At 40.6% G+C, this 288,358-nt stretch overlaps 2 long non-coding RNA genes across 2 annotated transcripts; both read left to right on the top strand.

Moving 5' to 3' along the window:
• Window positions 1-91,554: 91,554 nt before the first annotated feature.
• Window positions 91,555-257,000, top strand: LOC309662139. Its single transcript, XR_014264529.1, has 3 exons — window positions 91,555-92,941; window positions 220,832-220,930; window positions 240,099-257,000. It is a non-coding gene; the product is annotated as an uncharacterized lncRNA (long non-coding RNA).
• Window positions 177,397-199,772, top strand: LOC309662156. The gene is made up of 2 exons (XR_014264546.1): window positions 177,397-177,469; window positions 185,776-199,772. It is a non-coding gene; the product is annotated as an uncharacterized lncRNA (long non-coding RNA).
• Window positions 257,001-288,358: the final 31,358 nt, after the last annotated feature.

The raw sequence follows: 288,358 nt of genomic DNA, 5'->3' as shown, positions 1-288,358 counted from the left end.
AGAGACACAGGCAATGCATTATTTAATTTTAATGGGTTTAAACATTTGCTCCGGTACACTTCTCTGTATCAGTAATGATGAGACTAGAACAGAGATTACATTAAATATTTCTTACTGTCTTCTGAAAGCCTTTTTCTTTTTTAAGTAGCTGGCGTGTATGTGTGAATGTGGAGGGGAGTCAGAGAGAAATGAAAGACAAGGAGCATCAATATGCAGAATAAACTTGAGACGTCAATGCACTGAAAGGTTGGCATTAGCTCTCTATGTAGCCAGGGCGCTGGGACCATTAACTGGTACATGTGTAGAGGAGAGCAGGCTTGGTTGAAAGAAGATTCTAGCTGCAACAGGAGTCGACTGAGATTGAAAGACTTTTTATGCAGATCTTCATTCTGCAGAGGGTCATTTGGAAAACGTTATTTTTGCAAATGTGGGTGAATGATCATGATAGCAACGTTTAACATAATACTTATTATTTATCTAGCATGTGCATGCTTAGTGCTTTACATGCATTATCTTATTTAAATTAATAAAAATTATACGAGTTTGATACTATTATTATTTTCATTTTGCAGAAAAGAGACTTAGAACACTTGTCCGGGAAATCACAGAACCAGTAAAACAAAGAGCTTCCCATTTTCCTGGGAAGAGTGTGTAACTCTTGTTTGGTGGCTTTGGCAAATGTTGCCTCTCCCTTTGAGTTCTAAAGGGAGGGGACCGGTATGAATAGGGGCCCAGGAGCATTCAGGGCATGAAAGAACCCACGCCTCAACCTCTGAGGCACAGAAGTTGACACTAGGACAGGGCAATTCCAAACAAGGCTGGGGCGGTGAGGGCCAACAGAGTCCTTGAAAGATTTACCATCAGACTGGAGATCTGGGACAAATGGGCTGGGCTGGCCTGGCGCACGGTCAGAAAGAAAGAGGCTGGCGTCGTGGTCCTGGATTGTGGCTGCTGGAACTTGGTCTAGAGTTGTTACGGAACTTAGAAGCATCTCCTGTCTTCTTATTGTGGAGGGCAAGAAAGTGAAAGTGCTTCGCCCTGTCAAAACAGGACCTTGAGCACCTGGAATCAATGAGATTGCAAACTATAAAGCTCTTCTGATACTATTTTCAGTCTCTAAAGTGGGGCTAACAGTAGCCCTCTCACTGGATTGCAGGAAAAAACAGAATGAGGGAATGTATGGAAATCACCAAGCAGAGCTGGCTTCTGCCCTGGTTCGCTGTCACTGGGGCTGTGGAGAGTCAGAGGTTTCTAGTAATTCTCATATCGTATGTATGTATTCTGCTGGGCGTGGTCCTTCCAGGGTTACCAGATGTGGTCCACACTGCCAGAAGAGGACTCCCGGCACCCACACTCCTCCATCTGCCTTGGGTGGACTCATGACACCCCCCCTCCGCCCTGTCTTCTCCCACTCTTCGTGGGCTCACCCTCCCGTGGCTGCTGGCCTCCTTTCTCTGGCCTTTCTTCTCTTTGCCCATCAAGATACATCTGTTTTCCCTCGGGGTCCTCTCTCTTTCACTGTTAAGAACCTTTCTACTATGCTTCAGTGCTTTAATTAAAAGAAGTTGTCAGTGGGATGGGACCCAGGAATTTAGGAGCAAGATATCAGAGTGAGATGGCTCTTTCCAGGGCGCCTGACAAAACGCTGACTGCAACTTCCTCTTTTGTGCACTTAAAGCCCAACTGTGCTAAATGTCTCTGCACAATGAGACAGGACAGGACCCAATGGTGGGATCCTCCTTGCCGTCACCACACTTGCAGACTTGGTCCCCAGACATGCAAAATGTGGTGATTGGGCACGAGAGCTTAGCTTGTCTCCTGTTTAGGTTTTGGAGAGAAACTGATTTTCTGATATTCTACCCACACCAAGCTTCCCCCAGTGGAAGTTAATAGGAAGAGAAGCGAAGGAAGGTTGGTTAGAGGACAGTGGAATTTGTGTGTACCAAAAGGATTTAGTTGACATATCTTTTCATTGGCAAAAAAGGATATACAGTCTGTTAGTATCCAGTGGGGGCATTGGTTCCAGGCCCCCAACCTCCTCCCACTGATAATAAAATCTCTGGACACTCAAGACCCTTCAATAAAAAGGCGTAGTACTGTTGCCCCACGTCCCCACCCTTTATCCATAGGTTCCCAATCTGCTGATCAGACCATGCAGATACAGAGGGCGACTATATTACATTTCATGGACATATTTTCTAGTTCATGTCTCGCTCTGGCCAGTTCAGCTCATCAATTAGCTCACCTTGACTGAACAACCCATGAGATTCCAGTGGCACCAACCAGCTGGAACAGGCTTGGGGATTTGTCTCTATTTTAATTCAGCTAAAGTGGAACAGCTGTCCCTCTGCACCGCTGACCCTGCCGAAACTTCTCTGGGAGGGTCACTACAGTTCTATCCCCAATTCCAATGTGTGCTTTATTTCTTTTCTTTTTTTTTTTTTGATCAAGCAATTCTCAGATACCAGCTGGGTGTCCTACAATTCAACTAAATTCTAACACTATGAAGAGATTGCATCGGATCCCACAGGTTAAGGGTTCAGTCCCACAAGACTGCATGCCCCCCCTTCAGATGCCATTGTCACCTGTCCTTCTGATGTCCAGATATAGATGGAGGTTCTCATGACCCCCTCCTTGGGTTAACTAATTAATTTTCTAGAGCAGCTCAGAGAACTCAGAGAAACATCTTACTTGCTAGATCACCATTTTATTATAAAAGGAACTTGAGAACAGCCAGTTGGAATAGATGCCCAGGGCAAGGCATGGGGAGAGGGTGCTGAGGTTTCATGCCCTCTCCAGGTGTGCCACTCTCCCCAGATCGTCACGTGTTCACCAACCCAGGAGCTCTCTGAACCCCATCCATTTGGGCTTTTATGGAGGATTCATTACGCAGGCATGACTGTTTAAATTACTGGCCACTGGTGATTGAACTCATTCTCCAGCCCCTCTGGCCACCCCAGAGGTCTGGGTGGGACTGAAAGTTCCAACCCTCTAATTAGTGGTTGGTCCCTCTGACAGCCAGCCCCCAGTCTCGGTGATTTCCAGTCACCTCATTTAAATAATAAGATACCTTTATTTCTCTCATCGTAGGAAATTCCAAGGGTTTTGGGAGCTCTGTGCCAGGAACAAGGACATAGGCCAAATACATATTTCTCATTAAAAAAAAAAAATCACAATATCGTAGTCACCAAAATTCAAGTTTCAGGGCCTGGGGAGGAAGACTCAGGAACTCCTCTCCCCAGGCCCCTCAGGGCCTACATGTTGAAGACTGGAGATCTTGGCAAAGAGATCATAAACTTCCCACAAGTCCTTTTCCTAAATCACTATGGATTCCAGAACTGTATGGGGATTAGGAATAAAAACCTCACCTCTCGCCCCATCAAGAGTTGATTAATCTTTGTCTTCATACACAAAAGAACACAACTGTTTTGTGAAAGAAGCAATGAGAAAATAACCTTATGGGATATTCTTGTAACTGGCTGTTGTCTTTATGAGAGAGACTTTACTGTTTGTAAATGATGAGCATGGCTGCGTACCCGCAATTAGCAATTGGTTAACGGCGATTCACTGAGTGCTTACTATATCCCAGGCTGGTTTCAGAGACAATAGCGGTGTTATTCCTTCACTACAACATTCTGATTTGCTTGGCTGAGTCTGTTTGCCTTTTCCCTTGCTTCTGTCTTTTCTTTTCCCTGGCCTGCTTTAATTACCCCCTCTCTTGGCTTTACTTACTGTTGCAGGAGGAGAGAGGAGACAATAGTGGTGCTGACCAGGGACTTGGGAGAGCTAATTCTAACCAGGGCTTTCTCGCTGGCTAATAGTGAGATGGAGGCAAGCCCCTTCTCCCCTGGAGGCTGGTTCACCATCAGCCAAGTGAGCCCGTTAAATTAGACGACTGATACTTCTCCTTTCAGTGCTGACATTCCTGGCCTTCCTCTACCAACTGGAGCTTTTTATCGGCAGAAGTTCTTTCAAGAGGACAATTATTTGTTGTAATTTAATGCAGCTTCATTATGATAAGTGCCTCTAAGTAGTTTTGTTCTTATTGTGGGATATATTTTTTTTTAATGTGGCTTTTCCCTGTGGTATAATCATATCAGTGAGAGCCTGAGTCTCTGGCATGTACTCATGTGACTGACTACACTCTTAGTACTTTTCAAGGGGAACACGTATAAATCTGGGTGCATTAGGACTGAGAAGGGCAGACCTTCAAAGTCCGCCCTTGTGCACTGACTGGCTGTCCATTCACAAGGCTGGCAGCCCTTGAGGATATGGTGGCTCCAGAGATGCTGGGTCACTCAGGTGCTTTAGACAGTGTAGGACAAGCTCAGGGTGGCTGTAGGGGGTAGCTCCTGGGTTAGCTGCTCAGCCCTCTGCTTTAAGAACTGCAAAAGTAGGTGACTCTTGACAGCCATGTTTGCCCCCTGCCTCTGACTGACAAAGGTGGGCATTTGATTCAAGGTTGGCTCATCAGAGAGCCTTCCCTGAGAATATAGGGGTGGAGAAAGAGATCACTCTTTAAGGTAGCTGGACCACCCTACAGGAGGTGTGGGCTGGGTAGATTCCTCCAGGCAGAAACAGAGAAAACTGTGCTGCAAGAGAGAAGGAGGAAGCAGCTGTGTGGATGGGGCTGCGGTGAGAAATGGTGATGACGATTTCCTGGTTCCTCCTCCTGCATCCTCTGGGGCCTGGCCACATTTCTGTCCTTCAGATACGGCCACATGGCTTCGGTTAGTCTCCATCACTAACAAAGGAGCCCTTTCCAATAGGGTACTTAGATAGGTATAAGCTGGAGGCTCATATTGAAGAAAAACATTTCTTCCTATACTATCATGCCCTTCATCACTTGTCCATTAATTAATTCATTCACTCATTGATTCATTCATTCAATCATTTAATAAGCATATTAAAAAATATTTATTTTATTTATTTATTTTTGGCTGTGCCGGGTCTTCGTTGCGGCACACAGGATCTTCGTTGCAGCATGCGTGATCTTTTAGTTGCGGCACGGGGACTCTTAGTTGCGGCCTGTGGACTTCTTAGCTGCGGCATGCACGCGGGATCTAGTTCGCTGACCAGGGACCCAACCAGGGCGCCCTGCATTGGGAGCATGGAGTCTTACCCACTGGACCACCAGGGAGGTCCCTAATCAGCATATATTGAGCTCTACCATGTGCTGGGCGCTGTGGTACGCGCTCTGGCGGGACTGGTGTGCAGTGCAGATAGAGGGCCTGACCTGTGACCTCATGGAGCTCATGGGCTGTCCCTGTGGCTGTCGTAACAAATTGCTACAAACGAGGTCACTTAAAACAACAGAAGTTTATCCTCTGATAGTTCCGGAGGCCAGAAGTTCAAAAGAAGGTTGTCAGGGCCGCAGTCCCTCCAGAGGCCCTAGGGGAGGGTCCTTCCCGGCTGTTTCCAGACGTTCTGGGGCTCCAGACGTTCCTTGGATTATGGCCGCATCCCTCTGCCTCTGACTGCGCATGGCCTCTCCTCTTCTCCCTGTGTCTCTCCTCTGGGTATCTCTTCTAAGGACACTTGCCATTGGGTTTAGGGCCCGTATGGGTAATCCAGGATGACCTTATCTCCAGTTCCTTAACTTAATTAAACCTGCAAAGACCCTTCTTCTAAATAAGGTCACATTCACAGGTCCCAGAGGTTAGGACGTGAACACATCTTTTTTGGGGCCACCATTCAACCCACTACAGATGGTGAAGAAATGTTAGGAGCACAAAGCATGTTACAAAGAAAATGGTGCAACGATTTCTTCTTGGAGGGATCAGGGAAGGCTTTTCAGAGGAAGCTGACATCATCTGAAACTGGAAGGGGGCGCAACAGCATTATAGAGGTGGAGCCTTACAAAGGAAGGAAGAGGGAGAGCTAAGGGAGGAGGTGCTTCCCAGGGAAGAAAGGAGAGGTACTGGGTCGGGGGAGGGGGGCGGTGGGGGACGGATGGGCAGAGAGTGGGCAATAGCCTGGAGAGGCTGGAGGGTTCGGATGGCACAGCCCCAGGGCTGCCTTGTGGTTTTACCTGGAAGAAAGTGATCTGATTTGCATTTTAAAGAGATTTCTTGGTTCCTTCCTTTTTTCTCCCCAGCCTCCAACTCCCTAATTTTCTGCTGATGGCCAACAGCATCATTGGCGGGAAATCCATGACAGTCCGGTAGGCTTAGGAGAGGGAAGGTGCGCATAGGTTGGAACGCATCAAAAGCCCCTTATCGGCATCTAATTTGCACCCCCCCCATCCCCATCTGCCTTAATTTTGGTTTTGCAAATTGTAAGTCAGTAAATTATTACCTCAAGGCCTAAGATACCAAAGGCAGTTTAATATTGTGAAAAATAAGAGGCGTCTTTTCTGTTCTGACATTTATTATTACAGGGCTCGTTATTTTTTCCTAATGAAAGTTTCTTTCCTTCCACTTACCGGTTTTAACACATGCCATTCACCTGCTAATTAGGGGGCTGGGTACGGGCTTACATCACTGTCCGGGAAGGAGAGGAAAAATGGCAAAGTAAATGGCAAGAAGTTGACGCGACAGCGAGCAGAAAAATCTGCAGTGCTTAGGAGAACCTGGGACCCAAAAGAAATTCCGCGGCTCCTGGCGGGCAAGGCGCGCGCGGGCGCCACGTGACTGATCATTCAAATAGGCAGATGATTAACTCGGTTTATATTGATGCAAATAATCCTGCCGGAGCCGGCAACGGCTAATGCATTTTGGAACTGTGGTTTTCCATTGATAGCACAAAATAGTGTAGAGGAAAGCCATTTTCATAATATTAATAATGGAATTACAGAATCAGGTCACTTAAAGGAACGGCGCTGACTCAGCGAAAGCAGCGTCGACTTGAATGTGGAGATTAATACTGAGCAAAATGAAACACAAACCTTCTGCAGTTATCTCATGGCATGAAACACACATCCCTTACCGTTTTCTTTTTAAGAGAGAATGAGCTTTAAAAATGTCTCGGGCTAAGTACAATTCTCGGATGAATTTATTGCAAAGGAAAGAACTGTCCAGCGTGCTCAGAGAGCTTCTTCTGAGGTGCTTTCCCCTTTTTTCTTTGATTAAATATTGGGTTTACCTTCCTTGCCCATGCCCTGGTTCAATGCCCATGTCCTAGAACAATGTCTGTAAATGCTTTTTGAACAAATGCTTAAAATTGCAAATGAAGATCCGTAAATGCCCTCTAAAGATATGAATATATTTGCCAATGACGATCTAGTCAGGTTGAGGGGAAATTCTGGGGAGATCTCTCAGGATCTTCTGCTGGGTAGAGTGAGCCAAGGTGAGCTCCTGGGAGCCTTGGAGGGCAGAGCTTGGGGACAGAGTGGTGGGGACAAAGGAGGTGGCTCTCTCTGTAAACTCTGAAAAAACCTTGAAAATATTTAGAGGAGGGCACAGAGGTGTACCTATGATGAGGTTCACTGCAGTGCTTTTATGAAGGTGAAACAGCCAGAAATGGAATATTATGCAGATTTGGAAGATCATACTGAAGGGATAGGAAAAATGTTCATGGTATATTAAAGGAAGAAGCAGGTTACATATATTTTTATTTTTTATTTATTGTTTTGGTAAATTTATTTATTTATTTGTTTTTATCTTTGGCTGTGTTGGGTGTTCGTTGCTGCGTGTGGGCTTTCTCTAGCTGCAGCGAGTGGGGGCTACTCTTCGTTGTGGTGTGTGGGCTTCCCATTGGGGTGGCTTCTCTTGTTGCGGAGCATGGGCTCCAGGCACGCGGGCTTCTGTAGTTGTGGCATGCAGGCTCAGTAGTAGTGGCTCGAGGGCTCTAGAGCGCAGGCTCAGTAGTTGTAGTGCACAGACTTAGTTGCTCTGCAGCACGTGGGATCTTCCTGGACCAGGGCTCGAACCCGTGTCCCCTGCATTGGCAGGCGGATTCTTAACCACTGCGCCACCAGGGAAGCCCTACAAATATTTTTAAAAGAAAGTTGGGGGGCTCCTGTAATGATCACTTATCCAGTCCAGTTCACCACTCCTTCTAGAGGCTTGATGACTTCTTAGAATAGTGTAGGAGCCACCTGGGTAAGAAGCCAACTGCTTCTTCAGAAATACCTCTTCTCAGGCAAAGGAGGAGACTGGGGAAGAATTACGGGGCAAAAAGGAACTTGTAAGGGAATCAAAAGCTGTTAGAAGTTAATGCTTGTCATGTTTTTTTTAAACAAAGAAAAATTGTGGCAAAATATACATAACAGAAAATTTAGCATTTTAACTAAAGTGTACAATGAGTAGCACTTTTACATTCACGGTGTGTAAGCATCAACACTCTTTCCCAGTTTTGCTGTTCCTTGAAAACTGAGAAACTTTCCTTTGATATATGCATCCAAGGAATTGAAACAGGACTGAAGGCCTGTTAAGCACAGGTTAGAGGTTGCCTGCTAGTCTAGGCTCATCTCCATGCATCAGCCAATAGCTGGGTTATTGCACTGTGAAGCCACCTGCCAGAAATAGCAGAGCCATGCTGTGGCAGGGATCATGGGATGGAGAGCCAGATCAGTGTTCTTGGTTTATCCATCTCTTTTTGTCACTCTCCCGTCTTGTTACCACAGGTGGATCACTTATGGAGTGTTGGAGGAGGTCATCGGGAGAACATAACTGCAGGTTGACCTCATGAGCTGGACCCGTTCTTGGAATGTACTTTCTGCCCACTGTTCCCACTGTGGCAGCCCTTTGCAAAGACAGAGCCTTGAGAGAGAAAAGTGGTGTTTTGACCACCTTTATGGTACACGTGACTGAACCCTGTTAAGGCCTCTAGATAAACTTTTAAGATTCTGACTGGAGGGCAAGATCTATTTATCTTGTGGCACCCAAGACAAGTATCGTATATAAGTCCCCTTGCTTATTAAAACTGCCATCTACTAGTCTGGAGTGGTTGTCTCTTTCTCTGGTCTCTCCTTGTTCTCCGTGAATGGGGCCAGTGATACCCATTCAGGCCAGGCTCTGAGCTGGGTGCAATGCTCCTCCCGGACGTGGATGGGGAGAGGAAGTGGTAGTAAGTGCGTCGTCGTTGGAATTCTCTTGTCAAGAAACGTATTGAGCAGAGAAAATGGAGAATCCTATGCCCATCAGGATTGTGTGGGCAGCAGAGGGAAAGGGGCAGGCAAGGGGAAAATCCAAAGGTTAAAAGAGAAGGTTCAACTTCCTGGAAATATTCCTTTTGTTGTCCTGCACAGAGGGAAATTTTCCCACTAAGATGCTTTTATTTTTTAAAAACCACCAGTATCTTCCTTCCTCCTTCATTATTGTGATCTATGGTTGTTTTTTTTTGTTTGTTTTTGTTAAGGTGCCCATTAGGGGGGGCACTGTATAAACATTTCACCTGGTGGTGCTCCTGGTACACTCTTGGGTGCTACCCAGTCCCCTGACAGCTTTGCTAACACAAGTTTAACCACCTTCAGGATAAGAAGCCCAGGAACACTGGGCTTCTTATTTTTAGCAACCAGAGTGGAATGCAGTCAGCAAAGGGTGATAAATACTCCTTTATACTAAATGTTTCACAATAATGAAAAAAGAAAAAACCTCTTCCTTAAAATTGGGCACTCTTTTCATGTAATTTTTTTCTTTTTCTGGGTAGACAAATTGGCTAAGTCGGGGTGGGCAGATGTAGCTCTCATCAGCCCTGGATAGATTTCCTAGCGGCTCGCCCAATGGGGCGTGCAAAATTTCTGCCTGTGATCCTCTGCACACGTTCACCATTCACCAGGCATGGGGAATGTTGCTGGTGGAAGCAGCCCAGGAGAAAGAATTCACCTCTGTGAGGAAATAATTCCCAGCCCGGGAGCCGCTGGGATGTAAAATCCAAGCCCCCACCAGGGATCTCCACTGACCTGGGTCATTTACACTTGAATATGAGCTTTTAGGGAGGGTAGCAAGCTCACCGCGATTAAGGAGGGGCCCCAGGCCCTCTGATGGCAGGGGCGGAGTGCTGGCAGCTCCTCCTTGGGGACTTTGTACTTGGGGCTGGTGGCCTGGTTGTGGGACCACCATGCTGGGGCCTGGGAGGTACCGGGATGATTAGCTTTGCCAGGCTGACATTTGAACTGTTCTCAACTGTGATGCGTCTAAGGCCATACTTACTTTCATTCCAAGGGAGGTTCACAGGGTGTCTTTTTTTTTTTTTTTTTTAATTAATACACTTTATTTCTCAGAGCAGTTTTAATTTTGTAGAAATATTGCGCGGAAAGTACAGTGAGTTCTCATAGACTCCACTCCCCTGCCCCACCCCCGCCAATTTCTCCTATTATTAACTTCTTGCATTGATGTGGTACCTTTGTTACAATTGGTGAACCAATATTGATAAATCGTTATTAACTAAAGTCCATATTTTACATTAGGGTCAGTGTGCTGTACAGTCTTATAGGTTTTAACAGCGTCTAATGGGAGTGAACGCCTTTTCCCAGAGCAGCAGTGCCCTCCTGGGAGTGCCCACGACCTCCTCCAAACAGTGCCCAGGCTCTGGTGGAGCTCCTGCGGGCTGGGCAATGGGGACATGAGGGTCAAGCTGTCCGAGGGCAGTGTTGCTTGTCGCTGTCCAATGGGGCAAGAAGAGCTGGTCTCAGACGTAAGGAGGGGTGTCACTAACCCCTGAGAGAGGCCACTCAGAGAGGTTTGCTCTGCAGCAGGTGAGGAAGCTGCCTGCATCCCCATCTCCCAGCTGGATGGCTCTGCCCACCAACCTTTAGGTTCACATTCTCTTGGGCTATTGGAAGGGGTGTATGTATTCACATGGGGCTGTTGGATGATGCCAGGCAGCCCTGTGACCCCCAGGACCACTGGCTTCCAGAGGCTCTGGTCATTCCACTGCATTTGATGGCTTCCTGTGGCTGCCTGGGATCAGGGGATGTGGGGTGTTCATTAGGCCTTAAAAACTGGGTTAATGAAATGAGCAAAGATACAGAAGCTGGACATAATAAAAAGAGCCAGCGTTTGCTGAGCACTGACTATATGCCAGGAGAGTTCTAAGAGCTTTGCTCTCCACAAATTGACTCATTTAATCCTCAAAAGAACTATGTCGTTTATTATTATTATTATTACCCCCTTTTTATGATGAGAAAACGGCTTCAGAGAAGTTATGTAGCTTTCCCCGAGTGAGTGGGTCTAGAGTCTTATTCTGAATTACTGGAAGCTTGGTCAGGGCTGAAGCTTTAACACTGTACGTTGCTGTTGATTGAGCCCCGCTGCACGTAGGGCCAGGCACCTACACAACACTCTTACATTTAAGCCTCACCCCAGCTCTATGAGGGAATGCATATGTCTCTGACAGATAGAGAAACTGAGTCTCAGAGAGGTTGAGCAACTTATGCTCTGCCACACAGCTTGTAAGTTGCACAACTGGGGCTTGAGCTCAGATCTGTCTGAATTAAAACTCGGGCTCTTCTCTCATACCTAGAAACACATCTGAATAACCCAGGGAGCAGTTAATGAAGTCACCCTGATAATTTGAGTTGACCTGGGGATCTGAGTTGCCCTGTGAGCTGCTCATCTGGGAAGCCAGTTCTTAAGCAGATGCCACTTTACTGACTTGCCACAGGGTCCAGGGGACAGGGCACACCTGAAACCTGCATTCCCATCCCTTCTGTGTGGCTAGTCTCTCCTATCCTGCCCATAGGAGGACTCCGAGGGAACCCAGATCGCCAGCCAGAAGGTGCCTTGGTGAGATCTAGAGTCTGAGCGATGGCCATCATCTCGGTCAGTATTCCTCAGCCCTGGCTGCACATTGTCCTGCTTTGGGGGGACTTTTAAAAGAAGTCTAATGCCTGCTCCACCCCAAACCAATCAATGCAAACCTCTGAGGGTGGCGATAGGGAATGAGTATTTTTTAAAAACCCTATAGGTGACTCTGATGCAGGGGCCGGGTTGCAAACTGCCGACTGGATGAAGCTGTTTAGTTGACCCTCTGATGTTTAGTTCCTTTGAGTGATTTCTTTGCTTTATCAAGTGCTGTGGATTAAAATTTTTTTTTTATTTTAACTAATAAACTTTATTTTTTACTACAGAGAGTTCCCATATACCCCTGCCTCCACAGATGCACAGCCCCATCAAATGCTGTTTTTAATAGAAATGTGCACGACTTGAAATAACCAAAGGACAGCACTCGATTTCCTTTCCTGAAAAGACGCTCCCTAAAATCACTTGGGCACAAACCTAGTGTTGGCAGAGGTTTCACGGCCACTGCTTGAGTGACTGGCTGAACCCCTGGCTTCTCTGTGGCCCTAGAATCAGGCTGGGCTGGCTGTCCCTTCTGCCCGGCTGCAAGCAGGCTTGCAGGATTTCTCTGGTGGATGCTCTGTGGGTGAAACCTTCCTGCCTCAGGGATGAAACTGCTAGGTACTCTGCTTGAGTGAGCATATAGAAAAAGTCTTCAAAATATATCTTAAAAGAATCATGTTCAAATCCCCTTGAAACAAGGGAGCAATTCCCCTCACCCCCACTGTTGCCCCCATTTCTTTCTAAAATTCTCTTCAGCTCTCTGAAAAGCTTCTCTTCAGCTTATTTCTCTGCTTCTTAAGTATAAAAACATTTCACTAGGGGGCACTTTAAGACTGAGTAAGGAAAAAAACCCAGCAACTTGGTGACAATAGATTTCGCTTCATCATTAACTAGGTAAACAGTTCTGTACAAAACAAAATATAAAAAATACATAAGGAATTAAATATGTATTTAGCTGAAACTGTGATTCAGTTTCTGTGGGTTGTTTTCTTGAAAGTGAACATGGGAGGAAAGTGGCATTCTTGGACTTACTGGTAATTTTGACTTGAATACTAGAATAATAATAATGATAATGATAATAATAATAGTCCCTTCATCTGGTTTAAGATGGACACCTTGCCTACTGCAGTGTGTTACTGCAACTGAGTGATCAAGCTTTTATTCAAATTTACGTTTAAGAGACGTCTTTTATCGACATTCTCGGAGAGCGTTATGTGGTTGCTAGCAAGTCCCTGCTGCAGGGCTGATGGAGGATTGTCTGTGGAGGAGAGGAGAAGGTCTGCAGGTGCATTGCGATCTGAGTTCTGGACCTGGACTCCTTCTATCCAGCAGTGTGACCTTGGGTCAATCATTGCCCCTCTTTGGACCTCAGTATCCTCATTTATAAAATGGATCTCTTTCCGATCGAACATGCTGTAAGAATCTCCTTTTGTGATTGGATTGTTCACACTTCCTTTCTCCTGAACTTTGGCATGAACAGTTGAACAAAGCCAGCTTCTGGGAGAAAGGCAGAGAGACAGAGGAGAGGGGTGTGAGTCCCAGTTCTATACTTGCTGGCCATCCTTGGGAGGTGAGTAGGTTGAATTGTGTCTCCCCAAAAGATGTTGCAGTCCTAACGCCCAGTACCTGTGAATGAAGGACAGTGTTGTGAATGTGACCTTATTTGGAAATAGGGTCTATGCCGGTGATCAGGTTAAGATGAGGTCATTAGGGTGGGCTTTAATCCAATCTGACTAGTGTCCTTATAAAAAGGGGAAATTCGGACACAGAGACAGACACAGAGAGGGAGCACACTGTGTGAAGATGAAGGCAGCAATGGGGTGATGCTTCTACAAGCCAAGGAACACCAAAGAATGCCAGCAAACCCCCAGAAGCTAGGAGAGGGGCATGGGACACATTCTCCCTCACAATCCTCAGAAGGGACCAACCCTGCCCATACCTTGATCTTGGACTTCTAGCCTCCAGAATTTTATTTCCCTATGATACTGTTAAAATTTATTTAACAGTAAATAATTTTCTGTTATTTAAGTTACCCGGTTGGTAATACTTTGTTACAGTGGCAGCCCTAGCAAACTAATACAGGAGGATAGTTAACCTGCAAGGATGAGATTAAATGAGATGATGTATAGGAAAGCCCCTAGCACACAGGGCCTGGCAGTTAGTGGGCGTACCTCAAATGTTAGTTACTATAAGAAAGGAATAAAGGAGGGAGGAAACAGAGGATGGAGGGATGAGGAAGGAAACTCCTGGAATTAAGTACCTGTTAGGTGTTAGGAACTTTACATATTTCTCTTCAGTTCTTGCTAATAACCATTTGGCTGCTGAGGGAATGGGGGCTCCCAGAGGTTGTCATTTGCTGAAGGTCACAGCTAGAAAGTGGCGGCAGCAAACTGGGCTGCCTGACTCCCAAATCTGTTCTCTTTATGCTATGCTCGTCGTTGGGGCCAGGTGTTATTTATCCTGCCAAGATAGATCTCAGTCATCATTCATTCATTCATTCATTCATTCATCTGCTTAAGAGGCAGAAGGAGATGGAGCTGGGTCCATCCCAGTGAGTCAATGGCAGACTCGGCTCCACAAAGTCGTGGAATTTCTAGAATGGTTGAAGTGAATTGTCCCGAAGAGTCTTCACTGCTGCAGGCCAGAGTGAGGCTGTTTGGGGTAAGCAGATCTCAGAATCCAAACCATGAATACATGGGAGTGAAACACTCAGTATTCATACCTTTTCAGCCTCTTCCCTAAGTAAACTTGCCCACACCCTTCTAAAGGTCATTGACAGATGACTCAAAACCAGACTCCTTCCAGGCTCATCCCTGAAGAGCCAAAATCAGTCCTGATTCGGTCCTTCCCCTCTTGGAGTCCTCCCAGTACCCGTCCTCATCCTTCTCTCCTTCCCCATCCCGCTCCAGCCCCACCCCGGTCCGGTCAAACATTCACCTGGAGTTCACCTGGAGCATTCCTTCATTTTTTCAGTCTCCAGACAAATATCTACAGGGCGCCTACTTTCTCATGGGATCCAGCCCAGCGACGGGGAGTGATCTCTGTGCTTCTCCTTCTTAGGGAAGGCATTTCAAGATAAACCAAAGATTTAGGTAGGCTGGAGGAGGACTATTTGCGGACAGTCAGCCATGCCCCCTCGGGGGTGACCACGACGTGATGTGACTGCCCAGGCACACAGCAGGGCCAGCCTCCTCCTGGACCGTGACGCCCTCCCCTTGTCTCAGTCCCTTTGGTGCCTTGATGATGCTCTTGGAGACGCCTTGGTTAAAGTGGGCATTTCCTGGACGCTGCAGCAGGACAGGTGTGCCCTGACCGTATGCTGCCCGGGTGGGATTCTCCTGGCAACTTCAGTGCATCCCTGTTGGGAAGCCTCTTTGGGGCCGGCTGTGGATATCTCCATCCTCACCACAGAGCTCCTACCAGCACTGGCCTCCAAGATTTCCCTTGCTTATTCCTCAGCTACCACCATGGGTCCTGGGGTGTATTAGTTTCGTAGGGCTGCTGCATAAATTACCACAAACTGGGGGGATTAAAACAACAGAAATGTATTTTCTCACAGTTCTGGAGGCCAGAAGTCTGAAATCAAGGTGTGGGCAGGCCATGATTTCTTGAAGGTCCTGGGGGAGAATTTTTCCTCACCTCTTCCAGCCTCTGGTGGCTCTCACAGCCCTGGGTGTCCTTCGGCTTCTGGCAGCATAACAACTCCACCTCTCTCTTCATGTTGTCTTCTTCTCCGTGTGTCTTCAAATCTTTCTGTCTTTATAAGGACACTGGTCATTGGATTAAGGCCCACTCTAATCCAGGATGACCTCATCTTAGCTTGATTACATCTGCAAAGACCCTATTTCCAAATAAGGTCACAGTCACAGCACTGCCTTCATTCACAGGTACTGGGGGCTAGGACTTCAACATCATTTGGGGAGACATAATTTAACCCCCTCACCTCCCACGGGTGGCCAGCGAGTACAGAACTGGGACTCACACCCTTATCCTCTGTCTCTCTGTTTTTTTCTCCCAAGATCTGCCTTTGGTGTTGTTTTAATGCCGAAGTTCAGGAGAAATGCAGTGTGCACAATCCAACCAAAGGAGACAGCTTGGGAAATTCTTACAGCATGTTCGATCAGAAAGAGATCTTAAATGTCTCCTAGTGCAATACTGCCATTTTACAAATTAGGATATTGAGGTCCAAAGAGGGGCAGTGACATTCTCAAGGTCACATCACTGGATAGAACGAGGCCAAGTCCAGAACTCAGGCCCTGATGCACCTGCAGACCTTCCCCTCTCCTCTGCAGAAAGTCTCCCATTAATCCTGCAGCAGACACTGGCTAGCTCCACATTAATGCTCTCCAATATGTTCTTAATGTCTTCCTGAGAAAAGCCGTTCCTTAAACGTAAATTTCTGAGTATCAGCTTCACATACTTAGTTGCACTAAAACACTGCAGTAAGCAAAGTGTCCATGTTAAAACAGATGAGACTATTAGTACTATCGTAACATCATTCTTCTAATCCTCAAGTCCAAATCGTCAGTAAATCCAAGTACCAGGGACTAGAGCTTCAACGTACCTTTTTTGGGGACACAGATCAACCCACAATATGGGCTGTGACAAGCAAAGCTTCCTTGGGAGGGTCATAAGCCAGGCTCCCTTTCTCGGCATAAGAAGCCAAGCTCCAAGTGTCTCCCAGCATTTCTCAAGCTATTAAGTCCCCTGCATTCTCTCTGCAAGCTTGGTCTCTGACTTCAGGGACACTGTGGGTGGCCCTGCAGTCTGGGCAGAAATGAAAATGGGTCTGGTGACCACCAGGATGTGGAGGCGAGGGAGAATGAGAGTCTCTCCCTGCTCTCCACACTCCTTTTATGCAGATCCGGGCTGAGTGTGCAGAGCAAACTAGTGGCGAGGTAGGTGCCCGATGCTGGGTCTGAGTGTATATTCCCATTCCTTGGGTGGTCAGCTCTGTTCTCTGCACCTGCCCTTTCTCATTTCACTATTTGGTTCCAAGTGATGCCTCCGGGTGAAAAGTAACCCAGAGGCATGTGGGGAGGCTGAGGTTTGGTCGGCAGGGCTAGGAGCTGTTTTCTGACTGCAAATCAGCTTAAGGGAAGAAGAGATTTCTCTGCACTGACTTGAGACCCCAAAGCAAAACATAACGGCTTCCAAGTGCAGCCTCTCTAATGTGCAGCCTGCTGCCTGCCGGCCTAGGAAAGCGATGGGTCAGATCGATCAGTGTGCTCTTTCTAGAAATGTCTAGGAAACATCTGGGATGGTATAAGTGGTCTGAAGCCAGAAAGTACTTTTGCTTCTCCGAGTTGAGTGTTTACCAGCTTTTTTTTTTTTTTTTTTTTCTCCATAAAACCAACTTTGTTCATTTGGATGCAGTGATGTTTCCTTAAAAGAGTGTCCAGTCGTTACGGATTCAGTTCTGAGACCATCCACTTCTCAGCCTTTCTCCTGAGCAGGGCGAGCCGTGGGTGAAAGTTTGAGTCTAACTCGCATCGGCAGCGAGCGAGCACGTTTCCTCTTAGCGAAGCCACTTTTTAATGTGTCTCCACGAGAGACGCTGCTCAGAACACCTCCACCTGGGCGCTTAGGCGCCTCGCTGAGATGTCAAGTACGGAGGATTGCGGGGTGTTTTTGTCGCTGTGCTCGGCAAAGCCGACTGCTTTTTACAAACACATTAAACATTAATATCTACAGAATGGGCAATTTTAGAGTGCACAAGCACGAGTTTCCTGGACACGGATTTATTTATTTTTTATTAATGTAGCCTAAGCATGCCACATATTTCTCGCGGAGCTCCAGATCTGAAAGGTCTTGGCTGGCCCCAATGAATACTTCATGATTCCATTTAAGACCAAGGGAGCCAATAAACTCACCCCAATTTACATTTCAGTGGAGTCTGATAAGTAATGCATGCCTCCCGCCTCCCAGCTGTCTCCTGGACGGCCTAACATCTCAGCACATATGTGGCCTTTTTGGGAGAACAGAAAGAGAGAACAGAGCAGTATTCTCTTCAAACTGTTTTCTGTTTCATCAGCTCCTTGGATCCCCTCTTGCGGTCATGACTAGATAATAAGAAGGAGCTGGCCGCCAGAGAGGGCTGGGCTCTCTCTCCTCTCCCCCTTGGTCACCCCCTCGCACCATGATTTCAGCCATCACCTCTGAGCCGAGCCTTCCAGACGGTGGTGCAGCCCTGACTCTCCTACTGCTTTGATTCAAGACAGTTGAACAGTTTTCCTCTCGGACCTGACTTTGCTAGAACGGGAGCCCAATTCTGCTTTCTTCACTTCTGTCCCACGGCTGAGGCCGCTGGCAGAGCACAGGCCTCCTTGCGCTGTCCCCCTTCGTCCCCTCCCTCCAGACCCCTGATCTGGGGAGCTGCTAACTCTGGGTGGCCCTTCCCCCAGCCTGTGCCCTCCGACTGCAGCCGGTGCCGGCTGAGTGTGAGTCAGGGCATACACCCTGTGCAGAATCTTCCAGTGGTTTCCAGTCGTTTAACGCCTGCCTGAGTTTACAGCTACTGGCTGCCCTATGGATTGCAGACTTGCTGCTTCCCACAGATGGCAGAATTGACACAACTGCATGTGCCACTCCATGTGTATCTGTGTATATATATGTGTGTGTGTGTACATTTATAATGCATATGTAATATCAGTATATATAATATACATAAAAAAAGAAGACGTCCTCTCGGTTCTGTTTCTCTGGAGAACCCTCACTGATGATTCTGGAGCCCCCTTTACTAACCATCTGGTGTAGGAGGCTTTCCTCCCACATCATTCTCTGTGATGTCTACACATCCCTTGATGTTCCTCTCATAGAAAGGTAGAGACTAATTCCTCTCCCCTCAAGTACTGGGCGGCCTTAGTGACTCACTTCTGTGAATAGAATGCATGAGCTCTGACGCTAGATCGGAAAAGGTGATATAGTGTCAGCCTCACGCTCTCTTTCTCTCTCTCTCTCAGAACCGTTGCTCTTGGAGCCTTCCCACCACTTTGTGAGAGAGCCCAGGACAGGAGGAGAAGCCACGTGAAGTTGTTGCAGCCAGCCGGCCCAGCCAAGGTGCCAGCTGCCAGCCAGCATCATGTCCAGATGTGGGAGAACAGCCCTGGCCATCCAGCCGCCTACCCGTGAGCTGCCCCAGTGACGCTGAGTGCAGCAGAGATGGGCTGTCCCCCCTGAGCCCTGCCCAAGCTGGAAGTTCATGTGCAAAACCAAATGATTATTATTCCTTAAAGATACTGTTTGGTGGCTGGTTTTTATACAGCAAAAGATAACTGGAACATTCTCTCTCTGCGTAGGCTGATAGCCTCTTATTTTTCTTATTGCTCACTATTTGGGATAAAATTATTTATTTCTTAACTTGTTTATTTTCTGTCTCCTCCCTTAAATAGTAGTTCCATGAAGGAGGGGACCTTTTCCATCTTATCTATTTGTTCATCCTAGTAAGACTGCTTGGCTCAGAATAGGCACCCAGTAAATATTTCTAGAATGGATACTACTCCTGAATCTACTAAATTATATTCTTTTTATTTTTCTTCTTTCCTCTCTTCCTCCCTTCCTTCTCTGCTCAATCTTTCTCTTCCTTTCATCTTTTATTTCTTCTTTCTTTTCTCTCTTACTTCTGCCTTTTTTCCTTCCTTTCCAATAATTTTATTACCTCTCATCACTCAAGTACTACATAAATAATTTTCCTTGTAAAAAATAAAAATATTTTGGATAAAGCTAAATTCTCCTTTGCTCACAATCCAGCCCCACGCCTGGCCTCCCCGCCTCCCTGCCCCGCATTTGCCTCCACCGCCCTGGTCCTTGGAAGAGAGGAGAGGCCTTCTCCCTTTGCCCAGTGCCGCAGCTGCCCGGCCGGCTCCTCTGCCTTACAGCCTCGCTCTCCCAACACTGCCTTCCTGTCACCAGAGTCTTGTCCCCAAGCTCTGCGCTGAGGGGAACTTGCGCCTAAAGTTTTCAAAGAGTCCCTGTTACCTAGAAGTCAGGGTTCAGATTCTACAACCCGGAGCTCAGACGTCTGCAGTCTGAGCCCTTCCTGGGCTTCTGGTTCTTCTCCTCTTTCTGAATCAATCATCCACTCCAGCTGCCATGGTTCCCTCCCTGCCTGCAAGGGTCTTTCTGGTTTTCCTACTTCTGCCTTTCTGCTGACTCTCTTCATCATGTCTTCAACACCTTCCTAATTCTACCCATGTACTCGGATGCTACCTATTCTCTAAGTTCTCTGGGGGATGGTCCCTGCCCTTCTCTGAAGGGGCCTCTCCTCTGTGGGCTTTAACCACTCGCGGCCTTCCCTCTGCTGTCCTCTTCCACGGTTGCACCTTGGCTCTCTGTGGTGTCCAGTCTCCTGGGCTGGAGTTGAGGCTCAGTGAAAATGGGGACCATGGTGTTTCTGTTTTATGTGTTCAGAGATTCAGGACATCTGAGAGTCTTCTAGAAGGTCCTGCTCTTGCCTCTATGGTCACCCAGGGAGAGGACATGTTTGATGCCCTCAGGATCCACGTACATGTTTTCTGGACATCGTAACAGTGGCCAGTTGGGCTGTAGGAGGTGGCAAATTGGTAGGATTCTTCTCAAAAGTTCCTTTCCCCAGTCTCACTTGCCTGGGGTTGGGATCTTAGACTCTATGGGCAGGTGTTCTGCTCCTCGGCGGCTACTATCAGGTGCATCAGAAGAGTGACTTGTTGATGGCAGAGCCATGGCTGCAGGCTCTACATTCCTTTGATGGGGAGCAGCAGGAGGGCGTGGGACTAAGGAGGGGAGAGGACCCATCTGGAGTGATTAGGCTGAGACTGAATTGGCTGTGAGTGGTTTTCCCAGAGCCTTATTCATTCGATCATTTATTCAACACATTCAACAGATGTTTATTGAGCACCTGATGTGGGACAGGTACTGTACTTTGTGCTAGGGACGCAGTGGTGAATAAGACAGACACTGAATTTATAGTCTAGTGGGAGAGATAGGCAGATAAGTGGCAAGTAAACAATTCTAATTCAACATGATCAGGATGATGCTTGAGATAAGTCAGGAAATCAATGTCATATAAAAGGGACATGGATCTAACGTTGGAGGCTAGGGGAAGCCTCCCTAGAAAAAGGAACTTGGAAGGTGAGGTCTAAAGGCTAAGGAGGGGCTTCCCTGGTGGCGCAGTGGTTAGGAGTCTGCCTGCTGGTGCGGGGGACACGGGTTCGAGCCCTGGTCTGGGAAGATCCCACGTGCCGCGGAGCAACTAAGCCCGTGAGCCATGACTACTGAGCCTGCGCGTCTAGAGCCTGTGCTCCGCAAAGGGAGAGGCCGCGACAGTGAGAGGCCCACACACCGCGATGAAGAGTGGCCCCCGCTTGCTGCAACTAGAGAAAGCCCTCGCACAGAAACGAAGACCCAACACAGACAAAAATAAATAAATAAATAAATATAAAGGCTAAGGAGGAGCTCGCCAGGTTCAGGTGGGAGGTGGTGGTGAGGAAGCACAGTGCAATGGTCTGGAGGAGGGAGGAAGAGGACCGAGAGTGAATATGGCCTTGGACCAGAAAATCCAGCAAAGTGACAGGAACTTGGGACCTGTGAACAAGGACTACTCTTACCAGATGGAATTGTTGTTAGAACTTCGACTTGTCGCCTTAGGGAGCAGGGAGGGAAGGCCAGTGTCCTCACCTTGGACACCAGCGCTGGTGCCCTGCCGGGCTCCCCGCAGGTGTGGACTAAAGCCTGGCGTGCAGGTCATTTCACACGTGCGTGCTGGGACTCCAGGCCAGACGTTGCCCCTTTGCCCAGGTGGTCACGCTCTTCGTGTGCCCCACTCTGACCTTGACACAGAATCTCTTCCCTTCCCAGGCTTCTCCAGGAAGGCCGCCCTGTAAGTGGGGATTGCTGCTGTTTGTAAAGGATGCGTGGGGTAGGGGGTGGGCGTGGTGCTCATACTGCAGAGCCCAGGGCACCCCACGCCCTTAGACATGTGTTTCTTTTCTTCCCAGGCTTCTTTGAATGTGCCATTGACTTGGAGTCTCCTTGGAGTCTGCTCCCACCCTCCCTCTCCCCTTCCTTCCTTCCTCCCCAGCCTCCTCCCCTCCCCCTCTCTCTTCCCCTCCCTCCTCCCCTCCCTCTCCGGAGCCAAGCAGTCACTTTTCTTATCTCATACAGAGCAGCCCCACCTGCTTCTCTAATCCCAGCACCAGCTGACCTGAGTGATTTATCAAAGCATTTGCCTGACGAAAGTGGGTCTCTCCCTGGAGGAGAGATCCTCATGCCAGCTGCTAAAGGAAAAAGAATCGTATTATTGCAGGGGAAGATAAAAGAAACCTGGAAGCACTGGCCGCTCGAGCACCTTATCGGTGTGGTCACAGCTCTGCGTCAGCTGAGGGTAAAGGTGTCTGCACTTCTAAACACACACAAGCAACTTTCCCTTGGGCTCTCAATATGCTTTTGGAGGTAGTGAGCTCACCTGCAGGGAAGATATGTCACTATGAACTGGACTCATGGCCAGCCTAGCCTTTTGTCTATTCTGCTCACTTACCTTTGTTTTACTTCCTTTTTTAAAAAATCCTTGACATTCATAACTATTTACTGAAGGCCTGTTATGTGCTAGGAATTAAACTAGGCATTCACTAAGGAGAGAAATACTTTCTAGATGGGTGTAGGGAGCCTTAAGGGGACTGCTGTCCCCTTCTCCCAGGAAGTGCTTGCCTCCCGTCACCATGGCTACCACTGGCGCCTGGTGTCCATCACAGACGGTCTTCTTGCTGGAATTTTTGGTCTTGAGATAAGAAACATTGTCAGGTCCTCTCCTGATCTAGAAGCTACACGATGTCAAGCTCAGGCGCTTTGGGGAGGGCCACGTTTCCCCTCAGATGTGGAGAAAAGCAGGGGTGCATTGAAGAATGAACCCAGAAAGAAAGAGACAACTTTTAGGAAGATAATCCCAGTGATAATTGTTCTCCAAGTTCCAGCTGTCATAAAACTGGGTTGCATCTCTGCCCATCCCACAGTCTTGTTTCTCAGTTTTTCTTTGGAGTTGAGCCAATAAATCTCTGATTTTGCCAAAACTGGTTTGAATTGTGATACTGTCACTTACATCCAAACTAACAAAAGAGTAATTAAAATTGGATACATAAGGTACTTTGCAGTGAATGGGCTTCTCTGAAAATTAAGAGAAAAAGGCAAGAGGTTTGATAATTTCACATCATTTTCACCCAGCTTAAGCAAGAAGTTCTGTGAAGTGCTGGCATAGCATCTGAGGCACAGTGGGTTCCCACCAATGTTAATTTCCCCCCTCCCTCCCACCGCCTTATCTTTTCTTCCTGGAAGCCTATTTCAAGTTAGATGCCGGAAAGCAAAAGATGTTTTAAAGCAGGTTTTGTGTGTCCTTTTAGATTACTAATCTTCTAAGTGGTACGAAGTAGCCTGGGTGATCTAATGCTTCTCTGATGTCCTACTTTTCCATGGGCTCAAGCCGAGTCTGTACTTATATATAATCAAAATGATATTGAGAAAATCTGAATCACAGAGGCATACAGATGGGGAGTTCTGTTACTGGGAAATCATAGCTTTAAGAGAATAACTTTCATAGAGAATCCCAAACCTGGGGTACGTAGCATCTTAGTTTGATTACTCACTCTAATCAGAGACTGTTGGATTTAACATGCATCAACTTCACAGGTACTTCATCTTTATCCAAAGTGACTCCCTGACCAGTTTCTAGAATATCCTAGCCCCCTACCTTTTAAAACGCTTTCTTTGTTCCTATGCGGTTTGCCATTTGTTAATTCCTGACTCCTACTAACACTGCATGTTTTGAATAAGTTTTCACGCAAGACGAAGGTTTGTCTTTGAACTAGATCTCCATCTTGCTGGATAGTTGCTAAATTACAGACTTTACACTGTAACTATTTACATTCCGAATAGAAGCATTTATAAGAGAAGGGATAATTGGTAAAGGAACCAAGAACACTGAGCATGATAAGAAATAACTTGGAATATATATATATGCAAAATCTAGGCCCTTCTTGCCAGTTCTGAGTGACAACTGTCACCAGAAATCCAAGGACTCTGATGTCTGCATTGAAACACCTGCAAATGTCCTGGTTTAAGCTGTGAAGCGGTTCTAATTGCTGTATATGGCTTGCACATGACATAAATAGTTGTAACCTTTTTGTAAAGTGCCAAGTCAGGAGTTGTTAATCCATAGGGAAGCCATGGTGAGGCCGAGGCTCCAACCTGATCAGTAATTCCTGTTCTTGTTCTCTGATTTAAGAAGAGAGAGAGATTCCTCTCTCTACGGTAGCCCAGCCTCTAGTATGCTGTGTGTGCATTAGTAAAACCGATCTCCTTAAAAGTTCTTCAAACTGAATTACTTAACAGCATCATTTAGGACTGCTGCAGAGGGAGAGAAGTCAGTGGGACCAGGACTTGAAGAAGTCACTAACGGTAAGGCTGATTAAGGCTTCCACACCTTGCAAAACAGGCCTGGCTGTCACTTAGGGGAGCCGGCTGCACTTTATACTGGGAAAACAGGCCCTTTGAGCACAGGTTCTTCTTGCATTAAGAATACTCATTTGGAGATGATGTGAATTTTCTGTATTCGTTTCAATTCACTCCTCTGCCTCCTCAGGGTAATGACACAATTCAGGCTGATTTTCAAGTGGCGAGCTCTCAGCCTTCCAATTCTAAAGTTTTCTTTTTCTTTTTAATAAAATTCATAATAGGGCAGGCAAAAAAGAAAGAAAAAAAAAAAGAAGAAAAAGAAAGAAATCAAGTGAAATCAAGTATCACCAAGCCAGGAGCTGTGTTCTGTTTAGAATCTTCGGGTCTCGGCACAGGCTGGGGGTCCTGGAGGGGAAGACTGTAAGGTGAAAGTTGGAACCCACGAGGGCTGCTTATGTGGGGCTCCTCATGGAAAGCTGCAGGAAGAGCCTGGGGAGGGGTTGGGGGAGGGGAATGAGCAATTTGCTTTGGGCACCAAATTTAAGAAGGTGCTAAAAAGCTCAGGAATCAAGATACTTAATATATTAATGCATTGTTGGTTGTTTTTTAAATAAAAATTAAGGCAAAAAGATCTATGATGAACAAAATACCAAAATTTTAAATAAAGATAGGATCCGACCCTGCACTTTATGACCTCATTCTCCTTACTGGTGTCCCAGCCCTGGTCCATTGTTCATATATTCATGTTTTCTGCCAGTGGCTACCGGCCCTAGCACTGCCACGTTGCCCTGGTGATAAGAGCAGGTCAAACTTAGCTGAGTGGAGTTTCCACCTTTTGTGATAATCATGACATCATTGTTCAAGTTTATATATTGTGGACTCATCTTCCACTCCAGACACTGAGCTAAGTGCTCTGCACCAGTAATTCATTTAGTTCTAGAAAGTGAGGCAGGTGTCCACAGGCACAGAGCCAGAGGCTCAGAGAGGTTCAGTAACTTGTCCTGCTTACAGTGAAGAGCCAGGGTTCCACCGGCTGGCCTGAATTTGAGGCCATGCTTCCACCATTGCACTGCACTCCAACTCCAACTTGAGCTGAGCTTGAGTCGGGAACACCTTAGGGACCACTAAGGAGTCTAGGCAGAATTTAACATGATTATTCTCTTGTCGATGCAGGGGTGTGTACACTCTGCTCAGACCTCTCCAGCAATGGAGAATTTTTGCTTTCTGGGGCAGTGTTCTATTTCAGGGCTGTTTATGCTTTATTGAGCCAAATCTGCCCTCTCATCACTTCCACATAGTGTTCCCATATTTGTCTTTTGGAATAACTGTTTCTTGGTCTATAATACCTTTTCTTGCCATCATTTGCTGTCTGAACTCCTAGTCATCCCTCAAAACCCACATCAAATATCCCCCTATTTATGTATCTTTGTCAGATTCTCTAGATCAATTGTTCCTCCCTCATCTCTGATCTTACGGCATTTTATACTTGTTTATGTTCTTACCCTAACTTTTTTGGGTATAGTTATTTGTTTTCACAGTTACCCCCCTACTAGACTGTGGGCTCCTCGGTCTTGTTTATCTTTGGATCCCAAAGACCCAGCCCATTGTTTGGTATACTCTAAGGCCTATTAAAAATGCTTTCATGAAAATCACTAGAGTTGAACAGATCAGCTGGGAACTCTTCTTACTGAGGGTGCCCTCTGTGTGCTAGGAGCTACGTGTGACTCCTCTCCAACTGTTATAAAGAAAGGAATTTGGACTTTGGAATTGAATCTAAGTTCTGCCTCTTCTGCTTCCTAGATGAGTGACCATGGACCAATCATTTAAATCCTTGCTTTATTCTCTGCCTTCTTCTCCTTCCTTGCTTCTCCCATATTCCCAGTCTCTCTCTCTCTTTCCAACTTTGCTCGTTACCTGTCCACAGGTAGCCACTAGCAAGGTCATCACAGAGCCCAGCACCTGGCTAGTTCCTGTAGACAGCTCTTCCAGACGCTATGTCGAGGGCTGTTTCTTAAATCTGAGGGTGGACTCTGCAAAGAGAAACCTTTGAGATTCTAAGTTGCTTCCATGTATTTTCTCGGGGGCACCAAGTTGGCCCCGTAAAACCCCTCCCAGAACCCAGCATTGATCTTTGATTTTAATGATACAAATTGAAGAAAAGAGAAATCCTTCTATGGGGGTGATCTGCAGTGGGGAAAACTCTCCAATGATGTGGGGAAAGCCGGCAGCAAATGACAACCCCTGGCTGCCTGGAAGTTTGGGGGCCAGGTTTGCTTGGTGCTGCCACTCGCTGGAGCACAACGAAGGTTGAAGATGAATTTTTTTCCTCTCTTCTCCCCCCACCCCAAGTTTCCATTATATTCAGAAAAGGACTTTAAGCACTGGCTACATTTAAAGTTTTATTAGATAATACTTGATTGTGCCCGTGATGTGAAGCCTGGGGCAAAGCACTGAATTAGATGTCACAGAAACAAATACACAGAAAACTTCAATGACTCGTTGACATATGTGCATCCACATCTGTGGGCTCTGTGCTAAAAAAGCAGACACCCAAATCTGTGGGGAAAACACAGAGCAGCCCAAATCCTTTAGAAAGTTCTGAGCCTGAGTCCTGTCATTTCCAAGGTCAGCATTTTAGGAATTCTGCATTTTCAAAACTTGCAGCCCAGGTGATGGAGGGCATGAAATTCACATCTCTTGTTCTGCCGTCTCCTGCTGCTTTTGTGCTCAGTAAGAATTTCAGAACACCATTCTATTTTATGCCTCCAGTTTATTCTGCACCACAACCCAAGGCAGTATCGACATGTAAAGGATGATTCCACAGATTGTAGCCACCGTGCTGTTTCCCATGTCTGACGAGCCAAGGGCAGTGAGAAGCTGCAGGGTGGGTGAGGAGTGAGTGGGGGGAAGGGAGGGCAGGGGGTGGGTACTGGGAAGAGAGGGAAGACGGGACTCCAAAGGGGCCAGAGGGAGGTTATGGGAAGCAAGACTCTCTCATTTGTAAATCTATACGCACGGTGGAAATGTGTTGTTTTTGTCTGTCCTGTATCACTTTGGTGAATCACTCCTCTGCTACTGTACGGTTCTGAAGGTGCAGGGGGAAAAAAACAGTGCACAGACAACTTCCCTTTGCTCCCCCGGATCCATGCTCCACCCTTCTCTGCCTCTTTGCCTGGGGGGCTGAGCTGTAGGACCCTCATCGCCCGGGGCTCCCTTCCCCATGGTTTCTGGCTGGATTCATCCATTGAGAGGCACTGAGAGGGGATCGGAGCTGGGAGAGTGAGGTGATTCCTCCAGCTCCCTCCCTCCTGGGGTCATTCCTCACTAAAGCTCCCGGCTCTGCTCCTGCAGTGCCCTCGGCTTACTCTGGTAAGACAGCCTGGTAATGTCTCCTCTTATGCCCTTTTCCCCTGGGGAAGCAACAGCTTCTGGCTATGCCTGGGGTACGGTGCCATCCCTTGTCAGTTTTCCCACCCCTGCCCACATCTTTATAAACAGCCCCTTTATTTAACTCTCCTCAGTTTTCCCATTGAGTGCACTGTTTCTTATTGTCATCTTACAGGTACATAGTATATCTCATTCCTCCACAGAATCCCTCTAAAATTAAAACCAAAAACACAAGGGACAGGCAGATGACCCAGATCGGCCCCTTCATTTCTTTAGAGATGGTTACTGACGATATCTTATGAGCCAATACTGTTCTGGGCGTTAGGAACTCAGGGATGAATGACAGACCCTCCCTCTATCCTCACGGCTTTTATATCCTAATGGGAGAGACTAAAAGGAGACCTACCTGAGATCATCTCATACTTTAAAGAAAAGGAAGGAATGTACTAGAGCCTAACTGGGTGGGTGTCAGCGGGGTGGTAACAGCAGATGGGGTGGCCAGGGAAAGCATTTCTGGGAAGATGACAATTGAGAGGTGTCCGCAATGACAAGGAAAATGGTGAAAAGCACAAATTATGTGGAAGGGACAGCAGAGCTCAAGTGTCTAGGAGCAAGAATGGGCTTGTTCTGGGTCCAGATGAGACAGAGGTCAGTGCAACTGAAGATCAGGAAGCCGGGAGGTTGCAGGTAGGCACTGAGTCTGGAGAGGTGCTGGGCCTGATTGTGTGGGTAAGAAAATCAGGGGCTCAGATCTTATTCTGAGTGGATTGGGGGCCATTTTCAGATTTAAGGTTTTAAGATAGAAGTGATGTAATCTTTTTCACATTTATAAAAAATCCCTCTGGCTGACGTCTCAGGAGGGGTGTGTGTCTGCATAACCTCTAGCCCCCTCTGTGTGTGTCACTGGCTCTCATCCTTCATATCCGGCTGCCCTGGCTTGGGGAATGGTGTCCCGGGCACCATGTGATCAGGTAGAAAACTGACTGTCCTCCTTGACGGCCCCACTTCATTTATCCTCATCCATTCAGCTGCCACATCCATCCTTTCTGCCTCTTTTGTAATTCCCCCGCTGGCTTTCATCTCCTCTGTCCCTGCTTAGATTGGGAGCCTCATCTTTCTCACCCCGGATTCCTGCACCAGCATCTCTGCTTCCATCCTCTTGCCTCTCTGGTCCGCTTTCATTGCAAGGGTGATTTTACCAAAGTCACTCCCCAGCTTCCTGTCCATCCTTGAGACCTTATTGCATCCCAACCCAGCCAACACGTAGCCTCTGCCCATCTTTCCAGTCTCCTTGCCCACAAATCTAACAAGTGCTCTGTGATCTCGCTTTTCCTCAGAGGACGCTCCTTCTACCCTGTGCCTTACCGCTGATGTACCCTCTGCCTGGCATGCTGTATCTCTGCTTGTCCCAGTCATACCTGGTTTCGGCATCACCTCTTCGGTAAAGCCGGTTATGATGCCCCATCCACGAGGTGGAGTTGGCCCTGTACTCCTCATTTCTGTGAGTAGCACTATTTTGGCTCTTTGTCATACTGTTTGGCAACTCATTGCTTGTTCGTCTTCTCTACCAGCCTGTGGAGGGTGAACACGGGGGTGTTTTCAAAACACCAACAACCGGCAGGGCAGAGGTACCAGCCCTTCAGAATGGGAGCCCTGGAGCAGATCCTGAGGTCCTGGAGGCTCCGGCTCTGCCAGGGGAAGCCCCTTTAGTGGCTGGATTGGTGGGACATCCCAGGATTCTGCAGAAGTCCCAGAGCAGGGGTGGCAGAGACACTTGCCTGGAGCCTTGGGTAGCAGTTATTTCCCGAGTGTTCTCTAGCTGTTGTTAAAATATTGACTGTCCTGCACTTTAGCAGCTGTTCAATAAATCTTTGTTGAATGACCGAATGATGAATAATACTCTGCCTCCCCATGAAGCATCCTCCAGCCCTTCTTGCCTAACAGCTCTTTCCCTGTTAGAATGTAAGGCTTCCAGAGAACAGCCCTGGCTTCCCTAGTATTCTCATACCGCCTTGCCTGGGGGCGGGTGGAAAGAACATAGTAGCTACTATTTACTGAGCATTTGCTATGTACACAGGGCACGATGCTAAATGCATTTTCTCCTTTAAACATCACAACACTTCAATGAGGAAATAATAACAACATTGAGCACTTCTATGTGCTAGACCCGGTTCCAAACATATTTTCACTCATCTATTCCTTATATCAACTCTAAGAGGTAGATATTATTATCGTCCTCCATTGACAGATATTGAAATGGAGGCCCAGAGAGGTCACACAGCTTGTTGGTGGTAGTGTTGGGGTTCAAGCTCAGGTCTGGTTCTAAAGTGCATGCCCTTAACCACTGAGCTATTTAGCTTCCACCTGAGCTCAGTGATTGATGGATGGGATAAAATGTGGCGGTAGCCCTGGGGCTTAAGATTCTTGGACTTCCTGTTAATGTTATACACCTCACACTTCCCTGAGAGGGGCTGGCACAGTGCAAGGTCTTCATGGATGTGTGCTGGGTAAGGAAATGAATGAAGGGAGGGGCAGAGGTGGTGGGTGATTGGTTTCCTGTCAGCTGCAGGGTTTCTGCTTTGTCTAAAAAAACAAACAAACAAACAAAAAAACTGCACCAGCAGTGCCATGGGTGAGGCTGGAGGAAAAAGCAGGTGTGTCTCTGCCTGGGCTCGGCTCCCTGGCCACCATCAGGATGGAGTCTGGGAGGTCACGGGCTCCTTCCTGGGGCTCAATCCCAGGCTGACTCTTCCCATGGAAAACTCGTGAGGACACCAAACTTTGGGACAAGAAGAGAAATAAAATAAAAAAGGAAATATCGGATTCACAGGACACTCAGATTTGATCCTGAATTCCAAGATATTCCAGGTTTGGGCTCTGTGTGTACTCCGTCCAGCACACGTGGCCCTTCCTGAAGCACTTCTCTGTGCTCTGTTTATCTCTGTTTATTCAAATACTGTCTTGGTAAAGATTAAAGGAGCAGGAGGGCAGATGGAACAGACCAGGGTGTTTTCTTCACACAGTCTCAGACAGGCTTGCAAAAGCAGATGACAAACCCACTCCAGCTTTTATATTTCCTCTTCTCGTACTCATTTTTTTCCTGTCCACATTTAAGAACAAATAACAAAAACATTCTTGTGACTTTGAGTATTGGAGCTTCCGATACAGTTTAAATTTTGGAGAAGCGTGGGCATGCTTATTTTTGTAGCCAATCATCTGGAAAAATTTTCAGAATGCCAGACCCTTTCTGCACTTTCTTTCAAATGAAAGTAGCTTTATTGTTTTCACTGATCAGAAAGGTAAGCACTCTGTCTGGCTTAATGGCTTAGAATTCAGGCGGAGGTGAGGAGATTGGTTCAAGATGGCAAGGTAGAAGGATGTGAGCTCACTCCCTCTTGCGAGAGCACCAGAATCACAACTAACTGCTGCACAGTCATCAACAGGAAGGCACTGGAACTCACCCAAAAAGATACCCCACACCCAAAGACAAAGGAGAAGCCGCAATGAGAGGGTAGGAGGGACGCAGCCACAATAAAATCAAATCCCATAACCTCTTGGTGGGTGACTCACAAACTGGAGAACAATTATACCACGGAAATCCACCCACTGGATTGAAGGTTCTGAGCCCCACATCAGGCTTCCCAACCTGGGGGTCCAGCAACGGGAGGAGGAATTCCCAGAGAATCAGACTTTGAAGACTAGCAGGATTTGATTGCAGGACTTCGACAGGACTGAGGGAAACAGAGACTCCACCCTTGGAGGGCACACACAAAGTAGGGTGGGCATCAGGACCTGGGGGAAGGAGCAGTGACCCCATAGGAGACTGAACCAGACCTACCTGCTAGTGTTGGAGGGTCTCCTGCAGAGGTGGGGGGTGTCTGTGGCTCACCATGAGGACAGGGACACTGCAGCAGAGGTTCTGGGAGGTGCTCCTTGGCACGAGCCTCCCAGAGTCCTCCACTGGCCCTACCGAGGAGCCTGTTGCCTCTAGTGCTTGGTCGCCTCAGGCCAAACAACCAGTAGGGAGGGAACTCAGCCCCACCCATCAGCAGACAAGTGGATTAAAGTTTTACTGAGCTCTGTCCACCAGGGCAACACCCAGCTCTACCAACCACTAGTCCCTCCCACTAGGAAGCTTGCACAAGCCTCTTAGATAGCCTCACCCACCAGAGGGCAGACAGCAGAAGCAAGAAGAACTACAATCCTGCAGCCTATGGAATGAAAACCACATTCACAGAAAGACAGACAAAATGAAAAGGCAGAGGACTAGGTACCAGATGAAGGAACAAGATAAAACCCCAGAAAAACAGCTAAATGAAGTGGAGATAGGCAACCTTCCAGAAAAAGAATTCAGAATAATGATAGTGAAGATGATCCAGGACCTCAGAAAAAGAATGGAGGCAAAGATTGAGAAGATGCAAGAAATGATTAACAAAGACCTAGAAGAATTAAAGAACAAACAATCAGAGATGAACAATACAATAACTGAAAAGAAAAATACACTCTAGTGTATTCTGTATCAATAGCAGAATAACTGAGGCAGAATAACGGATAAGTGACCTGGAAGACAGAAGGGTGGAATTCACTGCCGTGGAACAGAATAAAGAAAAAAGAATGAAAAGAAATGAAGACAGCCTAAGAGACCTCTGGGACAACATTAAACGCACCAACATTCACATTATAGGGGTCCCAGAAGGAAAAGAGAGAGAGAAAGACCCGAGAAAATATTTGAAGAGATTATAGTTGAAAACTTCCCTCACATGGGAAAGGAAATAGCCACCCAAGTCCAGGAAGTGCAGAAAGTCCCAGGCAGGATAAACCCAAGGAGAAACATGCTGAGACACATATAATCAAACTGACACAAATTAAAGACAAAGAAAAATTATTAAAAGCAACAGGAAAAAATGACATACAAGGGAACTCCCATAAAGTTAACAGCTGATTTCTCAGCAGAAGCTCTACAAGCCAAAGAGGAGTGGCATGATATATTTAAAGTGATGAAAGGGAAGAACCTACAACCAAGATTACTCTACCTGGCAAGGATCTCATTCAGATTCTATGAAGAAATCGGAAGCTTTACAGACAAGCGAAAGCTAAGAGAATTCAGCACCACCAAACCAGCTCTACAACAAATGCGAAAGGAACTTCTCTAAGTGGGAAACACAAGGGAAGAAAAGGATCTACAAAAACAAACCCAAAACAATTAAGAAAATTGTAATAGAAACATACATATCGATAATTACCTTAAGTGGGAATGGATTAAATGCTCCAACCAAAAGACACAGGCTCACTGAATGGATACAAAAACAAGACCCATGTATATACTGTCTACAAGAGACCCACTTTAGACCTAGAGACACACAGAGACTGAACGTGAGGGGATGGAAAAAGATATTCTATGCAAATGGAAATCAAAAGAAAGCTGGAGTAGCAATACTTATATCAGATAAAATAGACTTTAAAATAAAGAATGTTACAAGAGACAAGGAAGGACACTACATAAAGATCAAGGGATCAATCCAAGAATAAAATATAACAATTATAAATATATATGCACCCAATATAGGAGCACCTCAATACATAAGGCAGATGCTAACAGCTATAAAAAAGGAAATTGACAGTAACACAATAATAGTGGGGGACTTTAACACCTCACTTACTCCAATTGACAGATCATCCAGATAGAAAATTAATAAGGAGACACAAGTTTTAAATGACACACTAGACCAGATAGATTTAATTGATATTTATAGGACATTCCATCTGAAAACAGCAGATTACACTTTCCTCTCAAGTGCGCACGGAACATTCTCCAGGATAGATCACATCTTGGGTCACAAATCAAGCCTCGGTAAATTTAAGAAAATCGAAATCATATCAAGCATGTTTCCTGACCACAATGCTATGAGAATTAGAAATAAATTTCCAGGGAAAAAACATAAAAAATACAAACACATGGACACTAAACAATACATTAATAAATAACCAAGAGATCACTGAAGAAATCAAAGAGGAAATTAAAAAATACCTAGAGACAAATGACAACAAAAACACGATGATCCAAAACCTATGGGCTGCAGCAAAAGCAGTTCTAAGAGGGAAGTTTATAGCAATAAAATCCTACCTCAAGAAAAAAGAAAAATCTCAAACAAACAACCTAACCTTACACCTAAAGGTACTGGAGAAAGAGGAACAAACAAAACTCAAAGTTAGTAGAAGAAAAGAAATCATAAAGATCAGAGCAGAAATAAGTGAAATAGAAACAAAGAAAACAATAGCAAAGATCAATAAAACTAAAAGCTGTTTCTTTGAGAAGATAAACAAAATTGATAAACCTTTAGCCAGACTCATCAAGCAAAAGAGGGAGAGGACTCAAATGAATAAAATTAGAAATGAAAAAGGAGAAGTTACAACGGACACTGCAGAAATACAAAGCATCATAGGAGACTACTACAAACAACTCTATGCCAATAAAATGGACAACCTGGAAGAAATGGACAAATTCTTAGAAATGTATAACCTTCCAAGACTGAACCAGGAAGAAATAGAAATATGAACAGACCAATCACAAGTAATGAAATTGAAACTGTGACTAAAAATCTTCCAACAAACAAAAGTCCAGTACCAGATAGCTTCACAGGTGAATTCTATCAAACATTTAGAGAAGAGCTAACACCCATCTTTCTCAAACTCTTCTAAAAATTTGCAGAGAAAGGAATACTCCCAAACTCACTCTATGAGACCACCATCACCCTGATACCAAAACCAGACAAAGATACTACAAAAAAAGAAAATTACAGGCCAATATCACTGATGAATATAGATGCAAAAATCCTCAACAAAATACTAGCAAACAGAATCCAACAACACATTAAAAGGATCATACACCATGATCAAGTGGGATTTATCCCAGGGATGCAAGGATTCTTCAATATATGCAAATCAGTCAATGTGATACACCATATTTACAAACTGAAGAATAAAAACCATATGATCATCTCGATAGATGCAGAAAAAGTTTTGACAAAATTCAACAGTCATTTATGATAAAAACTCTCCAGAAAGTGGGCATAGAGGGAACCTACCTCAACATAATAAAGGCCATATATGACAAACCCACAGCAAACATCATACTCAATGGTGAAAAACTGAAAGCATTTCCTCTAAATCAGGAACAAGACAAGGATGTCCACTCTCACCACTATTATTCAACATAGTTTTGGAAGTGCTAGCCACGGCAATCAGAGAAGAAAAACAAAGAAAAGGAATACAAATCAGAAAAAAAGAAGTAAAACTGTCACTGTTTGCAGATGACGATACTATACAGAGATAATCCTAAAGATGCAACCAGAAAACTACTAGAGCTAATCAATGAATTTGGTAAAGTTGCAGGATACAAAATTAATGCACAGAAGTCTCTTGCATTCCTATACACTAACAATGAAAGAGAAATTAAGGAAACAATCCCATTCACCATTGCAACAAAAAGAATAAAATACCTAGGAATAAACCTACCTAAGGAGGTAAAAGACCTGTACTCAGAAAACTATAAGACACTGATGAAAGATATCAAAGATAACACAAACAGATGGAGAGATATATCATGTTCTTGGATTGGAAGAATCAATAGGGTGAAAATGACTATACTACCCAAAGCAATCTACAGATTCAGTGCAATCCCTATCTAATTACCAATGGCATTTTTTACAGAACTAGAACAAAAAAATCGTAAAATTTGTATGGAGACACAAAAGACCCTGAATAGGCAAAACAATCTTGAGGTAAAAAAACGAAGCTGGAGGACTCAGACTCCCTGACTTCAGACTGTACTACAAAGCTACAGTAATCAAGACAATGTGGTACTGGCACAAAAACATAAATATAGATCAATGGAACAGGATAGAAAGCCCAGGGATAAACCCATGCACATATGGTCATCTAATCTGTGACAAAGGAGGCAAGTATATACAATGGAGAAAAGACATTCTCTTCAATAAATGGTGCTGGGAAAACTGGACAGCTACATGTAAAAGAATGAAATTAGAACACTCCCTGACACCATACACAAAAATAAACTCACAATGGATTACAGACCTAAATGTAAGACCGGACACTATAAAACTCTTAGAGGAAAACATTGGAAGAACACTCTTTGACATAAATCACAGCAAGATCTTTTTTGACCCACCTCCTAGAGTAATGGAAATAAAAACAAAAATAAACAAATGGGACCTAATGAAACTTAAAAGCTTTTGCACAGCAAAGGAAACTATAAACAAGAGGAAAAGACAACCCTCAGAATGGGAGAGAGTATTTGCAAACAAATCAACGGACAAAGGGTTAATCTCCAAAATATAGAAACAGCTCATGCAGCTCAATATTAAGGAAACAAACAACCCAATCCAAAAATGGGCAGAAGACCTAAATAGACTTTTCTCCAAAGAAGACATACAGATGGCCAAGAGGCACATGAAATGCTGCTCAACATCACTAATTATTAGAGAAATGCAAATCAAAACTGCGAGGTATCACCTCACACCAGTTAGAATGGGCATCATCAGAAAATCTAGAAGCAAAAAATGCTGGGGAGGGTGTGGAGAAAAGGGAACCCTCTTGCACTGTTGGTGGGAATGTAAATCGATACAGCCACCATGGAGAAGAGTATCGAGGTTCCTTAAAAAACTAAAAATAGAATTACCACATGACCCAGCAATCCCACTACTGGGCATATACACAGAGAAAACCATAATGAGTTAACCCACATTGGGTCATGGGGATGTGTGAATAAGGGCGAAGCAAACCTGAGGTTGGATAGATATTGAGCAGTGTTTTCACAGCTGTAATTCAGGATGTATTACCAGGTGGTGTTCAGAGTAGATTTGATGTGGGAGTGATGGGGGGCTGCAGATAAATATTTGCGAGGCTGCTGTGATAGTCTGGGCAAAAGTGAGGAGAGTGGTCCTGAGAGTGGGTGAAGGCAGCACAGATGAACTAAAGGTGTCATCTTCATGGTGACTCCCCCAAGCCCCCTCCTCCTCTCATCTGGACCCTGTGACTGCCTCCAGACAGGTCTCTGCTTTCGTTCGTGCCCTCTACACAGCAGCCGTAGCAATCTTTGAAAACACATATGTCCGAATCAGAACAAATGGCTCTCTTTGCTTTAAGCCGTTGAGTGCCTTCCCATTTCACCTATAAACCCTAAATCCTTACCATAGCCAAGGAGACCCTAGCGCATCTGGTGCCTGAGAAACTTCTCTGACCTCATCCCCTACCAATCCCCCCTTTCCCTCTGCTCCAGCCACGCAAGTATCCTCTGCTTTTTTGCATACAGCTCGATCCGGCCCCAGGGTCTTTTGACCGGCTGCTCTCCCCAGCTCTGCCATTCTCACTCTCTTCCCCCACACTGCTGCCTGGCTGGCTCTTTCTCATCTCTCAAACATCACCTCTTCTGAGAGGTCTTCCTTGACCACCTGTGTTAAGTTGTCAGACAGCCCATCAACCACCTCTCTCCTGTGGACATTTCTACTGTTTACAGCACGTGTGCTCCCTGAGAGTGGAAATCTTCTCCATCTTGTGCACCTGTGTCCCGGGTACTCAGAGTAGTGTGGGACACACATAGGAGTTCTGTACCTAGTTGTTACCTGCATGTGATGAAATGAATTAAGGACTCAGTATTGCTGCAGGGGGAGGAGCTGATGTACCTTCCTCAAGGTGAGACATAAGGAGACTGAAAGCAGGGCTCAGTGCCAGAAATGCATCCAGGGGGCTCGGCCCCTGGTGGAGAAATCAAAGGCCACATAGAGCAGACATCCACATCAGATGGGAAGATGGGAGCCTAGAGCAGGATCTGGAGAACAGATGAGGTGATTGCAGACAGGAGCAAACTCAGGGTGGGAAAGTGCCTTCCAGAAGCCTGGCACCATCTGGCCCTGCTACTTTTGGGGTGGAACGGTCCTGTTTGCCCAGTTACGGGTTGTTTTTAAAGCCCTACCTTTTGCATCACCAACTACCTTATTTAGTGGCTGATTAGATTTCGAGGGGCCAGGGAGAATCAAGGATGCCACTCAAGTTCTTAGCAAGGTGACAGTGACGTGGGTGGTTCTGTTGATTGAAGGGGGTCACAGAGGAGAAGTAGTTGGTTTAAGACATATGGGAATGAGCTGCTTGAGGTTTTATGGGCACTTCTCCAGGCCTCCTGTTCCTGAGAATGTGAATGTAATAAAGGGTGGTTGCCTAATCCTGCTGTGACCCCACTTTCCCTTCCCCTCTTGTGGTCTGGCTGAATCACTTATTTTTCATGCTGTCTCAGGAGCACGCGCTCCCACCCCCCTGCAGGGCTCCTTCCGCCTGGTGACACTTCCTCTGGCCCCTTCTGTCTTCCTTTGGGATAGATCTGTGGGCCGTATGTTTCTGGATTATACGGAAGTAAAATCGGGAAAGTTTTTTTTTTTTTTCCCCAGTTGTGAATTCTGGCGTGATGGAATTGCTTCTGTAGCAAAAAATAAAGAGATCTGATGTAGAAATGGAAAGCTGCCCTCTACCTACTGCTGAAGGCTTAGTCTGGTATTTACAGGAAACCATGCTTGGAGGATTTCACCAAGCTTTACAAGTACATTTAATTAACCTCGTAGGGTGCTGGAAAGCTGGAGGAGGGCACAAACCATTGGTCCTTGTACAATGGATGGAGAAACTGAGGCTGTGCTTATTCTTGCAAAGAATCAGTGAAGCAAAGCAAGGCCTGACCCCTCGCCCTGTTACCGCTCAGAAAGGAGGGCAGGCATCCTTAGGGAGCTGCTCAGCACCTCCTTGGGGGCCTGCGAGTCAGGTCTGTGGTTTGCCCACACCCTTACCTTGCATCAAGAACCTCAGGCCAATCGAGCACGTGGAAAAGAGCCAAAGCCTTAACCGTGGTGCCTGGCTGGGGCAGCTTTTGATAGGAGCAGCTGATCAGAGAGAGCTTTTCTGGGTGAAATGCCTGTGTAGAAAGACACTTCAGATTGAACAAAGATGAGGCAAAAAACCTGGAGAGTTCATAGGGTAGGAAGGTGGTGACACAGAACCAAGATCATTTGGTGGCTAGGTAATTCTAACCGCTTGGAGCTCCAGAACGAACGATTCCTTTCTCCTGGCTGCGTGCCCTGCCTGCATCTGCCCTTGGCTACGACGCTCTCCGTCTCCATTTCCATCTGGCGACTCATTCATTCTTCAAGTCCGCTCGTGCTTCATCTTCCTGAAACTGTTCCTGGGTCCTGGTTGGAGGGAAATGCACGTTTCCATTGCAGGGTTTGTGTACTTGCTGTTCACTCTGCCTGGAAGCTTTTGCAGAGGTATTTGTCTAGCATGTTCCCTCACTTCTTCCAGGTCTCAGCTCCAACTGACCTCCTCAGAGAGACCTTCTCTGATCACCCTGTTTATAATAACACCTGCACTGATCCCTTCCCCTGCTTCACTTTTCTTAGAGCCATTAATATTACTTGATTCTCTCTCTCTCTTTCCCCCTCTCTCTCTCTCTCTCTCTCTCTCACACACACACACACACACACACACACACACACACACACACACACACATCTATCTTCCTGCCAACCTACCATCTATCTCATTGTCTATCATCTATGCAAATTTTGGTCTGTCACCTTCATGAAAGTATAAGCTTCATGGGTAGAGTAAACCTAATGGTCTTGATCACAGCTGCTCTCCAGCTGTGCTAGCCTAATGCCTGGCACATAGTTTGTTCAATGTTAAAATATTTGCCAATGAATGAATTAATGGATGCTTGAACTCTGTGCATCCACGGTACCCTCTTTTGACCTCTATTGTATACTTTCATACACTGTAGTGTTTCTATCTCCCCCTTGAGAATATAAGTTGTTTTTTTTTTTTTTTCCTTTTTTTTGGAGAAGGGAATACTCCTGTAATTTCTTTTACAGAATTGTTTAGTCCCCAACTCAGAATCTGGCACAATGCAGTGCTCAAAAATATAATGGATTGGTAACTGACTGACTGGCTGAGTGTTCTGGTGAGAGACAAGGTTGGACCAAGGTCATGGCTGTGAGGACAGAGAGGAGGCGCCAGATTCTGGGGCAGACTCAGTAGCAAGCGATGACAACTTGTATAGGAGAGGAAGGAGCAGGGGGCGTTCTGCTTGACTCTGACAATTTCAGCAAGAGGGATTGCGTGGGTGGTGATGTTCACTAAGATATCAAACACCAGAGAAGGTGCAGGTTGTTAGGGGAAGATGGGGGATAACTCATCTTAAGTGGTTTGCATTATCTGACCTCCAAGCAGAGATAAGCCCTCTGTGTTCTTTTTTCCTACTTCTGAAATAAAAATAATTTTCCTCCTACCTTTCTCACGAGGATGTCATTTAAAAAATTTATTACATAAATAATTTTGTCAAAAAAATGTTGAGTGCTTTTGATGTGCTGAACTTTATGCCAAGACAAAGGATAAAAAAGATGCTTACGTGTTTGCCCCCTCTGTCTCTGAGTGCCTTTTCTCTTTATCTCCCTTTATTAAGCGGAGTTATCACTTTCAAGGTACCACTGGGCATGTTCTCTTATACAGAAACTAGTCCAAGGGTTTCTTTTAAGCCCCCAGGGGACTGATAGGAATTTGGGCTCAGGGAGTCTGACTCAGTATATAAAACTGCAGTTGTCTGAAGTGGGCCACTCCCGAGCTGAACTGAAATGAAAGTAGAATTCTTGCCTTCTCAACAAGAGGAAATGTGCATGGTTACTTTCTATCCCAACCAATAACTCTTCAGCAATGGTAAAACTTCCCTTTGGGGATCTTGACTGAATCAGTCTTTTTCTTCCCCTGAACATATTTTTTAGCTTAGGGTATATTCCAATTTAGAGGCCAAGTGAGTGTGGTTGGGTGACCTGCTCAGGTCAAGTGCATTCCACATTCTAATGCCATTAATCATTTTTACTCAGAGTCCCTTTCACTCAGGTTTCTTTTGCCAGTGAAATGCTCCATTTAAAGTTCCTTGGGGAAAGTCCGTCATAGAAAATGTCAAAGAGGAGACACTGTTTGACTTAGTTCTTCAGTAACCTTGGAGAATTTATTATTCCTTGTTCACACTCTAATATTTGCTTTATTTCCTTTCTCTGCACTCTTTCAAAAAGGAAATACGGATATAATTGAAATGTAAGAGCATGAAAAGGATGAGAAGCAAATATGATATGAATGCGGGCTCAGTAATGATGTGAGCATCTGATTTGTCTAAGAGCTTCCTGGTCACCAAGGCAAAGAGGGAAAAAAAGCAAATGCACATTTTCATTATCACAGAGAAGCACTCTGGCTCCTTAGAAAGGACTTAATTTTTCTTGGCGTAAAATTTTTAGGGAAAAAAAAGTGGGAGGGATTTTATGTATATGATAAGAGTTCTATGATGAGTTTAAAAGTAGTTTTCAGTAGCTGTTTCACTTGTAATGATCAAGAGTGTCACATCAGTGTCTAACTCAGCAAATTGCTTGTGCCAGAGAGGAATTATTATGAGGTAATCATGTCAACTTGGGTTGCTCTAATTGGTCTCAGAGATCCCTGAAACAATCTGTCTCCAAGGGTAATCCACGAACCTGCGTTTGAACGATGGGGGTGGTTGTTAAAATGTAGATCCTCAGGCCCCACACAGAACTATGTATCAATATTAGAGTAGAATCCTCCCAAACAGAGGTTGAGATAGGATTTGAGTAAAGTAGGCTAGGTGAATTAAACCCTGGAGGAGAGTGGGGAAGGAAACAGGGAAGACATGACAGCCAATAATTAGTGTTTTAGTAAGGGACCTACCACTCTGAGCAACTGGAGGTTAATACCTGGGAGAAACTCTGTGGCCAGGGTGCACTTATCACCCCTGAGGGGTGAGGAACCTGTATTGTTTAGTCACCAACTTCTAGTACTTCTTAGGTAAAGGTAGCTTCTGGGGGGCATTAATATCCCAGCACTTCTGCCCTGATTCACAGATGGGCAAAGTAAACCTTGGCAGCCAGGAAAGCTGATGCAGGCAAAGCCAGACAAAGAAATGCAGGTCTGAAATTTGGACTTCTGGCAGCATTCACTGTGGTGGCAGAGAGGAGTGTATTCATTTTGTAGGGCTGCCATGACAAAGTACCATGACTGGATGGTCTAAAAAACAGAAATTTATTGTCTCAGTTCTGGAGGTTAGAAGTCTAAGAGCAAGGTATCGCAAGGGTTGGTTCCTTCTGAGGGCTCTGAGGGAGAGTCTCTTTCACTCCTCTCTCCGGGTTTCTGGTGGTTTGCTGGCAGTCTTTTGTAGGCCTTGGCTTTTGCTGTATTACCTTCATCTTCACGTGGTATTGTCCCCGTGTGCCTCTGTGTCCAAATTACTTCTTTTATAAGGTGTTACAGGCTGAATTGTATCCTCCCTAAATCGAAATGTAGAAGCCCTAACCCCTGGTACCTCAGAATGTGACTGTAGTTGGAGATAGGGCCTTTAAAGAGATGATTAAATTAAAATGAGGTTGTCAGGGTGGGCCCTAATCCAATCTGACTGCTGTCCTTATAAGAAGAAACTTGGACAATAGGGAGATACCCAGCAATGTGTGTGACAGAGGAAAGGCCATGTGAGGACACAGTGGGAAAGTGGCCATCTACAAGTCAAAGAGAGAGGTCTCAGAAGAAAGCAACCCTGCTGGCCCCTTTATCTTGGACTTCCAGCCTCCAGAACTGTGATAAAATATACTTCTATGGTATTTTGTAATGGCAGCCCAAGCAGACTAATAAATAAAAATAATAGTCATGTTGGATTAGGGTCCCTCTCTACTTCAGTATGATCTCATTTTAACTTAACTAATTACATCTGCAATGGCCCTATTTCCAAATAAGGTCACATACTGAGATACTGGGGGTTAGGACTTCAAAATACAAATTTTGGGGCGAAAAATAAAACCCATAACAGGGAGAATATTTGGGTGGATGTTTGATGGGATGGGCTGTACCAACTGAATCAGAACATTTGAGGATAGGTCCTGGGTATCTGCATTGCTAACAGAGTTTCTAGGTAATTGGTTACACGCCAAATTGTAATTGGTCAATTGTAATTGGTTACACACCAAAATTTCAGAATCAACTACCTAGAACACGGGCCATTATTTTATCTTACCCAAGTATCTATTTTCTCCACTTTACTTTTGGTAAGAGTGGGAGGGCAGACAATCTGAGGCTTTCCATGAGTATGAAAAGCCAGTTTTGCTGCTAATAGAGAATTCCTGATCTTCAAATACCACCACTGCATTATAACTGGTTAATTGCATGTCTGTCATCCTCCACTGGTCTGTGTACTCTTTTTATGGTAGACATTGGATGTAGTTCAGCTTTGCATTTCTTGTTCCTAGTACATTATAGGTGCTGATACATGTTTGTAGGACTGAATCTGTCAATAGACTACCAATGATTGCTTGTTAGATGAGTGAAAATGATCTGTGCATGTTGGCCAATAACCATCTGTTGAATGAAGGAATAGATATTAAGAATGACACAGTCTCTGCTTCTTAACCCCTTTTTACCAAATGATATTGTAGGCCACAATATCCCCAGGGTTTCATCACTGTCAACACTAATAGAGGAAACCAGGATTCTCCTACTGAAATTTATTTTACTGGAATTTCTTTAGGGAAATAAATCTAACGATGACTAGAATTTAATACATTCCCAGGTGTTTTTCACTGTATTACTTGTTAAGCAGGCTTCCGAAATTGACATATATATATTTCATTCTCAGTAGTCTCTGTTAAATTAAGAATGATAATGATAAAGAATAAATAATAAGACCAACTGCAGAAGGCATTCTAGTTGTTCACAAGTATTTTGGCTCTTCTCTCCTTCACGTATAAGATAGGATTATACCTCTCGGATCCCTTCAGAGTTAGGCATGGCTTTGTTACTTGTTTTAGCCAATGAAATCTGAGAAGAAAGGATATTGCTTCTGGGTAGAAACTTTAAGAGCCAATGGGAGATTTACTTTCCCATGTGGTATTGATCATGAAATCACCTGTCAAGATGAAGCTTCCATCAGCCTGGATCACTGTGTGATGACTAGCTATCTCTCACCCCACCACAGTATTGGGTATGTAATGTGAGTGAGATTAAGGTTAAGCCATTGAGATTTTGTTTTTATTATTATATTGTAAAAATATCTCTCTTTTTGCATGATAGAATTATATGTGTGGAATGTGATATGAGGCACCACCTGAATATTTGGCCCATCACTAGAGATAAAAAATTAGAAATGTTGAAGTAAGCAAATCATGGTAACCATATACTAATACTTATCTACTTCTATTATGTTTTGTTAAGTTATATGACTTCTATTATTTTTCTATTCAATTATATGTTATTTATTTCTACAATTTTATTTTCTACTTAAAAGAAATTTGCTACAGTAACTGTCTACTAGGTCTAGGTTTGGGAATGTCAAAGTAAGGGCCTCTGAAAATCTGCTCCTCTGTGAAAGCAATGAGAACACTGGGAATACTGTCAAAATCAATTTTTTCAAAACTCTGGAAATTAACTAAGTGCTTGCAACAATCTAAGGCACATTTGTTCAAGAAAAACAGCTGAATCTTGGTAAAAACCATGGGCCTTGTGGTGTTTTTCACTTGCCCTAATTCGATCCCTTTTCCCCATCCTTGTGATAGCTTAAAAAACAAACACTCTTGCAAGTTATGACTGTTGTGAAAACCAGCAGCTTAGCAGTCACTGGAGAAGGTAGAATGGAATTGGAGTTCCCTAAAGTCTCACTGTCAGTGTTTGACCTATCTGGCAGCTTATTGAAAGTTTCATTCTCAGAGCATTATTTAACTTGACTCAGAATTCACTCTGCAAACAGCCCTATCTGCAAGGCATTTGTTGAAAACAGGCAGTGACAACTGTTTAACATCGTAGCTGCCAGAGGTTGTGTTACCAGTTGGGGCTAACAGGAGGCTGATCATAAAACTTAACCACAAAAACTGGGGAATGAGATGTCCACTGGGGGCTTTGGAAAGCTCTGAAACATCCCTAGAATCTAGAAGGAATCTAGAAGGCCTGCTCGAGAAAGACCTGAGGGAACTCTAAGCTGCTCTAATTTATGGCTGAGATTGAAGCTCTGCACAAACAGGATATGAAGGCTGAAGCAGAATTGTATGCCTTTCCAACATACAAAGAGAGCCCTTAGGCAAAGACTGGGAGACTTATTGGTTCTAAGAAGTTAAGGAAATAATTAGCTGACCACTATGTCACCAAGCAGAGACATCAATGACTGCATAGAATAAAGAACACAGATTTTACAGAATTAGGCCAGGGAAGTCACTGAGTCAACAAACAGCAGCAGCAGCAGCAACAACAACAACAAATCTTGAAGAGTGGAATCTGATTACCATGGTTGATGCACTATATTATTTAAAATTTGCAATTTTTGACAAAATGTTATGAAACACACAAAGAAACAGGAAAGTATGGCCCATACACAGGAAATAAGCAGTAACTAGGAACTGTCCCCAGGTGTTCAACTTACTAGAAAAATACTTTAAATCAGCTATTGTACATATGCTCAAAGAAGTAAAGGAAATCATGTCTAAAGAACTAAAAGAACGTAGGATAATGAAGAATATAGAAATGATAAAAAAAGAGCCAAATAAAAATTCTAGTTGAGAAGTAAAGTAACTGAAATAAATTTATTAGAAGGGCTAGTTTTGAACTGGATGAAGAAAGAATGAGTGAACTTGAAGACAGGTAAGTTGAGATTATCTAGTATGAGGAACAATAAGAAAAATGAAAAGGGACAGAGCCTCAGACCTGTGGTAGATCATTAAGTGTGTTGACACATTAATAATGAGAGCCCTAAAAGTACAGGGGAGAGAGAAAGGAGCAGAAAGAGTATTGGAAGTAATAATGTCCCAACCCCCCAAATTTGATAACATTAATTTGTACATGCAAGAAGCTTAATGAACTCCAAGAGGATAAACTCAAAGAGATCTACACCAAACACATGATAATCTAACTGTCTAAAGATAAAGACAAAGAATCTTGAAAACAGCAAGAGAGAAGTGATTCATCATGTACAAGGGTCCTCAATAAGATTAACTACCTTTTCACCATGGAGGTCAGATGAGATGACATATTAAAAATGTTGAAAGAAAAGATTTGTCAACCAAGAATTCTATATCCAACAAAACTATCCTTTACAAATGAAGGTGATATTAAGACATAGCCAGAAAAACAAAAACTGAGGAAATTCATCACCAGGAGAATTGCTCTACAAGAAATATTAATGGAAGTCCTTTGAGCTAAAATAAAAGGACATTATACATTTACTTGAATCCACATGAAGAAATAAAAAAAACACTGGTAAAGATAATTATTTAGGTAAATATTAGGTAACTATTTTCTGCTTTTACTTGATTTAAAAGGCAATGACATAAAATAATAATTATAAAACTGTGTTGGTAAGCTCATAATGTATAAAGATGTAATTTGTGTGACAATAATAGTACAAAGTAGGGCAGAGGGAATGGAACTATATTGGAGTAAAGTTTTTATATGCTATTGAAATTAAATTGGTATTAATGAAAGCAGACTGTATTAAGTTGTTAATTGTAATCCTCATGACAACTACTAAGGAAATAATTCACAACATATAGTAAAAAAACAAATGAATTAAAATAGTATACAAGAAAATATCTATTAACACAAAAGAAGGGACTAGAGGGACAAAAAAGACATAAGATACACAGTTAAAAACCCCAGCAAAATGGTGGACATATAACCTACCTTATCAGTAATTACATTAAATGTAAATAGATTACATTCTCCCATTAAAAGGCAGATTTGCAAAATGGATTACAAAACTATGATTCAAGTATATGCTGTGTACAAGAGACATACTTAGGTTCAAAGACACAAATAGGTTGAAAGTAAAGGATGGAAATTATATATCATTCACACAGTACTTAAACAAGAGCTAGAGTAGTATATTATCAGGCAAAATAAACTTTAAGACAAAAACTGTTACTAGAGAAAAAAAAGAACATTTTATAATGATAAAAGGGTAACTCCATCAGGAAGTCATACTAATTATACATTATCTATCTATCTATCTATCTATCTACCTATCTATCTATCTATCTATATTTAAGAACAAAGCCCCAGAATACATGAAGCAAACACTGACAGAATTGAAAGAATAAATAGACCATCTAACAATAGTAATGTTGATAATGGATAGAACAATCAGACTTAAGATCAACAGAGAAATAGAAGACTTGAAAAACACTATAAACCAACTAGACCTAACAGACATTTATAAAACACTGCACCCAACAATAGCAGAATACACATTCATCTCAAGTGCACATGAAGCAGTCTCCAGAATAGACTATGTGTTAGGCCACAGAACAAAACTCAATAAATTTAAAAGGGTTTAAATCATAAAAAATTTGTTCTCTGACCACAGTGGAATGGAATTAGAAATCCATAACAGAAAGAAATTTGGGAGGTTTACAAATACGTGGTAATTAGACAACACACTCCTAAATAACCAATAGGACAAAGAAGAAACCACAGGGAAAATTGGAAACTACTTTGAGATGAATGAAAATTAAAACACACAGTAGCAAAACTTATGAGATGCAGCTCAGTCAGTGACTAGATTTAGAGCTTTAACCATCTATATTAAACCACTTATATTAAACCATCTATATTAAAAATGAAGAAAGACCTCAAATCAATTTACTAATCTTAAGAAACTAGCAAAATGAGAGCAACTAACCCAAAACAAATAGAAGGAAGGAAATAATAAGGACTAGGAAATAAATAAGAGAAAGAATACAAGGACACTAGAGAAAATCTTGAAACAAAAAGTTTATTCTTTGAAACGTCCTGCCAAATTGACAAAACTTAAAGCTAACTGACAGAGTGAAAAAAGAGAGAAGACTCAAATTATTAAAATCAGGAACAATAGAGAGAAAATCACTACTGACTTACAGAAATAACAAGCCAGCCAGGCTAGCTCACTAGCCAGGCTAGGTGTGGAATTTGTTGCATGCTAACAAATCAGATAACTTAAATGAATTGGACAAAGTACTAATGCCTTCACAGATTTTCAGTAGTTTGTGAATGCAATATAAACCACTGAGTTGTACATTTTAACAGGGTGAACTTGAATCACATGTGAATTCTATTTCAACAAAGCTGTTATCAAAAAAGTCAGATCACAGTTTTTCCTTCTTGCTTTCTTAAATGCCAACAAAAGTGAGTGGTAACATGGACATTTTATAGGGTAAAGGTAACTGCCCTTTGAATATCTGTATTATGGGTCATTTCAATCTCTCTTTTTTTTTGGTGGGGGAAGTAGAGCGGGAAAATGGAGAAAACTTTAGAGGAGAGCAAAGTCAGTTGATTTATTTCTATACTTCCCATCTGTTTATCTTTTGTACATATCTCTTATGATCTTCTGTTTTTGCTTGTACCATTTTCTGTCAAACTTTGAAAAGTAACATGACTTCTTTGTAATTTCATTTTTTTTTCTGAAATACAACATCAGAACTCTGAATACTTTTGAAAATGTTGTATAGTTTTTATCTTATTAGTTTATATGCCAATTTTCTAAATATATAGAACATAGAAGAAATGGCTCCATGAAAAGGTTTGGGCTTTGAATCTGACGATTAGTTTCTATATAGTTTACAAAAATAAGTACAAGGTATTATTCCACTGAGAGAGAATGATCCAGATCATAAAATTTCTATTTCTATTCCTCGGTTAATCATAACGTATTAGAAACACAGACTTTAATGCCCCAATTTTACCACTCTTATGTAGTACAAATTGTTTCCCAGATTGTCTGGTTTCAATTTGAAATATTATGCTCATAAAACTCCAAGGAGCACAATTTCTTTGTAACGCCTTTCCTCTCATCACTGCCTCTGTGTATAATTTATATAGCGTCTCTGACATTCTCTGTGCTTTGTGTAGCTGATATTCCAGTGTTAGGTCTTTACCCTGAAGAGCCTAGAATTCAGAATCTAAAGTTCCATGCACTATGAACAATAAAGCAAAAAATGATGGTGGTGGGTGGCGGTTTCAAGGTCTCTAAATCTGCTCTAACAAGATTCTCAAATCATCATTGAAATGGGTCCTTTTTAGACTCAGTAGCCAGAATTAAAAATGGGACCTTGGGTAACCCCAGTTCTTTTTCCTACTGAACTATGATAACTGGTCAGGCTCTATTTTCCTAATTTTCATGAAAACTTATTACAGTGGCAGATTGTTTAATTCATAACAATGAATGTCTACTCCTGGGTACCATATGTGCTATTTTATCTAGCATGTAAATTTCTTGGAGGAATAGCCTATGTGCTTTGTATTTTAAAGATTCTTTCACCATGTTAGAAACATAATTGTGTAAATCTTATTATTTCAGTAAGAAAAAAATCCCTAGCAAAACATTTAAACAAACCAAAAAGGGAATTTAATGACTTAAGTACCTGAAAAGTTAAGGGGTTTTCTCCTTCAGGTGTGGCTGGTTTCAGGCTCAAATGATGTCACAAATGATTGTCGGGTCCTGGTATCTCTTCATACTTCAATTCTACTTCCTATGGTTTGTTTTAATGGTTGTTAGCTCAGGTCTCTCCTCTTGGTGGCAACCTGCCTCTGACTAATCCAGGCCAGAAGATGAGAAGATAAGAGAGCTTCTCTCTCTGTTTCTCTGTCTCTGTCTCTCTCTGTGTTTCAAGCAAAAGTCATTGGTTTTAATTGCTTATCCATCCCTGACCCGTAATGGTAGCTGAGGAAGTAATGTTCTCACTAGCCAGGCTAGGTGTGGAATTAATATAATCTAAACACCATCAAATGAGAATGAAAGAAGGAGTATTCCACTGAACAAAATTGAGCTATTGTTCCTATATAAGAGTGAGGGATGCTAGCTAGTCTATCAGAAGAGATAGTTGGCAATCATTTCACTGACAGATGAATCTGGACCATTTAAATTTGGACTATCATTTGGATTTCTCAAATCCTCGTCAGAAACTGCTGAGAAGACAAAAAACACATTTATTTTCATTAAGTCAATATCCACTAAGAATGCCTGCTAATACAGGACTGTTCAGAACCTTTAGTATCAACAGCCTTGTTTTCAAGTCTGAATTAATCATAAGAAATTTACATGCTGATGCATGCAGTATTCATGGTTCTGTTTAATCAATTATCTAGATCAGTGTCACCTGTTTAGCCAGGCTTTCTGGATCTCGTTTCTTCCACTTTGTGCAATAGTATTTGGAATCTGGATAATGGCGGTGTCAAATGATGCTATTGAATGAGGGTAGTTAAGTAGATGTCTCTAGAGTCCCTGTTTTCAAATGGGTAACAGAACAGTGCAAGACTGGTGATAGGACACGACATTTCTTCTAATATGTTCCACCACTTTGGGATGGTTTTCTGTAAATTAAATGAGATCTCCTTTGCTCTTCCTTTAGGCCAATTCCCTTGCAAGGGAAGACATTTATTTCCAACTTAAGGCGTCATCACAGGGAACTGACAGTGCCTTCTGGGGAGACCTAACTTCCCTCCTTTGTGTAGCAGTCTCTGAGGTCCCAATTCGCAATTCACCAGTTAAATCCCAACTCCAGGTTAACTGTGCCTATTAATTTGTAGACAAAAATAACAGTTAAGTAGCAAGAAGGAAGTGTGCCCTTAAGGGAATACCCAATTGCTATACTGGAGTCTCACCAGGACCACCTGCATCAATTTAAAAACGGTTTTTACCAGCACAGGAAGAATTTTCTGCAAACGTTTGTGTTTGTGTAGCTTGTTTACCTCAGCCGGAAATTGCAGCACATTGCAACTTGCAGAGTGTTTACTTTGTTTCCTCTAAATCATACTCAGTGGTAATTATTGGGATCCAGATTTTGTTGGTCTTGCCTGAAAATGGTGGGAAGTAAACTTGGACTGGGTTCAGGCTCTTGAGACGTGGATGAAATAGGAAAGGTGTGATTCCAAATGATTTCTGGAAGGAGAGAACAGGAAGAGTTCCTGTGGTTTGAGCCCCTCAAAATAGTCTTTCCCTCTTGCTTTGGGAGGGGTAATCCCCTCTCTGAGTAGTGTATCTTAAGAAGGATGACCCTTAGGTACTACATAATTCAGAATATCAAAGATTCTTTTATGCTTATTTGACTCCATTTAGTAAGTCACAATAGTCTCTAGGTACTTCATAAAGAATTTGTAGTAAATTTTTGACATAAAAATTTTCTTGGTCTTGGTCCTGCAGTTGACAAGAATTTCAGCATCTCTGCATACCTTCTTTCTGGAGAATCCCAGGGAATCCAAATTTTATAGTACCTGGCAGGAGGAGGGGGTGGGATGGCTTGCACATATGCACCAGGGTGCCAGAAGCTGTAGGATGTTAGGAATTAAAGCCACAGAATGCTAGATTCGGGATGACTCTTGCGGAACTTCTTCAGTATTTTTGCACTATGGAAATTAAAAATATTTTAAAAATATTTTCTATGCACATAGTGCTGAAATAGTAGGATGGTATGTGGCCAGAGAAAGCCACATGGTTTACCTCTAAGAAGCATGAGAGAAATTTGCTACGATTTAAGAACTAACCTTCAATCTCATAAACTTAGTAGCTTCCCTTTTTGAGCCTACTAAGCGAAGAGTCTTTCTTTTACCCATGTGGATTCGCATTAAAAAAGTGTGGCAGTAAAAGTAATATTCACAAAATATTTCATTTATTTGCCTACCTTTTCCATTGCCCTTGCAGTAAAGTAAGGCCATATGACTAGTTTTTGCTGGTGGTCTCTGAGCAAAAGTTGTATTTTCCTTTTCTGGGTTAAGACATAGAAGATTAGACATGAAATTCCTGTACAATCTCTTTTGCTGCTGCAATTCAGAAGGCCTTGTGTTCCACATGGTTCAGCTCAACAGGGTGGATTTTTAGCTCTTGATTGAATATGTAAGAGCACTATCCCCCCACCACTGCACCCCAATGGACTTGTAGCATGTTAAGGCACTTAGACCTTGGGGTTATCACTGCAGCATAATTCCGCCTAATATACCAAGTGTATGAGATCACTGTACAGAAATCAAAGGCTAATTTTAAAATGTGCAATGGTAAATGTAAGTGTTAAAGGGTTGCACATCTAAGTCCTTAGATCAGTGCTTTCTTTCCTTAAAGCAGATCATGTGTTAGTTTCCTAGGGCTGCTGCAACAAATTAGCACAAGACTGCTGGCTTAAAACAACAGAGATTTCTTCTCTCACAGTTCTGGAGGCCAGAAGTCCAAAATCAAAGTCATGGCCGAACCACATCGACTACTCTGAAGGCTCTAGGGGACATCCTTTCTTATCTCTTCCAGCTTTGGTGGCTTCTGGCGTTTCTTGGTTCATGACAGCATAGCTCCAATCTCTGCCCCCATCTTTATATAGCCTTCTTTTTTGTGTCTCAGTGTCTCAAATTTCTCTCTCTCTCCTTTCCATTATAAATCCAATGACGTTAGTCACTAGAATCCAGAATTCTAGGCACTAAATCCACTGACTCTAAATCCAGGATGATTTCATCTTGAGCCCTTTAATTTAATTACATCAGCAGAAACCCTATTTCCAAATAAGGTCACATTTACAGGTACTGGCAGTTAGTACTAGGACATTATCTTTTCGGGGGACATAATTCAACCCACTAGAGACTACATGGGAAATCCCATCACAATCAAAATGTTGCTTGTTTAACATGGGCTCTGAATAAAGGGAATTAGTTGCATGAGTTATTCTATTTCCTTAGGTTGACTCTGCTTATCTCTTCTCTAATCCCCTTTTATTAGTCTTAAAGTCATAACTCCAATCTTATTTTCCTAATTATTTCTAAATTCTTTGATGATTCCTCACCAGAGCCTTAAGTACTAAATGTATCAAGAATTTGCCTCAGTAGTGAGACAAACTTCTTCGACCTTGTAGCTGCTTCCTCCATTACTTTTTTCCTAGCTCATTTTCCACCATGCAGATTTAATGGGCATTTTTTCACATTCTAAAAATCTTGAGATTCTTAACAAGGTATTGATATACGCTAGAAGTAGTGGAGAATATATACTTTCTTCACTTTTTTCATCTCTTTTTCTACCTGAGTGTTTTTAACAACGTAGGATAATTTTGCCTTTTTCTCTCTACTGCTAATTTTTTCCTTATTTCTTATAGCCTTTTTGATATAGTTGCCTCTGGCATTAAAACATACCAAGACTACTGTTTTCTCCTGCTTCATACTATGTAGGAAGCCAGAGTTAGGAGCAGAAACCCACACTAGAAATAGGATCCTTGGCTTTTATTTTCTACTTCCTGTGAGAATGTTTGCATTTAAAATCCTGGGTATTTGCTGGTGGAGTGAAATCACTTGTCCTTTTTTTTTTTTTAAATTAATTTATTTATTTTTTGGCTGTGTTGGGTCTTCGTTTCTGTGCGAGGGCTTTCTCTAGTTGCGGCAAGCGGAGGCCACTCCTCATCGCGGTGCGCGGGCCTCTCATTATCGCAGCCTCTCTTGTTGCGGAGCACAGCCTCCAGACGCGCAGGCTCAGTAGTTGTGGCTCACGGGCCCAGCCGCTCCGCGGCATGTGGGATCTTCCCAGACCAGGGCTCGAACCCGTGTTCCCTGCACCGGCAGGCAGACTCTCAACCACTGCGCCACCAGGGAAGCCCCTCCTTTTTTTTTAATCAACAAAATTGTGATCAGTTTGGATCTTGGACACATAACTTTTTCGGTCAGGAGAAGAGTAATTTGTGGTGGACTCCATTTGATTTTGCAACCAAGTGACCTTCTAAAATCTTACTCAGAAGCTGGAGGCCTAGATGACCCAGGAAGCTGCCTAGTATCAGCAGTTTCAACCTGATTATGTTAAAGAAAGCTCTCACAGCAGCATTTCCAACATATTCATGCAACAGAGGATGAATATAAGCATCATGTGGACAAATGTGAGTTTTCTTTAAGACCTACTTTTTGGTTGAAAGTAGAATAGGAGTGATGGAAAAGGTCTAGAGCTAATTAGAAAAGTGGATGAGTCATCAGTCTTGAAACCTAGCATTATACCCCTCCCTGGTTTCTGTAGCTGCTTTCTCCTACAGACTAAATAAACGCTTCTTGGCCCAGCCAACCAGGAGAGAAGGGCCTTTCTTATTTGCTAACTCTGGATTGGTGTTATGGTTACTATGCAATTAAAGTTGGAGTTGGTAAATATGTCTGTGGATAATACTAATGAGCTGCCCACACCCATGGCAGACATTGCTAATTGATCTCTGTATTCTTTCCCACTGAGCCTGGACCAGCTCCAGATTCCTCAATTCAGGGCCAGAGGCCCCTTGCCAAGCTGTGGTGAATGAGTTAGAACTATTAACACTCTAGTGGGTGGACTTTTGTAAGGCATTTCCTTCATGTGCACAGGTGGTGAGATAGAGAATGACCCAACAACATCTTGCCAGAATGTACTGAAAGCAGGTAAAGGTAAGAGCAATATCCCTCGTTAGATCTCAGAGAGTGCTAGTTACTGCTGCCATGAATATATTTTGGTATTGGATGTATGACTAAAATCTGAAATTGAGGAGGAGGGCCCTGAGAGGGAGTGGGGAACTAGGAAAAGAGAGTTGGAATTTGAACTTAGACTAGGTCTCAGGGATCAGGATGACAAAAGTCACCTGGAGTCACTTTCTGAGCATTGAGAAGGGAGCCAGCAAAGGCCCCTCTTGGTTTTGCCAGTCTACACAGGACGGGGGGTGGTGGGGTGGGTAGTTAATTGAGGGTGAGCGATTTTGAGGCTCGTTTTTCTTAGTTGTGATTTGCTGGTACACTTAGGATCACAGACCTGTGCTTTGGAGACCCAACTATTTTAATACCATTTGCATTGCTGCAATTACTTCTGTCTTTCTCTGTTAGATTTTAATAAAGCTCTTTATGAAAATGTCAGGCTGTCTCAGGATTGACGTGTTTGTACATTTTCAGGTCACAATTTTCAAGGGAGAGCCATAGAGGCTTCTTCTGTGGGAGCAGAGTCAAAGTGAGAAAACCGTAAGGAAAAAAAAAAAAATCCAGTTTTGGCAACTGAGAATGTTTGTTTCTGTAATTCCACCTTGTACATGCTTTTGCTTTGAGGCATTATCACACCAAATATATATGGGGGAAGATTAGAGTCTATGCGGTTCAAGTGTTCTTTTGGGAGAGGAAAGAAAAGCAACAGAAATGCTTGCTTCTCTCCTGAGGGTGATAGGAGGAATATAAGGAGCAACCAATGAAGTTCCTGAGGCCCCAGTGGCCTCCTCTTGGGACCTTATCTTTGTCCGCAGCACCTGGAGGAAACTTCAATAATGGCAAGCGGTAGGCAGGGGAAGTAATTTTCCTCCATCTGGGCAGATTCCCAGTCTAATATACTAAATGGGGAAAGAAAACACCTGGAAAACATGCTGTCACCTCCCTCCCCCACCCAGTCCATGTCCTGGCAGATATTGCTATTGTCTTTGTACTTTCTCACTGACTTTAGATCAAGCTTTATTATTCTCAACGTAGCACTCAGAACAACCACCATCGGTCAATGAGATTTGACATGCAGGGGAAATGTAATTACCATTCCTGAAATAGACTGCCTCTGTTTCAGTTTCCAGAAGGCAGAAAGTAAGTCTTGCTCTTACTGGTTTCTGCTCTAGCACTTAGCTTAATTATTGACTCAAGGTGCTGCTCAGTGATTTGTTGTGAATGGCGCTGCGTTGGGAGAGGGCTGAGGACGGCTTCCTAATTGCCTAGTGCAGCCAATCACAGCCAGTTCACAGGCAGCTGTGAGGATGTCCCTTCAGATCCTGATGGTTCCATGTTGGTTGATTTCCAGCAGGAAGGACTTCACTTTCGCACCTTGTGTCTATACTATTCTGAGGTTCATTGTTAAAAAGGAACTATGGTAAGCTATTATATATAGGATGGATAAACAACAAGGTCCTACTGTGTGGCACAGGGAGCTATATTCAATATCCTGTGATAAACCATAATGGAAAAGAATATTAAAAAAAAAAAAAAGAATGTCTATATGCATGTAACTGAGTCGCTTTGCTGTACAGCAGAGATTGGTACAACATTGTAAATCAACTCTACTTCAGTAAAAAAGGAACTATGGAGTACATTTCTTTTCAAGAAATATTGTTTGCAAACATTGGTATTTTATTATTACTAACAAGTAATTTTCTACTTTCCAGCCAATAGACTTGTTCACCTTTACACTCCCAGTGCGAAGTAGATTTTCAGTCATACATAGGTGCTCACTAGAGTGAATTTATGTGTTGGATCTCCACATTTTCAAAAGGCTCTTGAACTTAGAACACTGGAAGCTAAATATCTCTTGTTTCCCTGAGGACAAAATAAGACGAAAGTAAATTAACTGCAACGAGACATCCTTCGATTAAATGAAAGCGGAGTTCTTTTCTAGGGAGAGTGGATGAAAATTGGAAAGGGTTACTGAGTGAAGTTCAGATTTCTATGTCTTTGGGACAGCTTTTAAGTACATTCCAGCCTGAAGGCCAGAAGAGACTAAACGGCTTCTCTAAGTCCCTCTGAACCTGGAGACAGAATCTTTCTAGAGAAGGAAAGAAACCCTGGAGGGCAATGACTGTTCTGAGCAATTAATTATATCACAGAACATTGTTATCCCATGACCAATGGCTAAATGGGAACAGAATAAGGACTCTCAGGGGCATCTTGAAAAATATAAGTAAAACCTTAAAGGTCGGGGAGTTATATCCGTTAAGTGTGGTCTCCTGCAGATGAGTGAGTGTACTTACAGCATTGCTAATATTTTATCAAGAGTTAAGGACCCATTAGAATTTCCATTTGCAGGAGCAGGTTTGCTTAGATCCTGGTCAAAAGTGGTCTCTTTGGCTAATATTGTGTGTGTGATGTGTGTGTGTGTTTCTTGGGCTTTTATTTCCCTTTCTCATTCTTAGCCTCAATTTGTTAAGCTACAGTTACAGAGTTTCAAAATATAGCCATTTTTTTAAAAAACATCTTTATTGAAGTATAATTGCTTTACAATGGTGTGTTAGTTTCTGCTTTATAACAAAGTGAATCAGTTATACATATACATATGTTCCCATAAAAATATAGCCATTGATCTTTTCTTAACTGACTGCGATTCCTTAAATGAGAAATCTTACTTGGGTAGAGGATTGACTAGGAGAAGGATTTGTAATTTCAATTTATAAATCTCTCTCTTTTGATTTCCTGGCTCCTTGGTTACCTGGATGGGAAGCTAGTAATTTTTTTTTTTTTAATTTATTATTTATTTATTATGTTTATTTTTGACTGTGTTGGGTCTTCGTTTCTGTGTGAGGGCTTTCTCCAGTTGCGGCGAGTGGGGGCCACTCTTCATCGCGGTGCGTGGGCCTCTCACTATCGTGGCCTCTCTTGTTGTGGAGCAGATGCTCCAGACGCCCAGGCTCAGTAGTTGTGGCTCATGGGCCCAGTTGCTCCGCGGCATGTGGGATCTTCCCAGACCAGGGCTCGAACCCGTGTCCCCTGCATTGGCAGGCGGATTCTCAACCACTGCGCCACCAGGGAAGCCCTTTTTTTTTGTTTTAAAGAGAGATATGGAAGAGACTGTCCATCTGTCCATCAAACCCATTTTGTCTTCTTTCTTAGCATATGTCTACACCATATTTACCGTACTCTCTCACAGCTAAGTGTAGCCACATTTCTGAGTTCTAGCCAATAAGTTATCAGCAGAGGTGATACATGGCAATGCTAGTCCGTGTGTGGTCCAAACACCAGCAGGGTCAGCATCACTGGGGGGCTTGTTGGAAATGCAGATGCTTGATCCCCATCCCAGACTTCCTGGATCAGGATCTCTGGGGGTGGGGCCCAGAAACCTGCAAACCTGCTCTCCAAGTATGTTACAGTTTGAGAAGCTCTGATGTAAACCACATCCAGATCTGCTCCTTAAAGACTTCTCTGGGATACTTCAGGTTTTTTCTCTTTGCTGGCTTGATGCAGATGGATTGCTGCATCATCATTTGCAGAAAAGGTTGCTCATCAATTAGGAACACCATTCTGGATTTCCCAAGAATAAAAAATAAACACCTCTTGAGTAAAATCACTAAGATTTTGGCATTTGATTTGAGAGTAGCTCACGTTAACCTAAACTGTTACAGTGATGGATGGGAAAATGACTTATTCAGGTAACATGAGTGAGTCACTTTTTTTTTTTTTTTTTAAAGGAACTCCTTTATTTATTTATTTATTTATTTATTTTTGGCTGTGTTGGGTCTTCGTTTCTGTGTGAGGGCTCTCTCTAGTTGCGGCAAGCGGAGGCCACTCTATATCGCGGTGCGCGGGCCTCTCACTATCGCGGCCTCTCTTGTTGCGGAGCACAGGCTCCAGATGCGCAGGCTCAGTAGTTGTGGCTCATGGGCCCAGTTGCTCCATGGCACGTGGGATCTTCCCAGACCAGGACTCGAACCCGTGTCCCCTGCATTGGCAGGCAGATTCTCAACCACTACACCACCAGGGAAGCCCAAGTGAGTCACTTTTTATGTAGGAACCTCTTACTTAGTTTTGGGTTGTCTTTTAAGCCAATTACTTAGAATTTACTGACCATACTCCTTTCTCTTCATCTCTACTGAGTATTAAAATATCCATGATTGTAGATTTTCATATTTCAGTTTTGTTAAATTTTGAACAATTTAACACTCACGCAAGCATGTAGAGGTTCATGCGTTAGGTCAAATGCTGGAGAAGGAGCACTAGTGAAGTGACCAGTGTGTGAATCCTGGTTTTGTTATTTTCTAGATGTGTGATGCTAGGCAAATAATATAATTTCCCTGAGCCTTGGATTTCCATTCCTCAAACTGGATGGAGTGAACAAGAGAGATACAGCCTCAACCTTTATGCATCTTACTGTCCAGGGGAGCAAGAGGGAAAAAAATCAAATAAGTAAATTATTCAGTGATTATAAATTGTTTTTTATTGCTGAGAGAGAATACTCACGGGATATGTGGGGAGTGTATATTTTACATTCAGGGATGTCCTCTTTGAAGATGTTTTATGTAAATTGTGACCTGAGAGGTAAGAAGGCTCTAGCCACTATGATGGTGTTAGGTGGGTTGTGGTGGTGGGATGGCAGAAGGGAGGAGAAGGAAAAATGTCCCTTCCCTTCTGACTTGCTGAGATGACTTCATTTTTATAAGATCAAGATGGTGATGGGGATCATATTTTCTTTTTTGTTTGTTTGTTTGTTTTTTGTTTTGTTTGGCTGTGCAGCATGCAGGATCTTAGTTCCCCGACCAGGGATCAAACCCATGCCCCCTCCTAACCACTGGACCGCCAGGGAATTCCCGATTGTGAGAATTTTAGAAGATTTTTTAAAGGTTATTTATTTATTTATTTATGTATTTATTTATTTATTTTGGCTGCGTTGGGTCTTCGTTGCTGCATGTGGGCTGCTGCATGCCGGCTTTCTCTAGTTGCAGCGAGCGGGGACTACTCTTCGTTTCAGTGCACGGGCTTCTCATTGCAGTGGCTTCTCTTGTTGCAGAGCACAGGCTCTAGGCGTGCGGGCTTCAGTAGTTGCAGCACGCAGGCTCAATAGTTGCAGCACGCAGGCCCTAGAGCGCAGGTTCAGTAGTTGTGGCGCATGGGCTTAGTTGTTCCGCGGCATGTGGGATCTTCCCGGACCAGGGATCGAACCTGTGTCCTCTGTACTGGCAGGCGGATTCTTAACCACTGTGCCACCAGGGAAGTCCCAATCATATTTTCTCACATCATCAGGGGTATTTCAATTTCTGATTGTATGCTCATTATTGTGTGCAAGAAACAGTAGATACTAAAGTAAATGACACTTGTCTCTAGAAAAAGTATCTCCTTATCCTTCTCTCAGGTTGATGGTGTATGAGGCTGAGTCAATCATATCTATAGTTGGGCTGGGTCTCATGCTTGCTCCAGTTTCCTTTAGAGCCAGTACACCCTGGTTTCAAACATTTTGAGGATGTCCCTTCAGCAGGGCTTAAGATGTTAACACCAGAACGACTCTGGGAATATTTTTGATGCTTTACAGCTCAGCCACCAGCTTTCTGAACAATGGGGAAGCTCTCTCTGCTTTACAACTTGGCTGCCAACTTTTCTGAGTCAGTGGGGAGTTCTCTTTGCTTTCCAACCCTGCCCTCTGGCTCTATCCATCTAGAAAAATCTCTCCCCCACTTGTGACAGCTGCCCTGTCCCCAGTCTTTATTGGGCAGCTGCAGTGAAGTCAGTGAACACTGCCTGCAGCCTTCCTTGCATTCCCTGAAGACTCATTGTACCTACAAGGGATGTCTCCTGCTCTGCTCTGTGATTTTGGTGTGTACATTTGTGCCCTCAGAGAAGGACTTTGAAGAAGTTTGGCAAATGGGTGCAGAATTATTCCATTACTGGGGCCCCTGAGGATTTTAATCTATAACCCTGGCTCATGTGTGCCCATTAAAAGTTTGTATAAAGTTCATCTGGTTTCTCTTTATCTCCATCTATTGCCAATTCCCACCCCACCCCCACTCTCATTGCTCTAACAGGGGTGAAAGCAACTGTGGTGTCTTTTCTCTGAGGAAGGACTTTCCACTTTGTGAAATTTAGTTCATTTAGGTTTCTTGGAATCTTCAGCTCTTAGAATTTTTTAAAAGACTATTTTGTATGTAGCTTATTTTGCCCCTTTTTGTTGCTTAGAGTGGGCATGATACTCTCTTGCAACTGTCTACACCCTAACAAGAAGCAGTAGTCTTTTCAATGAGTTTTCTGTATGCGAATCACTACTATGCATTACCTGGGTATTCCCAAGCTCCCCAGCCTGTTGGGTTAACACAGCCCTTTTCCATTAAGTTAAGTTATTCGGGATCCCAATAGCCCAGATGATGGGAGACTCGCATTGTCTCCTAATAACCCAACATAATCTTGGGAAACACCATTTTCCCACTCACCTCTTGCTCTCATTTAATGTTTCTGTTGAATTCTCTCTAGCCTTTGCATCTCACTTCTTGCTGCTGTTCCCTTTGCTTTGACTTACATCAATCTCACATGAATGAAAGCAGGAAAATTCATAGGAGAGAAAGAGCTAAAAGGGCAGAGGGAACAGGATAAGGGCAAAGGAAATATGAGGTTGGGGAGGGGTCTGCACTGGCTGGTATAGGGAAGGACCAAGTGGGGACATTCTGAAACACAGGTATGAGAGCCTGTGTGCCCTGTCTTTTTTTTTTTTTTTTTTTTTTAATTGATTAATTAATTAATTTATTTATTTTTGGCTGTGTTGGGTCTTCGTTTCTGTGCGAGGGCTTTCTCTAGTTGCGGCAAGCGGGGGCCACTCTTCATCGCAGTGCACGGGCCTCTCACTGTCGCGGCCTCTCTTGTTGCGGAGCACAGGCTCCAGATGCGCAGGCTCAGTGGTTGTGGCTCACGGGCCCAGCTGCTCCGCGGCATGTGGGATCTTCCCAAACCAGGGCTTGAACCCGCGTCCCCTGCATTGGCAGGCAGATTCTCAACCACTGCGCCACCAGGGAAGCCCTCCCTGTGTTTTTAATCATGTAAAAGAGATGAATTTCAATTTCCACTGCTGTCTCTCTCTTTTGTTAGAATTATGTTTTATTATTGAGTAAAGAGCTGCTTGAACTCTCTGTGTGGTCATTCCTCGGGGGTAATGATCAAGATGGTAATTGATGAAAAGAATGGCGTGATCCACAGCCAACACCCCTACAAGTCCATCTTCCACCTACAGGCGGGTGAGTGGACCCACCTGGGGAGAATATCTGGTTGGAAAAACAGCATGGTTCATTCCCTCTCCTCCCCTCCTTGCATCCTGGATAAGTCTACTCCAAGAGTCTATTCCCCCAACTTCACCATCCATAACTGGTTCTTGTAACAAAGAACTTAAAGAGAACATTTTGCAAGAGAATAACCTTCTGAAGTGATTCAGAAAAAAATCTTCATCTTAGGGAATAACTGTACTGTCATTGAAATACAAACTCACTGTGGGTTTGAAAACATTAAATATGACTAGAAGGTAAGATTTAATCCTGGAAGGTAAATTTCACAAGGGCATCTTCATGGAAGAAAATAAAAAGCCTAAACCACAATGATGCAGTAAAACAGGACAGAAGAAAAAAGGAGACTACAAAGGTTTCTCAAGGACAACTTTTGTCTGCAGTTCCTTTAATGGACTTGGAGCTGAAGCTAAAAGAAAGGATCGTATGTGTGGCTGGTGGCAGGTGGCTTTGTCACATCACATATCCACCTCCAGCCTCCAGTTTATTCATCCTTGTGCGTACGGATGTGGTTTCTCCAGGAGTTCCTTTACTAACAGAAGGGGCAGCTGTAACACAAAGCTGATGACTCAGAGGCCTCTTAGAGCTGACTGAAGACAGACATAGTCTTTTTCTTCATGGCTTTTTGCCAAGTATGCTGCTATTTGCACTTTGAAGCAACCCATCTCCTCTGGGATACCACAGCCTCTTTGTTCAGGTATTTATCATAGTGTTTGGCACTTTGCATTGTATTATCTTTCTCCCTGCTTTGCCTCTCCCACTAAATCTGCACTTTTTACAGGAAGGGACTCTGTCTTGTTTGTGAAACATCCCCAGAGCCTAGCACAGTTCTTGGCAGGCTACAGATGCTCAATAAATATTCGCTGGTGGAATGAGTAAATAAATGTATGATGAAATAATTAATATACACATAACACGTTGAACATAATTTTGGGAATTAAAAATACAACAATCCCTGAACACCAAGACCAAAATGCAAAATAATACTTTGATTTCTAACATTTTTGTAAGTTTGCATTAAAAGTTCCTTAAGTAGTTCATCAATTGTGTTAGGAAGGAATTTTGTTTGATTGCTAGGAACTGAGAGCCGATTGTAGGCGCTTAAATGAATTGGGAGTTAGTTTTCTCCTGTAAAATAAAATCCAAAGTTAGGGAATTCATAAGCAGGTAGGGCAGTGTCATGAAGTTGTCAGGGACTGAAACTTTTTCTCTTTTTCTGTCCAATCCATCCTTAGCGTGTGGCTTCCATTGTCAAGGTTCCCAGGGGCTGCTGGAGATCCTGCTAGTATGTCTGCATCTTATCCAAAATTCATACTGTCAGCTTTTTATTCAGCTCAGTTTTACCTAGAGGAGTTTTCAGTGTCTAGGTAGAGCAGAGTTTCAACTTGGGTTTCAAAAGTTATACAGAATCAAGACCAGGTCCTCAGGAAGACGAGTCCCATCTTCACAGAATTATAAGAGTGCTAGCTTTCATACTTGTGCTGGGGAGTGTGATTGCCCAGCATCCTTGCCTTGAGCCTGGACAAATTCTGTGGGATAATTTATACTCCAGAACAGCACTGAGGGTTCAGACTGAGGCTGGGACTTGACCTGAAACAGCATCTTTGCTTGGCTTCTCCCCTCCTAAGCCCTTATCCGTTTCTCCTGGAAGCACTTTCTTAATAAATTGCTTGTGTGTGAATCCTTGTGTTCGGGTTTGCTTCTGGGGGAACCTGACCTAAGATAATGCCTGCTTAGGAAAAGCTGAGGCGAAGTTCAAGATCAAGCATGAGTAACCTGCATCCTAAGGCCGTCTCTGTGCCTGGTGAAGACACAGGCATTTGCTGAGGGGAGAAGGGCAGGGTTCTCTTTTCCTAAACCCTGTGTGGCCTGTGCTGGGTGAGGCACCCCCCCCTCCTGGCTGGAGCACCGTGGCCTCTGCCTTTGCTGAGGCCCTTGGCTCCCAGTCCTTTGATGAGACCCAGAAGGCTTTGCTTTAGACTTTCATGTTGAATCTGCCATGTGGAAGAACAAGCAGCTCTGAGCAAAGTGATCTGCGCTGCCGCCAAGATGATTAATGCCTCTTTGTCTGGCCTTGGTGGTTAAAGCCTACTGCACATCTGTAAAAAACAATTGCACGGATCAAAGTAAACATTTAGGCACCAAAAAGACCATAACACCCTGTCTGCACACTCACATCCAAGGCCCCAAATTGGGTGCCCTTGTACATCAGAAGCTTCAACAAGTCCATGAAGACTTTGTTGCCCCATATCTCATCCCTTATCTATTTCCCAATGTTCCTGACTCATGCACCAGAAGTTAGCTGTCCCCTGAATTGAATGTATCCTCCCACCGAAATATAGGACTTTCTTGCATGGGGTCCTGCTGCTGTCAGATATAGAGTAGGAAGTCATGGAGGAGATTGCATGCTTCTCAATCACAAGGAGAGGTTGGGGGAAGGGATGTTGGAATCTGTTGGTGAGTTTATCCTCCTAAACTTACCAGTCAGATACATCATCTCATTCCCCTTCCCATCATTTTGAATTGAGTAGATTTGGAGGTAGAGAGGACCCAGGAGATTTATACTAATGGAGCTCCCTACAACATGGAAGGAAACATGAGGTGTGGGAAGCAAATATTCCTTCTTATATTTTCAAACAGCACTTTGAATTTTCAGTCTCTACTCTCCTACATGACCAGGTGCTTCAGGAGATGCTATCTCAGCCCTAGCCCCAGCCCAGGGTGGAGAATCAATTTGGTCTAAGCCCATCTTGTTGGTGCTATTCTAGTTGGCTATGATTGGATTAGGAAGATGGAAATTGATGAAGATAATTCCCCCACCATCTACTGCCTCCACCGTGAGGACTGAATCCTGATCTGGATATATATTTCTATTTGTGTATACTGATTTTTCCATTTCTGTTGCTATTATAATATTTTGTTAGCTCAAGCTTGTATAAAACTAATAACCCTAGATAATTTTTACATGGACAGTTATTAAACCAGATTATTTCTTCCATGCTAGTGTCTGTAATTTTTTTTTAACTTAATTCAAGTGCGATATAATCTTTCTTCAACTTCAAAATACACTAAAATGGAATGAAATCTACTTCTGTACACCTGTTTGGTAACCAGTGGAATTTTGGTTCCAGAAAAACAGAATTGCGTGGATTGTGAGTCACTTCTGCTCTGGATAATCAGAAAGAGGAAATTGGAAGTTGGGAATAGAAAGGGGAGGTAAAACAGATGGCAGAGGGAGGATAGAGATTTTTGCAGTGAATCCTTGGGGAAGACAAAGGAAAATGAAGCACAGCAAACTCAGAAGGATATTCAGGTGACATCTGTGAGGAAGAGTTGAGGAGTTGAGAGCTGAGATGCGAGAGAGAAGATTTGATCCAAGGAGGGAGTAGAAAGCATATTCTGAGTCATGCAATCAGGAAGGCACTGATCATTTGAATGGAGAACCAGGCAAAGAAAAAAATAAGTTTCAACTTCACTGAAATTTTAAGAAACTCAAGAATTTCAAGAAAGTTAAATGGAAATTATTATTATAGCATCCATTATTATTAATTTAATAATGTCTTTATTCTTTTATTTTCATGAATGCAAAATATATTTTAAAGGGCTTTTATAGGTTCAATTCTGATTTGTTTCTTGAATTCTGGTTTTTGATATTATCTTAATTTCCCAACCTCAAAATCTCTGACAACGAGGATTTTCTGAACTTCAATTCAGTGTTTGATGAGATGACAATATTTTCATTTATCTCCCCTAAATTTCGTCTCATCAGTTCATAAAAGAAAGATTGAGAGATTTGATCACTTACAATTACAAACTTCTGCATAGAAAAATGCATCATGAACGGAGTAAAAAGTCAAACAATGGACTGGGAGAGAATATTTGCAGCACATATGAATGACAAGGATTAATATCCCTCATCCAAAAAAACCTCTCTCAAGTTGATAAGGAAATGACATACAAGTCAACTGAAGACTAGGTAAAAGGCATGAAGGAGCACCTCAGAAAAGCAATGATATGTGGACAGTTCACAGGAAAAGCTGTCCAGCTTCTCTGGTTATCAAGGAAATGCAAATGAAAAGAATGAGAGACCATATTGGTCAGCAGATTGGCAGACATTTAAAAAGTTGGTAACAATCAGTGCTGGTGAGGATGTGGGGAAATGGGACAAATTATATATTGCTAGCGGGTTTATTAATTTTTATATACTGTTGAAAAAGTATTTGTTTAAAAAATGAGTATGTCCTTTGACCCAGAAATCTTTCCCAATCTCCTGGTAATTCACCCCACAAAAAAGTAAACTAAGGATATACATATATCCTTAGTAAATAAACAAAGATGTTTATTGCAACATTTCTGCAGTGGAAAAACTTGGAAGCATCCTGAATACTCGTCAGTCAGGGAGTGGATGGATGAATTATGGGGCATCCATATTATGGAGCCTCAGTGAGTTATTAAAAATAACTATGTGTTTCTCTATGTTGGGTTATAGGAATTAGCATAGTGCTGTAGGTCAGTTATACTTTACAAACAAACAAACGAACAAAAACTCATTGAAAAAGAGAGAGAATTTGTGGTTACCAGAGGTGGGAGTGGGGGAGCAGGAATTGGATGAAGGCAGTCAAAAGGTACAAACTTCCAGTTATAAGATAAGTAAGTACCAGGGATGTAATGTACAATGTGATAAATATAATTAACACTGCTGTGTTTATATATGAAAATTGTTAAGAGAGTAAATTCTAGGAGTTCTCATCACAAGAAAAACGTTTTTTTTCTGTTTCTTTACTTTTGTATCTATAAGAGGTGATGGGTGATCACTAAACTTACTGTGATAATCATTTCATGACGTATGTAAGTCAAATCATTATGCTGTCCGTATACCTTAAACTTATACAGTGCTGTGCATCAATTATATCTTGATAAAACTGGAAGCAAAGAAAACATCTTAAAAGACAAAAAAGCTCATGTGTTTCTCGAACATATTTTGTGTGTTGTCCATAGAATAATCGCATGGCTCACTATCTCACTTCCTTCAAGTCTTTACTGAATTATTACCCTGTCAGAGTGGCCTTTCTTGATCGTTTCATCTAAAGTCACTGTCTGTACCATTCTATCCCCTGGTCTTGCTGTAGTTTTCTTAATAAGACTTACAAGTGTCTGACCTTGTGTTATGTGTCTGTGTTTGTTGGTTGATTGTCTTTCTCCCCTACTAGAATGAAATCTCCATGAGAGCAGGGACTTAGGAGACTTTGTTCACTTTTGCATCCTCGGTGGCTAGTCCCTGGCACATAATAGGTCTTCAGTGAATTTTTTCCCATGGGTGAATCTACAATATTGGCCTAGAAAGCGATGCTTCCTTCCCTTTCCTTGCCCCCATGTTGTTCCTGAGAGCACTCCCCAGTGAACTTCCTGCCTGCTCACCCTATCTCAGGGTTTGCTTTCCTGGGAACTTGCTCTGAAACAACGTGCACACACATATATGAAGAATCTTTTCAAAACATAAAAATGCAATAATTTTCTCCTCCTCTATTTGCTAATCTGAAGGACCGTCTCAGCCCCAAAGTTCCCCATGGGGTTGGCTGAGACCTTGGTTGAGACTTGATCATAAACCAACTTTTTTTTCTCTGCTGAATTCTCTTTCCTTTCTTCCCTTCCATAGATCCTGACTTCTCTGGAATGTATTCTTTTATTCCACATCCCTTCTACTCATTTGCTTTTGAGGAGTCAGGAGGCAGATGCTTTCTTCCATTATCAGCTTTCTGGTCTTTACCTACAAATATTAAGCATAAGTCACTATCAGCCCTATTCCCTCTTTCCAGCTTAATCCTTGCAAAATGTCCCCTTCTTTCATGGAATTAAGGTCAGAAGCCATGGGAAAATTGAATCAAATCTGAGATAGGTTTAATAAAGCGGTCACATTGAATTTCTACTCTCCCTGATTTTTCTCTTCTTTCTCCACGATGTGGGAGTGCTAGATCAAATTAAACTGCTGGGATATAGAGAAAGTGAAATGTAGAGGGAGGATGGGGAATGGGGGAGTGCTAAAGGAAGGCCAAGGCCGAATGCAGCTTGGGTGGAAGTGGGCAGTGGTCATTCATTCCTACAGATGCCTCTATTTCATTTACCCATTAAACATGGATGGAGAAATGTATTATCTGCACTATCTATCACATCTATCTCAACTCTGGACAACGATGATGTTTCAGCTCTTAAAATCTGGTAGAGGAAGGTGAATAATTGCTCTTTAACATTTCCTAACTCTTTTATATTTTCCTGGCCACACTTTTTTTTTTGATGATGACATCCTAAGAAGTTGAGCCACATATTCTACTACTACAGTATAAGACTATCCAGCCAAGATGACGAGGCAGAAAGGTCAAAGGACAGAAAGGTTTTTAATAGATCAGCGTAGCATCCATTAGCACAGCTGCCTAATAAACAGTCATATTGTTGTTTGCAAATGGCATTAAAGCTGTATTTACACTTACAAGGAGAACGCTGCTTCAGCATATTGTTAATTAGGACACTACCCGAGGCTACTGCAGATTAATCTCCTCAAATATGCTTAATGCATGGAGTAGTCATGATTAAGTAGCACGTAAGATTGGTCCAGAATGAGAGGATTTGAGGGGAATCTTGCTTTGCCTCCTTGGATAAGCAGCAGCAAAACTTGTAGCTGAGTGCCTTTAGCACAGAGTTCACTAGCTCGTCCTAATAAGTACCATGGTGTTAGGTGATCAAGAGATGATAGATAGACATTCAGTAATACCCTTTCAATTACCCTTGTAAAACTGCTATTTAGAGACCTCAGGGGTATTGGATCAAGACACCAGCAGGCTAATGGTCAAGATGCCTTTGGAGAGAGCTTGGCGCTTTAGAGCTTGCTCTAAAGTCTGAGCACCACTTGGTGGCACTGTCATTTCTCCCTTAATTTTTATTTTTTATTTTATTTAATTAATTAATTTATTTTTTATAAATTTATTTATTTATTTATTTACTTTAGGTCGGGTCTTTGTTGCTGCGCGCGGGCTTTCTCTAGTTGCGGCGAGCGGGGACTACTCTTTGTTGTAGTGCGCGGGTTTCTCATTGCGGTGGCTTCTGTTGTTGCAGGTCATGGGCTCTAGGTGCATGGGCTTCAGTAGTTGTGGCACACGGGCTTAGTTGTTCTGCAGCATGTGGGATCCTCCTGTACCAGGGCTCAAAACTGTCCCCTGAATTGGCAGGTGGATTCTAAACCACTGCGCCACCAGGGAAGTCCCTCTCCCTTAATTTTTAGAGCGCTTGCCTAGAGGTGACCCACTGTGTTTTTCCTGGGGATCAGTGGAATTATTATTGGTGCTAGGCTAGTTTTCTTTTATTTTAAAATATTTCTGCAGGTTGCCATGTGGCTGTCTTTGGCACTGCCCTATTGTAATAGTATGGACTGAATCTCCACTAGGCCCAGCTTTGTGGGCCTGTGCCTTCTCCAGCTTTGTTTTGCTGTGTCCTTCTCTGGATCGTACATCCAGCTCAGGTGTCATTCTACAGCTAAATGTTGCAGCTCCTGCATGGACCGTGCGAGGTGTTCTTTGAAATATGACAATGAACAGGACTTAGTTGCAGCCACAGGCAACTTCAAGGGTGACTTTGGGGAAGGGGCTTTATTATCCCCCTAATTCTCACCACTGTCCCAAAGCCATCCAAACTAAACATGTATTAGGGTTCTCTAGAGAAACAGAACTGGATAACTATCTATCTACCTTCCTTCCTTCCTTCCTTCCTTCTTTCCTTCCTTCCTTCCTTCCTTCCTTCCTTCCTTCCTTCCTTCCTTCCTTCCTTCCTTCCTTCCTTCCTTCCTCCCTCCCTCCCTCCCTCTCTCTCTCTCTCTTTCTCTCTTTCTTTCTATTTATTTTTTTGGCTGTGTCGGGTCTTAGCTGCGGCACATGGGATCTTCGTTGAGGCATGTGAGATCTTTTTAGTTGCGGTGTGTGGGCTCTTCATTGCAGCATGCAGGCTTCTCTCTAGTTGTTGCATGTGGTTTTTCTCTCTCTAGTTGTTGCGTGCAGGTTTTCTCTCTCTAGTTGTGGCGTGTGGGCTCCAAGTGTGCGTGGGCTCTGTAGTTTGCAGCAGGTGGGCTCTCTTGTTGAGGCATGTGAGCTAAGTAGTTGTGGCATGCAGGCTTAGTTGCCCCGCATCATGTGGGATCTTAGTTTCCTAACCAGGGATGGAACGTGCATCCCCTGCATTGGAAGGCGGATTCTTTACCGCTGGACCACCAGGGAAGTCCCCTTTCTTTCTTTCTTTCCTCCTTTCTTCTTCCCTTCCTTCCTCTCTCTCTCTTCCTTCCTTCTTTTCCTTCTTTCTTCCTTTCTTCCTTCCTTCCTTTCTTCCTTCCTTCCTTCTTTCCTTCCTTCCTTCCTTCCTTCCTTCCTTCCTTCCTTCCTTCCTTCCTTCCTTTCTCTCTCTCTCTTTCTTTCTTTCCTTCTTCCTATCTATCTAATCTATCAAAAAAAGATTTATTACGAGAAATTGGTTCATGGGACTGTGGAGGCTGAGAAGTCCCATGATTTTCCATCTACAAGCTGGAAACCCAGGAAAGTAAGAGGTGTAATTCAGTCTGAGTCTGGAGGCCTGAGAAGTCGGGGAGCCAACGGTTTAAACCCCAGTCTGAAGGCTGAGAAGATGAGACGAGAGCTCAAGCAGGCAGGCAGGAAGCAAAGAAGGGCAAATTCCTCTGTCCTCTATGTTTTGTTGTGTTCAGGCCCTCAGCAGAATGGATGAAGCCTACCTGCATAGGGGAGGGCAATCTACTGAGTCCAGATTCCAATGCTATTCTCATCTGAACACACCCTCACAGGCACATTCAGAAGTAATGTATTATATATGGGCATCCCATGGCCAGCTAAGTTGACACATAAAAACAACCATCACAGAGTGGTAGCAAAACCTGGGAGCTTGCCATGCAATCAGCTTCATACAACTCCAAAGGAATATACAAAAGGGAAGGAGAACGAGTGTGCTTGCTACACGACTGGAACTTCAAGGTAAATCCCCAGCCTCTCTTTCTAATCAGATTATCAACCCTAGTCTCCACTGCCAGCTGAAATTCAGGAGCCTCACTGGACCCACATAGGAATGATAGTCTGGCAGAAGAGGCAGGGAATTCCCAAACAGCCTCAGTCAAAAGCAGAGTGTGGAAGGGACTCTAAATTAGGCATAAGTGCTGTGAGAGAAGAGAGATTGGGCAAGGAGTTTTGACTTCTGTAATAGACAATATTCAAGAGTGGGTGTGTCTATTGATCCAAAGTAGAGTTTCCTTCTGGAACAAGAAAAGGGATATATAACAGAGCACCATATTTTTCTGACTCAAAGAAAGAGCAACACAGAAACTCACAGAAGTTAGCGCTAAGTAAGCTGCAAGGAACCCGAACTGCATTTCATCTTAGAGCGCTGGGGGAGGGGCTCAGCCGTCCGGGTCCTGTTAAACCAGGGGTGAAGAACTGAAGCCTGAGGCTGAGGCTTCAGACTCATTAGTTGGGAACTAAAGGCTGAAAACTAAGCTGTCTGTGTTTGGTCTGAAGCCCTGGCTTGCGACAGTGAGCTAATAGGCTCTCCCCAGGCCTCTGTCAAGAAGGGCCTTTCCTTTAGTGAAAATGGGGGATTATGTCCCTGGGAGGTTATAGAGCTTCTCTTAGGGCGGGAAGTAAATCAATACGGATGCTGGCAACAGAATCACATAATTCTGCCGACTTGCAGTGGTGTCTCAAATATTATCCTGAGAGCCGTGGAGCGACCCCAGGTGAAGTGTAGTGTGTGTGTGTGTGTGTGTGTGTGTGTGTGTGTGTGGGCATGCCTGTGCACACACAGAATCTAAAAGAGCTCGCCTTTCATCCTTCCTTGGACTCCCAGAGCACTTTGTGTGTTTATTACCCCATCATGCCCTTTACTGGGGTTGTATGTGCCCTCTCCACGCCCTCACTGGACCGTGAGAACCACAGGAGCAAGAAGAAACATTCTCGGTTTGTTGTATAACACGCACTGTGCCAAGCACGTGACTACGCGTGGGCACACGGAGTTGCAGCGTCCTCCTGTAACAGGGCACAAAGTAAGGGGGTCGGGGGCGCACACGGAGAACAACCCACCGCCCTCAGGTTTTTTGTGCCCGGCCAGCAGTACGGTGACGTCACGTTCGCAGCTGTGGTCATTACACACTATTTGGAGCTCCATTTTCCAAATGGTGCTCTGTGGAGCACTGTTTAGCGAGATGTTAAAAGCATTTCTGCAAATAAATGAAACAAGTAAGTAAAATTTTAAAATGATCTGTATTCAAGTAAATCTATGATACACTCTAGTACTGCTGGTGACCTGTGCCTTTATGGTTTTTCTTTGTGTTACTCTTGTTTTTTTTTTTAACCCAGCTAGATATAACTTTTATTATTTATTTATTGCATTGGAATGTAGTTCACGTACTATATTACGTTAGTTTCAGGCATACTACATCATAATTTGACATTTGCATACATTATGAAATGATCACCACAAGCCTAGTAACCACCTGTCCTCATTCAAAATTATTACAATATTATTGACCATATTTCTTATGCTGTATATTACATGCTCATACTTTATTTATTATAGAACTGGAGGTTTTTACCTCTTAATCCCCTTTATCTATTTTGCCCACTCCCCACATCCCTTCCTTCTGGTAACCACCCAGTTTTTCTCTGTATCTCTGAGTCTCTTTTCATTTTATTTTGTTTGTCTTGTTTTTTAGAGTCCATATATAAGTGAGACGTGTGGTATTTGCCTTTCTCTGTCCGACTCATTTCACTTAGCATAATACTCTCTTGATCCATCCATGTTGTTGCAAATGGCAAGATATCTTTTTAAAGGCTGAGTAATATTCCACTGTGTGTGTGTGTGTGTGTGTGTGTGTGTGTGCGCGTGCGTGCGTATCTGTCTTGATATTCTGAGCTGCGGTTCTCCATATAAATCTAGAAAGGTATACTCTATGAAGTGCAGGGAGTCAAGCTTCGGCATCAGTTGGGCCTCTGCCTTCCTCCTCGGCTGTATGCTCACAGCCCTCAGTTTTCTCATCACCACACCAGTGATAATCATATCTATCACATAGGATTAGTGTATGCATTTGATGAATTCATTTAAACTATCAGCCACATATAAGGGATTCAGAGGTAAGATTCTATATCTTTTGTCTTACCTATAATGCTTAGCACTGTGCTTTGGAAATGACATATCCAACAGATATTGAATATTTGGTGAATGAATAAATGAGTTATTAGAATGTAATTTTCTAAAGGTTTTTCAAATAGGTGGACTTAAGTCTGTTTTGTCCTTCCCTGACTAAGTTTCCAATTTCATGAATTTAAAAGTAAACCTACTAAGCTATATTAATGTCAAGCACAGTATCTGGTACATAATTTGTGCTTTCATAAATATTTAGTAACTGAATTAACAAATAAGCCATTGAGTCTGAAATCTACAACAGCTGGATCTGGTATGTAGGCTAGGTGGCATGATTAAGAAAAACATTTTAATTTCATGAAAATTTACTTTTTTAAAAAAATACTGATCTATCGAGGTATAATCAATATATAAATAACTGCCTATATTTAATATGTACAACTTGATAAGTTTGGACATATGAAATACCTGTGATACCATCACTGCAATCAAGGTAATAAACAAATCTAACAGCTCCCATAGCTTTCTGTGTCCTTTTTTCCCTTGAGTAATTTTTTTTTTTTCTGGTGGTAAGAATACATTACTACTCCTCTGTTAACTGCTTTTGGAGTGCACAATGCTGTGTTGTTAACTACAGGCACTGCATTGTAGAGCAGCTCTCCAGGACTTATTCATTTAGCATGACTGAAGCTTTATGTCCATTGAACAACAATTTTCCATTTTTGCCAAGCCTATATCGTCCATTTGTGAAAATCTGTTCTAGATCCCATAGTGCCTGCTAAGCTGTCTGATCTCATAAACCATCTCTGTTCACCTTCTGTTTGAAGTGTGCAGTTTGTCAGCTTGACTTCTACGTCTTTGGGGGTCTCCGTCTAAGTCCCATCATGGGTACAAGTGAGACTGGGTCATGCATGGAGTGTGTGTGTGTGCGTGTGTGTGTGCGTGCGTGTGTGTGTGTGTGGCAGAGCTGGGGGGGGGAGAGCCGTGGGGGACAAAAGAAGTAAGAGGTGTGCTTGATAAAAAATACCTGCTTTCCTACAGTTCTACTTTTCTACGTTCCTATTTTAGCACCTCACCCTGTCCTATTCAACATTCTAAACTTATTTTTAACCCATTCCCCAGCCTGCACCATCCTATCTCCAGAGATACTACCCATATTCCCACTCATTTTGAATGCAATGTAAAGCATAATAACTCACACACATATGGTGCTTTCTTTTTCATGTTACTTTCATGTGTATTATTCTATTTAGTTATCTCATTATTCCCATTTTTCAGATGAAAATTATTCCCATTTTTCAGATGAAAAGCAAATATAGAGAGGTAAAAGTGATCAGCTGGGGGTCTCAGGCCAGGAGAGAGTGGTTGTATTCGGAATTAAATCTTTCGTTCAGAGAGTCAATTACAATCGTCTGCAAGTTGCATTATTACGTTAAAGGAGATGGGGTTGGTGGCCTCTCTCTCTCCTTCTCCTTACCTCTTCTTTCTATTTCTGACCATTTGACCCAATCAGCTTGGTTGTTATATTTGATATTTACATTTTTTTCCTTTTTGATTTTTCTTTTAGAGCATCTTTCAGTTTCTCTCCTAGAACTGGCTTGTTTCCTGGAGGACTGCTTAGGTGACCAAACTTCCCTCTCCAGCCCGCCTTCTTTTTCTCTCCGTAGTTTTGTTCTTCATCTTAGTTAGCTGGTATACCAGCCAGGTGGTGGTTCAAGCCAGAATTCTCAAAGATACATTTACATCCACAAGAAGAACTTGATTTGTTGTGTTGGAAGATGTCAAACAATCGCCAGAAAGGAAACCAATTGTGTTCTTTCCATGGGCTGGGCTCTGTATGAGGCATTTAAGTGATATAATCATGTGATTCAGTGGAACAGACTGCTGGTGTGGCTGGCTCTCACCCTGGAGGAGGTGGCTTTTGAGATTAACCTGGAACGAGGGGGATTTAAATAGGTGAAAGGACAAATTAGCAAACCAGGAAAAGTGCTAACCAAGGAGCTAAGAGCCATGTAGCATTAACGGTTGCATTTCTTGTGTATTCACAACACAGGTTTTGTGATTAGTTCCTGTAATAGAGAGGGTAAGACTAAGCTGCTGCAGCAGAGACCCGACAGTACAATGACCTAATGAACACAGAAGTTTACTTCTCTCTTATGGAACAGTCCTGGTGTGAACAGTCCAGTTCGGTTGGTCTGCCGTCCCCTGGGGCACTGCCATTTTCTGCATGGTTGAAGCTGGTTTGATGCCACATTCAGGTTCCAGCCATTGGAAAGGGGTGCGGGGAACATGGGTGAGGCACATTCCATGTCCCACAACCCAGGTCAAAGGGACAAAATGAGGCTGGGCATGTCGTCTAGCTAGGCTGTCACGTGCTTACCTTCAATTCCATTCCATTCAACTTGGCAGGTTGAGAGAATGGATTTTGTGGGTAACCTGCAGTCTCACTGCCTTCCCAGCGATTTCCTCCACTCCTTTTAAAGTTTGTTGGGAGTGACCGTGACCGTGGGCTTTCTGGGAGCAGGAAGGAGTGTGTGGCAGGCAAGAGGAGGGAAGATCCTTCACAGAATCCAATGCTGGGCTGTGACGCTCGCACTGTGTGTTCCCACTGACCGCACTGGACAGAGCCATTCTACTTCTAGAATCAAACGACAAAAGGAGACTTTTTCTAATTTGTAGAAACAACAAAGTTAGCCGTTAGATTGGAATGTTTGCAACTTAAAATTGTCTTCTGGTAATTTTTCATTAAAACTTTGGCACTTGCTAAGGCTTAAATGCAGATAATGTGAAGAGATGAGAAAGTAAATGAACACGTGACGTATCAAGAGGATGTTGATGCGAAGAGCTTTCCCAGCAGGACACAACCCTCTCAGTTCACATTTTATTTTATTCCTACTTGGGATTTCACTCCGCATACACATCATGCAGTCATGTTTCCTGCCAGAGGAAGCGTTTCCTATCCTGTAAACTGAAATGAAGCTCATCAGTATTTTGCATGAGTGGCAAAACCTTAGCGGTTCCCAGGCACTTCTCCACTTGAGTGTGTCTGAGAACTGTTTGTTTAGAAGACATGAACGACCTGCTGTTTCATTTGCTTAGAATAAACCCACCAACTGCCTCTGATGGCAGGTGATATGGGGTGCGAGGTGAGGGCTTCCCATTCAAGGATATATCCTGAGAAACGCTGCTAGAATCTGTTCTCAAGTGGAAGAGAGGACACACACACACACACGTACACACACTTGCTTTAATACCTACAACACAATCCAAACTGGAGGCAGCGTGGGCTTGGGCACCAGATTTTTTGCTCCTACCTTCTTCCCTGAAGCACATGCCAGTTGGTGGCAGTTTAAAAGTTTGTACTTAAGAAGCTTAATTTTTGTTTTTCTTTCCAAAGAGCAAGACTCTTCTGGGCTGTCCTCTTCTTCAAATGCAGCCTGGTGGGAACGAATCCTGTAAAAATGAGAACCAGACCATCTCTTATCACGCCTGAGAGGGTCAGGGAAGGGGCACTTCGCTGCTCTGCCTTGTGACGTTTTCCCTCGGGGTCCCATCTGCCTCATCAAATTCTGCCTCTGACTGGCTGATACCAGCCCCCTGGGAGTTGTTCTCAAATCTAAAATCAATAAGCAGAGCTGTCAATCACCCCAGGCCTCCTCACCTGTGAGGGGCTGCCTTTCCTGACTGGGGCTTTCCGGAGATGCTCAGAATTGCATCTTTACAGCAGCTCACTTGGTCCTCAATGAAGTTGGCTAATTCTCAGGATTAATTGCCTCATTAATGAGGGAGATTCACATAGTACAAATGCTTTTAGCCAGGTTGTCAGATACCTTTGAAAGGGTTTAATGTCAATAAAAGTTTCAATGTTGCCATTAGTTTAGTTAGGAAAGCATTTAACAACTCCACTTGGGCGATCATTGCTTTGGGAAAAGACCCAGGCAGGCTATCTGCTAAATTCAGGGCTCCACGAGGACAAGAACTTGGATCCGAATGTAGAGAGGTTACTCTGTGAGGCCGGGGAAAGTGGAGGAGGTGACAGAAAAGTGAAAATGAATAAAAGCTAGATCGAACTTGAACATTACTCATGTATTACATAGCATGAAATTAAGCATGCCATTTGACTTACCAAATACTTGGCTCAAATTTGAAAGCTTCAGCATTACAATTTACTGACATCCTTTTGTACCTTATTATATCCTTCCTGCCCCAGGACATTTGTATCAACTTTTCTTTCTACATTGATGTTTTTCTTCAGGTGTTTGCAGTCACTCCTTCTTGAACTTCTTTTGATTCTTGATTTAAGTGTTCCCACCATGCGGAGGTTCTTTCATCACCCTCTTAAAAATAGCTCTGTCATCACTCTATCACCTTTTTCTTCAATACTGGCGTGAGGGTAGGTGCTTATTTGTTTATCATCTGTTTCCTCTGTGGAACAGAAGGACTGGGTTTGTTCTGTTCACTGCTGTATCCCCAGAGCCAGGAACAATTCTTGGTATATTGTAAGTGCTCAATAAAAATATAAAAATCGAATAAATGAAATACTAATAATAGAAATATTAATAATAAGATAAACTTCCGAAATACTCTCATCCAGAAATAAACACCATTCACATGAGGAACCCATCTCATTGCAGATATTGTTCTATATATACTTCTATTAAAATAGGATACAACTATCAGTGCTCTTTTAAGAGAATTTTAAATTTAATTTCATTTGAATTGAACAGAAGAAAAAAATGAAGATAAAAGGTGAAATTTTAAATGGATTTTTTTTTTACTGTAAGAGATGTTATTTCCTAAAACATTCCATTAAAGAGGTTATGCAAAATATTAACAAGTTGGAATCACTATCATTTTTTAAAAATTTACAGTTGGAATTTGAGTTTCTACCATAAAAGATTAGTATTCTCACATTCCCTCTTTCCCAATTTTTAAATGTATACTATTTTTTTAATAATGTTCACAGTTTACTTTTTCTTTTGTATCTATAATTCATGCAGTTGTCAAGGATTTGCTTTTAAATGGAGTCCCTACCTACCATCAGTCCTTTCTAACGTGTTCTTCCATCCTTGACATTTACATTTGATGAAACTCTTAACTGACTGGATTTTTTTGGCAAGTGGATTTTCCCAGCAGGCCCATGGGGTGGCACTGTAGCATTGCTGTTAACAGGGAAGTTTCCAAAGTCACCACCCGGGGATAACATCTCAGCTCCCCCATTTCCTAGCTGTGTGACCTCGGGAAAGTTGCTTACTTTCCCTGTATCTTAGTTTCTTTATTTGAAACATGGGGATAATAATAGAGCCTACTCCATAGGGCCGTGGTATGGATTAAATGAGATAATGCTCTTCACACAGTGCTTGGGACCCAGTAAGCCTGTGCCTGAATTCCCTTTGAGAGAGATCTCATTCCTTTCAGGGTTGTCTGCCTGAAATATTTCTTACCAGGCCTAACTGTGGAGACCAGCAGATCAAAATTTCTTTCTTCCCTAGACCTCACACTTAAATTACACAAATATTGTCATTTCCTATGCCCAGTTCCCTCCAGTGAGGACTTGCAGGTTCAAACATTAGGATCTCTGACACTTAGAGCCATGAAATTGACTGACAGGGAGTCAAGGCAGCCAGCAGAGGGAAGACCTAGGTGGACATGGGAGGCTGGCCCGGTGCTGTTGAACCACTTTGGAATCATTCTCAGGAGCCGGGCAGCTCAGGAGAAGGTCTGTAGCCTGGATTGCAGCCGCAGCCTGCATCTGACAAGTTTATTTCCACAGTTGGATGTGATTTGCCTTAATGCTAGTATCCCTTCTGCCAAGGTGCATGCTGTTTGCTCAGATGTTGGTCACATTTTGATAATCATTTAATCTTTATTTATTCTGTGCACCCTGTGGTGTAGATAATCATCTCTGCCTGCTAGAGGAGGACACCTGCTAGAGTCAATATGGAACCTCAGGACCCCTTCCTGACGGGATTCTTCTCAAGAGATGGATATGTTGATTTAAATGGAAAGTTCCTCACAAAACTGATTTGTAGACAAGACAGGCAAATGAGAAAAATGGGGAAATTTTCTTTATATTTTCACTTGAGGAATTCTGATTAAGTCTTCTTCTTCTCCTTTTTTTTTTTTTTTTTTTTTGCTTACTATTATGCCTACATTTTGGTCATTTCTTTATCACCTAACCCTTGACATAAGTATACTTGAACTCATCTATTTCTTTAACTGGACTAGAGAGATGAGAGAATTGAGAAGAGTAAAACAGTTTAAAAGGATTTTCAAATTTCATCAGTGAATCCCTGCACCTAGTCATAAAAGAAATAGGCATTTTAAATTTAATTTGTGTTCATTTTTAACCTAAGAAGTTCTTTTTTTAGGCTTTGTTATAAGGGTTATGGTGGTTTGACAAAAATAAATGAGGATGCTTTCAATATTCTTTTCTGTTTAAACAGTACTTAAATAGTATTAGAATTACATATTTTTATTTGATTCATGAGCTTTTAAAAAGTAATCTTTTTAATTCTCAAAAGAACTTTGTGTATTTTGTTCTTGGATGTACTTACTAATTTTTCACCATGGTACTTTCAAAACATATGGATTATTCTTTTTTATAAATTTATTTAAAAAATACAAATTATTCTTAATCAAGAAAAATATTACTTGGAACTTCCCTGGTGGTCCTGTGGCTAGGACTTGGCGCTTTCACTGCAGTGGTCCCAGGTTCAGTCCCTGATCGAGGAACTAAGATCCTGCAAGCCATGGGGAGTGGCCCCAAAAATAATAAAAATAAATAAATAATTTAAAAAAAGGTACTTAAAAAAAAAAGAAACACGTTACTAGAACTTTAGACTCTTGCTATGAATATTATCTTCTTTGGTCTGTGAATCAAAAATTCAGTCAAGGGAGGTAATGTAGACAGAGTAGACTGAAGGGCATTTGAGAGGTCCTTTCATTCCAAATCATCAGAGAGGGGGTGAGTGGACCTCCTAGCCTTGACTTTCTGCTTGACACTGAGTTGGACTTTGTGCCCTCAGCTTACATTGAGGGATGTCCTGAAGAAATCAAAGTTTTGTAGGGTGATTGCTGAAGACACTGTACTCTGTGTTACTCCTCTAGGTGGACCTAGACAAGCTCTTTCATTTAGACCTATGCTGTCCACATGTGGCTATTGAGCACCTGAAATATGGCTAATACAACTAAGGAAATAGATTTTATTTAATTTTTAAGTAATTTAAATTTATAAATGAATACTCAGTGATTGGAAAACTTTTAAGTATGTTGGAACTATTTGGTTATATGAATCTACTTTTTCTACTGTACATTTTGTGGAATCTAGATATAGATCAAGTATTTCCAATGAAAATTTAGTGCTTCTGAGAAGTGCTATGAGCATAAAACGTACATTAGATCTTGAAGACTTAGTATGTAAAAAAAACCCTCATGATTAATTTGTATATTGATTATATATTGAAATGATAATATTTTGGATATATTGGGTTAAATAAAATGTTATTAAAATTAACGTAATTTTTCTTTACATTTTTAGATGTGGTTATTAGAAAACTTAAAATTGCATATGTGACTCACAGCATATTTCTATTGGACAGCACTGGTATTCACTAAAGTTCCAGGAAAAAACTTTGTTTCTTCTAAGGAAATTGTATGTATTTTTTCTTTTCTCAAAGAAAATATGGATATTATAATCAAATTAATTTATCTAAAAAGGTAAATTCTTGGCCATCAGAACATCACAGCCCCATTTTTGGCTCAGTATTATTTCCTCTAAGATCTCATCACTTTTGTAGCTTCATTTAATTTTTCCTGCTGGGCTTATTTTCCTGCTATGTCTGTATTTTCTCTTGCTGTGATTTAATTTGGTTTACACGTGTCTAATTTATCATGTTGGGTGCATTCTTGTGAGCAACACCAAATTATGCTGTAGAGAGCCCATCTTCCTCATGTGCTTCCCTGTGAACCTGTCCAGGTTACAAACATGGCAGGACATGAAGGATGGTCGATTAAACCCTCAGGTTTGAAAGAAAAAAGGTAGAAATACAAAGGGATTGTCATTTTGAAAGCCCAAAGCTCCATAGAATTCAACACAAGTCTTCTATTTTTTTTAAAAATTAATTTATTAATTTTATTATTTATGGCTGTGCTGGGTCTTCGTTTCTGTGCGAGGGCTTTCTCTAGTTGCGGCGAGCGGGGGCCACTCTTCATCGCGGTGCGCGGGCCTCTCACTATCGCGGCCTCTCTTGTTGCGGAGCACAGGCTCCAGACGCGCAGGCTCAGTAATTGTGGCTCACGGGCCTAGTTGCTCCGTGGCATGTGGGATCTTCCCAGACCAGGGCTGAACCCGTGTCCTCTGCATTGGCAGGCAGACTCTCAACCATTGCGCCACCAGGGAAGCCCCAAGTCTTCTATTTTTGAAAGCTACTAGGTTTGTGGTCAGATTCTGGAGATCTAGAAATCTTTCTGGGAGTGTTTTTTTTTTTTTTTTTTGGCCATGCTTCGATGCTTGTGGGATCTTAGTTCCCCAACCAGGGATTGAACCCAGGCCCTGGCAGTGAAAGTGCAGAGTCCTAACCACTGGACCACCAGGGAATTCCCTGGAGTGTTTTTAATAGAAGAACCTAGCATTTCACTAATTGAATGTTGCCAGTTAAATGATAATGTCAGTGTTGCTGACTGTTATCATAAAGAAATGATTTCCTGTTGCTGGAAAATGCTGAGGTGAAGCTTAAATAGAGGAGTACAGTATGAAAGATGTTGATAATATGGCCACATGAGGCTACCATTATTGATTGGCTATGATATGGAATTTATAGGACTTCAATCTTTTTGCCTAGTGAAACCCAGCTGAGTGGTTCCCTATAATGATTGTATTTTGGGCTCTGTTAAAAGATCAGTTACTCTTATACATTAAGTTACGACACTAAAATGAGCCTTGATTTTGAAGTCACAAAGACATAGGTTTGAATTCCAACTTTTCCCCTTCCCTGGTAAGTGACTTTTGGTAAATTACATAAAACCTTCCTGGGCCTCATTTTCTCATCTTTGAAATGGAGATGAAGGTAGCTATCTGCTGTGAAGTCACGTGTGAATAGAATTTGGGGTGCGCCTGGGCATGAATAAGTGCTCAAAATCACATACTTCTTGTGGCTTCCCTCCTTGCTCCCCATTGTTTTCCAGGTCACCATTTGTTATGCGCGAACATGTGAATTTCCTGACCACTTCCACCTCCCCTGACTGCTACTTCCACCGTCGTTTTCCTGGTAACTAACATCTATTGAGCGTTTACTCTGCGCCAGATACTTTACTCTTATCTCGTCGAACAATCTGTTGGACAATCAGGACATCAGAGTTTAGAGAGGTTAAATAACTTGCCTAGGGAAATTATTATTCCTACATGTAATTAGAAAGAAATAGAACAGAAATGCAAAAGTTCATCTGTCTGACTCCAAAGCATATGAACCTTTCATCAAACACATTAGTAGCAATAATCCATTGACTTCAGTTCTCTGAAACAGTGGTTACGAAAAAGGTTCTGAAATTGCAGGTCAATTTCTCTGAAGAATTTTGCCTGCCTTTAGGGAGCAGCTGCCCCGTGATTGGCTGGGGCCAGCGTGTCTTGGGGCTCAGCTGAGTCCTTTCTGGTGAAAACTACAGAAAGAAGAAAGGGTAAGTCATCTTATGAGATTAAATTTTTTAATGAGAAAGTGGCACATATATCAACTGTTATAAACATAAAATACCTCAATTAGGATGAGAGTTCAAATTATAATATATTCAAGCCTAGCTTTAGGACTTAGTTTATAAAGTAACTAGCATAAGCTCTTTTCTTTAAATATTACTTTAAAAGGTAAGGATAAAAGGCTGTGCTGGATTCTTCCCTGTTTAGTGAGTGTATGATTGTTGGTTCGCAAACTGGCTTCCTGACCTGGAACCAAGGAGAGACTGAAGAAAGAGGCAACCTCTCCAGATTGGTAGGTGGCACATTTAATAGGCCAGGGAACTGACATACGAGGCTGGTCTTCCGCAAGACAAGTAGATCTCCACACCCATCCTCCAGAATCTTAAATGTTTATGTAGTGGCCTTAAACGGGACCAGTCCCTTATACCATACAGATGGTCTTAACAACACATGCTCTCTCAAGCCTGCATCCTTGAAAATGGCTCCCACTGTGGGAACGGTGGGCAGTGTCAGGGAGGAAGAAATTTTCCTCTACCCTTCTAGGTTCTTCTGGCCGGTCTAAGAATTAAGTTGACATAAGACAGATTAACAGGAGAAAATCAAACAAAATGTTTATAACATGTGTACATGGGAGAGACCCAGGAAAACTGAGTAACTCACCAAAATGTCCAAAGCCCTCACCTTAAATATGATCTTCAGCTAAAGACAAGCGAGGATGTTGAGGGTAGTAGTTTGAGGCTTCAAGGGGGAGGAAGGTAATTCACATGGAGATGGAAAAGCAAATGTTTGGTAAATAAATGTTTGCTTGGCCAAGCACAGACAGTGGACATAGAGTGGTCTCGGATCTCCACCACCCCATCCAGCCCATATACTATCTCTGGTGATGGCTCTATTCTGGGAACAGGCCTTTTATCTAAATTCTTTAGGTAACTTAGGAGGAGGTATTGTAAAAAGAAAGACTTCCTGAGTCTTCTGATTCTTAAAAATAATCAGCCTAAATTACTCCTCATGCCAAAGAGACACATCTTGGGGTGACAAATTTTGTCCCTCTACAACAGAAAGTACATTCTAAGGTCAGAGAAAGGGGCGAGGGACTTCTGATTGCCAGGGTCCAGCTTGCAGGTCAACTGGTGGTCACATCCTCCTAATGACCTCCTCCAACAATGATGCTATCATCTATTATTATTTTTTTTAAATTTTATTTATTTTTTTATTTTATGGCTGTGTTGGGTCTTCGTTTCTGTGCGAGGGCTTTCTCTAGTTGTGGCAAGCGGGGGCCACTCTTCATCGCGGTGCGCGGGCCTCTCACTATCGCGGCCTCTCTTGTTGCCGAGCACAGGCTCCAGACGCGCAGGCTCAGCAATTGTGGCTCACAGGCCTAGTCGCTCCGCGGCATGTGGGATCTTCCCAGACCAGGGCTCGAACCCGTGTCCCCTGCATTGGCAGGCAGATTCTCAACCACTGCGCCACCAGGGAAGCCCGCTATCATCTATTATTAAGCAAGTATGTTATGCAGTAAGCACTTCTTCCAATGTATATCTTCCAGCTTTTAGTAGACGAAATTTAGATGGCCAAAGTTAAGCAAAGCACACCACGACAAACCAAAAACTGATGAGAGAAACATAATTTTGTTTGGCTCTAGATTTTCTTATCGCACATCCTCAGAATCTCTCTATCTTCATGTATACTCCTTTCTAAAGAGGAAACGAAGACCCAACACAGCCAAAAAATAAATAAATAAATAAATAATAATTAAAGAGGAAAGAGCCTATTCTTGCTAGTTATTTTGAGAACATATGGACAGGATAAAGTTTATTTGTTTAATCAGATATACCCAGTAAAGTTCATTCATTCATTTATTTACTCAGTCATTAGAAAAATATGTATTGATCACTCTATTTGAATAAATAAATTATAAACTTTTAACTGTGAGCCATGCCCTGTTCTAGGCACTGGAGATAGAGTGAAGAATGTGTGGATATTAGAGTTTTTCTTGAAATCAAGTTTTGAGAGAGGAGACAGTAAGTGACCATGATGAGGTAAGGGGTGGACATGGAGAGCCTGATGAGGGGATGGTGTCACAGAGAAAGGGCAGACGTTGCAAGGAAAGATGGAGACACCAAAATGCACTCTTTCCTTCAAACTGCCTCACATATAACAGTCAAAAATTATTTGTTGAATAAACAAACAAATTTTGTCAAGAATTGGTTCCTCTCCAAAAATGTTCCCCACAAGGCTTATATCATTGCACTGCTTCCCAATCCCATTGAAGGTATGCTGCACGGGTAATGGTGGCATCGAGAACTCTTATTCAAGATTCTCTCTCCTGAGAGGCTTTAAATATCATGGTCAAGGATAAATGAAAAGCGAGGTCAAGAAGATTCTCAAAATGTTTCTTTGTAAAAACTGCAAACATAAATACCAGTTTGACTTGCCTGTTGTTGTCAATCTTGTTTTTTGTTTTAAAATATGGATTTTGAGATCAATGTGTAAAGTTCACTTATCAGAAGGAAGTCTTTCTGACTCAATGTTCTTTGTTTAAGGGGTGCTGCTTACCCAGTCTGGGGCAGCAGAATCAAAGTCATTGCTTCTTTCAACATGTTCTGCAAAATGCTTGCCAACATCTATGTATGCTCTGTTGTTTTCAGAGTTTAACTTTATAGCCATTTCTTGTTCACTGCCATGTGGGATGTGTAAGGTAAAATGTTGGGTTCAAAAGTCTCATCATGGATGGCAAGCCATTTTTAATCACTCACTATTTTCTATTGAGGAAGTCAACATTTTGTCATTTTGAGAAGACACTTAAGAGTCTAAATATATGCTTTTACTTATTACAATCGCCACTTTATTACTTGGGGAAAGTTTAGGTAAGATAAGAACAGCAGACTGATCCCCAAGAGGAAAATAACATTTTGCTGTAAACCAGTTTCACTGCAAACCTTGGGGTGTTAGATTCTTGAATGAATTTAGACTATACTCATTATAACTTGGTATTTGTCATTTCATGAGATAATCTCATTCGAGCTAAGTTGTATACCCTTTCTTCAAGGAGAAAATTTACGAAAGGAAGTGATTTCTGGCTGAGTGCCATGATGCTGTGTTTTACATGGGGCAGGAGGAAGTGGAGTGCTGAAGAGGGTGTATGTAAGACCACAGGGATTCATGGGGGTCCCACATCACTGTGGTGATATGCTTCCATTGGCTAGAGAAAGTTAACTCAAAGAGCTGTTAGAGTTGGAGAAGGAAACAGTTATTGATTAAAAAAATTTTCTTTTATTGTGCTAAAATGTAACATAAAATTTACCATTTTAACCATTTTTAAAATTAATTTTTATTGGAGTATAGTTGCTTTACAATGTTGTGTTAGCTTCTACTGCACAACAAAATGAATCAGCCATGCACATACAGATCTCCCCTCCCTTTTGGATTTCCCTCCCATTTAGGTCATCACAGTGCATTAGGTAGAGTTCCCTGTGCTATACAGTACGTTCCCCTCAGTTGTCTATTTTATACATAGTATCAATAGTGTATATGTGTCAATCCCAATCTCCCAATTCCTCCCACCCACCCCCTTCCCCCTTGGTATCCATACATTTGTTGTCTATGTCTGTGTCTCTATTTCTGCTTTGCAAATAAGGTCATCTATACCATTTTTCTAGGTTTGACATATATGTTAATGTACAATATTTGTTTTTCTCTTTCTGACTTACTTCACTCTCTATGACACTCTCTAGGTCCATCCACGTCTCTACAAATGACCCAATTTCGTTCCTTTTTATGGCGGAGTAATATTCCATTGTATATATGTGCCACATCTTCTTTATCTATTCATCTGTCGATGGACATTTAGGTGGCTTCCATGTCCTGGCTGTTGTAAATAGTGCTGCAATGAACGTTGTGGTACATGACTCTTTTTGAATTATGGTTTTCTCAGGATATATGCCCAGTAGTGCGATTGCTGGGTCATATGGTAGTTCTATTTTTAGTTTTTTAAGGAACGTCCATACTGTTTTCCATAGTGGCTGTATCAATTTACATTCCCACCAACAGTGTAAGAGGGTTCCCTTTTCTCCACACTCTCTACAGCATTTATTATTTGTAGATTTTTTGGTGATGTGCACAATTTCATGACATTAATTATATTCACAATGTTGCACAGCCATCACTACCATTTCCAAAACTTTTTCATCAAATTCCCTCCCATACCTGCCACAGATACTCTGTTAAGCAATAATCCCCCATTTTTCCCTCTTCCTAGACCCTGGTAACCTCTAATATTCTTCCTGTCTCTATGAATTTGCCAGTTCTAGATATTTCATATAAGTATATTCATACAATATTTGTCCTTCTGTGACTGGCTTATTTCACTTAGCATTATGTTTTCAAGGTTCATCCAGTTTTAAAATGTGTTAGAACTACATTCCATTGGATGGCTGAATAATATCCCATTGTATCTATAGAGCATATTTTATTTATCTATTCATCTGTTGATGGATATTTGTGTTGTTTCCACCTTTTCGTTATTGAAAATAGTGCTGCAGTGAACATTAGTGGATAACTATGATTGGGTTTTTCTTTTTAATTCTTTTGGATATGTAACTAGGAGTGAGAATTGCTATATCATATAATTCTATGTTTAGCTTTTCGATGAAATACCAGACTATTTCCACAGAAGGTTCTACCAGCAATGTACAAGGATTCTGATCTCTCCACATCATTACCAATGCTTGTTACTTTCTGGTGTTTTGTTTTTTCTTGGATTATAGCCAAAGTAGATGTGAAGTGATATCTCACTGTGGTTTTGGGTTTTGATTTGCATTTCTCATAGGACTAATAGTGCTGAGCATCATTTCATGTGCTATTGGCCATTTGTATATCTTTTTCTTTGGAGAAATATCTGTTGAAATATTTTGCCCATTTTTAATTAGGTTATTTGTGGTTTTGTTCTTGAATTGTAGGAGTTCTTTACATATTCTGGAATTAAACCTTTATGAAATATATTATTTGCAAATACTTTCCCCCACTCTGTATATTTTCTTTTCACTTCTTTGATAATGTCATTTGACGCACAGAAGTTTTTTATTTTTGTGAAGTCCAATTTATCTTCTTTTTCTTTTGTTGCTCTTACTTTTGTTTTTATATCTAAGAATTCATTTCCAAATCCAAGGTCAGGCAGATTTACCCTTATGTTGTCTTCTAAGAGTTTTATAGTTTTAGCTTCTATATTTAGGTCTTTGATTCATTTTGAATTAATTTTTGTATATGATGTGAGGTAGGGGTTCAACTTAATTCTTTTGCATGTGGAAATCTAATTGTCCCTATCACTGATTCTTTACTCCTCTCACAAATGTTTTTTTTCTTGTCAATATCTTTAAAACTTTAAGAATTCATTTTAACCATCACATAAAAATAAGACAAAATAAACTTCTTATTACCTCACATTTTAAGGGTTAACTCCATTTCTTACATTTATTGTTTAGAGAGAAGCAGCGTCCACAAACTGCTTTTTTCTCAGTAGGACCTGAAAATTGCAACTTCATTTTCTGAGGGGACTAACGTGTGACAGACAGCTTGTTATGGAACTATAAACTTTTATGGATAACTTGAAATAGAGGTTTTCCAAGGTCCTTTAGGGTTAGATAGTCACGTGTACAGTTTCTTCAGATGTCAGAAATAAGGCTGACTGGGTTGTTTGGAAGCCACTGATATCATGGGGATATTTTAGCATCCAGAAGATAATCAATAAGTATATACTGATTGATGGGCTTGAGGAGAGATGCCTTTGGCAGAATCTCAGTCCCATTTTGATTTTGACAGCTCAGGGCCCATGACTGTGTCTGTTCATCTCTCAACAATTTTCTTTGCTCAAGGAAAGTTGTGGCCTTTCTTTTTTGGTAAAACTTTTTCCATAAAGAAGGGTTACAGTTCCTATAGGGAAGCTGCAACTTTCCCAACTTATTTTATTTCAAGAAAATGTAATGAGCTTCTATTATGTGTTAAGAGTTATGCTAGGTATTGGGAATCCCAAGAAGAAAAAGAAACAGTGCTTGCCCCAGGGTAACTCAATAATGCAGTGAGGGAAATAGATATGTATGTATTCGGGTGTACTAAGTTATTGAAGACCAAAGATAGTACTTTCCAGAAGTACAAGAGTTGTGATATTTTATAGGGGTGGGCTTTGGACCCCAAATGCATGGTTCAGATACTACCTCTACAACTTACTAACTGTGTGTGTGGGACCTGGTTACTTAACCTCTACGAGCCTTAGTTTCCCACTGTAAAATGGAGGTAACCAAATTTAACTCAGAGGATTTTTACAATACAGTAGAGATACAGAAATACAATAGGTGAATGTTTCTAGCTGGCACACAGTAATTGCTTGAGAGCTAATGTTTATAGAGTGCCCATGCAGTTCCAATCTCTCTACATGATTATCTCAAGCAATCTATGGCACAGATACTATCCCCATTTTATTGATGAAACTGACTTATGGAGGTTAAGTTGTTTGCTCCAGCTCCATAGCTAGTGAGCAGGGGCATTGACATTTGAAGCCAAGTGGTCTAGTCATAGAACTTATATTCTTCACCACTATTATATACTGCCTTTCACTGGAACAAGTCATGTCCCGTGGTCCCATGCTTGAAGGAGTAATTATTTAGAGGTGGGATACTCATGGAAGGCTTCCTGGAGGAATTAGACCTTGAGCCTGGCCTTAAGGTATAACAGAAAAACTTTAGTTATTATTTCTCTTTAAACTCTAGTTTAAACACATGGTGTTGTGTTAATGTTATGAGGATAGTGAACAGTATTTTGATTTTTAAAAAATGCCCTGGGGTTAAAACTTGTATGCCAACTTCCTCCTGATATTTATTAAACTTGACGATGCTGCATTTCTCTAACCATCACATTTCACTATTTAATACTGTGAATGACAGCATCTCCCATAAGAGCTGTGGTGCAAAGGAGTGGATAAGGCTACAGTCCAGAGGCTGTCACTCAGAGTTAGTGCTTTCACCACCTTCAGCAGGATGTGAAAATCATAGGTTAAAAGGGGGTAGAAGTTGAATTTGCTTCTTCAGGGCTATCCCTAGTTACCCAGTAAATACTCTTGATACTGGATAAACGTCAAAACCACCCCCCCAAACTTTGCAATCTGATAAAAATGACACCTTACACTGCTCAAGTGAGAACTCTGCGAAAGCTATAAGTTCATCTGTTTCCTTGTTGATAATAGGCACAGCTCATGATTATGGGCAATTGCCCAATTTGTCCCCACTAGGACTGTAGAAGCATATTCTTCTGAAGTGATTGACAGCACACAATATATTGAGATCTTTTTATTCCTTGTATTAATATAATATGAACTGTGAGAAGATGAAAGCCCCATTTACATAACCTGAGATAAAAGGAGGTGAAATATTGTAATTATCCTTTCAAGCTAAATTTTCACTGCTATTTAAATTAACCTAGGTGAAGAGCAAGTTAAATCCAAGGAGAGCTCTTGCCCCATGAAATCTACCTGTGAAATCAGGAGTGTTTATAAACTGGTCAATCAATTAGCTATTTGCTGTTGAGATGCAGACTTCAAGCTGAAAATAATGACAACAAACCCGGGAGTGCTGTGATGCTATGGGGCATTTAAAGTTTTCTCCAATGACGTTCCATTTTTATTTAGGTAAAATGGACAAGATTATTACAGCTGGCTATGCTTTCTTGGTTTTTCAAAGTAGTGAGATGGAGAGAGCAACGATCCGGAGTCAGAGAATGTGGATTTTGGTTTGAGCTCTGTCACACGCTAATTCTGTGACCACATGAAAGTCACTACCCCTCTCAGGTCAGTTTGCTTAAATTTCAACTGGTCTAGATGCTATCTATATACTCTACAATGCTGTGATTCTCAAAGAAAACGTATGAGTGCCTATCAGAGAGATAGTTAAACTGATATTTTAAAATCCACTATATCACATAATCCTTACAATCTAACATTAATCAAAAAAAAATCCCTGAAGTTTCTGCTCTAAAAACCAGAATGTTCAAATACTTGTTTTCATTTTAGTATAAGAAGAAGTATCAGAAGACAAGGAAGCTATAGCTTGTCTGATGCTTTGAATCCCATTAAAAATTAAACAAAATATTAAAATCAAATTGGTTATTTTTTTATTATTCTGGAAGCTACCGTTAAATTCTTTGGAGCTTTACAAGAAGAAGAGTTCAGAAGATACTTGCTTTTTTTATTTTTAATTTTTAAATTGTTATTGAAGTATAGTTGATTTACAATGTTTTGTTAGTTTCAGGTGTACAGCCAAGTGAATCAGTTATATGTATACATATATCCACTCTTTTTTAGATTATTTTCCCATATGGGCCATTACAGAGTATTGAGTAGAGTTCCCTGTGCTATACAGTGGGGCCTTATTAGTAAAAGATACTTGGTTTGATTATGTACTCCTGTGTAACAAATCAACCCTAAACTTAGTGGCTTCAAGTACAAACATTGATTATTTCACAGTTGGAGTGGATCAGGAATCTGGATGAGACTTACCTGAGTGTCTCTGGTTCAAAGTTGTGTCGTTTCATCACGCTGCCTGCTGGAGCCACAGTCTCATCTGAAGGTTCAACCATGGAAGGTTCACGTCCAGGACCTCTTATGTGGTTGTAGGAAGATGTAGTACCTTGTAGCCTGTTGAAATGAGGGCCTCAATTTACTGCTGATTAAAAGTCTCCTTTCTTGGAACCCTCTTGCACTGTTGGTGGGAATGTAAATTGATACAACCACTATGGAGAACAGTATGGAAGTTCCTTAAAAAACTAAAAATAGAACTACCATATGACCCAGCAATCCCACTACTGGGCATATACCCTGAGAAAACCATAATTCAAAAAGAGTCATGTACCACAATGTTCACTGCAGCTCTATTTACAATAGCCAGGACATGGAAGCAACCTAAGTGTCCATCGACAGATGAATGGATAAAGAAGATGTGGCACATATATACAATGGAATATTACTCAGCCATAAAAAGAAACGAAACTGAGTTATTTGTAGTGAGGTGGATGGACCTAGAGAGTGTCATAGAGAGTGAAGTAAGTCAGAAAGAGAAAAACAAATACCGTATGCTAACACATATATATGGAATCTAAAAAAAATGTGGTTCTGAAGAACCTAGGGGCAGGACAGGAATAAAGACACAGATGTAGAGAATGGACTTGAGGACATGGGGAGGGGGAAGGGTAAGGTGGGACTAAGTGAGAGAGTGGCATGGACGTATATACACTACAAAGTCTAAAATTGATAGCTAGTGGGAAGCAGCCGCATAGCACAGGGAGATCAGCTCGGTGCTTTGTGTCCACCTAAAGGAGTGGGATAGGGAGGGTGGGAGGGAGAAGGAAGAGGGAGGAGATATGGGGATATATGTATATGTATAGCTGATTCACTTTGTTATAAAGCAGAAACTAACACACCATTGTAAAGCAATTATACTGCCATAAAGATGTTTAAAAAAAAAAGAAGTCTCCTTTCTCAGTTCTTTGCACTGTGAACTTCATAGGGCAGCTCAAAACATGGCAGCTGAATTCCTCAAGGTGAGTGAGGGAGTGAAAGAAAATGAACATCCAGGACAGCAGCTACAGTTTTTCAATAACCTGATCTCAATAGGGACATCCCATTACTTTTCTACATTAATTAGAAACATGTCAATAATTTCAATTTGCCCTTAATGGGAGAGGATTATGTAAGGCTGTTAAACCAGGAGATGGGGATCACTGGGGTCATTCTAGAGGATGTCTACCACAACATTAAATATTCCTCCACCTTGTTTACTTCAGGACAATGGTTATGGATGTAGAAAGTGATTATTCTCTGTCTCTCACTGGAGGAAAACAATAATCTTTACAAAGTAGATGCCATTTATTTAGGGAAGGTAAATTCCAGCTCCCCCTTGAAATATGTGAAATAGTGGTAATTTCAATGACTTTAGAGGACTGTGGATGTATGAAAATCAGTTACCAAATAACATCAAGGGTATAAAGGAGAAGCAAAGATGGGCCACCTTAAGTCTTGTTTGTTGGCTACAGGTAGCTTGTGATCATAGTTTATCAATCTTCTCTTTGTTCAGAAGTCACATGAAAACTCGTATCTTTCAGCTTGATTATTACAGTAGCTTCTTCATATACTAGGCATGGTGACGAAGGCTGTTATTTCGGACCAAATAGCTAAGTGGACACAATTGTCTCTGTGCTCTCTTTCTTTTTCTGGTATTCTCAACATGTCTGCCAACTCCTGCTGGCAAGAAAAGATATGAAACCAGTAACTTGGAGGCACATCAAAGTATTAGCTCATCCAATGGTATTTGCATTTTAAGCCTGGCTTTGTGGAATGAAAAGCTTTGTGGACTGATGAAGGAATTTCAGTAAACAGGTGGGAATGGTGTTTTCTCTCCAGAGGGAGCCTGCAGAGGGAAAAAGCCTCAGTTCACACGTAGTAGGAATTACTTGCCCTTCTTAAAGGTAAAGTCCTATTTCTCGTTCCAACCAAGTGTCATGGAGCAGTGTGCTGAGTTGAAGGTCATTATGTTTCTGCAGCACAGCAGATACAACTTCTGCTTCCTGGTGTTTAGCTCTTATGCATTGTGAAGGAGAGAAGGAAGGGACAATAAATATTGAGTTGCTGGAGAAGAGCTCTATTCTTTCTTTTATTCAACTGAGTGAAGATTCCTGAGAGACAGAAATTGTGGAAAATAGTGAATAAGGTGAGTTTGGCGATGGGGCTAGGACAGAAGGAAATTGACAAAAATTGTGTGCTGTGCTTTTCATAATTTTCTTTATTTTTTATTCTTGAAGAGTAAATATTATTATTTCTAGTTTTTAAATGAGAAAACTTGTGCTTAGAAAAATTGGGTCATTTTCTCCCTCCTTAAAATGAGGATAACGCTAGCCTTTCCCTCATAGGGTTGTTGTGAGGATTAATTGGATGAACACCTGAAAGTGTTGGATAAATGCTTGTGTTGTTCTCATTACTATTATTGCTGTTTGACAAAGTCACATAGTTAGGAATTAGCAGGGTAAGAATATGAACCAAGATACCTTATTCAACCTTTTCTGCTTCCTCTAAAATAAATAATTCGATAGTTCATGACGGGAGGTTGATTCAGGTGGGTGAGAGAGCAAGGAAGAGAGGGAAAGAATTGCAAGTAGTAGAGGAAAGAGGCTGTGAGACGGTTTATGTGACAAGAGCAGATGAAGGGTGTGGGAGTTGATGTAGGCAGACATGAATTGCTGGAGGGTTTTAAAGTCAACTGTGATTTATTTGAATTTGATATGATATTGAATGTCAAGGGAGGATGTTGGGAGGGTGCATTATTTGGTCAAAGCAGGGGTGGGAAAAAAGTGTTACGGGTGACATTCTCAGCTATTAATAAAGGAGGGAGGGCAGAGGACAAGAGGCTTCTTTTAAAAATAAACCGAGACCTGGAATAGGAGGGACTAGCAGGCAGATGATACCTTAGAATGGGTCAGATAAACACTGGGCTGCAAAATGCTGCCTCAGTTCTTGGCCATTGTTACCCCTAGACTTAGAGTCTATGATGGGTTCCATTGAGATAATTGGCACCTGCAGACGATACCTGAGCACTGTGGGAATGAGTGGTTTTGCATGGAGGCAGAAATCCAGTGAGACATGCCAACACATCTTCTGGGTTTTATATTTGCCATTAATGAGGACCAAATGAGGTGTGGGTTCCTGCAAAAGGCTGCACAGATGAGGTTTGCAGAATTACAAAAGTAGAATTACCCACAGAGGCAGGGTGATTGCCAGCCTGAAAATGTGGTGAAAATCTCTGGAATTCATGGTTTCATGACTCGCATTGGGGCCAAGATGGATTAATGTAAATTAGAGGCAGTGGAAAGTGCTGTGATGGTGAGGAGGATGCCTGTAGTGACAGAGGGTTCTAGTCTTGAAGGGACCTTCAAACTAAGCTACAGGTTTGGGTTTTGTTTAGTGGAAGAGAGAAGTGAATGCTATGCTTCTGTTCTCTTCTCTGTGTAGTGGAGAAATGCCCACTCCAGTGGGATGAGAAGAGGTGTTGTCCCCTGTTTGCATGTACTGTGTTCCTTTCAAGGGAGATACCACCTTCTTTCAGCAGGGTCACAATTTCTTGTGACCTTGATACTTCATGGGAAGAAGTATTACATTCACCCGAGGCTTCCTGAGAGTCTACCAGATTCAGTAGGTGATCTCCCTCCCCAACCCTCAATCCCACTCAATTTCTGAGCTCATCAGACCTGGGTAGGAAATGTATCAGCAACCTCAGCTTCTCTACCTGGTAAGATCTGGAACTCAACTTGCTGCTTTGGACACAGATCATAAGCATAAAGGATAAGCCCTCCCTCAATCCCTCTGAGAGACCTGTTTGTTGTATTGCCGGCCTCTGACTGGGAGTCCTGTGAATCAACAGATCATCAGGAACCTGCTCTAACCACCAACACTATTTTTAGTGGAAGCATTTGTTTTGTTACTTGCTACCTTATTGGATCCTTTCAGATATTGGCAACTGCTTGAGTCATCTTATTTCATGTATATTTTCTCAGTTCTTGACACTCCAATTTAGGCTTTCTTGCCAGCTGCAGGGTTCAGATTGTAGAAGTCCCATACTCTGAAGGCAGCAGAGCCCCCTGGAGGTAAGAAGAGAATGGCAAGGGATGGGAATCGCCTACCGCGGGCTTCCCAGTCTCTTCCACATCATGATAATACTTGCACTGCTCAGGCACACGGGGATAAATGAACTAATCTTGCTGGAGGTTCTGGCCTCCCAGGCTCCACCCTTGAGGACCAAAGGGATTAAGATTCTGTTAGGTTTCACACTGGTTAAGAAGTTGTAAAACTAATATAATGTTATATGTCAATTATATCTTGATTAAAAAAAAGTTGTGGTCTATCTGATCATGGACAACATTATATTTATTTGAGGGACGTAGCCTAAGGCAGAAAACAATTTTCTCTCAGTGAGCATTTATAGTTTGGGGACTATGATGGTCTCTCTCTCTCTGTTCTGATCACCACTGCCTACTTTGTCTGAACCAATCTTGCTTAGTTCATTCTTCTTCCTCTTGCTTCTTTAATTCTCCGTTCTCTCCCTCAGCCAACTCCTCACCTATACTCCAATTTTTAGCCCATTTCTACCAGTTTCCCTCACCTGGAATGTTCTCTGTAAGCACATCTTGATCTCCTAGGGGAGCAGCATGTGTTGTGCTTTGGCCCAGTTGAAAGAGCAAAGGATTTTGAGTTAGATTACCCAAAATTTGAATCTCAGTTCTGCCACTTATTAGCTTACTGACCTTGAGCAAATTACCTGTATAATGGAATAATACAATGTCTAAAAGAGATGATATAGTTAAAATGGTAGACATAGCTCAATAAATATCTGCTATTGTTAATTATTTATCTTTCTGTCACTAGTTAGCACTGTATTGGACTATAGTTATTATGCAACCTCTGACAGTGTTTCTTTACTTACATCAGGGATTAGGAGTGTATTTACATTTATGTAATTCTAACAACTGCAGTGACCTAGTATTATGTGCCAATCACAGCACAATAGAAGCCATACATCAGGAGAGCAACAAACATGGGCCTAATGATACCAGCAATAACCTGAAAGGAGGGAGGAATTGGAAAATATCTAATAAAGTTATGTGAGAACTCAAAACTGTGTGTTAGTCTGTTTGGGCTGCTATAACACAACACCATAGTCTGGGTGGCTTAAACAACAGAAATTTAGTTTTCACAGCTTTGGAGACCAAGAGGTCAAAGATCAAGGCAATGGTAGATATGGTACCTGATGAGAACCCTCTTCTTAGTTTGCAGAGGGCCATCTTCTCACTGTGTTCTCACATGGTGAAGGGAGAAGACAGAGAGAGAAACATCATCTTTCTCATGTTTCTTCATAAAAAGGCACCAATCTCATTTATTAGGGCTCCACCCTTTTGACCTAATTATGTCCCAAAGATCCCATCTCCAAATATCATCACACTGGGAATTTAGGCTTCACTGTATGATTTTTTTGTGGGGGGGAGCAAACATTCAGTCCATAGCAAACTGAAATGATAGTTTCAGCTGTAAAGCATGCTGGGAACTCAGTAGCAGACAGCCCAGAAAGAAGAAGAAGTTGGGACCAGGTGGGATTAGGGTTAGTGAAAATTTGTCAGTATCTAAGCAGTGTGGAAACACAACTGATTTTTGTATATTAATTTCACATCCTGTAACTTTACTGAAGTTTGTTTATTAGTTCTAATAGTTTTTTCAGTAGAGTCTTTAGGGTTTTCTATATAGAATATCATGTCGTCTGCAAATAAAGACAGTTTTCTTTCTTTCTTTCTGATTTGGATACCTTTTATTTTTTTTTCTTGCCTAATTGCTCTGGCTAGGACTTCTGGTAATATGTTGAATAAAAGTGGTGAGAGTGAGCATCCTTTTCTTATTCGTGATCTTAGAGGACCATTGAGCATGGTATTAGTTGTGGGCTTGTCATATACAGCCTTTATTATGTTAAAGTATGCTCCCTCTATACCCAGTTTGTTGAGAGCTTTTATCATGAGTGGATCTTGTCATATGATCAGTTAATTTACAACAAAGGAACCAAGAATATACAATGGGGAAAAGATAGTCTCTTCTATAAATGGTGCTGGGAAAATGGGACAGTCACATGCAAAGGAATAAACCTGGACTGCTCTCTTACACCATACACAAATATCAACTCAAAATGGATTAAAGACTTGAGTATAAGATCTGGAAACCATAAAACTTCTAGAAGAAAACACATGGGCTAATCTCCTTGACATTGGTCTTGGCAATGATTTTTTGGATTTGACACCAAAAAGCAAAGGTGACAAAAGCAAAAATAAACAAGTGGGACTACATCAAACCAAAAAGCTTCTGCACAGTGGAGAAAACCATCAACAAAATGAAAAGGAAACCTATGGCATGGGAGAAAATATTTGCAAATAACATATCTGATAAGAGGTTAATATCCAAAATATATAAAGAACTCATACAACTCAATAGCAAAAAAAGCCAAACAATCCAAGTAAAAATGGGTAGAGAGACTAAATAAACATTTTTCCAAAGAAGACATACAAAAGGTCAACAGGTACATGAAAAGGTGATCAGCATTACTAATCATCAGGGAAATGCAAATTAAAACCACAATGAGACATCTCCTCACACTTGTCAGAATGGCTACCGTCAAAAAGACAAGAGATAACAAGTTTTAATGAGGTTTTGGAGAAAATGGAGCCCTTGTGCACTGTCGATGAGAATGTAAATTGGTGCAGCCAGTATGAAAAGCACCATGGAGGTTTCTCAAAAAGTTAAAACATTGAACTACCATATGATCCAGAAATCCTACTTCTGGGTCTATATCCAAAGGAAATAAAAACAGGATCTCGAAGAGATTACTGCACCCCTGTGTTCATTGCAGCATTATTCACAATAGCCAACATATGGAAACACCCTAAGTATCCATCAGTGGACGAATGGATAAGAAAGATGTATATATTCAGTGGAATTTATTCAGCCATAAAAAAGAAGGAAACACTGTCGTCATGACAACATGGATGAACCTTGAGGGCATTATGCTAAATGAAATGAGCCAGACAGAGAAAGACAAATACTGCATGGTATCACTCATATGTGGAATCTTAAAAGAAAAAAAAAGTCAAAAACTCATAGAAACAGAGAGTAAAAAGTGGTTGCCAGAGGATGGTGAGTGAGGGAAATAGGGGAGGATTGGTAAAAGGGTACAAAGTTTTCAGCTATAAAATGAATAAGGCCTGGGGCTTTAATATATAACAGGATGACTATAGTTGGTAACACTATATATCTATGTCTTATATTACACGTTATTACATAACTTATTATGTGATGTTTTACTATACATAAGTTGTATTATCTAATTAAAATTTTCTAAGAGAGTCGAATTTAAATGTTCTCACCAAAAAAACCCCCTCAAAAAACCAAAAAGACACAAGATGGATATGTTAATTAAATAGATGGTGGAATCCTTTCAAAATGTATATTTATATCATATTTATGTATCTCATATCACCATGATGTATATTTTAAATATCTTACAATTTTATTTGTCAATTACACATTAATAAAGCTGGAAACAGTCCAATTCCTTATTGCTACATCAAACTGTTTCCTTGGCAGCAGAGCCATCAGAAATTAGTTAAATTATGTCCAATGAACTCTGCTTGAAAATGTAGGGGAGGAGGTAATACACTTTAGGCATATTTAAACAAAAAGCTGACACTTAATCATGTAAGTTTCAGTTATCTGGATAAATCACTTAGGTAGACTAGACAGATAGAAAAAAGGAGCCACTGTAATGCTGTGTCATATCAGGTGCACTCTAAGCAATTACATCAAATATTGAATATTCACTTTTAATCTTGTCCCTCGAGTGGTGACATCAGCCTTTTGCTTCTCTTTCTTGGTAGAGATCTGTTCACAGTGTCCTGGATCTTTGCAGAATCTCTCAGCTTGTTGTTCAGACCCCAAATTTACTTTGTTTCCCCAGTTTGTGGGCTTTGAGGTCATGATGCTTTTTCTTAAAACAATATTAAGGATGTTAAGATTTCAGTAACTGAAGCTTCAGAAACTGAAGTTTCAGTAACTGAAGATCCAGATATGGGTTTTCTGTAGCATGATGAGAATGCCTTTAAAATCAATCTGTGAGAGTTGATCAACTGTGTCAACTACAAGTTTATAGATACTTATTCTGAATTTTTTATCTGATATCAGAAGTTGGTCACTTGTCTTCTCTTAACCTCCTTTTTCCCCTTAAGTTGTATACTTTTCCCCTGGCATAACATCAATTTCTTCAGCATTGCAATTTTGATTTGTCCATGAAATAAACATCTGTGGTCCTCTACGTAATGCTCCGGAATATTTTTTTCCTTTTGTATAAAATGCTTTGATTGTTTCTGAAATCATTCTGAGGATCTTTAATGTGTCCATTCCATTTGCCCTTAGATTCTTAGATAATTTTCTGAAAACACGAAAAGTAAGGATGGTTACCAACTTACAATTTAATCTTAAATTCTGCTGAGACATATTCTAAAGAGTATTTCTCTTGGTTGTTAAAATAACAGAGCATAATATTTTAAAAACAGCCACTTTGCCTTTGAATTCATTTTGTGTTTGTGTTTGAACCATTTTCCAATTCCTCCCTTCCTTCTTCACTTTTCCTTCCTCCCTTCCTTCTTTCCTTCCTCCCTTCCTTCCTTCCTTCCTTCCTTCCTTCCTTCCTTCCTTCCTTCCTTCCTTCCTTCCTCCCTTCCTTCCTCCCTTCTACAAACAGTTATCAAATACCCACGTGTGGCAAATCCTGTTCTAGGGGCTGGTGTGTTTCATAAGAACAAGGATGTCAGTGTGGCTGGAGCAGAGTAAAGAGGTGATGGTAGGAGGTGAGGCTATAGAGGCGGAGAGGTGACAGGGATCAAGATTCTGCAGGGCCTTAGAGGCCGTTGTAAAAATGTCACCTTTTGTTCTGATGAGATGGGGGCCATTGTAGGGTTTAAGCAGCGGAATGACATCATCCAGTTTACAGGATCACTCTGGTAGTGTGTTGAGAATAGACTATAGAGGGAAGAAAGATAGAAGCCGGAAGCCTAGCTAGGGAGGTTACATAATAATCTAAGCCAAAAGTGACGCTTCTTGGACCAGGGTGGCGATAGTGAGAAGTGGTCAGACGCTGGATGTATTTGGAAGGTAGAATCAACAGGATTTGCAGGTAGAGTAGACATGATGAGGAGAGTAGATGAGGAAAAGACAGGAGTCAGGGAGGATTCCAAGGAGTTTGATCTGAATAACCCCCAAAAAAGAAAAGAGTTGCTATTATGAGGCAGGAAGAATGAAGTTCAGTTTTGGACAGGTTGGGTTAGGGGTGCCTATTAGGTGTCTAGGTGGAGATGTTTTATTCTACACAGTTTAATTTAAAACTCTAGAATTGATGGGTGAGTTTGGATTGAAGATATACATCTGGGAGACTTCCATCTATAGTTGGTATTTAAAACCATGAGAATAACTGAGATTTCTAAAGTGACTGGTGACAGGGAAGAGTTTGGAGGGCTGGGCTATGGGCACCTGCGTTTGGAGAGTAGGAAGATGAGGAGAAACCAGCCAAAAAGAAGTGAGTAAGTGAAGAAAACGTTTCCAGGGAGACAGTAATAAACTATGCCACATCCTGCCCTTAGATACATTAAGATGAGGACTGAGAGCTGCCTATTGGACACGGAAATGTGGGGGATTGGTAGCATCAACAAGAAAAGACAGTTTCATTGAGCTGTTTTGCTGGAAAGAGGTGCAGAGAGGGTGGTTGGAGAAAGATGAGAATTCAAGGTAAATTGATATTTAACTAATGTCATCAAAATGAACGGCAAGGGAAGGCAGCAATCTGAGTGACCCAGCGTATCTTAACTGCCTTTCATTTTGTCCGAGAAGACTGAATATCCTGTTCTCTCTTTATTAATCTTCTGAGATTTACCAATCATCAAACTTGGACTTTCAGGTCTAGAAACTTTTGTGATGAAGGGATTTTGCTAAGGGAGCATCTCTGTGGTTAATTAGACTATTAGGGCTCAATCTAATCAGAACCCTGATAAGAAGCATTAAATATGTTTCAGCTATTTTGACTGATTTTTAAATTAAATTATTAATTCATTTGTTCAAAATATTTATTAAGCACCCACTATGTATGTGTGAGTGAGTTGCTAAGGACAGAAAGATGAGTGTGGAGTAACCTTTTTTTAAAAATTAATTAATTAATTAACTTATTTTTGGCTGTGTTGTATCTTCGTTGCTGCGCGCGGGCTTCAGTTTCAGCGAGCGGTGCGCGGGCTTCTCGTTCCGGTGGCTTCTTTTGTTGCGGAGCACGGGCTCCAGGCCCTCGGGCTTCAGTATTTGTGGCACGTGGCCTCAGCAGTTGTGGCTCGCGGGCTGTAGAGCGCAGGCCTAGCAGCTGTGGCGCACGGGCCCAGCCGCTCCGTGGCATGTGGGATCCTCCCAGACCAGGCCTCGAACCCGTGTCCCCTGAATTGGCAAGCGGACTCCTCACCACTGTGTCACCAGGGAAGCCCGCTTGGAGTAACCTTGAAGATATGATAAGCACATAAACCAATAATGACAGTACAAATTGATTTGGGCTACAATGGAGGGACTTTCAAAGTGCTGTAGTAATGGTAAACAGCAGAACCCAGCAGGACTAGCTGAAAGATGTATAAGGCCACTAAAAGGAGAAAGGGGATTTAGACCTCCAAGAGAGGGTTGAGCTGGATAATGTTGAGAGGTCCTTGAAAATTTGAACTTCATGAAAACAGTGAATGCATTCCTCTCTCTGGGCAAGAAGAGCCGGGCTCACATGTCTGTGGGAAAATATTTATCAGGATACAAGGCGAGAGAGGTTGTGCCCCTCTGTGTGTGTTAACATGGCTGGAGAAGGTCAACTGATGCCCTAAGACCAGCTCAGCAATGGTTCCCCCTCAGCCCTTCCATCCCTTACAAGAAGGAGCTTAAGGTCTATTGCACAAATTAGCTGGTGAGTTAAATGCCAGACAGATCCAGCCAGCTGTGTTTACACTCAAAGGGGAGTGGAAACTCTCATTTCATGACATGGAAACAAATGTTATGTCTAAGGATACCTTCAAACCAAAATTTTAAACTTTAATCACTCACCATGTCCCAAAAAACATTCTTTTTAAAGCAATGTAGATCAAAGTTAAACATGACAGATAAAGACAATGATAAAAAAACATCAATTAAAGTTGAGATTGACTGTGAAAGAGTTAAGGACATGTTAGCTAGGGAGAAAAACTCCGAGGTGCCTCCTTTCCCTTCCCTTCTGCCCTAAGCATGTGCTTATTTTGTTTAATGGTGAATTCAGGGCTCAGTGTTTAATGTTGGTTGACAGCAACATGAATCAGATTTGAAGCAGGGTTTAAGGAGATAGTTTCTATACATGGCTGAGCCCACAGGGAAAGCCAGGATAACTGTGGTGATTTGAAAGGATGCAGATCTGGGTAATGATTTACCATTTTTTTCTTGTGGTATGCTAAGAGCTCAGGACCTGGCAATTACTTCTTTGGACAACCACAATCACAACAGCACTACAATTACAGGACGAAGAAGAGTTAACTTTTTGTAGAGAACTTAATATATGTTTGACATCGAGCTACATACTTATCATGAATTATCTCACTGAGTCCTCATAACACATTTTCAATGTAAGTAATATTGCTATTCATACTTTATAGATGAGGAAATTGAGCATCAGAGAGGTCAAATGGAGCGGGGATTTGAATCCAGGTGTGTTTGGCTCAGTCTCTACGCTACAAAGTTATCTGTGTCCACGATGCATCTTGCCTGTTACTCTGTAAACCCCTTTCAGTGGAATTGCATCTAGTTGACCCTGATAACCCTGTGATGCCTACCTACCACTGTGTCTTGCAGGTAGTAATTTTGTTGGCTGAATGAATGAATGAATAGAGCCTGTATCAAAAATTACACTTTCCCTTAAGAACTAGTATCTTGTAATTTCTAAAGTAGCATTTTATTTGTAACAAAACTCTTGGAAAATGGCAATAATAAAGTAATAAACAACTGACCATCTAAAATATTAGTTTTGACATCGTCTTATTTATTTTCAATATTGCTCTAAGATTCCTCATTTAAAAAGGAAAAAGTCTCATTAAGCAAGAATCTTAAAACAAGCAGTGTGCAATGTATTTGTGTGTATGTATATATATATATATATTTCTTCCATGTGGTGATGCTTTGTGCACTTAATTTTTTTTTTTAACTTTTTTTTTTTTTTTAACATCTTTATTGAAGTATAATTGCCTTACAATGGTGTGTTAGCTTCTGCTTTATAACAAAGTGAATCAGTTATACATATACAATATGTTCCCATTTCTCTTCCCTCTTGCATCTCCCTCCCTCCCACCCTCCCCATCCCATCCCTCTAGGTGGTCACAAAGCACCGAGCTGATCTCCCTGGTGCACTTAATTTTTATCTCTAACACAGAATTAAATTGTTTAGCCACCTGAAAATTGAAAATTTTCTCTGTATCCAGAAAAAAAGGATCATTTCTGGACTGAGTGTGAATAAATGTTCCCTGGTTAGCACTTTAGTTCTTCACCAGTCTAATGTCAGAGATTTGTATTTTGTGGATTAATTATTAGTCTAGGCAAAGACTATGTGCTGTCATGCTTCACAATCAATACTCAGACTGTTTTGAAAGAAAGATAATTTGGTGTTTTGAAACGGAGATAATTTTGTGTTTTCTGGCTCATTCTTCAGGGATAAAAATAAAGTGGAGAATATGCACTTCTCATCTTTATTGCAGTGGAGACAGCAGTTGATTAATTAACTTGTCACCCAACTGTAAACAACCTATGTCAGTTATTTTACAACTTTAATAAAGTTTTTAGAAATTTACATCAAAATTTTAATCAACATTACATGTATTATTTATAATACCCAGATAGTATCTGTGTGTTGTATTTATAAGCATTGGGCATGGTACAGAATTTCAACCTTGATTCTTTATTAAATTTTAATTCTCAGACTTAACTCCTCTAGGTGAGCACAGAGAGGAAATAACAAAGTTCTTGTCTTTGGACAAGACAAAGAAATTCTTATTTTGGAAATGACAGTGCTTCCCAGACCTGTTAGGGCTTCTTGGAGCCCAGTAGGAATGCCTCAGGGGTGTCCCCCAAGTCCTCCATGACTTTGACACTTGCTTTCTATTTTTGCCTGTTGAATTGCTGAGTTTACCAATATTCCTATATACTCAGTATTGTCCCAGCTAACTAGGGGTAAAAGTACTTTACAAAACCCACCAAATACCTTGGAGGAAATAGATTATCCAAAGTCAAAGGATGATGGGGGAGAAACGCAGAAAACAGCAGGAGGGGATTGAGGAGGTGGAGGAAGATATCTGACACATAAAAAATTCATGCTGAGCCTTCCTAAGCTGCTCAAATGAAGAGTGATCAAGGCAAAACTAATGTCTTCATGTCATTTAGAGGAGGAAAGACATACTTTTTAGAGCATACTTTTTATTCTGAGAATATATGTGAAGGGAGGGGAAAATGGGGAATGCAATTAAAATAACATTTTTGTTCAGCATGTGCTGTTTAGATTGGCACTCATATTAATTCCAAAAGGGGAAGATTATCATCAAATATTTAGCATCCTTTTGTGTAATATAACAACTTCAGTAAACAGTCTCTAACTTTTTGGAGTTATCTTTCTAAGGCAGAATTAAGATACCGTAGGCAGAAATCTGACCATTTAAAGACAGGGACAGTATTCTCTGTGGCTTGAGATAAGCATAATAAACAAATCTCTTCTTATGCAGGAGCTGGGTTTGCTATTTTGAAAAGCCGAACTTTCAAAGCCTGAATATATCACAGGCATGCTTCCCACAGGATAATTGTTCTATTCATTTTAAAATAGCTTTGTTTGACTGAGGCCCCTTTGCAAAGGATTATTGATACCTTGGTAAATATTGAAGAGCCAGAAAAGTGTTTCTCAAATGTGCCAATGGGCAAATGGTTTTACTTTTGGATTAAATGGTGAACGTTTTTCTTAAAAGAGTGCAACATGAATAATGTTTTTGCTCTTTGTCTAATTTAACTGATTAGTAACCACCAAGTGCTTTAAGGATGTAACCATTCCTTCAAATTTCCCCTGAGGACGTTGCCTGTACACTGGCAACTAGTGGGCCACATGGCCCTGGAGATATATTTTGTTTGGCTTACAAAGGGCTCTTGTTGATTTCTTTAAAAAAACAAACCAACATTTAAAAATTGGGAAATCGTATCTAAATACCTAGATTTATGCCTTGTCTTGAAAAATATGGCCATACCATATTTTCACATAGGCACAACTTAGTTGAAGTTAAGAAATGGCTGCCTTTTTTGTTACCCAAATTCTTCAGTTTCCTGATATTTTTAAATATTTCAATCATTTTCCTCTGCTAAGAAGACTTTGGAGACATTCTTTTTCTTCCTAATTGGTTCCCCATCGCCATAAAATTTTAATACTATGGATATGCTCTATATCTGTTTAGGTACTGCGGCCCTTTGGAGGATCACAAACTGCTGTAATATCTAAGGATTTTGTGTTCTTAAGAACCAATTTTTGCCCCCTTGGGAATGGTATCACCCCGTGGAACACACGTGCCACTCTAAACCCTATGGTTCTTCAACACGGAGCCTGAATATGTTTAGTGGGACTGAAAATAAAATATATATGACAAAATTGGAACACCATAATCCTATACCAACTCTACTTTACTCCTTTATGTTCCTGGCCCATGTGGACATTTATGTTTACAGTCTCTGATCTATTTGGAATAAAAATAATCTCTGAGACCTCTAAGGGCTTTGAAAGCAGGCCACTTGCCTGAGATGCCTGAGCTAGATAGCTATGGGCTTCTATGTTGAGCAGTGGAGTGGCCATTTTCTTCAATGATTTCCTTAGGTGAATGCAAGATGGGTGCTTTTTAATTCAGAAAAGAAATAATTGAGAATGTGTCCTGGTCTTGATCTAATGAATTTCTTTACTTAACTGGTAGGTGTTTGTGCTCAACAAATATTGATTGAAACTTACTCTAATGCTAGGTCACGACACCAATGAAACACTGCATCCTAAACCAAGCACAGCGATGAATTTGATCTTGAGAATCTTCTTCTGGTTCTCCAGTCTAACCATTGGATGTTTGGTAAAAGTTTTTAATGAGTGACTTAAAATAACCAACATTTAAATGCTGAAAATAGAAGTATTAGTAAGAGTAGGTGGCGTCTACTAATTCACTGATCATTGATGATGGTTAGTAGGCTGAAGCAATTTGTCTGTGATATGTTCTTCCTTGCAAATGAAGCTTGTATGTTTGTTGGACAGAACAAGAAGATACAGAACAGTAAAATGCTAACGGTAGGAATTTAGATATTAGGAAGAATTATCTTTTGGCTTCATGAAAGCAAGGCTAGGGTTCAACTGTTGGGGTTTATTTGATAATTAGGAGATGGGCTAGATCAGAGGACTATTGCCAAACTGTATGCATAATGCCCACTTGCACATTTTGACGCTTAGTGTATGTAAAATGCGGTAAGCAATACTATTTTTAAAAATATTTATTTATTTATTTGGCTATGTTGGGGCTTAGTTGCGGCACGTGGGATCTTTGTTGTGGCATGTAGGATCTTTCACTGTGGTGCACAGGGCTTCTCTCTAGTTGTGGTGCCTGGGCTTAGTTGCCCTGCGGCATGTGGGATATTAGTTCCCTGACCAGAGACTGAACCTGGGCCCCCTGAATTGGAAGGCAGATTCTTAACCACTGGACCACCAGGTAAGTCCCACCAATACTATTTGGAGAGAGTTTTTTCCTATGTGTGTATTACATGTTACAGAAGTATAGGTGGTATGAAAAAATCTCAGCTTTTTTTTTTTTTTTTTTAATGTACAAGCATTGAATGAAAGATCTTTTAAAAAAATATTTATTAAGGCTGCGCTGGGCCTTAGTTGTGGCACGTGGGATCTTCATTGCGGCATGAGGACTCTTAGTTGTGGCATGCATGCGGGATCTAGTTCCCTGACCAGGGATCGAACCCGGGCCCTCTGCATTGGGAGCACAGAGTCTTACCCACTGGACCACCAGAGAAGTCCCAGTTCTCAGCTTTGAATAGAATAAGTATAGGTCAACCACTATTACAGTTAAATACTATGTAAGGACTTGTTTAGTTACTAGTGACAAAATTAATTCCAATGACTTACTCAAAAAGGGGTGAAAATGTAAAATAGTTTGTTCACATTTTTGAAAAGGAGAGATTTGGATCCAGGTATCAAACATAGGTTATTTTTCTAATTTTCAGTTCTGTTTTCCTTAGCAATGACTTTCTTCTCAGGCTGGGTCCTCTAAAGGTGGAGAAAGATGGCCTCCAGCAGCTCTGGTTTGACAAACCTACTGACAGCAACCCCAGAGCACAGAGAGTTTCCCCTTCTCTAGAAGGCCAATGAAAGGGCCAGAGCAGGTTCTCAATGGCCTGCTTAGGTCATGTGATGGTTCCAGGGAAAATCACTGTAGTCAGGGGTAACTTGACTTTGGCCTGGCAAGAGTCATACATCCCTTCTTGTGTTGGTGCTTGAGTCAGCTCAACCTGAAATGCATGGGCTTAGAACAGAGATTGTTCTTCAAGTGAAAATAGGGCACAGTTGCCAAAAGTAGGGGAAATTACTGCTGGGAAAACAAATCCTGTAGTTGTTCACCATAGATACCTTAAAATAGTAATAAATACCATCAACTGTGAATTTTCTGAGAAAATAAAATCTACCTTTAATTCTAAGAATTTATTAATGTCTGGGTGGGTAAGGCTGGGTTTAAACTCCTTTTATCGTCATTAGTGAAAGATAATTTCAGAATCATGGATTTACCTGAGGAAAACAAAATTTTCCTATTCTAAAACAATGATTGAACTTACCCTAGGAAACTGAGTTTGTGTCTGAAAATATTATCATCTTCTGTTGCTGATTCCTGAGTTAGAATGAGAAGAGGATCTTTCTCCTCTTGCAAGATGAACAGTGTAAAACTTGCGAATCCTGACACTTAAAGCAAATCAGGATCTGAGAGGTCAAGAAGGTCACATCTTAGAAGACACTGGATGAATCCAGGAAGGGATGAATTGGACACATATTAAAAACTCTGGAATCTGAAGTAGATGGGAAGACTTTCTTTGTAATTGGATTAGAGGATTTCACCTACAACTTTTTATAACAAACTCTCTAGAATCTGATGTCTGGTATATAAATATAAAAAATGTAAATGTAAAAAAAAATCCAATATTACATATTCCTTATCAACACATATATAGTAAAAACATGAAAAAAATATGCTTAGGAATGATAAATGTTAACTTGAGGCCAGTGGCTTCTTCTGGGGAGGGAGAGAAATGAATCAGGGAAGTTTACACAAGGACTTTAATTGTATCTATACCATTTTATTTCTGTGAAAATAAAGATTTAAAGCAAAAAAAAAAAAAAAACCTCTGGAAAGATAAATAGTAAAATAAGAGATGGTCATCTATCTAAAGGGATAACAACAGGAACAACAGTGAGAAAGTGTTTTTGAATACCTTTTTATATTTTTGATGTTTCAGTCATTCTTAACTATTTAAAATTTACAAATAAAAATTTAAAAGTTATTGGTCTATGACAGAAAAATCCTTTAAGTCATCATGTTACCGAGTCCTTCATGTTATCAAGTCATCATGTCACCTGCACGGCAGGCCAATAAATTGAGAGACTAGTTGTTGGGGCAAGGAATACTGACTTTATTAAGAAAGCCAGCAGACTGAAAAGATGGTGAACTAGCGTCTCAAAGAACCATCTTGCCCTGGGTTTGGATGCTAGTTTCTTTTATAGAACAAAGAGGGGGGAGGTAAGGAGGTAAAGTAAAAAGGCGATAAGTTGCTGCAAATATATCCTGGTTCCAGCCAGACTCCTGAGAGGATGTGTTAATTTCTTCTTGCCTACAGCCATTCACAGGTGGGCCTAGTCAGGATGTTTTCTGTGAGCTAAACAAAGGTATTTTAGCTTAATGCTCAGACATGGGAAGAGGGTTCCCAGAGATGGGCCATTATGTATACTTTAAGCAATAGACACTATCCCTTTAGTGATCAACTTGCAGCAAAAGCGATAGAATACGAAGATTAAAGTAAAAGAAGTAGATCCAATATGGAGTCAGTTTTGTTCTTCCCTGTTACAATCATGTAAGCAAAACATGACCTAGTGTTTCTGCCATGTCAGTTCTGATCATGTCTCTGTGTGCTTCATGGGCAAGCCATAGTTTTCCTGAAGCTTCAGACTGTGGCTCTTCTGCCTGGGATACACAAGAGACTTCCAAATCAGCCTTTCTAGGTGTAAATTTCCAACCCCTTAACGATGATGCTTTTCTCAAGGACAGAAGCCTTGATGGCAAGCCAGTGAGATACTCTAAGCAGAGAAGAGAAAAATGACATCGCCTAGTGGGCAGATCAGAAAACCGTGGGCTCAGAAATTCTGTTAAAAATCTGAGGAATTTCTCCATTTACAGCCATCTATGCTTTCACTTATGCGAGGAATTCTTTCTCTTCTGTATGAATTTCTCCTGAAGAATGTTAATTCAAGTAGACAAAAGCCCCAGAGCATTGGTCTGTATATTCTATATGGAGAAATGATGTTTTAAAAAAGATTTTTGGAAAGCTTAGGCTGTTGGAGAGTCAGCACACCGAAAGGGCTAGCTTTCAGTTAGGGAGAAACTTGACTAAACAGAAGGATTCATTTGTGAGGATTCTAGGAAACAGAGGCTTTGCTAGCAGGGGTGGTGGTTCCTGTGGTTTCATGGGCTTGCTCAGGTGTTTTCTGTATTTGAATCACGGACATTTTAATGCTGTGGGGTCCCTTCCTGATTGCATGTTCTCCTTCCGTTTTCCCTGCTATCCCATACTCAACACCAATAATGCAAATTGACAAATAAAAATAAATCAGTTTGTTTTTGAAACTTCTTGAAAAAGCAAGATAAATCTCCACCCAAATTAAATCCGTCTTTGAGAATGATACTTTGAAGAGGAAGAACTTGCCAACTCTGAAATCTTCTTGGAGTTGTGCTGACAAAGGATTGTGTTCACCTTGCTTTACCTTTTCAATGGCCGAGAAGTCATATCTAATTTTATTTCCTGTTCAGAGCTGTTACCTCCTTCTCCCTGTCTTTATTTTGCGGGCTCTATGTTGATCTGGCACAGATGTGCAGCTGTTTTTTTTTTTAAATGATGATGTTATCTGTTTAGTATTCCAACACAATTTAAAATCATTTGGCTCAGCACATTTGAATCAAAAATCCTATTAAAGATGCAATATTCCTCTGCTACCTAAAAAGGTAGTGCATTCATATGGCATTCCTTTCTCAATCAGAATATAATACTGTATACCTGTTCAGAGTGATGTGATTTCCAGCATTGAATCTGCAGTCCTTAAATGGGCTGTTCACCTTCCTATCATGGAAATTTGTTATTCATGCATAATTTTCTCCCCTACATTTACAAAATACATTAGCAGCCACGTGATCTTGCCCTGGCTCTGCTCTGTAGCCTTTTCATTTGAAATCTTCCAACTTATTATTTTTGCTCCTACCATCTGACAGAAATCATGAAATTGCTGAGTTAAGATAAACACCGTCTGTTTCTTTCTTCCTTTTTTTTTTTCTCCTAAGCATGATTGGAGATGGTAGTAATAAAGGAAAAGAGATAAAGAAAGAACAAGGTGATCATTTACCTTAAAGCAAAAAGTCCTGACCACTGGATTGATGAGAAGCATGTGTAATTCTAAATATTTTGCATCTGCTTAGCTGTCTAACTGCATGGGTAAATGAGCTGTAAGAGAAAGAACGCAGCTGAAACCTAACATCCGTTTCAGCTAGTTCTAAAACACTGACGGTAACACGAGAGGCTGCGTTTCTCCTCTGGTAAATTTTAAACTTCTTCAGAGGTCACTGTTTATTAAACAAGGCAGGCTTTCTGTTTGGGCAGACTTTTCCAATTACACAGGCTTGCCTGCAGTATCTGGAGATGGAATCAGAGACCACGCATGCGTTCTGGGCTGCGCCAGGCGGCCCAAAGCCGGCAAGTCCAACGCCCAGCCTCTCTCAGTGTCCTGCAGTCTAGGGTTGTTTCCAAATTCATTCGACATGTTTTCTGTGTGGTGAATATGTCGGAGTAGGTTCCCTGCAATAATAGGCTGGCTGGGATTGCCCGTGTAAAGCTCCTGGAACTCACCAACATCAGTTGCATCAATTGAAATCGTTATGTTGCTGTTGTTCACAAAGTGTGTGTGCGTGTGTATACACAGGCACACGCATGCATGTGTGCACACGTGTGTGCATGTGTGCTCGTATCCACACACATACATCTGTAGCTACTCAGGACACTGTTTTTTGTGTTTTTTTTAACATCTTTATTGGGATATAATTGCTTTACAATGTTGTGTTAGTTTCTGTTATATAACAAAGTGAATCAGCTATACATATACCTATATCCCCCATCTCCTTCCTCTTGCGTCTCCCTCCCACCCTCCCTATCCCACCCCTCTAGGTGGTCACAGAGCACCGAGCTGATCTCCCTGTGCTATGTGGCTGCTTCCCACTAGCTATCTATTTTACATTTGGTAGTGTATATATGTCCATGCCACTCTCTCACTTCGTCCCAGCCTACCCTTCCCCCTCCCCGTGTCCTCAAGTCCATTCTCTACATCTGCGTCTTTATTCCTGTCTTGCCCCTAGGTTCTTCAGAACCACTTTTTTTTTTTTAGATTCCATATATATGTGTTAGCATATGGTATTTGTTTTTCTCTTTCTGACTTACTTCACTCTGTATGACAGACTCTAGGTCCATCCACCTCACTATAAATAACTCAATTTCGTTTCTTTTTAAGGACATTGGTTTTTTAAAGAGTTAGTAATTGTATAGAAATCTGGGACTAAATTATAATGGTACATTCATCAGGGCAAGAAAATCCACCTAGGTTGCCTTGGAAGATGGCTAATGGGGGATAGACTGTTGGTGGGGGTAGTCAACATAGTTAGCTCATAGCTGGGCAATCCCAGTTGTGATAATTATGAGAACAGCAAACATAGTACTACCATATAGTAATAATAAAAACAACAGCTTAACGTAATATGTATAATCTGTGCCAAGCTTTACTGGGCCAAGTCTTTCATGAGCACAGTTTCATGCGATGGCAAGAGCATGGGTTCTAGAGCCAGACTCTGGATTTGAATCTTGACTCTTATCACTTACTAGTTTTGTGATTTGGAACAAATCAATTAACCTCTTTGTGCCTCAGTTGCATCAACTGTAAAATGGGAATAACAATTATACCTAACTCTACCAGATTATCTGTCGTCAGCTTGCTGCATCTGTACCACATTCTGAGTCTCCTGTGCACTGTGAAGAAGCCAGGAACTGTCGTTCCCAGAATATCCTTTCACATACGGCTTTTGGTATCATCTGCCAAGGAGAGGCACTGGTGTGAGATTTTCCTGGCAGAAGAGAAGTGTCCATTATGTCCCAAAGGTTGTAGCTACAGGCAGATGTGTGGGTAGGAAGATGTGAGGTTCAGAGTGACTTTCAGGTGGGGCTACTGAGAATCATCTGTCTCAGAGCTGCCCCCCAAGATAGACAGTGAGAGCTTCCCAGAGGTCCTTAGGGCGTGCAGTGGTCTCAGGGTGGGTGCTGAGCCCATTTGCATAGATGCATCAGGTCTCAGTGGCTTCCCTAAGATCCATTGCCCAGCTTTTCCAAAAGACTGTGTAAGCCCCTAAAATTCCCTGCATTGGAATTATTGATACTTGGCACATTCAAAGTAGCTTTTGTTTTCCTGACCAAATGCTGACCGGCTAACACACTACCTCATGGGATTGTTGTAAAAGTTTTACAGGTTAAAACAAGTGCTTGGACTAGTGCTTTCCACTGTGACTTAGTCCATGAGAAGTGGATGCCTTTTCTCTTAAACTTGATCAGCTTACTTGCAGACCACTCCAGAATTTTGGATCATTCTAGTCCAATCTGGGGAAAAGGCAAGCACACTTTCTGTCTCCTTCATAATGAATCTGGACAAAGTGAATTACCACCTAGGCTGATAGAAAAAGATGACTGACCTATGACCAATAAGATGTTACACCAGTCCAAAGACTGAGTACAAACTTCAAAGAAGAGTTTTTGACAGTAACCTAGAATATCATCAGATCTCTTTCTAAAAGCAGAGATAGCGATTGACATTGTGGAACACTGAGAAGTGGAACATTTGGAATCAGACAGATACGCTTTAAAACGCTGGCTTAGTGACTGCACTGAGCCTGCAAACCTTTTGACACTTCAGATTTCTCATCTATGAATATGTAGATAATTATATTTATCTTCCAGAACTGTGCTCAGCATTTGAAAGACAATGTCTGCAAAAAAGCTGAGCATATAGTATGTGTTGAATAAATTTGATTTCCCCTTCTATTTAAATAGTTTGTCCAAATATCCTCTTTGACAGTAATGAGGAACACAGGTTTGATATAAGGATTAACATATGTGAGTATATATGCTTAGAACAGATTGTGGAACATCAGAAATGTTACATGGGTGTTAGCTAAAATAAGCATTTCAATTTCATCATTAAAAGAGATAGACATTTAACAATGAGGTGTGGACAGCTCATAATTATAAACTATAGAGGCTTAAGGACAAACCTTGCACCTTGACTTGTGTGACAATGTCAATAATGGTGGGAGCGTTTCTAAATTATATTTTTTCTAAAAATAGAGAACTGAATACATCCTCCTCAAAAATGGAAACTTTACAATTAAATTAGAAGGATTTTAGCAAGTGTCATACTCCTGCCCTAAGACTTCCTTTGAACCAGGTCAATGGTTTGAAAGATTCATGGATAGCTGTGGAATTTACATCCTGGTATGAAAATTCAAAATGGTGGCTGGCTGGGGCACAGATGATTCTGTGCAAACCTCTGAATTTTTGTCATTTGCAATGGTGACATTTTTCAAGTGACATTCTTGTAAATACTGAATAATAATATATTCCAGACAGAGCCCTCAGGCGACAGGAGAAGAGAATGAGGACGGAACAGAATTAACACTGACAAGAGTGAGAGAAGACATGTAAGATAAATAGCAAGCGCGGCCCTGTCAGAGGAGCACGGGCCGCAGAACCGCTCAGATGACTGCTTGATTGATGGAATCGGCGGTGGAGGAAATGTCCAGTAATGTAGCAGCAGATCAGTATTGAGAGATGAATCATCCTGCAGTTGTACGCTTCTATCTCAACCCTAATGGGGTTGAAAAACAGCGCAGTTTTGAGGGAGGTCCTGAGATAATTGTTTTCTAACAACCTGTTCCCGTGTATCGGCAAAGAATTTAAATCAAACTCAGGACAGCATTGCGATGCCACTGGTATAAGGACTGGGAGAGCAATGGACTTTCACCACTGAATGGGAATTTCAGCAGTTCTTGACTATTTGCCAATCTAAAGGCGAGAGAGCCTCTTTTGGTTGCAAATAGAACGCATGTTCCCCACACCAGGCTGCCGCCTCCCTTGCCTGTCTTGCTCGTGAATTTTCACGGGTAATTCCCAGAGGAACCTCCTGGTTATCAGCCCAGAACATGTCTTCAGGGACATCGGGAAAATTGTTTTCTAAAGAATGCTAAACATGACCTAACGTGAGCTAGCAATTATTTAGGAAGGAGAAAGAGTAAGGGAGGAAGGACACTCACTGTCATTTACTGAGTGCCTACTGTGTGTGTGCTAATAATTAAGAGAGAAGAGGGTTAGTTGTACAACTTCAGGAATCCCAAAGGATGTAATCAGGTGGATCAATAGGAGCTGAATCTGTGAAGATGCATTAACTAAAGGCAGAAAGACTGTTTTCAGAGCATATGATTCTCAGCTTCTGACCGTGCTCAAGCAGGGACGGGGTGAGCATTTGTCCAAGTTGGAGAAGGCATCCTCAGACAAGGGGACTCTTGAGACCTTTTAAAGCATCACATTCTATGGATTATGGGATATTCTTACATTGCTTTTTGTTCACAACAATTTAAGGGTAAATGCTACTCAGAGACAGAGAGGTGATCTCATTGACAACTTACTTCCTATTTTAATCTGGGTGACTGTGTTGGGTTAACCAAAAACATGATCGGATAGGATTTGAAGGAGCTGAAACTCACTTTTCCACAACATATTCCTCTAGATTTGCCTAGCATTTATGACATTTGAAATGCTTTTTATATCGAAGAATGTGACAGGCACATAGCAGGTATATATATGTATTATATATATTATATATAATATATAGATATTTTATACATAAATATATACACTATATATAAAGTATAAGGGTGGATATATAAAATAAAATCCATTCATATATAAATCCATATATATAAAATATAAGGATGGATGAATGTAAGATTATATATATACACGCACAATTTTAATAAAAGAGAACAAGTTTACCTTCACATGACCCTGAGAAGTATGTCGTCTGCCCATTTTACAGATGAGGCTATTAAAGTAAAGCAAGCTACTTCTACAAGCTAGTCTTAAAATTGGGATCATGCTTCCCCCAACCCTTATTTTTTTTACTTATGATTCTTCCAAAGAAGTGATTTTTCGTGTGTTGTGTGCACGTTTATTCCTCCTGCAATCTTAAGAAACCAAGGCACCTAATGGCAACAAAGGTCTGTTTCACCATAAATACTTTGAGGTCATGACTCTGTCTAATTGCTAAAGTAACCCAGCTAAATATAATTCTGAACTATATCTCTCCAAAACAGACTCTAAGGCTTTCTGCCAGTTTCCGAATAGAACTTTCTCGGTTCTGGGCTAAGTTTACCCAGGCACTGAGGCAAAGAACTCTGTTGCTTAATTTAGAGGAGTGGCTTGAGTTTAGATTAGATCCTTGTAATTGTTGGGAATCTAACAGGATTTCAACTTGTTGTTATCTTTACTTGTGGACAGAGATTTGCAGGGAACTCCCTATAGCTTTGTAGCACCCTGAGATCCATTTTAACCCTAAAAAGATGTTAAATTCACTCTTAGAATATTAAAGCTGGAAGGTAATCCTTAGAAATAATCTAATCTTGCAACTTTATTCTACAGAAGTGGAAACTGAGGTCTAAATATTTTTTAAAAATCATCAAAGCTCACACAAAGATTGTCAAAGGTCGAATCTAGCCATTAATGGGAAATTTGAAACTCAGTCTTAGGTCACATTCTGGGTTGCGTGCTAGAGTGGGTGGCGAACTTATTCCTGTTTGCCCAGGACTTTCCCAGGTTTAAAATAGAAAGTCTTATGTACTAGAACCCCCTGTAGTTCTGGGCTAACGGTGATAGCTGGTCACCTACCTTGCGCTCTCTCCAAGGTGTCAGTTACTTATTTCACTGGCGTTAGTACAAAATGGACAGAGCTGGAAGGGAATCACACATTGCAGTTATTGGTGATATTCTAGAAACTAGATAGACAGATCCCAAGAGTTCTATTTGAGCTATCTGGTATGGAGCAAACACTTGACAGACATTTGTCAAATCAGTGAATGAGTGGATGCAAGCTCCTTGAAGTAGGAGTATCACTAGTCTATTTTTTTCACTGGTACTCTAATTCCCATCAAGAGTTATCAAGGATTTTCTGCTTTTTAACTTGCCCAGATTTTGATCTTGAGTTACTTGGTAAGAGGAAGCCGTGTGTAACCTACAGGGCTGCTGTTTTGCAGATGGTTCTTCCCTAGGTGTTTTTCACAATGTTTTTGAATCACCTTGCCAATATTTCAGGAAAAGTGGCAAAAAGAAGGGAAAGAAAAGCTATCATAATGAGAAGTGACAGGAAGGCAACTCCCTCATAGGGGTTGTCAGGGAGAGAACTGTTGAATAATTCAAATAACAGATTTACTTATTTCTAAGCCATTTCCCATCCCAGCTTTGGAGATATCTGTAGAATAGCTCTGGACTAGGAATTATCCAAGACCTGATTTCATTGCTGCCTGGGGAGGGATCAGTTGAAGGGACAAGTTCCTTCAGGTGACTTGGGGGAATCTCCATGGTTTGAGGTCACTATCAGAATTTTTTGGGTTGGCAGGCCGTGGTTGCTTCTTCCTTGCCCCAGGAAAGTGTGGACACAGCCAGCACCTCATAGGTCTCAGGACAAAAGGTACTGAGCTCTTTAGGGTAGATCAGCAATTTTTATGGCAGCTGCTCCAGTATTTCCACTGGCTGTTCTTTGTTTTTTGCAGTTGGGTCTGGGCACGGATAAAAGTCGGAACTGGCGGTGAAACTCACATAGGTTATGAATCTAGGTTAAAGTAATTTGGCTCCTTTTAAGGAATTTCTGCAAAAGTTTAGAGGTTGTAAGTGGTGAAAGGTATATTTTTTGATAATCTGTGAAATCCGTTTATCCATATTATCTCTGGCCTTGTTATCACAGGTCACCGAGGGTTGGCTATACTTGTTCCTTATCTGCCCAAGAGGACTCGGGGAGGATTTATTATCCCTTCCCACCAAATCCCTGACCATATGTGAATCAATTTGCCAAGCAGCCTCACATCTGCTTGGGGACACCCCTGAGAGATGGTCCTGTCATAAGAGTGTGCTGTTAAGTTCTCACTATTACAAATACCACCTCACATTTGATAAGCTTTCACCTTTTTTTCAGGGTAATTTCACAGGTATTATATTTTTATCCACAAAACTCTTCAAGGAAGGTAAAAGTGGTATTAATATCCCCATCTTCGACAGGTAAGAAAATGGAGCAACAGAGAAATGAGGTGATTTTTCAGAACTTATTCAGGTCAGAGCTGGTCCTAGGACCCAGGTCTTGCATCACCCGGCCCTTGTTTACCAAGTCTTATATGAGGACCAGGAATTCAAACATTCACCTTTTCTGCTAGTGCTTGCAAGCTCCTCTAATATTACTAATTGAATTGTAACCATTTGATGAGATGGGTCTGAAGAAAATTCTTGCTTTGTTGGAAATTCTTATTGGAAAAGTCCATCAAACTTAAACAAATACTAGCTTATTGTCAATCTGAAAAATGAAGGGCTACTCAAATTAAGCTGAAGAGGAGTTTGTGTTGAGTAAGCATTTTTTCGATGCTAGTCACTGTGGCAAGTGCTTCCTGTACATTATCTGCGATAATGCTTGTGAGGTGTTTATGCCAGTGTCTGTTTTGTTTTGAGATAGATAGGGGCACTCAGGGGATGTTTAGGACAGCTAAGGCTTCTAAATTACAAGGTTTTATAAGCTACTTGGTTTGGGTACAAATATACACAAATACATATATACTCAAGTGATGAGCCAATCCAATTTAAATAAAATTCAATAAATATAAGCTGGGACTCACTCATTGTGCTGGACACTAAAAGAAACATAACCCCCTCTCAAGGAGTCTGTGGTCTAATGAAAGAAACAGAACACTAATTAAAATATGGGCCAAAAGACAATGGGCTCGCATACATGTGTTAGAAACAGCCCACAAGAAGGTAGACTTCATGGGCGGGAAGCATGATTATATTATTTATGGCCATATCCCCAGAACTTAGTTGTCTCTTAGATTTGGTGAATGAAAAAAAAAAATGAACTAATGAATAAATCATTGTTCTAGGGAAGCATGTTAGAAAGAACTATTCTAAAAAGGTTAGGGAAGGTTTTGTAGGAAGTGATGGTTGAACTTCAAACTAAAAGATGAGTAAGATGTCAGTGTATAAAGTTGGGAGGTCCTGGAAGAGAAGAGAGCTAACGAGAGGAATGTTTGTGAGAGCGTGGAGCATTTGGGGATTTAGAGGCTGACAAGTAATAGGCCTTGGAGGGAGCTCTAGAAGGCTGGAAGGGATGAGGGGAAAGTCTGAGAGATGAACTAAAGAGGTAGGAAGTACCAAGCTAAGGCTTTAGATTATCTTGTGCTATAGGGAGCCATAATGTTTTTTAAAGTAATAGAGCAGGCTCCAATTTGTGCTTTGGTAAAACCATCTCTTGTGTCTCTGTGGAGGAGAGTTTAGAAGTGGGGAAGGCCCGGGGTCAAGCCAACCACTTACCCATTTAAGAAGTAATTAAATCCTTAATTGCCTTTTCAGCAGTAATGGGGGCCGGAGGCAGGGGAGTAGATTTCAAAATCACTAGAGAGGTAAAGGGTAGAGTTTGTTGACTCACTAGATGTGGGTGGGGAGGAGCGGGCGGAAGGTAAAGATGACTAAGGTTTCTAGGTAGGCCCTTGGGTGAATATACTCAAATTGCACATTTACAGAGTCTGTGGGTTTCTGAAAAACCCAATGATTTTAAACCCTGCTAACTAGAGGGAAAACTCTTAAATTAGAAATGCAATTTCCGTTCCAAATTCATGAGTGCTTTCTCTTACAGCTTTGCTATCTTTGGTTTCTATCAGTGTATATTAAAAAGGGTCAAGATGATGTCTCTTTTCATTTTGTGAAGAAATCAAGGATGATAATAATTTTTGTTTTGACATTTGCACAGTTTAGTCATGTCTCATAACCAGCTTTTTGGGCTTCGCTAACTAACGCAGTGACCAGAAGCTCCAAAATGGGATTTAGAAATCTCCAGATGATACCCAATTAAAAAGTGTTCCAGGCAAAAAAGTAGCAAACCTTGTTTTGAAACGTACTCACAGTTCCATTTCCCTAAAATAGGGAGGGTACTTGGCAACTCCAGGCTGATGCTAATGCTAAAAGCATTTGACTGCAGCCATAATTATGGACAATCAGCTATGAACCAGAATTAGGATTATTGGCAATTACATCGTATGACTCAGGGCATGATAGGTTCATGGGTTTCTGTCCACCATTTTGCTTGAGGCAGATATAGGGTTCCAAACTTTAAAATTCAGCACAGAAGAGGCTAGGAAAGAAATTGCCTCCATGAGCTTCTTGAAAATATGAAATTAGTTAGTTGATCATTGTGACTTTTATCATTAAGATCACACTGAGTAAATGAGAAACTCAGAATCCTAAGACTTTAAGTTAGGATGAACTTAATTATATAGTTTTTTAAATTGAAGGATATTTGATTTACAATGTCATGTTAGTTTCAGGTGTACAGAACAATGATTCAGTTATATTTATATATACACACACACACACACATATATATATATATATATATATATATTCTTTTTCAGATTCTTTTCTCTTATGGCTTATTGAGTATAGTTCCCTATGCTATAGAGTAGGTCCTGGTCGGTTATCTATTTTATATATAGTAGTGTGTATATGTTAATCCCAAACTCCTAATTTATCCCCCCCTTCCCCCTTTGGTACCCATAGACCCACAGACATAGGATGAACTTTAGAGTTAATTTATTTTAATCATTTTACTGAGGAAACTGAGGCTCAGAGAAGGTAACAGACTTGCTCATGGTTATGAAAGTCATCGATAATAAAACTAGAAGAAAGGAATAGGCATTCCAGATTGATGGTGCAAGCTTCATCCAAAATGATTTATCCAATTTTATAAAGATATTTCATGCATATGCGTTTGTGACTGCTGCAAGCATGTTTTATCTTTTTTTTTAAACTTGTTTTTGCTTATTTTTAATTGTGAAAAACACATAGCATGAGATCTAGTCTCTTATCAAAATTTTAAGTGTATAGTATTGTTAACTATATGAATATTGTTGGACAGCAGATTTCTAGAAATGTTTCATCTTGCATGATTAAAACTCTATGCCCATTGAACACCAACTCCCCAGTCCCCAGCTCCCTCTAATTCTTTGTGACCACCATTATACTTTCTGCCTCTGTGAGTTTGACTACTTTAGATACCTCATATAAATAGAATCATGAAGTATTTGTCCTTCTGTGGCTGACTTATTTCACTGAGCATAATGACCTCAAGGTTCATTCTTGTTGTAACATGTGTCAGAATTTCCTTCCTTTTTCAGACTGAATAACATTCCATAGTATGTATGTACAGTTTCTTTATCCATTCAACTGTCAATGGACATTTAGGTTGTTGCTAAGCCTTGGCTATTGTAATTAATGCTGCACTGAACATGGGAGTACAAATACCTCTTCTAGATCCTGTTTTCAATTCTTTTGGATAAATACCCAGAAGTGGGATTGCTGGATCATATGGTTGTTCTATTTTTAATTTTTTAAGGATCATCCATATTGTTTTCTATAGCAACTGCATTTTACATTCCCACTAACAGTGCACAAGTGTTACAGTTTCTTCACATCCTTGCCAACACTTGCCATATATATAATGGCCATTCTAACAGATATGAGGTGATATCTCATTGTGGTTTTGATTTGTATTTCCCTGATGATTAGTGATGTTGAGCATATTTACATATACCTGTTGGCCATTTGTATTTCTTTTTTAGAGAAATGTCTATTCAAGCCTTTTGCCCATTTCTTAATTGGGTTATTTCATTTTTTTTTTTTTTTGCTGTTGATTGTAATAGTTCCTTATAAATTTTGGAGATTAACCCCTTATCAGATATATTGTTTGCAAATATTTTCACCTATTCCATAGGTTGCCTTTTTGCTCTGTTGATTATTTCCTTTTCTGTGCAGAAGTTTTTAGTTTGAGGTAGTCCCATTTATCTAAATTTGCTTTTTCTGCCTGTGCTTTTGGTATTATACCCAAGAAATCATTGCCAAGGCCAATGTTATGAAGCTTTCCTCTGTGTTTTCTTTTAGGGATATTGTAGTTTCAGGTCTTATGTTTAATCATTTTGAGTTGATTTTGTATATGGTGTAAGATGAAGGTCTGATTTGTTTTCTTTTGCATGTGGATACCCAGTTTTGTCAACAGCAATTGTTGAACACTGTCCTTTCCCCATTGTATATTCTTGGCACCCCTGTCAAAGATCAGTTGACCATGTATGGGTGGGTTTATTTCTGGACTCTATTCTGTTTCATTGGTCTATGCATTTGTCTTTATGCCAGTACCATACTTTTTTGATTACTGTAGTTTTGTTGCCTTTGTATCTACTTTGCTAAATTTATTAGTTCTATGTAGACTCTTTAGATTTCTGCATATGAGTTCATGTCATCTATGAATATGGACAATTTTACTTCTTCTTTTATGATTAGGGTGACTTTTATTTCCTTTTCTTGTCCTATTTCTTTATCTATGATTTCCAGTACTATACTGAATACAAGTTATAAGAGTGGGCATCCCTCCCCTGTTCCTGACCTTAGGGGAAAATCCTTCAACTTTTCACCATTGAGAATTGATATTAGCTGTGGGAGTCTCATATATGGCCTTTATTATGTTGAGGTACATTCTTTTTTACCCAATTTGTTGAGTTTTTTTTTTTTTAATTATGAAAGTGTGTTGAATTTTCTCAAATGCTTTTTCTGCATTTATTGAGATGATCACGTAATTTTTATCCTTTATTCTGTTAATGTGGTGTATCACATTGATTTTCATATGAAACATCTTTGCATCTCAGGGATAAATCCCACTTGGTCATGATGTATAACCCTTTTAATGTGTTGTTGAATTTAGTTTGCCAGTTTTTTGTTGAGAATTTTTGCATCTAAATTCTTATAACTAGGTTTTTAAAAAATCCATTCATCCATTCTACTTATTTTGATAGGAGAGATTAATCCATTTACATTTAAAGTAATTACTGATAGGAAAAGACTTACTATTGTCATTTTGTTAATTATTTTCTGGTTTCTTATAGCTTTTTTTGTCACTCTTTTCCTCTTCTGATGTCTTATTTGTGTTTTGTTGATTTTTTTTTTATAGTGATGTGCTTCTCTGATTCCTTTCTTATTTTCTTTCTTGTTTTCTATAGGTATTTTATTTGTGGTTACCATGGACTTTACATAAAACTTCTTATGGTTATAACAATCTATTTTAAGCTGATAACTTCAATGGCTGACAAAAGATTTATTCATTTACTCCCCTTCCCACCACCTTAAAAGATTATTTGCTGAATGACTTTTGCTCAAAGCCTCACCATTACCACTCCCATCTGATCCATTATCTTTCTTCTTGGGTACTGCCATATCCTCTTAGGGTCTGTCTGCTTTCTTCTGTGCTCTTTTCTCCTTGACTGGCCTCCTCAACTTGCCCAGTTATTCTCTAAACAGCAGCCAGAGGGGTCCATCTAATGCTAAATCAGATTATGTCCTTCATTTGCTTATAACCTACCACTGGCTTTCTATTGCAAAGGAAAAAAGCCAAAGTCTTTTCAATATTTATAGGTCTCCGCAATCAGCCCCTGACTCCGCACCTCTGTGGTCACTCAATTCCAGCCATACCGGCTGTTTTGCTGTTCCATGACCACACCAAGTGTGCTCCCTCCTCAGAGGTTTGTACTTGCTCTTTCCTTTCTCTGGGAATGCTCTTTTCTATAACCATGTGGTTTACTTTCTCACTTCCTTCTGATCTCGGCTCAAATATTGGCTTTTCTGGCTACCCTGTATAAAATAGCAATTCTCTACCCCTCCTACACAGCTTTAGTTTTTTCCATAGCAATTATCATTGCTTAGTTTAACATATATTATTATTCTCTAGTCTAACATTTTACTATTATTGTTATTGTTATATTATTTGGTTGTTAACTCCCACAGCTAGAATGTAAGCTCCATGAGGGCTACAATTTTGTTGATTACATTCACTACTGTATCTCTAGTGCCTAGAACAGTGCCTAGCTGCCAATAAGCATGCAGTCACTCAATAACTATTTGCTGAATAAATGAATGAAAGTATTAGCACATGGATGCTGTTGGATATAAACTGAGGTGTACTCAGGGGAAAGTAGCCAGATCAGAGAATTCCAAACCATAAGAAATTATTGTTGATTCTAATTGTAGTCAATTTTCCCCTTACAACTTATAACATATGTGGATGCTGAGTCTGCAGAAGACAAGGCATAGTGAGTGGCTTCAGATATTTGAAGGACTACTTTGTGGAAGTAAGAGGTGAAGTTACTCATGGATTCCAAAGACTAGAACACGAACTCACAGGAAAGGAGCTATAGAGAGACATGCTTATTAAGCAAAAGGAAGAAGGTGCTCTCTGACCATTTGCACTTTCATAAAATGAATGGGCCACCTTGCTTAGGTAGTGAGCTCACCATCATCAAAGGTGCTCAAGCAAAGACTGGATGAGTAGTTAGTGGAAGGTGGAAGCAAGATCCAGAAGACCTATGAGGTCTCTTTCAACCCTGAAATTTTAGAATTCTACAAACATGAGAGGAAGCAAGAGTGTCTCTGATAAAGTATCTTACTACAGTGTGATGGCCATTTATTTTATATCATCTACTACAATATTTTTTCATAGCTGGAGAGTATTCCATTATGTGGGAGAATCCAAAAAAATTTTAGCAAATACCTAATGTTGGATATTTTAATTTTCTACATTAAAAAACATTAGACCTGAGTTGGTCCCTTTCCTAGGGGGACATGCTAACAACAGTGGACTGGTGGAATTTCAAGGACAGCTTCCCAGAGCAGTATACGTTCAGGCAAAACTGAGAGTGGGTATCTTCATTTTTTGGTCAAATCCTTTCTCTGTGTTGAATACTACAATCCAGTGGCTAAGCCACCAATCTATTGTGATGGAATAATGAGGGGGGGGGGGAAATATCTGGGGCCGTGAGTTTTTCCTATGTCTTCTAGGTCAGAGCTTCTCATATTCAATGTGTACACAATCACTGGGGTTTTTGTTAAAGATTCTGATATAATAGGTCCGGTATGGGGTCTGTGTTTCTGTATTCCTAACAAGTTCTTGAGGGAAGCTGACCATTTTATGAATAGCAAGGTCCTAGTTCATATTCCTCAAGGGGCTCTCTATGAAATTGCCTTTCTTTGGAGTCAGAGGCAGCAAATCGCATCTCATTCCTAAAAACATTTGGAATCATTATGATGTTTACTTTGTATCAAGCAAAGCAATGACAAGTGCTTACTAATGAAAATAAGCTGTTGAAAGGAACTGCCAATTAGATAGAAACAATTTAGCTTGTATCTCACTCTCAAGGACAAAATTAGTCATGCATGGTATTTCCAGTGGAAAAAAAGTGCTTTAAGTAAATTATTTAGCATTTATATTTGGTAGTGGTGCATGCCTAATAAAATCAGTGGTGAAAACAAATAATTATAGTATGTTATTGGCATCACCTAGAGTCTAGACCTGCTGCCCTGTTGTGGGACTTGGTGGATGAAAAATCCTGACTCTTCTGTGGAAGGGACAGAGACTTTCAATACATTTGTTTGTGGCTTCCCAAAGTGTGGCCTGGCTATTTGTGATTAGTCGAGTCAGTCTTTTTGCTTGTTAAAAGTACCTGCTCTCAGGAAGTCATGTGCTCACCTCTATTGTAGCAGTTGAACACAGTACGTAGCAATTGCCTCTTTATTTTTCTGTTTCTCCCACTCTGTCATGGGAATGACAGGGACAGCATGCTGTCCACTGTACAGGCTAATATTAGGGAACTAAACAAATATCTTTCAGACTGAAAGAATGAAACTTCATTTGGGAAGAAGAAGCTCTATATGATAGCCCTGGTCATGCCGTCAGCTGCCCTGCAGACCTTGTCTAAAGCTTTGTGCACTGATAGTTCTTCTTGCACCAGCTCAGGGGTTGCCCCTAACATAAAAGCCCTATGTCTTTGTTTTCTCACCTCATATGAGCATCAAAAGAGGAGAATAAAAATCAAAACACTCTGAAGAACTGAAAGATGAATTTGAGAAAGAAAAATAATGACTGTACTTAGGGTGTATGCATGTGTATGTATGCATTTTTAGATGTTAAGAAAATACTACAAAAGTCTCCATAATTAAAATACTATATAACTCATACAAGCCAAGAAACAGATCTAAATATATAGAGAGTATGGATAGTTTAATATATAGAGAGTATGGGTAGTTTATTTCATAGATGTCTTGGAAAAAAATGGCTATCTGTTAAAACAAGTAAGTTAAATCTATCTTCCACATTCTACACTAAAAACAAACAAAAAAGCCACACCAAAACCAAACCATAACCCAGTTGGCTTATCTAAAGAAATGTTAACAAATGAAACAATAAAAGATCTAGAAGAAAATCTAGGTAAATATTTTTGATGGTGGGGTAGGAAAGGCATTTAGCACTTAATGAAAGAAATTTGAAACTGATTTTCATGTTTGAGACAATGATGGTGAATTTCTAGTTTGGTGAGCATGTAAGAAATAGATACTCTCATATATTGCTGGATGGATTGTGAAATGTACTTACATTGGTAAAGTGCAGTTTGGCAAACATAGATCAAAAGGTTTCAAATTTTACATAGTATTTGGTGCAGCAGTTTAATTTCTAGAAAGTGGTCTTAAGAAAATTATTATAGATGTAGGAAAACGTTGATTTTGTAGAAAATGATTAGAAGCAATTAATCAATAAGAGGTCAATCAAACAAATCTTTATGCAGCCACGTGATGGAATACTATTCAGCCATAAAAATGACGCAGAATATTTAATGATAAGGAGAAGTGCTGACAGCACATCGTTAGGTAAAGTAGAAGATCAGAAAGCTAAACAGAAAATGTGGTTCCTACTTTAAAGACAGGAAAGATATATGTGCAAAACTAATAATGGTTATCTATTAGTTTTATATCATTATGAATGATTTAGTTTTATATAATTATGCTTTTTATATTTTCATATTTTCTTCAATAAACATATTTTACTTTCAGAATTAGGAAGGAGTGTTAATAAGAGAACAAAACCCTCTTATAGATGAAAGAAGCATTGTTGTAATTATTAAAAATGAACAGATGCTAATATTAAAAATTGCACAAATTAAGGTCAGGCTTACAGTACTGTTGTCAACTGTTTTTTTCTCCGTTAAATTAGGTTTAAAAATTTTTTTTTCAAAAGTAAACAAAGAAACATGTTGAACAATACTTGAGTAATCCAGAAAAAAATCGCTCTTTTTATTGGTAGGATAGACCACGTTTGCTGTGGTAACATCTTCAAAACTCAGTGTCTTAAAATATAAAGGCTTATTTCTCATTCAGGACACATGTCTATTGTGGATTTTTGGATGGGAGGGAAAGTGGGAGACCTGCCCATCTTGGTCTCTTAAGAGATTACTATCTTAAATATTGTCAGAAACTGGCACAGTTAAACAGAATGCAGGAGAATCTCACATTGGCTCAGAAATGACATATGCTTTTGCTTACAACTCATTGGCCAGAACTAGTCATGTGACCCCACCAATCACAAGGGGCTGGGAAGACAGTCAGAAATAGTTAACGAACAACACAGCATTCCTGATTTCTACTCCCTCTTCTTTCCTTCTCTGGGCAGGGGGGTCTAGAACTAAAATCTGAAGGCTGGCAGGGTCATGATCTGGCAATGACCATGCTCAAGGTTGAAAGGATTAATATGAGCAAAAGAACAGAGCTGAGACAGAGAAAATATTGAGCACATTTCTAGGGAAGTTTGAAAAATGCTCTGCATTTCTCTTTCCCTACTATGATTAACATGGAATTCTATAGGTTGTTCTTCATCTCTAAAGTAAGGGGTTTTGACTTTTAGGCCTCTACAGCCCTTCATAGCTTAAAATTCAGCATATGCTGAAAAGAACACTAATAAGAGCTAACTCAGATTTTGTGCCTTTTATGGGCTTCCTACTTTTCCAATTTATTTCTTTGGATTATCCATTTGTTATGGGCAAATTTGTGCCCCCCTACCCCAAATTCATATGTTAAAGCCCTAACCCGCAGTACCTCAGAATGTGACTATATTTTGAGGGAAGGCCTTTAAAAAGGTAATTAGTTAAAATGGGTATGTTGGGGTGAACCTTAATCCAACATGACTAGTGTCCTTATAACAAGAGATTAGGATAGAGAGAAGAAGAGTGAGAGGAGAGATGCTAGACACATGAACACACAGAAATGACCATGTGAGGACACAGTGAGAAGGCAGCCACCTGAAAGCCAAGAAGAGAGGCCTCAGGAAGAGACCAAACCTGCTGACACCTTCATCTTGGACCTCTATCCTCCAAAACTGTGAGAAAATATATTTATGTTGTCTAATAAGCCACTCAACCTGGGGTATATTGTTAATGACAGCCCTAGCAAACTAATGCATCATGTAATACATATGAAAATCCTATGAGTTTGGTACTATTTTCTTTTCCACATTTATAGGGGAGGATACTGATTTCAGTGAGGTGAAGTGACTTGCCAAACTGATACATTTAGCTCATGGTCCTAACTACTACACTTTAATTGAAGCAATGAAAGTAGAAATGAAGTAAGAAAACAAGGCTTTCACCTAATAACAGGTAACAGTTGTAGGACATTTGGCAGGCACAATTGTGTACACTTTATATGTGCGCATTTTTTTAACAGTAGCTATTTCTGTGTAACAAATTATCATGAAATATAGCTGCTTACCTACAACAAAACATTAAATATCTCACAGTTTTTGTGGTCCAGGAATCCAGTCACATCGTGGCTGGGGACCTCTGACTCAGTGTCTCTCACAAAGCTGCATTCAAGATGTCAGCTGTAACTGTGGTCATCACAGGGCCTGACTGAGTCCAAGCTTGAGGTAGGAGGCAGATGGGCCCCTGGACTGGATGCTAGTGTTTATGAAGTGGAGTAAAATTGAAGCTTTGTTTCCCCCCAGACACTCCAAGGACAAAGCTAGTGGCAGAAGCTGAGCTCTGCTGGAGTAAAGAGATGAGATGACCACTCCTGAGTCAAGGAAAACTTCCCCATCTGCACATGTGCAGGAAGCCTCCTTGGGGGTCAAAAAGAAGGGGGCGCCACCCCATAATAGGTGATGCCAAGACCCCCATAGGTCTCTGTGGTGGAATCCATCTTAGCAAAATGTTGCGCATGAATGCTGGGGAAGGTCCTAGGACAGGTCAGATGTGGAAAAAGAAACAAGATAACTGGCCAAAGGTAAACCAACACCGGGAAGGACTGTCTTATATAAGTGATTTAAATTACCTCTTTACTGCACTCCTCCTCATTAGAAAGGACGCCCACACCCTCTCCTCATGTGTATTTCTGCCTTGTTTCAGTCTTAAACAAGCGTTTCTCTGTGTGCTCTCACTTGTTGTGCTGTCTCTGATAATAAATTTTGTACCTGTTTTTACAGTTTTTGACTTCTTTAAACATTCTTGCTTTCAAACAGGGGAAAGAGCCAGGGCCACTTTGCTTCTAGCCTCTAGCCCCTGGTGGTCTAATGGCTAGGATTCCTGGTTTTCACCCAGGCTACACAGATTCAGTTCGTGGGAAATAAGATGTCTTCTCAGGACCGCTCACTGCTGTCTCTCCGAGATCAAGCTCACTCACATGCTTGTTGGGAGGATTTAGCTTATTGTACTGAGGGTCCCAGGTCCTTGTTGAGTGTTGGCTAGAGGCCTCCCTCAGTTCCTTGCCATGTGCAGCTCTCATGTGGCATCTCTCCACATGGCAGCTGGCTTTCATCCGAGCAAGCAAGAGAGAATAGAGGGGAGAGCAAGACAGAAGTCTGTCTTCATAATCCAATTTCAGAGGTGATGTCCCATCACTTTGCCATGTTCTATTGATTAGATGCGAGTCACTAGGTCTGGCCCATACTCGACAGGAAGGGATTACAGAAGGGCATGAATACCAGAAGGTGAGAGTAGTGGCTGTCTACCACGGATGAGCAAACAGAAGCATGGAAAAGGTAGACAACTTTCCCAAAGCCTTACAACTAGTAAGTGGCAGAGTCAGGATTAGAACATGGCTAGTCAACTCCAGGACCTGTGCTTTAAAGATTTATGCAATCGTGCTCACTATGCATAGCAGATAAAATGTTATCAGCAACTATGTCTTAAAACCTCTTTGGACTAGAGGCGATGGGCCAAATCCAGAGTCACACTGCCCTATCCACAAGTCAGTTACGTACTTTGGGGGCTGAGGGGTCTGCTATCTATGTTGGGGTCAGCAGAACACTTTCTGTAAGGAGCCATGGAGTACTTTAAATATTGTGGGCCACATGGTCTCTGTTGCAGCGATTCAACTCTGCTGCTGTAGCATAAAAGTAGCCATAGGTAAGAGTTAAATGAATGGGCGTGGCTGTGTTCCAATACAATTTTATTTACAGAAACAGGCAGTAGGCTGGATTTAACCTACGTGATATTGTGTGCTAACTCCTGGCCTGAATCACTGTGGGCCCACAGATGTACCAAGGAATTCTTAATTTTATAAAAGTTAAAGTTACTTGCTTTATTGGGATCTCACAAGTCACTGAGCCAAAAGATGGAGCAAAAGCCATTTTGAAGCAATAGAAGCAGCGAAAGTTGATGTATTTTTCCAGGGTCCTCATGCCCCGAAGATACCTCTTGAATGTGTTCACCCATCGTCACTCCTTGTGCCTTGGACAACTTTTTTGCACTTGGTGGAAGGAATGCTTTCTTGCATTTCCCTTTGAACTTTCATCCTGTTGTATTCTGGCTTGAAGTTTCTTTTTTCTGCCTGAGTCCTTTCCTGTTCTTATCAACTTCCTTGCCATAGGCCCAGCATTTTTCAGGTTGTTGACAACTTTGCATAATATCCATCATGTTCCCTTAGATGGAACGGGCCCATGGTTCCTGGGAATTCCAAAAAGTCGTAAGTTCCCCCATTTCTGAACAGAATGTATGCAAACTCCAGGAAACACCCTAGGCAAGGGATCATCATGAAACTTTCCTAAAATTAAGAGTGAGCCCTGGACCCTAGTGAGCTCTAATTTTGGAAGATGTCTTTATTGATACAGACAGAATTTAGGAAGTAAGGCGAGTGGAGTGCTTTACCCCATTAGGGGAGCAGACCCAAGAATGTGAAGTTTCCTGAAGCCAAAAGCCACCTGGTGACAGTGTAGAGTCTTACAAATGATCCCCACGAGACTTAAATTATAGTTTAAAGAGTTAAGTACTTATTTCAGGATCTCAGCAAATAGCCAACCAGCAATTTTATTTTTAGTATGTTTTCTTTCTCACTGGAGAAAATGATCTACTAGAAAAAATAATATTTGCAGCCTTTGCCTCAGCCTTTATTCTAATGCTGGGAATAGCTTCAAATAATATGATGAACAGTTTCCTAGCTCTTTGCCTAGGGCACTGTTAGTCTTTTATACATATTTATTTTATTTTATTTTGTGTCTTGGACCTTCTGACACTTAATAATATAATAATATAATTTACCTTGATTACACTGCAGATGGGACTCTCCCTGACTCAATTTAAAAAATTAATGCATTTAATTAGAGTAGAAGTGTGCAATAAGACACCAGGTGACTCAGCTAAGTAAGAGAAGGGTTCCTAATTACACTTCTAAATCAAATTGTACTCTGAGTGCCCTTCTGAGGTTAAATCTCGCAGAAGTTTGGGGCCATTGAGGATTGCTGACTCAGTTTTCCCAAGCTGAGAATGGAGGGGAGGGGGTGATCTATATTCAACATACCCTGAGTTTCTAAATATTTGAAACTAATATTCACTACTCTTCCTAAAGTGTAGTGTTTAGGGATGCTTAGCAACGAATGAACCTCTTTTTTTCCCCCTTAGACAGTTTTCTGAATTCCATTTGGTATCACCTGCTGTTTTATTACACATTTTCTCATAATTGCTTTTGTGTAAGCAGGGTTTGTGGGATAAAGAAAAAAATGACTAATCATATCTTAAGATGTGGAATCCAGAGTATACCTCAGCATTATTTTAGGATTATTTAAAAATGTATTTACTGCATGCTTTTCTTCTTTCTCATAACAGTATTTCTCATTAGAATAGATTTATTTATCACTTTTCTCTTAATGTTGTAGTTTGTGACATGAGAATCAATTATAGACCTTTTCAGAGGGACTTTTTAAAATGACTAGATGATGATTTCTCCCCTGTGCCATTTGTTAGTGTCACAGGGATGAAGAAAACTTTAAAATGATTTTTCTGGGTAAGAAACTAAGATATATTCTTGGAAAGGGTGTGAATTATGCTTTCAAGGGGCCAAGTCTAATTACCAAATTTCAAGGAGGAAATAGTTTGAAATGAAGCCTCAAATTGGTATATTTTGATAGAGATGGTGATTTGGAGGCGGTTGACTTGGTTGATGAACATGTTTCAAAAGTTTCTGGTCACTTGTTTGGAACTGGTTTCATTGGAATTAGGTTGGAATCTTTTAATTCTGAAGTTCTAAGCAGGGAAATAGGAGTGAATGGATTCAGTGATGGGTGTGAATTGATCACAGAGTACTAAACTGAGTCAAAAGGCTTTCACCTAAAAATCTCAAAACATACTGTTGACTTACACATGGGCCCTGGATAAGTGATTAACATTCTTTTGTTGGAACTTGAAAATGGAAAACAGAGATTATATGGAATTAGAGTGGTGGAAATAGGAATTCAAGAAAGGAAGACAATAATGGATTTCAAAACACTAGGGGTTCACTATGACCCAGAAGAAATGATGAAAGTTGAAAAGGTATTAAGAGAGGGTCTTGATATCCAGAGGGTGATCCATGGACCAGCACTGTTGGTATCACCTGGGAGCTTGTTAAAAATGCACAGTCTTGGGCCTCACCTGAGACCAACTGCATTTTCACAAAATTCTGGGTGATTTGGTACAAATTCAGGTTTGAGAAACATCGCTTTAAAGTAAGATATTAAAAAGATTTTCCCTTTACCAACAATGCTTTGGTAGCATAGGGTTACATTTCCTTCTCTGTGCTTGGAATCACACTATATGATTCTACATTAAATACTACATAAGCATAGTAGTGAAAATGTTGTTTTATAATTTTTAGTTTGTGCATTAATGTATAGGTAAAAGCTGGTACACTTGATATTAGAATTATAGAACAGAATGTAAAGGTCATAAATGTAGACAATTTAAAATAACAACAATTAAAGAAAAGAAATAGAGAAGAAAAGAGAGGTTAAAAAAAGAAGTAAAGAAAGTAATTTTCTCATATTTCATAGCAAGCAGTCAACAGATACTGGTTAAATTTGAAAATCCAGAAAACAGAGTTTATTTGTCATATTTCAAGTCATAAAAGAAACAAATATAACAACATAACCAACAAAATTTGAAGAGCAAGGCAGGGAGGGAAGTTAGAAGGCAGTGTAGATGAACTAAATTCTTCAACCTTCACAGCAAGGAGCTAACAGTTGCTATCCAGGGTTGATAAATCACAAAATAAAGGCAGTAGCATGTAGCAAATACGAGTCATATTCCAAAAATCCTAGTGGGTGAGAAATGTCCCATTTCTTTCTTCGAATCTAATGAAATCAAACTACAATATCTATGCTGCCAATTTGGTAAGAATTCAATGACAGCTAGGCTGAGAGATTTCCCTCTCCACCTCCACCCACGTAGTTAAAGTATGGGCCAAGTCTGCTTCCTCTTCCTCTGGGACACATAGAATTTCCCAGGCTCCCTGGCAAGTGGTTATGGCTGAGTCACTGAGTTTTGGCTTTTGGAACATGAGTGGAGGTGATGTGTGCTGCTTCCAGACCAGGATCTCCCAATCCTCTTCCCTCTTTGCTGTTTGAATCAAGAGGCCACTGAGGTCTGAGAGGCGAGTGCCGCCATAAGAGGGAAGGAGCTTGGGTTGGGGGAAGGCTGATTGGGACCATCCAGGTAGACTTAAGCAAGCAATAAATTTCTATTTTTTTTGGTCTCAAATACCATAATTTTCTTTTATCATTAGATTAGCCTTTTTGAATAACACAAAGATCATGGGGGTTTCACACAAAGCTGATTTCTGAGGATTCCCCACTTGCGTCAGTCAACAAATCACTGTGGTCCCTTGATGTCAGGCATTTGCTCATTTTTATGTCATGCGAGGACATGGGCATTTTTGCTGAGGCTGAGAAACCCAAGGACTGGGGTCTAATTTACTAAAGGAAGAACTGAAAACTCAAAGTGGTACTCTGGGGGGCCTGGATGAAAAATGGAGGGAGAATTTACCCTTCACTCTGTGTCCTGGTTATTGCTTGCATTTGTAAAAATCAAGTACATGTGATATTTTATAAGATTATCATTAAAAGTACTTCTCCTCTCTAGTCATTGTAATACTTTGATGCTTAAAGAAATCCAGCAAGGACTTAGATAAATGAGATATAAATGGAAATGATGTGTTAAGATTCTGATTTGGCTTAAAGTTTTCTCCTGAAAGAAGTTCAATGACAAGGGTGGAATAAGCAAATTGCAACTTGTATAAAATGTGTCTAAGAAGTGACCTTACGTGAGAAGGTCCTTTTACTTCTTTGAGCCTTAGTTTCCTCACCAGTCTGATAGTCATGCTACCATTTGCTCTCCTTTCCCAAGTTGCTATAAGGATCAAGTTCAATTAAATGTATAGAAGATTTGCTTAGGACTTAATGATAAATTGATATAAAAATAGAGACACAGAAATAAACACTACCATGTTCCTCCTCACATGAAGCAAAAACTCTAGTGGATGGGGGGATAGGAAGACATGTACAAAAACAAATGAATCTATGGATGTGGAAGAATTTCAGAAACTATGAAACATGACTCTAAGATGTTATTAATTTTCCCTAACTTCATGTAGCTGCAGACTTTCTAGTTGTTAAAGAGATAGAAATATATTCTTAATCATGGGTCCATGTAAATCTCTTAGTTCATAATCAGAATTGAAAAAATTGCTGCAACTCTGGTTGCTCCTAGAATGAATAAATAGTTCAGGAATGAATTTCTCTTGAGGAAAAAGGGAGAAATGTGTTGGTCACATTTTAAAAATCCATGTGTTCAAAATGCCTGCAAACTTGGTCGCCCCTACCCTACACAGTTCAGAATTATTTTTTTCTTCCCTTCCATTAAGGAGAAGGGATGCAATCTTGAAATTGTGTTCTCTTTTACTCACTGAAGGAGTCAGAAAAAAAAAAAAAAAGACATCATTCTTTCATCCTTTTAGGGACTTAGCTTCTTCAGATTAGTATCAATTAAACATTTTTTTTTAATGTGCCAGCTCTGTGCTGGGTCTCCGAGAGCATTAACTCATTCAATGTCACTCACAATGAGGCTGGGAATGCAGGGTGATGTAAGGTGGGGCTGCACAGTGAAGGGCCCTGTGTGCTGTATTGAGTAACCAGCACTGTGTGTCCTAGGCATTGAAGAGCTGTGGACAGTTTTGGGGACAGGCAAGCATATTAGTCAGGGCAGATGCAAAGTTCCATTCCAAATAGGCCCTGAGAGTAGTGACTTAAAACTTACAAGAGTTTATTTCTTCTCGTTTTTCACATCTAGGAGGGCAGCTTGTTCTATGGGATCATCTCAGCTCTTGCTAAGTCATTTCTTTTTCATCCCCTGAGCATTGTCTTTTGCATCCTCAAAGCTGTATCGCTGCTGCCTTCCGGGTTCCAGGGAAGAGGAAAGAGAATGTAGAGAAAGTATGCCTGTTGACTGAAGTCCCAGGCATAGAAGTGGCACACGTCAGTGCTACTCACTTTCCTTTGACAATAACGTAGTCTTGTGGCCACAGCTAACTGCAGTTGGGCTGAATAGCCAAGATCTGGCTGCAATTCTATTATTAGGGTGACTTTTGTGGACACCTAGTCATGTCTACCATAACAGGAAAATAATCAGATATATGATTTAGAAAGAAAATTCTGATTTTTTTTTTTTAGTATTCTCTGTAGCATCTAGCACAGAGCTGTCTATGTGGTAGGCATTCCATCAATAATTGTTGGCTCATTAATTGACTAATAGATTGATACACCCAGGATGAGGCTTGAGGGCTATCTCATTTACTTATGGTGACATGTAAAGATCCACTGATGGCACCTGCCCAGTGATGCCTTCCTCAACACGATATAGCAAAGATGCTGCTGAAGGTCTGTTCTACTCTGTTAGAGTCATGTCTGGGGAATTTATAGCCCTCATGAGACAAAAGGGAGTGATTCAAGACCCCGAATCAAGAGGTTGGGAAATGATCCAATGTGCCATTGTACCTGTTGCCCGGAAGGGGCTAACGACTGTTGTTATGTTACATTTAACCCACCAACCACAATTTATGGAGAGGGATTTTATGTGGTAGTCAAAATCAGGTTTTTTGTTTTTTTTTTTAACATCTTTATTGGAGTATAATTGCTTTACAATGGTGTGTTAGTTTCTGCTTTAAAACAAAGTGAGTCAGTTATATGTATACATATGTTCCCATATCTCTTCCCTCTTGAGTCTCCCTCCCTCCCACCCTCCCTATCCCACCCCTCTAGGTGGTCACAAAGCACCAAGCTGATCTCCCTGTGCTATGCGGCTGCTTCCCCCTAGCTAGCTATTTTACGTTTGGTAGTGTATATATGTCCATGCCACTCTCTCACTTTGTCACATCTTACCCTTCCCCCTTCCCATATCCTCAAGTCCATTCTCTAGTAGGTCTGTGTCTTTATTCCCGTCTTGCCACTAGGTTCTTCATGACCTTTTTTTTTTTTTCCCCTTAGATTCCGTATATATGTGTTAACATAACTGTATTTGTTTTTCTCTTTCTGACTTACTTCACTCTGTATGACAGACTCTAACTCCATCCACCTCACTACAAATAACTCAATTTCAGTTTTTTAAAAAGCACTCTTTTCCTTCCCTTCTTCCTTGTAGTGGTTAACCCAAAGGGTGAAGGTGGCAAAAGAGAGAAGCCTGCTTTAATGAGTAGGAGTATTTTATGCTGATATTGTTTAGAGCACCTGTCCCATGGTAATAATACAAAGCAGACTGACTTTTAGTCAGTTTAAAAAATTGTTTTAAAATTCTCTGTAGATAGTGAACCACCTTATTGCTTGTATCAAGGTGGGCTTCTCCCATGTCCTCTACTCCTTGGTATGCCACTCATTCTCTTTCTCCTTTCTTCTTTTCTCATTCTCCTTCCTTTACAGTATTGGTTTATTCCCACTGTCTTCTTCATCTCTCTTCCCATTCTCTCTGAAGGCTCCACCAGCTGGATTTCAGCTCCAACCACTTCATCCAATTAGCTCATGTCGAGGTCACCTTGCAGCTGCTAATTCTAACTGTTGATTATCAGTTCTTGTTTTTCTTGACCTATCAGCAACATTTATCACTCCTGCTAACTTCTTCCTCCTGGAAACTCTTGCTTCTCTTGGTTTCTGGGCACCATCCCAACTTGGGAGGTCCTCACTGGGCTTTCTTCAACAAAATCTTTTCTTCTGGATTTCCAAATGTTGGAGCATGCCAGGACTCAGTTCTTTGTCCTTTTCTCTTGTCCATGTACACCCACTTCCTTGATGATCTTATCCAGTCTCAAGACTTTTTAAATAGCACATATAAATGGTGACTCCTAAGTTTCTATCTCTAACCCAGACTTCTTCCTTGTGCTCCATATTCATGCATACAATTCCACCACTTTGCATCGCCATTGAAAAGACACCTCAAACATTACATATCTATACCTGACTCCTCATCTTCCCTGCACAATCGATCCATTGCCAGTCTTCCCATCTGAGTTTATGATAACTCTAATTGCTTAGGCCAATAATATAAAGAATCATCTGTGACTCCTTTTTTGTTTTCATAACCATATCCAGCTGGTTGGGAAATTCTGGAGGCTTTTTGTGGAAAATGCACCAAAAATATGACAATTATTACTATGTGTGCTGCCATCACCAAACCAACATCATCTTTCACCTTTCAACAATAAGTTACAGTAGTCTTCTAGATGGTCTCTAGGTCCCATCCTTTTCTCCTACCTCATGTCTGGACAAAGAAGTAAAGGTGTGGAAATCAGACCAAACCAATCTTTTGCTCAAAACCTTCCCTTGGTTTTCCTCTTTACTCAGTAGAATTGCCAAAGCCCTATGATCTGCCCCTTTATCTTAACCTTTCTAATCTCATTTTCCGAATCTTTCTCCCTCTGTCACTCTTTCAAATATACTTGCCCCCTCTTTACTCCTCCGTGCTCCAGGTGTTTTCACAGCAGTTCTCCTTGACATTAGTTATCTTCCTCCAATATTGCATGACTTGCTCCCTCAACTTTTCCAGACTTTGCTCAAATATCATTTCAGGAAAGTCTTTTGCTACCGTACTTTATAACATTACAATATTTCTGATCTTCCTTGCTTGTCTTTGCCTCCGTAGCAATGTACTATATTTACTATTTTTTTATATTATTCACCATCTTTCACCCACTAGAATATAAGCTCCATGAGGGCAGAGATTTTTGACGCTGTGCCCTCAATGCCTAGACAGTGCCTGGCATATGGGAGGAGCTCAGTAATAAAGTTGTAACTGCAGTATAGTTGATTCTGTATTTGTTGAATGAATGAATGGTACTTCTGGCTCCTGTCGTCTTGACAGTTCACCCCCTCTCCAATTTCTTGCTTTCCTCCAATGCTTTCCCTCCAACTATGACGTTTGGTAATTTTTCTCTTACCAAAAGTTTAATAATTTCTCTTCACCATCCATTCATTTATCCAGCTCTACAACAAATATTTTCTGAGCGTATCTTTGTGTACTGAACTGTGCTAAGAGTCTAAAGTGAGTAAGAAACAGTTTCCTTCTTCAAGCTCATTTCCTGTGGATGCCTTGGATTTAGGCTTGGCTGCTAATGAGTGCGCCTGTCAGATAATGAACTGAATCCACCATCTCTCTATACCTTTCTGGAAGTCATTGTCACTAGTGGGGTGTGCAATAGCTTTTGGCTGGATTGGGAGAGAGGGCTGAGAACCATTTGTCTTCAGTAGTGATGCTCCTTCAGGAAATGCATGACCTGCTGATTGGGAGCCTCACGTTCATCATCTGTTACCTTGGCCCGAGTGGGAAAGATGAGAGGGGATCTCTCACCTTTTTTGGTCAGGCCAGGCAATCACGTGTGTGCCCCTGCTGGATGCGGGGCTTTTGTGGGGAGCAACATGAAGAGGCTCTTGTTTGTTGCAAGAAGACATTGCTACTCCCTGAGCCTCCCTGCTGTGGAGTTGTTAAGTCCATGCTAAAAGTAGGGACTCTTCTGTTAATGATCCAGGTTACTGGTTCTCCCTTCTTACCTGCCCAGCTCTGATGCATGCCTGGAGGCCAAGGAGCCTGCAGTATGTGGGCTGGAATAGGGACCTTGATTCATTCAGGGTGAATCAGCCCCCTTCAGTTGAACCTCCCCATCCAAAGGCCAGTCTTCATTCCTAGGGGAAGGAACACAAACTTTAGGGTCAAAATAAACCTTGAATTGCATCCTGGGCTTTGTCACTTTCTAGCTGTTTGGCCTTGACTCTTTGAGCCTCAGTTTCTCCATCTATAAATTGGGGATAATAACAGCTACTTTACTGTATTGCTGAGAGGATTCAGTGATTTAATGCTTGCAAAACACTTACTTCAGAGCCTGGCATATAATAATCATGAACCATATGATGGTTATTATTATTATTTAAGAAGTTACTATTATTTTACTTGTATGGAAAGTTAATTGTTTTTGTTGTGCTAGTTGTCAGTTATTTTTGTAGAGTGTCTCAGAGGCACAGGATTGAAAATATTATCATTGGCACAAAACAAAACAAAACAACAGCAAACCATCCCAGCAGGCTCCCAAGGCTGATACTTGTTTTCAATCACTGTGGCTATGAAAAGGAGAGAGAGGGGCCAGCAGAACCCTTATTCTCTTGTGGATCCCGGTGCATTTGAAGTGCTTCAAATAGCCTCCTGTGACAGGAGGAGTTGCAGGTAGCTCCCCACCCCTTAAGGGCAGAAAGCTTCTCTCATCTGACAAAGGAAAGGAGTAGGCTTCCTGGCCTCTGTTCACCCCACACTACCTTTGTCCTCCCCAGATGCCTTCAGCCACTTTGCACACTCAGGGGATGGTTTCTGGACATCCTGCTCTATTTTTAATGCCAGCTACAAAAATGGGCCCAGATATCTGCTTAGAGGCCAATCTCTGCAAAAAACAGCCTATTTTTTTTTTTTTTTCATTGCAAATCTGGATCTCTGGAGTAGAGTGAAGCATATCATAACTTTTGTAGCAGAGGAGCAAGTCTGCCCTCCCTGTGCTTTTCCCCAGACCAGGTGGGTGAATGCCCAGGGATCCTATGCCCCAGCTCCAGAGAGCAAGCAGGAGCAGGACCTTGGGAACAATCCCATCCCCTCACCTCACAAATTCCCCACACCTACCCTTCTCTCCAGTCCCCAGAATCTTCCATTCTAACTTGTAGCAACATTGGCTTTGAAATGAGGCAGTTATTTGCCAGAGACCAGAAATTTTTGTGTTTTGTTTTACTCACCCTGAAAAAATTAGTAGCTGCAGTGTGACATGGTAGAATGCTTAGTATAGTAGCATGCTTTGGCATTGGCTCAAATCCCAGCTCTATTTCTCTCTAGTTGTGTTTCCTTGGGCAAGATACTCAACATCTCAGAGCTCCAGTGATAATATGTGCCTTCAGGATTGTTTAAGGATTAAATAACATGGTTTATGAAAGTTCTCAGAAATATTAGTTACATTCTGCTATTTCTCTATGACCTGTACAACCAAATACTTTAGAAAAGGAGGGAACACAGGAAGGCTAGAATAATGACAGTGGGGAAGTGAGTACAGGCATACCTCAGAGAGACTGCCCGTTTGACTCCAGACCATGGCAATAAAGTGAATATTGCAATAGAGCAAATATTGCATTAAAGCAAGTCACATAGTTTTTTTTGGTTTCCAGTGCATATACAAGTTATTAAGTAGTCTATTAAGTGTGCAAGAGCTTATGTCTGAAAAACAATGCACGTACTTTAATTAAAAAATACTTTGTAGCTAAAAATTCCTAACCATCATCTGAAAACTCGGAGTTGCCACAAACGTTCAGTTTGTAAAAAAGAGCAATATTTGCGAAGCACAATAAAATGAGGTATGCTTGTGCAGAATCAAGATAGGTGTTGTATTAGTTTGCTAGGGCTGTTGTAACAAAGTACCACAAACTGGGTAAACATCAGACATTTAGTTTTTCACAGTTCTGGAGGTTAAAAGTCCAAGATCAAGGTGTCAGCATGGCTATGCTGTCTCTGAAGGCTCTAAGGGAGAATCTTCCCTTGCTTCTTCTAATTTTTGGTATTTGCTGACAATCCTCAGTGTTCCTTAGCTTGTAGATACATCACTCCAGTCACGTGGCTGTCTTCTTCCCATGTGTCTTTACATCATCTTCCCGCTGTGCGTGTCTATCGCTGCGGCCAAATTTCCCTTTTTTATAAGGATACCAGTCATCTTGGATCAGGACCCACTCTAATGACCTTATCATAGCTTGACCATCTGCAAAGATTCTATGTTCAAATAAGGTCATGTTTATAGGTACTGAGAGTTAGAACTTCATTATATCTTTTCAGGGGACACAACTCAACCCTTAACAGGCATTAATATATTATTATATTTTATTTCCTTAGTTTTGTTTTTAGAGTAATGTGACCTTCTTTTCTTTATGTCTACTTTCCTACCTTGGCAGTGTTTCTTATTTAACTTCCCAGAAGAAGCAAATAAGAACCACTGCCAAGGTTAGGAAAGCAGACTATTCTACTCCTGCTTTATAGTATCTGATGTCTGTCTGTCTCCCTTATCTTAAGTATCTATCTATCTATCTATCTATCTATCTATCTATCTATCTATCTATCTATGTGTTTATGTATTATTTATCTATTATCTATCTAAATGTACATTTCTTTTTTCACTTGGAACTTTTCTTCACTGGTGACAGATATATGCATGAACTCTGGGAAAGATTAGCATGTATTAGATTCTCTACTCACTGGAGGGTAAAAAGACACTAGAAGTCATAATGATAGTTAATTCTGTTGAAGAAAAATATGCTTTCTTTAAATAGTGAAAGATTCTTTTTATTTAAAATATTTATTTCCTTGTGAAAGGAACAGCTGTATCAGTTGAAACAATGCATTTGTGAACACATGATTCAGCAACATTTCCTGGGCCAGCCAATAACATTGGTATACACACAGCAAATCATTTCAATTTACCAACTGTTCTGAAATTATCTGACCAAGCAGAAAGCATTAATCTGAATCCTGTTACAAATGGACTTTGAAATGGTGTCATGAACCTTGGAGAAGATGGGGAAGAATCATCTTCTCTCTGATTTGGAATGGCCTCTTTTATCATTGTTCAGTGTTTTTCCTCTTTTTATTTGTAACTAATGACATACTGCAGTTCAGGTCTGCTGGTCTTAATCTACAACTAGGCTATTAGCAGCCCCAGTCGGCGTGATGACACACCAATTAAAACTAGGAGATTAAAGAGTAATGTTCCTTGCCTGAGACCAGTCTGCATACCAAAGACAATTTCTCCAGCTAGTGAATGAAGAAAGACTTAAATGGCAGTGAACTTGATATCATTAAATTTAGGCAACATTGAATAGTGGCGGGGAGGTGGGGCAGTCTGCTAGAAGACTGGGAATTAAAAGCCAGAGACAGAAGTTTTAATACTTGTTTTATTATTTAACATTTATCCATTTATTTTTATTTTCAACAAATATTAAAATGCCATCTAAATTATAAGGAGATCAGGCTGATGGAAAAGACCATCAAATTCCATATTTCTCCATTCCAAAGAGAACTTCAGAGCTCCGTTTTTTCTCTCTAAAATAAGAACAAGGACACCTAGCCTTGTATTACAACAAAGGGTGGAGAGATGGTTCGATAAATGAGATACGTTTGGGATTCAATCTTAAAATTTTTAAGAAGATATCTAAAGAAGGATTCAGAAACAAGAAATGGGACTTCACTCAATTTAGCTTAAAAAATGGAAAATTTAATATAGGCTCACCCCATATAAATCCAGGGCCTCATGTCCTGTGTCTCAGTGCATTAGGACATAGTATGGCTGGTAGGCTTGGCGAGGTGAGGACGGGTGTGAGGGGAAGTAAATAATGTGGTATACCCAGTCCAGAGGATATATTTAAACTTCTGTAAAGTAAAATAATTATTTCAAACTCACTTTATTTTTTATTTTATTTTTTTATTAGTTAATTAATTAATTAATTAATTTGTGGCTGTGTTGTTTCTTTGTTGCTGCCTGTGGGCTTCCTCTGGTTGTGGTGAGCGGGGGCTACTCTTCATTGAGGTGCATGGGCTTCTCATTGCAGTGGCCTCTCTTTGTTGTGGAGCACAGTCTCTAGGTGTGTAGGCTTCAGTAGTTGTGGCACATGGGCTCACTAGTTGTGGCTCATGGGCTCTAGAGCGCAGGCTCAGTAGTTGTGGCACACGGTCTTAGTTGCTCCGCGGCACGTGGAATCTTCCAGGACCAGGGCTCGAACCCGTGTCCCCTGCATTGGCAGGCGGATTCTTAATCTCTGAGCCACCAGGGAAGTCCCCTCAAACTCATTTTAGACACCAGTCCCTTGGGCTTGGTACTAGGTCCTGATTCTATACTGGCTACCTTTGGACACAGACACCTGGTTTACTTAGATTTAACTTAAAACCTGTTTGGAGGCTTCCCTAACTCAGAAATCGGTGACTTGATAACATCCTCCAAGATTATGAAAACTCCTTGCGATAGCTGCAGGGAATTCATCCTTGGAGAAAACTCTTGGAGAGACAAGATGGGGTTAGTACAATTGGAGTAGTACCTAAAACCAGGGGAAGCTCCAAGCCCCCAGTAGTATGTACTCTGAAGAAACTGACAGTCTGCTTTCTCTTGGTCTGGAAAACATTTCCATTAAGACCAGCAAGAAGGCATAATTCTCAAACTATTATTATGGATCTATTGAGCTAACCTTAACTTAGTTATGATATAGGTACCTCAAATACAACAGGCCACAAGTAGTACTATGAATTCCCTTCCACACCCAAACGAAAGCAGGAAATATTTCCTATTCTGCATTTACCAATGTGATCAATGCTATCTAATTATTCAAGATAGAAAGTAATGAAAGCAATTAGAAAGTAATTATACAAGATCTACTGATGATGGTGGTGATGAAGATGATAATGAGTTTTGCTTGGACTATTGCAATAGCCCCTTAATTCTTTTATCTACTGCAAGAGTAGATAGATTAGAGTGTTATCTCTTTCTAATCTATTTCTAATAGGAACCAGAATTATTTTTCTGATATTAAAAAAATAAAAATTCTATGATCCCTTATTTTCTAAAGGACAATGTCAAAACTGCTTTACAAAAGCCCATCATTGACTTTTATCCTAACTGACCTTCAGAATCTCTTAAGTCTCATCACCTACCATGTCTTTTCTCTTTGTATTTATTATTCACTGCCATATCTCCAGCCCTTAGAACAATGCCTGGGACATAGTAGGCACTCAATAAATTTTGTTTACTAAATTCCTTGTTACCATTGCCATTCTTATTCTCTTTCCTTCTGAAGTTGATCTTTCTTATTTTTCTTACATTGGTCTTTAAGTCCTTTTATCCTTTTCTTAATCCTAAATATGTTCGTGTTCATGTATGTTTTTCCAGTTTTTCCAATCCACATATGTGTCGCCTTTACCTCTTACATCATGCTAGAACCCTGATAAGAAAGTATCTGATTGAATCCTCCTTTAGATTTGTGTTACTTTTGTCAAGGAAAATAAAGAGAGTGTGTTCACCTGTAAGGTCAGGAATACGGCATCAGTGATATCAGTAGGAATGACCACGAGGCTCAGACTAGGGCTGAGCTGCACCACTGACTGATGAGAGAGTAGACATTTTGCCTCCTTATTCTGAGTGTCTCATGATTTGACCTCTACTAAAGTTCACCTGCTGCAGTCACTCTGGCTAGTCTCCAGTCACCTGTCTAGTTTTTATCTGTTCCTGTTGTTTCTGTGCCTGCTAAAGTTGTTCTCGACATGGTGGTCATCTTGATGGTTCAAGGGGAATGATTTTTTTCTCATCAATCTTAACTTTATTCTCTCAATTTCTTGTAGGTCTCAAAATGTGACAATCATTATACTTAATTACCAAGAGATTGGGCTTACTCTTTCATTTCCTTAGAACCCCCACTATAAGAATCCAGATCTGTACCTTTTGGGGTGGACTAGAGGTGACAAAGAGTCTCTCCTTGACCAAACTTTAGACTGATTCCTCTGAACCCTCTTCTTAACTAGGCCTTGACCTTTGGACTTCCATGTCCATCTTTGCATCACCCAATGTTAGCAAAAATCCTGCTAAATCAGTTTAGAGAGAATTCTCCACCCTCAATCTTTGATCTTCTGATCCAATTCTTCATCTTACCTGTTCCCTCAGGTGATATCTCATCACCTTGGTTTGCCTTCAGCAAGAATCTTATTAAATATGTTTAACCAGACTCCTCCTTGTGCCTGATGTTTCCTCTTAGTATTTCTTCATCCACTGACACCCCACTCTCCTCCTTGGCTATAAATCTCTGCTTTTCCTTGTTATATTCAGAATTAAGGCTGATTCTACACTTAGGTTTCTTCTCCCTTATTGCTATAGTTCCTGAGTAAAATCTGTTCTTACCACTTTAATACTGCCTAGTTGTTTTTTCTTTAACGGAAGATATTTTATGGTTGTATCCAAAGGATCCTCTACATTTAGTCAACTAGAACAGAGAATAAACTTCTTGATTACCTCCCAGTAATTTTCCAATTCTTGGGAGACACTTCTTGACTGTTCATCTTTCTTTCTCCTCTAGATTTTGATTGGTACAATGAATCTTATTGATCTAGGCCCAATGACTCTTCCAGTTGCAGGAAACAGAAACCACTGTGACTACTTTTAGGAGAATGAGGTTTAATATAAGTCTCTAGTGCTTACAAAAATCTTTGGAAGGGTTATAGGTTTCAGATGTGCGTTAGCCCCTGCGAAAGACCTCCAGAACAAGCCTATTAGACCTGCTATCACAGAAGCTGCTCCCTTTGCCAGGAATGTGGGGGTCAGGAGGCTGTCACTGGAACAGTCCTCAGGAACACATCCCCTTGCCTGTGATTCAAGGCCAGCTTCCTGACTTTCTCTATCGCACTCACATGAAGCTAAGCATTGGACATTAAATGCTGTTGCATACGGTAAACCCCAATATTTACATGACCACGTTTGCACTGGCAAAAACCAAAGCAGAAGGAAGACCTCCGCCTCATGATCACCTTCTAAAATCTCATGACAGTACTTCTAATTTAGTGGAAACTGGTTTATATCCAAAATCTCTCTTCAAGGAAGTCTGGGAAATGTAGGTCTTCTAGCTGTCCACAGTTTAAGAAGGAATTTGGAAGAGATGGTGAATGAGCTGATGTACCAGAACCCATCACAAGCCCACGTCAAACATCAAGATTATACTGCTGGTTCTCACTTGGATTTCAGAATCCCAAAGGTGTGACTGCAGAGTAGACTATTTTCTTTGCAAGTGGAAGTATTACATCCCATGGGGCCCCATCTCCTAGCTCTGGCTTATTGGGCCAGGGAAGAATCCCTAACCCAAGGCAGTGAATCCCTTGTTTAACCAGTAGCTAATTGGAATCTTTCGTTCTGGAATTTAAACTAAGACACATAGAAGGTAGTTTGACTAAGAAGACCCAATCTGAAAGATCAGAGGCTGACCTCTGCCTTATGGGCAAAGTGTAGGATGAGTAAACAGAGAAACTCAAGAAGAAGAATAAAGGGAACGGAGCACATAAACCGAGATGGAGTTAGGCCCCTGAGAAACAGAAAGAGAAGACTCAGTTTCTGAATTTACAATTTCCAGGAAGGCCCAGCTTTATTTAATTTCCTGCCTTTGGCTGCCCAATTGCCTATTGTATAATTGTAGGGGCACCCTCCCTCCCCTTCCGCCACCCTAGTTTTCTTGAGTTAGTTTGAGTTTCTGTTTCTCACAATAGAAAGTTGATTATAGTAAAAAATTCACAACCTTAGGATAACATTTATTTAATTATTAGCATTGTGTTAGAGAAAAACTGTTCACATGTATTATTATCCTCAATTTTCCAGCTTCTTCTCTCTCTGCTCCCAACAAGAAGGAAGATTATTGTTGGCTGAGAGAGATATTAGGCCAATCTACATTAACGATATGTGTAGAAGCCACAGAGGCTATGTGAGGGAGAGAGTTTTTGGCCATTTGAAAAAAAATCACTGTTGGTTGCAGATGCAGGTGAGAGAAAAGTGTAGAGAAAGGGAGAGATTGTGATGGATTACAAATGGGTTTGAAGTCCTTTTTAACTACTTTGGTAGTTGTGCTATTTTTCTTTGAATAGAGTGTTCTGATTGAACCACGTAAAGGCTGTGGATTTACAAGGGCTACATCTACAAAGATCACGTGTTTGTTTGTTTGTTTTTGGCTGCGTTGGTCTTCATTGCGGTGCGTGGGCTTCTCATTGCTGTGGCTTCTCTTGTTGCAGGTGGAGCACGGGCTCTAGGTGCACGGGCTTCAGTAGTTGCGGCACGCGGGCCCTAGAGCTCACAGGCTTCAGTAGTTGTGGTTCATGGGCTCTAGAGCGCAGGCCCAGTAGTTGTGGTGCGCAGGCTTAGTTGCTCCGCGGCATGTGGGATCGTCCCGCACCAGGGCTCAAGCCCGTGTTCCCTGCATTGGCAGGCAGATTCTTAACCACTGTGCCACCAGGGAAGTCCCAAGATCATGTTTTTGTTGAAAACCTTCTGGTATATTTTGGCTACAGGTTGAAATATATATGTATATTCCAACAGTATTGTGATGTTATATAGTATTCATACCCATGTGTGCACACACATGTCTCAGAGAATAAAAATATTTGGGAAGACCCCCATACCCTTCCCGTTCATTCATAGAACATTGAGTTCACATAGCTCTGGGGACAGATTGCGGGGAGCATTCGTCTAGAAGGTGTTTTATGGTCTGTCCATGATGATGTGGACTGTTCTGCAAGAAATGCCCAGTTCAAATGACTAAACTAGTTTTGTCCATATTTACGATTAAGTTCCATAATAATCCAAATTATTTCATAATAATGAAACCAAAATTTTCAATAGGGTTTAATTGTGGCTTGGATAGGTATAAGTGTTAATGACTGGAACAGATGAGCATATCCTTTTAAGATAAATGCTTGTATGAACAATGAACAAGTACATCTAAAAGCCAATTCATGGGGAATTCTTTTTTTTTTTTTTCACTGACTCATTGCCTGGTTTTAACTACATGCAGAAAAATACTTTAACTCTGCACCTTAACAATAGTTATTGGGAATGAGTCATTGTCCTTTGCTTGGCAGAGAAACAATGTGCTTTGAAGTACAAAAATCTGATCCCTGTCTCTTCTGTGTGGAGCACACTGTATTTCAAAAAATGCAAACCCTTCTTTGTTTTCAGGGCAAATAACATACTTAAGCCCAACCATGGTGTTAATTGCAAAAAAAAAAAAAAAAAAAAAAGTCTGCTGGGAGGAGGGTGTTCAGAGTTTCCGGAAGGCTAAAGGTGTAGGTATTGTTCACTCCCTCATTAAAGATATGGCCTTTCCCAACCTTAGAGGCTGTTGGGTTTAGTTCAAGAACCAGGAAAGCTCAGTGTTTATAAATAATCCCTTGTAAGGATAGTTAGTTCTTTTGAAATGGCAATGGAAGCAGCAGAGCAAGGTGTTTATTTTTAATTATTATTATTATTTTCTAACATGAAGAATGTCATTGGCAGATGACAGGGGAAGAGCCCATGCCAAATGTTCTGCATCTGGACCCATCCTGTGTAGCCCCTTGCTTCCACTAAGATTTGTATCTGGCGTGGTGAATTACAAATGGCTTTGAACTACTTTAGTAGTTGTGCTGTTTTTTTCTTGGGTGGGGTGTTCTGAATGAATCACACAAGTCTCCAGGTTTATAATGGCCAAATCTACAAAGACTGTGATGCTTCCATTGTTTCTTTTCTTTCTTTCTTCCTCTTTTTTTCCCTTCCTTTCTTCCTTTCTAAGTTCTTGGCAGAGAACAAAAGAGGTCTCAACTGGTACTTTAAAGATGATTTAATGACAGGTTATTTATAGATATGTGGGCAGGGTAAAGGGTCCCAACAAGAAGGACTGAAGTATCTCAGAACCAACGAGGAGGAGCTGCTGTGCCCTGGGCCTCGAAGTCCAGGCTGGAGTTCCCAAAGCCTGGACCAGCTGAAGAGCAAGTTCTGGGCTGGCCCACATGCTGTCGAGCCTGGAGCACAAGAAGACCTAAAGGGAAGTGTTTCCTGGAGAAGCTGAAATCCAGAGCCAGGCAGGGTCCAAACCAACAAGATAGTCTGAAGGGAATTAGAAGAGCGTGGAAAACAAGGTAAGCCATGGAGGGATAGAATGTGGACATTTTACTTCAATTGTAAATTGAGAAGAATGCTGGGGAGATTTTCTTAGTCTTTGCAGAATAGAACAGTGTGGGTGAGATGCCTGCTGCCTGTCCTGTTGTTACTGAAAAATCAAGCAGGTTTAGACCTGAACTAACCCTTATCGTCCACAATTCAGTGGAGTACTATGTCTCACGTCTTGCTTTGCAGTGTCCTGACTATATCACATATCCCTATAATATTTTCTTCTGGATCCATTTTTATGGCGTGCTTCATTTAAATTAAAAATAATTTAGTTTTTATCTCTCATTTTGAAAGAATATAGATTAAGAAAGTTACTCACTTTGTGCTCTCAGTTTTCGGCTACCTCACCTAAGGGCCTGGGTATCGGGAGGTAGAATAAGGCAGTAGATACTAATGTCACTTCTGGGTCAAGAAACCCTTGAATTGTAGGGGTTGAACACTATTTACATTTATTTATTTCTTCAACTACACTCTAGTGTAGGGTGGCTCTTTTCAATCTTTTAGCTATACCTTCTGGAACAGGTGGCTACCAACGTAACCACAGAGAGATATGGGGTATCGTGTGAGATGATTTTAAGCATCAGGATTATAGCACTCCCATTCCACTGACTGGAACTCAGTCAAATAGCCTCAACCCAACTGCAAAGGAGGTTGGAAAGCGTAAGTTTTCTGGATGTTCTGGAAGAGAAAACAATGGGTCACTGCCATAATCACAGAAAAAGAAAACTCAGGAATCTGGGAAAAACTCAGGAAAAAGACATCCCTCTTGGACAGCTAGTGTGTGGCTTTGACATCTTTCTATAAGTCCTAATCCATTGATCGTGATCCTTTTGAAGTCAGTGGTTAGAGACCAGAAAGTAGTAGTAGGAATAATTTGGGTTTAATGTAATAACAGCTAGGACTATGATACTGGCTAAGTACTGAGAAAGAAGAAATGGATTAAGAACAACTACATTGCTGAGAGTCTACAGTATTTGGAAACTGATCTGTAAACAAAAGAGATGGGTAAGTGAAACATTTTTTTCAAGAATGCCAACCTGGACAGACATGAAGATGGTGATTTCTATGTCAATGGTAGGAAACTTGAGAAGAGCTGTATTTCTTGGAATCCAAGATGATGAGATTGGTTTTTGATGTATTGGCTTGAATTCCAAGCAGAAGAGTCCTGGGGATGCTTGGAGAAGTGTCTGGAAGCCGTATCACTGGTAATTTAAGCCATGGAAGCAGGTGAATACCATAGAAGCAGATGAAGGCATAACTATAGAGGGAGAAAGAAAGAATTTTAGAACCAAGTTTTGAAGAATATTCTTGGGCAATGCAAAAACGCATATGGCATGTCATAAGTTCTGCGTATAGGAAAATCAGAAATAAGATGAGAATGATTTCAATAAATTAAGATTTTAAAATGTATTTGTTTATTTATTTTGCCATTTTAATCCTTCCCTTTTATTGATATCTTTATTTTTAAATTTTAACATTAGGGCTACATGATACATGACACCTGTTCATTTTTCAGGGCAAAGCAGTTGGCATTTAATTTGATATAGTCAATAAAGTAAAACAGTGATTTGCTTATTCTTTTACCCCTAGAGTAAGTGGTTATTTTATAGAACCTTAATCTATAACCTATGCCTTTGTCTACATATCTATATAAAACAATAGATATCTAATACCACTAGGGAAATCACATTTCTTATACTTATTTAACACATTATTAAAGGAACCATTTTTAATTTTCTCAAAGTTACATGGTTCTTTCTAGCCAGTTTTCAAAATAATCATCATTTTATTGAAAATAATTGGATGAGCTATGACAATGAATCAGGCCTGTGAAATATATATCCTGCCTTGAGTTTTTCATTTGCTTGCATGACTCTAACCTGTCTTGAAGGCAGGTTAACAACAATTACCAACCCCCGAGGAAAAGTAAAATAATTAATAATGAATTTTAACAGATGGCACTGTAGCTAAAATGTGTGCAGTAGGAAGAAGAAGGGACTGGTACTCGGGGAGATAATTCTGAGGCAGTTTATTTTTCTTGGTGTGTTGCATAACTGAAAGACTCTTTCATGATGGACTTTGAAGAAATCCTCTTAGTTTAAAGCCTCAGATAGGAACTCACAAGTGGGCTTCTTTAACCACAGACTCTGAACTCTATCTCTTGGTTTTTCTATAGGAAAATATCAGTAAGGATTTAAAAAAAAGATGATTAGAAAAATTCATTTTCTGACACAAGTTGTTTTAAGAGAATGTGGAGAAACTGGGTTCTGACTGAGGAAGACCAATGTCTTATCACTCTCACAAACTTGAAAAGTTTCCTGAGGTACCAGGAGCCTGAGTAGAATAACTGTAGTTTTGCTTATCAGTCACTGTTCAGTAATGAAAGTAGATGTGTTTTAATGTGTCATGATAATTATTTGCTGGAAATTTTTCCTGGAAGGTTGTCTGGTGTGTGTGTGTAAAGAGATGAAAAAACTCTGGGATCTAGGCACCATTATTGAATTAAAAATTATCAGAAAGATAAGAGACTTTGCTTACAGGTAAAGACAATATAGTCTCTTCTTTTGATTCTTTGTATACCCAAAATATAACAGAGAGAAATGGGGGAGGCTCAGGGAATGTGGCTGGAAACACAGAATGCAATATGGACAGAATATTATTTTATGATTTGCTTTTAAACTCAACAAATATTTAACAAGTCCTGAGTGTGACTCCGGCTCTCATTCGGAGAGTCCAAAACTTACACAAGAGTTCTTGTTTATTGACTCTGAAAGCAAGAAATTGAAAACATTTTGTATAAACTGATTTTAAGAGTGTGCTTTGTAATGTCTTCCAATGTTGAGTTAGAAGGGGACAGAGTACCTTGGCCTTCAGGTTTAAACAGTTTAGATTTCTTACTTCTTTTTCCATTTCTTTCTTTCTGTCCCTAGAAACATCTGGGTAGTTAACAGAAATCCTTCAGTCTTCTCTGAATGTGACAGAGTTTGCGTCTCAGTTGATCAGAAAATCGAGCTGTGCTAATAATAGTGGGGACAACCTTGGTGGGGGTGATTTGTACAAAGGTCTCTGGAGGTTAGTACAAGTCTCAGGGTGGGGACCCATTCACCTCTGTGGAAGCTGCTTCTAAGACATCTCTGAGGAAAGGAGAATGAAAGATTCAGGCAGAGCTAGTATCTGGATCAAGAGAGTACATGCAGAGGGGGAACTGGGGTTTGGATCTCATGCCTGTTGCTGAGGGAACTGGCATCTGGTTTCAGAAGTACCTAAAGGATCAGAGATAAAAAACTAGGAAAACCTGCTTGTGCCTTGATATTGTATATTACACTTATAAAACTTAGGAAGGTTTTGGAGAGCACCTCAGAACATCTATATTATTACTTTACAGGTCAGGAAACTGAGGATAAATTTAGAGTTTGGCCTAGAACCTAGATCTACTGGAAGATTTCACTTTGCAATGCAGAATTAGGATTAAAGGAGTGTAACATTCAATAAAGTGTTTCTGCATATATTGTACCCGGTTAAGATTGGCAATTATGTTCTAACTAAAATCAGTGGAAGAAAAATAAACTCAAACAATTTCAGCATTTGAAAACCTTATATGTGGGAGTTCAAATGATAACAAGATCTCTAGAGAACAAGAGGCCATAGAAAAACAAGGAGTAAACAGTTGTCTGAACTTCTCATATTGCTCAAATTCAGGCTGATGCTTGATTGCTGGACCCAAGCAGGGATTCTGGGAGTTCTGGATGAGTGTGGGTGTGGAGCCAGGCTTAACACAAGTCTGTACAATGAGGAGCTGAGAGAGGTCAGGAATTTAATATCCTTGGGTGATACTGAGTTTGAGAGCCCATGCAGACAGAATACACTAAAGCAGCTAACTGACGATATTGGTCTGAGCAGTAGAAATTGAATATGAGGCAACTGACTGAAAACTTGGTACAGCAGAACAAGAAAGCCTAGGTTTGCTGGAAGACTATGAGTTGATTATGGGTTGACATTCTAGGGACTTTCAAAGACAAGCCTAATGCCACACCTGAAGGTGGGGAGGGAAATCTTAATGGTACTAAACCAGTTTGGACCCCTTGTGACTGTTTAGAGGAAGCTGAGTCATGAGATGGAGAATATTGATAGAATAGGTGTCCTGGGGTTTGCTTTGATGCCTGACTTAGGAAAATGCCCTCTGGCCCCCTGTGCAGGTGCGGGTCAGGGCAGTTAGAGTACAAGATGCTGATTGGGAAGAACTGTTGACTGTACCTTTTTTATTTAGACAATATTCATCAAGCACCAATTTGGTACCAGCCACTGGAGATGCAACTGTGAGCATGGCAGACAGGCTGCCTGTCTTCATAATGCTTATTATATTTAGAAAAAGGCAATAAGCAAGTAGATATAGGAATAAAAGTAAGTCCAAATGTGCTATGAAAGAAATAAACAATAGGGTAACACATAATGGAAGAGATTCTTAAAGTAGGTAGTTTGAGAAGACCTATCTGATGAGGGGATGTTTAAACTGATGAGAAATATCTACCTATTCAGAGAACTGATGAAAAGCATTCTAGGCAGAGGAAAGAGTGAAAACAATAAAAGAAACTGAGGAAGGAAATGTTTCAAGGAACTGTCTAGGAACTGTCAAAAGACCATGTTACTACAGCGGAGTTTGCATGGGGCAGAATGGCATGAGGTGAATTTGGAGGCATAGGCAGAGAGGGGACCATGTAGGGCATTATGTGTCTTGGTAAGTGTGGAAGCCAAGATAGTGCTCAGTGATACTCCTTTCACATGTTGTACTAGGATTGGTCTGTGTGAGCAATAGAATATGGTGACATCTGAGATTAGGTTATGAATAATAACATGGGCTGCATTTTGGGTGTGTGTTCTCCCTCTATTTCTCTTGTTCTTATTCTCTCTTTCTTGGATCATCTGCTCTGGGGAAAACCAGCTGCCATCTTGTGAACAATCTTGTGAAGAGGCTCACATGTAGCCTCTTGTCTACAGCCACATCAGGAAGCATGGAAGTGGATCCTCCAGTCCCAGTCAAGCCATCAGATCACTGCAGCTCCAGTCAACAACTTGACTGCATCTCATAAGCTTATGCTGTGCTGGAACCACTGAGCAAACCACTTCCAGATTTCTGACCCTTAGAAACTGTGTGAGATAATAAATTGTTGTTTCAAAATGCTAAATTTGAGGTCATTTGTTATGTAGCAACAGGATCTTATATAGTAAGGAATTTGAGTTTATCTAAATACAATGCCTTTATTTATTTATTTATTTATTTATTTATTTTTAACATCTTTATTGAAGTATAATTGCCTTACAATGGTGTGTTAGCTTCTGCTTTATAACAAAGTGAATCAGTTATACATATACAATATGTTCCCATTTCTCTTCCCTCTTGCATCTCCCTCCCTCCCACCCTCCCCATCCCATCCCTCTAGGTGGTCACAAAGCACCGAGCTGATCTCCCTGTGCTATGCGGCTACTTCCCACTAGCTATCTATTTTACATTTGGTAGTGTATATATGTCCATGACACTCGCTTACCCTGTCACATCTCACCCCACCCCCTCCCCATATCCTCAAGTCCATTCTGTAGTAGGTCTGTGTCTTTATTCCCGTCTTGCCACTAGGTTCTTCATGGCCTTTTTTTTTTTTTTTTTTTCCCTTAGATTCCGTATATATGTGTTAGCATACTGTATTTGTTTTTCTCTTTCTGACTTACTTCACTCTGTATGACAGACTCTAACTCCATCCACCTCATTACAAATACCTCCATTTCATTTCTTTTTATGGCTGAGTAATATTCCATTGTATATATGTGCCACATCTTCTTTATCCATTCATCTGTCGATGGACATTTAGATTGCTTCCATGTCCTGGCTATTGTAAATAGAGCTGCAATGAACATTTTGGTACATGACTCTTTTTGACCTATGGTTTTCACAGGGTATATGCCCAGTAGTGGGATTGCTGGGTCGTACGGTAGTTCTATTTGTAGTTTTTTAAGGAACCTCCATACTGTTCTCCATAGTGTCTGTATCAATTTACATTCCCACCAACAGTGCAAGAGTGTTCCCTTTCCTCCACACCCTCTCCAGCATTTATTGTTTCTAGATTTTTTGATGATGGCCATTCTGACCGGTGTGAGATGATATCTCATTGTAGTTTTGATTTGCATTTCTCTAATGATTAATGATGTTGAGCATTCTTTCATGTGTCTGTAGGCCATCTGTATATCTTCTTTGGAGAAATGTCTATTTAGGTCTTCGGCCCATTTTTGGATTGGGTTGTTCGTTTTTTTGTTATTGAGCTGCATGAGCTGCTTGTAAATCTTGGAGATTAATCCTTTGTCAGTTGCTTCATTTGCAAATATTTTCTCCCATTCTGAGGGTTGTCTTTTGGTCTTGTTTATGGTTTCCTTTGCTGTGCAAAAGCTTTTAAGTTTCATTAGGTCCCATTTGTTTATTTGTGTTCTTATTTCCATTTCTCTGGGAGCTGGGTCAAAAAGAATCTTGCTGTGATGTATGTCATAGAGTGTTCTGCCTATGTTTTCCTCTAAGAGTTTGATAGTGTCTGCCCTTACACTTAGGTCTTTAATCCATTTTGAGTTTATTTTTGTGCATGGTGTCAGGGAGTGTTCTAATTTCATACTTTTACATGTACCTGTCCAATTTTCCCAGCACCACTTATTGAAGAGGCTGTCTTTTCTCCACTGTATATGCTTGCCTCCTTTATCAAAAATAAGGTGCCCATATGTGTGTGGGTTTATCTCTGGGCTTTCTATCCTGTTCCATTGATCTATATTTCTGTTTTTGTGCCAGTACCAAACTGTCTTGATTACTGAAGCTTTGTAATATAGTCTGAAGTCAGGGAGCCTGATTCCCCCAGCTCCATTTTTCGTTCTCAAGATTGCTTTGGCTATTCGGGGTCTTTTGTGTTTCCATACAAATTGTGAAATTTTTTGTTCTAGTTCTGTGAAAAATGCCAGTGGTAGTTTGATAGGGATTGCATTGAATCTGTAGATTGCTTTGGGTAGTAGAGTCATTTTCACAATGTTGATTCTTCCAATCCAGGAACATGGTATATCTCTCCATCTATTTGTATCATCTTTAATTTCTTTCATCAGTGTCTTATAATTTTCTGCATACAGGTCTTTTGTCTCCTTAGGTAGGTTTATTCCTAGATATTTTATTCTTTTTGTTGCAGTGGTAAATGGGAGTGTTTTCTTAATTTCACTTTCAGATTTTTCGTCATTAGTGTATAGAAATGCAAGAGATTTCTGTGCATTAATTTTGTATCCTGCTACTTTACCAAATTCATTGATTAGCTCTAGGAGTTTTCTGGTAGCATCTTTAGGATTCTCTATGTATAGTATCATGTCATCTGCAAATAGTGACAGCTTTACTTCTTCTTTTCCGATTTGGATTCCTTTTATTTCTTTTTCTTCTCTGATTGCTGTGGCTAACACTTCCAAAACTATGTTGAATAATAGTGGTGAGAGTGGGCAACCTTGTCTTGTTCCCGATCTTAGTGGAAATGGTTTCAGTTTTTCACCATTGAGGACAATGTTGGCTGTGGGTTTGTCATATATGGCCTTTATTATGTTGAGGAAAGTTCCCTCTATGCCTACTTTCTGCAGGGCTTTTATCATAAATGGGTGTTGAATTTTGTCGAAAGCTTTCTCTGCATCTATTGAGATGATCATATGGTTTTTCTCCTTCAATTTGTTAATATGATGTATCACATTGATTGATTTGCGTATATTGAAGAATCCTTGGATTCCTGGGATAAACCCCACTTGATCATGGTGTATGATCCTTTTAATGTGCTGTTGGATTCTGTTTGCTAGTATTTTGTTGAGGATTTTTGCATCTATGTTCATCAGTGATATTGGCCTGTAGTTTTCTTTCTTTGTGACATCTTTGTCTGGTTTTGGTATCAGGGTGATGGTGGCCTCGTAGAATGAGTTTGGGAGTGTTCCTCCCTCTGCAATATTTTGGAAGAGTTTGAGAAGGATAGGTGTTAGCTCTTCTCTAAATGTTTGATAGAATTCGCCTGTGAAGCCATCTGGTCCTGGGCTTTTGTTTGTTGGAAGGTTTTTAATCACAGTTTCAATTTCAGTGCTTGTGATTGGTCTGTTCATATTTTCTATTTCTTCCTGGTTCAGTCTTGGCAGTTTGTGCATTTCTAAGAATCTGTCCATTTCTTCCAGGTTGTCCATTTTATTGGCATAGAGTTGCTTGTAGTAATCTCTCATGATCTTTTGTATTTCTGCAGTGTCAGTGGTTACTTCTCCTTTTTCATTTCTAATTCTATTGATCTGAGTCTTCTCCCTTTTTCTCTTGATGAGTCTGGCTAATGGTTTATCAATTTTGTTTATCTTCTCAAAGAACCAGCTTTTAGTTTCATTGATTTTTGCTATTGTTTCCTTCATTTCTTTTTCATTTATTTCTGACCTGATCTTTATAATTTCTTTCCTTCTGCTGGCTTTGGGGTTTTTTTGTTCTTCTTTCTCTAATTGCTTTAGGTGCAAGGTTAGGTTGTTTATTCAAGATGTTTCCTGTTTCTTGAGGTAGGCTTGTATTGCTATAAACTTCCCTCTTAGCACTGCTTTTGCTGCGTCCCATAGGTTTTGGGTCGTCGTATCGCCATTGTCATTTGTTTCTAGGTATTTTTTGATTTCCCCTTTGATTTCTTCAGTGATCACTTCGTTATTAAGTAATGTATTGTGTAGCCTCCATGTGTTTGTATTTTTTACAGATCTTTTCCTGTAATTGATATCTAGTCTCATAGCGTTGTGGTCGGAAAAGATACTTGATACGATTTCAATTTTCTTAAATTTACCAAGGCTTGATTTGTGACCCAAGATATGATCTATCCTGGAGAATGTTCCATGAGCACTTGAGAAAAATGTGTATTCTGTTGTTTTTGGGTGGAATGTCCTATAAATATCAATTAAGTCCATCTTGTTTAATGTATCATTTAAAGCTTGTGTTTCCTTATTTATTTTCATTTTGGATGATCTGTCCATTGGTGAGAGTGGGGTGTTAAAGTCCCCTACTATGATTGTGTTGCTGTCGATTTCCCCTTTTATGGCTGTTAGTATTTGCCTTATGTATTGAGGTGCTCCTATGTTGGGTGCATAAATATTTACAATTGTTATACCTTCCTCTTGGATCGATCCCTTGATCATTATATAGTGTCCTTCTTTGTCTCTTGTAATAGTCTTTATTTTAAAGTCTATTTTGTCTGATATGAGAATTGCTACTCCAGCTTTCTTTTGATTTCCATTTGCATGGAATATCTTTTTCCATCCCCTCACTTTCAGTCTATATGTGTCTCTAGGTCTGAAGTGGGTCTCTTGTAGACAGCATATATATGGGTCTTGTTTTTGTATCCATTCAGCCAGCCTGTGTCTTTTGGTGGGAGCATTTAATCCATTTACATTCAAGGTAATTATCGATATGTATGTTCCTATTCCCATTTTCTTAAATGTTTTGGGTTTGTTATTGTAGGTGTTTTTCTTCTCTTGTGTTTCTTGCCTAGAGAAGTTCCTTTAGCATTTGTTGTAAAGCTGGTTTGGTGGTGCTGAACTCTCTCAGCTTTTGCTTTTCTGTAAAGATTTTAATTTCTCCATCGAATCTGAATGAGATCCTTGCTGGGTAGTGTAATCTTGGTTGTAGGTTTTTCTCCTTCATCACTTTAAGTATATCCTGCCACTCCCTTCTGGCTTGCAGAGTTTCTGCTGAAAGATCAGATGTTAACCTTATGGGGATTCCCTTGTGTGTTATTTGTTTTTTTTCCCTTGCTGCCTTTAATATGTTTTCCTTATATTTAATTTTTGACAGTTTGATTAATATGTGTCTTGGTGTGTTTCTCCTTGGGTTTATCCTGTATGGGACTCTCTGTGCTTCCAGGACTTGATTAACTATTTCCTTTCCCATATTAGGGAAGTTTTCAACTATAATCTCTTCAAATATCTTCTCAGTCCCTTTCTTTTTCTCTTCTTCTTCTGGGACCCCTATAATTCGAATGTTGGTGCGTTTAATTTTGTCCCAGAGGTCTCTGATACTGTCCTCAGTTCTCTTTATTCTTTTTTCTTTATCCTGCTCTGCAGTAGTTATTTCCACCATTTTATCTTCCAGGTCACTTATCCTTTCTTCTGCCTCAGTTATTCTGCTATTGATCCCATCTAGAGTATTTTTAATTTCATTTATTGTGTTTTTCATCATTGCTTGGTTCCTCTTTAGTTCTTCTACGTCCTTGTTAAATGTTTCTTGCATTTTGTCTATTCTATTTCCAAGATTTTGGATCATCCTTACTATCATTATTCTGAATTCTTTTTCAGGTAGACTACCTATTTCCTCTTCATTTGTTAAGTCTGGTATGTTCTGACCCTGCTCCTTCATCTGCTGTGTGTTTTTCTGTCGTCTCATTTTGCTTATCTTACTGTGTTTGGGGTCTCCTTTTCACAGGCTGCAGGTTCGTAGTTCCTGTTGTTTTTGGTATCTGTCCCCAGTGGCTAAGGTTGGTTCAGTGGGTTGTGTAGGCTTCCTGGTGGAGGGAACTAGTGCCTGAGCTCTGGTGGATGAGGTTGGATCTTGTCTTTCTGGTGGGCACGTCCACATCTGGTGGTATGTTTTGGGGTGTCTGTGGCCTTATTATGATTTTAGGCAGCCTCTGCTAATGGATGGGGCTGTGTTCCTGTCTTGCTAGTTGTTTGGCATAGGGTGTCCAGCACTGTAGCTTGCTGGTCGTTGAGTGAAGCTGGGTCTTGATGTTGAGATGGAGATCTCTGAGAGATTTTTGCCGTTTGGTATTACGTGGAGCTGGGAGGTCTCTTGTGGACCAGTGTCCTGAAGTTGGCTCTCCCACCTCAGAGGCACGGCCCTGATGCCTGGCTGGAGCACCAAGAGCCTTTCGTCCACACGGCTCAGAGTAAAAGGGAGAAAAAATAGAAAGAAAGAAAGAAAGAAAGAGGCTATAATATAGTGAAGTAAAATAAGGCTATTGTAAAGCAAAGCTATACAGACAAAATCGCACCCAGAAGCATATACATATACACTCACAAATAAAAGGAAAAGGGGAAAAATTAATATATCCTGCTCCCAAAGTCCACCTCCTGAATTTGGGATGATTCGTTGTCTATTCAGGTATTCAACAGATGCAGGCACATCAAGTTGTTTGTGGAGTTTTAATCCGCTGCTTCTAAGGCTGCTGGGAGAGATTTCCCCTTATCTTCCCTGTTCGCACAGTTCCTGGGGTTCAGCTTTGGATTTGGACCCGCCTCTGCGTGTAGGTCGCCTGAGGGCGTCTATTCCCCGCACAGACAGGACGGGGTTAAAGGAGCAGCTGCTTCGGGGGCTCTGGCTCACTCAGGCCGCGGGGAGGGAGGTGTACAGAGGAGGCGGGGTGAGCCTGCGGCGGCCGAGGCCGGCGTGACGTTGCACCAGCCTGAGGCGGGCAGTGCGTTCTCCCGGGGAACTTGTCCCCGGATCACGGGACGCTGGCCGTGGCGGGCTGCACAGGCTCCCGGGAGGGGCGGTGTGGAGAGTGACCTGTGCTCACACACAGGCTTTTTGGAGGCGGCAGCAGCAGCCCCAGCGTCTCACGCCCGTCTCTGGGGTCCGTGTTGATCGCCGCGGCTCGCGCCTTTCTCTGGAGTTCGTTTAGGCGGCACTCTGAATCCCCTCTCCTTGCACTCAGCGAAACAAAGAGGCAAGAAAAAGTCTCTTGCCTCTTCGGCAGCTGCAGACCTTTTCCCGGTCTCCCTCCCAGCCAGCTGTGGTGCGCTAACCCCTTCAGGCTGTGTTCACGCCGCCAGCCCCAGTCCTCTCCCTGCGATCCAACCGAAACCGAAACCCGAGCCTCAGCTCCCAGCCCCGCCCGCCGAGCAGACAAGCCTCTCGGGCTGGTGAGTGCTGCTCGGCGCCGAGCCTCTGTGCGGGAGTCTCTCCGTTTTTTCCTCTGCGCCCCTGTTGCTGTGGGGTTTGCGCTGATCGCCGCGGCTCGCGCCCTTCTCTGGAGTTCGTTTAGGCGGCGCTCTGAATCCCCTCTCCTTGCGCGCCGCGAAACAAAGAGGCAAGAAAAAGTCTCTTGCCTCTTCGGCAGCTGCAGACTTTTTCCCAGTCTCCCTCCCAGCCAGCTGTTGTGCGCTAATCCCTTCAGGCTGTGTTCACGCCGCCAGCCTCAGTCCTCTCCCTGCGATCCAACCGAAGCCGAGCCTCAGCTCCCAGCCCCGCCCGCCCCGGCGGGGGAGCAGACAAGCCTCTCGGGTTGCTGAGTGCTGCTCGGCGCCGATCCTCTGTGCGGGAATCTCTCCGTTTTTCCCTCTGCGCCCCTGTTGCTGTGGGATCCGCGCTGGTAGCTGCGGCTCACGCCCGTCTCTGAAGTTCGTTTAGGTGGCGCTCTGAATCCCCTCTCCTCGCGCACCAGGAAACAAAGAGGGAAGAAAAAGTCTCTTGCCTCTTCGGCAGCTGCAGACTTTTTCCCGGACTCCCTCCCGGCTAGCTGTGGTGCACTAACCCCTTCAGGCTGTGTTCACGCCGCCAACCCCAGTCCTCTCCCTGCGATCCGACCGAAGCCGAGCCTCAGCTCCCAGCCCCGCCCGCCCCGGCGGCTGAGCAGACAAGCCTCTCGGGCTGGAGAGTGCTGGTCGGCACCGCTCCTCCGTGCGGGAACCTCTCCGCTTTGCCCTCCGCACCCCTGTGGCTGCGCTCTCCTCCGTGGCTCCGAAGCTTCCCCCCTCTGCCACCCGCAGTCTCTGCCCGCGAAGGGGCTTCCTAGTGCGTGGAAATCTTTCCTCCTTCACGGCTCCCTCCCACTGGTGCAGGTGCCGTCCCTATTCTTTTGTCTCTGTTATTTCTTTTTTCTTTTGCCCTACCCAAGTATGGGGGGAGTTTCTTGCCTTTTTGGAGGTCGGACGTTTTCTGCCAGCGTTCAGTGGGTGTTCTGTAGGAGCAGTTCCACGTGTAGATGTATTTCTACTGTATCTGTGGGAAGGAAGGTGATCTCCGCGTCTTACTCTTCCGCCATCTTCCCGAGGCCCCCCACAATGCCTTTTTGAGCCAAGGGAAAGAGAGGGTCCTGGCGACTCTCACTGGCTTGGAGGTTGACCAGTTAACCTCTTGAGATTGCTGTTCGGTGACTGTTTGCTGGACTGCTTCCCTGTAGACAATGATATATTCAGTCTTCTTGTGTTTAGGACGCAAGTACCAACAGAATGAAGAAGTCATCCTATTTGCAGTTGCCTTGAAAACCAAGATAGAACTACATTTAGTTCTGCTTTAATAAAATAGTGTTCCTCTCTTCAGTTACAGACTGAGAAAGGACATTTAGAGTATTGATGTCTACTCTAATTCAATCCAACGAGCATTTGTAGAGTAACTTTGAAGAACAGTTCCGTGTTCAGCATTGTGAGGCAAGGACTTTGACTGGAGTAACAGTTCCTGTACTCTAGTTACTCACCATCTAGGGTGGAGATAGATTATTTTAGGCTCTGTGCAAATTGGCGGCATCTCTCTTCTCTTAACCAGATGGCAATTGATTCCTACTGATAACAAGGAGACTAAAATTGCAGAACACCAAAAGACAGACTAGTCTAAGGGTTTTCCCTTTCTTTGTTTCCTAGCAAACGCAAGTACTATTCATATTGTTTCCTGACCTATATAGAAACTGGAACTTTCTTCTGTCTGAAGAGTGTTGGGCCCAGGAGTTGATAAGGCTTTCCTGTTGTTAAGGTGAGTGCTGAGGGGGTTAATCTGAAGCTTTTAACCAAGTCCACATAGAGGTAACTGGTGACTTATCTAAGACCATGGATGTTCTTACCCCCTTTGCTGCTTCATTCAAAGCACAGAAACTTTGAGTTTATCCTGACTCCCAATCACTGTCTTATATTCTCATATTTAGGACGTTGAGAGAGACAATCTTTTCCCTAATTTTACATATCCATAAAGAGCAAGCAATCATAGTTTTAAAAAAAAGGAAGCTTGACCATCTACATGTATCTCTGCTGCAGACACTCTCTCTCTTAACAGTATACAGAGGCCTTTGCATTTCTTCCTTCAGAAAAATGGACAATTGACATTGTCCTTTAATTCCTGTGATCTCCAGGAGAAGCAAAACCCTTTGCCTGCCATTGACAGGGAGGCATCAGGCTGATCGTAGGAATTTTTTCCCAAGGGCTTCCTAAAACACAAACACACCCAGAACGAACACTACTATAAGATAAACTTGACAGGTGTGCCATTGGAGGCTCATATTTCAAGGTGACTTTGAGATTTGGGGACCTTATTTTGGAGTTCTGAGCAGTCTTAATAAGCAGGTTCATCATCTCAGTGAAGAAGGAGGTCAGCTGGGTGCACCAATGTGGAACTGATTGGCTAAATTTCCAATGGCCATAGAATGATCCAGCAACAGCCTGATGCTGGGAGGACAGAAACAGCTGTATCCAAGCTGCACTGAAATCTGTCTCTAATTACATCCACCCAATAAAAGCTTGGTTATTTACCACTGGAGAAGGGTTCATAGTGGCACTTACTCTTTCATCCTTCTAAATAATTTTGCCAGTTTTTTTTCTTCCCCTAGGTTTTAGGTGCCAAATGTTTAGAGAACACATTTCCAGAAAGTCCTATTTCTTGCCTGGCAACAATGTAAAATCATCTAGTAATTGTGAATGCTAAGGGGATGTTTACTACTTGAAAAGAGAGCCAACCTGTTCACCAGGGCATTACTGTTATCTGTGTTGTTGTCCTAGGAAGATAGAGCAGCCAAAGTTCTTCATTTATCTGATGGCAGGCAGCCCAGGTTAACTGTATGTTTCTGAGTTAGTCCTAGTGATTGCCATTGGATACAGGTTTCCACAGATCCATCGTGGATAATGTATTACTCCATTAGCACTGGGAGTGAAATTAACAGGTCAATAAAGGTCTCATATAGTGCTTTGTATGCCAATGTCAGCCCACACATAGCATGATACTGGTAGCCATTAAGCATTAACCATTAAGCCATTAAGCATTAAGCATTAATCCATTGTGCTCATTTTCAGTCTTGTCAGTGTTACGTTCCTAAACAGAAGTGTTACCATGACACACGGGGACTGTACTGTTTTCTGAAGCCTCAGTCTTAGTCCAACCAACTGCCTGGCTGTAATTTGAAAAATGACATTTAGCAGTTTCTGTATAACAGAGTGGTTACTCTGATTAGCTTTGGGACCAGGCAGACTTGGTTTTTTAAATGTTGTGAGCATGAGTACCTTAATCTTACGGAGCCTTGGTTTCTGTCATGTACCTAGTGGGAGTAATAATACAAATAAATAAAAGGGTAATGCCTTTTCACCATTCCTGGTTCCAAGGGAGATATGCTTCCGGCTTTGATAATATATGCAAAATGCTTAGAATGTCTAGTGTACGTTAGATATTCAATAAGTGGTTGTTATCATTATTGGAAGAAATTCTGAGCCCCTGTTAACTAATAGGGAAATTGAAGGGTGGCTGATATCTCTGCTTACTCTATGAATTCTTTGTGAGAGCAGGGATAAATTTTCTAGTTCTTGATTTCCTATCTGATGTGGTTTTCATAACCCTTATTTGTCTTAGATGGTTTACACTGAGAAGATCTGTGTAGGAGGCATTTTTTGCAGATTTTATGTTAACAAAATAAATAGACCAAATTTCTTCTTTTTCTCTCAAAATAAGCACTTTGCATAGCCCAACCCACTCACTCCATCCTTTCTCAAGCCACGCAGGCCTGCCCTTCACTGTTACTCCTCTTAAGACTGAAGACTTGTCAGCGGGCATCTGGTGATCTCAAATGCTCTAGTTTTCCTCCATTAGGAAAGAATCCCAAGAAATATAATTAAAAAGAACATAGGAACAAAACACAGAATATAGTTCTTTCTTTTTCAGTTTGCTGCTTGATTCCTTTTAAATTCACTAAATGTATTGGTAAATCTGAGAAATAGGTGACTGGGTTCCATTTCCCTTCCCAATCTGGATCAACTGGCAATGACTTTCTGGAGCACTTTCTTCTGAAGTCTTCTTTCTGATGGTGTGTTTAGGTTCAACAGTGAAAAATTATAATGGTCAACTTAAAGTGAGTCCTATGAGTGCTTAAAATGAAGGGGATATTTGCTATCCTTGTCTTAAGATTTCAGGTTAATGGCAATGGTAGAAAATCTTTTAGAACGGGAGTCATTGTTGACTCATCTTGATTTATCCTAACATACATTTGGTGTTTTGCATTTTGTTTCTCAAACTTATTTATTTATTCAGCAAATATTTGTTGAGTGCCTACAACATTCTAGGAATCTGACTATTCAACTGGAAAAGTGGGTTCCACTGACAATGTACAGCGTGTACCAAGTTCTGTAGCTTACCATCCACTTGTTCTATCTCTTCCTCTGTCTTTCATTTGTTATTGTCTCAGTTCAGGCCCTCATTATCATGACCTGAGCTGTATCATTATGGTTTTCTAGGGAAAGAGGAAACCTCTCCATTCTACCTACTGCACAGGTGACCAAGGTCTTGAAACACTTATGAATTCTCCCAAGGGAGGGATGAAGCAATGGTGAGAGAAAAGAGAGAGAGAGAGAGAGCGAGCTCAAGGAGAGACATAAGGTAGAAGCAAGTGGATAAGTACTGTCACCGAGAAATTACTGGGAGAAAAAAAGATACTTATTTGAAGATAGTTTTCAATTAAGCACAGACATCAAGAAAGGCAAATTTTCTCTGTCTTGAATTTTGTCATATAGACACATGCTTTTTTTTTGGTCTTTCTTTGTAAGCTGTAACAGCTAACAACTAAGTCTCCTAAATGATATCCTAGCCATCATATTGCCCCATTCATTCCATCCATCCCATGTTTCTAGAAACATTTTTCTAAAATGTACATCTCCAGCTCTCTTATTCCTCTGCTTAAAATCCTTTGATGGCTCCCATTACCCACAGTAGAAGTTCTTTGTAAGGACTTATCAGTGCATTAGGATAGTTTGTGAAGTGTGAACTGAATGTCTGCTACTAATACTTTAATTTTTAATGTGAATTTTGCAGTGTTGATCTCCAATATCTTTCCTCAATGGAATAGAAAGAAATGAGTTCGTGTGTAATCTTTTTCTATGTCATGGGATACATCATGTGGCAACTGCCAGCAATGATTGTGATGATGTCATTGTTATTTCACTCAAATTCCAGGGATATGTGTCCTGAATTTCATCATCAATTGTCATAGATTTTACAGTAGAAAAGACTCTAACCCACCAAATAATGTCCAAATTCCATAAAGATTATATAATATTCTATTTATCTCTTTAGACAAATCTTCGAGAGTACCACACCCCCGTCTACTTGTTCAATGTACTCTCTCTCTGAAATATTTTTCACCCTCCCCCTCAATCAATTTGGTAAGTGCCTCAAATATTTTAAGATCACAGTTCATTCAAACATTACTTCCTCTCTGAAGTCTACCTTGATACTCCCTCCCCGCCTCTAGTAGAATTGAGTGCTTATACAATTGCACAAAAACTGGAAGTACGAGGTCTTTTCCTTGTGCATCCCTCTCTTTTCATTTCATCAGGTCCCAGTAGAAAGTATCTATTGCATGAGTCAGGATACCTCAGGGCCTGCTATGGGAACAAACAACCCCAGAGTCTCAGTGGGCTGCAACAACAAAGGTCTATTTACTGCTCATGCTCTGTGTCTATCATGGATTGCCTGGGGTCTCTTTCTGCACCATCATTCAGAGACTCAGCATGAGTGAGCAGCCCCCATCTTAAAAATAACTGGTATTGTGCCAGAGAGAAAAGAGAAGATTACGCATAAGTCATCAAATCCCAATGTTACTTGTATTCCTGATCTATTAATTATAACTGTTAAAATGATTCCATCCAAACATAAAGAAGCCAGGAAGTGCAAGACTACCTTGTGCATGTGTGGCAGAGAGACAGAAATATTAGGTGAATAGCACTATTTATGACCATATATGCCCCAAATAAAACCACTCATGGTTATCCCCTGGAGTTCTGAAAGGGGCCTGTTTTCCTGGGCGTGTTCATACGACATATCTGGATGCAACTGACATGTCCTTAACAATGAGAAGGGAAGAGTGGTGGTTGGGTAGATAACCAACAGTGTCTCTCATACATTATTCCTTCAACTCCTGCATCTAACTTCTGGGGTTGGAAGGGTCTAGGAGCTCCACAGAGCACACCATATTTTCAGTTCCATGGAGAGCCATGTTGCCCTGGAACAAATAGACTGCCATATATTTCTCTAGCAAAGATGGGTTTATTCGTGATTATCACAGAATTTCAATTCAGGGTCTGCAACCATGGTGAACCATGTGTGAATCCCTCCATCGCCAGGAAAAGAGAATGCTTTTATAGAGGAGAAAAGGAAGTTAGGAGGGCTCTAGTAAACAGAGTCCATGGCTTTTCATTGCTATGGCTGAGTTCTTGCCAGGAAAGGAGTCTTTCTTCTTCCTGTTAAACACTGCTACCATTGCAGGGCATGAGAGCTCCCCCTTCTGGTCTCCCAACTCTATTTAATTGAGATTTCTGTTTATAAAATTTTTACAGTCATGATAGGCTTTGCATAGCTGAAACCTCTGTGAACCATTGTTTTGGGAACTTCCTATATAAAATCTACCTACAGTCCAACAACCCTATGAGCTAGGCATTATTTTCCAGATGGGGAAACAGAAGACCAGAGAGGATGAATATCTTGCTCAAGGTCACAGAGCTAAAATGTGGTGGAACCAAATTTAATACCAGCCTGCCTTGTGACTCTGGAACTCTTGCTCTTTTCTTTATTTCCACAGCATCTTACATGAAACCCCTGGAATTATATGAACCTCTTTTAAAGTTAAACATATTTTTAATCTGTACCCACTATCATCTGAGGGTACTCTAATTTTGTCATCTGCTATGTAAACCACATTTCTTTTTGTTTTAAACATTTCTCTATCTACAGTTTTAAGAGAGGGTGTCAAGGGTTTATCTTCTTACACAGTCCTATTCTGACAACATAAGGGCATTTTGCAGTGACAGTGTGCTTTAATTCAGAGAAATGGATGGCACAGTGATTCTTCTGCAGTAGGAGATTTATACTTATTTCCTCCTCTCTGTTAACAGGATTTATTCATAGGCCCTGAACAACACATGCCAAAGGCTGCATTTTTTCCTCTCCCCAACCTCCAAAAGAGTCATTAATATTTAATAAATAATCATTGTTATGACTTGAAATGCTTGGTATAAACAGATCAAACAAGGCAATCAGTTTTTATTTCTTAAAGTAATGAAAGTTAGTTAGTTTATTGTGTCTCTTTCAGAGAGTTTGGGTGGGGTTTCAACCACAACGATATCACTTTATTATGAATATTAGTTGAATAGACTGAAATTAACATTTGATGACTTCGTTGATATCTGACATTTTTTTCATAGGCAGACTCTAATAAAGCAGTCAGTTAGAGCTATTAGACATATTTTAGGAGGATTTTTTGATGCATATCTTCACTTAGATTATGAAATTTAAATCATTGCTGCTATCAGTGTGAATACTAATGTTATAGCCTGCCAGATGGAAACCTTTCATAAATTTTCACTTTTCTCTTACAGTCAGCTGTAAATCTTAAGTAAATGACTTCTAGGGTAAACTATGTTGATGTCAGCTTTAATGCCTTATGTCCACACTGATTTCAATGTCATAAGTACCTGGAAGGCAGGCAACTCTTAATTAAATGTCATTCTCTTTTTCCATTATTGAACTAGAGCAGAGTGCAGACTCTGCTGGCATTGTCTATGGCTTACTGTTGAATAGCTCAGCTCCTGCTTTGTCACAAGTGGGTTCTTTGGAGCTATTTTAAATGCTTTGGTGTCTGTCATGCAGTTTCTCCTCTTAACTAAAACTGTCTCCCTCAGTGTGTCTTTCAGATAGTAAAACACTGTTTCCTTAGTCCTTTGTTCTCCATTTTGACAAAATACAATCCGTAGATTCTTGCCTCATATTAACAATTTTTTTTTCCTTCGGAAATTGATATTTTAGTTCTCTTCAGAGTGCTAATCTCTATATGAGGACTACACTGCATAAAACTTCCTTTTTCCCTATGGGGATATATCAGTATTCAGACCAAATCTTCCAAAGGACTTGTCTTACCAATTGTAAGAAGCTTCTGGTAACTCGTGGTTACTTATCACTTACATTTCTTGTGGAGTTTTTTCCTTTAAATTGCTTTTTCAAACAGAGCCAAACTTTGAGAGGTATTATCCCTTTTTTTTTTTTTTTTAAACAAAACAGGGGACAAAACAAAATAAAGTTAAAGATTGTTCAAATTTTCTCATCTTTGGAAACCCAAAGGAGAAAGATGATAAAAAAAACGCAACAAAAATATTTAGGTGAGTCAATAAATATTCCTGGTAGAAATCTTAGAAGTCCTACAGGGAAGACAACTTTTTACAGTTATTGAGTTATTGTCTCACCAGTTGTTTATTTATTTATTTGTTTTGCCATTAAACCTACGAACCCAGTGATAAATGTGCTTCCTTTGTTGTTACAATGTAATATATTGAGCTTTCCTTGAAGCTTCATTAAAATTATATCTAAAGCTCCGATTATAAGAAAATGATTAATAATACAATAACATGGAGTAACTTCTCTGTGGAGCTGTTTGGAGTTGTGGGCTTTTTTACCAGCCCCATCATCTGTTTTGTTCTCTGCTTCTACCCACCCAGGGAAATAAATGTCTGTCATCATTTTTTTCAACAAGCAACAAGAACTATCTTTCTGTAGAAACAAAGGCACTGACAAAACATTCTACATCATTAAAATAATTTTCCAACATAGTTTCAATAATTAGTGTATTTCAGTTTCAACAACTGTAATTAAACCTGACCTTTAAGCTAATTATGTCTTGACATTTATGATTTTAAACTGGCTTTCCCTGTGGTGATGGTATGTTATATTAAGGTTCTAATGAATAGTTTTGTAGTATTTACCTGTTGTTAGAGGGTCTCTGTTGGGGCTTGGGGGGGACCACTTCACTCAGCATCTTGTCACTGGAGACATAATGATGTCACTCTGAAAGAGAATTATCTGCCACAATATCAGGCTGTTACTGAATTTCTGTAAGAGTGTTTTGATATAATTACAGGTACAACAAAATCCTTGCTGGAAATTTTCAAAATAGGTAAAAAATTACCTCAGAGTTTGAGTCAGTGTTGATAAAGTGGGCTTTCTTGGGGTCTAGTAATTGGTGGCAGGTAAGTAGGATGAAGCTTCCTAGCTGCCATGAGAGAAAAGTTGTGTCAAAGAATCTGGAAGGGAGGAGAAACCAAGATGGCAGGCTTGTCTTCTTGGCTCTCATTAACATTGAGCAGTAGTGGAGTTTTCCCCTTTTTTTTATCCTATCCTAGGGTACTTCCAGCTCAATTTTTTTTCCTTCTTGATAATAATAACATAGCTAACATTTATCAAGCACTTACTATGTGTCAGGTACTGTGTTAAATACTCTACATATATTATCTTAGAATTTTAACAGCCCTATGAGGAAGGGGATACTCTAGCATCTAGCACTGTCAACCCAAAGTCCTTTTTTCAAGTGTTTTTTGTTGTTGTTGTTTTGAGCTATAGAGGTTGACTCAGTGTTTAATGTCTTTTTTAATTTTTTAAATTTTCATTGTGTTAGTTTATACTGTACAGCAAAGTGAATCAGCTATACATATACATATATCCCCTCTTTTTTGGATTTCCTTCTCATTTAGGTCACCACAGAGCACTGAGTAGACTTCCCTGCGCTATACAGTAGGTTCTCATTATTTATCTATTTTATACACAGTATCAACAGTTTATATATGGGGATGTCAATCCCGATCTCCCAATTCATCCCACCACCAACCCCTTTCCCCCTTGGTATCCATACATTTGTTCTCTATGTCTGTGTCTCTATTTCTGCTTTGTAAATAAGATCATCTATACCATTTTTTTCAGATTCCATATATATGCATTAATATATGATATTTGTTTTTCTCTTTCTGACTTACTTCACTCTGTATGACAGTCTCTCGGTCCACTCACATCTCTACAAATGACCCAATTTCATTCCTGTTTATGGCTGAGTAATATTCCATGTATAGATGTACCACCTTTTCTTTATCCATTCCTCTGTTTTTTGTTTTTTTCTTTATTTATTTTTATTTTATTTTATTTTTAAAAATTTTAACATCTTTATTGGAGTATAATTGCTTTACAATGGTCTGTTAGTTTCTGCTGTATCACAAAGTGAATCAGCTATACATATACATATATCCCCATATCGCCTCCCTCTTGCACCTCCCTCCCACCCTCCCTATCCCACCCCTCTAGGTGGTCACAAAGCACTGAGCTGATCTCCCTGTGCTATGCAGCTGCTTCCCACTAGCTATCTATTTTACATTTGGTAGTATATATAAGTCCATGTCACTCTCTCACTTTGTCCCAGCTTACCCTTCCCCCTCCCTGTGTCCTCAAGTCCATTCTCTACATCTGCATCTTTATTCCTGTCCTGCCCCTAGGTTCTTCAGAAACTTTAAAAGAAAATTTTTTTTTAGATTCCATATATATGTGTTTGTTAGCATACAGTATTTGTTTTTCTCTTTCTGACTTACTTCACTCTGTATGACAGACTCTAGGTCCATCCACGTCACTACAAATAACTCAATTTCGTTTCTTTTTATGGCTGAGTAATATTCCATTGTATATATGTGCCATATCTTCTTTATCCATTCATCTGTTGATGGACCCTTAGGTTGCTTCCATGTCCTGGCTACTGTAAATAGAGCTGCAATGAACATTGTGGTACATGACTCTTTTTGAATTATGGTTTTCTCAGGGTATATGCCCAGTAGTGGGATTGCTGGGTCCTATGGTAATTCTATTTTCAGTTTTTTAAGGAATCTCCATACTGTTCTCCATACTGGCTGTATCAATTTACATTCCCACTGACATTGCAAAAGGGTTCCCTTTTCTCCACACCCTCTCCAGCATTTATTATTTGTAGATTTTTTGATGATGGCCATTCTGACCGGTGTGAGATGATACCTCATTGTAGTTTTGATTTGCATTTCTCTAATGATTAGTGATGTTGAGCATCCTTTCATGTGTTTGTTGGCAATCTGTATATCTTCTTTGGAGAAATGTCTATTTAGGTCTTCTGTCCATTTTTGGATTGGGTGGTTTGTTTTTTGAAATTGAGCTGCATGAGCTGCTTGTATATTTTAGAGATTAATCCCTTGTCAGTTGCTTCATTTGCAAATATTTTCTCCCATTCTGAGGGTTGTCTTTTCATGTTGTTTATGGTTTCCTTTGCTGTGCAAAAGCTTTTAAGTTTCATTAGGCCCCATTTGTTTATTTTTGTTTTTATTTCCATTTCTCTAGGAGGTGGGTCAAAAAGGATCTTGCAGTGATTTATGTCATAGAGTGTTCTGCCTGTGTTTTTCTCTAAGAGTTTTAAAGCGTCTGACCTTACATTTAGGTCTTTAATCCATTTTGAGTTTATTTTTGTGTATGGCGTTAGGGAGTGTTCTAATTTCATTCTTTTACATGTAGCTGTCCAGTTTTCCCAGAACCACTTATTGAAGAGGCTCTCTTTTCTCCATTGTATATTCTTGCCTCCTTTATCAAAAATAAGGTGACCATATGTGCATGGATTTATCTTTGGGCTTTCTATCCTATTCCATTGATCTATATTTCTGTTTTTGTGCCAGTACCATACTGCCTTGATTACTGTAGCTTTGTAGTATACTCTGAAGTAGAGGAGCCTGATTCCTCCAGCTCTGTTTTTCTTTCTCAAGATTGCTTTGGCTATTCAGGGTCTTTTATGTTTCCATACAAATTGTGAAATTTTTTGTTCTAGTTCTGTGAAAAATGCCAGTGGTAGTTTGATAGGGATTGCATTGAATCTGTAGATTGCTTTGGGTAGTAGAGTCATTTTCACAATGTTGATTCTTCCAATCCAGGAACATGGTATATCTCTCCATCTGTTTGTATCATCTTTAATTTCTTTCATCAGTGTCTTATAGTTTTCTGCATACAGGTCTTTTGTGTCCTTAGGTAGGTTTATTCCTGGGTATTTTATTCTTTTTGTTGCAATGGTAAATGGGGGTGTTTCCTTAATTTCTCTTTCAGATTTTTCATCATTAGTGTATAGGAATGCAAGAGATTTCTGTGCATTCATTTTGTATCCTGCTACTTTACCAAATTCATTGGTTAGCTCTAGTAGTTTTCTGGTAGTATCTTTAGGATTCCCTATGTATGGTATCATGTCATCTGCAAACAGTGACAGCTTTACTTCTTTTCCGATTTGGGTTCCTTTTATTTCTTTTTCTTTGATTGCTGTGGCTAAAACTTCCAAAAGTATGTTGAATAATAGTGGTGAGAGTGGACAACCTTGTCTTGTTCCTGATCTTAGAGGAAATGGTTTCAGTTTTTCACCATTGAGAACGATGGCTGTAGGTTTGTCATATATGGCCATTATTATGTTGAGGTAAGTTCCCTCTATTCCTACTTTCTGGAGAGTTTTTATCATAAATGGGTGTTGAATTTTGTTGAAAGCTTTTCCTGGATCTACTGTGATTATCATATGGTTTTTCTCTTTCAATTTGTTAATATGGTGTATCACATTGATTTGCATATATTGAAGAATCCTTGCATTCCTGGGATAAACCCCACTTGATCATGGTGTATGATCCTTTAAATGTGCTGCCGGATTCTGTTTGCTAGTATTCCGTTGAGGATTTTTGTATCTATGTTCATCAGTGATATTGGCCTGTAGTTTTCTTTCTTTGTGTCATCTTTGTCTGGTTTGGTATCAGGGTGATGGTGGCCCTGTAGAATGAGTTTGGGAGTGTTCCTCCCTCAGCTGTATTTTGGAAGATCCATTCCTCTGTTGATGGACATGTAGGTTTTTTGTTTTTTGGCCATGCTGCGTGACTTGCAGGATCTTCCCTGACCAGGGATCGAACCCGTGCCCCCTGCAGTGGAAGCGCAGAGTCATAACCACTGGGCCACCAGGGAAGTCCCTCTTCAAGTGTTAAATGCCAATACTTGGTGAAGCCAGATAATATTTTGAAGTATTAATGTCTGTGTATCTTTTATTCCCACTTTCTTTATATGATCATCTCACCCCACTTCCCCACCTCACCCTGTAATGAGAGGCATACACATTGCTTTTAGGAACCACAAGAAACAGTCAAGTCTGATTTTCTGACCTCCAAAGTGGGTCCTAAGGAAGCAGAGCTATAACCAGAAAACTGGAGAGAGGATAGCATAAGAACTAGAAAGTCGGTCTGTTCCTCTCCTCACCTCACTAAAGGCAGGCCTCTGCATGAAGGAGAGGAGCAGGGAGGATAGGTGATCTTAGTAGGGGGGAAGTAGGAGGGAGATGAGTGAATGGGGGAAGGTGGTGTAAACCAGGTAGAGAGATGGTATGGGGCAAAGAATAGGAATAGCCAAGCAGATCACAAGAGAGTACCCTGGAACCCAGCCATCATAGGCAGACCACTTGTTGTCAGTGGAGAGCATGGTTGGCCTTCCATATCCATGGGCTCTGCATCTGCAGAGTCAAGAAACCTCAGGTCAAAAATATTCAGAAAAAAAATTCCAGAAAGTTCCCCCAAACAAAACTTGGATTTACTGCATGCTGACAACCAGTTACATAGCATTTCCATTGTATTTACAACTATTTACATAACATTTATACTGTTTTAGGCAGTATAAGGAATCTAGAGATGATTTAAAGTATATGGGAGGATGTGAATGAGGTTATATGCAAATAATATGCCATTTTATATAAGGGACTTGAGCATCTGCAGATTTTGGTATCCATAGGGTGTCCTAGAACTGATCCCTGGCAGTTGCTGTTAATGTTCATCTACAGGTGGGCAGAGAAACCATGCTAGTAAGGCTATTAGTCTCATTGCCCTTGTGAGATGTGTACTTTTCATGGAGAGTTCCCTGTAGGTAGCTCATGGATTGTCCAGAAGGAAGACACCTGTTATGAGACCTTACTGAGGCCGTCTAACTGCTCTGGGGGAACATCCACATTTTTCCGTGGCCTGAGACATACATAAGAGTTCCAAAATACAGAATAGAGGCCATTATACCCAGGGAGACAGAGATGCTGTGGAAATAAAAGTCAAGCTTCATGCTTGGATGGGACAAGATGGAGAGGGAACCCTCTCCTACTACATGAATTGCGATTGAAGTTCCCACTAGATAGTTATTTTTAACTGAATAATTTTGATAAACAACTACACAAAAACTATTTTTCTTCAAGATTCACCCAGTGGCTCTCTAACGGTGGGATTAGAGGCAGAGGGATACTTGTGTTCAAAAGGCATTCTAAACTTCCCTTAGATTAGATTCGATGTGTTTCTTCCTGTTTGCATAATATGAAGATGAATCTGCTTTCTAGGCAGGACCATGAAAACACCAGAAAGTAAGACATGTGCTTCACCACATGTGATGCAAAGGAATAGGTTAGATCTGGTGAGTCCACTGACTGAGCAGGGGGTGTGGGCTTGGGAAGTAGGATCAATAGGCTAAAGGGAAGCAGGCAGATAGGAAGTGGTTGAAAAAATAGGATGTAAATTTTGCCAAAGCTACTCTAATTTCAGAATTGTTTGGCAGTCTTATTTAGTACCATGTTCCTGAAGATGTGGAGCCCCTGTTGTGGACTGTAATAAGCCAAGTGTGCTTTAAATCACTAACCAAGTTAGTTACTAAGCAAGTTAGTAACTAAGTTGCTAGAACATTGGGTGAAGAGGTCTTGGCCTTTGCCTCATTTTGGGTAGGTTTCAGTCAATGTCATTTAGCTTCATTGTGCTCAGTTCATCTGCCCTGGAGGGAACTGATGGATGGTTGGTTAGCTAAACTACCAGCAGTGAGAAAGGAAGAGAACAGTGATTAGAAGAACGTTAAAGAGTTCAAATCAACAGCTGTTGGGATTTCAGATCAGCCCCAGGGCTTGTCTTAGCCCAGGGGTTGGTGGTGGTGTCAGGCATCACTTATGGCTTGCCTACCTCACTAGAGTGCGAGTGCTGCGAAGTCAAGGGCAACTGTTAGTTTTGTTTGGGTTTGTTTTGTTTTTTCATTTGCAATGCCTGAAACCAGTCATGAATGCTTCTGGTTGAGTAAGTCTAGCTTTTGGAAAATATTTGCCCTTTCATGAAAGGGCCGTCCATGTGTGGCCACTCGCTCCATTGTTCTAATCACCATCTCTCTGTTCCAGTCCCTGAGAGGAGTCAGCTTAATGAGTATGGAGGTTGCAGACTCCAAGAGAGTCAGCTCCTTGGTGTTTGGGAATCTCCTGCTCCCATCAGCACGTGAACAAGGTGGTGTCAGCTGGCTGATGACCCCCTGGGGCACATACTGTGACAAAGGACCCCAGACCACGCCTGCTGTTGGCTTACAGAGGAACTAGGTGGATGGACCGGTGGTTCATTTGTTCTCCCTCTGGGGCAGCTTCTGTAGAAATGGGTCTTCTGTACAACAGCACCTCACAGGAGACAAATAGACAAATCCTATCAGCACGAATGTGTTTTATGGGTCAGATGTCTAACATGATCTCTGTAGCTCTGACCCCTGGTGGATTTATTATCTGGGTCTTATAGTCCTTTGGTGTCTTGAAGACTATAGTCCGTAAAATGTGTGTTGGGTAAGACAGCTAGCGAGATTGCCATTCCTGATGTGCTATAGGCCTATAACTCTGCCAAGAAGGTTCAGAAAGCTGTAAATCTGATGTGAATTTATAGTGGCAGACTGAAGTGTAGCCAATGACAAGATGTAGCCATCACTTACTAATGGGATTGCTGACCATACCCAGACCCACAGAGCTGGTCTATTATGAGTTAAAAGTAACATTTTTAGTTTAAACTGCTCTTAACCCAGACCAGCTCTAAATATTCACCACGTATTTATTCACCTCTGTGGCTTAGAGTTTTTCCTGACCCACATCTTTACCTTTCTGTGCCAGCATTTCATTCTTTATCAGTAATGATCTTTCTGGAGCTGTTTGATCTGTCTGTGCAGTGACATATGATATTTGAATAAACTGCTATTTATTTCCTCTCTGGCTTTGCACATGGAGCTTAGTGACATGTTTCACAGGAGATCACCTGTGATGAGGACAAAGGTCAGTGGAAAGCTGTTCAAACAAGAGAGGTTTGGCCTCGAGGAGTCCGTCTGAACCTCAACTCTTGACCTGTCCATTGACTGTGTTTGCTAATTGGGTCTTCAGTGCAAAACAAAGAACAGTGCTCAGCACTGGTAACTATTTGTTTAGCCAGAACATGAAAATCAATCTACCAATGACCAAAAGGGCTTAGCAAACAACATCCCAGTGGAGTTGGGTGTTTTTGGCCTGGGATTCAACAGATGTGGTCTGAGAGCTCCTGCAATCTGCATGCAGATGCGGTTCACATAATTAATGCGATGTTTGCTTCCTGCATGAAGATTTTCTTCATGATATATAGGGCTGATGAGAGATGGATAGAGAAAGCAAGGGAGCCTGAGGTTAGTAGAAATAAGTGACCTTGAAGGTTGTCTGGGTCCAATTGAAATGATGGTGTACATTCTGATGTCTTGCGATGTATTCTTTTCTTTAATCAGTGAGATGTGAAGGATTTTACAGCTTGTGATGGAAGATAACGCAAACATGAAACAAAAAACCTTTTTCTGAATAAATTCCTCCATTAGACTCTGAGGAAGTAGCTTGTCTGGCTGGCAGGGAACAAGGTCAGAGGAACCTAGTGGCTTCTGGGTCCCTAAGTTTCTCTTGCTATACTCTTGCTGATAGCCTTTGAGAGAAGTTAAACAATTGATCTCATCTGAAAATCACATGGAAAGGAGGAACGTTTTTATCACACAGAAAATGAAAAAATAAGCTCTTGACTTTTCTCAACTCAATGCTGTCAGATCCAAAGGAAATTAAAAGAAGCATATGTTTGGCTTTAGGAATCCAATTAAGGAAATACCTTGGAACTTAGCCCCTAGCACTGGACCTTATTAGGTAGAATTTATTAGAAGGATCCTGAGTGGCAGGCATCTCTTATTTTCTTTTTCCCATTTAAGGTGGGAAGCTCTTTGCTCCTTTCTCAGATGCTTGTTGGTAAAGCAAGTAGAAAACGGGAAAGCATATTTTAATTAGGGGGATATTTGCAAGGCTTGCAACAGTAAGTTACATAGGATCGCTCCAGGAAGACGTTTTTCTTAATAACAGCACCTCTTTGTCCTGCTGTAACCTTTGAAATTTATCCCTAACCAATTCAAGTTTACATAATTTCTTTTTAACAAAGGGAGGAAAGAAGAGAGAAAGTAAAGAAGGAATAAATCGAATGTAATGTGGCAGATGCTTTTCTTGCTGCTTATAACTCTGGAAAGAAGCAATATGAAGCAGTAAAACTCTGCAGATTTTATTTGGTTTATTATCTCTGACTGCATCTCAAGCTGTCTCACTGCTCCGGTTTTAGACAACACATGACATCATAATTGCTTCTGGCATTTTACAGTAATAGACACTGGTGAGAGTTGCATGAGCACCCTCCCCCCTCCCCTTTTTGATTACTTCTTTGGAAAATAGCAACCTCTCATTTGAAGAGCATGCACATTTTGACTAAGGTAGTTTCCCACCATGTTGCCTGCAGAGATAGTCTGCCCTATTTAAGTTCGAAAGCAGCTTTCTCCAATCCAACAAATAAATTCTCAGCGTTTCACATTGCACCTACCAGCGTATTCAGTGCAGTATACCTGTCCAAGGTCCTGAGCAATTAGCAAAAATTAGCCAAGACCAGGGCAGCAATTAATCTATCCTCAGAAAATCCAGATCCCCAAGGTGATACGTTGGACGACTTTGTAGTAGTTCTGAAGTAATATTTAGATTCTCAAAATATATGGAGAGATTTACTTTCCCTCTGCATGGATGACCTCTGTTACGTGCTGAAGACCCAGGTAAGGAACCAGTGGCAGGGAGATGGCTAAATGAAGTCACCAATGCAAATCTGAGTTTATGACTGATCCGAGCACTGGATGATAAGGACATCTTCAAAAACATGTGAAGCTGATGCAGACTTTGACTGCCACGCAGCAGATTAGCATTGTTAAACTGTGTCACAGTCCATACAGTGCCTGGCTTGAATATTCATTATGTTCTTTAATCTTGCTGAGTAAACAGATCTAGATTTATGAGCAAAGGAAAGGAGCTTCCTTTTCAAGGACCAGTGTGTCCAGAAAGGCTTCATAAAGACATTCATTCATTGTGAGAGCTGGCAGGATTGGTAGAGATCATTTAAACCCCTCCTTTACACATGGGGAAGGAGAACCAGAGATGGTAAGTTACATCAAAGGTCACATAGCTATTATGTAGTGGTGTTCAGACTGGTTTTCTAGTCTTCTGACTTCTAGAGAATTTTTCTTCTCATTGCAAGCACCCTTGCAACTGGGGAACAGACTATGAACCTACAAACATTTTTCTGCTGTCCTGCAAAATCACATAGAGATAGCGGTCCTGAGCTGCTTTATATGTTTTCCCTTGGACACCCCTTCACACTGGCCTGTGGGAGGAATAGTATGAATTTCTCCAGCCCTCCTGCTACCTGAACCACAGCTGGAGTGTTCTGACCTGGCCTTCTCTCTGCCTCATCAAAGTGCATCTCTGGCTTATTCCTTCAAGACCCTCCTCTCACTTATGGCTGTAAATAGTGTGGGCATAAATAGTCGTATATCACAATGTGAGGCCAGAGCCAATTGGAAGTAAACACCCTTCTGCGTATGCAGAACCCTATAAATCTCTTGTACGGTTCTTAACACTTTCTACTTTGAATTATCATCTTATAACTCATATAATTCTGCTCTTTACTATATTGCAAGTGGCCAAAATTGGTATTATTCCCTCGATTTTATAGGTGAGTAAGAATTTAAGAGACTTATCCAAAATAAATGAAAACTAACTGACTGGCTGCCTGACCAGTGTTGAAACCAAGATGTCTAGTTCCTAGTCTAGTCTTATTTCCAGCCCCACGTTATGCCATCTCCCTACAATGCCTGGCACACAGACAATAATTAATACTTTTGTTTTGAATAAATGAAGCAAAAGTTGACTTCCATATACCTCCAATTTGATATTCAGAGATACTTTAATCTCAGGGTCCTGGAATGAATGTATCGTTTTCCCTTACAAATCTGCTTTCCAACTTTTGTTCCTTATTTTCCAAGAAGACACCCTGCTTATCTATCTATCTGGCCAAAGCAAAAACCTGCAAGTCACCGACAATCCAGGGAATCCTCCCCAAATCTGGCTAATTCTTTCCTCTGTATCTTGGTTCCCATCTTCTCTCTGCTGCTGCTATCCTAGATCAGGTCCTCATTATCTCTGGACTGCACTCATGCAGTAATCTTCTTAGAGGACTCTCTCCTTATGGGCTTACCTCTCCTCAGAACTGCCAGTTCTAATTCACAAATCTGATTATGGCTCTCTCCTCCATCATGGAGCCCCTTTTTCAAGGATCAGACTCTTAAGCATGTCATACCTTTTATGAAATGGCCACTGCTTGTTTTCATAGAGTTATCTCTTGCCAGTCTGGACTTCTCACTCTGAACTCTAGCATTATTGAATGGTTGTCATTTGTTCCACAGGTCCTTTCATACTTCTAAGTCTTAGCAAGTGCTCTTCCCTAGAATGCCCTCTTGTTTGACAGAGTTGTACCTACAAAAATGATAGTTTGAAGACATGTAACCAGTTCTTCTATCGTTGAGGTCCATGTTCTTTTCACAATGTCAAAGTGGCATTTTAAAAGCTTCTGGGATTTTTGCTTTGGGCAAGTGAGACACCGTATATGCTTACTAAAATGGTTAAAATTAAAAAGACTGACTATATGAAGTGTTGGGGAGGATATAAAGGAAATGGAACTGTCATACATTGCTGGTGGGAAGGCAAAGTGGTACATTTCCTTTGACACTTTCTTTAAAAGTTAAGCGTATTCCTACCTTATGACTCAGCCCTTACAGTCTTTGTTATCTACCCAAGAGAAAAAAAAAATATGTCCATACCAAGGCTTGTACACCAATGTTCATAATGGTTTTATTTGTTATAGCTCCAAACTGAGAACAACACAGGTGTCCATCAACAGGTGATAGATAAACACACCGTGGTATATCTGTATAATAGAGGACAACTCTGTAATAAAAAGGAATAAACTATAGATATACTCTACCATATAAAAAATGTCAAAATACTGGCAGTGAATGATACAAGACAGGAAAAAACCCAGTAAATATTGTGTGGTTCCATTTACATAAAAGTCTAGGAGGTACATACAACCTAATGCATAGTGACAGAAAGTTGATCACTTCTTACCTGGGGAAGGGGATACAATGAGGAGAATTTGGGAAAGAAAAGGAGGAATGGATTAAAAAAGGCCATAAGGAAACTGTTGGGGATGATGCATTTGTTTATTATCTTCATTATGGTAATGCTTTAACAGGTGTTTACATGTGGAAAAACATTACATCTGTACATTTTAGATATGTGTAGTTTATTGTATATCCATTAACCTCAATAAAACTGTTTTAAAAATCAGGTTATAAAATCTAAAAATAATGAATTTTTCAGTTGTGAGAATTTCAGACGTTTTGGTGAGTGACACGATCCTGGTCAGAGACTCCTTCTTTGCCCTTGTCTATCTGTACCACCTAGGAGTAAGGCTTGTCCCAACTATAGCTGTTGACTATTTCAAGTAGAGTATTTTCTATGAGTAAGTTTCATGTCTGGAAATGAAGAAAGAAGTGGAACATCTTGCTGAAAAGGATTAAGAAATACCAGATAATTTTATCTGGGATTTTCTTCCTGTATTAGTTAGGGTAGGTTAAATGTTTTAACAAAAGGACCCAAAACACCAGTGGCTCAGGACTGTAGAAACTTGTTTCCCATTCTTTGCAGGTCCTTGGCTGGCAGTACTTCACATGGTGATTCAGAAACCTTTATCGTTCCATCTGATGGTTCCACCATCCCTCAAGACCCAGTGTCTTCTCTTGTATCTTGTCAGCAGGCAGAGGATGCGCGGGTAGATGGTGGCACTGGAGGTGCTACGTGGCCTTGGGCTGGAAGTGGTGAACCTCACTTTTGCCCATACACCCATACATCCCATTGGCCAGAACCCACCCTCAAGACCACACTCATCATCAACAGGTCCAACTGCGTATCCAGGAGAAAAGGGAAATGCCTACCAGTCTCTATCACACTCCTTGATACTATCCTCACATCTACATTTCTTAAGAACCCATCACCACCGTTTGACAAATACACTCATTCATTATTTAATAAATATTTTTGGTGCACTCCCCATGAGAGAATACACCATAGACCTGGTCCCCATCCTCATTATATATACAGTATCACAAGGGGATATGGTGCACACAAGGAGAAGGGAATATTAAAAAGACACATTTATAAGTGATTCATTATAATTGAGGTAAGTATTACAAGACGAAGGATCAGAGCACCCATGATCTCTGTATGAACAAGATGAACACTTCACTCATCCAGCTCTTTCTTATTGAACACTTAAGTGTGGGGAGTTGAGCTGTCCTGGTACAAAACATCCAGTCCCATAAGTTCCAGTGCCCTCAGTGGCTAAGGTTGGTTCAGTGGGTTGTGTGGGCTTCCTGGTAGAGGGGACTGGTGTCTGTGTTCTGGTGGATGAGGCTGGATCTTGTCTTTCTGGTGGGCAGGACCACACCCGGCCATGTGTTTTGGGGTGTCTGTGAATTAGTATGATTTTAGCAGCCTCTCTGCTAATGGGTGGGGTTGTGTTCCTGTCTTGTTAGTTTTTTGGCATGGGGAGTCCAGCACTGGAGTTTGCTGGTCATTGAGTGGAGCTGGGTCTTAGTGTTGAGACAGAGGTCTCTGGGAGAGCTCTCGGTGATTGATTGATATTCCGTGGGTCCAGAAGGTCTCTGATGTTCCAATGTCCTGAACTCGGCTCTACCACCTCAGAGGCTCAGGCCTGTCACCTGGCCGGAGCACCAAGACCCTGTCAGCCATATAGCTCAGAAGAAAGGGAGGAAAAAAAGAAAGGAAGAAATAAAATAAAATAAAATAAGTTATTAAAATAAAAAATTAAAAATAAAAGAAGAGAGCAACCAAACCAAGAAACAAATCCACCAATGATAACAAGTGCAAAAACTAACTAAGATAACCATATAAATCAGAAACTAGTCAGTCGCATACAGCAAACCCCAAGTCTACAGTTGCTCCCAAAGTCTGCCGCCTCAATTTTGGGATGATTTGTTGTCTATTCATATATTCCACAGATGCAGGGTACATCAAGTTGATTGTGGAGATTTAATCCGCTGCTCCTGAGGCTGCTGGGAGAGATTTCCCTTTCTCTTCTTTGTTCGCACAGCTCCTGGGGTTCAGCTTTGGATTTAGCCCCACCTCTGATTGTAGGTCATCCTCTGGCATCTGTTCTTCACCGGGACAGGAGGGGGTTAAAGTGGCAGCTGATTCGGGGGCTCTGGCTCACTCAGGCCAGGGGGAGGGAAGGGTACAGAGTTCGGGCCGAGCCTGCAGCAGCAGAGACCGGCGTGATGTTGAACTAGCCTGAGGCGCGCCGTGTGTTCTTCCGGGGAAGTTGTCCCTGGATCACGGGACCCTGGCAGTGGCGGGCTGCACAGGCTCCCTGGAGGGGAGATGTGGATAGTGACCTGTGCTCGCACACAGGCTTCTTGGTGGCGGCAGCAGCAGCCTTAGCGTCTCATGCCCATCTCTGGGGTCCACGCTGATAGCTGCGGCTCACCCCCATCTCTGGAGCTTGTTTAGGCGGTGCTCTGAATCCCCTCTTCTCACGCACCCCAGAACAATGGTCTCTTGCCTCTTTGGCAGCTCCAGACTTTCCTGGACTCCCTCCCGGCTAGCTGTGGCGCACTAGCCCCCTTCAGGCTGTGTTCACGCAGCCAACCCCAGTTCTCTCCCTGGGATCCGACCAAAGCCCAAGCCTCAGCTCCCAGCCCCCGCCCACCCCGGCGGGTGAGCAGACAAGCCTCTCGAGCTGGTGAGTGCTGGTCGGCACCGATCCTCTGTGTGGGAATCTCTCCGCTTTGCCCTCTGCACCCCTGTTTCTGTGCTCTCCTCTGTGGCTCCGAAGCTTCCCCCACCCCAACCCCTGTCTCTGCCAGTGAAGGGGCTTCCTAGTGTGTGGAAACCTTTCCTCCTTCACAGCTCCCTCCCCCTGGTGCAGGTCCCGTCCCTATTCTTTTGTCTCTGTTTTTTCTTTTTTCTTTTACCCTACCCAGGTACGTGGGGAGTTTCTTGCCTTTTTGGGAGGTCTGAGGTCTTCTGCCAGCGTTCAGTAGGTGTTCTGTGGGAGTTGTTCCACATGTAGATGTATTTCTGATGTATTTGTGGGGAGGAAGGTGATCTCCACGTCTTACTCCTCTGCCATCCTGAAGGTCCTCCTCCAGGAGATGAGCATTTTAATAGGTAGACTGAGGAAAGACACGGCCCTCACCAATGCAGGTGAGCATCATCCAATTCACTGACAACTCGAGTGGAACTAAAAAGGAGAGGAAGCGTGAATTTTCTCTTTTTGCTTGAGTGGAAGCATCCATCTTCTCCTGCTCTAGAGCATCGACTCCCTGGTTCTCAGGACTTCGAACTTGAACTGAATTGTACCACTGGCTTATCTCGTTCTCCAACTTGCAGATGGCAGATTATGGGACTTCTCAGCCTGCATAAGTGAAATGAGACAATTCCTGTAATGAATTCCCCCCCGCCCTTTTCTCTCTCTTATTGATTCTGTTTCTCTAGAGAACCCTGACTAGTACACCATCTTTCCATGCAGCTGGGTGTGGCCATGCGACAATATTTATCAGTAAAATGTGAGCAGAAATGATGTATTCAAATTTTATCTCTCTTGCTTAAAAGAACATCATTGCCCCTGGATTCCTGCTATTTCTCCTTCCTCTGAGCTCTTTTATGGATGTACCTGTGACTCAACTTCAACTACATGGATAAGGACAATGACCAAAAAGATAGGGCAGAACCAAGGACGGAAGGAGTCTGGGTCTCCAAATGATGGGGACACACCTGGACTGCTCATTTCAGGAATCTTATGTCGGAAACACATACACTTTCATCTTATTCAAGCCACATTGTTTCTGGGTCTTTTCCTTACCAGAGCTCAGTCTTTACTCCTAAGTGATTCTGAGAAATATAAGAAAATAGAATGACTTTCCAAGGAGAGAGAGCCTTTCCTGCTGCAGTGATCAGGGGGTGCTTCATGGTGAAGGCGACATTTAGGTTCAACATGTTTTAATGGGTCAAGGAAAGGGGACTTCAATGCAGGGATGAGCCTAAGTAAAGGTATGGGACTAGGAAAACATCAATTAACCACAAACTCACATCATCACACACAGTAGAGACAAATTCATCCTCTTCTCCCTCCCACCATGCAGGATGTAAAGTTCTCTAATTTTAGAAGTGCCTTTTTTTGTTTGTTCCAGTGTAAAGATGTTTAATAACCTGTAGGGTTGGCAACATACTTGAAATTACTTTTAGACCTTTTGGTGAAATTTGCCATTATAATTAATCTTCTTGTATAGTACTACTCATAACCCCCAAACCATCACTGCAGTGAAATGAGGATAATTGAGAAAATTGGCTCTGTGACTCAGCTTCAAGTCTCCTGATGGCCTGGGTAGCCTGGGTTGTTTAGAATTTGGGGCATTAATCCTCTGAACATCTCTCTATCATCTACTTGTACCCCTTTCTGTGGGTCAATGAGTACAGCTTACACTTACCTTTAAAGAGATTTTCTTTGTTCCAGGCTGAATTGTGTCCTCCACACAAATTCATATGTTGACGCCCTAACCCCAGTACCTCAGAATGTGACTGTATTTGAAGATGGGGTGTTTAAAAAGGTGATTAAGTTTAAATGAGGCCTTAGAGTGGTCCCTAAACCAATGTGACTCGTATCCTGATAAGAAGAGGAAGCTTGGATGCAAGAAGAGACACCAGGGATGCATGTGCACAGGAGAAAAACCATGTGAGGGCCCAGTGAGACAGAGGCCATCTGGAAGCCAAGGAGGGAGGCCTCAGATGAAACCAAACCTTCTGACAATTTGATCTCAGACTTGCCAAGCTCTGGAACTGTGAAAAAATAAACTTCTGATGTTTAAGCCACCCAGTCTATGGTATTTTGTTATGGCAGCCCTAATAAACCTGTATATCATCCTCTTACCCTCTTCTCTAAACGTAAACCTTGAGATTCTGTTATCTTTGAGCTTGTTGTCATGACAGTTTGCTTTATAGTTTAGAAAATGTTTGTTATATACAAGATCTCATTCTACTTTAGATAGCTGTGAAGTAGACTTCATGCTATCATTATCCCCATAGATGAGGAAAACTGAAGTCCAGGAAAGGTGTTGGCTTGTTTGCTTGAAGTTTTGCCAATAGATCATTATGGAACCAGCAATAAAGCCCAGGTCCCCTGAGTCTACCACTGGTGATTTAAAAGATCAAACCTCCTCTCCTGATGGTAAATTTGTTTCTACAAGACTTTGCTGGCAGTGTCCCCATTGCAATATAGAGAGGCGTGTGTTGGTTCTGGAGCCATATTGCATGGGGCTAAATCCTGGTGTGTCATATCCTAGCTGTGTGACCATAGGTGAGTTGATCATTTTGTGCCATAGTTTCCTTTTTTACAAAACAGGGATAAGAATAATGCCAACCTTATAATATTTTGGGAAGATTAACTGATATAATATAAATAGCATGCTTACTATGTGTCAGTTCCAATCATTATTATTATTTTCTGCTTTATTTTGATAATCTAAGTCCTGAAAATTCAAGGCTAAATCTACTCAAATTCCAAATGAGGACCCTCTAGGGAATTCCAGATTCTCTAAATTCCAATGCTTCCTCATGAAAGGGGAACTTCTAATAGAGAGAAATCAGTACTTGTAAAGATTTTAATTAGTCGGAACCCAATGACACGAAGCCCTAAACTGACTAAAATTCCTTTCTTTAACTTTGTTTTTCGGGGAAAGAAACAAACCAGGAGAGATACTTGATATTTATTCATACTGTTATTAATGGTAATAACCATTAATAATTAATTCATATGGTAAGATACTGTTTAATGAGCACCAAAGTTGTGTAGCATATTCTGCTGGGTGCTGTGAGGGACACAAAGATAAACCAAATTCTTATTCTGTCCTCAAGCTGTTTACAGTTTAATAGCTGAGAGAGGACATAAGTTTAATGTAAGGCACAGATAATAAGAGCAATGAAAGGGTTATAAGTATTTTTTCAAATTGCAAGAAATCTGGAATTTAGGGGAAAATTTTTTTTCAATCAAGGCAGATCACAAGCTCAATGGATTTTGGGTTCTGTCTCCTAGTGTCTGTACAATGAAACTAATGCTAAGATGGTGATCCCTGAGGGCCTGCAACAACCTCATTTATTACAGCAAGATTCACTTATGGTCTACTGGACTGATGTAGAAAATGTTTGCAAACAAAGAAATGAAACAAGATATTTTTATTCTTGCATCACCCAGAATCACATCACCAGGATATTCTGCTCCCATTAGCTATGAGACTCCCTGACCTCGCCTGCAGGATAACAAAACACTTTTTAGTGGCTTCAGAAGTTCTGTGTTTTAGGAATTTTAAGAGGGCTGTTGCAAAAGCTCTTATTGTTTGACTAGACAGATTGGCAAAAACAGAGAAAAAGATACGTGATAAATAACAAGGATAGTTATCTCTTGATCTTATAATAATTATAATAGGTGGAGACAATATTATCACTTCATCTTATAGATTAAGAAACTGAGGCACAGAAAAATCAAGTACCATGCCCTATATCACACAACTAATAAGTATTGGGGTCAAGAGTCTAGATAATTCCAGCAGTATGCAGAGAAAGTATACTTAACCCTGCATTATACTCCTAACAATAGTGCAAAAATGAGCAAAGCAAATGAAGAGGCAATTCACAGGTGAGAAACTGTAATGGACAGTAAACATATGAAAGGATAGTTAGCTTTTCTAGTAATCAGAGAAATATTTAAAAAAATACCAATGTTAGCCTTGAGTATCATTCAACTCTGTTATTAAAGCAGGAAAGCAGCCATAGAAACTATACAGAAAATGAATGTAGCTGAGTGCCAATAAAACTTTATTTACAGAAACAGGTGGTAAGACAGATTTGGCCAGTGGGCTATAGTTTGCTGACCTCTGCATTGTGATATTCTGTGGAACATGATATAAATACCAAAAGGAACAGATAACGGACAAGAAGGAGTATCCCAGATATAATATTAAGGAAGAAAAATGCAAGTTTCAAGGTAGTATGTCCGGTAGAATGCAATTGTTGTAAAGAATTGTACAGCAAAATGCACATGACAGTTGCATGTTGAAACATGTCTTTCAACATGTATATTGAAATATGGGTATATGCCCAGATTAATATATGGGCATAGTGCACTGGAGCAAAATGTGGGCTGTGAAGACAGATTAGGTTTTGACCCTGTTTCTACTAACTGTTTGACCTTGGGCAATTTAATTGCCCTTGCTGAGATAAGTCTCCTTACATATAAAGCAGAGATAATAATATACTTCTTCTTGTTGTTATGAGAAAATATGAGTGCCTGCACAGGGTCAACACCCTACGTACATGTGGTCAGCCTCACAAAGAGCAGTTTTACTATAGTTGATCTACATGTCCTCCGTTCCCATTGGGTCTTTGGCTGTTCCTGTGCTCTTTGTGGCTGTTAACATTCTCCTGCTTCTGTTCCCACTGGTAACAGGCTTCTCTTTTCCCTGGGGTTGTCTGCCACCCTCTTCTTTTCCTGCCTCTGCACCTTCTTGGCTCTCAGCTTTGGCTGCTCTTGTCCCACCTGAGTCTCTCTCTAGTTACCACATCTCTTATAGAGAATGGACACCTTTGGTGCATATTTCCTGCTGCCCAGGTATTTAGAACAAGCATCACCACGCTCAAAAAGTGTCTCTCACTGATGACCCTGAAATCCCGTGACTCTAGGCAGACTCTGGGTACCTGGACGCTCCTCTCCTTAGGGTGAACGTCTGCCATTCATCATCTCTAAGCCCTACATCCCTTCATATACTTTTTGACCTCATTTTTGTTCTTCACAAGAGTGTTCATCTTGGTGTCCGAGGATCTAACCATCTTCCCTCAGTTCTCTTCCCATTTCTCCCTAGAGTTTTACAAAGGGAACTCTTAGTAAACTGTCCTAATATGCTAGAATTCGGGAGAGCATATATACCATAAGCATTTCCCCACTTCATCTGAAGTACTCAGACCTTTGCTATATGCTGCACTTAGAATTTTCTTGGAAATTGTGGGGTGGGAGTGAGGAAGCAACCCTTGAAAATGAATGTATTTTTCTTCAAGTTTTAGCATTTTTGGCTGGTGGCAACAGACTTTGCTATCAGTTAGAAATGACTGGGGTGTAAGGTTCAGGAAAACTTCTCCAGGTAACATTCATAAGATATCAATTTCTTCTGCTACCTCAGCTGCATCAGGTGACCTTCCCTTCATGTGAGATTAGTTGCAAAATTCATGTGTGCCTGGCTTCCTGAACGTTTACCATCCCCTAATCAGAAAACAGAAGGTTAAAGCTTGTACTTACACTTTCTAACCTCTCTGAAGAAGTTTGGCTTTTCTTTTGTTGAACAGGAGGCTTTCCCCAAAGGGGAATAATGAGACCTGACCTCCACAGGGTCCAGAGATCACAGAGCAGACTGCATAAGAACATGACATTGAAAATTCACTCTGTGCCCAAGGGAAAAGCAAGCTTAAGGACCAAAATCCTAAACAGATTTTTGTTCCCTACTCATCCAACTAAACAGCTCTTTGTTTTTTCTCAACTTTTTACCCTCATTCTTCCCATTGGGAGTGTTTGGTCTTGGAATTCAGGCTGTTTGTTTGACTTATTTTTTATGTGACTTGGGAAAATTACCTAACCTTTCTGAGCTTTAGTTTACTTTTTTTTTGCAAAATGGAATAACCATAACTGCATCAAAAGGAAGTTATAGACAACTGACATTGATTGAGTTCTGACATGTAGCATGTATTTTATACGGTAGTGGACTTCCTTCATCTTGTGTGATATGTGACATGCATTCTCCTTCCCTCTGATAGCATTTGATTTCCTGTGGGAGATTTACCTCTTCCCCAGGTATGTGTACTCTTGGTGGGAATGTAGATCCAGGGGTCTCCTTTCTCAACCCTGGAGTTGATGGGGTCCTTTTTGCCAGATCTTTCTTTACTTCACCCAATATACCTAAAGGAAAGTCACATAATCAAATGTGGTTAATCAGACCTTCTGGTTTTGGGATCTTAAATACTGAGCAAAGTAGCTGGAAGATATAGCTAGAATTCTTTCCCTACTGGAGCCTCCACTGTGGTACGGTAGTGTGCTTCCTGCCATGAACACTTTCTGGGAGTCTTTAGCTGGTGAGAGCCCTGTCCTTTAGCTTTCTCAGTAATCTTTTTACTTCCTCCATTTTTTCTCCAAAGCTTTTTTTTTCTTCAAGTCTTTTTTCACTTGTTTGCAACAAAAAAATCCTTATTTACATACATGATCATTATTTTATTTGATTCTGACAATAATCCTATGACGTAGGTACAATAGCTATTCCCATTGTCCTTATGAGGAGACTGGGGCTCCAAAATGTCAAGTAACTTACCCACATCATGTAGTGAGAGGAGAAAATTAAATAAAGGAATGAAAGATTAAAGAAGATAGAAGTATTTGAAAGCAACTTGAACAAAGTAGGCACTTATCAACATGAATTAGTTAATTCTGAAGTTAATTCTGAATCTTTGAACTCAGTGAAAAGTGACTACCTACTATGAGGGGAAAAAAATGTAACATACCCTGTATGAGAAAATATAAAATAAAGTGGTGATTCAGTGGTTTATAATTTTACACAAATATTGTTCATTTCTCAAAACTTGGGCTTTTTGAGGGCATGTTCTTTGCTCTGGAATTTCATTGCATTTCTAAAGAACATTAGAAAATTTGGGCACTCAGGTTGTAATGAACAAGGTCTATTAGAAACAAGCCACAGAGTTTGGATTCAAATCCTGTTCTTGTGGCTTAGTATGGTCCAGACCTTGACATAACCATTGCCACAGCTTAAAGATCCTGCTGACACCTTTGTTTTGCAATAAGCAAGAACAGTCACCGAGCCCTCCCAGTCATTCCTGGAAGAGCATATACGACAGCAGTCGGGGGAATGTTTCCAAGCTAATTATTTAACAGAAATTTCACAATATAGCAGCAACTACTCACCAGGTGTTTGAGACTGGTAAAGGTCTAACAGCAGGGCAACCATTTCAATAAACCCTGTTATTAAATTTATCTGGACTTCTGTATATCTCAAGAGGCCAGTTTGATTTATTTTCAGGCATATTTTCATTTAAGCAACTTTGGTTTTTGATTCATTTATTGCATATACTTGATGCTCTACTGATATACAATAAAACCCCAGGCCCTTGAGTGTTGATTATGCATGGAAACATTTTTTAATGGAATAAATTCCAAGGGGAAAGTTGAACAGTGTCTGTTCTTTTCCTTTCCTTCTTTAGGTGTTTTCTACTTTTCTTTTTCTTTCTTTACTTTCTTTAAAATGTTTTTTAATCCAAGGCTAACATAGAATGGACTCCAGGCTCCCTGTGGGCGATTGTGTCAGATTAAATCTGATGTTTTCCAAATGGTCATTTTAGTCATTTGGAAATGATGAAGGATTAACACTGGGTTAGTATAATCAGCATCGTGCTCTCCAGCTTGCTTGCAAGACTATTTTCCATCTCAATAAAGTGGTGTGGACTTGGAGTACTCAGGGATGGCTTGACTTCCTGACTGTTCTGCTCGGTCAATATATCAATAATAGGGGGTGGAGGGAGGCTTTTCTGTCTAACTTAACCTCTGGCCTTTGCACACATTCACTCTTCAGCTGAGTCCCTGATTATGCTGGGGCTGCCTTTCACATGCACCTCTTGTTAAGGTTGTGACTGTGTTTTAAAATAATGAGGCCAGCCTGAACGAAATTGCCCTGGGGAAGGAGCAGGCTTCTTCCATGCTCAATAATACTTGGGTTTGGGCTCTCATATTCTCATAAAGTTCTACTTTCAGAATTTCCCTGCAGCTTGGCCTGCCATAAGTGCCGAGTGTCTCCTCTGATGGGGGAAACTTTTCTTTATTGGATAGGTATCCTCAAATGTGGTTTCCAGTGTCCTTCTGGGGGTGTCTGCTGGCAGAATCGGAACATACATTTGTCCTCTGCTTAAAGGACACTCTTTTGGGGATGATTTATTCTACAGAATAATTTGCCCAGAGGAACTTGGGAAAGGGATTTGAGGCAGTTGTATTTATTCTCTGTATAAAGAATAAGTAACATTCCCTGATAATGATCAGTGTACTGAAAACATGTCTTACACCAAAATAACATTACTGTCACAGAGCTCTAAAGAAAAGTTTACAGTCTTTCTTTATGGGAGGAATTGCAAACATAGATTTTGTTAGTTTTCTTGAATGTTAACCCATTACTCTGAATTTAAGGTGCAACTATAAGGGTTAAAGGGGATGATCATTATACTTACGACATAGGGAATATAGAATGCATTTAAGGCATTTAGCATAGTAATCACACAATGAATGTTAATATTATTGCTATTACTCTCCTGAAAGAGAAAATATTTGTAGAAATGCAGTCGAATTCATTGCTGTTTTATATTTGACTTTTAGACATTAAAATACATGTTTTCATAATTTATTGGATCATAAAGCCCTAGATATTAAATGATTTGACCAAAGTCAATGTGGTGGTTGCAAAAACCATGTTGTAAGTTCTTTGACTTTCCTCGCATCAGGAAGTGGAGCCTAGTTCCTTTCTCCTTGAATATGGAAAAGCTGTAGTGGCTTGCTTCTACTAAACATTTAGGAATGAGGGATGTGAAAATACACGACTTCCCAGGTCATAAAAGGCAACACATCTTGCTCTCTCTATCCCTGGCAACACTCCCTCTTGGAATCTAGCTGTGATGCCTCAAGGAAGTGCAGGTTACGCATAGGTATTTGGGCAATATTGCCTATTGAAGTCCCAGCTGATTGCCAGTGTCAAGAGCCAGACACATGAATGAGGACAGTTTTGAGATGTCTCTGACTCTAGCTCCAGGCACCTTTGGACTCCAACTGCATGAGAAACCCTAAATAGGACCCACCTCCAAGCCCTGAAACTTCCAAAACTGTGAGAGGAAATACTAATAACTGATTACTGTTGCGTATGGCATTAAGTGTGATGTGGTTTTTTAGTCCACAATAGCTAACCAAGATAATCAAAGTACCGTAATTAGAACTCAGTTCCTTTGACTTTTGTCCATTGTTTTGATTGCTTTCTTAAAATAATTTCTTGGCTTTCATTTAGTTTAAATTAGAATTTACAAAACACTTTTATTTCAGGTATACTGAGGCTCTTAGATTATTTTTAGAAAATAAGATACCTGGGAAGGCTATCAGAGCTTATTTATTTGAAGCTCTTTATTATACAGATGAATAAATTAAGCTTCAGAGAATTCATTGTTTAAGACCACTGTAAGTGGTAAGATGCAATGATTATTTAGAACTTCTTAAGTGTCTAAGTGCTGCATTGTAGATGGCAATGATAACAGTCATAAGCAATGGCACTCAACCAAGTTGTTCCCACACTCAATTGACCGACAATGCATAGTAGGTTACTATCAGGTTCACTTGATCAAATAATTTGGGCTTCTGCTTGATTTTGGAAGACCTGAATTGTGCCTGAGGAATGAATTTATTTTCTGGTATCCACTTCATTTTGTGCTTTGTTGACAGAATCAAAGTACTCACTTAAATGCATACAGAAGTGCACACGCGTAGGATTATTCATTTGTATGCTTTTACATTAGAGTTTGAAAGCATTTTTCCCTTTTCTCTTGGAAGCTATTGGAAGAAATGGATTAGAAAATTGAAAAATATAAAAGACAGAATCAAGGTGTGTGAAAAACAGGGTGTTTGCTGAAGAAGGCAGTCTTCTGTGGTTGGGTGAGGGAATACATCTTGCATTGTTGACAGCACAGCGGTCTCTCAGAATCCTGGGGGAAGATTGCAAGAAGGTGATGGGGAATTTCTATTTTTTGCTTTTGCCCCCTCTGCATATATCTGCCTGAGGGATAGAAAGTTAATCTCAAGTTACCCAGGTTTTTTTTTTTTCTTTTTTCTGCTGTTGCCAGTGCTTTCTGGTGGCTTCTGCTCCTCTGTTTCCCTGAGGCTGAGCGAAGGAGGAGGCCTTGAGAGGCCCAGGTGCCACCACGTAGAGCACTTGATATGTTAAACATTGAGCCAGTTCTTCTCCGCTGACTGCTCAGCAGTCTGGGTGCAATTTTACTAGTGCTCAAATACCCCTTTCTTAATGACACATTCTTACATGTCTAAACCTTTTACAACCTTAAAGTTAGGTGAATTATTATGGGTTTTTAAATATCTTTTGCTGTGATTTTGTTCAGCGGTTGATGGGTTGATTTGTGATCTCCATAGATTGTATGTGCTTTTCCACCAACTGTTAGGGAAGAAGAGAGGACACTATAACTTTTGGATTTGTCTGAGGTCTTAGCATAGCTAGACATGACCAAGGAGAGGGGGCCTGGCGGTGTTTTATTCTTTATTTTCTTGGTCAGTGGCCCAGGATATAGTAGAAGTATCTCTGATTACAAAAAGAGAGTAAAATTAGCTACCTTTTTCCTGGTCCTATGATTCAGAGATTTGAGTCATATGAGAAAAAAATCCACTTTGGTGTGAAGAGACCTACCTAGGTTCAATCCCAGCTCCATCATTTATGAGACCCTAGTATGTTACCTAACTTCCCGGAACCTTAGGTTCCTCATCTCTAAAATGAGAATAATACTAATAACTTTATCAATTAAATGATATGCAATTCAGCAGCTATCATTCAAACACTTGGGATTTTTTTTTTCTTTTGTGACTTTGCATTGCTTCTTGATAAAATAATCTAGAGCAAAATTTGAATTGAATATACTGATAATCAAGCTGAGAAAGAGAAAATATGATAATTCCATTTTTATTTTATATTTAAAACAAAACTTCAAATTTAAGAAACTTTAACTCTAATGAAAACAGAAATTTTATCGTCAGAATCTCCTCTGTGTTAAAAGCTCAGTTTCAAAAGTCTCTTTAAGTGTGTCTCCTCCCCTCTCCTCACTCACACACAGTTTCCAGGGAGAAGCAGTACTTTAACCCATTCTGTATAAATTAGTTTCAGATAAACTTAAAGAAAATCCTCCTGATAGTGGTATTACTTTCACAGCAGAAGATGAAAGCATATTACTACAGTTATGCTACACATTTTTCAAAGAAATGACTCCTGCTGAGTTTCATTATTGCAAACACTACACTTGATCACAGGAATGTGGCCAAAGCCCAGTGGCTGAAGGGGTAGTGCACTGTTACTTGTACAGGATGAAGCATGCTAATTATTAGGATGGGTGAAGCAATGATAAATATCCCTGCTCTCCTTTTTCTTCCACAAGATTGCAGTTCTATAAATCATCAAAACGCAGTCCAATTAAATGTATGGGTGTGAACTTACAAGGCCTGATCCCTTGCATTATAGAAGGAGGACTGAAGTTTCTTTCTTCTAGGTTACATTAATGATCCAGGGAGAAAGTGCAGTTGTATACATTCTAAGTATACAGAACAACGGCGTTGCATCTAAGGTGAACATCTCCTGTTGTTAAGATTACCCTTGAAAATCCTTAGGAAGGCAACTCACTGGAGGCTGTCATTTGTGTCATGAAATCCACCGCAGCCTGTTTTTCCTCCGGTGTCGGAGTAGATGGATCTTGCTTTGGTCGGGCACCAGGGGAAGATGTTGGCTTGCCTTTGGGATAGGTTGTGCGAACAGCAGCTCCCCTTTAGCCCTACGTTCACACAGTGGTGAGGTGAGAGCTTACACTGGAGAGACACACGAATCTACTGAGAGGTGGCCAAGTCCCAGCCAGGTCACTCTCATTCCCAGGCACAGGAGCAGGGAGCAGGATTTTGGTTGGGATTAATTACATTCCTTCCGTGGTTATTTCTGTACCTTCCTGTCTCTGTGACTTTCTCTTTTTTTTACCTAAGAGCTATCTTTAAAGTTTAAAAAATTAAATGCGCATATAATAGAACTTCCCTGAATATGCACTGAACTCTGTCATTATTTTTAAATTCCTCTGTTTTCAGATTCAGGATTTATTAGCATTTCTGACTGACGTCCTCTTTTATCCCTAGAGCTCAGAGTCCGTCAGAGAGGCTGATAGAGGATGATGCAAGTTTGCTGAATGGCTGATGTACAGTCTAGGCTCTCCAGGACATTGATCCTTACCAGTGTCTGCTCAACTCAGCAGGGGACCGCGGAGCTTTGTTAGGTGGTCTGGGGCTGTCTCTTTTGTTCAGAAATGTTCAGCCTTTTCCTCTGTCATAGTGAATAATTTATTTAATACAGTCAGCTACAGTCAGGCACACAAAAGAAATTCATTTTTGTTTCATCAAAGCAGAGACAAACTGTCTATTCATTCTGGTAAAGATTTTTTTTAAACAGTGCCAACTAAGAGGAGTTATGTCTTTTGGTCTGTGAACTGGATATTTGGTACACTGAAGTTGAACCTGGAAACTCTAAAGGTTTGAAGTAGCATGGAGAAGTGAAAAGAGCCGAGGACTTGTAGCCAATTGAATGTGACTTATATGCCAAGATTTAGGTAATGAGAGCTGATACTTATTATAAGCCAGATCCTGTTATACGAGCTTTTCATATATTAGCTAATCCTTAATCTTCCCCCAAATCCTATGATGTAAGGCTATTATCTTTATCTCCATTTTAAAGTAGTGGAAGCAGAGGCAGAGAAGTTAAACAACTTGCCCCAGGCCACTCAACTAGGAAGTAGCAGAACTGGGATTTGAACCTAGGCAATCTGGCTCAGTTCCTATGTATTTAACTGCTGCCTCTCTGTTTCCCCTTCACTCTATCTCATCTAATCCTCATGACAACTCTGCAATGCAACTACTAATATCTACAGTTCAAATATGAAATTACAAAATGAGCTCAAATTCACCTGCTTCTAACAGACACATTCAAGGCTTGGGTCCAGGTTTCTCCAAAAAGTAATAATTGTCAAAATACTGTTTCAAAGAGGCGCCTGAGTTGAAGCTGTGGCTATGCCTCATACAAGCTCCGTGATCTTGTGTCCATCACTTATTCTTCTGGAGCCTCGGTTTCCTTATCTGTAAACTGGTGAGGATGATACAGTTCTGCCCACCTCATGGGTGTGAGGATACAAGCAGGTGAAATGATATAACAGTGAAAACTTGTTTCTTTCCCATGTCCTTGGCAATGAGCAAGGGAGCCTGTTTGGGTCATTCCCCTCTTTCATTTTCCCAGAGATTATATAGCGAACTGCATCCTGGAAGAGCACTTTCCTAAGCATAGAAGTTACTTCCCAGGAGGGACTTAGGTGCTGAAGTACTTGGATCTGCCTCATTAATCTACGTGGTAGAGAAGTTTCTAATTTTCCTGACTTTGCTTGGGAGCCCAGGCTCAGGTACCACCTGGAGGATAAAGGGAAGCTACTTAAAATAACACCAGCTATTTTTGTAAAAATGATAAAATATTTTGAGGAAGAGAAGTGGCTCCTAAAACAAGCTACTATGACAGTTCCTCTTGATGAAGAAGGTTTATTCTCATGACACGTAACTTTATAATCTGGGCTACTAGAAAACAGAAGGCCCGAGGATGCATTTATGACATCGTATAAGGGCTGATGTTATTATAAAACCTCATAAAACTATTGACAAATATTCTTCAAAATCTAAAAGTATGATTGTGGGAGTCTTAGGGTGGAGGTAAGTGAGGGCCAGAGTTGGGCTATGATTGTGAGGAATGGGACTTGCGAGTGATAATCTGGTATCAGTGGAGGCAATGGTACCAGTGGTAGGCTGATTTGTAGGGTAGATGGGGAGGTAGGCTGGGTCCAGATTCTAGAAAAGGGCAATTAAAGTGGAACTTAACTTCATTTGCTCTCAATAGCTCCTGGGACCATGTTCATACTAAATTCCTACATCAGTTATCTACTGCTGTGAAATTATTCTGTTGGTTGGTTATGTGGTCTTCTGTTGGTTTTACCTGTGCATATTCACATGGCTGCATTGAGCTGGAGGGCTGGCTGGAGGTTGGGCTCAACTGAAGAGCTGGGATGGCTGGGCCTCTTTCTCTACGTGGTCCTTCAACCTCAAGGAGGCTAGACTGAGCCACGGTGGGGACAGCATTACAAGAGGACAAGCCCCAAATGTATAAGCTCCTCTCAAGTCTCTATTTCTGTCACGTTTTCTGATGTCTTATGGGCCAAAGGAATTCATGTAGCCAAGTTCAGAGTCAATGCAAGGAGACTCCACACTGGTGTGAACATTGGGAGGTATTCACTGGGGAGATTAATTTAACCATATATGATTGTCTGCTCTCTGTTCTCTCCCATATGCAAATACACTCATATCTTTTAAGACCTTCTGAGTCTCACCTAATTATGACATCATGGGAGAAACTTATGAATTCATGATTTGAATCAGGTCTAGATGTGGATAAGGCCTTATGGGTGTCGTTCCTCTTAATCTGGAGACCTGCGAACTACAAAGAGATGTTACCTGACTGCTTTACCCAATATACAATGGTAAGACAGAGGACAGAGTTAAGATAACCACTGTAGAAAATCTCGTTCGGAGGGAGAGGATATATGTATACATATAGCTGGTTCACTTCATTGTACAGCAGAAACTAACACAACATTGTAAAGCAGTTATACTCCAATAAAAAAAAAATCTCATTCAAAAAGGAGAGAAAGGTAGTATGTGAGGGTGATATGGCTGTGACATCTGTCATGCCATTGATCGCCAGGGTTGATTCGGCTGATCTGGCTGGCTAGGCAGGTGGCCCCTTCCTCTGTAACTGCTCTGTGTGCATTCATCCCAAAACTGTGTGCCCAGTGGAAGAGGATGACCTTCCCTGAGAGAGGAGGATCATTCTTTGGTCAAGAGCATATGAATAGCTGAGCTCCCCTGCTAGACCCTCCAAACAAGCTCTCAAGGTCCATTTGTAGGGGAATGCGGGGTGGTGAAACTCCTGAAACTCCAGATACATCCAAATGAGGCACTGCCTGTGGCAGTCTGCCCTTCTTTAGAAAAACAAAGCAAGATAAAATGAAGCAAAATACTAAAAGCAGAGGGGTAGGAGCAGCTCAGAGCAGTCACGGGTCCAGAGCATCTTTGAACTCCAGCCAGGCACAAATTGTCAGGGCTCCTTATTCCAAAGAAGGGAATGCTGCTTGCTGAGGGCCCAATTCTGCCCCTGGGAGTGTCTTCCTAATCCGTTGTTCTCTGTGGCTTCTGCCTCTACCCTCTGGTCTTTCTTTTTCCAAAAGAAATGGCCTATGTTTGCAGCTAAGCAGCTCTCTCAACCTACTTCCTGCTTGTAGAGCCTGTATTCATTTTGAACTGTCTCTACCCCTGTTAGTCCAAGCTGATACAAAGCTTTCACATTTGGCCACTCAGTGGGAATTCTCTGAATCTGACTGGGTTCACCTCATGCCCCTAAAGTCACATACATAATTCTTTTTGAGACAGACCTCTCTCTATTTTGGGCTGAGTGTCAGGGTGCTGTGGGACATTGCCTTTAAGATTTTTAGAAATTCTTTATTCTAGTTGAGAGGATCTAACTAGGCATTCTGCTGAATCCTTCTGAGGTCTTAACAAAAGGTCTTATAAATAAACTTATGATTTGATCTCAACCCTGAGGTCATTTCTCACTTTTTGAATCTTTTACTGACTAAGATGGGGAAAATGTGAAACAGTTTTGTTTTTCAACCCATTGCATCCTGGTTCTTCTATATTTCCTTGAAATTCTGCTCACAAACTGAACAGTTCGCTCTGTAACTAATCTCTCTTCCTTACACAAAAGACCCAGTTGGCGCTTTTAACATTCTGTCTGGATATCTCCTTAGTGAGATGCACAAGTCTATGTTCTATCTTCCAAATTAATACAGGCAAGAGTTTTGCCAGTTGACTTTACTACAAACCATGAGCCACTATCTTCCCAGCCTCCAGAGGCAGCTTTTACACTGTGGTAAACAGAATAGTGACTCCTTTAAGAGATCCATGTCCTAATCTTCAAAAACTGTGAATATATTACATTACCTGACAAAAGGGACTTTGCAGTCGTGATTAAGTTAAGGATCTTGAGATAGGGGAAACTGTCCTGGGTTATCTGGGTGGGCCAGATGTAATCATAAGCATCCTTATAAGGGAAAAGGAAGAGGGAGTCAGGATAGGCAGAGCGAACGAGAGAGAGAGAGAGAGAGAGAGAGAGGAAGAGAGATAGATACTGATTTAAAGACGATACCCTGATGGATTTGGAAATGGTTGAAGGGCCACAAGCCAAGAAATGCAGGCAGGATCTAGAAGCTGGCAAAAGTTAAAAAAGGAATGCAGCTCTGCCCACATCTTGATTTAAGCTCTGTAAGACCCATTTTAGACTTATGACATTAGGAACTGTAACACCATAAATTTGTGTTGTTTTAAGCCACTAAGTATGTGGTACTTTGTTACAATAGGTGATTGGATCCATCCCATTGAGGAGTTCAAATAGTTAGAAGTTTGAGTTCAGAGATTCCCAACAGCATCTGGACTCAGAGAAACAAAGATGGCATTGGCATTGCCTTTTCTTTCTTTCTTTCTTTTTTTTTTTTGAGCCCGAGCAGCCAGTTGGAGTTTCCAAGTTTTTACTAGAATGCATGGTCAGCACAAAGAGTAGTTTAGTACTCCACTAAAGCATCTGTGAGCTATTGGTCTCTAATGGGATATTTTAAGCATTTTCTACCTATCTTGGTCCCTATTCAATCCTTCTTATCCACTAAAAAAATTTTAAAATTCGAAAAGAATATTGTTTGGTAATGCAGTCTGGCAGAGAAAGAACTAAGATCCGTGTACATTAGCATAGCTAAAATTTGTATTATCTTAACCATGAAATTTTAATAAATCAGTCAACAAATGAAATTGGTGTGATAGAGTCATAACCTGAAAGTTTTTTGTCTGTCAGTTTCATGCTCAGATAATTATTAATGATGGCTATTAATGCATTCATGTGAAAAGACGCTAATTCATAACAGAGAAGTAGCAGCTCTCACTTATGATCCAACTCTGGGGCTTGTGGAATATAAACCAATCAATGCACCTGAATACTAAATGTTTACCGGGGCAGGCTTCAGGGACACGCTTGCTTGTACAATTTGCTCACCGACCAGAACAACCCAGGAAAGAGTCACAGCCATTCTGAAACCTTTAATGGTTTGACAAATGGACATATGAGCAATTTATAATAAGCTGCTCAAGAGTTCCTAATTTAATTTCTTATTTTAACTACTGTGAGAGTTCAGGGTGTCAATGTGTCTTGGGAATATTAAAGTGAAAATGAGAATTGTAAGTAGAATTTCAGTCTTTTCTGAGGGTAGAAGAAAATGCCCATTATTCATGAGTCTAAGATTAGTCTTTTATTAATTAATAAAGAAATACTTCTTGAATGTTCCAAAGAGTATGTGTGTGGTCAGCCAGAGGCTCACCTCTGCACTGGCAATGCTTGGTCAGAGGAGCAGGATTATTGGGCTGTGGGCAAGGGCAGGAAGCAGTGAGGTGCTAGTAAATGTTTAACAACTGGCTCTCAGGGGAAAAAAAAGCCCTGATTAGCAGCATTTGCCAATTTCCACGGTAAAAACTCCCACTATGACCAATTTCAAGCTACCCAATGACTGTCATTTCATACAGATTTGGGAAGGGATGTGTCCCGTTGGCTCTCATCAGCTGGTACAACATGGCACATCCCTGCAAAGAGTTTTCAGGGACAGAAGACACACAGAAGTTGTTTCCATTTGGGGCTCTTCTAAACACCTGCATTTGGACTTTAAAACATTGTAGATATAGTGAAGGTGAGCTGTTTAAGGATTTCTCTTCCTTTCTTTGGTTTTTTGATTTTTTTTTTCCAAATGAAAAATAAATTAAGACTCCACTGATAACATGAAGGACAATACCATTTATATCCTCCTAGATATGTCTTAACATTAAAGACCACTGAGACCAAGTCCTGGGCTGCTTCAAATATGGGATGCTTCACGAAGCCAACACATCAAATGACAAATCCATCTAGGTGAGTGGAACCCTTGCTGGATTTTTTTTTTTACTGAACTGTGATTCCAGTTTTAATTTTTTAGCGATGTGTTATATGAGAGATTAAAGGCCTTTTGTCAGTGATTCATTTAAGTCAATTATGAATAAGTTGACATTCCTGGGAAGCCTTTGAATATTTTATGATGTGTACTGACAGCACTGCTAATTGGAGACAGATATACTTACCTGCTCCAATTCACTGTTTCCCCAGTGCAGCCTCCCAACTCCATCCATCTTAGAGCTGCTATGTTTAAAAATTATTCTAAAACCATTCAAAACAGAGTGAGAATAAAAGGACTATACGATACGATCCTACTGTTCTGAGTCCCTTAACACCTTAAGGGACTGAAAAGTGTCATTTCTGACCTAGATTCTTTGTAGGTTGGGGTGGAGTTTATCTTATCAGGTGGTCTTCCCAGGCTGTGCTTAGTAGGGCTGAATTAGCTGATCTGTCTGAGAAATATGTGCTCTGTGTGTTCCCCACAAAGCAACTGTTCAATCATAATTTGAGGATGACGGTGGTGGCAGAACCTCCGAGGAGGCCTAAGATGACCCAGCTCCTGTCAGTTCTTTGGATGGAGTGTGCGGTGCTGTGCTTTCCTTTACCCCAGGCAACATCATCTATCGTAATCCAGGGCCTACATCAGCTATTGTAATCCAGGCACTGAAACTAGGGAGGGTGGGACGGATGATTAAGCCACATGCCCACCAGGATGTTTAGAACAATGCACAGTAATGTGTGTTCAAGGATGCTTTTCTTGGTTGCCTATAATAGCTAAAAATTTGAAAACAATATAAATGTCTCCAGTCAGGAAACTAAAAAATTAAATTATGTTTCAGTAATACAATGAAATTCTATGCAACCACTAAAAATATTAACAAAAATGTATGTTTATGTAGTAGGGTTCTCCAGATTATGTATATATATATATATATATATATATATATATATATATATATATTCTGCAAGCTGGGAGCTCAGGAAGCCAGTGGTCCCAGTTTGAAGACCTCAGAACCAGGGGAGCTGATGGTATAGGAGAAGACCAATGTTCCAGCTTAAATAGTTAGGCAGAGGAGAGTGAATTTGGGGATTGAATGATGCCTACCCACATTGGGAAGGGCAATCTGCTTTACTCCATCTACTGATTCAAATGCTAATCTTATCTGGAAATGCCCTCCCAGACACATCAGAAATAGCATTTAGCCAAATATCTCAGAACCTGGTGGTTGGTCAAATTGACATATAAAATTAATCATCATAATTTTTTAGCCCCAAATGAATGAATGATGTATAATTAAGTACACATTTATAGTATATCTTATTTATGTAAAAGATGTATATATACATATATATGCTTATAAATGGAAGGATTAAGGAGTTTGGGGATTATGAATATTCTTTTTTCTATTTTGTCTATCTACATTTGTATATTGAACAGACACCATGTAATGATGAAATAATGGCAAAAGCTTAAAAATAAAAACAGAAAATTTTTATAAATACTCAGTTCAAGGGAGATCTTCATGAGGCTCTGGTCACGCCCCTGCCTTCCTAGACTTAGTCCCTCCTACCCCCATCCCTTATGTCTCCCCTTCCTCCCACCCCCGATCCTCCCTTAAGGGGAATGCAACAGGAACCCCATATGGTAGATTGAATAGTTTTGCTGCCTACACCTAAGGAGTCTCCCTCCCCAGGACCATATTGTGAAGATGAAGACCAGCATACCAGAATTTTCTCATGAAAGTCAGGGAAACTGGGACCATTGAAAAATCCCAGCAGGGAAGAAGGTCACTGCTGGAATCCAGTGGCCGGGGTGCAGGTAATGGACCACCCTGGTCAGCATCATCACTGACTCAGACACCCAGACCTTGCTCTAGGTTTCCCTTAACTTCTCTCCCTTCCTCAGATATGCTTCTGCCACAAAAGTGCAGAGCCTGGAGAAATACTCAAGTAGCTAATCAAGATGCAGCTGCCGGTCGGCTCAATTCTACTTAATGTCTATGTCAGCGCAGCCTCCTCTAAGTCTCAGTCCGAGAACTGTGCTTTTAGCTTTCTGAAATGGAAGCATGTCTCAAGAGGAGGATTAGCCAATTGGCGAAAGAACAAAGAATCAATTTAGTTTAAAATAGTTCCTTTAATGGTGGTATTTTGCATCCACAGTTACTTTCCAAGGCACGGTGTGCTTTTGTCTGGAATCCTCGGGGAGCCGAGAGTGGGCTTGCTTTTCGCCCTGAGACAGGGAGGGGTTGCAGTGGACCCCCTGCTTTCTGTTGGATGAGAAGCTGAGCCAGAAAAGGATAAAACTTTTAAACTATCTGAAATGCGATGGCAACTGCTTAGGGTGTTTCTTGGGTGTTTTATCTTCAATAAAAAGAAGAGAGAAAATTATCAAAACCTATAGAGAGAGGATAGTTAAAGAATTTATAGCCTTGCCTATACGCAGACTAATTGATTAGGAGAAATGGTCTAACAAGGTCCCCTGGCCCTGAAATATATCCCTAGCAACACAGGGATTCAAAACTGTTGCTTTAAAGTAAAAAGTCTCTTATTGCATGGTTAGCCAAATAATTAGGACATGTACCTCATTTGAAGTAGGAAACTGGATTTGGGCAACACTATCTAATAACTGAACTCAGGAATAATTCTAAACTTTGAGTTACAGAAAGAAAGCGCTGATTACTTCTTTAACGTCACCACAAGAAATTTCCTCCCCCTCTCAAGATTAAATGACACATGATTCTAGCTTTTTTGTTGCTTTGTTTTGCTCTCCAAGAGTTTAAAGGTAAAGCAATACACAAGTTGAAAAATATGAAAAAATACATATACTTTAATTTTCTGAACAGCTACTAAATGCCAAACACCAGGTATCAGTTACTTCTTTCCTGTATGATAATTGTGAAATGTAGACATGAGGCAGGAGATAGGTGGGCCCCAGGCTGGAGTCTGTCCCCTGTGGACAGATAAAGATAATAGCAGAGCAGAGCAGAGACAGCTGAGCCCTGCCCAGATAAAAGATAAAGAGACCACATATCCCTCATTCTTGAAGAACTTCCTCACTATATGTGCTCTGAAAGGCTCCTTGGAGGTCAAAAGGGGAGGGGGCACCACCCCATAGTAGGTGATGCCAACCTACCCATAAGCCTCTGTGCTATAATCCATCTTGGCTAGGAGATGCACGCAGAACATGGGAGGACCCTGAGAAAAACCAAATATGGACTCAGAACCAGACAAAGCAAGGTGATTGGCCAAAGGAAACCCAGAAGAAATGCCTCATATATAAGTGATTCAAGGTACCACGAGGGCGTGACTCTTTCTCTGAGCCCGCCCGTGTGTCTAGCCACATGTACCCTTTTTCCTCCTAATAAACACTTTACTTGTTTCACTACTTTCCATCATTTTTTGGAAATTTATTTCTACAAAGCCGATGGGCCAGGGCCGTGTCACTGGCCACTGGCCCTGTGGTCTAGTGGGTAGGATTCAGTGCTCTCACTGCCGTGGCCTGACTCCAGTCGCTGGCTGAGGAACTGAAATCTTGCTTCAAGCTGCTGCAGGCCGAGGCCATCCGAGATCAGACATTATTATTACTCCCATTTATCAGATCCAAAAACCAAGGCCAATGAGTTTCATCTTCCCTAAGACATTCCAGCCAGGAAGTGGTTGAGCCAAATTTTCAACTTTGGCTTTAAAGGTGCCTGGCTTCTGAGAAGCCACACGACCTTCTAGATACGTAATAGCATCCACGTATAAAGAGAGAGTTGTATTTTAGAAAACCTAGAGATGAGAGTGAAATTATCTAAAAAGGATTTGTTCAGCAGGCAAATGTGAGATGAATCAAGTATGTAGGCTGGAGAAAGGAAGCGTTAGGGTGATGGAGTGGATCCTGAACCCTTCCAAATGCTAAAGCATCCTACAATCCACGGAGAAAGGAGGAAGGCAAGATTAGATGACAGACAGAAATGTCAGGGTGAAAACCAACACAAGGGGGTCAGTCATGAGTTCTTGGGAGACTGGGTCCTGCCAGAGCCCAGCACAGATCCTTGGTATTCCATAAATATTTTCCAAATGAAGAAGCAGCGTACTTCAGGACATGGATGTTGAGGACCTAGACCGAGGCTGAAATTACCAGCACGTAGAGTCCAGGTTTTCGTGTCTTAAGTAGTTCCCATGCGACCTGGTACCTGGCTCTATTTAACCTAAAAAACAATCCAACCTAGGACATTTTAGTGCAGAAGTTCCGCAGCAGAGTTTCATGGATAGGCTTGGTTGGGGAAGGAAGTTCTACATGGCTGGGTGCGGGGGCCGTCAGTTGTAGCGTTTATGCACAATACAGTTTTTAGAGAGCATGTAAAAATTTTTTTTCCCTTTTAAGAATGCTGATTTTAATTTATTTATTTTGAGGATGGCATAATTTTTTTATTCCTTGTTTTATTGTGGTTAGACATACATAACATAAAATTTACCATTTTAAGCATTTTTTTCACAAACTATTGGCTATGTTCCTCATGTTGTACAATACAGTCCTATGGCCTATCTTACCCCCAACTGTTTGTACTTCTCACTCCCCACCCCTATATTGTCCCTCCCCCCTCCCCACTGGTAACCACTAGCTTGTTCTCTATATGTGTGAATCTGCTTCTTTTTTGTTATATGCACTAGTTTGTTGTATTTTTAGATTCCACATATAAGTGATATCAGAGTATATGTACATTTTAATGAGGAAAGAGAACCCATAGGCTTTATCAGATTTTGAAGGAGGGCTCTGAATTATTAAAAAATATAATGATAATACTAAGATGAAGTAATGAGAAAACGAAGATTCAGAGACTGGCTTTTCCATTCTACTCATTTTCTTCTCTCTATCTCAAAAACACCAAAGTTATTTTTGACTGACTATCTTTTTTATGCTGTCCTCCTTCCTTAAATGCTGTCCCCTCAACATGTTTTTCAGCTAACTCCTCTACATCCTTTGGACCCCAGAACTTTCATCAAGTCTTTCCTGACTACTGTAGGTCACATGGATTTAATTTCTTCCTGCTCTGAATTCCTATAGAACACATGCTGTATCCTACACAATTTACCCTTGAATTATATAGTGTCTGTCATTATTGTTTCACAAAGTGGATTTTTTCATGCTAATAGATTAACAGATCTTTGGGCAGAGGGACCACATTGTAGATTAGTGGCTCAGAGTGCACACGTGGCTGAGTCTTTTTCCCTTACCACGTGCCCTTGGGCAAGCTATTAAACCTCCTCACCTCTTGGTTTTCTCTTCTGTAGAATGATGATAAGAACAGAACCTTCACCGTTCAGTTCATGGAAGGATAAATGAGGTAACGCATAAAAGGTGCTTAGCACCAAACAATAGGAACAAATACATTGATTTTTATTGATTGTAAAGCAATCATTGTAAAACAATACATTGATTTTAACTATTACGGCATATTTATTATTACCTTCTATTTCTACCTTCTACTACAGGGGCTTCTCTGCTCTCACTCTTGAATTCTGAGACACTGGGAAAGCCACTTAAGCCTGTTTAGTCTCCGTTTCCTCATCTTTGAAACAAGGTGATAGTATTTGTAAATAGGTTTCTTGTAGGCTTCAAATGAGATAATGAACGTAGTATTGTTTTGGAACCCTAACCTCACAACAACCCCAGCCAGGAGGTCAGAGTCCTTCCCTAGATTTTCAAACTGAAGCCTTAATCTCCATTGTGATGTATGAGATAAGAGCTTCCAGGAGCAAAGTCACCAAACTTTCTTACCGAAGTTAAGAGAGAACACAGGTGATACGCAGAAAGAAGCTGATCTGGGAGAGGGAGTGAGGGATGCAGTGAGCCCCTCGGTCTCCTTAACCCAGGCTCTTTCCCTGCCTTCGTGCTTTACCTGAATCAATGACCCCAGCACCCTCCACTGGCCTCCGTGGCCTGCTCTTTCAAAGAAGCTAGTTAGGTACCCATCTGGGCTTCTGGAGTAGCCTTTGACGAATACAGAGAGGCAAGAACAAAGCTAGCAATTCAGCAACAGAAAGGATGGCAGGACACAAGCGAATTTTTCTCTCTTCGTGATTTGTTTCCAATCAAAAGAGAAATGGAGGAAATCTTGGCAACTTTAGAGAGAAGTCAGACAGCATCCCTGCCACTGTCCTGACAGAGCAGAGGAGGGATCAACACTCTTCTCTCCATGGAATTTGAGGTACACATTTTCCTCTCGACTTGTGGAGCCCCCAGACGTTTGGGAGAAGCACTCCAATGCAGTGCAGGGTTTTGGCGAAAGCTTGCTCCAGGGCACTTGAATCTTTTCAGACGGTGGCAGCAACCCTGACCCCTCCAGTGTGGTAAAAAACTAAAGTTTTGGGGATTGAGGAAAACTGGAGCTTCATCAATTATGCTGATCGGGCTCTTATTAAGGCATATGTAGTTTTGTGGCTAAAAAAACTTAACAGAAGGAAGGTTACACACATCTCTAGAATCTAGGGCTTAAATTACCTTTCCAGCCAGGAAATAAATGTTACCTAAATGCCTAACCTGAAACCCTGAAGCTGTAGTCAGAGCTTTTACACATGTGTGTGTACATGCACATACGTATATGAGGTACATGACGTATGTATACGGTATCTGTATATCACTGTATCCTGGTAGCTGCAGAGATGTATAAGACTTGGTCCAACACAGATTTTTCCCCTCTCTGTGCAGATGATCATTTCATAAAGCTAAGGTTGTAGGGATCATGGCGAAGCCTGTATTTTATGTATTTTCAGAATAGAAATTTACCCTCTTAGAGGCAGTGTCTTAGGGGCTTCTAAGGAGTCTTCATTTTTTTTATACAACTGATTTTCAAGTAAGCGATTATGAAAGTAATAAATGTTTGTGTCAGAGAACGTGAAAAAAGTGTATAAAACTCCAAGGAGATAATGAAAATCACCCCCCAGGAGACCTTTTTGAGAGGAAAGGGATCCTTTGGCTATTTCAATATAAACTCCTTTGCATTCAATTCAGTTGGAAAAACATTCACTGTGCCCGGAAGATCTCTGAGTAGGGTGTTGCCGGGAATGCATATTAGAGTCCCACTCAGCCCTCTTCAAGGACCTGGTGATGGAGGAAAGGCTCTAATGATTGTCCTGATTGTCCTTACATGAAATTCAGCACTACCTCGAGGATGACTGTTAGAATAAGGTTCCAGCCTAATCACACTTGTCATATTTGCCAAGCCACTGAGGGCTTTGGTGTAGAACAGAAGCCTTTCAAACTCCAATAACAGCCTAGATAAAATGTGAAAACAGCCTTTTATCCTTTTTTCCTAACGTCAGGCTCCAAATGACGAAGTTCACCTAAGACAAGACAGCAGTGCAGCAAACAGCTGATGGCAAAGCTGTCCTCACTTGCCTTGTCGTTTAGGTGACTTGGGGAGGAGGCTCGTCAGAAAGATGTGATGCAGATTGGGGCAGACCATTAACCAGCTGGGTGTCTCCCATGGGTGGGTTGAAATCACCCTTACCAATTGCTTGAGTCAGGTTGTACAAAAGCTATCAGCTGCTACTAGCTTTTGACTCACCACCGGTTTCTTCTAGTCATTTCTTATTACTGTCTTCAAGCGTAAACGCTTCTGTAAGACGACTGCATTTACCCTTTGGGTAACATGTGCTTGGGAGGAACTTATATTTTCAGGGGAGGATTTGGGGTAGAAGAGGAGGCAGTGGAGGTTGGTGGGGGCATCGAGGCTACAGATGAGTTTTTGCAATTATGGGTGTGCACAAGGCAACCTCGTTTCCAAATGATTCCAGGACGCCCTGGAGCCTCTGTGCCTCCCGCAGGTGGTTTTACTGCCTCTGTAGTAGATCTCTGCTTGTAGGTGACAGTGCTATAGGTGAGACAGAGGCAGTGCAAATGTCTCCACGTGTACCCACCGCACCCACCTGCATACCTTACAGCAAGCTTGAGCAGAGCAATCAGAGGAGGGGAAAAAACACGGCATAACGAAACAAAACAAAACAAAACTTCACGCAGTGACGAAGAAAATACACAAGCGAGAGAGGATTAGTAAGCAACTGTAATGATGGGTTTGGGGTTAGCTCTGCGTTTTAAATTAAAATCCGAAAATAAATTCCTGTCGGTTAGGAAGAACTAAGCATCTCCTTGTGAACTGTCCATAGCTGCTCAGATGCTGATTATCTTTCTTTTCTGCAGGCATTTTGGGGAAATAAGCAAGGAAGGAAATAAACCCGCACTGTTTGAAATGCTTCCTTTCATACACGCCATCGTGTCCTCTGGCCATTGTCACCTCAGGCAGCTTGGTGGTTCACCGTAGTCATTCTGTTGTGTGAAGGTGGAAGGCCAGGGATTTCAGAAGACTTAAGGGCATCTTTCTCCTCTAAGGATGCAGGAGGCTCCATGGCTGCCCATATTCCTTTGGGCCACTGGAGTATGATGTGGTTGGGGTGTTGTGTCGCCTTGGTTCTAAGGGGTCCACCCCTGGAACTAGCATCTCATCCCTGCATCCATTCCAGAATTAAATCCTCCTGACCTTTTAAGGATTTCATCTCTCCCAGCTTCATTCGGGGTCATTGACTTTGGACTGTGTTGAGGTTGTGATACATTTTTCACAGCCTCTCGCTTCTTTGTCTCTCCCCCAGCCCACATACTTCTAAGTTGGCTCCTTTGATATATTCCCTTCTACTTGGGTGCATCCTGGTTTTTGATAGTGCATGATGAGAAGTCAGCAATTAGGAATGAGCGATGCTCCAGGAATCAGAACAGAAGAATTGGGTTCTTGTCACAAGTAGGCTACAACTTTATGACCTTGGGCAACCTCTTTTAATTCAGAGTCTTATTTATTTATTTTTTAAAACTTATCTGTAAAATGGGGCTTATTATCTCTATCACAGGGGTGTTGTGAGGATCAAATACAATAATGGATCATTAAAAAACCTATGAAGATTGGAGTCCTCTGTGCAGTTGAAGTAATACATCTCTATTGTCTCTGTTTTGACTCAGTTTGGTTTTAGAAAGAATGTGGGTTTCTATTCGAGACAGATCTGCACTGCTAGGATTTTGGCTTCTGGATTCAGGTTTGAGCACAATTAAAATGGAGGCTGCCATTAACCACAAGATTCCATACAACCGTCTTGGATGTGTATTTCTGTGGTACCCCCCTATTTTTCCCTATTATTTGAGTCTGGTAAAAAGAAAGCCATGGACTGAGGATAATTTTTTTATAGAGTGTACTTCAGACAACTCAAAATCAATAGTTGTCTTTGTTGAAGGCACCCAGGAAAGTAGAACATAAGGAATCATAGGGGTTTACTATTGCTTTTTGAGGCCAGTGGTAAAGCTTTATGGTATTCTCATAAAATGTGTGGTTGAGTACAAGTGTAATTATATTTCATTATAGTTTATCATTGTCTGATGATGGATAATACTGTCTTTTGTAAAACTTGACATTTAATATATATGTGGTCAAAGAACTGAACTCTTTGTTTCTCTCCTCCTAGTGGCTTAGGATTTAAAAGGCAGCTAGAGAAACTGAGGGTGGAATTAACGGTGGGGATGACAGACTATGAAGGCAGCTGAGGCTTTTCAGAGACCCAAGGGATCCCGAAAAAAAATTTTTAATGATAACTTCTTGCTTAGAATGCCCTTGGCATAAAAGTGGGTAGTTTTAATACCAGTACTAATAGTAATAGGTAATAATAATAATCATAATCATAACTAATGCATATTTATGAAGCACATAGAATATCCCAGCCTTTGAGCTTATCATTTTACATGCATAATCTCATCTGAGCCTCATCTCACAACCTCCTTGTGAGTTAAGCACCATTATTATCCTGATTCTACTGGTAAGAAAACTGGGTCTGAGAGAGACTAAGTTGCCCAAGCTTGCCCACCTAGTAGGAGAAAATTTTGTTTCAGTGGAGTGGCAGAAGGTGACTAGTCACTCATCAAACCTGATTTGCTTCTTCTTTGGCACACCGCTATGCTGCATCTCCCAGCTTCCATGCAGGTAGGTGTGGCCATGGACCAAGTTCTAGCCAATGGGATGAGAGGGAAGTGATGTGCAGAAAGCTCACCAAGACTGGCCTATATAGCCTCCCATAATCTATTTTCCAGGCTCTTTTCCTGCACACCGTCTAGGCTTAAAGGACTCTAAACTCAAGGGAATGGCAGAGATACTAGCCCGAAAGAGCCTGAGACCCTGAGTGACCACATGGAGGAGAGCAGCCTGACAATGATGAACACTTGCTTTCTATTTTTTTTTAAAGTGATGCTTACGGGATAAACTTTATTTATTTATTTATTTTTAATTTTTATTGGAGTATAGTTGCTTTACAATGTTGTGTTAGTATCTACTGTACAGCAAAGTGAATCAGCTATATATATACATATATCCCTTCTTTTTTGGATTTCCTTCCCATTTAGATCACCACAGAGCACTGAGTTGAGTTCCCTGTGCTATACAGTAGGTTCTCATTAGTTATCTATTTTATACATAGTATCAATAGTTTATATTTGTGAACCCCAATCTCCCAATTCATCTCACCCCCTCTCTTCTCCCTTGGTATCCATACTTTTGTTCTCTACGTCTGTGTCTCTATTTCTGCTTTGTAAATAAGATCGTCTATACCAATTTTTTTTCCAGATTCCACATATATGCGTTAATATACGATATTTGTTTTTCTCTTTCTGATTTACTTCTCTCTGAATGACAGTCTCTAGGTCCATCCACTTCTCTACAAATGACCCAATTTCATTCCATTTTATGGCTGAGTAATACTCCATTGTATCTAAACTCAACTCTATCTAAGTGAGAAATCAACTTCTATTATGTCCCACTATTGAAATGTTGCTGCTTATTTGTTACAGCAGCTTTTTAGCATTTATCCATAGTCCACAATCAATATATTCCTGGAAAAGATATACTATTGAATAGTACATTGCTCTCTACTTCCATGTGTTGTTATAGAAAGAAGTTCACTCATGAAGAAAAACTAAATCAACAGATATTCCATATCGTGGTGACTGAGAAGCCCATGATGTCTTTGTCTGATGGAGTTCAACAACGTATTTTACTATAACATACCTTCGGTCTTTTGTTCCTGTTTTTGTTCTATCCTTCTTCTCTCCTTCTTTCCTTCCCTTCCTTTCTACTGAGTGCCTGTGGTGTTCCAAGAAGAAAATAAATGAATGTAATCCCTGTCCTTAAGGAGCTCAGAGCCAAAGTGTGGGTCGAGATAAATACATATATAATTATACTACAGTGTGGTGATGACAGAACACCTGCACTCTGGGAGCACAGAGGAGGGGTACTGACCTGACCAGCGAGGGGCAAGGAAGGCTTAGAGAAGGTGGGGACTGAGGAGAATTTCCTGGGATGTGAGACTTTCAGTGTAAACCCTAGCAATTCCCACACAGATCTGGACAAGTTAGTCACTGTATGTGGAGGTAATGTCTTTATCTCTTCTCAAAGGATGAGCAGGAGTTTGGAGAGAGCATTCTAGACCAAGGGCTAGCATGTGTGCTGGAGGAAAAAGTGCAAGACTTCACTGTGGAAAATGAGGCTGGAGAGTTAGGGGAGAGACAGACAGAGAAGGGCTTTGTAAACCATGTTAAGGAGCTAAGGGGCTGATGGCAGAGACTGAAAGCAGCAAGATAAGGAAGGAAGCCACTGCAGAGTCCAACCCGAGACAGGTAGAGAGGAGAGGCCATTTGTTTAGAAGGCAGAATCTTTAGTACGTGGTCTGATGAAACAAAAGGATCTAGAGAGAGAGAGAGAACAGATCCAGGAAGACCTGTAGGTGTTTAGAAGAGTAATTTCCCAGTGACTAGAATTTCAGCAGAAAGCCTTCCTTTCTCCAAGCCTGTGTGCTGTGCTATGTGCCTTGTCTGTGCCCTGTGGTCGGGTCACCTCGCCATCCCCCCACACCCCATCCAGGGAGAGCAGCTCTTGCTTCGAGGGCAGAGCAACTGGTTACTGAGGCCACCCAATGAAGGGGTTAAAAACCTACCTTAGTGGGGTTTGGAGAACTTAAATGACCTGTCCAAGGTTACATAGCTAGTAGGTAGGCAAGGAAGAGTTGACCCCCGGTTGTCCAACTGTCTTATTAATAAAACACAATACAGCTTTTTATTTTGATCCATCCGTAGGAAAGGATGAAAGGGCAGCTTGAGTTCCTTACAAAGTTTAATATCTGCCTTCCCTATTTCAATATATGGACCATGTCTCATTCAAACTTGTATCTCCAGCACCTATCACTGTTCCTAACATATATGAGTAAATGCTTGATTGAATTCTGAATGAATACTGGCCAACATGGACATCCTGCCATTGTAGAGTAGAGTAGATAAAGGATATATAGCACAGTTAGTCTAAACGGAAACATTTTTTTATCTTAGCACAAGAAATCTGAACAGGATAATGTACAGCCCAGAGGATTTATATTTATTTGATCCCAATTTGATTTTTGGCTTTAATTTTGTTTTGAGACTTGTCAAAAGAATTAACATCTAAACAAAACCGATGTTCACAGGTATCCTCAATATCCACCAAGAACTTTTAGAAAATAGATAATTTTTTTTTTTCTTGTAAGGCCTAAGACTTTACTTTTAGATTTAAAACTGCACCTAAGCTTGCTGGAGACATTCAATCAAGAAAATGTCACACTATGGTTCCATCTACTGAATTACTTGCTAACACTGAGGCCCAGTTAAAAAGGTGGACTTGACATTAGGGGGAAAAATGTCTCACCAAGATCCTAGAGATTTTTAGTGGCAGTAGGACTCCTTCAAGGAGAGTGGCCTTGAGTGATCTGTCCTTTAATATAAAATATCACTCAGCAAGCTGTACTCTCTGATAATTTTTATAGCAAAACATAACATGTTTTCCAGCAAGGTCAGAAATGTCAATAAAAAGGGACAAATGGACTTGCCTGTGATTCTCAATTTTGAAAACAGTCTCATCTCTTTAGCGCCCTGGTGCTGAGACTTGAAAAGCAAGTATCATTTCAAAGGGACTCTTGAGGCTGCCTTATACTTTTAACCAGGGCATCCGCCCGTGCGGCCAGGGTGTCCTTTGGGGGATAATGTAGTACTTTGACCTCGGGTCAGGGGATATTGGCACCCAGGAAAAAGTGTGTTATATAGCTGCCCCTGGATCCACCTTTGAATTGGGTTTGACAGTGGTTAAAAGAAGTTTGGGGTAAAAAAAGAAACTTCCTATGTAACTAATGGACTGTGTTAGTTTTTTATTGATGCATAGTAAATGACCACAAATGTAGTGGCTTAACACGACCCTCGTTTATTATCTCACGGTTCTGTAGGTCAGAAGTTGGCGGTGGCAGGGGAGGGTGGTGGTGGAGGGGAGCTTGGCTGCCTTCTTACAGTCTTATAGGCTGAAATCAAGATATAGGCCAAGCTATGCTCTCATCTGTGGGATGTGGGGAAGAGTCTACTTTAATGCTTATTTGGGTTGCTGGGAGAATTCGGTTCTTTGGAGTGTAGGTTCCTTGGAATGTAGGAATGGTTTCTTGCTGGCTGTGGTCTGGGGTCACCCTCAGCTCCAGGAGGCTGCTCTCGGGTCCTTCCGTGTGTCCCCCTTCATCTTCAGACATCAACTGCATATTGAATCCTCCTCACTTTCGGATTCTCTCTGACTTTCTCTTCTTCGACCAGCAGAGAAAATTTTTGCTTTTAAATGGCGTGTGATTAGATTATGCTTATCCAGTTACCTTTGTATTTTAAGGTTAACTGATTTGGGACTTTAATTACATTTGCAAAATTCCGTTATAAACAGCACCTATAAAGCATTATAGATTATAGGTTACAGGTTATAGATTAGTGTTTAAGTGAATAACTTGGTACCAGAAACCTTAAAGGCCATTTTAGAATTCTGTCCACCACACCACCAATGTAAATGATTTGCTTTGCATGTACTAATTAATTTAAACCTTTGAACAATCTATAAGGACACACGTTAATTGCCTAATTCACCCACCCAGTAAGTGATGCAGCTGGCATTCGATCCCAGTCTATCCTGAATCTAAAATCAGTGCTTTTCCATGGTAATAATGATAACGATATTCACAAGAACAACACTCTCTACGTGCCAGGAACTGCCACTTTTCATGTGCTAACTCATTTCACCTTCACAACTCTGTACTACAATCTTGGTACTATTATTGCTCTCATTTTGTGGGTGAAGAAGCCACGGAGAAGCCAGCCAGCTCTCAGGACTCTCATTAGTATAATTCAACCACTCCAGTTAATCTCAACTTCTTTGTATCAGCACAGCATGTGGAAATTCAAAGAGCAAGCAAAAACTTGACCAACATCCATTCTAGGTGCTCACAAATTTCCTAGCTGGGTTACTTCTCTTGCAGGCATGTTTTCCTCACCTGCACACTTGGATGTGACACCTTTTAAGACTTTCATGGTGTTAAAGCAAAAGTTGTTTAACAGGCAAGGAAGACTCTACTGAGGACTATTCCAACAGGGAAGAGAGGCCGGAACACAGTCTGAGTTTAACTCTGCTGAAGCCAAGGGCTAGAGCGCTTTTAAGAGCTGGGACGGGAGGATCCCAGGCCATCCTCATTTGCTAATTGGTTTCACTGAAAGGAAAAATAAAGTTTCTCATATCTTCATGACAGGAGGTAGTTTTACAGCTTGGAGAAAGGTGTCTGCCAAAGTTAGGCTCCTACCCTCCCGGAGAAACTGAGAGATAGGGCCATCCCCTTCCTCCAAGATTACATTTCCAAGGGATGGCTCCCAGGTCCTTGAGAAAGACCTTCTTGGTCCCTAAAACTGGCAGGAAGCCTTTAAAAAGATTTACATCTCAAAGGAGCAAAGATGTTGAGCATTCTTTCATGTGTTTGTTGGCAATCTGTATATCTTCTTTGGAGAAATGTCTATTTAGGTCTTCTGCCCATTTTTGGATTGGGTTGTTTATTTTTTTGTTATTGAGCTGCATGAGCTGCTTGTAAATATTGGAGATTTATCCTTTGTCAGTTGCTTCATTTGCAAATATTTTCTCCCATTCTGAGGGTTGCCTTTTGGTCTTGCTTATGGTTTCCTTTGCTGTGCAAAAGCTTTTAAGTTTCACTAGGTCCCATTTGTTTATTTTTGTTTTTATTTCCATTTCTCTAGGAGGTGGGTCAAAAAGGATCTTGCTGTGATTTATGTCATAGAGTGTTCTGCCTATGTTTTCCTCTAAGAGTTTGATAGTGTCTGGCCTTACATTTAGGCCTTTAATCCATTTTGAGTTTATTTTTGTGTATGGTGTTAGGGAGTGTTAATCATTAGAGAAATGCAAATCAAAACTACAATGAGATATCATCTCACACTGGTCAGAATGGCCATCATCAAAAAATCTAGAAACAATAAATGCTGGAGAGGGTGTGGAGGAAAGGGAACACTCTTGCACTGTTGGTGGGAATGTAAATAGATACAGCCACTATGGAGAACAGTATGGAGGTTCCTTAAAAAACTACAAATAGAACTACCATACGACCCAGCAATCCCATTACTGGGCATATACCCTGAGAAAACCATAATTCAAAAAGAGTCATGTACCACAATGTTCACTGCAGCTCTATTTACAATAGCCAGGACATGGAAGCAACCTAAGTGTCCATCGACAGATGAATGGATAAAGAAGATGTGGCACATATATACAATGGAATATTACTCAGCCATAAAAGGGAACAAAACTGAGTTATTTATAGTGAGGTGGATAGAGCTAGAGACTGTCACACAGAGTGAAGTAAATCAGAAAGGGAAAAACAAATACCATATGCTAACACATATATATGGAATCTAAAAAAAGAAAAAAAAATGGTCGGAAGAACCTAGGGGCAAGACAGGAATAAAGATGCAGATCTACTAGAGAATGGACTTGAGGGTATGGGGAGGGGGAAGGGTAAGCTGTGACAAAGTGAGAGAGTGGCATGGACATATATACACTACCAAATGTAAAATAGATAGCTAGTAGGAAGTAGCCGCATAGCACAGGGAGATCAGCTAGGTGGTTTGTGACCACCTAGAGGGGTGGGATAGGGAGGGTGGGAGGGAGTGAGATGCAAGAGGGAAGAGATATGGGAACATATGTATATGTATAACTGATTCACTTTGTTATAAAGCAGAAACTAACACACCATTGTAAAGCAATTATACTCCAATAAAGATGTTAAAAAAAAAAAAGAGTTACAATTTGAAACAAAAAAAAAGGAGCAAAGAAAGAATTTACAAGTTTTTCTAAAGCAAATGCTTTAAGAGAAGGGAGGTCAGGGCTTACAGTCAGGGAGAAATCTGTCTAAAGTTTCGTCAGGGGAGGGACATGGTAAGGCCACCTTGGTCGACTGTGAAGACTAAACAGATAATATATGCTACTGTGTCTTCTAATCTGAAAAGTAATATTCAAGTATCACTTCCTCCAGGAAACTCTCCTTGACCCTTTAAGTCTAAATTCTGGGCTCTTTCTCTGTGGTCCCAGAGCTCCTGATCTGTCATACGTAATATTAATAGTCTACGTAAGTGCCCATCAACAGCACTATAAACAGATATGTAAGTAAATAGCATACATATATACTATAAATAGAAGTATGTATAAACAGATATGGTACCTGTATGTGCATGAATGCTATAGCCATTAAAGATTGCATTGAAGAAGAAATTTAGTAACTTAGAAAAATGTTTATGGTAGATTTTTATGTTAAATAAAGGCAAATTATAAAACACTATGAAAAATATGATCCCAATTAAGTAACACAACAAAGAAATAAAACCCCCTGGAAGCATATACACCAAAATGACAGTATTTATCTGTAGGTAGTGGGGTTATGGATGATTTTTATTTTCTTCTTTGTGCTTTACCATGTTTTTGGATTTTCTACAATGAAAATATATAACTTCTGTCACCAGAATAAAAAACACAATTTTACACAAAGAACTCTGGACAAAAAAAGCCACAAAGCCAACTTTTATGACTCCCCAGCTCTAATCTAATGGAGGCAGACAGTGTTTTATAATGATTCCTGAGTAATTTCTTGTCTTTCTTTTGATACTGTCCTTCTGGTGGTCCAAATCTTGACAGAGACCAAAGTGACAAAAAGAGCTCCATTCTTCCTGATCCATTGTTTAGTGCATGGGCTAGCAGTCTGGTAGGAAAGAGGGTTTGGGGGAAGGATATATAATAGGACTGTGCCTTTCTTGCTCTGGCTCTATCTGCATCCTCAGCCTTGACTTAATGTTATTAGTTGATTGATTAATTGATGGAAATGTTTATTTGCACCCATTGCCCCCTATGGACCTGGCCAAGAAGAGCTGCCCAGAAATGGCATGAGCTACATCGGTAGATAATGAGTTTGCCGTCACAAGAGGTATTCAAGCAGAGTCTGAATGGCCACTTATCAGAAATGTGATGAAGAGACTTCTAGCCTCATATAAACCAGCTAATTACCTTTGTGAGACCTGAGACCCTCCTAGTTTGAGGGAGGGTCTCATGAGAAGGGTGTTAATTAGCAGGTTCCCTCTCCTGTAATCCCTGGACAGAACAGGAAGCACAGCGAGGCTTCTAGGAACTGAGATGGGGGAGCTGGGAAAGCCTTTGAGAGCTAAGGCAATCACTCTCTCTCAGGGGTTGCGAGGTATCTCTGCTCTCTTCTTTCCTCTGCAGGTGCATCTTGCATGACCTTTGCTAACCCAGCCTCTAAGCCACAAAATCTTTCTTCCAGCAAACTACCAGTGTGCTTGGGTGAAAAAGAGAGACACAGAGAGAGAGAGACAGAAAGAGAGAAAGACAGAAACAGACAGACAGACAGACAGATTTCGATTCAGTGGTGCACGTGTGATCGGGAGAGAAACTACTATCACAGCTTAAAGTAATGAAAAATATATGAGTTGGTAAATATACTCAAACCTTCCCCAGAAAGTTCCCCTATACATGGGGCAAATTTTCACGGTAGTTTCTGTTTACCAGAATCTACTTCATCGCCTCTCCTTTCTTCATCAGATTGTTCGACACTGCAGTGGTAACTTGAGAATTCTTTCCAGGGTCTCTGCGTAGCTGATTAGAAAAGCATTCTGAAGTTGGCTCTCTGAATTGTTATTTGGAATATACTATCTAGAATCCAAATGGCTTATCGAAATATTTTAGCTCAATTATTCAGATTATAGGCATAAACTTGTGTTTTTGTGTTAATCTGAAGTCATTTCCTATATTTGTTCAGTGAGCAGAGCCAGCTAAGCAGGGAATCGAAAACATCTTTTAAAATATAGAAACCATTAACAAATATAGAAAACACTGGGAGTAAAATTCCCTCCTTTGTGTCACAGTGAGACCCTATGTTACAGCTGCCTGATGGTTCTATAACCTTTAATGATATCCAGCTTCCTCACTGGTTATCTTTGCCTGGAGCTGCAAAGATTTCCTTAATAATTTATGCCACGTTTTTCATTTCCGTTCACCTCATCACGTAATCAGCAGAGTTGTAATTCCTCTTCCCCTACTACATCTTCATTTTCGACCCCATTACCTGTACGAGCTCCAAAGCCTCACCCGTCCTTGGCATGGCGTTTCTGTCTTCTAGATGCTCTCCTGGGTCTCTGGCAATCTGCTGCCTTCTAATTGGTGCAGATGCGAGTAGGAAGATGAGCAGAGCATACTAGGGAGGAAGCAGATTCACCTGGTAAATAAGGGGTCCTTGGGGACCAAGGCACTTTGGGGAAGATGCTTTAACACTGTCAAGCACAGTGAAAGAGCAATTTATGGAGTCCTGTTCCATGACATTTTTTCTTACCTTTCAAAGGGGTATTTCCAAAGCCTCCACTGGTGTTGGCTTGACCTCTTGAAGTGCACACCTAAGCAAGCTCAGAATTATAATGATAAATATCACTTATTGACCGGATGCTTCACAGATGAAGAACCTAAACCTCTGAGAACATAACATAACATTGGCCAAGAGTCTTAGTCCATTTGGGCTGCTATAAACGAATACTATAGACTGGTGGCTCATAAATAATGTAGACAACAGAAACTTATTGCTCACAACTCTGGAGGTTAGGAAGTCTAAGATCAAGGTGCCAGGCATTCCTCATCTGGTGAAGGCCGGCTACCTGTTTCATAGATTGCTGACTTCTCACTGTATCCTCACATGGTAGGAGGGGCAAGGGAGTTCTCTGGGGTCTCTTTTATGAGGGCACTAGTCCCATTCATGAAGGCTACACCTTCATGACCTCATCACCTCCTAAACTCCACCTCCAAATACCATCCCATTGGGAGTTATGTCTCCACGTATACATTTTGAGAAGACGCAAACATTCAGCCTGTTGTGATGGAGACAAATTGGTGTGGGAGATATGCTATTTTTGGCAGAATGGCCAGGGAAAGACTTTCTGAAGCAGTGGTAATTACTGAGAACCGAGTGATTCAGTGGAGTTGCCAATGGAGCAGAGCCAGCGGGAGCTGCAGCAACATTGGTATAGACTTTCCTCTGCTGTTAGTCACATCTTGACTCTTCAAGTTCAATAACAACACAATGAAGTTTGTAGTGGGACCTCGATATGGACAGTCTGTGGCCCGGATATCACTTTTTTCATCCACGGGAAGCTTACTTCTGGCTAGGTTCAGGGTAGCCCATGGGAGGTTAAAAAGAAGGAGGTAGAAAGAGCTGGGTCTGGGCGCCAGAAAAAAGCACAACCAGCCTACTGAGAAATCTTGGGAAAATGATTTCACTTTTAAGGATCTCAGATTTCTTGCCTATTAATTTATAGAGTGGGCTGGAAGCGGTGTGGGTATTGGAAGGAAAGCATGCTACTTCATCTCTATGGTACTCTGTGAGGCCTCACCTTCGATTTATCCATTGAAGTTATTCCAGAACAATTTACATTTGCAAAAATAACTGAAGCTGATATTTATTAACCTCCAGCCCCTATACATTTTATATACCCTCTTAGCCCTCACAACTTTACAAAGTAGCTGCCTTTATTATCTCCATTTTATAGATGAGGAAACTGAGGCACAGAGAGATTAGGAAAAGGAAAGGAGTCTAACATTTAGTGAACATTCACTCTTACAAGGGGCTGCATGTGGTGACTTTAAGAGACGATCATGTTTTATTACCATACTAACTGCCTGTTGGACCTCTTAAAGTCTTCATTTTACAAACAGGGAAACCGAAGCTCAGTGACCTTATACAATTAGCTCAAAGGGTGCAAACAAAAAGGGCATTTTTTATAATTTGCCTTTATTTAACATAAAAATCTACCAGCTCTGTGCTGCTGCAACTGTCCCTTCTTTTGCCACACATCATGTGTAGCTGGCAGATGGGTGATGTTTCTTTACCAGCAGTGAGGAAGGTGGACTTCTCTCTGCTCTCGTAGATACATCACTCCTAGAGGACTCTTGGCATATTTCCAGTTACAATGCTGGGCTTTGTAAGTGTCATGTGAGTTATAGGGCCCTGGTGTCTAACTGTACCTGTCAATATTGCCAGTGAGGAACTAGTACCAACCTCATAGAATTTTTTATGAGGACTGAATGACAGGATAGATCTAAAGTGCCTCATCCATGGATACATAAGAGGTACCTGATGAATGGTCTCTATTGTCATTATTGGGAAATATGTCCCTTCTTCTTTTGTCTCCAAACCTGAGCTCTGCACTTTACATTGGATTAAATACAAAATAGATGCTTGATGAATAAATGTAAAAAATAATAAGTTAAAAACTTGGAGTTTGGGGACCTGAATAACTCGTCCAGTCTCTGCCATCATTACTGTGAGACCATTCAGAAGTTACTTACCATCTCTGAGTTTTCTCCCTTGTATTAATATCATGGGGGAGTGGTCCTGCATGAGCTCTATGACCCTTTCTAACTAAGGATTCTTAAATTATTTAATTTAAAACCAATAAAACCTAAGTTAATTTTCCTCCTCTTGTCACTGCTTAGAGACAGTGCTTTATCTGATACCAAAAATACCTGCTTTTTTGCTATCCATGTGGGTTTCTTTGTGTGTAGACTGGGTTACACATTTTGGGCTTTAAAACAAGAGGGGATATCTCTCCTCTCTTTTCATTTTATTTTATGTTACTGGTTCTCCACTGAGGCCAGTTTGGCCCCTGAGGGGATGTTTGACAATGTCTGTAGACGCTTTTGGTTGTCTCACTGGGGATGGGATGTTACTGGCATCTAGTAGAGGCCAGCGAGGCTGCTGAACATTCTACGATGTACAGGGTAGCACTCCACCCCTAACGACGAATTATTTGGCTCAAAATGTCAATAGCACTGAGGATGAGTACAATCTCTACTGCAAACATACTCTCCAGTGTTTCATGTGTGGAGAATATATTTGTGATGAATGAGACTCTCCTAACAGAGAGCTTGAAAGCACCGCTTCCCGTCATCTGCCCTGAGAGCAGGATGCTTGCAAGCAGAAATCTGGGCTTCGTGATTAAACGTGCATATAAAAGTCCCCTGGTGTTTTAAAGGAGTCAGAGGAACAATGAGGGAGGCTATTACCATGCATCAGACTCCTGTACTTAGCAAACGCATTACCTACCTGTAATGAAGGATTTCTGAGTAGTAAGGGTTGCAGCCTCTACAGGGGAATGTTTTAGCTGAGGGCATGCAGATTTTAGCTGCATGAATAATATCATCATTAATGGGAATCATTATGCCGCCCTGCACCGGAAATTTACCCCTGAATGGGTAGCAATATCCCACAGACGGAGGCCATTGAAAATCTGTTTCACTGGCAGGATACGTGGAGAAGGATTGCGTGGGAAGCAGTGTCGGCTGCCAGCTCATGAATGGCTTCAGGCCAACTAGTCTGTGTAGGGAGAGAGTAAGGCCAATAGGGCAACATTATCTAATAACCTGTGTGAGCTGGGGTGACCCTGGGACAGGTCATTGGTCTCTGGTGCCCCCCTCCCCTTTTGGAGCCTTTTCTGTTCATGTCATAGCACAACAGTTCTGTCGCCTGTCACTTCCCTAGGATAGAGCCTTCCTGACACCTCCTTAGAAAATGGGCTAATAAATTCATTCTAAGGTGATAAGTACTCAAGTGTGACCTTGAGCCATACTCAAGGGGCAGGATAATTTGTGATTTAGAGGAATGCAGTCAGTGAGGCACCCACCCACCGGGCCACAGATGTTTGTTTTTCTAGAGGGTCTGCAAGGGTGTCTCCAAGGATGTAATCTGCCTCTGCATAGATCCCTCAGGTCTTGAATTAAGTTGCTGTGGAGTCATTTCTTGCACATCACAATTTCTAGACGTTCACTGTGCAAAGCAGTGAAGAAGTAGAGATGCTGTGTTAGAATTAGGAAGTGGGGGACCCGGGGAGTCAGGCCCCTGGGTTCCTGCCATGCCACCCCATGCTACACCACACCACGCCACGGGGTCCTGGGGCACCTCTCTGGAATCACGTGGGCTCCCTGGAGCAGTGCTTCTCAAGCTTTTCCTCATCAAGGCCCACATAGAAAGAGGTACTGTGTGTTTGGAATCCGGAGTATGGGGAGAACTCTGCTCTAGGCTGGAGGTGAAGGCCCTGAGGGCTGAGCAGGTCAGGCATTGTGCAAGGTCTGGCCTGGGAAGCAGAGCCAGGGAGCAGAGCATGAAAATAACTGTCCTTGGGTGACCTTGACCAAGCCACTTTCATACCTTGAGACTGAAGTAAGTAGAGGATTTCAGCCATGGTGTCAACTGGCACCACACCAGAGTCAACAGGATTGAACTCATTCTTTAGTGCATTAAATAAAGATTCATGGAGCACCTGCTATGCACCAGTTGCTCCTCTAGCTGAAGAGGAGATGGGGCTTAATAAATCCTTGTCTTCAGGGAGTTTATATTCCAGCGGGGTGGGGGTGGGATAGGGCAGGGAACAAATAGACCGCGAATAAATACATCATATGTATAATCAGTGGGCTTCATAAAATAATGCAGGACGAGGGACTAGCTTGTGTGTGTGTGTGTGTGTGTGTGTGTGTGTGTTTGTGTGTGTGTGTGTTGGCTAACTAATACAGAGTGGTCAGGGGAGACCATTCTAGGGAAGTGGTCTTTGGTCTTTGAGCTGGAGCCAACCATGGAAAGCTCTGGTGGAAGAGAGTTCCAGACACAGAGCACAGCGAGGGTGAAGGTCTGAGGTTAGAATATGATCAACATGCTCAAGAAACAGCAAGAAGCCCGGTTTCTGTCTTGGAAGGTTTTTAATCATCCCTGCCAATTCTTAGTCATTTGACAATTTCTATATTTTTTTGCATTTGATCCTTACCTTAAGGCTGTGAAGCTTATTGTAATCTATCATTTGTTATTTTCATACACGTGGAAATGAGGTTTGGGGAAGTGGAATAACTTGGCCATCCCGTGATGCTTGGGAGTTTGGAAGCACCGGGCTAATCGCAAAATTCTAACTCGTGTTTACCTAGAAGCCAAAAGATATATGGATGTTTGTAGACAGACATCATTTTGAGTTATATTGAGGACTTTTAAAGGAAGGATTTCATTTGTTCCTCATAATGATCCTTTGTGGTAGGTCCTATTATAATTCCCATTTTATAGATGAGGAAAGTGAGACACATGAAAAGCAAAGTACTTGGGCAAAAGTTATGAGTAGCAAATGCAGAGGCAGAGTTTGAACCCCCGCCGACTGAATCCGAAGCCCATAATCGGAAGATGATCAGGATGTCCAGGCCCCTGTGAGTAGGGTGGGGTGAATCAGTCTTTCCCACTTGAAAGTCAAGGGCCTCTCTGGAGCCACTGGTGAGTCCTGTTTAATTCTGGCAGTGATCTGTCAGAGCCTGCAGGAAACTTTGCAGTGTTCTTTGTATTTAAACACAAGAACCGGTATCCATTTTCATTCTGAGGCAGGCTTTTCTGCCAGATGGTAGGAAGTCCCAATCGTTACTACTTGGCGTATCACTCAAGCCACTTTCTACCCACCAAGTCTATTTATTTATTTATTTATTTTTAAACATCTTTATTGAAGTATAATTGCTTCACAATGGTGTGTTAGTTTCTGCTTTATAACAAAGTGAATCAGCTACACATATACACACGTTCCCATATCTCCTCCCTCCCGCATCTCCCTCCCTCCCACTCTCCCCATCCCACCCCCCCCAGGTGGTCACAAAGCACCGAGCTGATCTCCCTGTGCTATGTGGCTGCTTCCCACTAGCTATCTATTTTACGTTTGGTAGTGTATATATGTCCATGATGGAAGATAGGAAGACATGAGCTTCAAAACATTGGATTCCAAATGTAAAATAGATAGCTAGTGGGAAGCTGCTGCATAGCACAGAGAGATCAGCTCGATGCTTTGTGACCACCTAGAGGGGTGGGATAGGGAGGGTGGGAGGGAGAAGCAAGAAGGAAGGGATATGGGGATATATGTATACATACAGCTGATTCACTTTGTTGTACAGCAGAAATTAACACAACATTGTAAAGCAATTATATTCCAATAAAGATGTAAAAACAAAAACAAAAGCATTGGATTCCTCCAGCCTCCTCTGAGTGTGGCCCCACTAAGTGTCTTGTACAAATAAGGAGCATTTTATAAACACAGAAGTGACAGTCTCATGTTCTGCAATGACTTTTCCTCATTGCTTCTTCCTTGTGTCAGAACAAGGACAAATCCCGGCCTTGTGATGCCTAGCCTCCATTTGGAGGAGCTGCAGAGCTCCAAGTTTTCGTGTGCTAGGGCATAAAGAAAGAAACTTCTCACCTCCCTCCGCCCCCTCACTTGTCTTGGGGTGATCAGAGCTGGAATTCAGATAAAGCTTCTTGCAGCTCTTGTGGTTCAACTCTGTACAAGGGCCCAGGCTGATGGCTTTGCAAGACCAGTATAACAATACCAATATCAAAAAACACAGTATTACATGAGAAGTTCACTTCTACTTGGGATAGTCATGTTTTTTCAGAAGACACAGCGTATGAACTTGTTCTCCTAAAATAAGTCAAATTACTTAACAATTCAACCTTGCAAACTGCAACTCCAGAGAAGGAGCCATTAGGCAACTGTCTCCTTGGGTAGCTTTCATCAGATGATGGCAATGCTCAGACAGGCTTTGGGTACCACTATGTAGTTCTTTTCAGGGCATAGAGAGAATCTACTGTCCAAAATTCAGTCACTGATGCACTATTCCTTACAAGCTGCATGACCTTGAAAAGATCATTAGATATCTTAAAACCTCCATTTTCTTGGTTATATAATAGGGATAATAATACCCATGCCCAAGGATAGATTGTTGTAAGGTGGATCAGTCTAGGTTCTGAGTTGCAAGCAACAGAAACCAAATCTGGCTGAGTTAAGGAGAAATAGGATTTATTGAAAGAATCACTTGAAGTGATGGGGAACCAGGCATGGAGGCAGAAAGAAAAATAGCCAAAGCCAAGCCACAGGCTGGTCTGGAAGGGACACTATTACAGATAGTGGTGGAATTGCTGCTTCTTTCTCTCACTGGTTCCTTGTTCAAACTCTAGGGCAGGCACAACTGGTTGCTTGAAACTGGAGCATGTTCTTGACTTTGGCTGCAAGGGATGCAACTTCCAAAGTAAGAGGCAGGCTCAGCCTCCTAGCAAGACTCATTAAGGGGAGAATTACTTAAATACAGGAAAGGAAATAAGATGATGGGAAGCCAAAAATAAATACAAATATTTTTTTCATTTATTTCTGCTCTGATCTTTCTGATTTCTTTCCTTTTACTAACTTTGCGTTTTGTTTGTTCTTCTTTCTCTAGTTCCTTTAGGTGTAAGATTAGGTTGTTAATTTGAGATTTTTCTTGTTTCTTGAGGTAGGATTGTATTGCTATAAACGTCCCTCTTAGAACTGCTTTTGCTGCATCCTATAGGTTTGGATCATCATGTTTTCATTGTCACTTTTCTCTAGGTATTTTTGATTTCCTCTTTGATTTCTTTAGTGATCTCTTGGTTATTTAGTAACGTATTGTTTAGCCTCCATGTGTTTCTGTTTTTTACGTTTTTTTCCACTGTAATTTATTTCTAATCCCATAGCGTTGTGGTCGGAAAAGATGCTTGGTATGATTTCAATTTTCTTAAATTTACCAAGGCTTCCTTTGTGACCCAAGATGTGATCTATCCTGGAGAATGTTCCGTTTGCACTTGAGAAGAAAGTGTAATCTGCTGTTTTTGGATGGAATGTCCTATAAATATCAATTAAATCTATCTGATCTATTGTGTCCTTTAAAGCTTGTGTTTCCTTACTAATTTTCTGTCTCAATGATCTGTCCATTGGTGGAAGTGAGGTGCTAAAGCCCCCACTATTATTGTGTTACTGTTGATTTCCTCTTTTTTAGCTGTTAACATTTGCCTTATGTATTGAGGTGCTCCTATGTTGGGTGCATATATGTTTAGAATTGTTATATCTTCTTGGATTGATCCCTTGATCATTATTCAGTGTCCTTGTCTCTTGTAACATTCTTTATTTTAAAGTCTATATTTTCTGATATGAGTATTACTACTCCAGCTTTCTTTTGATTTCCATTTGCATGGAATATCTTCTTCCATCCCCTCACGTTCAGGCTGTATGTGTCCCTAGGTCTGACGTGGGTCTCTTGTAGACAGCATATATATGGATCTTGTATTTGTATCCATTCAGTGAGCCTGTGTCTTTTGGTTGGAGCATTTAATCCATTCCCATTTAAGGTAATTATTGATATATTTCTATTACCACTTTCTTAATTGTTTTGGGTTTGTTTTTGTAGGTCCTTTTCTCCTCTTGTATTTCCCATTGAGAGAAGTTCCTTTAGCATTTGTTGTAGAGCTGGTTTGGTGGTGCTGAATTCTCTTAGCTTTTGCTTATCTGTAAAGCTTTTGATTTCTCCGTTGAATCTGAATGAGATCCTTGCCAGGTAGAGTCACCTTGGTTGTAGGTTCTTCCCTTTCATCACTTTAAATATAATGTGCCACTCCCTTCTGGCTTGTAGACTTTCTGCTGAGAAATTAGCTGTTAACCTTATGGGAGTTCACTTGTATGTCATTCTTCCCTTGTTGCTTTTAATAATTTTTCTTTGTCTTTAATTTTGTCAATTTGATTACTATGTATCTTGGCATGTTTCTCCCTGGGTTTATCCACCCTGGGACTTTCTGCACTTCCTGGACTTGGGTGGCTATTTCCTTTCCCATGTGAGGGAAATTTTCAACTATAATCTCTTCAAATATTTTCTTGGGTCCTTTCTCTCTCTCTTCTCCTTCTCGAACCCCTATAATGCGAATGTTGGTGCATTTAATGTTGTCCCAGAGGTCTCTTAGGCTGTCTTCATTTCTTTTCATTCTTTTTTCTTTATTCTGTTCCACGGCAGTGAATTCCACCATTCTGTCTTCCAGGTCACTTATCTGTTCTTCTGCCTCAGTTACTCTACAATTGATTCCTTCTAGTGTATTTTTCATTTCAATTATTGTATTGTTCATCTCTCTTTGTTTGTTCTTTAATTCTTCTAGGTGTTTGTTCTTTAATTCTTCTAGGTCTTTGTTAAACATTTCTTGCATCTTCTCCATCTTTGACTCTATTCTTTTTCCGAGGTCCTGGATCAACTCCACTATCATTATTCTGAATTATTTTTCTGGAAGGTTGCCTATCTCTGCTTCATTTAATTGTTTTTCTGGGGTTTTATCTTGTTCCTTCATCTGGTACCTAGTGCCCTGCCTTTTCATTTTGTCTATCTTTCCGTGAATGTGGTTTTCAGTCCACAGGTTGCAGGATTTTAGTTCTTCTTGCTTCTGCTGTCTGCCCTCTCAAAAATAAATACAAATGTTTACTGTCTGAAGATTAAATGGGATTATATTCCCAAACAGAACCCAGAACACAACTGGTCCTGAACAATTGTGAGTTCCATTTTTACCTTCCTTTGGGTCAATATGTTTAGTGTTGATGGTAGTATTAATGGAATTTATAAAGCACATTCAAGTGATTTGTAGCACTGACTTGCTCATTTATTATTTCTTTGCTTTTTTATAGCTGTTTTAGAGGAATTGTGCCTCAGGACCCTAAATACAGTAAATATTTGAAAGACTGAAAAAAGCTTCATGAGAAGCTTGAAAAATAACAGTTTATTTCATTTGCATGTTTTGTAGACTTTGCTGTAACTTCAGAAACTCTGCCCTTATTCTTCCCTGTTCACTATAAAAACTCAACTTATACTTTCAGCATTTTGAATATGACAGAGCTTTAAACATGAGCCTTATGAGTGCTGATCAGTGGACAAGGATACTTTAGAATGTGATTTGTGTGTCTAGAACTACTCTGCTTATTTTCTTCCTTAATAACTACGTCACTCTTTGGAAATAAATGATCATTTTCAAAGAAACATGCAGACATTCAGGCCCTTGGGGAACTCTTTTAGTGACTGAAGAAAAATAGACTAAATGTGTAGATGTTGGTTCCAGCCTAATTCATCTGCTCTGAGGTTCCCTTTGGATATTCAAGTTGCTTAGGAAGCAGGATAACTTATTATTACAAGAACAGAACTGAGTTCAAACTCTTTTTCATCACTCACTAGCTGTGTGACCTCAGGCAAGTTATTTAACCTCTCTGAATCCCAGTTCTCTTATCAGAGGGTAAGTCTGAGAATTTTGTAAAACAGTCTATAAAGTGGCTTGTAGAGTGCCTGGTTCATAATTTATTCTCAATCAATTGGTGACACAGGTACCATTGAGGATAAATTTTCATTCTGTTCTGCTAAATCAATTGTGTTTACTTTCTTTCCTACCAAAGATATGGATGGAATAAAAGCATAATAATGACAAAAACCAAACCGTTTGAGGACAGGGATAGTGTTTAATTAACTTGCCCTCCTGTGGTTGGTAGAGTGCTCTGACCAGAGAACAAAATATGTGCCCATTTCATGGTAGATGATGTATCTAGAACTCATGGATGGATCTTTAGGATTGATTGAAAAAAAATTCTGGAGTTTTAGGCAGTTGTACAATAGGCTCCAGACAAATTCCACAATATCACACGGTGTGGTTAAGGAACAGGCTTTTTGGGGGACATTTACAAAACCAGGGTTAGTAAGAAAAGAAAGTACACAGTCCTAAAATCTTGCATTATCCCCAAGGAAAGGTGATCTAGGGCCAGGGTACTCTGCCGAACAAACTGTGGGAATAAATTTCGGGGCAGGAAACATGTCCCCCTATTACTATGCTTTCTTATAATGTGCCATGTCTGAAGGTTTGTGTCCCCTCAAAATTCCCATGTTGAAATCCTAATGCCTAGTGTGATAGGGCTAGGAGTTAGAACTTTAGGAGGTGCTTTGGTCATGAGGATGGAGCCCACATGAACACAATTAGTGTCCTTTTAAAGAGACCACACAGATATCCCTCACTCCTTCTACTATATGAATACACATAGGTACCAAGGAGAGGGCTCCTCCAGAACCTGACCATGCTGGTGCCTTGATCTTGGACTTCCAGTCTCCAGGCTGTGAAAAATAAATTTCTGTTGTTTATAATCTACCCAGTCTGGGGTATTTTGTTATAGCAGCTCAAACAGACTAAGACAGGAAATCTAACATGGGAAAGGGGCCTTGTCAAGTGGGTGTGGTGTGGAGGGAAAAGACAAATATGCTACTTGGAATCCAGATACTCTGGATTTGGGTGCTGCTGTTATAGGGGCTGTCTGGGAAAACTAGCTTCCCAGGACTGATAGACTTTGGGACCTGTGGGTCATTGCAGGTCCTCCTGCTGGGGAAGGAAATTCCCAGTCCCACTGGCAGTTGAGTTAAGGAGAAGCTCTTCTTGCTGGGGGAAGGAGTAAGCCCCAGTGCTAGGTAGCTCCTTGTTCAGACAATTCAGAGAGAACCCCTGGAGTCATTTTTAGATAATCTTATTTATAATATCACATAAATTATTTTAAGAATAACAATAGAGCTATTGTTGCTTTGATAATATTAATATTTTGTTTCCTCTTTTTTCTTTAGTTTTTTAATTGAAGCATAGTTAATTAAATGTTGTGCTCATTTCAGGTGTACAGCAAAGTGATTCAGTTATAATATGTATATATATATTATGTTTCTTCTGAACTGCTTCTGTTTCTTAAGTTTTACTTTCTCTGAAATCTTTGCCAAGAACTACTATTTCCTATGTTCCTACTTTTTATCTGTCACTTGACATCAAATTCTCCCAAGAACCTTGAAAGGTAGACATTAAGTCCATTTTGCAGATGAGGAAATGAGTAGCACAGAATTGAAACAATTTGCCAAAGTCCTCAGCTCTAGTACCTAGTCAGGTTGGAACTGAAGCCTAGGTCTCTGCTTCCAGAGGTTGAGCTCTGTCTATCTGCTAGATGCTTCCCTAGAGATATTGAAGAGGGAGGAAGGGTTGTGCCTTTGTTGTCTTTTCCTTTTGCCAAGAAAGCAACAGGATGCACTGGTTTTCTCCTACCTCCTTAAGGCTCAGAGGAGTAGGGATCCTTGACGCACTTAGCAGTCAACACCAGGAATGCTAGTCCTCTGGACCAAAAGGGAAGCGATTATGTCCACTCTGCCCTCATGCCACACAGACTAGCAGGAGTGTGTGGATTGGAATGTTACGGATATCAGCCAGAATTATTCATGCACATCTACAGCCCTGCTAGTAATTCACTAACAGTCCATTTGATTCAGTTGGTCAACCAAATTGACCATGCTACCTGAGCATGCTACCTGCCATATTGGTTTCCATAGTCATTAATGAGAAAAAAAAATTCAAAAAAAATTGGATACCTGGAAAGCATGCCAAAAAAAGTGAACATCACCATTTTAACTTAGCTCGAGTGTTGTCATAAAGAATGCCTATTGTTTTAGCCCAATCTATTTTTCCGGTGGAATTTCAAACTGTATCCTTCACTGAACATTTATCATGTCTTATGATATCGGACACTGTACCCGAACTCTTGCAATTGCTGCAAAGCCTTAACTTATTATTAAAAAGGCCTGTCACTTAAATTGGAACCTTTAGCTGGTAGTTAGAGGGAAAAGCAAGGTGACCAAAAGACACATTTGGGGCTGAAAAAGACTTACATGTTGGTAAAATTCCACTCTGTTCTAACAAATTATTGTGATACACAACGGAGAGAGAGAGACAGAGACAGAGAGAAGAATTTAGTTTCATCAATGTATCTGAGACACTTGAACATGCAAAGGCAGAGATAAGAAACTTAGTCTCTCCGTCCTCCATCAGTAGCTTGTCGATTGCATGAGCTGTTCACTAATGAGCCACCTTCGAGAAGGCCAGCACCAAAAAGTTTCTATCCCCAAATGTGCTGACATGTTTAAAATGGAATGTGTATTTGCAAGAACATCCGCATGTGAAACTGGGGATAAAACTCTTTGGAACCTTTGACTTATTTCTTGGGCTCACAGTCATATATTATTCATGTTGATAATTAACTGCAAGGTCTATTCACATCACAAACACGGAAGAGGCAGAGTTCAAAAGAATGCTGGAATTTCATTGCCACAAATGAGTGTTTTTCTAAGGGGAGAATTTTTTACTCAGTTTTTCTGACTTGTGCTCTGCCTGGAAATGAGATGGGCAGGGGATTTCCTCAAAACCTAAGAGCTTGGCAAGATCATTGTTCTAGAAATTATGAGAGACACAAGTCACCATCTTTTTGGATTGAAGAATTAAATTGGCAGCATTATGACTGTAGCTGCTACAGCATAAAATAACATGTTGATTCCTCCAGAATGTAAAAAGTAAGGCTAAAATGTACACACAAATACACACATATTAATGAAGCACTCACATGGCAGGGTCACTTTTGGAATCTGTATGTGATTCTTAGAGCTGAGGAAGGGAGCCACTTTGTTAACCACTTTATTAGCTATCTGGGGCTCTCCCAGGTTCCTTAGGTGCTGGGCTAGGAGTAACGAGTCTCCCAACTTGAGTGTAGCCCAAGTGAAGTTTGCCATAAATTACACTTTAACTTTCATTTCTAATTAATGTCTAATATAAAAGGCACACTATTATATAGATATTAGAGTGCCAGGCACTGATCTAGTCATTTCACATTTATAAACTAATTTAGTTCTTAGAATAGCGCTGTGAGGGAGGTACCATCTCTGTCGTCTTACAGATGAGAAAACTGGATTCTAGAGAAGACAATTGTTTCCTTCCCAAATGACAGTTCCAGCTCAAGGCCTCCTGGAATGCTCAGCCCACTTTTTATACTTTATTCTGCAGTTCTCACTTTAGATCCTTATAATTGACCATCACTTTCCCTCAAGTTGCATAAAAATTCCATTAAGGTATTAGGTCTTTTTCTGGTTTCCAGTGAAAGAGAGACATAACTCAAACTACTTTGAGTGAAAATGAGATTTTTTTCCTTCAGTTCATAGAACTGCAATATTCAGGTGTGGAGCCAGGCCTAGCTTTAGACTTAGTCCCTGTTTCCAGATGTCCCAGGGACATTGTCCGGATGCTATCTCCAGCTCTCAGACCCACCTTCCTCTGTGGTGGCTTCATTCTCAGGCAGCCTGTGTTTCATAGGTGGTGGATAATGTCTTACATTCTCCCAGCTGAGCAATGCTACCAGAACTTGCTGCAAATTAATATTGTCTTAGTAGTTCCTTCCCTCTACAATTTCAGTTGAAATAGGGATAGGAACCTGATACTGGAAGCCTTGCTGATGTTGTTGTATTCCGAAACTCCATTTGTAACAATCCCTTTAAATTCAACCAATTTATTTGCTGCTAATGAAATTAAGACAGGAAGAAGAGGCCTGGTGGAGTAGGAAAAAAATCTGGATTTGGGGGTCAGCATAGTTTTAAGTCTCATTTCTTATATATGTGATTTTGGAAAAGTCTTGCTATATAAACGGAGTCATAATAGATGGGTCAGATTAGTGATCCTTCAAGTCCTTTCCAGCTGTTAAAATCCTTGACCAGATGGCTTTACTAGAGGATCATGGCTATTTGATGAAAGCATTTCGAACTCTCCCCTAAACCTTTCCTCTTGACCTTTGGGTTCCCAATCCCATATGAGATACAAAATCTAGGCATTCTTTCCAGTTAAGAATAAAAGGAAGATTGCTGGTGGGTCTCAGTAGGGGCTAAAGTCAGGAGATTTCTCTCTGGGGTTGAGAGAAAGTATTTTGGCCAAGTCTGGGAGAAAGACAATGAAGAAAAAAATAACAAAATGGTTAAGGGGGCATTGGGGTCTCACTCTAATTTGTTACCATCATTACCTTTTGTCTAAAGGCTGAGTCCTCCATTATCTGATCTATTTTTCTTATTGGATTAAAGTAGGGTGGGGAATCATCCTGGATGGGGCACAGATGTCAGGGGCTTTGGTCATAATTGTATTCTGGAGACCTAACACCTCTAAGCTGAAGTGAGGATAACCTAAGCCAGGTGGCCAGTCTAAAGCTGCAGGGATCAACTCTCTGACTCTTGTTTTCCTAAACTCCAAGGGGCCCCTTCTCCATCCCTTGCCTTTGGCCCACTCATTCTTCAGTTAAGCTTATACCTTTCATTATGTAAAATTCATTTTGATTTACTTGCTTGTTTATACCAAATCATTGTGTCTTTCTGGCATCTTTTGCATATATTACATCTCTTAGTGTTGACTTTATAGTTTAATTCTCAGAATTCAGGCTGTACATTGCAGTTATCCATATTTATTTCTGTTATTTGTGAAGAGATTTTGATCGTCACTTTCCTCTAAGAATTCATGATTGATTCACGGAAAGAAAAAATATTAACCTGTGTTTGTTTTGGAATTGTCCCTCTCTGCTGCCACTTTGCTGAAGAGAATTTTACTTCCCACGTTTACCCTCTGCTCTTCGTAGTGGGTTCTGCTGTTGCTAGGTTTGTTCCTTAGGTTGCTATGGTATTAAAATCACCTTTGGACTCATGCCATCCTGGTTAGACTTCGTTTCTTGATTGATAAAATGAGAACTTGGAGATGAGAACTCTGAAAGCTTTCTTTCTTCTAGTCTCAAGAAATAACATTTCTATGGTTCTTCTCCTTGGGCTGGGTTTCATGACATCATGGGGACTGGACTTTATAATAGAAGGATTTACAATGATATTTTAATGGGTCATTTAAAGAATGAGAGGGTCTCATTCTTGTAATCAGTACCAAGTGCTTTTTAAAAAATGTCTGGAGCCGAAACTACACTGCACAAGATGAGTCTGTGTGTGTGTGTGTGTAGGGTGTGTGTGTGTGTGTGTGTGTGTAGGGTGTGTGTGTGTGTGTCTGTGTGTGTGTGTAGGGTGTGTATGTGTGTGTGTGTGTCTGTGTGTATGTGTGTAGGGTGTGTGTGTGTGTGTGTAGGATGTGTGTGTCGGGGGTACAAAACATACTGTTAATTGAGAGTTTATGGGAGTTGCTTTTCTTTTTTCCGACTAGTTGCATCTAGTAGTCATGCTCCAATAAACTTTGGTCTGGTAAATAGAATGACAGTGATTTTATTGAAGTGAATTCGTTCATTTTCAGAGAGCCCCAAAGGATAACATTAAAGTGATGTGAAAGGAATTGTTTTAACTGTTAATTAAAACAAAACAAACAAAAAAAGTTCTTCTTACGTGGGAAAATTTACTGACATTTGTTTTTCTTTTCTGTGGAAGGATTTTTATAGATTGTGCATTCAGAAAATTGGCAAGGTTTGTAAGAATGCATTGCAATCCTACAGTAACATATATAACCAAAAAGCCATTATTTTAACACTATTTTTAAATGATGCTGGAAGAATATTAGGTTAATTTCATAATGGCTGTAGCATCCTCTGCACAGAAGAGGAAATGCCAGCTCCAAAAATTACTGCTGCAACATGGAAGCAGCTTATTAAAACTGTCAAGGGACAAGAAAGTTGTACATCAATGGGTGGTCTTAAAAGCAAACCTTGACAGTGATACAAAAAAGTATATTCATTCAAAAGAACACATACAACTTCTTTCCTGTGTTGATAACATAAGAAGTAGGAGAACTCACTGGCAAATTCAAGAACCACTAAGGCAGTCCATGTTTCATGAAGGGCCAGGCAAGCTCAACCTGCCTGTGGTCAGCTTGTTTTTCCACGAGACTTTCCACCGTGGCTGGGAAGCACCGTGCAACTGCCTTCCTCTCCCTGCCCCTCAGATCCCCTGTTTATGGGACTGGGCCAGCAGTCTTCTCCTGGTGTTGAGAACTTGTGAGGCTTACTTGATGTTTCCAGAGACCTGTGACATCTTTGGGTGTAAGACAGCATCATCAATAGGCAATATTATTACTTTAGGTGTGCACCTTGAATGGTCCTGAAATTCAGAATGCTTTGCAGAGTTGTGTGCTGACAGGTAGCCCTTTCCTGATAGGGGAGCAAGTAAAATGCAAAGTGGTTTGGGAGACCACAGTGAGATGGGCAATGCCAATATATTCACCCTCCAAATAGATGCCAGAATGAGAGAGGATACATTTAGATTTTATTCTGTGTATGTTGCTCTTAGATTGCCTTTTAGAGGGAATCAGCAAGTTGCCTGTAGGTTAATATTTTGAAGGTTTACAATTGTTGCTTAAAATTTTTTGGTTGGAAGTGAGCACAGTGCTTAATGAAATTCACCTGGTATGTCATTAGTTCATTAAAGGGTGGGACATTAACATTCCACAGAGACCTATTAAGAGAAGTAATTTTATTAAAATCTTAATTATTATTTTAAGGCAAATAAACTAATATTCTTATTTGTGAAGTGTTCCCTCTCCCCCCTCAGGATGCTGCATTGACAATTAAAATATAATAAAGATGATTAATAATGAATAAACCAAATTAAAATGTCATAAAATACGCAATTAAAAAACACTAAAAATCCTAGCTGAGCGGAATCTTTAGAAAAGGCTAATCATGACTGGAAGAGAAGTGCTTCTGGAAGATGATGTTGCAAAGCATTATTTAGCCATGGAGAGTTTTTAAAACATGCCTGATTCATGACTTAGGGATAATGATGTGAATCTTGTTAGACCCTTGATGCCCAAAATGAGAAAACCAAAGGGACCTGGATTATGCCCATATACATAATTTGACCTTCTAGTTACTTCTGTGTCATAAAAAAAGCCCATCTCAAACCCAGAAGAAAGTGGCCAGGTGTGTTGTCAAGCATGTACCACAGATAATCATAAATTTCAATATTATTTTATTAAATTTAATACTGTTTATGTGAGTATTGACATACATGCATTATTCAAAATAGCTCTCTAAGAGCTGGACTAGATAATCTTTAAAGTCCTTTTCTGCTTCAAAATTCTACCCCGTCCTGGGAAGTAGGGGGCTGTGGTGTAACAGAAGAGCATTGAACAATGATTTAAGACATCTGGGTCTGATGGTTTTGTTTTCCAGGACCTCAGTTTTCTTATCTGTAAAATGGGGAGTGTAATCTCTTCTTCACTGGATTGTTGAGAGGAACAAATAAAACATGTATGTGAAGATGCTTTAAAGGTATAAATTTTTAGAAACAATACAAATACTTTGCTTTAGCTTATAAGACACTCAGATCAATGTCTGATGTTTTTAGGCCCCATAGCTTTGGATGATCTTTTGGAAGAGCAAGTTGATTCCATCTCCTGTCCTGATTTCTGATTTTCAGTTTCTTTTTTTAATAACTGATATTTCACAAAATATATTGACTTCAGTTCTTGACAATCTCACATCTTTTCTGAAAAGAGACAGGTTGGAAATAAATAAAAAGTTAAAATGCGGTTTTCATTGTTTTAGGAGGAGGATTTGACCCATGGAAAATCTTAATAATAACCCATCATGGTGGGAAATTTTAAGTCTTTCTATTAGAAATGGATTCTTTTGTGTCTTTAAAGGTGCTCTGATTTTCAAGATGCTGCTAGTAAAACACCTGGGGAGGGGAAAACATTTAAATACTTGCCTATACCTTATATGCGTCAGAGAGGGGAAGTTCGCTTTCTAACTGAACACGTAGCTGAGAGTGAGGCTATGGGGATGGGGAAGATAATAGCCACTGTGCTAGGTGTTATGTGAAGCGTGGTCCATAACTTGTTCCCCATCATTGTTAAGATACTGACATGTTGGCATTGTTTGCCTTCTGGTACACACGTGGAAATGGAGGCGCAGAGGAGTTAACTTACTCAGTTTACACGGATGTAAGATCACAAGGCTGGTCAGCCTAGGAGCTGGAATCCAGAGTAGACATTAGAGAGGAGGGCTTTCCACCACGAAGGAGAAAGAGGCGCTGGCCGAACCTGCATCACAAGTTTGCCTGGGAGATCGCTGTCCTTCTCGTCTGATGTAGAAGGGGAGACCCTGTGGGCAGGGGACACACATGCTTTTCTAGATAGTGTTTCCAGGGGTGTTAGGTGGTGTCTGTACTCCTCCCTCATGATGGTGACATTTGCTGCTTCGTTCAAGAGACAGGATAAAATAGCTTGTTACTCCTTTAGCTATTGTCTCTACTCAATACATACAGTAAGAACACAGGATTTTTATGTCAGTTTTCTCATCTGTGAAATAGAAATAACAGTAGCAGCTATCTACTTAGGAGGATTAAATTGGCAATCCATGTAAATGTGAAACCTAATGCCTGCCAAAATTAAGGGTTCAATAATGTTAGCTGGTGCTGCTGAAATGTTCTCAACTACTGGGAAAAATTAGAGTGCACAAAACTTGGGTTTCCTGTGATTGAACTCACTCTAGCTCATGAATCCTTCCTTGGTCTCTTATAACGTATTATGGACTGAAAGTTTATGTCCCCTGAAATCATATGTTGAAACCCTAGCCCATCATCCCTAATGGGATGATGTTAGGAGGTGGGACTTTTGGGAAGTGATTAGGTCATGAGTGTGGAGCCCTTAAGAATGGAACTAGTGCCCTTATGAGACAGGAGAGCTTGCTTGTTTACTCTCTGCTCTCCGCCATGTGAAGATACAAGAAGACAGCCTTCTACAAGCCAGGAAGTTGGCCTTTACCAGGCACTGGATCTATCGGCACCTTTGATCTTGGACTTCCCAAACTCCAGAACTGTGAGAAATAAATGTTCATTACTTATAAGTTACTCAGTCTATGGTATTCGGTTACAGCAGCCTGAACAGACTAAACATGGCAGAAAACATAATCCCAAAGTTCTTCTGGTTTAAACCTTAGTGTCCTTGGGGTTGATATTCAGTGAGATTCCTCTTCTCCTCCTCCTTGGGATGGCATCTGAGTTAGTGGGAAGGAGGTTTGCCTGGATGGTTCCTTTCCTGAGTTTCTGCTGGCGACTACTTTCCGTATCATCACTGGGTTGGTCCCCACTGTGGGAGTTGTTCAAGGCTGGTGGCCGCAAGTGCAGGGGGACTGAAAGGCATACACTGTCCCCATCTGGGCTGGTTTAATGTTGGGATTCAGAGCTGGAATGGTGGTCTTGGATTATGGAGGGCACGCACGCCCCCATCCCCACCCATGCTCCACTGGCATTCAGCTTTCCTTCTGCTTCCTGGGGAGGAGGGGCTGTCACTTCCCCCTTTGGGCTCTGCCAGCCCAAGTGCCCACTTTCTGGACTGCTGTCCAGAGCAGTGTACCAGCACGATGCCTCTGCCGGCCTCTGTGCCTCTCCATTCAGTGGCCCAGAATCATACTGAGTGCCCTTCAGTGCCACCAGAGCACAAGGAATGGGGTGGGATCCCTTCTTTGGACAAGAAACACCTCAATCTGGTTCCCTCACACTCCACTGAGGGGGATTAATTTGCAAAGCTCCCGTTTTCAGCCATCTTCAAATGAATCGGGAACGCCATTCTCCTTATTTTGAAATCACCCACACCTCAGGCGAGGTGATCTTGACACCCGTCCCCCGCCACGTCCAGGAATCCCCGGCTGATACAGCTTATATTCCTCTTCCCCTGTCGTCTCCACTCTGCTCTTCCCCAGACTCACTCCTGTATTTTTTCCGGGCGTGGCTGCAGAAATGAGGTGCACTGGACTGTGTCTACATTTGGGGTCACAGTCTCTCTGTCCAAACCACCTTGTCTCCCTGAAGGGGCGTGTCTGGCCCACTTGAGTGAGGTGTTTCTTTGAGTGTCAAGCCTGAAGAATGGCATCTCTTTCTCCTTTTTCTTGGCCTGCCACCGTTTACTGGGTGCTTGCCACACTTCAGGCTTGGAGCTCTGTACCTCCTGGGTAGCCTGGAGGTAAATCCTGAGAGCTCATCCTGAGAGGTAGGCATGGCGACTTGGCCACTTTTACAGAGGATGGGGCTGAGGCTCAGTAAAGAGACGCTACAGGGTCAGACCAGGAAGTGGGGGGCTAAGGACTCTCAGCCTGAGGAATCGGGCTCCAGCAGCTCAAAGAATAATTGGGAAGCTGAATGTTTCATTCTGGAAAGCACTGGATTGTATGTGAACCCAGCTCTCTCTCTGTCTCTGTCTCTTTGTCTGTCTATCTCTCTCTCTCTTCATCTCACTGCTTCTTTCTCTCTTGCCTTCATGAGGAAGATTCTGCCCTGAAGCCACTCTTGCTTCCCACCCAATGTCTTATTGTGTTGCTTTTTCTTTCTGGATTCTCTCTATCTGGAAAGCTCAACTCATTTTTCCAGTGCTCGTATTTAAAAGGTTACCTTCTCTATCACATCACCCCCATGCCCTCCTTGGAGAATGAATTGCTTGCTCATTTTGTGCCTGCTTAAGGCATTGTGTGTCTAACTTATTATAGAACCTGTGCTGTGGTCGGCAGATCTCTCCTCTTCTGACAGTCTTTCCCCAGGTTAGAACCATTTTGAAACTTATATGTAGTTTACAATCAATATGTGCATTTAAAGTTGCATTTTCCCTTCCCTTTCCTTTCTCAGTGTGATTTGCATGTTTTCCAATTGATGACATTTTAGGGTTAGGAAATATGGTCGACACTTACCTTTTACGCTTGCCTGGTGTGTGAACTCAGGACTTCTCACAGAGGTGGAATTTTTTCTTCTTTTTAGTCCCAAGTACTTGGCAATTTGTCTTGCACATAATAAGCCATTGAATAAATGAATACATTAATGAATAAATGATGTACCATAAAAACAATGTTATTATGATCAATGAAATACATTTAACATATGGCTTCATAGGGTATCGGGCATTTGCTTGGAAGTTTTCTTTTGAAACTCTGTGACTCAGAATTTTTATTTCAGGGAACCAGACACATTTTCACTAAATATTTGACTCTCCATATGCAGCTGCCACTTCCTGACTGTATAACTATGTTAGCCAGTTGAACCTTGGTTTCCTTATCTGAAAAGATGGGATAATAGTAATTATCTACTTCAGAGATCTGGAAAGATTTTTATAAAGTAAGTACCTTGCCTGTGTGAGATACCTCTTTGGGAATTGCTATAATCTTCACATGTCAGAGAGCTAACTCAGGTTGCTAATTAATCATTGATGCTCTCAGTCTGGAGTACTAATGGTTGCTGACCCAGCAGTTCCCTTTTCTTCTCTCTAGCATAACTTTTTTTAGGTATTCACCCCTCCCCATGCAGCCATAGGCTTTAGCCCAAGCTAATCACCCCTATAAGAGCAGCAAGGGGATATCCATTTGCTTTATGAGGAATGTGTTAGGAAAAGATGTGGAATCCAATCAATGGGATGTGAGGGGAAAAGACTCTGAGAGCTTCTTGGAAAAGTTTCATTGCTGGTAAAGAAGAGCTGCAGACTCTGACTCTAAGAATTATGTTTGCTCCAGTTCAGTGGGAAAACTATAGTCAGGGGATTACAAGCCTCATTCATAGTAATAAAGAGCACGGATTCTTCAAAAATAAATGAACGGCACATATATAAATAAAGCAGAGAGAGCCACAGTGAGCGTTTGTCTCTCTTTTTCCTGTGGGCATTATAATCTAGACTTGACCGTTGCCTCAGTCATGGTGCTGCCATTCAGAGTTCATATTGATAGTGAGGATTCTGCGAAGCCAAGGGTTGGAGGGAACATGGACCCGTGATGACATTTTGAGCTTCTGAATTGCCCAACCCAAAAGCCTACCTACCCTGGCTTACCAATTATGTCAGAAAATATATTATCGGATTATTTAAGCCAGCTTGAGTTCCTACTTCTGTTGCCTACAGCCATCAGCAGCCATCTTCACTCTTATATATCCCAATTGCTATTATCCTCCCCAGTAAGCAATTTATCTCTTGCATTCTTTTTTCTTTTTTTTTGCTATCTCTCTGCAATGCTAATATTCTTATCCAGGAAGGATTCTCTTCTTTTTGTAGTGTTAATAACTTTTCTGCAAACCTCTTTGTTCATTAGTTTTGCTTGGCTCTGTTTCTAAGGCAGTTCTCAGTTTTTCCAGGCACTCTGGTGGTTCTCAACTCAGTGGAGTCCTGGCAGTGTGGAGGACACGTGGCTGTTCATTGCCCAGAAGACTCATATTTTGGCTGCATGCTACCTGGTGAATTTCATCTTTTTTTTCATTAATTTGTTAATTTCCAAAATGTGTATAACACAGCTATGGGGTAGACACTAGGTCAGGCTCTGGGGGTACAATAGTGAACAAATGGAAAGATCCTTGCCTGGAGAGTTGTGAGAATTTTTATGGCCGATATGGAAAAGGATGGGCTCCGAGAAAGTTTAAGAGAAGAGGAAGCATGTCATTTGCTCTTGACTGATGCTATCTCAAGATGAACCGAGAGTTTTAAAATTATTCCTAAAATTAGAAAGAATGGCTTAGGTGAGCAGTCATCTTTCTCTAGCTGAAGGCTAAAATCATGTTCTCTTTCCTAAATCTTATGGAGAAAAACACTTCTCCAGTATTAATGCTTCCAAACAAATGCGGGAACTGGAAACCAGCAGGAGGCAAGTGTTGGTGTTAAGATGACTTATAGGATGTAGGAACGCCAGGTGAGGAGTTAGGGACTGGCACAGTCCTCGCACGCTTCCAATAAGCTAATGCTTTGAGGTGAGCCTCTGGTTCTTTCTGGGTATTATATCTTGAAGCGTGTAGAACTGGATGTTGCCCAAGCTCACTCTGACCTCTTGCACTATGAAATTTTATCATTATGATTAATAAAGCCTAGAATCAATCATGAGGCAATTAACAAATACCTCCAAGATTCACCTTTGGGAAATATAAGGATTTAATTGATAAATAGCTAGAGACATTATTTTTACTGATCCAAATGAGGAGCACTGAATGTTTATAAATTTGGACAAGTTATTTTGGGTTCCCAAGCCCAGGTTTTTAGCAATGGTGATCCAAGCTCGTACAGATTCTCAAATAACAATTCACCTCCTCTTGTGGGTGGTGGCAGATCACAAATCAGTGCTGATTGGCCATTTTCTTGTTGCTGAGGAGCTTTCTGGCCAGGTTTCAGGGAAGGAAATGTCTACAACCAGTAAGACCTTCAGTTATGGGCCTGTGGATCCTATTACTTTCTCTGTGCTCAGTTATTTGTGCATTCTGATGTTTTAAGCCTCTTGGGCATGGCTGTTAAGAGGTGGCATGAGTGTCATCTTCCCAAGTTCTGCCCATCAAGCCATGAACACATATCCATTGACAGCCTGTCCATGTAATGAATTGTCCAAACTGGGGACACTGGAGAGTGAATGAGGACACTATTAATAGTTATGCTGGAGAATGGGGGTAAACTTGGACTGGCTTGAACAAACTGGGCCTTATGCATACCCTATCCATTGAGCACCAGCTATTTAGAAGTGGGGAGATTATATATAATATGGAGACACAGAGACCCACCCAGGTCACGACTTTCAACCGGGTACCATCATCCCCACTAGCCAACACAGTGGTCTCCAAATACCCCTGCATTCCACCTCCAACAGTCTGTGAGATCTTTATAAACCCCTTTAAATGTCTGATTCACTTGCTTTGTTTGAAATAACAAAAGTCGGATGACTAATTGCTTCATAGGAATTCCCTTCAATTTGTTACTTTGCTAAAAATTAAATAAATAAATGAATCATCCCTGCTTTATCCTGTATTCAATATAATTAATTCTAATCTTTTGCATTTTCATTTTCTCCATGTTTCATTCTATCATTTAGAAGACACAAACAGAAGAGAACTCTTTTAAAATTAGTGGAATAATTGTGCTGCTCATGCTACTTTGTGAAAAGGCTGTTGAAAAAAATACCATGACCCGATCTCACACATTAAATGGTTTAGAAGTGAGACCTTCAAAATTTGATTGAAGGGATCACACTGAGAATTGTTTTTATCTTGGCTTATATGCTTTCTGATGTGTCCTATCTCCCCAGCACACTGCTTTACTCTTGGAAAATATTAAGCACAGATTTTTAGTTAATTAGTTAATATTATGGATAGCTTCATTTTTATATTTCCAACTCATTGTTTCTGTCATTGAAGGGTATCATAAATAAACTTCAGTTTTACAGCAAGTAATCTAAGTACTGAGGTAACCTGGAAAGTGCTTCAGTAATTGCTTCTATGCATACAAAACTCGTTACTACCATGGAGGATGAAGAAATTTCAGTGTATTTCAAGGCACCCAAGTTGGAGGAAAGGGCTCTGAATGCCCTGTCTCATAAAATATAATTTTTAGAGTCTGCTTGATCCAAAAATTTCAAGTGTCTCTTACATCCATAAACTCTCTTCTTTCCAAGGGGGCTACCACTCCCTGGTGGTAAGGTATTCATAAAGACATTACATATAGTAATTATAATAACAATAGCACTCTATGTTTGCATAGCAGATTATAATGTACAAAGTAGTTTTGCACACTCATCATCTCATACGACTCTCTCCACAACCATTGAAAAAAGTGTTTTTGGCAGAGAATGTTATGAGTTCATAGCACCCTATTTTCTTTTTCTCCTGGGTAAGCACAAGTTATTTTCCAGGCTTCCTTGGAGTTATGTATGCCCATTCTTGGGCCAATGGAATGGGCAGAACTGAAACATGCTATTTTTAAGCCTGGCCCATTAAAAACTCCTGGCCATTCCCCATACTTTGATTTTCCCCCACTAACTAGTTGGTTATAAGGAATCCAGAAGAGGAATTCAATATTCTGGTGTAGGGGTCTGAAAACCATGCCCAGTTGGTCAAACCTGGTCTGCCGTCTGTTTATATATATAAAGTTTTATTGAGACTCAACCACATTGCTTTATTTATATATTGGCAATGGCTTCTTTTATATCAGTACTACAATGGCAGAGTTGAGTAGTTGTAACATATGGCCTGTAATGCTTAAAATATTTGCTATCTGTCCCTTTACAGATAGTAAAGGGGATGACAAATCTACAAGATGGAAGGAGCCTGGATACCTGAATCACTGTGTGGAAGGCTACACTAAACACCCATACTGAACACGATGAATAAGAAATAACCTTCGGTTGTATTAAACCATTAAGGTTTTAATGTGTCTATGTTAGTCATTTCCTATATTTATTAATATAATTTTCTTACAGTCAGTTTATTGATGAAGTAATGAGGCGCAAAGAAGTAAAGTTACCAATTTAAGCTCCCAGAGTCAGAAATAAATAGTAGTAGACAATCTAGAAATTGAACCAACTTAGGTTTTTTAATTCCAGTGCCAGTGTACTTGTCAACATATTTCAGATGTCACTACTGAACATATTATATCAAAAGTGTATAACATAATACCGTAAATTAAACTAAATACCTAAAGTGTAATAGGTCTTTCCTGATCAGGAGTAGTTAATGTACCTCTCAAACCATCCAATAGGTCATAAAAAACCATATTGGAAAAAGGAAAGCTGCAACATCTCATTTTGTAGACTGGTAAACCTGAGGCTTAGTGAAGTCCAAAAACAGTAACATAGTTTGTGATAGTCAAGTGGTATAAGGTGATATAAGGTGTTGTGAAGAATTAAAATGAAGTCTTCAAACTATCTTCAGTGCCTTTCTTTCAGGCCATGTCAACAGAAAACAAACAAGCAAAAAAAAACACACCAAAAAAGAAGTCAACAAAGAGAACTTTCTTAGTGTTCTCTTTGTTAATAAGGATGAGAAGAAAACCACTGAGCATTCAACTACTGAATGTCTGGATTTCATCATCTTTGAGGAGGGAACTGTGAGATTTGAGGTTTAGTGAGCTTCTTGGTGGTTTGCAGACTTGTTGAGGTTCTGTTATATGGTGAGAAACTTCTGTTGGGTAGATTCCCACTAAAAGTCTAATCTCAAGTGTTATTTCACTCTTTGTCCATCTGGGGCCTACAACCCTCCTCTTTTTCAGAGGAACTCAGAATTGATACAGTGAAGAGATTTTTCAGGTGAGGAGTTTTTGAGGCAATGGGTATATTTGAGCAGTAGAGACACAGGTTGTCAGAATGCTGTGTAGAGCTGGCAATAAAAATCATGGACCAAATAATGCAATGAATCCCAGAGCCCTAGAGTAAATAGAGCAAGCTAATTCTACACAAAACAACTTATGTTACTAGTCTTTCATATTGCACAACATGTTAGTGTAATCTGAATAAATCCTAGGGCTCCACATAGCCCAGTCTCACTGCAGGGTCACAGTTAAATGGCTACAGTCCAGAATTCTGAAATAAAATAATTATAATTTTATTTGATTGTGTTCAATAATGTCAAAGGAGCTCCACTTTATCATCCATGACAGTATTTCTTAAATTCTTTCCCCACACGCTTCTCATTCTCCTACGTATTTGCTACAGCATCCGTCCATGCGTTTTGTTTTCTTTCCTGTATTTTAGCTTTCCATGAAATGCTTCTCCACACCCATTTCTGTGGGCCCCATTTTCTGTCCCTATCCCCCTTTCCTTTGACAACTCTGCAAAATATTTCTTTAATGAGTAGATGAGGATGGGTTGAGCAAAGGAAGGAGGTTATATATACTCATATATTAATTACATTTGCCCCTCCTACATTAGAAAGGTAAGAATGGAGAGAAAATATTTTGAAACAAAGTATAAGTTATAAAATCTTTGCTTAAAACCAAGTAGCCTTTGACTGCATATTAAGCAGAAGTCATTAGCTTCATTGGAATGAGAACCAATAAGCCTTGATCATCTTTACTTTCAGGTATATGGCCTTTGCAAGGCCCATTGAAGTTACATCAGAGTTGCTTCAGAGCCATTGTTAAACACCCAATGCTTTTCATTTTTGTACAATAATAAGGTGCTGTGGCTCATTATTAGATACATGCTAAAATATCTACCCACTCATCACCTATTCATCACCCCATCAACCTCACGCATTTACTCTGGCATGGAGACTTAGTCCAGCCAAATGAACCAACTGAGAAAGAACATTTAATCAAGCTAGGCATGAACAAAGCGGCCCTGAACAAATGGTGTTAGAATTGTGTTGCCACTGCCTACTGTCACAGAATACTTGTGGGATGAATAAGACCAACACATTTTGGAGGTGATATTTAGGAACTTTCGCCTTGACAGGCACATAGGTATATACGAGGAAACTGCATCTTTGGAGGTAATCCAGTTTAATGAATTGATGTCTGCAGTAGCTAAGATACCTGAAAAAATTATGGCAAATGGTACATAACAAAAGCTACTTCTTCCTCTTACCAGCCTTAAAGGATCACATAAAAGGACATGGATCTAGCGTTGGAGGCTAGGGGAAGCCTCCCTAGAAAAAGGAACTTGGAAGGTGAGATCTAAAGGCTAAGGAGGAGCTCGCCAGGTTCAGGTGGGAGGTGGTGGTGAGGAAGCACAGCGCAATGGTCTGGAGGAGGGAGGAAGAGGACCAGAGTGGATATGGCCTTGGACCAGAAAATCCAGCAAAGTGACAGGAACTTGGGACCTGTGAACAAGGGCTACTCTTACCAGATGGAATTGTTGTTAGAACTTCGACTTGTCGCCTTAGGGAGCAGGGAGGGAAGGCCAGCGTCCTCACCTTGGACACCAGCGCTGGTGCCCTGCCGGGCTCCCCGCAGGTGTGGACTAAGGCCTGGCGTGCGGGTCATTTCACACGTGCGTGCTGGGACTCCAGGCCAGACGTTGCCCCTTTGCCCAGGTGGTCAGGCTCTTCGTGTGCGCCACTCTGACCTTGACACAAAATCTCTTCCCTTCCCAGGCTTCTCCAGGAAGGCCGCCCTGTAAGTGGGGATTGCTGCTGTTTGTAAAGGATGCGCGGGGTCGGGGGTGGGCGTGGTGCTCATACAGCAGAGCCCAGGGCACCCCACGCCCTTAGACATGTGTTTCTTTTCTTCCCAAGCTTCTTTGAGTGTGCCTTCCCATGTGTTGAATCACATGGAAGTGCTCTTTCGTAGGTCAAAAATGATTGAATAGCAGGAATTTCATGTGGTTCAGCCTAATGTGCATTTTCCCTTTGGTTGAAATAGTTTGTAAGATATTTGGTAGTCATATTTAAATGCTGTCTTTGAAATTCCACTTATTGGAGGAAGCACACTGCTTGAGGCTGGAGCGTAATGTGGATTTGAAACCCTGCTTATCCATTTCTTATTGTGTTACTTTGAAGAGGCCGTTCCACTCTCTTTGCCTCAGTTTTCTTATGTGTAAAATAGGAATTAGGTATTTATAGGAATCAGAGGTTTGGGGGGAAGGATTAAATGCAGGAACCTGTGGAAAAAGCACCTCACCCAGGGTCATCACACAAGTAAAACTCCCCAGAAATGTGCTGTTTAGGTCAACCCAGACTGTTGCAATCGGGTCACCCAGAGTATGTTAGAAAGTGATGGACCACACATTGTCCATCAGCACCATTTAGAAGCTACTGAGCTCAGTTCAGTAAAAAGGATGCTTAGCAGTGACCTCTATCTACTTGTCATTGTGCTCAGGCCTGAGGATGTAGGCAAGTTCTTGCAAGGTGTGTCACTTTTTGGTTTTTCCCTTTAGCTTTACAGGGCACTTGCTGGAATTCTTACATGCACATGATTGGTATGTAGGAACCAGGAATCTAGAAAACATATTAAAAAAAATACTAACAAATCCTGCTCGATTTGGTTTTAGAAAGAGACATTGATTTAAACAGGGAAACTTTTTCTCTCAAGGTTATGTTTGCGAAATATTAGGCCACAAAGCATGGTGCAATGTCATACATTTTACTCATTTATGCATTCCCCAGATGCAGCACCATGTGTGACCTTGCTCAGCTATCCAAACTGTAAAATAAAAGATTACCCAAACATTATCAGGGGTGTATAAGAAATTACATTGCGAGTCATAGCTGAGTTTTCAGTTCTTGTTTTACTCTTTCAGCTGAGCAGACAATTTCGTTTTTTTTTTGGTCTAAAATCCCCTAGATGGCACTAGAGAACCCTGTATTTAAGTGGTTTATACAATAACCCTAAGTAGATGAGGGGAAGTAATTTTTATTTTTCTGCAAATAAACGTTAATAAGAAGTTGAACGGAATGTGGTGCAATGTGCAAGGTTAGCGTTTATGCATTCTGTACTTAAAAGATATACTAGGTGCTCCTTGAAAGTAAAAATTGGTAATTTTTAACTGTGGATGTCTCGGAATTGGGTTTTGATATTTTAATTAGCGTGAAATTCATTTGGTGTGGACAAAAAGACTTGTAGAAACAGCAGAGATCCTGAGGCTGATTCTTGACCCCAGTGACATTCGTATCAGAGCCATATAACACAGTATCAACATCTCCTAGGATGGGAGAGAGTGGGTTTACCTGGGGGCCCTGAACCCAATGGCCCAGGAGATGCACAGGTGAGATGAGTGAAGAGGCCTGGCTGTAAGAGTGGGACGTGGTGGCACATGTGCCAGAACCACACAGCTACCGGGCACACGGACCAGTAAAAAACAGCATTCCTGTAGGTCCAGGGTGGCCCATAGGTGTGAGCTGATAATTTTTGTAAATCTTATCCTGATAGTTTTCAGGTCATAAATCTAAGGCTGAGATAATGATTGACCTCACCCAAGGTCGCAAAGTTATTCAGTGATAGAGTTAGGCTTCGGTTTCTCTGACTCCGCCCTCTCCCCCTTATAATTGTACTATCATGCCAAAGTCGTCTCCACACCGCACACCCCTCCCATCGTTCTTTCTTTGTCCTCCCTTCAGACGTCCAGTGTCCTTGGATCACGTGGCAGATGGGGGCTCTGAGCTGCCAGTGGCTTGAGGGCCCCAATTCAAGAGCCTTAAACAAGGATAGAACACTTGAAGTCGGGCAGCTCCAGGGCTCGCTAATTTGCGGTTGAGTGATGTCATGATGGGCCCAGGATTTTTCCATTTTTGCACTCTGCCATTTTTCCATTCTCACTTTTGGCCCCCGTGGGTGAAAAATTGCTGTGGCAGCTCCACGCATCACATACAGACACGAGCACACCCAGGGGTGGAAGAGGAACTGTTCCCTCCTTGGGTCTCTTTCATAGAGTGAGGAAACCTTTCTCAGAAGTTCCCAGTAGACCTCCCCTCATGTCTATACTGGCCAGAACTGGGTGATTCTGGGCACCAAACCATGACTACCAAGGCGAAGAGACAACCAGGTTGCCTGGTGGAGGTGCCCCTCTGCCAACAGAAGGATCTGGAAATGTGCAGGGCTGTCCTTGGTTTACAAAGTGACTGAATGCCATCTGCAGTACTTAGAACCCAGGATACAGGGACAAGAAGTGTGTGATATTCAGGGCAGTCCTTTGGGATGAAGAATCGTCTCACCCAGATGCCAACATTACCCCTGCTGAGAAACCCTGGAGTCCAAACAGGACTTGCTTCTGAGTCACAAGGAAGGAAATGGACACTGAATCGGTTGGGACCCTGGCAACAGGAAAGAATGGAGGTGTGGCTACTGAGTCAGCAATCAACAGCCCACTTCTTCTTGTTCCTGCTCAGGTCTTATGAATACTTCAGAATCCCGTACAAGTGTGTAAGGTAAAGTGCTCAAAGAAGGCTAGCCTCTCCAGGTCTTTTGCTAATAGACTACAATCAAATCAAAGAGAATAGAATAATTATCAGGAGTTTACTTGGATAATATGCATGGGGAAAGAGCTGTTATTCTTCTTGAAAATAAAATAAAAATGAAAGCAACTAGTGCTTTTATCTGTCACTGGGGTGGGATAGGAGAAAGGAGATATTGGTGAGGCTAGATGGGTTTGTTTGTTGGTTTGTTTTGTTGCAGGGTTGGAGGAGCTGGGAGGCCACCAGGAGCTGGAGAAGGGCACTGACTTCCTGCCGGACGCCCTAAGTGTCATGGGAGAGAATTAACAAAGGCGAGGCATCGGCATCATTTTATGGAAAGAACTCAGGCTCCAAAGCCACAGAGAACTTGGTCACCAAATCCAGGGTTGCTGTGAACTATATGGGGAAAGTCACCAAAGGTCTCTGAACCACAATTACGCCTCTTTGCAACATGGCTCACAATGATATCTACCTGATACATTGTTGCCATGATTACATGGGCAGCAGAAGGCAAGGCCCTAGCACAGTGCTCAGTAAATGTCAAGTCCCATCTCTGTTTCCTGGACATGTCATTGTTATTTATTTACTCACTCTTTCTCCCCATATAGAGTTGCAAGATTTAGCAAATAAAAATAGATGACTCCAGTTAAATTTGAAGTTCAGATAAACAACCAATAATTTATTAGTATAAGTATGTCCCAGGTACCTTGGAATACACCTATCCTAACAAATTATTGCTTGTTTATCTGAACTGCAAATTTCACCGGGTGTCCTGCATTTTATCTGGCAACCCTATCCCTACATTCCCTCTCTTCCCTGGTTTCTCTCCAGCCAGAGTAAATAAATGAAGCCTAAATTAAATATCACTCTCTCACTCATCTGTTTTAACCTTAGCGGGAACCTGGCAGACCAATGACATCACCTTCAACTTCTTTTGGTGAGCAAACATCCTCTGAGCTTGGGAGGAGAGGACCTTGCCTTGGCTGAGACAGGATCAGGTCTCAAAAGCCATCTTGGTCTTATGAACTTTGTGGTTAATCTTGTCGCAGAGTGTTTTCTTTCACAGTTGGCTGTTCCGGGCCTGCATAGATCTGCAGTAAATACTGTACTGCACTGCTGAAAAGGGAGGAAAAACATTACCATCTGCATCTACAGCTTGCAAATTACAGCTTGCAATCACCTGCTATTAAATAAAGACGCTTTAACAATATTTTGGGTTTTAAATTAGCAATTTACATCACAAGACTCTGAAAATACTAGTCTTTTAATACTGCAATTTTCTTTCCTTTTAACCAGGCATCAACATGTATTGAATTTTTTAAAAACGCAACACAAAGTAATGTTTATTTAAACAATAGCCACCAATGGTATGAGACACAGATGGAAATCCAACAGTTCCTCACTCAGTGGGCGGCTTTACTGGAGGACCCTGATGGGCCTGCAACTCTCTAATTTACATCATGGGGGGAATCTAGGCATTGCTGTTTTTTTTTTTAACTGCCTGGCCACATCAGGCTATGTGTCATGTAAGAAAATTGTCTCAAGCCGGGAATTAGAGGCAGTCTCTGTATGAAGGGGACTTCAGCAAAAAGGCTGAAAGGGAAAGAGTTCAAGTGGGAGGATTTCCCTTTGTCACTTGACATCAGGGCTGAAATGGAGGGGACTGGCATTTGTGCAAAGCACACTGCATGCAAAACAAGATGGGATTTGGAAGCATACAAAGAGAGAAAGATTAAGCAGCTTTGAGCCTCACGGACACTACTTATATAGACAGAGGGTTATATCTATATCTAAATATAGTGGTTTGTCTTCCAGTTCTTTTTATTGGACCTTTAGTCCCCTTTCTCTTGACATCTGAGTTAGGGAACAGAAAACTCAAAGAGCTGGCACAAGTTGCAAAGAGATAAGTATAAGCTTTGTGGTGGTGGTCACTGGGTTGTAAATTCCTTCACACAGACACAAAGCATTCCGGGGCATTATTCCTATTAGCAGGCAGCCTGCTTTCCTGTGTGTCCCAGCTCTTCCCTGCATTCAGCTGCTGTTGATGAACAGCTGCTTCTCAGAGCTCTCCCAGATCCAGGACTGCTTTTGGTACTCTTTTTTCTTTAATCCTAAAAAAAAAAAGATACTACTCTTGTCTTCGTTGTTCATGCCTTGCCATTTTTGCTTTTTATAACCCAAGACACCTGCCTAAATCTTGAATTCTTTTCTTTTCATGGTGTGTTGAATTTTGATTCCTACACATGCTATGTGCTCAATAAATGTTAGATATTATTATGATTTTTATTTGTAGTAAAGGTTTAATGCTGTGTCATACAAAATTCTATTTGAAAGGGAAAGCGTCTTTGAAAAAGTTTAGAGTTTAGATTTCAGCTCATTCCATGGGCTTGCAGTGGTAGTTGGTCTAGAGGAGGGGGCAGTGTTAGATCCTTTCTACTTTCCATTAATTACTCTGTTCAGCCTCCCAGGTTCAGTCATAAGTCACGCCCAACCCAGCTCCAGTAGAGCCAGCTTGTGGCCATTAGTAATTTACTTGGAAAAGCAGCAAATTGAATGACTCTTAGACTTCTCCACTCCTCTTAGGCTTATTGGTCACCTCTGATGCCATTTATCAACGTATCCTGTCATCACTGTTAAGGTCTAATGTTAGTTCCTCAGTTTAAGGATTAAATTGGTTTCAATCTAATCTCCTAAATAGAATTCAGATGATTTAGGGCCCAGCTCAACTGCTTCCTGGCCAGAGGGCTTTGTTCTGGTCTTTTTATTAGGTGCTATTTATAGTACCATTTTCTGATAGAATCAGGGCATAATGGATTGATTTTTATTTCTTGTTGATTACATGCACATTCTTTCTAAAGGCTTTTAGAAACTAAATGTACAACTTATCACCAAAGCTTAACACCGGAGTCATTCTCATTTGCTTAAATAGAACCTGCAAAGAATAAAATTCTCCCTTCAAAAGTATATACACATTCTTGAGTGACAGAAAAGCCCTTGAATGTCTATTGCTAGATGTTCTGGACTCATGACCTATCTCATGTCTTTTAATGAATATTCTAAATGTGAATAGCACTTAAATAATAATCACTGTCTGAAACAAAAAATCATCAGTGTCTTTGGATGATTAGACTTTGAATGTTTTCTCGGTGTGCATGTTGTTTTATGTATGTGTGTGTTGGTCACAGATGCCATGTATGGCATGAAGAATACAGTTGGTCCTCAAATTTTCCCCTGCCTGGTTCAATAGGGGCTGGAGTGAGAATAAAGTAAGATAGTTGTGAAAGCCCTTTGCAAACTGTGGAATGTTGCTTTTTAAAAGCAATTTGAATTTCATAGTGAAAGCCCATCCTAGCATTCATGTCAGGCCCTAAGACCAACACTTAACTTTGTTAGTATTTTAGAAGGATATTAGTCTATTAGTCTGTAATGTGTGTGTGTGTGTGTGTGTGTGTGTGTGTGTGCAGTGTGTACGCAGGGACAAGTACATACATGTAAAATCAAGTTTGTTTTAAATGCTTCTATTGAATTTTCCTTGTAAATAATGTTGTCCAAAGTATCTACCATAATTTCTTTTCAGTTATGCACCTGCTAATTTCTTGCTTCCATGAGATGTTCTTGAATCATTTTGAGGAAGAGAGAGAAAGAGCCAGAGATAACGATCTAGTGAGAGAGCAATATGCCAACCTTTATTAAGACTTCAAAACACTTGGACGTACACTTCCTTAAAACTCAAGAGTTCACTGGGCTTGACATTTTCCAAATCCTTGGATACTTGTTAACACTCTTCATATCCATTTTCATGATCTCTCAGCTGGAGAAAAGATGGTTTATGTGTTTTAACTACCTTTAAGCCTTTAGCTAGTTAAGTAAACATAATTTCATGTAATGGGCTTTGCCATTGAGTTTACATTTTAAAGAGTCTCTCACAATCTATCCATTCACTCAGGTTTTACATAATGCACTTGGCATTACAGGACTATAGCTGAGAAAAGCACATGTTAAAGCCATGGTAAATGGGAAGATGCAGAATGTTTCAATCCCCAATCCTTAGTTTTACTAATGCTGTCAACATTTTTAGCCTCTCTCTCTCTCTCAAGAATTGCTTGCAGATGGCCAAATTACTTGTTTTTTTCTTTCACCTTTAAAAACTTTCCTCCTGCTTCCTCTTTTGGGGCTGGTAATAATCACAGAACCATAGAATTTCAATCTTAGAAGGTATTTTAAATGTCATACAAATCCAATAGTTCATCCCGTGCTTGAATCTTTTATATTACATTCCCACTAAAGGGCTAGCTAGGCTCCTCCTGAATTCCTTTAGCTATGGGACACTCATTACCTCTCAAGGGAGTCCATTCCATTCCTACACAGCCCTAGTAGTCAAAAAATTATTTGTTAGGCTTAGAAGAAATCCCCCTATTGAATTTTGCTCTGTTCTCAGTAAATAGACAAAACATGTATAATCCTTTTTTCATATATTTGAAGACAATTATTCTGTCTCCTGTAAGTTTCTTTATGCCCAATATTTCTGATAATTTTATGATGTGATTTGGAGCCTAGTCATCCTAGATCCTTCAGCTCTGACCATGCCAAAGTTCACTGACAAGAATAATAGTGGAAATAAAACCTACCATATTAAGCTTTTAATGGGTGCCAGGTATCTTACAAACCTTACCTTTAACATCCACAATGATGTGAGTTAGGTATTGTCATCCTCATTCTATAGATTTAGATAAAAATCTATATCTCTCTATATCTGTAGTTAAGGAAACAAAAGTAAGGAGAAGTTGAGTAGCTCTCCCAAACATGCATATCTAGCATCAGTAGTTGGCAGACCCTGGATTTGAACTAGTGTCTTCACTGATTTTAGAGTGGGTGTTCTTAACTGTACATCATAATCCCTTTGTGAGATGTGATAACAACCCCCTCACCCACCCCATAGAGTAAGCTGGTCTGGTTTAAGCAGTTCAGAGTGGAGAAAGGTGGTAACTTACCTTGTTCTAGAAGTGATGCCAAACCAAAGGACTGATGCCAAACCAAAGGACTGATCGGGATGAGTCCAGTGGGAGAAAGAAGGAGAGAAGCAAAGGAACTGGATGAGTAATAGGATGGCGTATGAGTCTCAGAATAATTGAAAGTGGTACATCTGGCAAACCCTACCTATATCATGGCCTCCTTTGGAAGGAGGGCGTGGCTGTAAAGAAATAGTCATTGAAACTAGCCATATTCTGGGTGTACATGTGTCTCCCTTTGAAAGGATATAATTTTCCTCAGAATATAGGGACCTGAAAGTGGAAAAGAAACCTTGCATTCACAAATGTCCTTAGGAAACAAAGTTGATTAGAGATGAAATGAAAAAAAAAGGAATTCCTGGTGTCTTTTGCTTTTTTTTCAATAGACTCAAGTGGACCACTAAGTTAGAGGATATTATTGCTGAAAGTACTTAAGAGATTTAGTTAAAAACTCTCATTTTACATGTGGGGAAACTGAGGTCCAGAGATGAAAAGTGTCTTGCCCAGTGCTATACATCCAGGCAGGGACTCAGAAGAGTGTGTGATCAAGGTCTACTGACTGCAGGACCGAGACTCTTTTTACTCTATTTCCTTACAGTTACTATTTCTTTGGTGAATCAAATAATAACTGTTCTATTGTAATGCACTGACACAATGAACAATTGCAAGACGGAAGCTTACACTGGAAGCTTGCTGTGCAACACGATGCAGAATTCAGTGTTTGATGCATCTTTCTTAGGGATGTTTGCTGAAAGTATCAGAGGGTGGAGGGGGGATTTGTGGCAACATTATTCCAGCTAGCATCACAGTTTCCTGTATCTTATGGGATTATTTATGGTGAATCTGGTTTCATTCGGTTTTGGAAACTTGGAATCAGAATCATGGGGGTGAGGAGGTATTCATTAAAAATGCAGGTTCTTAGACAAACCGGCAGACAACCTATATCAGAATTTTGGGGAGTGGAATCTAGAAATTAATATTTGACAAACATACTAGATGAAGCTTATGCATATTAAAGTTGGAGAAGTACTTGTGTTAGCTCATCAGTGTGTTAGTTTCCTATTGCTGCTGTAATAAATTACTATAAATTCAGTGACAATACATATTTATTATCTTACAGCTGGGAGGGTCAGAAGTCCAGAGTGGACATCAGAAATACAAAATGGGTTTCATTGGACTAAAATCAAGGTGTCAGCAGGGCTCCATTCCTTCTGGAGGCTTTAGGGGAGATCTGTTTCCTTGCCTTTGCCCACGTTCCTTGGCTCATATCCCCTTCCACCACTTGGCTGTCTGCTTCTGCTGTCACATCTCCTTCTCTGACTCTGACTTTCCTACTTCCGTTTTTTTCGTATAAGGACCTTTGTGACTACATTATCCAAGATAATCTTCTTGTCTCAAAATCCTTAAATTAATCACATCAGCAAAGTCCTTCTTGCTATGTAAGGTAACATACTCTCAGGATCTGGGGATTAGGAGGTGGACATGTTTGGGGAGGCATTAAACACCTACCATTATTGGTTTTAAAACATTTCAAAGAAATAGAAAGGGGCTGAAGAGGGGAACATTAAGTACCAGTAGGGTCCCCGTCCCCCTCCAGGAGTCCCCTGATTTGTCTCTAGGAAACTCAAAGACTGAGGAGAACAGTTTGAGAAAAGCAGTCCTAGCATCTGTGCTTACTTAAGAGTCCATACGGGGGAATCTGACCACCAGGCTTCATTTAGTGCATCTTGCATGACTTTCCAACAGTTGACTTGGCAACTATCATTCAGCCTTCCCATTCTCAATTTTCTAAGAAACTCCATTCAAACTTACTGCAGAAAACAAACAAAACATGACCTTGATTTATTAGAGATAAAATTACTGCTTTAACTGATCGTAAGAGAAAGTGTCTGTTAGATAGGGGGTTTCCAGTCAACTTTTCATCCTTTGTTATTATTTTCCAACATTTTTCTATTAAAAAGAAAATAAACAGGCAATTAGTGGAATTTTTAAAGGTATCCTTTTCTTCCGTCTATCTGTATAGCTCTGTCTCTTGTCCATTCCGAGCTCCTCAAAAATATTTCTTTTGAGATACTATTTGATTTCTGACAGAACTTTGTAGATGTTTCTCAATTAATATAAGAAAAATGGCCCTGAGTTGTATATTTTAACTAAAATATAATAGCTGTAAAAGTTATCTAATGGGAAATTAACCAAAGGAGAGAATTAATGCTTTGTCTTTAGAAGGTATCTTTGTACATCACTGTATCAGGATACTCTTGGCCATCTGCCCTATGACAATATTTGGAAAGAGCTAGCCAATAATAATTGTCCTTAATGTCTGTACTAGTCAGCTTAAAATTATACTGGGTGGCTCAAACAACAGAAATTTATTTCACATAATTCTGGAGGTTGGGAAGTCCAAGGTTAAAGTGCCAACAAGGTAGGCTTCATTCTGAGGCATCTGCTCTTGGCTTGTAGGTGACTGCCTTCTCGCTGTGTCCTCACATGGCAGAGAGAGTACAAGGGGTCTCGTATATTTTCCTCTTCCTATAAGGGCACCAGCTCCATCAGATTAAAGCCCCACCCTTATGACCTCATTTAACCTTAATCACTTCTTTAAAGGTCCTATTTCCAGTACAGTCATATGGAGGGTTAAGGCTTTAGCATACGAATTTTAGGAGGGCATAAATCAATCCATAGTTTGTCCCTGGAGCATCACAAGTGTTTTCTGATTCCTGCAAGAGCTTGGCCATTTTATCACAAAAGATGGTTTATATAATGATGACAAGGGGAAGAAGCAGAAGCATGAACAGGTTGTTGAAACTCACATCTTGTTCTTTGTTTAGAGAGATTAGTCATCCTCGCTCCTTTGCAACATTTCTATTACACAACACAAGAATTCTGCCTTCAAGACTCCCCCAATTCAAGAAATGCTGTAACTCAGTGCAATCAGTGTCCACCACCCAGATACATTTCCTCTTAGGAAGTAGTAGTCATATCATATCCATAAGGGTTGGCTGTAGATGACTTTCACTCCTCTTCTCTCCTAAGATGGGTGGGATATGGATGGGGGTTCTTTGTTGTTCAGAGTTTTGAAATAAAAAAGGGAACTTTCAAGAGAGATCTTAGAAACCAGTGAGGAGGATATTGATCATTATCAATATTACCTTTGTGTGAAAGAGCCTCTGATTAATATTTATCTCCTGAAGTTCTGCCCCTGAAAGTAGGGCAGATAAGCAGGAACAGGCAGAGAAGACTCTCAGTCATGGTGCCGGCATGACTCTTCTGAAAGGAGAGAGGGAAGGATGGACGGTTAGGAAGAAGGAGTCTCAGGTTGCCGTGCAGCTCGGAGAGTCTCAGCCAGGCTGATGAGAGTCTCGGAGCAGAGACTGCCCATCAGAGAAGAAGCACTGGGCAGGAACTGTCCGGCTCTAGTCCCCTGCTGTGCTCATTAGTAATAGAGAGCAGCGCCCAGGAGAACGTGGCTGAGATGTGACTGCTATGGTGTGTGGCAGCTGGGGGCTGTCAGCTACCCGTGCTTCTCAGAGCAGGTTCACCTGAAGAGAGATCTGAGAGGCGGACCTGCATGGACACTGTAGAAATCTGTCATGCTTAACATCGTAAAAAGAACCAATTGATTAATTGGAGCATGGCAAAGGGAAAGGCATCCATCTGGGTCTCTGGCCAGAAATCCCTGAAACAATTATATCTACATCTATATCTGCCTATCTATCTATCTATCTATCTATCTATCTATCTATCTATCTATCTATTATCTATCTACCTACCTACCTATCTAATCTTTCTTCTGTTTAAGTAGTTATCTAGTACAAGGAGGAGACCACATGCTATGCTTGAAATAGAAGAAAGTGTTTTTTTATCAATCTAAAATCTGTTTCTCAGCCTGAATTTCGCCAGTCTCCAAGGAAACTTTTATCACTACAAAGAAGTGGCAGAGTTTACCTGACAAGCATCAAATTAAGTTATTTGTACATCACTTGCATTGAAGAAATAAAAGCTATTTTTTTGGGTAAAATTCCTGTTCAGACTTTCCTACTTTAAAATCTCCTTTCCTTTTTCTATATGCATAGGCCTATAAACTTGTCCATATCACTGCTAAAAACATAACACATAAAGGGGATAAAACCAAATCTCTTGGTGACCTCCTCCTCTCACACCAAGCAAACAAACACACAAGCATCTCTGTTTTCATCTCTGTACTTTTAGTGCTTATATCAATGCTTGTGAATATAAACAAATGAATGCATGAATAAATAAATAAAATAATGAATGAATGACTAAATGAATGGTGGTATGAATAAATGATGAATAAATGATGGTATGCTTTTAGTATGGGTAGAAGGAAGTGAGCTGGAGAGAGAAATAATTTATAAATTTAAAAAAATGTCATAACTCCAAAATTGAAGAAATCATGGATTGCTTTCCAGGGGGTAATATGATTGGTTTCATAATCTGCACGTTAATTAGGCAGAATTAATCAGCTTAATATTTTGAGAAAGAGCCAAAAGAATCATTCCACAAAGGTGGCAAAGAAAATAAGCCTTGTCTAATTTGGATGGATCCTACAAGAAATGTGGGCATCTTTTGGTGTGTTGTGGGAAGAACACTCACCTCTGAGTCAGGAAACAAGGATTGCAGCCTGGTTCGGCCACTAACCAGCCTTATCCCCTGAACATCTCACCTCACTTCCTTTGATTGAATTTTCTTTTCCTCTTGGTGGGATTAAATAGTCTCTAAATCCCCCAGCAGTCTAGAAATTCCCTATACGTAAATTGACCAGTTTAGGCTTTTGCTGGGGTAGGCTGTGGGAGAGCCCTGGAGATTATAGCTGGGGCATGCTTTAAAGAGAGAAACCGGCTAAGGATAATGTGGGCAAAGACAATTGAAGACCTATTTGGGGAAATATTGCAAAAAGCTGCCTAGAGAATCTCAAAGTGATTTTCAAATAACACCCGAGTATTCCCAGGGATGCTTGGGGCAAGACAATGCTCTGCTATTTCAGAAAAGAAAATATGTACTGTGTTCTGTGAACTTGAATATAGTCAAGGACGTACATCACAATTGTGTGCCAAACCAGCATTGTCAGGATAAGGTACTTTCTGGGAATAATTCTTTTCTGGAGCAAAGCTCTGTGAAGTATGCAGGAACATGTAGTCCTTTGAATATTATCTCTATGCTAATGTAAACTTTTTTTCTGTATGAGTCTTAATAGAATAAAATTCAGATATTATGAATATCATGGATGGTAATGGGAGACTTTGAAAGTCATGTGATAAATGGTGTTTTGAGTATTATGATGACTTCACCAATTTATTACAAACATCTTTTATTCACCAATGCTATCAGGAAAGAAATCTTCCTGACCTACTATGTTCCCACCATTGATTAGGTGCTGAAGATACAAAGTTGAGTAAGACAGGTTCCACAGTATATTTGTGTAGGTCTAAAGCAGCTGCATTTAAATAAAAGGCATCTGGTTATTTGAAAGTTTGTATGCATATGGGAGAAGTGGGGTGATCAACTAGAGCTTTTTAACTCTTTGGCAGCCACACGTCATGCCACAGGAATCTCTGGGAATAAAGAAAATCCCTACCCTTTTTAACCTGCCAATAGTATTTTAAGTGCTTTTAAAATAATCTGTTTAACCTATTAGGGTACATATTCATGAAACATAAAGTCAGAAGGAAGATAGAAACCACATTTCATGCCTTTACTTGTTCTGTGAATATTTCCTCTCTTGATTTAAATTAGAGTCAAATCATCTATTGCAAATTACCGACTCATTTATAGGATGCCAGTCCACTGGGCACAGGCTTTGTTTCCTTCTGGTTTAATCCTTCAGTGAGTCTGTTCACAGATTTGAAGATTGGCTTTGGCAGAGCTGCAAGTCCAATGATGTCTTGCAGTTATCAATTTGGATCATTCCTTCTCAGAGTTCTTTTCTCCCTTGGTTCTATGACTTCTTCTGATTCCTCTTTACTGCTCTAATCCTTTCTTTACAATCTCTCTGGAAGATTCTTCTTCTTTTGTCTACCTTATCCCACCTGGGAATTATCAGACTCATTTTTTTTTTTTTTTTTTGTCCTCAAATCTGTATTAGTTTTCTACTCTTGCCATAACAAGTTACGACAAGCTTAGTGGCTTCAACAACATAAATTTATTATTTTATAGATCTTTAGGTTAGAAGTTTGACATAGATCTCACTAGATCTCACCAAACTAAAATCAAGATTTCAGCAGGACTATGTTTCTTTCTGAAGTCCCTGGAAGAGGTTCTGTTTCCTTGCTCATTCATTATTTTGACAGAATTTAGTTTCTTGTAGTTATAGGACTGAGATCCCTGCTTCCTTGCTGGCTATCAGCTGAGGCCCATTCCCAGCTTCTAGAGGCCACCCATATTCCATGGCTCCTGGCCCCCTTCTTCCATCTTTAAAGCCAGAAATGGAAGTTTGTATCCCTCTCATACTTTGAATCTCTCGTTCCATTTCTTCTCTCTCTGGCCATAGCTGGGAAGCTACGAAAGTTTCTATGCTTTTAAGAACTCATGGGATTAGATTGAGCCCACCTGAATAATCCTGCTATACTCCTTCCATTTTAAGGTCCATAACCTTATTAATATCTGCAAAGTCCCTTTTGCCATGTAAGGTAATGTATTCACAAGTTATGGAGATTAAAGCATAGACATCTTTGGGGAGCCATTCTTCTGCCTACGACAAAGTCCAAAATCTAATTTGTTATCATACTCTTTACCTCCTTCCTGTTTTTATATCAAATCTCTACTGTGCATAACAAAGTCTGTTGTTTCTAATCAAAAACTTCAGGCATCATTTAGCTGTCTATGCTTTGTCACATCTCCCCAGTTCATCTCAAATCTGGTCAAATCCTCTCTCCGCTAGAAAATCTTCATCGGCTTCCACTGCCCACAGAGTAAAATTCAAAACCTTTATCAATGCCTAAAGATTCTGATCTGTTTTTTTCCTATTCTTTCCTGTGGTTCTCCCTGACTTCATCCCTTTCTTCTCCCACATCCTTCATCTAGGTAGTTGTTTCTTTCCATCTGCAATGTATCTCACCTTCAACTGCTCAACGAATTTCTTCCAAGCTAAAATACTTTATGAACTGACTTCTCCCTTGTCTTTGACTACCATCTCCATGCTAATGGTCTCCTACAGAACAGAGATTGCTGCCATAACATCTTTCTTACTCTGTTGTCCTTTCTTTTCTTTTTGCCTGTAAAGTCACAGAGCACAATGACTTGGAATTATTCATTTTTGTATTCCCATTGTCTGAGAGAGTGCCTGGAAAATGTTTGGTGCTCAATATATATTTTTGAATCAACGAATAAATGAGTGAATGAATAAAAATAATTTGTCCCTGGAGTAACTACATATTTTTCATAAAAATCAATTAAAAAGTACTTGTTTACTACACATTTATACTCATTAAGTATGTGATCTATATACAAAAACTGGGTCATCGATTTTTGTGAACTATGGGTAAACTAACACATTAAACTGTGTATTCTTCCAAATGCCTAACTCTGAGTTTTGTACATAGAAGGTGCTCAATACATCCCAATTAAATTGAATTTCTGGTTTGCTTCTCTGACAGTACACATTAGTTGCAGGGGCTGGAAATGTGAAACTCTGCATCTCCTGTAACCACATCATCCTGGGTATGTAATTGGCTGAGTTCTTGGAACACAAAAAACCTGGATTTTCATGGATTTGATTCCTGGATTCTAATTCCACCTCAGTCTCCTGTTGGTTATGCATGTGACTTCAGACATTACATTTCATTGTTCTGAAAATGTTTTACTATTTTTAAAATAAGGGTTTTAATTATATGATTTACAAAACCCCATCACATTTTCCGCCCATTAATAAGAATTTCTTGATCATTACTCTGTGATTGGCACTGAGCTGAGAGTCATGTAAAGAAGTTATCAATCACACAGTCTTTGCCCTCAAGGAATAATTAGCTCAGGGGCCAGGGGGGTTCAGTAGAAAGAAAGGTGGTTTGATGACAATAATAGGTTTGATACACAGCCTGAAGTGTGAAAAGAATATTTATATTCATTCTTGCTTTTATTTTTCTTGCCCTTTCCCACCTGAGAAGACAAGATACTTGGCTTTTAGCTCTTCCTTTATACACAGGTGTATAATCTTGAGTTAGGATTGTGGACATGGGTATTTACAGCAGTGGGTGAGAGTTGTCAGCTCTGCGTTCATGGAGTGGGTGTGTAGCTGAGTGGTCTGGTCTCTAGCAGAGAGACCAGCAGGGATGGTGGTGAATCAGTGCTCTGGAAATAGTCTTAGGAGAGCAAGGATCAGGCACTATCTTCCACTACATTTGAAAAGGCTGTGGCCAAAATATATTTCAGAAACTAAAAAACAAAACAAAAAACAAGGTTTCTTATTGGCAGCAAGAAAAGAACAGAATATTTACAATGGTTTAGAATGCAAAGACAAAAAGTGAAGCTCTGTTCTCACTGAATTACTTAGACAAATTGAGATCTTCATCATCTCCATTTTCATAACATCGATTTTGTTGTTTATCATGCTTGATGGAAAGACTGGCCTGAATTAGCTTGGATTGAAAGGAGTACTGCTGACATAAATGGTCGGGTGGCTGAAACAGTGCTCGACAGATAGGATTCATAACAATCCTACTCTTGAAATCAAGTTCTCAATTAAAAGAGCACCTTTCTGAAAGGATGATGCCCAAGTGATCTTAAAAGGATATTTCCTCTGCGAAAAGAAGTGAGTAGAACAGAGTAGGCAGCTTGAGAGTGTACACAAGTGGAGAGGAGGAAACCATCGTTATAAGGAGAAAATAGCATTTTTCTTATAATTTTTGATTCAGCAAAGGAAACTATGAATGACTGTCTTCTCTTGGTGGTGCCAGAATGGAAACAGGAAAAGAGAAAGACTCAAAGTGATGATAATATTGCTTCTCAGAGGGAAGGAAAACCAAGGCTTTGATCTAGGTATGTGCCTTTTATGTTTTAAATGATCTGCTCCAGGCTTCTCTTATTGGAACAGGTAATTGAGACCTAACAGGCTTCATGAGATCTATGATGTAAAACTTCATCAATTCTACAGCAGTGTCTAGACCAGGAAGAGAATAAAAGACTCAATAAACAAAGTGGTTTGACCTAATAATGTGTTTGGAGTGCGTACCACATTTTCTCCGGTCAACTTTTCTTTTTGACATAGATAACTTTTAACTCCTATGGACACACAAAGTACTCATTTGCTTCAGAGTTTGGACATATTGGAAAGTAGTATTGGGGAGTCACTGTTCTTCTCAAAGTCAAATCAATTGTCTGTTTTAGAGATAAGAATAGTCCCTCCCAGTCAATGGCTCCTTCACCGCATGCTCTGTGCTCTGTCAAGCAGGCACTGAACACCATCTGCCTATTGAAAAGGGTGTTACTCACCCTAACCCAAGGCACTAAGGTTACTCATGTTTCCAACACCAGCTAAAAGCTTGAAGAAAAGCAGAGAATTATGATTATTGCATTTCTCTCTGCTTGGGCTGGAGATAATGAGCCACTCCTGCTGCCCTTTTACATGCGTAATGCCTATTGATGTCAACGAGAACCTCACGGTGTGCAAAAGCCATTAGATCACATGTATCATCTTGAAAATAATAAGGACAAAGGGACACCTTTTTTTTTTTTTTTAAACTTGGCAAAGAGAGCCTCTATGGTTCCAAGTCTCTCTAGATCGTCCCAATTAAGAAGAAATAATTTTCCTAGAGTGTCTGCCTGTTTCAAGGTGAGCCTTTTATGAGGAAAGGATAGAGCAGTTCCCGAGACAGTTTTAGATTTCCAAAGTCACTTCTCCGGGGAGACATGATTAGGAAGTATTAGCAGTCCTCTCAGAGATTGATCAAAAACATGTAACTTCTATATATTGCAAGGGGAATGAGGAAAGTTAAAAGAAGAAAGCAAAAAAGTAAAATTCTTTCTCAGGTGTGGGAGGTGAACTGCTCCTTTTAGAAATTACTTAACTCCTTTGGGCTTTTCGTTTCCTCTTGTAACAAGGGTTTGGGTGTTGATCAGTGTTTCCCAAACTTAGCTCATCATTGATATAACTTGGGGGGAACTTGTTAAAAAAGAAAGATGGTAGGTTAATAGTTTCCTCTCTGGGAAATTCTGATTTAGTGGATCCGGGGTAAGTCCTGGAATCTGCACTGTTAACAAGTTATTGTGATAATTATGTAAATTTGGAAAACATTTGTAGATGGTTTCTAATGTTCTGAACACTAGAATTCTTTCTTGTTTTAATGCTCTTTCTGTGTTAGATTATGGACTGGCCTAGTGCAGATGGCTGGGCACATTTGGAGAGACCAAACCCAGTAACTATATCTAGTTACCGGCCACACTGGGAACTAAGAGGACAAGTTTCTGAGGTTACAAGGACGTCTAATCTGGCAGACGGAACATGATATTACATGTTATAGCCACAGGTAGCAGACACTGATTCTAACAAGGTAACGGACCTGTCCAAAGGATTAGGTAGAGAGGGAGATATTAGTCATTCATATTCAGGTCACCAGTAGGTATTTGACTTCACAGAGATCTTCCAACAATCATATAACAGAAACCACTGTCCCTACATTGTTGCTTCAAACAAAAACCTATGGCTATTCTTGATTCCACTCATGTTCTTACATCTGAGCATGATTAAGCCTTTGCAAGGTGGGCTGTATCGACCCTATTTCTGACATACATCCTGAATCTGACTTCTTCTCACCATCTTCAGGGTCACAATCCCAGTCTAAGCCCCCACTGTTCTGTGCATGAACTACTGCCATAGCTTCCTAACTGGTCTCCTTGTCCCAAATCTGGCTTCCTTGCTGTCCTATACAAAGGAACCAGTATAATCTTTTAAAAACATAAATCACGTTATATCACTCCCCTATTTAAACTTTAATCAGATCTTTTCCCCAAAGTCTTTTGGATGCAGGTTGTGGGTAGAGGATCTATTTTATTTCCAATGGAAAGAACCCTTTGAGAATGCTTAAGGTCACTCCATGACTAAATGACACCAAGAGTGTCCCTGAACTCACAAAAACGTTTTTCTGAATTCCCTTCCACTGTATTGCCTTTGCAGACGTGTAATTAACTGAAACTTCTGAACATATGAAATCTTCATCTCTCTTAATCATACCCAATGAACTTTGGAATCTAATTACGCTCTCAGCTTTTCATAAATGCGGTTGATGTTCTGTGGTTTGCTGTTAAGAGTACTTTCTCAATCAATTATTTATAATGACTTTGTTTTTCTTGCCCATAGTCCCTCTTCTTCACTAAACACTGGATTAAGTGATCTCTAGTAAAAGTCAGTCAGGTGACGTGCTGGAGAAAGGCATTATGGGAAGAGGAACAGTAGGTCTGAAGGCACAGACGTATGAAGTAGCAAGACAGGTTCAGGGCAGTGCAAGTCATTCAGTGTCCTTTGACTGAAGTAAGCAGTCAAATCCCTCTTGGAGCGACAGAGGTAGGTAAGGTATGGATATGGACAGGTGCCAGGTCATGAACCGTCTTGTGCGCTATATTAAGGTATTTATATTGTGAAATTTACAGAGAACCATGGAATGTAATTCAGGGAAGTAGGGTGATAACATATGAAGTGTAGAAGGACCTCTCTCATCAGTGTAGCAGGAGAGATGGTGATTGAGGGTGTGAGGTAAGACATAACAGAGAAGATGGATTGACAAGACACAGGGAAGAATTAAACATCAATATCCAGAACTCTTATTGACTCTACCTTCAAATTATAAACAGAGCATGAAAAATTCTTACCATGTACACTGGTACCATCTTGAAACAAGACACTGTCATTGCTCTCCTGGATTACTGAAGTGGTTGCCTCACAGATCTCCCTGCTTCTGTCCTTGCCTTACTTCCTTCTATAGTTTATTGTCAACATAGTAGCCAGATGGTGCTTTTAGAACATAAATTATAAGTTTCTTCTCTCCTCAAAATTCTCCAATGGCTTCTCATCTCAGAATAAAAGTGAAAGTCATTGTAATAACCATAAGGCCCTACACAAAATAATCCCTAGTTATCTCTGTGATCTCATGTGGTGAGCTTCCCCTACTCAATCTGCTTCATCTATACTAAACACTTTGCTCTTCTTTCAAAACCCTAGGCATGTACCTTTCTTAGGGCCTTTGCGATGGCTGTTCCCTCTGCCTGGAATGCTCTTCCCACAGATATACACACACAGCTAATTCTTTGATCTCCTTTAACTCTACACAAATATCAACCTCTTTTAAAATGGTAACTTGCTTCAATTCCAACTCTGGACACTCTAGATTTCCCCTATCTTGCTCTATTATTTACCCTAACACTTACCACATTGCAACATACCATATGATTTACCTACCTATTATTTTATCATTAATTTATTTATATATTTTGGTCTATAATATAAGCTCCCCTGGCAGAGATCTTTTTCAATTTTATTCACTGATAGATCCCAAGAGCCTTGCAAGGACACTGGACTTGAGAAAAACTGCAGGAATAGAAAGGACTTTTTTTTTTTTTTTTTTTCAGAATTTGGAGAGAGCATTAAAGGAACAGGTATTATTTGCAGTTTCTCCCTTAGGGCTTTAGACTTTGGGGTAATTCAACTCTAGTGTCAGCTGACCACTTTCAGTAGAGATTGAAACCCCAAGTACTCTAGCTCCAGGGCCTTGGAATTCCTCTCTGGCTCTATTTCTTTACCATCCATCCAAATGAAGTGGCTATGCCAAAAGTGAGTCCCACGTAATTGTGTGATATAGTTCAGGGGGAAAATAATGTCTATAGGAAACATTTACTGAGTGCCCATTATGCCTCAAGCACTTCATTAATCCTCACTAAAATCCCAATAATTAATCCCAGTAAATTAATTATTACTGTCCCCCCTTTTTTTTACATATGGGGAAAACTGAGGCACAGGGAGATTAAAGCACTTGGAGGTAACAGAGCCAGGATTTGAACTGGAATCCATAATAGTAACCACTATGCTTTACTTCCATCTCTTAGAACAGTGGTTCTGAAAGTTGTTCATGAGGTAAAACTCATAGGCATTAAGAGAAAAATACTGCAACTATTGACATTTAATTTTTATATAAATAAAGGAACTTGGTTGCAAGCAACAGAAATTAAGTCTGGTTATTTGAAATAGATAATCCCTAATCTTCTGGACAGGTGGAGAATCAAGCTTGAAGCTTCACAGCCAGCAACAATGCCTGAGTTATGCCATAGAACAGGGGGACCTTCTGGGCACTGTCACTGAGCACTGCTCCTGGGTATAGATGTGCAGTCTAGCACCATCAGTTCTCAGATGCCGAACATTAGTCAGTACAGCTAGAACCATTGCTGCCCCTGCTGCCTCTGCAAGATGGATCTCTACGAGCTGGTTACTTCTTCTAGCACTCTCCCCAGAAAAGATTTTGCACAGACCCTGCTACTTTGTGTTCCTAACTTGGGTTTCAAAGTCTGGACTGGTACATCTGATAGTGAAGCATGGGAAAGTGAGAATTTGGCATTTTCAACTTCTACTGGTGCACATGAATCATTCTTTTAACGTCCCAGTAAGAGAATCCCTTTCCTTTGTCTTGTGAAATTGAGGTTTCAGAAGACAAAAGAAGACAGCTTTTCTTACTAGGTAGCTAAAAAGAATGATGAATGTCCACCAAAATCTATATATTAGCAAAAAGTATGCCTACAATTTGTGTATCAATGGAAAAATCACAGTCTCCAATAAACACAGGTGCAGATAGCTAAAGCTGTCAAACTATACATAATCAGGTCTCCTGTCAGTGGTAAAAGACATGGGCTGGTTTGTGGAGGAAATTTTTCAGATTAAGAGTCTTCTATCCATAGACTAATTTTTATTCTATACATTAGGCAACAATAGTCAAGATTTAATTTCATTAGCTGATCACCTGGGTTCAGCTTTTCAAATTCTGTTTGAGGAAAAGCATAGTTTGAGAGCCAGAACTTAGTCACAGAGGGAGGAGAAGGAGAGGTTGAGGAGAAAAAGGAGGAAGCAGTGGTAAGATGGGAAAGGAGGAGGGAAAGTAAATCTTTCCAAAGGGAAAACTATTCATTCAAATGTTTGTCCTGGTGGTCTCAAGGATAGCAACTAGTGGCCTATAACTAAATTCAATTTGCATTTGTGTTTTATTTGGCTTTCATTAAACAACATTTTTTACATTTAAAAAAAAATCTGGAGATTTCTCATAAAAATCTGTGTTTGTGGTTTCTCTTGAAAAATCAGAACTGGATTTCTGGTTTCTCTTGAAGAATCTTACCTGAACATCCTGTGTTCAGGACTGCCCTTGCATGCTCTTCTGGCACTAATTGGTTGAAGCTGAGTAATTGGTGGTTCTCATTTGGACAGGTGCCACAATCCCCACTATTCCCCACTAACTACCCATAACTGAAGTTGTATGTCAGCCACTGCATGTCATCATGCTTTTATTGTCATTTGTCTTTGAGCAGAGAAGTGTTTTTCTACCTATGTCTCTATTAAGAGTGCGTTTCAAGAAAACTGAGAGAAAGCATATTTCTTTGTGGAAATTAAAAGTATTTATATATTTTCAACAAAGTGTCTCTGTCAAAAGTTCAATGCAAGATATCCATGTAAAACAAACCAAAATGAGAATTATGAAAATCGTGTGGAAAAAATGTATATGGAAAATGTACATGGTGAAAAATTTCATGATTTAAAAAAGGAGGCAGGACTAAACTTTCAATAAAGGCTGTTTTTTAAAGTGAATAAAGTAAGTACCTCAGCTCATATTAACCAGTCCGTTTCACTCACTAGTGTTACCTTCTTAGGCTATGAGGCATATGAGTTTGTTACTGGTCTTTGCTGTTGGAGACATTAATTCCCAGAATGTTTAACCATATGGTTAGTTCCCAGGATAAAAGGGCAGGGAAGGAACTTTAGTATTTTACCATAAAAAAACCTTCTCCCCAAACTTTCTCACTGATCAGTGTTGTGGGTTGAATTTTTGTTCCCAAAAAGGATATGTTAAAGAGCCAACATCCAGTGCCTGTGAACATGACCGTATTTGGAAATCATGTCTTTGTGGAAGTAATCAAGTTAAGATGAGATCATGCTCGATTAGGGTGGACCCTCATCTAGTATGCCTGGTGTCTCATAAGAAGAGGATAAGAGACCCAGAGACAGACACATTAGGAGAACAATGTGATGAGGCCTAGGGGAGACCTCCATTAAAAAGTGGAGAGAGAATGGAATAATGAATGTACCAGCCAGGGTGCACCAAGGATTGACAGCAACCATAAGAAATTGGGAGAGGGACTTCCCTAGTGGTCCAGTGGTTAGGACTCAGCGCTTCCACTGCAGGGGGCGTGGGTTCCATCCCTGGTTGGGGAACTAAGATCCTGCATGTTGCACGCAGTGAGACCAAAAAAAAAAAAAAAAGAAGCTAGGAGAGAAGCATGGAGCAGAGTCTTCTTCAGAGTCTCTAGTAGGAACCCTGCTGACACCTTGATTTGGTACTTATGGCCTCCAGAACTGTGAGAGAATAAATTTCTATTGTTTCAAGCCACTGAATTTGTGGCAATTTGTGATGGCAGCCCTAGGAAACGAATACAATCACTTTAGGAATATATTTGGATGGCTGGTCTTGACTCAAATCATCTTGTTTGTTCTTCTGACTCTTCATTGTCAAAGACACCAATTTATAGCCATAGGTATCATGCTTCCATATCAGACTGTGATTCTTTGATTTTTCTCTGCAGAAACTTAGGAACTTAGTTTTTCTATCCATACAGAGTGGTTTAAAGCTATTAATTTGTGGCTCATGCCCAAGGTGAATCTCTGAGCATTCTCCACTGAGTGCAAACTAGTATGTTATGTGCTGTTTGCTAATTGAAAGGCAGTTTAAACTTATCTTTTATCAGTGTACTGTGATAAAGGGAGGCTCTCAATTGCTTGTTGACCTTGCTAAGAAGGTTCACTTTACCCCTGAAATAATAGTCCTTCCTCCTCTAAACCTGCTGCTTTTGCCCCTGTGGTGTTACCATTTCACTCCCTTGGAGAAGATAACACGGTGGATTGACTCATCTGAAGTAAATTGGCTAAGATTATTTTCTTGGTGACAGCTTTATTGTCATTCTGCAACACATTCTTAGATGCTGATGAACTTGTTAAACAGGGATGTTTTCCTCTATCTACAAGAAAAAAGCAATATCTTGAAAAATGCAATTTTACTTTATGTTTCGTATCAGACATCTACTCGGGAGCTAACCCATTTGCCCCAAAAGAGAATTTCACTGAGGTCTTAGTTTAAACTCTCTGATTTAACTTTCTGAAATGCAGACTCATTGATAGAAAACTAAGAAAGGATGTAGGCATCCAGATTCATTAGCTAGACTTCATTCACCCCCATGGTGTCATGCAATTATTTCTCAGATTATTTTATTATGCTTATGCAACCTTAAAAATGATTTAAGATGCCTTCCAATTTTCATGCTTTGCTTTACTTTTTGTGTATAAATTATTTACATTGTCACAAACTGGGATCCTTTGAAGTACAGGTGGCAACTGAGGGGCTGCTTGCACCCACGGAGAAAGACTTTTAGGGCAAAATTCCACAGAAATTGAAATCTCTTTGGAACAGATCTAGATCATGATTAATGATCTGTGATTGTTATTTGCTGCACTGTTCCAACCCTGGCTGTTTACCCGGCATTATAAAGGAGAGTTTCTACCGAGTATTTAGGACCAAGCACATACAGTTTTCTTTCTTTTTTTCTTTTGTTATCCTTTGATACACTTTTCTCTATGGTCAATGTGTGCCCCACATTTATTTATATATTTAGATAGCTGTTTTTAATAATGTGATAAGGGGAAAGGAGGGATAAATTAGGAGGCTGGAATTAATATATACCCACTACTATATATAAAATAAACAATAACGTGATAAGCATCTGTGAGCCTACCATGCAAAACTGAAGCCAAGATCTTGAAAATAATCTACATCCAGCTGTATGGTTCTCCCCTTTCATTCTGTCCTCCAGCCAACCCCCTCCTTCTGACTCCTGTGTTCACCCCCTTGCTCTCATTTTCATTGTCTCTATAACCATTCCTAAAACACTATGTCTTTTTTAGTTATTTTCAGCTTTTAAAATAGAGTATAATGCTTCATGTAATCATTTGAGACTTAGAATTTCACTTAATATATGACTAAGATTCATTTAGTTTGTTGCATGACACTGTAGTTCATTCATTTTAACTGCAATGTTCTGTCATGTGAATATAGCACATTTTGTTTTTACAGTCTCCAGTGGGCTATTGGGTTATTCCCAAGTTTTTGCTATCATGAACAGCACTGCTGTGAATATTGAGAATAAATCTACTATTAAACCACTGCAAGAGGTTCTATTGTGTATAAAATAGGAGTTGAATTGCTGAGCCTTCAGATATAAGAGAAGTCAGTAATAGACTATAAAAATCAAACTCTTTTCCAAAGTGATTGTGCTTATTTATATCCCTACCAGAAAAATATTAGAGATACTGTGGATCCTTTCTAACATTTGGAATGTTCAGACATTTCAATTTTTGTTAATTGAAAGGATCTAAAATGGTGTCTTATTATGGTCTTAATTTTAACCTCTCTGATATAATGAACAGCTTTTCATGTTTATTAGTCATATGTTTCCTATTGTGTAAAGGACTCTAACATTTCTTTCCCACTTTTCTGTATTTGTTCTGGATACTAATTTATATTGTATTATATCTTCTTGATATTAATCTTTTGTCTATTGTGTGTAATATAAATATATCATAAAGGAATGGGACCTGTATTTTCACTTTCTTATAAAATTTTAAGTTGTTTTTTTTTGCTGAACAAAATTATTAATTTTAATGTGGCATAATTTATCAATTTTTAAATTTTTTACAGTAAACATATAAGAAATCTTTTCATATCTCAAAGACTAAAAAATTGTAATCTCTTATTTTCTAAGCATTTTCGTTTTTATTACTGATGTTTAAGTCCTAATTCATATGGAATAGATTTTGCATTTTTGTGGGATATTTTTCTATATGGATAATAATTTTTTCCCTGATTTACTTACTGAGTAATCTCTGCTTTCTTCATCTTACATAATATATCTGTCATGCCAAAGATCCATGGTCATATTATCTATCCATGATTACTATATTTCATAATCAATCCTGATATATAGTAAGAAGAATATTTCCTTGTTGCTCTTCTTCAAAATTGTCCTGGCTAGGCTTGGTCCCTTATTCATCATACACATTTAGAATAATCTTTATAAAGTTCAATTAAAAAAACATTTTGGAGAAGCTGTTTGAAATTTTATTGATCTTATAGATCAATTTTTGGAAAACTGACATCTTCATGCTATTAAGTCTTCCTATCCAGAAACATAGTTTATATTTTCTAGTTGGGTATTCTTGAATACCACTTCCTAGAGTTTTAGAATTTTTCCTTTACAGGTATTGGGCATCATTTTTTGGATTTATTCTTATGCACTTAATATTTCTTTGATACAGTTCTAAATGGAATCCTCTCTTTAATTATGTTTTCTATATTTTTCCTGCTGGAGAATAAAAATATATCTGACTTTTGTGTTAAGGTTATATCCATTCACATTATTAAATGCTGCTATTATTTCTAATTATTTTTCTGTGCGTTTTCTGGGGTTTGCAGGTGAATGATAATATATCCAAATATGGCAGCTTTATGTCATCCTTTCTAATTCTTGTGACTTTAATTTCTTCCATTTACTTAAATCTAGTAGCTCTAACATTCAATACACTGTTGATTAGAAGTGATAATTGTGCTTCCTTGTCTTGTTCTTGATCTTAAAGCTAATACTGTAGAATAATATATGATTTTGGGAGACATATATTTTTTTGTCAGGTTAAGGATATGCTTTTCTATTCCTAATTTACTACTAACTTACTTATTATCATGAATGAGGTTTGCATTTTACCAAATTTCTGCATCTATTGAGATGATTATATAATTTCTCTTTTAGCCCATTACTGTGGAAAATTACATTACTGGATTTTATAAACTATTCTGGCATACCTGGAATAAAGCCAGTTTGGTCATAGTGTATTATCTTCTTAATGCACTATTGTATTAATTTTTTAAAAAATTTTGTTTTTTAGGAATTTTGGTTCTATATTTATGAGTGAAATAGGCCCATAATGATTTGTCTGGTTTTGGTATCATACTTTGAACTGAGGAATAATCCTCCATTTCTGCTGATTAGGAGAATAGGTACAGAAATTTGTTGAAAGTTTGGTAGAACTTGTCTCTTATAACCGACAGGGCCTGGTATTTTGTTTATAGATTTTTTGATCACTGCTTCAATTTCATTAATGGTTATACAACTATCCAAGATTTTAATTTCTTCCTAGTAAATTACATTTTTTCCTTAGAAATGGCAAAGAGATGTTAATAATATTTTCTCATCTTTTTATTCTTTATATTATCTGTGATTATATTCATTCATAACATTGCTTCCACTCTCTTCTCTCAAAGAGTTGACAGGGGTAGGTTTATTTTGTTATAATTTTTATTAAAAGAACCAACTTTTTCCTTGTTGATCTTTTAAAATTTTTTTATGAATTTCTGTTTATATATTTATTATCTCTTTTCTTGTATTTTATTTGGTTTTACTTTATGGTTTCAAGTGGACTGCCTAACTTCTTAGTGTAAATACTTAGCTCATTCATTTTGAGGCTTTAAAAATTTCTGACAAGTATTTAAGGTGATAAATTCCTTCAAACAACTGTTTGATGCATTCCACATATTTTGATATATAGTGTTTGCCATTCTCTTTAAACAATGTCTCATGATTTCTTCTTTAACTTGTGAATGATTTAGCAGGATGTTTTTAAAAATTTCTGCTGTAAACACTTAGAGTAGTTTTTATTTGTTTCCTTTGAGGAACCCTGATAAATACAAACTCTAAACTCTATTTCCTGATCTATAAAAGTAGGATCTTAATAACAGGTGCCTTGTAGCTCGTTTGGAGGATTCAGTGAGTTAAAGCATGTAAACCACTTAACACAGTTCTTTGCACATAATTGTCTATCCAAAATATTAGTTGGGATTTTTTTTACAATATATTTATGAATCATTATATTTGTCCAAAATTGGAGATTTTAGGCTCTGTAAAGATACTCTCAGCATGCTTAGAGATAACATGCCTGGCAAATTGTGTATGAGGAGATATTTTTCATTTAATTCTGTATTAATGGAAAATAAGAATTTGGAAAATACTGCTACATGGACATATTATTATATTTTCCCATAGCTTAATATACCTCTCTTTTTGTATATCAGAAAAAAATCTTGTGTTCTCACTAATACAAGAGATAATCCAAATTCAACAGCTATACCCAAGAGAAAATAAAAGTCATACCTCACCATCCCTTAAATGAACATAAAATATTTCTGAACAATATGCACTTGTACATTTACCTTAATTGAATAGCTGCAATCCATAATTAGTGAGCAGAAAATCAGAGAACAAAATGCTGGTGGGAATTTAACACAAATTTACTTGCATAGGTTTAAATTGTAGTTTCTATAATAAAAATAGAAAGGTTACCCTTTCACTTTTGCAGATAGCTAATTAGTATCCTTCCTCTAGTGTGAAAATGCTCTTGCTATAAACAAGACCCCATGCAAAAGTCTTGGCATAAAAACAATGCATTTACTTTGTGAGTTTAGTTTTCTCTATTTGGGCACAAACTGTAATTTAAAAAAAGAACCATTATCTATATTTATACAGTGCCTCACAGTTTTCAAGGCATCTTCCTATTCACAATCTCATTTGATCCTCACAGTTTTTGCTGAGGTAAATGTGCAAATGTTATGATATACATTTCACAGATGAAGAAACTGAAGCCTGATCAGTAAAATGACTTATTCAGGACTGGCGAGTCTGTAAGTAGCAGAACCAAGGCAAAAGCCCAGACTTCCTAACTTTCAGTCAGTGCCCTTTCTAGTGCCCTTTCTACTCCCTATTCTCAAATGTATTGTCCACTCCTTCCCTACATGCATTTTAATCTGAATCAAATTAGTCAACCTGCTTTATACATGCCCAGGTATTGTGTTCTTAAAGGCAGGGGGCTTTTAGAGGATACATCTACCTATTTATCTTCAACAAGAACAATGCTGTGTCTTGCTCATTTGCCATAAATGCTATGAACTATATTGAGATTGAAAATTACAATGCCCTGTTTAAAAAGATGATTTTATTTAACTCACATAACAACATTTTGATGAGGAATCTGACTCAGTGGTATTAAGTAACTTGTCACACAGTCCATGAATATTGGAACCAGGAGCCAGGAATCATCCCTAGTCAGTCTGATCTCAAAGCTATGCCTTAATCACTGATTACACTATAGCAAAGGAATAAAGATGAAGGAATGAATAAGGTGGATTTGGTAGCAATGACATTTTCATGCACGTTAGAGAAAAAATAAAACAATTTTGACCTCCAAGCATTTATTTGGTCTAAGAATAAAAATGATTTTCTCAAGCATTTAGCTTTGCTCAATGTTTTACATATATTATTTTTATTTCCACATCATTACCATTACACGTGACTTTGAGATTCGTGACGGTTAAACAAGGTCTTGAGGAACTTGTTAGTGGAAGCCTGAAAGGCTTCAAGGAAGCTCTTGGTGAGGGCTTAAGGGAGACTGAGCAAAATGTTATTAAACCTGAAGCAATGAAGATCCTTATAAGATAGCAATTCAAAATTTTTAAATAATGTCATCTATAGGAATGTGAAAAATGAATAACGTTCTTAATGAACTGACGGATCTGGCTAAGGATATTTTCAGAAATAATGTTTAAAGTGTTAGCTGGTTTCCTTTAGCTGCATATTATAAGATTAAAATCTAGAGAAATGAGCTAAAAAGGAATTATTTAGTTTTTGAATAGTATGTAGAAGAACTGTAAAATATCCAAGACTTTCTGTGTTTGAAAATATGAATATTTATCACCCCAGTCTCTTGGAGGGCAGATGAAATCCAGGGCACTATCAGGAAAATGTGGTCTTAGGGTAAATAAGTCAAGGGTGGAACTATAACACTTTTTGCTAGGACCTCAGAAATATTTAAAAGTGGTGCTTCATAATTCTTCTCATTCAAAAAGCAATCTTTATGGTTATAGCTCATACACCCTCTCTGTTCAACAGTTGAGTTTCCAGGAATCTTAAGAAATTTGTCCACCATAGCCTCACACCAGACCCTGAGTAGAGCAGACCTTAGGAAGAGATTTGTGTGACTTTTGTTCAGTGGAGTAGATTTATAATTGATACATAAGAAACTGACAAAGTTTGTAAGATAACTATATTGACAGAAACACCACCAGCTCGAACTAAAAGTGAGAGAGCAAAATAAAAAAAGGCTCTTGGACCTCCATATTTTAATGGGCAGAAAAGAGGCTGAGAAAAGTGCTTGGCAAACATAGGGTTATTTTTATGGAAAGGAAAAGGTGACTAAAAGGGAGAGTCCAGAGCCTAGAGGCTACAGCTAATATCAATGGAGAAAAACTCTCATAAACTAGGACAGGACTATAATCTAGGAACTGGCAACACGTGCCCATCTGGATTTCAGAATTATTATGAGCCAGGATAGCTATGTGCCTCCCAGTACCCTTTTATAACACAAGTATCTATGTGTTTATTCTATGCCCATCCTAGCATTGCATGCTGGGCGGTTGTAAGGACCCATACATCTATTTATCTTCAATAAGAACACCACTGAGTCCTGCTAATTTGCCAATAAATGCTATGAACTATTGAAAAATTATAATGCCCTGTTTAAAAAGATGATTTCATTTAACTCTCACATAACGACACTTTGATGAGGAATCTGACTCAGCGGTATTAAGTAACTTGTCACACAGTCTGTGAATATTGGAGCGAGGAACCAGGAGTCATCCCTGGTCGGTCTGATTCCAAAGCTATGCTTTAATCACAGATTACAGTAGAGCAAAGGAACAAAGATGAAAGAATGAATGAAGTGAATTTGGTAGCGATAGCTGGGTTAGCTGATCTCCTTAGTTCACCAGTTTTCAGATAAGAGGAACCATGCTGATGACTCTTCTCCACACTTGAACTTAGCTTAAGTGACAAAATCCTGAATTTGAGCCAGAGACTGATACTATAATGGAATGATTCTTTGAGTACTATTTAAAGAGAATTTAAAATGGATAACCAACAAGGACCTACTGTATAGCACGCGAACTCTGCTCAATATTAGGTAACAACCTAAATGGGAAAAGAATTTGCAAAAGAATACATGTATATGTATAACTGAATCACTTTGCTGTACACCTGAAACTAACACAACATTGTTAATCAATTACACTCCAATATAAAATAAAAAGTTAAAAAAAAAGAGAATGAGTATATTATACATGTGGAAGGAATGCAAATAATTTGTGATGAGAAGGCAGAGTGTAGAGGTTTGGAAATATGCTACACAAAATCTTTGACAATAAAAATCTTCTTTCAATAGATGGTGACTATGTCTCCTCCCCCTGACAGGCATAATATTTGTAGATATGGTGTAGGTTGTATTGTTATGTATATATCAGTCTGCTAGGGTTGCCGTAACAAGTACCACAGACTGGTGGAGTAAACAATAGGAATTAATTTTTTCACAATTCTGGAGGCTAGAAGTTTGAGATCAAGTTGTTAAGCAAAGTTTATTTCTTCTGTTTTTCTCTTCTTGGCTTGCAGATGGCTGTCTTCTCCCTGTGTCTTCATTTGCTCTTTCCTCTGTGTTTGTCTGTGTCCTAGTCTCCTCTTCTTAGACGGATACTAGTTATATTGGATTAGGGCCCACCCTAATGACCTCGTTTAACCTTAATTAGCTCTGTAAAGGTCTTATGTCAAAATACAGTCATATTCTGAGGGACTGGGGGTTAGGATTTCAACATAAGAATTTTGATAGGGAACAATTCAGCACATAACTCTCTCTCTTTCTCTCTTTCTGTGTGTATATGTATATGTGTGTGTATATATCTATATATATACTTATAGGTAACATCTATCTATTTATCTATCTATCCATCTATCATCATCATCTCCATCTAGGGGAGGGTTAAGCAATTTAACATGCTGACTTTAACCTCATAAACACATTTTGCGATATCTTTTCTTGCATTCTCTGAGGCACTTGCATTTCATTTAGAAGTGATTTCAAGTCTTTGCTGAGAGTATCATTCCTAAAAGAACAGTATCTCATTGACGATGCTTCTTCTAGTTTTACCCTTGAGGAAGGAAACAGGGGGAAGAAATCTAGCATTCTTTCTCTCTGTTACAGCTGAATATTGGATACCATGGTTCCATCTTAACAAATAGATTTTGTAAATATTTAGTTGAGTTGATCACAGGGTCCCAAGATCTGCACACCAGACATTCTAATTTATGTATCTCAACATTTTGAAACACATCAAGTTCAGAGAATCCTCAGTGAAAAGAATACAGAGCCTTCATAGATAATACTTGTGCTGTGTTTTCTCTTTGTGAGAGTAGAAGCACAGAATAGTCACAGAAAAAAAAAAACTGAAGAAGATAAAAAAATTTCCTTAGAAGCGTTTCTTTTTCTACCTTATATCTAATAAAAGAGAAAGAAAAATTTGGTGTTTTCCTTGCTAGAGAAAAATGCCTCTACATTGTAAATATGAACTGTTCAGATGATAATGCAGTGTGCTAGATATCAAAGCTCTTTTTATATTAGCTGAGAAACTTTCAGAGTCTCATGAAGAAGTAGAATTATTTTGTGGAGCACACCAAGGCTTTATCTGAGGAATATGTTGTACTCTGGGATAGAACACTATTAAAAATAATAAACCACATCAGTGGCAAAGGCTAAAATGAACTTCAGCCAGAGAGAATCAAGTGAAATTGTCATAGTTTATGTCCCATGACTCCAGGTCAGCCAGATTAAAGTCTAGGAGACCAAACATTCTCTCTGAATCTCTGGACATTTTCCTTGTTGTGGGTTGGGTCTCTGCTGCCCACTAGGAATGATTTTATTTTATATATTAATGTGTGTAGGCACAAGCAGTCTTAGAGAGCTCCTGGTGATACCGACGTTCATGGTGCTCCTGTTGAGAACCAGACTGAGGCCATCTTGGGGTTTCACTTGCAGTATTTTATGAATCTGGTCTTATGTTCTTGTCTTCTCTCCTCCATTTCCAAAGACAGAGAAATAAACAAATTAAGTAACAGACCTTGGTCCTGTCAGTGTGTTCTCTCATCGGCTTCAGTCAGGAATTTACATGCGAGACAGCCTGGGTGGTTTGTAGGGCTGGCTTAATTTTTCTCTGGATACTCTGTACTTCCTGGCAGAGACCTTCCTTGATCATTTATTATCATCTGACTATTTACCTGCCCCCTTTCTTCCCCGTCAAAACACTTTCTCGCCTTCATTCTACTCATTATAACATGCAATTATTATTTTTTCTGGTGTATGGATTGACCCATTTACTCCACTGCAATAGAAGTTCCATGAAAGTTCAGGACCATGCTTTTCTTGTTCAGTTTTATAGTCCCAGAGTATACATTAAATGTATATACTAAACAGATATATATTTATTAAATAATGAAGGATTATGGGAAAGCAGCTGCAGTGTGGGGTTTCTTATGTGGTTGTTATATTTTTCTGATCAATCACATTTAGTCCTTACCAAAGTTTCTGGCTTATAACAGAATTCAAAGTCATAATATCCACCTCTGGATTTCAGAAAGAACTTATAAGAATCATTTTCTTTCGGATATATACCCAGAAGTGGAATTACTGGGTCATATGGTAGTTCTATGTTTAGTTTTTTGAGAAACCTCCGTACTGTTTTCCATGGTGGCTGCAGCAGTTTACATTCTCACCAACAGGGATTGGAGAGGGAACAAGAATTCCCTTTTCTCCACATCCTTGCCAACATTTGTTGTTTTTGTCCTTTTTGATGATAGCCATTCTGCCAGGTGTGAGGTGATATCTCCCTGTGATTTTGATTTGTATTTCCCTGATGATGTCCAGCACCTTTTCATGTGTTTATTGGCCACCTGCCTTTCCTCTTTAGAAAAATGTCTATTCAGGTCTTCTGCCCATTTTTTAATTGGGTTGCTTGTTCTTTGGATGTTGAGTAGTTTATGTATTTTGGATATTAACCCCTTATCATTTGTATCATTTGCAAATATTTTCTCCCATTCTGTAGGTTGTCTTTTCATTTTGTCAATGGATTCCTTTGCTGTATAAAAGCTTTTAAGTTTAATTAAGTCCCATTCGTCTATTTTTGCTTTTATTTACTTTGCTTTAGGAGACAGATCCAAAAAAAATATTGCTATGATTTACTTCAAAGAGTGTTCTGCCTATGCTTTCCTCCAGGGATTTTACAGTTTCTGGTCTTACATTTAGGCCTTTAATCCATTTTGCATTTATTTTTGTATATGGTGTTAGAGAATGTTCTAATTTCATTATTTTACATGTAGCTGTCTACTTATCGAAGAGACTAATTTGAAAAGATATGTGCACCCCAATGTTCATAGCAGCATTATTTACAATTGCTAAGATATAGAAGCAACTTGTGTCCATCAACAGATGAATGGATAAAGAAGATGTGGTATATATATACAATGGAATATTACTCAGCCATTAAAAGGAATGAGATTTTGCCATTTGCAACAACATGGATGAACTTGGAGAATATTATGCTAAGTGAAATAAGTCAGGCAGAGAAAGACAAATACTGTACGATATCACTTATACGTACAATCTAAAAAATACAACAAACTAGTGAATATAACAAAAAATAAACAGACTCATGGATATTGAGAAAAAATTAGTGGTTACCAGTGGGGAGAGGGGAGGAGGGTGGGGCAACATAAGGATAGCGGATTAAGAGGTAGAAACTATTATGTATAAAAAAAGCTACGATGATATAACTCAATACAACATGTATTATGCAATAACTATATTTTCTTATTTTCTCTATTCTTGATGCTATGGCATCTGAGCCCTTACTGACTTGGGAGACACTGCCCTGATTCTTAGAGACAGCAAAAGATTTGCCCAGAAGCATTACTTTAATATGCAAACTAACCAATCCATATTCCATACTCCAAACTGCCTCTTCTGTATGACTTTTACACTCCAGGAGACAATATTTCTCTGCCCTAATCGTCCCAGGGCCAGGTACCAAGCAACCAGAGGTCACCCTTTTTATCTCAGAGATGCTACACCCAGAAATATTTCAAACTAGCTCATCCTAAGCCTGCTTACCCTGCTTGCCTTACCTTTCCCATGAGAACCATAATTAGGGCTCCCGCCTATACTTTCCCTTCACTTCTGCTTCCTGATTAACCCTGGTGCTTCCCCGTGTAGTCCTGTGTGGCATGGTGTGCCCCTTTTTCTGGAGAACTGTGAGTATCAAACTATCATTTTAATGATAGTCATCTCCCGATCTGTTGGCCTCACCATACCTAAATAATAATAAAATCTACATTTTAAAACACAACAAAACAAACATAAAATTTAGTACTAGGATGTTTTTATGAATCATTCTTCTGAACAATCACAATTAGGACATGGTTAATTCCATAATTTGGGTTGGGTAGGAAGACTTAAATGAATAATCAATCAACCAATTAGTAATAAATAAAAACTCTTAGAAAACTCAGAGCATGTGACTATCAGGAGATAAGGTGATGGTGGATGGTGAGATCTAATGGAAAAGATAAAACTAAGCAGAAAAGTTTAAAGATAGCTCTTTCATCAAAATATCATTTATAAAGCATATTTTATATAACATCTCCAGGTATTCATTGATATAGAATAACATAGCATCATTAGAACTATTTATATATTGCAAGCAACAAGAAGCAAAGAAGCAAAGAAGAAGCAAATCAAACAGAGAAAGAAAGAAAGAAAGAAAGAAAGAAAGAAAGAAAGAAAGAAAGAAAGAAAGAAAGAAAGAAAGAAAGAAAAAGAGGAAGGAAGGAAGGAGGGAGGGAAGACAGAAAAAGAAAGAAAGAAAGGGAAAAGAAGGAAGGAGGGGAGGAAGGAATGAAAGAAGGAAGAAGGATGGAAGGAAGAAAATTTTCTGGCTGACAAAACTGAGCCAGCATGGGGGATTCAACATTCCAAACTAACACGGGCAGCAATGTTGGACACCTGATGTCAACTAATACATTTACCAAGAGAAGAAATAAAGGAATTGAGATGGTGGGGGTGGGAATGAGGGTTGAGGAGCTATTTAATACAAGGAAATGTATATTACAAAGTTGTGCTTGGAATAGCTCTTTCTCTTTTCCCGATCTCTTCAGATATTATTACTTCTTATTAAAAAATCTGAAATGTGAATCAGAAAATCTCACTATAGTCTTTTTTTTTTTTTTTTTTTTGTCTTGCTAATCGTATGTTTTAACTACTTGGTTTATGGCTTCTACATACAAACCCTTATTACATGTCCTTTTAGTCAAACAAACCAGGGCAATTTTGAAGCTTACAATTTAGTTTCAGCTATTAGCCTTTTAAAGGTATTTGATGATTTAAGAATATACATATATATGACAAAATCACTTTTTTGATTTTGGATAAAATTGTGGTTTTACTTGTTTTTGACAAGCTAGTTTAAAATGCCTGAAGGTAAAATAAGTTTTCCATACTTCCTCAGTAGCTTGCCCTTCTGTATTCCCACCATGGTTACTGAGGTTTATCCACTTAGATATAAGTAGAGGTTGCAGCTGACAGTTTGGTATAGTTGGGAAATATTGGCTATCAATTCCTCAAAAGACCACCAGGGTAACCTATTATTCAAACAAAGCTAAGTTCATTAAACCTACTGCAGGAAGGGAGAGTAGCACTTTGACAGTCTCAGTAGTGCCTCAAAAAGGAGAAGTCAGGGGTAGATATTGGTAGGAGTTTGGGCTCTGGGATAAAATGCTTTAAGACAGGTCCTTCAAGGCACATTATCTGATTGGGATTGGGTAAAGTTCATGATGTAGTATTTCTGGTTTGGTGGACACAGGGAAGCAAGAGTCTTAACAGGAGTTTTGATAAATAAACAGCTGTTTGATAAGTGAGCTGTCTGGCCAAGTCAACAACTCATTGCTCCTAGAGCAGGGATTGTTTGCCCAGATAAGCAAACTATTCATTCAAAAGTATTGGCTTTTAGGAAATTCCTGAAACCAATAGTGAAGTTATTTATTGGTTTACAGCCTTATCTTCCTGGCCAAGAATCTTCTGGAACAAATAAGAAAGAGTCATGTTGACACAAGTGGCATCAGATCCCAATCCCCATAGTAAAAGCTGTGTGGATGCAGGTGGTCTGGGTTCTCAAAATAAATGCAGAGGATGGAGAATGCCATTTTGTTGTAAGGACTCTGAAACCATTGGGGTGGTAGGTGGGTTTGAGAGGGATCAATCAGAAAGAAAGTCAATTTTGAAGATGTTTCAGGTGCATGCTAAGATTTAAAACAAGTCTAGAACTTCCTTGAATGTGAGAAGTATTTTTAACCCAAGTGCATATATTGTAACAGTTCGTGTTTTATTCATGAAATCCAAGACCTCCATTGTCTCAGGATATTAAGAATGGAAGCCTTCCATATTCCCATTCAAAGGTATGACCATGTGTGAAGTCATTGTTTGTCACTTGGTATTCCGGCTTCTGAGGTCAGTTATTTATATGGTTCTGTTTGCTTGTTGGTTTGCTTGCTTGTTTCCTTGTTTGTTTTGCTCCTATCCTCACTCCACATGTATAATAGTTGAACAGTATGACCCATCCTTCCTTCAAGACAGTAGGTTTTATGATCCCAGCAAATCATCACTGGTTGGCTTGCCCCTCATCACAGTTCCTCCTTCTATAACTTACAGCAGTTTAATCACCATTGGCCTTTGCTCCTACATGGACTAGTTGATATAAAAGTAAATTCTGGAGATTTGACAGAGGAGATTAAGTGGCCTCAACCTGTGTCTTTCTATCACACTATGGTCACAACATATGCCCTAGTGTTGAGCTGAGTTGAGTCATGGTTAAAGGGTAAACAGTTTTTGAGTTAGTGAAGGGCTACTGTTGCAGATAGAGACAGGTAAATACCTTCCACTCATAAGAAGTTTCAAAGGGATAGGTGCATACAACCAGAGAATACATGAAAGGAAATATTTAACCAACCCTGGCAGTCCCTGGATTTGATTAGTTGTTCTGGGGCTCTCTTACTCTAATACATGAAATCTACCTGACACTCAATACTTTTGCTGGTTAGGATTTGGAACTGACCTTTCTGAGATTTCCTTGAGAATTACTACAGGAAGTTATGAATAATTCAATCATATGTTTTGAATGAGGTGTGACCAGAGGAATAAATCAAATATTTTCTGGTTAGAAAGCAAAGCCCTTGTCTAGAATGTCTCCTCACAGATGAGAAAACTTGCAGAAAAAGTAGTTAGTACTTGCATTCCCAGAGCTTTCCAGATATGTGACAGTAAGTACTGTATGCCTTGAAGAATAATCTGGAATTTCAAGCTGTGCTCTGGAAGAGAGATTCTGCAGGTAGGTCCAAGCTTCATTACATTCTTACTTATTCTCTCACTCAAAGGCATTACAGAAAGCTTCAACTTTGATTGTTCCCTACTAGAATAGCACATCTGACTTTTCTTGTGTCACTTAGAGGAGTACTTCATAATATATCTGGCTTCTATTTTGGTCATATATTGTCTTATCTCCTACAATACTAAGGGGTTTTAAGCTCACAGACTTGATGCATTCATGCAATTTTTAGTAGATGCCAACTACATGACAGTTCTGTGATAGTTACTAGGGAAACAAAAAGGAAGACATCATGCCTGTCCTCAAATAACCTATTTAAAAATTATCATTTTACTCATGCATTTTACTTCTTAAGTCCTTCACATCTTATCTTATATGCTATGCACATTCCACAAATACATCTAGTCCTTAGTTAAACTGACATTTGTTGTTTAAGAATGAGGACTTTAAAGAACTAGGATCAGTTCCCCCAAGGTGAGCTTAGGTACTAAAGTTTAGTTCTCATTTATATGTTTTTACAAATATAAATGAAGTAAAGCATAAAAAGTTGTTAGTATAGTATGTGGAATATAGTAAGTGCTCCACAAATGTGCAATCTTATTAGTCATTATTATCTAATTCAGGGTTTATAAACTTCTGTAAATATTTTTGGCTTTGTGGCCTTATATATGGTCCCAGTAACAACTACTCAACTTTGACGTCGTGGACAAAAGCAGCCCCAAATGGTATGTTAACAAATGGTGTGACCGTGTCCCAATAGAGCTTTATATG

Source organism: Balaenoptera physalus (assembly GCF_965194825.1).
Source record: "Balaenoptera physalus genome assembly, chromosome: 5".
In the NCBI taxonomy this organism is placed as follows: Eukaryota; Metazoa; Chordata; class Mammalia; order Artiodactyla; family Balaenopteridae; genus Balaenoptera; species Balaenoptera physalus.
Note: the sequence above shows the minus strand (reverse complement) of the source record. Positions and strands in the feature narration are given on the sequence as shown.